The sequence below is a fragment of the Diabrotica virgifera genome, chromosome 1 (assembly GCF_917563875.1).
Source record: "Diabrotica virgifera virgifera chromosome 1, PGI_DIABVI_V3a".
In the NCBI taxonomy this organism is placed as follows: Eukaryota; Metazoa; Arthropoda; class Insecta; order Coleoptera; family Chrysomelidae; genus Diabrotica; species Diabrotica virgifera.
The window spans coordinates 169,450,441-169,738,798 of NC_065443.1; the positions used below are offsets into that span (position 1 = coordinate 169,450,441).

The 288,358-nt window shown below is 33.4% G+C and overlaps 3 protein-coding genes and 2 long non-coding RNA genes across 9 annotated transcripts in view; 2 read left to right on the forward strand and 3 right to left on the reverse strand.

Moving 5' to 3' along the window:
* Positions 1 to 648: 648 nt before the first annotated feature.
* LOC126878850 (death-inducer obliterator 1) lies at positions 649 to 235,226 on the reverse strand. Of its 2 annotated transcripts, none has more exons than XM_050641744.1 (22): positions 234,918 to 235,226; positions 234,110 to 234,239; positions 218,155 to 218,268; positions 200,448 to 201,586; positions 161,489 to 162,007; positions 153,367 to 153,524; positions 141,356 to 141,608; positions 141,056 to 141,271; positions 136,581 to 136,724; positions 131,307 to 131,726; positions 123,426 to 123,731; positions 123,225 to 123,369; positions 113,420 to 113,636; positions 107,490 to 107,752; positions 104,491 to 104,583; positions 101,614 to 101,766; positions 84,601 to 84,909; positions 64,771 to 65,190; positions 61,635 to 61,757; positions 26,621 to 26,826; positions 15,404 to 19,879; positions 649 to 3,794 (listed from the first exon to the last, which is right to left on the reverse strand). In XM_050641744.1, exons 2-21 carry the CDS (start codon positions 234,231 to 234,233, stop codon positions 19,490 to 19,492), a joined length of 5,712 nt encoding a protein of 1,903 aa, XP_050497701.1. In that variant the 5' UTR covers positions 234,234 to 234,239; positions 234,918 to 235,226; the 3' UTR covers positions 649 to 3,794; positions 15,404 to 19,489. The 2 variants fall into 2 exon arrangements, with proteins under 2 accessions (XP_050497701.1, XP_050497700.1); XM_050641743.1 differs by having other exon boundaries at positions 107,484 to 107,752.
* Positions 235,227 to 240,783: 5,557 nt separating this feature from the next.
* Positions 240,784 to 242,653, reverse strand: LOC126878865 (uncharacterized). The gene is made up of 2 exons (XR_007695842.1): positions 242,113 to 242,653; positions 240,784 to 241,116 (listed from the first exon to the last, which is right to left on the reverse strand). It is a non-coding gene; the product is annotated as an uncharacterized LOC126878865 (long non-coding RNA).
* Positions 242,654 to 266,015: 23,362 nt separating this feature from the next.
* On the forward strand, positions 266,016 to 285,455 carry LOC126878851 (uncharacterized). Of its 4 annotated transcripts, none has more exons than XM_050641747.1 (8): positions 266,016 to 266,370; positions 270,262 to 270,356; positions 270,902 to 271,069; positions 271,131 to 271,280; positions 271,343 to 271,468; positions 273,436 to 279,267; positions 279,736 to 280,297; positions 284,973 to 285,455. In XM_050641747.1, exons 1-6 carry the CDS (start codon positions 266,276 to 266,278, stop codon positions 275,124 to 275,126), a joined length of 2,325 nt encoding a protein of 774 aa, XP_050497704.1. In that variant the 5' UTR covers positions 266,016 to 266,275; the 3' UTR covers positions 275,127 to 279,267; positions 279,736 to 280,297; positions 284,973 to 285,455. The 4 variants fall into 4 exon arrangements, with proteins under 4 accessions (XP_050497704.1, XP_050497705.1, XP_050497703.1 ...); XM_050641748.1 differs by lacking the exon at positions 266,016 to 266,370 and adding an exon at positions 269,552 to 269,779; XM_050641746.1 differs by lacking the exon at positions 266,016 to 266,370 and having other exon boundaries at positions 269,552 to 270,356; positions 279,736 to 280,316; positions 284,991 to 285,455.
* On the reverse strand, positions 281,490 to 282,097 carry LOC126878859 (uncharacterized). Its single transcript, XM_050641758.1, has 3 exons — positions 281,989 to 282,097; positions 281,858 to 281,928; positions 281,490 to 281,805 (listed from the first exon to the last, which is right to left on the reverse strand). The coding sequence occupies exons 2-3, from the start codon at positions 281,894 to 281,896 to the stop codon at positions 281,500 to 281,502; spliced, it is 345 nt and encodes a 114-aa protein (XP_050497715.1). The 5' UTR covers positions 281,897 to 281,928; positions 281,989 to 282,097; the 3' UTR covers positions 281,490 to 281,499.
* A 1,674-nt stretch (positions 285,456 to 287,129) lies between the features above and the next one.
* The window catches only part of LOC126878864 (uncharacterized), a 2,935-nt gene continuing 1,706 nt past the window's right edge, over positions 287,130 to 288,358 (forward strand). Inside the window, exon 1 of the long non-coding RNA XR_007695841.1 lies at positions 287,130 to 287,661. This is a non-coding gene — a long non-coding RNA (uncharacterized LOC126878864). The remainder of the gene's footprint in view (positions 287,662 to 288,358) is intronic.

A 288,358-nucleotide genomic window follows, 5' to 3' on the forward strand; every position in this document is an offset into this window, starting at 1 on the left:
AATGTTGTTCTGAAGCTATTTTCTTGTGGCATTTTTACAATTTTAACTATTTATAATGGGAAATAAGCCACAATATTATTAAAAAATGATTTTTATTAACGTTTCGACGCCCAAATCGGGTGCCGTTGTCAAAATACAAAATACTACTAACATAAACAAAAATGTTGTTGCTTAGTGAAAAAAAATTCTTCTAATAATTTATTTAATTTGACTCATTTATATCGGCAATTCAGATACATATGATACATTTTAAAGTAGAAGACTTTAAAATGATATTGCCAATATTTATGAGTTGCTTTCCTGGGACGGCTTTACTGAAAGATAGTTCATTCGATTACATGAAATCAACCCCAACTCAAGAATACCCGTCACAAAAAAATCATAGCATGTGATCTGTCTTTAAAAAGACAACCACATGCAATGGTGACATTAAAATTCTCGCGTTAGAGATCTCATAGTAAATCACGAGGAAAACCAGGAAAAACCTCGCGATACTATCCCGACATCGCAAGTATTTGGTCTTACATTTAATTTACTCTCAAAATTAATACCAAATTCTGACTATAATTTTTTTTCTTAATTATAAATAATATAAATAATACATGGATATATAAGTAATACTAAAATATAAAATATGTACCAACTCGACTATTGACTTACTAATTGTGGTATTTTCTTTCTATTGGCTTCCTCTTTCAGTATGGGTATCCACATCCTACTGCATTCCACCGAGGAATTTGCGACACAATTGGTTTCGTTTAGAAATAAATATCATAAAATATCAAATAAAAATCATTTTTTACTAACATTGTGGCTTATTTCCCATTATAAATAGTTAAAATTTTATTTCTTTTTATTATAACCATAAGATAGCGTAATTATTCTTCTTTTAGATCAATTTGTAAAATTTCATTTGATCCATTAGTTAAAGAATTACATTAAAATAACTCAACCGCGCACTTCGCCGTACGCTAGTTTACAGTGCGCCAATGTTTGTGAGAAGGGTGACTTTAGCGTTATAAATAAAAAATTATAGAAGATACAGATTTAATTTTAGAAAATTCTTTATATAAATTTTTTTTGTAAAATTTTCTGAATTTTTCAATGGTCAAGTCAGTTTTGTTCTAAAATTTATATTTTCGGAGTTATTTAAAAGAACATCAAACTTCGTAGTTCATTTGTTTAATAAAAAATGAAGCACCCACTTCTCGAGTAGAACTTTTTGATATGTTGTTTATTAAACATTTCTTAAGAGGATCGGTACGTATTTTCGGCTGCAATGCTATTCAAATGGGGATTTATTTTTTTCGAATCCTGAGAAAACTAATAAGTATTTTTGAAAAATTTAAACGCAGAATGAAAGATTACGTTATTAGCGAGGGCCGAAAGTCCCTGAGAACTTCTATAATGTTTATTTTAATAAGTTACACGGGTGAAAAAACTAAGAGAAAATTTAGTGTGATATTTAATTTCAAATATCTCATTCAAAATAAACTTTTTATTTATTCTAAGGGACTTTCGGCCCTCGGTAATAATTTAGTCTTTCATTCTGCGTTTAAATTTTTCAAAAATATTTATTGGTTTTTTCAGGATTTGAAAAAAATGAACACAATGCCGTGGTAATATTTTCCAAATCTGTCTTTGTCTTACAACGCACTCAACCGAATATAATATTGTCAGCTATATTGTCAGTCAGACACTGACAATCAGTGACAATTTTAAATATTTGACATTGCATCGGGAATATTTTGAGAAATTGATTAAATAATATAGTGTATTTGATAAATAATTGATTTAAGACGTGAACTTAATAAAAAGTTATTTATTGTGTATTATTTGTGGAAGATCCAAGCAGAGAATACATCAGATATATCCTGTGATCCAAGTATTTTGTTGTTAGAGATGTTCAAAATTGTAAGCGTTCCAAAATAACAACATATTATTAAAAAATCACTTTAACACTTTTCCTCTTTTCTCGATTGATTATTAGTTTTTGTTGTACAAATAAATTATTACAATAACTGAAAACATAGTTAGTGAAAAAATTATCACATTTATTAACTGAATTAATAATTTGCAATTATAAAAATAACAGTTATCCAAGAACATTCAAAAGCCATCTCTTTAAATTAATTATGACATTTTCTAGTAGAATGACATTCTAGTAATGTTTACATATCCACACCAGTGTGAATTTTACTACACGTAATTTGCCGTGTAAAGACAGAAAAAGTAGGGATACACGTAAAATATTTGCGAATTACGTACCCATAGCCTTAATGAAATTACAAAAAGTTCTATATTGTTTGATTTTTTCCGAAGTGGAAATCTATATGCACTCCCCTAACAGAAATTACGGCGAGAATATAACGAGCTAGAGCAGCATTTAACACTATGAAAAAGCTCATCATTAGCAAGGATTGGTGTCTTTCCCTAAACTATGTCTCGTTAAATGATACGTTTTCCCGATCTTACTATATCGTGTGGAAGCCTGGACGCTGACAGAGACGCCCATGAAAAAAACCTCGAAATGTGGGTGTACCGACGCATTCTTCGTATATCCTGGACCGAACATGTCATTAACATAGAGGTAATCAACAGAATCGGAAAAGACAAAGAAATCGTGAGCATAATTAGACAAAGAAAACTTGAACATCTAGGCCACATATTGAGACACGATAAGTACCGTCTACTTAATTGATTATACAGGGGAAAATAGACAGTAAGCGAGGGCGAGGCAGGAGAAGACACTCGTGGCTCCAAAATCTGCGGAAGTGGTTCGGGCTCACATCGGTCGAACTATTCAGAAGTGCCGCAAACAAAATCAGAATTGCCATGTTAATAACCAACGTTCGCAACGGACAGGGCACTTAAAGAAGAAGAAACCAGATACAACAGATCATCTTAAGATCAGTGTAAAAGTCTCTGAGAAAAATCAAAGAGATGCACATTTATATCCTGTATACTCATTACCTGTCCCTGCATGCGATGGCACAAACATAAAATTAATAGTCGAAAAAGAGGAATATAAAATTGCATATTAGTAAAATCAAAACAGAACCAGTCTATGTTTATAGAATATAGTTATAGAAAAGTAAGTATACAATATTTTTCCGTTTTGCATTACACTTGGAAAAATAGAAAGTGGTACATATTTCATGGGAAATACCTACCACTCAAGCTTGTTATACAATAATTACTTATTAACTATTGGAAATAATTTCTTGCACTGTTTGCCGAACTATTTTTTAGTTGAATTTGTACTTTTTTGACTGTTAGTTTTTCATTTAATGAAAATGATTCTGATTTAAAATTTCCACTTCAATATAAAATATGTAACAAAAATTTTGTCAAACAAAAATATATCGCATTTTAACTAGAATACAACGAAAATTTAAAAGAAAATGCAAAACTACATATAGTTAATATAAAAACTGTCATTGTCGAATCTATGGTTATAAGTTTCCGTCAGAAACAACCTTTTACAAAATCAAAATTAGGTATTCACCAATATAATATGACACAACATTTGTAAAAGAACCTGAATGCATTCGAAGTATTAGCAATTATTAACAGGCAGAAAACCATAAAGCCGCCAACCTAAATATTCCAGGGAATTTAACATAACAATATCGATACATTTTTGGCAAAGTAACATAAGTGACATTTTTGGCGAATCATCCTTTTCCATTAAAGAAACTCTATTATTGTTTAGAAGGTACTGCCACAGTGTTGTAAGCCTAGATATATATTATGTTTGAAGTAATTCTAGACTTACAACACTTTGGCAGTACCTTTATAACATTCCGTTAATTTCTAATTATTAACGGTTTGTCATTAAGTTATACTCAAAATCAATAAGATCTAATTAAAATAAATCTTTGACTGACGTCATACTTAACTAGTAGTTGGCACGAGTTCTTCAGTTGGTATTAGACACCATTCGCTGTCATGTGAGTTTCGTTCTGTGGGGCTTCTCGTCTAACGACGGGAAATAATTGACACTTCGCTTGGTACGCTAGAACGGAAAAGTGGCGGATGACTGATTGAAAAGGACGGAAATTTTAATACAATAGTTTCAAGCTTTTATAAGTGATATTTAGTGGCAAATTATTGGTGGTGCTTTGGAGAAGCTAGGAGACTAAGTTTTGGGAGATCCCGGAGGAATTGGAAGTCATGTCATCCGCCACTTGGGGGAAATCTTAAACTGTAACCAGTCCGTCAGCTCCCCTCACAACTGGGAGCAACCGTTCTACGCCAAGCCAGGTCATTTGGAGACCAGCCTGGAGAACCTCCCACATACCTAATTTGTATCCTGCCCTCTGCACCCCAGAAGGGCATCGGTATATTAATTGGTACAAGCTAGCACCATCCCTGTGCTAATTCGCCTACCAGGGATTTTGGAATCCGTAGCAAGGACACTCTCGGGGACCATTTAGGGTTTGTTTTGGGACACTTAGTATCTGCTAGTGATTGTCACTTCCACTATTACACCACATTCATTTTTTGTATAAGACTCGGGACATTTATTTTGATGATTAAGTTTTATAGTTTATCGCACATATTTTGTTTCAATATTTAAGTTGCATATTGTTTTTATATATCTATAATAGTTGATAGTGTTCCCCAAACCAGTAAACTCTCTGGTCAAAGAGGTTTGAGCTCAGATCATCTTTTCCCCATATGAGATTCTCTTTACCTTTATATATTACCTGAAATTTACTTGTACCATTTATTTACTTAATTAACTTTATATTTTTAGTACTAACCTTGCTTGTCTCCACTTATCAATTTAAATTTATATACTTTGTCCTCTTAATTTGCTTAATTTATTAACTTATTCATATAACTTTAATCTTTCTTTAGTCAATCATAATTATTTAACTTATTTGCTTAACTTTACTTAAATTCATTTAATCAATTTCTAATTATATCTTTGGACGCTATTCCCTTTGAATAGCTATCCATTTTACTTGTTATATTTTTTAGTGACTACGTGTCGAAGCAACTGATTTTTATATATCAAGTAGACCGTAGGTTCACCTTAATGAGGCTAGTGCCTATTTAACTCTTTGAGAGTTACGGAAATTATTCATTGTGAATAATCCTCCCTTAATTATATTCTGGTTCATTAGTTCTATAGGGTTTAACGTTGCTGTACGTATTGCAATCGTACAATTATTTGGTGAAGGTTGTTATTTAACCTAGTATATGTAAGTTGGGGGTATGCTCCATATAAGAGCTACTCCATTACTAATGTAACTATAGATTATATTTATATTACTATAGGTAATTATTTCCCATTGTCATTTTAGAGTTACATAGTTTGTATTTTTCTAACTCAGAGGTTGTCAAAAATCTAAGTAGTTATATTTAATAAATATTTATTTGTTTTGTATATCCATTATTTTTTTTTCCATTTTTGAATTTAATATATTTACTATTTAACAGCAGTGTAAGATACCTGGAAGTTGGTCCATTCCAACTTCTGGCGCCCATAATTCAGTCTATTTTATTTATCTCCTATATTCTTCTATTTTTATTATATTATTATATTTATCTAATTTATTTTCTGAACATATATTTTTATCTTAAAAGATTTCCCTTTTTCTAGTCATCATCTCTCTTTAGGTTGAGCTACTGTTCTTCGACAGGCATGCAAACGAGCCGTATCCATCCTTGAGTGTCAAGTTGCTCTCTTGCATCTATAGCTAGCCAACTCTATTCAGTTTGCCTCTGTCTCTCCATACTTCCATTATCAGTTCATCACCCTTCCTTCATTCATTTCATCTTATCATTTTAGTTCAACCAAATACTACTGCAAAGTAGTATTTTTGTTACATCGGCAGCCCAACTTGGTGCCAACCTTTTATAGGTTCTAAGACAGTAGTTCTTTTAGTTCATTTTTTTTTTCTTTTATTTATATTATTCCCTTCTGATATCTTTTTATACATTCTGTTCTGATTTATTTTGTCTTTAACTATTTACTAATACTAAACAGGTACACTGTCACTGCTGTATCTATTAATTAGTTGAGATTTTGAAACCTCGTTTATAGTTTTGTCATACAGCTTACATTCTGGGTTGAATTTGAAACGAAGTATAAGTAACTAGCATATATTAGATTATATTATTTTACTCTTTCAGCCAGTGTTGTATTTGTACGTACAGTAATCGTTAATACTTACATATTTTTTTTTCTAGTACAAGTATAATAATTAATTTTTTTTTCCAATATTTAGGTACTATATTTACTTGATTATACCTTATTTACTTTATTTATTTGATACATATATTTTGCTGGCCATTTTTGATTTTGTTGGTGTGTTGCTAATATTTTCTCCGTACTTATATATTTTGCGTACAAACTTAAGTATATTTCATATTTCTGACCTTTGGATTGCTTGTCAATAATTTTTGCTTTCATCATGTGTGCTTTTAAAGTTGAACATCTTCTGGTGGACGAATTGGACTATGAGTTGAAAATTAGGGACGTAGTACCAGAGGAGCCGGCAACTGTCGATAGGAAACGCAATCTTCTGCGGGGTGCTTTGAAGCAAGAAGAAGGCAATAGGAGTTTCACCCAACTTTCGGCTGTACATATCCCTTTTGAGGACCAACGGAAAGGAATATCCGAAACGTTGGATAGCTTGTCGAAGAAAATAGAGAAGTTTAGGGGAACTGTACAGGACAATGAATATGTTAGGTTAATATCTCGTCTAGCTCATATTTCTGGCCGAGTACACTTGTTACAGTGTACTACAGAAGAGCAGGAACCTTTTAAAAAGTCTGTTTCTCTTAAAATCCTTACCTTGGAGGGTGAGCTTGATTCTAAGGTTAACCCCATAGCCACATCTACTCCTAATGCTCCAGTCAGTGTCGTTCCTAGTTTCACATACTCCAAACCTGTGCAAGTACACAAATGGGGTGTTTCATTTTCCGGTGAAAAACAGCACAATGATGTGATTACATTTTTAGAAAAGGTCGAATGTCTTCGAGTATCTAGAGGTGTCTCTGAAGAAAATTTGTTTGCTGCTTCAGCTGAATTGTTTACCGGTCCTGCTTTTACCTGGTTCATGAATAATAGAGGTAATTTATCTTGTTGGTCTGATCTGGTTCGCAAGTTGAAGTCAGATTTTCTTCCTTACTCATACCAGGATGATCTCTTGGATGAAATCAAAAACCGTAAGCAGAAACCAGGAGAGTCTGTCACTATGTTCATTAACACTATTTTAGGCATGTGTAGCCGTTTAGATACTCCGTTATCTGATTTGTCCAAAATAAAAATCATCTTAAAATGTTTACTGCCCTTTTATCATCAGCAGTTAGCTCTTATGGACATCCAGAGTATTGATGACCTCACTGTAAAGTGCAAACGTTTGGAGGAAACGTTATCCTGGTCTTCTCAGCCTCCATCCACATCTCGACCCTCTTCTAATTCTTCTTCTCAGCCAACTTCCTTTAGACAACGTTCTTGGCAAAATAAGGGCCCTGAACGTAATGTTTCTGTTTTTAGTTCCGTTGTTTGCTGGAATTGTCATCAGTCTAATCATAAGTTCAATAATTGTGGTATCCCACAAACTCGTATTTTCTGCCACGGTTGTGGTAGGGAAAATACCCTCGAAAGAAATTGTGTCAAGTGTTCGGGAAACGAAATGTCGGAGGTCCGTCCCCTGAGCGTTTCTCCGTCCAACACCCAATCAGGGAATCAAACCCCATCAGAAAACGAGACAGCTGGCCCAAGCACACCAAGCAACTCAAACCCATCTTCCAATCGGAAAGGGAAGAAGGCATCGTTCAGGAAACAAGCACACACCACAAATCAAAATCAGTCCAGAAATTAAGTTTTAGTCATGATACGTTGAACGCACATGTTTCACAGGGTTGCAAAGCCACAAATTCTTTAATTGGTAGTGTTAAGTATAATAATAATTTTGATGGTGAAGTAGTTCCATATAATGGTTGTATCCAACCAAATATTTTAGATTTAGATATTAACTCTTTATTAGTTAGGAAACAAAATGATAATAGGCCATATCTACCTATTCAAATTTTAGGACAATCGTGTTTAGCTTTATTAGATAGTGGCTCTAATATTTCATTGATAGGAGCACATTCATTAAATTTATTGAAAAATGCTAATATTCCCATTATGCCCATTTCATCTTTGCAAGTATCTACTGCAGATGGTACAGTCCAATCTATTACAGGCAAACTCCAAATTGAAATCACAGTGGCAAATTTATGTAGGAAAATTACATTTTATGTTATTCCTTCTGTACAGAATTCTATAATTTTAGGTATGGACTTCTTCAATGCTTTTAATAGCACCTTAAGTTGTTCTGATTTTTCTTTTTCCATATCTGAATTTAATCTGTCTACCCTTAGTGCTATTCATGATTTTTCCAGTTTATCTAGTTCTGAACAAAGGCAATTGGAGAATATGATCTCTCAGTTTACTACTATTTCTTCAAATGACAAACTAGGTCGTACTTCATTAATATCTCACACTATTGAGGTGGGAAATCCTACTCCTTTCAGATTATATCAGTATCCCATACCTCAAGCCTGGCAGGCAGATTTAGAAAAAGAAGTCGATTCGATGCTTGCTTTAAATATCATAGAACATTCAACGTCGTCCTATTGTTCCCCACTCTGGTTAACAAAGAAGAAGGATGGATCCTTCAGGATCTGCTTTGATGGTCGAAAACTAAACAGTATCACCACTAACAGGGATGCTTATCCAATTCCCCGAATCGACGTGATTTTGAGCAAACTTCAGAATGCCAAATACATCTCTTCGATTGATTTGTCTAAGGCCTTTTTACAGATCCCACTGAGTGAAGAGAGCAAGAAATATACTGCTTTTGCTGTCAGTGGTAAAGGATTATTCCAGTTTGTCACCATGCCTTTCGGTCTTGTTTCTGCTCCTCAGACAATGTGTCGTCTGATGGATTTAGTCATTGGTCCACAGTTAGAGCCCTATGTTTTCTATTATTTGGACGATATTTTAGTAGTCACTCCTGATTTTTCCCTTCATATGGAAATTTTAGATAAATTGTTTTTACGTCTTAAGGAAGCTAATCTAACAATTAATCTGGATAAGTGTCAGTTTTGTCGTCCTAGTCTTAAGTTTTTGGGTTATGTTGTTGATAATCAGGGTCTAAGGACTGATCCTGAGAAAATAGTTGCTATTAAGAATTTTCCTATACCTAAGACCACCACCCAAGTCCGTAGGATATTGGGAATGTGTGGATATTACCGCCGGTTTGTACCTTCGTACTCTACCTTGTTGTCACCTCTTACGGATCTTTTGAAGAACAGGAAAAAGGGGCAGACCATTACCTGGACTCCTGAGGCTGATGAAGCTTTTAGGCGCGTTAAAGAGGCTTTAACGAGCGCACCAGTCATGATGTCACCTAATTTTAATGATCATTTTTATTTGATGACTGATTGCTCTAATACTGCTTCTGGTGGCGTATTGTTCCAGTTGAAAGATGGCTCGGAACATCCCATAGCTTACACGAGTAAGAAATTGAATAAGGCCCAGAAAAACTATTCCACCACTGAGAAAGAACTCTTAGCTATCATACATGGGTTGGAAGCATTTCGTTATTATTTAGAGGGCCGTAATTTCACCATAATTACGGACCACAGTTCCTTGGTATGGCTTCATAGTATGAAAAACCCATCTCAGAGACTTTCCCGATGGATATGCAAACTGGCTGCCTATTCATATAAGATTGTTCATCGAAAGGCCAACGGTGTAGTGGTTGCTGATGCTCTTTCCCGTGTCCATGATCTTAATGTCTTAGATTTGTCCACCTTAACTCCTGACGAGTGGTATCAGAATATGATTGATAGGGTTACTCAAGACCCACAAAATTATCCTGATTTTAAGGTAGAGAACAATATACTGTACAAACATATCTTAAGTCCTATAGAGGCCTTATCCAATATGTCAGATTGGAAAATAGTTGTACCTACGCCAAATAGGGAGAACATATTACGTATGTTTCATGATGAAGTTACTGCTGGACATTTTGGTTTTTATAAAACTTTTCATCGTATTGCCGAATTATATTATTGGCCTGGCATGCGCAAGTCTATCAAAAAGTATATTTCTAAGTGTTTAGTTTGTGCGACTTGTAAACCCAGTAATTTACCACAAGCTGGACTCATGGGTTCCTTTAGGAACATTAATTTTCCTTGGCAGATGATCTCGTTGGATCTCATTGGACCCTATCCTCGTAGTTATAAGGGTAATACTTACTGCTTGGTAGTTGTGGATTATTTCACCAAATTTCCTGTAGTTTGTCCTCTTCGTCAGGCCACAACTCCAGCCATTCTGAAATATTTAGAGGAACAAGTCTTTTTGTTGTTTGGTGTTCCCCAAATTGTGTCATGTGACAATGGTCCTCAGTTTGTGTCGAAGGCTTTTAAAGATCTTTTAGCTAAATATAAGGTCCAGAAGACCTTTTATAATGCTGCCTACCATCCTCAAGCCAATCATACTGAGAGAGTGAATCGCAGTATCGTCACCGCCCTAAGGTCCTATACATTCCCAGATCACAGAGCTTGGGATCAATATATCCATTCCATAGCTCAAGCCATAAGGACCTCTGTCCATGAGGTTACCCAATGTTCTCCTGCATATCTCAATTTTGGTAGAAATGTTGCTTTATCTGGTGACTATTTTGGTACAATTTCCGACACTTCCACAAATCTCCCTCAGATATCCGATAACCTTCATCGCTTAGAAGATCTCCAGACTCTACCTCAAATTTTTTCTGACATTCGGAAGAAGTTAAAAACTTCCTATCTAAGGAACCAGCAGCAGTATAACTTGAGGAAAAGAGATCTGCGATTCTTCGTTGGAGATAGAGTGTTGAAGCGAAACTTTGTAAAGTCTAATAAGGGTGATGCTATTTCGGCAAAATTTTGCCAGAAATATATTCCCTGTACGGTTGTGAAGGTAATATCTCCTTTAGTGTATGAATTGAAGGACAATTCGACTAACAAACGAATTGGACAATTTCACATAAAGGATTTACTGCCTGATAACACCATGGATGAGGTTGATTCATCATCTTCGGAAGAAGATTAACTTTATAGGGTTGTTTGAGCTAACTTCTTCCTCTATTTGTCTTTAGCTCGATCCTTATTAAGATTCAGTATTTTAGTTTAATATTTTATTCACCAGATAGAGCAGGTACATATCTCCATTTTTATCTTTTGGCATGGTTGTTAGATGACTTCCAATTTATGAATCATTAGGTTAATTATTTTTTTTAGTACGCTTATGTATGAGCTTATCATTTTTTTTTTCATTATTAATGTTGCATTTTAATTATTATGCATCAACATTATTAATTATTAATACTGTTAGTAGGATTACCCAGTTAATAAGAACCAACTTGTAATTTTTAGATTGTGCACCTACCCCCTTAGCATAGAAGGGTTGTTGATTATTGTATATTTATATATTTGAATATGTAAGCTCATGCAAGTACGTTGGTTTAATATTGATATTTGGTATGGAACTAAGAATATTATACACTACTTATCTCAGGTTGTGTGTTGTATTTTTGATATTTGACTACATACTATTTTTTTTATATGTATCTTTTATTATCTTGTTATTAGATTTGCCATATTGGAAAGATGGGGTGGTTCTTAATTTTATATTGGTTTACTTTATCAACATTTGTCACAGATATCCTAAATACTTTATAATAATTTATATCCTTATGCCCTACACAGTATGATTCTGGAATTAGTTTGGAATTCTGATGTATGTATGGATTTCTTCTTAAGAACTAGTCTGCCAATGCTCTGTAATTTGGGTTCCTAGGTAACCTAGTGAATGCGTGGGTTCGAAATTCAGCAACTGATCACTGCTATCCGATTTCGTAACCTATGTTTTCATAGCAGAGTACGCAGATGTTTATTCATCAAAATATTTCTGGTCAGGAAATGTTGGCCACATGTCCTGACCATCCTTGTGTAATTATTCCAATCATTCCAGTTACATTTTTTAGCATTTGATAGGGAATATTTAGTTTACATTATGTCCCATACTTCATAGGTAGTAGGTTCCTTTTAGTATTTGAGGTGTTTGGACAAATGAATTGCTTATTTTAGTGGATTCCCTCTTCTTTCCATAGGCATTAGTTTGTTGTTGAGATTCAGGAATATTTCCTGAATAATTCTATGTATGCGAGAACGTATGAATCTACAGTTTTATTCCAAATTGGTTGCTCGTTCTTGTCATATTTTTTTTCTATCATTTCTCATGGTGTCATAGACCTTGTCAGTTCACCTTTTAGATTTTTTTTTATTACAATTGGTACGTTATCAGCTATAGCTAGTGAACAACAGCACGGACCAATTTTAGTTAGTCAACGACTTACTTGAGTCGATGGACCTAATTTAGTTTATTTAGTATTAGTGAGAATTGGTACACAAATCTTCCTGATCGTTCTTCTTTGGATATGCTCCTATAAATCTGGTGTCCATTGATAGTCCGATTTTGGATAAAGCATCCGAGTCCTCACCTATTTTGTTTATTTGGTTGTATAGGCTCGTATTACCGGTTGTGGTTGTACATAGGCCTAATTAATTTATGTGATTTAGTATTGGTGTGAATTGGTCCATAAATCTTCCTGGTCGTCCTTCTGTGGATATGCTTTATGAATCTGGTGTCCATTGATAGTCCGACTTTGGATTAAGTGTCCGATTCCACATTTATTTTGATTAATGAGTTTTTGGATAATTTTGATATGCTTACTATTTGTATTATTTGGCACTGGTGAGAATTGTTCCATAAATATTCCTGATTGTTCTTCTCTGGATATGCTATTACGAATCTGGTGTCCATTGGTAGTTCAATTTTGGATGAAGTGTTCCATTCTTCACTTATTTCAGTTGTTGATTTCTTTTGTCTTACTTTAGTATATTTACTTGTGTTATGGTGCGAATTGGCTCATACCTTTGCCTGGTTGTTCGTCCTTGGATATACTCTTTATAAATTTGATGTCCATGGATTGTTCAATTTTGCATTTAGTGCCAATTCGACATTTATTTGTCATTATGAACTTTAGTACATTATTTAGCTTATGTTTTGGTTTGCAGACAAAATGTCGATGACATTTTAATATGACTTCGAGTCATCTTTTCCGATTCATAGTTTTGGTGTAGTGATCATCCTTCTTTCCCTGATCCTTAATTTGTGGTTACTTGTAATCTTGCGGGTCAACGTAGAATGATAGATTATTACCACTTGGTTATTAATATTTTGAATTAAAAAAAAAAAAATTTTTTGCTTAAAATTTTTTTTTTCCGAGTAGAAGGGGAATATAACATTCCGTTAATTTCTAATTATTAACGGTTTGTCATTAAGTTATACTCAAAATCAATAAGATCTAATTAAAATAAATCTTTGACTGACGTCATACTTAACTAGTAGTTGGCACGAGTTCTTCAGTTGGTATTAGACACCATTCGCTGTCATGTGAGTTTCGTTCTGTGGGGCTTCTCGTCTAACGACGGGAAATAATTGACACTTCGCTTGGTACGCTAGAACGGAAAAGTGGCGGATGACTGATTGAAAAGGACGGAAATTTTAATACAATAGTTTCAAGCTTTTATAAGTGATATTTAGTGGCAAATTATTGGTGGTGCTTTGGAGAAGCTAGGAGACTAAGTTTTGGGAGATCCCGGAGGAATTGGAAGTCATGTCATCCGCCACTTGGGGGAAATCTTAAACTGTAACCAGTCCGTCAGCTCCCCTCACAACTGGGAGCAACCGTTCTACGCCAAGCCAGGTCATTTGGAGACCAGCCTGGAGAACCTCCCACATACCTAATTTGTATCCTGCCCTCTGCACCCCAGAAGGGCATCGGTATATTAATTGGTACAAGCTAGCACCATCCCTGTGCTAATTCGCCTACCAGGGATTTTGGAATCCGTAGCAAGGACACTCTCGGGGACCATTTAGGGTTTGTTTTGGGACACTTAGTATCTGCTAGTGATTGTCACTTCCACTATTACACCACATTCATTTTTTGTATAAGACTCGGGACATTTATTTTGATGATTAAGTTTTATAGTTTATCGCACATATTTTGTTTCAATATTTAAGTTGCATATTGTTTTTATATATCTATAATAGTTGATAGTGTTCCCCAAACCAGTAAACTCTCTGGTCAAAGAGGTTTGAGCTCAGATCATCTTTTCCCCATATGAGATTCTCTTTACCTTTATATATTACCTGAAATTTACTTGTACCATTTATTTACTTAATTAACTTTATATTTTTAGTACTAACCTTGCTTGTCTCCACTTATCAATTTAAATTTATATACTTTGTCCTCTTAATTTGCTTAATTTATTAACTTATTCATATAACTTTAATCTTTCTTTAGTCAATCATAATTATTTAACTTATTTGCTTAACTTTACTTAAATTCATTTAATCAATTTCTAATTATATCTTTGGACGCTATTCCCTTTGAATAGCTATCCATTTTACTTGTTATATTTTTTAGTGACTACGTGTCGAAGCAACTGATTTTTATATATCAAGTAGACCGTAGGTTCACCTTAATGAGGCTAGTGCCTATTTAACTCTTTGAGAGTTACGGAAATTATTCATTGTGAATAATCCTCCCTTAATTATATTCTGGTTCATTAGTTCTATAGGGTTTAACGTTGCTGTACGTATTGCAATCGTACAATTATTTGGTGAAGGTTGTTATTTAACCTAGTATATGTAAGTTGGGGGTATGCTCCATATAAGAGCTACTCCATTACTAATGTAACTATAGATTATATTTATATTACTATAGGTAATTATTTCCCATTGTCATTTTAGAGTTACATAGTTTGTATTTTTCTAACTCAGAGGTTGTCAAAAATCTAAGTAGTTATATTTAATAAATATTTATTTGTTTTGTATATCCATTATTTTTTTTTCCATTTTTGAATTTAATATATTTACTATTTAACAGCAGTGTAAGATACCTGGAAGTTGGTCCATTCCAACTTCTGGCGCCCATAATTCAGTCTATTTTATTTATCTCCTATATTCTTCTATTTTTATTATATTATTATATTTATCTAATTTATTTTCTGAACATATATTTTTATCTTAAAAGATTTCCCTTTTTCTAGTCATCATCTCTCTTTAGGTTGAGCTACTGTTCTTCGACAGGCATGCAAACGAGCCGTATCCATCCTTGAGTGTCAAGTTGCTCTCTTGCATCTATAGCTAGCCAACTCTATTCAGTTTGCCTCTGTCTCTCCATACTTCCATTATCAGTTCATCACCCTTCCTTCATTCATTTCATCTTATCATTTTAGTTCAACCAAATACTACTGCAAAGTAGTATTTTTGCTACACCTTCTAAACAATAATAGCTTTAGTTTAATGGAAAAACATAAAATGTCACTTACGTTACTTTGCCAAAAATGTATCGATATATCTGTGCTTTATTGATTGCAGTAAAGTATTGGCTAAGTAGCGGTTTCACCAACAACAAATAAATCGGTGAATAGTTATTGGTCGAATAAAATTGATTAGTCGATTATATTTTTATTGCATTTCAATACAATTTTGATACTTTAAAGTTAAACTAACGAATTTTCTTTGTTACATATACAGGGTGTCCCCGAAAATAGTGCGTTCCTTAAAGGTATAGGTAGATGTCACAATGTAGAGCAAAAAAGTCTTATAACATTTTTTTCTAAATTCCGCCGTTTGATCAAAAAAACGAAAATACATTTTGACATGCAAATTGAAGTCTGACAACAACGTACAATTAAAAATAGTAGGTTTGTAGGTCAGTTGTATCCGGAAGTAACAACAAGTTCTTCTACGCCACGTTGCCATGTCATTCGAATTTATGAAAATAAAAATTCACTTAAATGGCGAATAATGTAATTTTTTTCTTGGAAACGGTTAACTTCAGAAAAAATGTTGTATGACTTTTTTGTTCTAAAATGTGTATTTTATCCATACCTTAAAGGAACGCACTATTTTCGGGGACACCCTGTATATATTTAAAGAGAGGTTAACTTGCTTACTAATATGTATATGTTTTTGGCCCAACGAAGATTGCTAGTGAATTTGGGGTCAGTGGATTAAAGATAACCAAGATACATAAATCTTTGGATAGAGAGACGTTGAGTATTAAATCTCGATTAAACGTTCGGCAAAGATTTTCGTTAATTCAAAAGAATTCTATCGAGCCCTTCAAAATCTCGTTGTATCGGATTATTTACATGTAGAATAAATTCTATCAAATAAGACAATTCTTCTTCTTTACGTGCCATCTCTGCGACAAAGGCTGGCAATCAACATTGCTATTCTAACTTTTGACACTACAGCCCGAAAGAGTTCAGTTGAGCTGCATCCAAAACATTCTCTGAGGTTTCTCGGCCAGGACATTTTTCTTCGACCTATGCTGCGCGTTCCTGGAATCTTTACCTGCATTATTAATTTCAGGATTTCATACCTGTCACCACGTGTTATATGACCCAAGTATTGCAGTTTTCGTATTTGGATGGAATCCAGTATCTCCTTGCTGTTCACTACTCTTCTTAGTACTTCTTCATTGGTTATTCTGTCTCGGTCCAGGAGATTCTCAGCAATCTTCGATAGGTCCACATTTCAAATGCTTCCAATCTATTGAGACATTGTTTATTAAGAGTCCATGTCTCCACACCATACAAAAGAACAGAAAATACGTAACACTTCAGTACTAGTTTTCTAATATTTAGGCTGAGGTCTCTACTACATAATATCATCATCATCAATGGTGCTACAGCCCTATGAAAGAGCCTCGACCTTCCCAGTCTATTACGCCAGTCAGTCCTATCCATTGCCAACCGTTGCCAGTTTGCTGCGCCTATTTTTCTTCCATCCTCATCTACACCATCCTTCCATCTAAGTTTTGGCCTACCCCTATTTCTACTTCCCACAGGTTGTGACATAAGGATTCTTCTAGTGGCGTTGTTATGCTGTAATCTTGCTAGATGTCCTGCCCATCTTAGTATTCCTATTCTTATGAGATACTACCTCTTTACCACCAAATATATGTTCATATCTGTGGTATACCTCGTAGTTGTACCTCCTCCTCCAAATACCATTTTCACAGATGCCACCGAACATTCCTCTCAGGATCCTTCGTTCAAATATAAGCAGGTTTTCATCTGCCTTGGAGATGGTCCATGTCTCCGATCCATATGTCAACCCTGGTTGTACAAGGATTTTGTATATAGTTATTTTTGTTTTTTGACTTAAGTTTCTGCTTCTCATACTACTCAGTCCAAAATAGCATTTGTTCGCTAGGATTATCCTTCGCTTGATTTCTTCCGTCATGACGTTTTCCTTGGTGATCAGGGAGCCCAAGTATGTGAATTTGTCCACCACTTCAAAGGTAGAGTTATCAACAGTGAATTGGTGACCGATTTTCTGGCTCTATTGTTGGGTGTTGATGCCATCATCTTAGTTTTCTCCTCGTTTACTTTCAGGCCCATATTTTTTGAGGCATTTGAGAGGGTGGTATACATTTCTTCTAGTTTGCGTGTTGTGCGGGCAACTAGGTCCACTTCATCTGCATATGCCAAAATTTGGGATGATTTATTAAAAATATTTCCTCTGTTGTCTATTCGGGCATCTCTGACCACCTTTTCCAGAGCTATGTTGCAGCCCAACATTCGTTACAAACGCCTGTGATTGTTCACCCTGTATTTCGACTTTTCAAACGACTTTACGCATTGTAGCCTTAACCAATCTTATCAGTTTATCAGGGATGCGGAATTCATCCATGGCTTCATACAATTTATTTCTTAGGACACTATCATAGGCCGATTTGAAATCTACGAAAAAATGGTATGTGTCGATATTGAATTCATTGGTTTTTTCCAGTATTTGCCTTAGCACAAAGAGTTGGTCTGTTGTTGATCGACCAGGCCTAAAACCACTTTGATATTCTCCAAGAAGCTCCTCTGAATGTGCACTTTAGGCGACCATATAAGATACTCGAAAATATTTTGTAAGCTGTATTAAGGAGGGTTATTCCCCTATAGTTTCTACATTCCAATTGATCACCCTTTTTGTGTAGCGGGCAAACGATTCCAATACACCACTCTTCCGGGATTTGTTCCTCATTCCAGGCTCTCAGTATTATTTTATATATTTGATTAGTCAGAGTAGCACCTCCATATTTAATAAGTTTCGCGAATATACTATCACTTCCTGGAGATTTATTACTTTTTAGGTGTTTTATTGCATCCATACTACATAATATTTGTTTCATATTATTGAATGCATTTCAAGCCCTTTCTATTCTAACTCTGATTTCTTTGGTATAATCGTTTGTTTCATTAATGTGTCCCTAAATACAGTAAAACCTGCCATATCCGGATCAATGTGGCGACAGACCGATCCGGATATGAAAAAATCCGGATATCAAGACCACTACTTCTTTTATAGTCTCTGAAACGTTTTCTCCTTCATACATTCCAGTAATCAACTCCGTCAATAACTTTCGTCGAAAGACACGTTTTATAGATTTTACAATACATTATTTCGCCATCTTTTAGTTCTTCTTTTAGTGCGTTGTCCAACAGCAGGCCTGCCTTTCTCGGTAGATTTCGGTAGATCCGGACGGCGCAGAACCGTCCGGATATGGGGAGGTCCGGATATGACAGGTCCGGATATGACAGGTTGTACTGTAGTTATAATTCTGAACTCGTTCTATCGTCTTATTATTTACGTGTAGATGGATGATTGTAATATTTTTCTTTGATGTAACCATGAATTTTGTTTTCTGTATGTTTAGTGACAGACCAAATTCTTCACTCGTTGCAACAACCTTATCTAAAATTCTTTGTAGATCTGTAATATTTTCTGCTCTTAGTATTGTATCATCAGCATATCTAATTTCACATATAGGTAGGCCATTTGTTTTTATGCCTGCTACTATCTTTTAATGCTCTTTTTAATGTTTGGAATATTATAAACAAGATAATAAAATGTCACAAATAAATGTTAACTTATTTACTATAGAATATCGAGCTGCGATCTGAAAACAGCAACTTTTGAAGTGATACGTGACAGTAACAGTTTTTACTTATCTTCACATTTATAGTGATTTCAAAAGCGACATATAATCAAAGTACGAAATAGGTGGCAGGTAATTGTTGCATGAAATGTTATTTATTGCTTACTAAAATAATAGTATAATTATAAAATTATAGTTGTTATATATAATTATAGTAACATTTTACACGCCATTGAAATTACTCCTCTTTCTCCTCAAATTCCGTAATGATCCACGAACTTCGAAATAAATCACTGACACTATTTCGTTCTGTGAATATAGGTACAAACAGCTTTTATACAATAATATGTAGTTTTCTAAATCCCACAAACCTCTAATCAATTCATAGTTTGGATTAATTTTAAAAATGTCGCTTAATGTTACGGATCATTGTTCACGCCGGGCACTGGTGGTAAATTCACTTCAGTCCTTGATCTTTTAGCCACAGGAAGTTCTCTTTCTGAGGTTCTCTTATCGCCTCCAGTTTCTCCCAACATTTCCGCCGCTTTTTTAATTAGATCCTCCGCGCTTAACGAACTGAGCACACTGGGTTTATCGTCCAAAAGGGGGGAATTTACTGACGTCGGTTTTATAAGTGGTTTGGGAGGTAATTTTAAAGGTATGGTATCACTTGACGACTCTAGGAACGGCGGCGGCGGAGCCACGGAGGTATTGTTTAAAGGTCGGGTAAATGTCTTCGGAATCATAAGGGGTATTGTGAGATCACTTTGAATAGTCTGTTCCACAGAAGCAACTACAGTGTCAATAGCCTGAAAACATAATCACGAAATAAAGTTAGTCACAAGAAAAAAAAATTAACTAAACAAAAATTGATAAGCAACGTTAATTCTTAATGGATAAGGATAGGTAAAAAACTGAAAAATAATTGGGATTTGCTTTGTAAAAAATTTTTGTAACGCCATCCGTTTTTAAGGCATATACACGGCGTTGAAGAAAAAAAAATTCACACAACTTTACGATTTTGCCGAAACTCGGCAACATTGTAATGGAATTTGGTGGGTTTTAAGAGGTTGTTATTGTGCATTTTTTGACATAAGTATAATAAAGAATTTTATATTCATCATGAATGCACATACGGGTAGTGGTCTGAATTTTTTAAAGAAAAAAATAGTACGCAATTGAGATATTTTAAATTAGAAATCATTTTTGAATTCCTCGTTCAATTTGTGACAAAAAATCTATCTTCCTTTTTTTCCTTAATCTATGTAAAAAAAACTAAGTTTTTAATCTAATAGCACATAAAACAACATCCAAAAATGTTATTCTACATCCTACCAGACTGAAAACAATGGGAACCTTCTCTGGTAACACCTCCGAGACTTCTAAAATTTGCAAGCCATAACGGATGCTTAGACTAAGGAAGATGAGGGGAATTTTACAATTTATAATTCATGTCCCATCTGCTCAGCGCGGTAAAGTTCCAACGAGAATGGTTCCCTTCGTACTCCAATCAGAGTAAACATGTAAACCAAAAATGAATAACCATTTTCAATTTGGTTGTTCACCAGTTCAATCAGAGAGTGCAGCAAGCACCTCTACCGGTTTCGAAACTTATTAGTCTCTCATCAGGAGGCACATATGCTGCTCTGGAGTAATCTCTGGATTGCTCTGGAGCAGCATATGTGCCTCCTGATGAGAAACTAATAAGTTTCGAAACCGGTAGAGGTACTTGCTACACTCTCTGATTGAACTGGAATAATGATGCGGCTGTAGTTTCGTGTTGCAACGAAATTGAAAATGGTTATTCATTTTTTATTTACATGTTTACTCTGATTGGCGTACGAAGGGAACCATTTTCGTTGGAACTTTACCGCGCTGAGCAGATGGGACATGAATTGTAAATTGTAAAATTCCCTCATCTTCCTTAGTCTCAGCATCCGTTATCGCTTGCAAATTGTAGAAGCCTCGGAGGTGTTACCAGAGAAGGTTCCCATTGTTTTCAGTCTGGTAGGATGTAGAATAACATTTTTGGATGTTGTTATATGTGCTATTAGATTGAAAACTTAGTTTTTTGCTAGCAGTTGCCGCTAGGGCATCTCTGCCATTTCGTTCGTTGCAATCCGTGACTGCACGCCGGGGTTTGTCCTAGTTGGGTCAGAGAGAGCAGCATATGTGCATCCTGATGAGAGACTAATAAGTTTCGAAACCGGTAGAGGTGCTTGCTGCACTCTCTGATTGAACTGGAATAATGATGCGGCTGTAGTTTCGTGTTGCAACGAAATTGAAAATGGTTATTCATTTTTATAAAGTAAAATATCTTAACGCTTCCAAAGTATTCTTATTAAGTGTCTATATGAATGTATGTATATTCGTAAAATCGTAAAAAATGTGTAATTTTTTCCTCAACGCCCTGTATCTTAAAAACGGTTGGCGTTACAATTTTTTTTTTTACTAAACAAACCCCAATTATTTTTCAGTTTTTTACCTATCCTAGAGACGGTGTTACCTTTTTTAAACGCCCTGTATATTTGAAACAATGAGTCATTTGATTTCGATAATCTATATAGAGTAAATGTCAAATCTATCGTTTTCTAATCGCTTAACTTTCGCTTGTAAACCCTCTCTTTGTAAACTTTGTTGAATTGCTGAATGTTTGGAATAAAATAACAAAAATAATGGAGAAATTACCAATCTGAAGGTAATACAAACATGTAGAACATGCATAAGAAAAAAAGAGCTCTCTCAAAAATAAGTAAAGGAAATACATAAAAGCAGAAAATTTCACAAGAGAATGAAAAAGGCCGTACAGACACTTACGGCCAAGATTAACGTTATAGAAAAAAAGACCAACCGCTATTAGCAGTTGGTCTTTCTTGTCTGTCTATTAACGTTTTAAAATATGGTGACAATACTTTGAATAAAAAAATATAAAAAAAAATTTTTTAGGAAACGCTTTTCTTTAGTTACGAGTGACTAAAATTAAAAATATTATAAAAAAATCAACTAAAAAGCAAGAAATAAAAAAAATTCAAACATTCGTTAAAGAAAAGCGTGGGGCGAAAACCGTTTATTCGATGAAGATGCGCCCCACGCTTTTCTTTAACGAATGTGTTTGAATTTTTTTTATTTCTTGCTTTTTAGTTGATTTTTTTATAATATTTTTAAGTTTAGTCACTCGTAACTAAAGAAAAGCGTTTCCTAAAATTTTTTTTTTTTACATTTTTTTATTTTTTACTTTTTAGTCTAACAGTTTTCAAACATTAAAATATATCATGTTTATTAAAATATATTTATAAAATATAACATGATTTAATTAATAAACATTAATAAACATGAAAATTAGTCGGAATCGGCAAAAAAATTTAATCTCTATTGTTTATTTATGAAGCACAATGTAAACAATTAACGTAAAAAGTGAAATTATGTACAGTTCATATAACTAGCTACAATCTCTAAAACTTTCAAGTTTCTTCATTGTAAAAAACTAGGGAATTTAAGCATTTTCCATTAAAATCGTGTTTTTTTATTTAAACAATTAATAAACATAAAATTTTTTATTGACTATTCGTGTATTGTTCCTGCGAATGCATATGTCTGCAAATTTTCATTCATTTTCATTGAAGAAAAGGCAGTCAAATTAACGTCTAAATATTTGACACAAACGATTGAACTAAAGAAAAGTTCTTAATAATAAATTACATACATTCTTCTTTTTTTGTCAAATAATTTAATTAAAAAATTATTTTTGGACACCCTGTACAAATAATTATATAAATTTTTATATTACTGAATAAAGAATTGAATGACCGTTCAAATGGGCTATCGCATGTCCCCTATTCTCATTTAAAAAAATCATCGATTACGTCATCGCGCCCAGATGGATGACGTCACTAGTATGACATATATGCCAAAATATCGTAATTTAAAAATAAAATCGACCTCTTTCGGGATTTTTCCTTAACCCTGGATTGCTACACTTATTTTCTAAACTCAATCTGCTACATCGAGGTACAGTGGTACCCCAAATAAAATCGACCTAAAATATTTATATATGTATGTTTTAAGAACTTATGACAAAAACAATCTTAAGATAACATGCTAAGAATTTATTTTGTATACAAAAATATTTTATTATATTATTATTCACAAGTTTATTTTCATATTTTCTACACCTACTACTGCAAATTGGTGTAACTTACAAACAAGGTTGGGATACAAGTGTACCCCAGGTAGCATTCCAGGGTTCAAGTCGCCTTTTTACGAAATAACGAATTTATTCCTTTCACTTGCATCGTACTGTATAAACAAATATATGAGTGTTCAAAATTTAAAACTTTATTGTTTATTTATGACGCATAACGTAAACAATTAACGTAAAAAGTGAAATTATGTATAGGTTATATCATTAGCTACCATCCGTAAAAGTTTTAAGTTTCTACATTGTAAAAAACAAGAGAATTTAGGCCTTTTTCCATTAAAATCTTTTTTTTTATTTAAACAATTAATAAACATAAACAAAAATTTTTTGTTGTCTATTCGTGTATTGTCACCGCGAATGCATATGTCTGCAAATTTTCATTCATTTGCATGGAAGAAAAGGTGGTCAAATTAACATCCAAAGATTTGACGCAATCTATTGAACTAAATAAAAGCGTTTAAAAAAGAGAAAACATTGAATAAAACCATAGTGAGACAACATAGTAGACAAGTAGAACAGATAGTAGCTAAAATAAAAATACAAAGGGTCCTATGGTCGGATGGAATTGCAGTGGAGCTATTAAATAACAGAAGACCGGAATTATGTATAAAAAATTCATTACCTAATAAAATTTATATGGACAATGAGTTAAAGCAAAGAATACACCAACGACGTTGTTGGTGTATTCTTTGGTTAAAGTTAGAAAAATTGACGAATGGAATTAGTCACCAGAAAAAGAAAATAAGATCCAACGTCAGAATTACAATTACATTGCTAAATTTAGCATACAAAATTCTTTCTGGTATTATTTAGTATACAGAGAATATATTTGGGAACTTATCAAATGGATTTAGGCCTAGATAATTTGTTTAGATAACTTTTTGAGATTCGAATACCCGTTACTGCAGTAGGTATACCCGTGCTGCAATACCCGTTATCTACTACTCACAAAAGAATATACAGAGTGGGCCAAACAAAACAGTCCACCTCGATATTTGGCAGGATTTATTGAATTTTAAGGAAATGATGAAACAGGTCGATTTTTGATCTAAGGGGGACACATTTTTACGGTACATACATCTGTCATTTGTCAACCCCCTCCCTTCCACTTCTCCCACCCCTTATTTTTAAATAGGGAATAGGTGTTGTGTGCTAGATAATTTGGAAGATTATTCAATTCTCTATTCAGTAATATTAACATTGACATAATTATTTATAAAGGGTGTCCAAGAAAAATTATTTTGAGTTAAATTAATTGACCCAAAAAGAAGAATGTATGTAATTTATTTAACTCAAAATACATTCTACTGCTGACTGAAAACAGAAAAAAAATTTATTTGATAAATAAACATTGTCGCTTAAATTCAATGTTCAACCTACCAAGAGTCAGATGGGTGGCAGCTTTAACATTGAAATTACGCGAAAAACAATGTTTATTTATCAAAAAACATTTTTTCTGTTTTGCGACAGCAGTAGAATGTATTTTGAATTAAATAAATTACATACATTCTTCTTTTTGTGTCAATTAATTTAATTACAATTTTTTTTCTTGGATACCCTGTCTAAAGTAATTATGTTAATGTTTATATTACTGAATAGAGAATTGAATAACCTTTCAAATGAGCTGGCACACAACACCTATTCCCTATTTAAAAATAAGGGGTGGGGGAAGTGAAAGGGAGGGGATTGACAAATGACAGATGTATGTACCGTAAAAATGTGTCCCCCTTATATCAAAAATCGACCTGTTATGTCATTTCCTTAAAATCTAATAAATACTGCCAAATATCGAGGTGAACTGTTTTCTTTGGCCCACTCTGTATATAATTACTACACTTTCGTTGTAGCAAAAAACAAATCGGACCATTGACTATTGAGGGAGTGAAGAAATTCATTATTTTGCAAACAATTTATTTTATACAAAAATCCTGAAATGTCCGATTTTTAATTTTAAATGTCGACTTTTTTAATAACTTGCGAAAATGATGACGTGATCAATTTTGAGACGGAGGCATAATCCTTATTTTTTTATTCAAATGTGGGTCTTGTAATACCTCATTTGAAAGGACTTTTAATAATGTATTCGGCAGTATTATACTTAACTGACCAATGCTTATACAGGGAACATAAAAAATTAATTTAATCAAAGAATAATTTTACAATAAACGTACTGCAACATACGCTGCCTATAATTTGCACAGCTTCCTCAAGTCCCGGTTACAGTAAACTAAATCATGCCGTTACAAGGAATGATTTGTAAATGCTGCACTACCATACCTTCTTGCTCAGTTTATACTAATAGGGAATTGATAGATAAGGACTAAGCTGCGTTGATTAGCAAAAGGTTTGAACAAGTTCTTGAGTGGTAGGGAAAGTGGCCAATACATGCTTGATATTTTGTTTCTTTAAAGGAACAAAAATTGTGACATTCACGGTTTTTATTTATATTTATTAAATATTTCTTTTATTATTATTATATGTTAATTTATTTAATTTATTAAATTGTTAGACTGACAACCTTTGGATCGTAAAGGGTAATTGGAGATTAAAGTTATTCAATATTAAATCTCGTTGTGCAATTTTTAAAAAGTGTTAACATTTGGTCTCAGATGTTTGACTTTAAACAGAGGACAATGGTCAAAGACTAGTAAAGAACTAGTAAAATAAATAGATTGTGATGGTAAATGTAAAAAGTTAAGTAATCAAATCAAAGAAGATAATTGGAAAAGACCACTTTATAACTGTGGGTATAGTTGTGGTGTCCAATCAAAAATAAGTTAAAAAATACTGTAAATTGAAATATAATTGAAAACAATATTGAAAATATATTTGAAAAATATAAGAATTTAAGCTTTAACCCGGGAACAGCCGCGCTCTTTTCTGTCTGTAATCTGTATTGTTGTTGTGTTTTTGTGTATTTCTTTAGCTTTGTCCTTTTTTTTATTAAAAGGTAAATATATTGTTAATATTTTACCAGTATGAAGTAATATATTCTCAAACTGAAAAATAACTAAATTTTATTATTTATTTATCTATTACTAATTTTTTGTTTATTCCGTAGAAATAAATATGCTCCGTAGAAGTAAATAACTATGCCATCACTAAATACAGTATTAAAAGATCTTTCAAATGAAATATAAGAACCACATTTTAATTTAAAAAATCTACATCTAAAATTACAAATCGACCTACCTCAAGATTTTTGTAAAAAGTAAATGGTTTGATAAATAATGAATTTGTTCCATAATATTGCCTAGCTCTGTATATAAAATGGTACAAACGATAAGCAAGATTATTTCTCCCAATCTCAGTGAGTATTAATTAAGTATTATTTTATTAATATGTAACTTACTTCTTTTTTAGTTCTAATACTATCCAGAATTTGTTGGAGGTTATTAGGTAATGCGATACTAGCCAGTGCTGAAGTACCAATTTCGGACGATGCAATATTTTGGGTCATGCTCGTAATTTCTGATTTTTGCATTTCAATTTTTTTGTTTAGCTCTTCAATTTGCCTCTGAACTTCTATAGGGTTAGCGGAAAATCCAAGAGTAAGACCTAAAACATAAAATAAGATTATTTTCTGACATTAACAGGTGTTTTATTTGTTTAAAGGTCAAAATATAATGGAAGACACAGATGCATGAAGGATCTATAAAATGTTCACGTTTGTAATCTCGAAATTTTTATTAGAAGGCTTACAAATAGCAGTTCAGCTATCATATATAATAGATATTTTTGAAAAAATATTATATTACCAGCAAATTATATTTACTACGTCTTTTAAAACATCATTCTGTTAATTTACCCTCTGCGTTACCTGAATTGGCATTTTCCTATTATAATTCTGTTTATTTACACAAATGCTGATCTAAAAACCTTGAGCACTTAGACCCGAACGTGAACGTGCAACTTAAAGGTTTAAACTCACTAAGGTACTTTTTAAAAAGATCCACAAGGAAAAAAGTTTTCCTGTAGTTGGCTGTATACCATGTGATACAAAAACAATAAATGCTGTATAAAAGGTATATTTAAAAAACCCTCAAAAGGGCCACATCAATTCACATAACTAGTTTTCGACTGGTTTACCAGTCATCATCAGTGCTTACGTGCAATGTACATGTTAGCCACCAAAATGCTATTTTACAAAAATATGTGGGTCAAAGCCCATTTCAAGTAGTCCGTTAAGGAAACATAAGTATAAAAAGCTACCTTAAGCCTTGATGTTTAAAATATAATTTAATTATATTTTAAACATCAAGGCTTAAGGTAGCTTTTTATACTTATGTTTCCTTAACGGACTACTTGAAATGGGCTTTGACCCACATATTTTTGTAAAATAGCATTTTGGTGGCTAACATGTACATTGCACGTAAGCACTGATGATGACTGGTAAACCAGTCGAAAACTAGTTATGTGAATTGATGTGGCCCTTTTGAGGGTTTTTTAAATATACCTTTTATACAGCATTTATTGTTTTTGTTTTTTTTTAAAAAGACTCTTTATTAACTTTTACAAATATACTTCACTTTTAATTGATCGAAAATAACTGAAATTAATTACAATGATATTACTTTTATATAAAATCAAAATGCTGAATATAAAAGGTAAAACTGCTGATTGCGATCGCTGACCTCTGGGGTTATTGCACCATAATTTCTCCATCCCCTTGAGAAGTTTTGTGAGGGAGGAACAAAACTGAAGGCGTTGGTTCCGGATCGGCTGCATCCTCTTCTTCTTCGTCTTCTTCCATTTTCTTCTTTTTCCATAACTCTCGTAATTTGTAAACCAGGAGAATGATAAGGGCAATTACCAAGAAATATATTGGTGGTGTCCACAGATGAGAATGGTCCATTGTTGTTAGGGACACGGGTTGGAGTCTTTCTTCTTCGGTTGAGAGTTTATGCAGTTCATCTAATTGGATTCTGTCTAACTTTAGAAGCTTCACTGATGGATCTTCTCCTTGGAATTTAATTTTGATCTTTGGCAGGGTTAAAGGTTCTTCTTTTACTGCTGCTTTGGAGTTGATGTAACTTCGTTGTTGGTTCTGAACTCGCATCCTGGGGGTAGTTCTATCAGGAATGTTCCTTCTAGTACTTCAATTTTGGAAGTAGAACAGTGGGTGGAAATTTTAGTAGCTTTTGGAAAAACAGCAATATAGTGGGCTTCAGATAATTTTTGGATAATTGTTGTGCTAATTGTGATCGGCACGTTTTGACATTGAGCGGCGTCGTTGGATAATTTTAGGATTTGATTTATGCAGTCATCGGTTTCTGTATTTTCTTGTGGGAACTTCTCTGGACAGATGAATTTCTTCGGTTCGCTTTTTCTGCATGGTAGGTCCATGTATTGGAAAAGTTCCGAATTAGAAACTAAATATGGCCCAGGTGGGATAATTATTGTATTGTTGATGGTGGGAAGTGAATATAAATGAAAATATGTAAATACTTTGAAATGAAGAATGGGGAAATGTAAGATAAAGACTAGAGAATGGTTGGAATAGTAACCATCTACTTCTACTATCTCGTAGTATTTCATCAGATCTTCTTCTTGGAGGTATGGTAGCTGAGAAGCTGGGTGATGTTCTAGCATCTTCTGGATGGTCCATCTGATTTCGTCTGGTTTTATAAGTCCATTGTGAAGAGTTTTGATTTTTGCAAACATAATTGCTGTCTGTAAGTCATCTAATATTTGTATGATAGTTTGTAAGGCTAAATTCATCTGGTCTAGAACGTTTCGAACTTGCATATAGTGGTTGAAATCAAAGACGAATTGGTTTAAATCCGTTCTGATTCTGTTGGTTTCTGCTGCTATTATCTCTGCTTATCTGTTGTTCATTATTTTCTTATTGAGGCTTAATTGGTTGTTGATGTTGTTAATAGAGAGTTATAAGTAACCCTAGGAGAATACGGTAACGCTATTTTACTGTATACTTTACATGTTATTTATAACGTTACCGTATTCTCATAGAGTTACTTGATAAGTCTCAAATAATATTCTGTTGATTAAGTTCAAGTGTCTGAATTGCAGCATCATATCTTACTGCATCTTCTTGATCTAAGTTTCCTGATATGGATTTTATAATACTTCCTAAGCCATTGATAAGACCTCTTTTATTTCTGGTTGCTGGATAGATTGAGTCGAGTTTCTCTTGGGCTGTTTTGAGGAGATATCGCAATGTTTGGTCGAAGTTCTGTAGACTGTCGAAGTACAGTTGGCTGAGTCCATTTTCTATAGCTATGGTTGTAGTTTGATATTGAGATTCTAATGTTTCGATTTCTTGTGCTATTGGTTCTAATTGGAAATAGTGGATGAAATCGTGAGTGCTAGTTTGGATTCTGGCTTCTCCGATCTTAACAGGAAGGATCCCTGGATTGTCTCGAAGGTCCTGGATCTTTACTTCTTGGGCTGCTACTGAGATACATCTGTAAAGTATTTTTGGGGTTAGTTTTCATTGGTGGTTGATGTTTAATGTTCTTCTTGTGCACCGTAGTATCTTGGGTATCAATAGTAACAGGATTGTTATTTTTGACTATTTTAGATGAAAATCTGGGGAGCAATTTGTTTCGTTTTACTGTTTTTCGAGTGTAGATTTTCGTGCTTGGTTTATATGTTACAGGTGAGTGTCGTTTTTCGTTCAATTTTTCAATATTCTTCTGTTTGCTCTCTTGCAATTTCTTATTTATTTCTTTATACATCTCTTTTGTTTTCAATCTGTGCTCCTGTGTGTAATTATTTATAAGTGTTCTGTTAATGTCAATGTCGAATGGATCTTGGGCATCTATGTGACCATTGAGAACGTTGATGGGCTTCTGTTTGGTAGCTGAGTGGATAGAGTTGTTGTATGCCATAATGGCGTAAAGCATCTGGTCTTTTATGTTAAGTGTTTTCTTTTTTTCTTTTAATATTCGAAGATGCTCTATGATTGTGGAGTGAAAGCGCTCGACCATTCCATTGAATTGCGGGTTATCAGGTGTTGTGTAGTGGATTAGAATCTTGTGAGTGTCCACGAATTCTTGAACGAGTCCATTTCCACTGTCCGAAATTATCATATGTGGTAGTCCATGATGTGTGATGAATAACAGGAATGCGTTTAAAATGTTGATAGCGTTTGATCCTTCTATTGGGTATGCTTGTCCGTATTTTGAAAATGTGTCGATGATGGTAAGGAATTTTTGTCCTGCTGCTTGGAATGTGTCTACGTGAACAATTTCCAGTGGTTTCGTTGGTGTTGGGGTTAACATAAACTTCGGTTTTTCGGGATTTCTGTCGTATTTGTTTGTTTGACAAGTATCGCAGAGATTAATATATTCTTCTATGTCCTTTTTCAACGTTGGCCAATAATAGTGTTTTCTGATTTGAATTTCTGTTTCGTTAATTCCTCGATGGTTTGTTTTTCCTTGATGATAGTCTTGTACGATGGTTTTCTGTCTCTCTGTACTGTTTATATCTTCTAAGAGGTTGTTGCATTTGACAAGATCAAATGCAGAATTCTTGAATGTTTCACGAAGTATGTTGCAGACAGTCTGGTAGAGTTCATCAGTTTCGAATAGGATGGCGTATTTCTTTTTTGTGTCAACGTAATTTTTGAAGAAGTTGAAAATATCATTTTTCAGGTCGCTTTTGTCGAGTTGGACGTGCATTCTTTTCTTTGTTACGAAGCACTGTTCTGTTATGGGTTTTGCAGGATTGTAGTTTACCAATTTGAATATGATTTGATTGTTGTAACAGTTCAATGGTCTTTCGCTGATTGGAATTCCGAGTATTGGGTTTTCTTCTGTAGAATGCTGGGTACCATCTGTGTTGTTGCCTTGTTGATATAGAGAACTTATTGGCTGACTTTCAATTTTTTGATTTTGTTCCTGAAGAATTTCATCTATTACTTTCATTTCTTCTGCAGTGAGGCCGGATGTTTGTTTTTCTTTAATAATTTCTTCTAAGTCATCCATAGGAATTACTTCGTCTGGATCGCATACTGAACTTGGGTGGTTGACCATGGATATGTCGTCATCTTCTTTTCTGGATAATAAGCTGATTATTTCTTCCATGTGCTCATCAACGGTGTTCATTTCTTTAGTGTGGATTTCAATACGGGATAATGCATCAGCGTTGGTGTTGAATTTTCCTTTTTTGTATATGACTTCGTAGTCGAATTCTTCGAGTTTTAACCTCCATCTAACAAGTTTTGAGTTCGGATCTTTTAGAGAAAATAGCCATTGAAGTGGTCGATGATCGGAGAGGATTTTGAACTTTCTTCCAAATAAATAAGGTCGAAAATATTTAGTAGCCCATAAGATTGCAAGCATTTCCTTTTCAATAGTGGAATATTTGAGCTCTGTTTCGTTCAGTGTTCGTGATGCATATGCGATGGGTTTATCTTAACCTAGAGGACCCTGTGACAGGATAGCACCTATAGCAAAGTTGCCTGCATCTGTGGTGAGGTTGAAAGGTTGCGTAAAATCCGGGTATTGTAAAAGTGGTTCGTTGGTTAGCAGGTTCTTGCAGATTTTGATACAGTTGAGGAATTGTTCAGTGTGTTCTATCTTGGCATCTTTCTTCAAACATGAGGTGAGAGGCTTTGTTATTTTTGCGAAATCCTTGATGAACTTCCTGTAATAGCCAAGTAGTCCGAGAAATCCCCTAATCTCTTTTGTTGTCCTTGGTATGGGATAGTCTATGATGGCTTTAATTTTGCTTGGATTTGGCTTTATTCCTTCAAAAGTTACGACATGACCCAAAAATTCGACTTCCTTTTTCAGAAATTCGCATTTATCTATCTGTATCTTGAACTTTGTTTCTCGTAGTCTCTCGAAGATTTTCTTAAGGTTGACCATGTGTTCCTGGAGTGAGGTTGAGTATACGATAATGTCATCCATGTATACTAAGCAGATGTCTCCTACAAATCCTTTAAGCACGTTGTCCATTATCCTCTGGAATGTAGCTGATGCATTCTTCAATCCAAAAGGCATTCTGAGATATTCGTAGTGGCCATTTTCAACGTTAAATGCTGTTTTCTGTATATCTTCCTCTACCATTTCTATCTGGTGAAATCCACTAGCTAGATCAAGGGTGGAAAAATATTGACAGCGTCCCAGTTTATCGAGGATGTCCGTGATATTTGGGATTGGGTATCTATCATCTATAGTCTTCTCATTCAACTTCCTATAATCGACTACGATTCTCCATTTGATTTTTCCTGAGGCGTCTGGTTTTTTTTGCCACGACCCAGATTGGCGACGACCAGGGCGACTGACTTGGTCTGATGATGCCTTGGTCCAGCATTGATGTTATCTGCTTGTTAACTTCTTCTCGACGAACATGTGGATATCGATATGATTTTGTGAAAACTGGGACTTCATCTGTTGTTCTTATATGGTGTTTTATTTGATTTGTAAATGTTAAAGTCTCATCAGGATTATGGAATATGTCTGCAAATTTTCTGCATAAACGTCTGATATGCATCTCCTCTTCTGGATTTAGATGATCTGTTCTGATGAGGGGATCAATGTCTATTAGTGTTTCTGTTTCCATAGGAATGATGTCCGAAGTGTACAGATGATATTCATGAAGATCTATTGGATTGCTCTTAAGGCCGGCCATTGGTAATGTTATAAGTATAGGCGATCCCATCACCTTTATAAAGTACACCACTCATAATCTAGAGCATATATGTATACCGAAAAATGCTTAACCTACTAACAATATATCTCGCTAATTACAGCCATATTTTTGCTATCCTACCTGTTGTGTACTGTTTATAAAAAAATGTGAAAGTTTTGCTTTTTTCTCAATAAATATAAGAGCGTTTATATCTAAATTACTCAAGTATTTAAATGAATTTCATGATAAAATTTCGTCTAGCACTAATATATATGTAATGGAAGGAAGTAACGTTAAAAAAATGTGAAGTAATTAAGTACTTTTTGCGTGGTGTACTTTTAAAATAAATTTCTTCAATTAATAGAAATTGGCATGTGAAACGTAAATCTTGGACATATAATACGAAAAGAGTATAGGAATCTGTAAGAATCTAAGCTCTGTTAATGTAGCCATTATGTATAAGATGGCGCTACGAAAGAAATTATAAAAACCTAAAAAATTCAGGAGCGTAATGGCCCGTTTGAAACTTTCCTTTGGAAATTTCGGTATTTGACGAATATGAGTTTACTAGGGGTCCGGACAAATATAATCCCGGACAAAAAATCCCCACAAATAATCCCCGGACAAATAATCCCCACAAAAAATCCCGGACACATAATCCCCACAATTTTTTTTATCAAAATATCCCCGCAAAGAATCCCGGACAAAAAATCCCCAAGAAATATTTTTGCCGAATAAAGTTGTCAAATGAATGCTTATAATCCAATAATGCTACTAAAGATGAGAAATTTATACTGTCTGGCCGTCGGTACGTCCGACCGCGCATATAACTACTCGTCATTATGCCAGGTAGAATGACAAATGAGGTGTCGAATAAACGGTTATAATCCAACGATGGTACTAAAGATAAGCAATTTGGTCCGTCGGTCTGCCTGACCGCGAATATAACTCCTCCGTCATTGTACCAGATAGAATGACAAATGAGGTGTCGAATGAAAGCTTGTAATCCAAGGATGGTACTAAAGATAAGCAATTTGGTACGTCGGTCTGCCTGACCGCGAATATAACTCCTCCGTCACTGTACCAGGTAGAATGACCAATAAGGTGTCGAATGAAAGCTTATAACCAAGGATGGTACTAAAGATGAGAAATTTGACCAATGCTGTCTGTTCATCTGTCCGTCCGACCGCGAATGTAACCACTCCGTCATTATGCCAGGTAGAATGACAAATGAGGTGTCGAATGAACGGTTATAATCCAACGATGGTACTAAAGATGAGCAATTTGGTCCGTCGGTCTGCCTGACCGCGAATATAACTCCTCCGTCACTGTACCAGGTAGAATGACAAATGAGGTGTCGAATGAAAGCTTATAATCGAAGGATGGTACTAAAGATGAGAAATTAGACGAAGGCTGTCTGTCCATCGGTCCGTCCGACCGCGAATGTAACTACTCCGTCATTATGCAAGGTAGAATGACAAATGGGGTGTCGAATGATCGGTTATAATCCAACGATGGTACCTAAAGATGAGCAATTTGGTACGTCGGTCTGCTTGACCTCGAATATAACTCCTCCGTCACTGTACCAGGTAGAATGAGAAATAAGGTGTCGAATGAAAGCTTATAACTCGGGATGGTACTAAAGATGAGAAATTTAACCAAGGCTGCCTATCTATCTGTCCGTCCGACCGCGAATGTAACTACTCCGTTAATATGCCAGGTAGAATGCAAATGAGGTGTCGAATGAACAGTAATAATCCAACGATGGTACTAAAGATGAGCAATTTGGTCCTTCGGTCTGCCTGACCGCGAATATAACTCCTCCGTCACTGTACCAGGTAGAATGACAAATGAAGTGTCGAATGAAAGCTTATAATCCAAGGATGGTACTAACGATGAGAAATTAGACCAAGGCTGTCTGTCCATCGGTCCGTCCGACCGCGAATGTAACTACTCCGTCATTATGCCAGGCAGAATGACAGATGAGGTGACGAGTGTACAGTGAACGGTTATAATCCAATGATGGTACTAAAGATTCACGCACGCATTTCGTTTCCGAAAGTTGCACTTTCACGCACGGCGTGCGGGAAAGTAAAATACCTTGTCATATGGCATTATAAACTATTATATTACATGCACTAAACTAATATTTAGATATTATTTACTAATTTATTTCAAATTAGCTTATTGTGCTCATGTTTTAATGAAATTAGCGCGATAATTCGATAAAATAAAATTATTTTGACATAATATTGCTCATCTTTAGTACCATCGTTGGATTATAACCGTTCATTCCACACCTCATTTGTCATTTTACCTGGCATAATGACGGAGTAGTTACATTCGCGGTCGGACGAACAGATGGACAGACAGCCTTGGTCAAATTTCTCATCTTTACTACCATCCTTGGTTATAAGCTTTCATTCGACACCTCATTGGTCATTCTACCTGGTACAGTGACGGAGAAGTTATATTCGCGGTCAGGCAGACCGACGGACCAAATTGCTGATCTTTAGTACCATCGTTGGATTTTCATTCGAAACCTCATTTGTCATTTTCCCTGGCATAATGACGGAGTAGTTACATTCGCGGTCGGGCGGACAGATGGACAGACAGCCTTGGTCAAATTTTTCATCTTTAGTACCATCCTCGGTTATAAACTTGCATTCGACACCTTATTTGCCATTCTACCTGGTACAGTGACGGAGGAGTTATATTCGCGGTCAGGCAGACCGACGGACCAAATTGCTTATCTTTAGTACCATCGTTGGATTATAACCATTCATTCGACACCTCATTTGTCATTCTACCTGGCATAATGACGGAGTAGTTACATTCGCGGTCGGACGAACAGATGGACAGACAGCCTTGGTCAAATTTCTCATCTTTACTACCATCCTTGGTTATAAGCTTTCATTCGACACCTCATTGGTCATTCTACCTGGTACAGTGACGGAGGAGTTATATTCGCGGTCAGGCAGACCGACGGACCAAATTGCTGATCTTTAGTACCATCGTTGGATTATAATCGTTCATTCGAAACCTCATTTGTCATTTTCCCTGGCATAATGACGGAGTAGTTACATTCGCGGTCGGGCGGACAGATGGACAGACAGCCTTGGTCAAATTTTTCATCTTTAGTACCATCCTCGGTTATAAACTTGCATTCGACACCTTATTTGCCATTCTACCTGGTACATTGACGGAGGAGTTATATTCGCGGTCAGGCAGACCGACGGACCAAATTGCTTATCTTTAGTACCATCGTTGGATTATAACCATTCATTCGACACCTCATTTGTCATTCTACCTGGCATAATGACGGAGTAGTTACATTCGCGGTTGGGCGGACAGATAGCCTTGGTCAAATTTCTCATCTTTAGTACCATCCTTGGTTATAAGCTTTCATTAAAATACATAGACATTTTCATTCTAAAATAGACAATTAGACATATTTGAGTGATATAATTGTTCTTCCCTGGTATAATTTTATAATATTGGGACATGAGAAGTAGGTAACAAACTATGATGAACCAATATGCGAAATAGATTTATCCAATACTTTTGGTTTAGATTTTACCACGAGATACGAGCACAGTATTTATCCGAGTAAAATTTTCAGCGAGACCACCTAGAAAACTAAAAGTTCGCACCTGATATATAAAACGATTTCGAGTCGTCTTAGCGAGGCCGCACCTGCATACCTCTCTGTACTGATTAAGAACCAAACTAAACTATATATCGGCCGGCTATGCTGCCTCACTTAGATATCTATTGCGTTATTTCTCCGATAGAGGCAGCATCTCTCGGGAAAGAATCTTTTCTCTCTGTTGCACCGAAAGTAGGGGACCTCTCATACAACGGCCGGCCTTAACAGGATCGGTGAGTGCTACTTGAATAGGTTCATCGGTGTTGTTGATCAATTCGGTCCAGGCTAGTTGATTGCAGGCTTCGCTGAGAGTTTCTCTTAAAATCGCCCCATGTATTTCTTGTTTCGGTATAAGTATGGTGCCTTTTGTTTGTTTCACTGGAAGTCGTACTTGTGTGATTGTTCTGGGTTCTAATTGAATTGTATAAAACTGTGTCTTATTGGTTTCATAATAAAAGATAGGGAGAACTGAATGTGCCGTAGTTAGTGTGGATGCTGGGAAATTAAGATGTGCTTGTAGAAGTTTTAAGTTATCAAGGCCTATAAGACCATCAAATGTTTTATGAAATTTAAAAAGGTAAAATTTTAGGTTAATATTAGAATTAAATTCAGGGAAGATCGGAATTTCGGCAAAATATTCTTGTGAATGGTTTTGAAATATTGAACTGACTACAAACGGTTCGAGCTTGATGAAATTTTTATAAAATTTGGAAGCAATTTCGGGGTTAAGAAATGATTTGGTTGCCCCTGTATCAAGAAGAAGTTTGAGTGGGGGATTTTGAATTTTGATATACGGAAGTTCTTTTTTGTCTGAATAAGAATTGAGTTCGACTACGTTTCTTCGTTTTCCTCTTAGGGTTTTGGAAAATTTACATCTTCTTCCTCCTCGTATTGGGTATTCTGGTAGTCTTCTACGTGGTAGTCATCCGAATATGTGTCCTGATTTGGGTAGTAATATGCCTGTTCTCCATAGTAGGCATTGGTGTCCTTTTCGTCTTGCTGTTCAATATTAAACAGCTCTTCTACGATGATATTTGGAGCGTATTGTTGCTGTGGCTGTGGTCTAAAATTTCTGAAGCTTTGTCCTCTGTTAAATCCTGTTTGGCGTGTGCTTACAGACATCGGTGTTGGCTTGTATTGTTGCGGTGGTTTGCTTGCCCATGGGTTAGGTCTTGGAGGTTGTGTATTTGTTATGGTTTGTTGTTTCTGTGGTTGGAATCGAGCGGGTTGTATTGGCCATCTTGGATTAAATGTGGACTGTTGTGGTCGTGACGGTCCTGGATTATTTCCAAAAAATGGTTGATGTAACTGAGGCCTGGGCATGGGTTGTTGCCATTGTGGTGCTGTTACGAACTGCGGCTGTCTCTGGGGTTGTATGTGAGTAGTTTTATTTGGCAATGAGAAATTGGTTCTCTGTAAGTATCTGATATTGTTCTCTTCTTGGATAAATCGGAGAGCGACAGCGAGGCTTGTAGGCCTCATTGATCTTATGGTTGATCCTATTGGTTCCCTTAATCCTGCTAGGAACGTAGTTAGGGCTTGTTGTTGGAAGAATGTCTTTTTGCTTGCTTTTACAGCTTCATTATCGTTATGGAGTTCGATATGATTTGAAATTGTGTTTAAAAGTGTCATTACTTTTTCATGAAATTGTTGGGGAGACTCATTGGGCCCTTGCTTCAAGTTTACCATATGTTCGTGTGAGCGAATTTTCATTGCGTTGGTCGGCAAAATTTTGTATTAGCGTGGTCCTTATTGTGTTCCAGTCTTTACACCCATATACAGAAATGACTTCTCGAGCACGTCCTTTAATTTTATTCATTACGCCTCGAGTCAACATGTGATTTTGAAAGCTTTCGGGATTAGCACGATCCCAGAAATGATCAAGAACCATTGTAGTAACTTCAATGAAGTTATGCAGTTCGTTAGGGTTTCCATAGTAATCAGGTACGACAGATAGATGTTTATTGACATCAAAAACAAGAGCGGGAGCGGGTGTCACGGCCATAATATCTAATTGACTAGCGGGAGCAGGAGTAATAATTATAGACGGTATATCTAAGCTTATTGAAGTATTATTTGAAGAATTATCGTTAGCTTTTAAACTAAATTGAGCAACTGAGTTATTTTGCGAAATAGAAGCAGCACCAGGTTCGACAATCGATTCACTGATAGTTGCAAGAGAATTACTAATTTTAAGCTATGAAATTTGTGAAGCAATTAAATTAGGATTAGAAAAAATATTAAATTTGCTTAGAGATAGAAGATTATGCTTTGGTGCATTTCTTCTCGAAGGAACTGGCTTCTTTTCTGCTTTCTTCTTATCGTCTTTCGGCATATAAATGGATTTTTACACTTTGACACTGGTCTTCCGTAGACTTCTGGGGTTGAACGGCTGTGGTTTTCCCTGGAAGTTGGTTCGTAGCGGGTAAACGTTTAAAAACGACGAGGATCACTAAATGACTCTCCCACTTATCTTACTGCACTGTGCCACTTAAAGGTTTAAACTCACTAAGGTACTTTTTAAAAAGACCCTTTATTAACTTTTACAAATATACTTCACTTTTAATTGATCGAAAATAACTGAAATTAATTACAATGATATTACTTTTATATAAAATCAAAATGCTGAATATAAAAGGTAAAACTGCTGATTGCGATCGCTGACCTCTGGGGTTATTGCACCATAATTTGCACGAAGATCAATCGTTATTTTAAATTGTTAATTTTTTCTTCAGACAAGAGTATTAATTTTGTTGACTATTATTTGTAGGCTGAACTCATGAGCTTCTTTACTTCCTGATAATTTTAATACTGTTAATCACGTAATCGATCGCGCGTTAGATTTTATCTAACAATATGAATTTAAATACGATTTTACAACACATTTTTATGTTATAGTATTTTTATTTACTTGTTATATTAGAAATGCTATTTCTAACAATTATTATGGCTAATTGGTTCTCACCAATGCCATAAATTCTACAAGAAGAAAAAAAATCGAGGCACTTACGAGTGGAAAGTTATGTTGCAAAAATTTTCATCGAGTTATGACGGAAAAGGATACAATGCTAAATTTTTTCTAACGGCGCGACTGCTCCCGGGTTAATATTTAATAGATTTAATACTTCTTTAAATAGGTCTGTATCGATAATTATTGTATTCTTGTACCACTTTTCTTATATTTAAGATTTTTCCCCATTAGATTTTTAGTTTATAATATGTTTAACGTGTTATCAACAGGTTTGTTCTAGCAAACAGTCAAACTAGTCAGAAACCGTCAGCAAACAGTTGGTCAGTGAGAGAACATAATACAGTCACCAGTGCTATCCCCTCTACTCGCGCTGGTCCACTATTCGCTGACGGTTTCAAACCGTTTGAAACTGATGCTAGAACAAACCTATTGTTTGCAATATTTTTAAAATACTCCGATATGTTTATACTAATCGACTAAATCGACTAATCGTTGCTAAATAACGTCTCTCGGTACACAATGTCCAAATTTATTCTAGTGTTCATCATCCAGCCTCAAAAGTCCACAGCTGAACATAGGCCTCCTCTCCTCGTTTCCAACCCCATCTATCCTGCGCCGCTCTCATCCAGTTTTTATTTACCTTTCTTAAGTCGTCAGTCCATCTTGTAGGCGGTCGACCGACGCTTCTCTTGTCTTCTCTTGGCCTCCATTCCAATAACCTCTTCGTCCATCGCCCATCTGTCATTCTCGCTATGTGTCCTGCCCATCTCCACTTCAACCTGGTTATCCTCTCGATGACGTCAGTCACCTTTGTTCTTGTTCTGATTTCTTCGTTTCTGATTTTATCTCGCAGAGTTATTCCTAACATTGACCGCTCCATTCTTCTCTGCGTGACTCTTAGTTTGGTAGCCGAGGCTTTAGTTAAGGTAAGTGTTTCTGATCCGTACGTCAATACTGGGAGGACGCACTGATCAAATACCTTTCTCTTTAGGCATGTAGGCAACTCACTTTTAAAAGTTTCTCTCAGTTTTCCAAATGCTGCCCACCCAAGACCTATTCTTCTCTTCAGTTCATGAGTCTGGTTATCCCTGCCAATCGTAATTTCATGTCCCAGGTTTCATATCTATCTACGAGTTCTATTTCCTTCCCACCAATACTGATGTTCTGGTTAGGTACCAAATTTGTCATTATTTTTATTTTCGAGATGTTTATATTTAAACCTACATTTTCTGTAGCTACAGCGAGTTCCTGTACCATCTCTCTTGCCATACCTAGATCCTCAGCTACCATGACTATATCATCGGCGAAACGTAAGTTGTTTCTCCATCTATTTTTATTCCCTTTGTCATCCAATCCAAACTCTTGAAGGCATGTTCTAAGACCGTATTAAAAATTTTTGGTGACATTGGGTCCCCTTGTCTAACCCCCGTTCTATTTTTATGTGATTACTGTTAGTATGTAATTTAACAGTGGTTGTTGCCTGTAAGTATATTTTGTGTAATAATTTTGTATACCTATAATCTAGCCTGCATTCTTTAAGCGCCTGTAATATTTTGCTAAGCTCAACTGTGTCAAAGGCTTTATGAAAATCAATAAAAACTAGAACTAGAGGTTTATTGTATTCCACTACTTTCTCTATTACGGTTTTTATACTTTGTAGATGGTCATTTGTTCCATAACTTTTTCGGAATCCTGCCTATTCTCTTGATTGATAAGTCTCTAACTTGGAAAGAAAGTTAGAGATTCTAATGTTCAGTGTTTCTTAATTTTTGTATTATCCTGAAATCTCTATCGAAATCTAAAAACAAATGACCCACTTCTGGAAGCTTATACTTTACAAAATAATAGCCTCCTCTAGAACATTTACATCGCTAGAACATCGTGGGGTTAAATCAGGGTAGTCCGCTAATTCTTGAACCTACAGTCTAGAAGGTAACAAAGCCAACGATACACTTCAACCGCGTGTTATATTCTATTCACTGGCACATCTAACTCAAATAAAAAGAGAGAGAATTTTCTCTGTGTCCAGATAGATGTCGCTATCTGAATATAGTTCGCTTCGGGATACACCACAGGCGACTCTGAAGACTCTGAAGATACATACAATTTAGTAAGAAGATGCTCGAATAAGCTTTTTGTTACTGAAAAGAATTATTTCAATTTATTTTCCTGAACATATTTCTGCATTTATAACATAGAGATAAATACATTTTATTTGCATTGCTGTTTCTAGAATAAACAGATTAATTATTCTCATGACCTCGTTTGATTGTTTTTGATAATGTATTCTTCAAAATAAAGTTGATATTGAAGATCGATTATGTACTAAATGTAATGAACAAAGAACAAAATAACACTTACATTACACAGCGCAATTTCCTATTGCTAATTTAATGAAGATCGCGAACAGTTCGATTTCGTGATGTATCTCGTATGTATTGCACTATTCAATATTTTGTTGTTAGGCTAATTCATTCTTGTTTTCGATTTAAAACATAGTAGTCTAGTAAAATAAAATTACACTACATGTAAATCAAAATGTAAATTCGTACAGGTTGAAACAAATTTTATATCAAAGTTTAGGTGGGTACAAAAGATATTTTCAAGAAAGTATCCAAATCATACAAGGGGATCATTGTTTAAATAATTAAAAAGGGGTCATTTTTGCGAAAAACTTACTTTTTTAACTGCTGAGGTCATTCAATTACTAATGAAGGTGTATAGGATTATTTTCTACAAAGTTGAAGGGTAAATCTTTCATATAAGACTTACTAAATTAAATTTGACCCCCCATCTATTTAAATAATTATACATAAAACTTTAAAAACAAATTTGCAAAATATTATTTTTAGCGTTTTAAATAAGCACTATAAAATATCTTATTTTACAGACTAAGTTGCCCTATGTTACCAGTATTAAGCAAAAAAAAAAAAAAATTGGTCAAAAAATATTTAATATTTTTTAAAATATTGAATTTGTTTATTAAATGTTACTATATTTTCAATTGCAAAAATGCGGTTGTTGCCAAAGGAATATTCACCTGCTTAAGATCTCATTATTTTTATTTTTATGTATATTTTCGATAAATGTATTGATAAATTCAAATTTCAATTAAACTCCCCCCTAAAATGGCATTTGAAAATTATTCAAATTTGTTTATAATTTGTTTTTTTAATAACGTCGCGGGGATTAAATATTTTGAAATGCCGTTTAGATAATTGAGTTCCTGGGAATTTTTCACTAATTAACAATTTTTTTGTCTTTTTTTCCTGTTCTTTTTTTTTTCTTGGAGTTATATAACTACGGGTCCTCTTAGGGTTAAGTTTCATTAAGCATGTAGACTCTCTAGGTTGTAGATTCTAGACCTAAAAATATTAAGATTCAACTAAAATCTTTAATAAAATGTGTCTACTTACTGAGTTACAGGGTGTTTCATTTAAAAATTATTGTTACCAAGTACTTTAAAACTATTTGACGTATCCTTATCATACTTGGCAGAAAGTGGGGGTACTATACAGTCTACTAAATTGTGACAAATAAAAGTTTCTAGCTACTACCAGAGGCGCACGACAGGGGATAGTGAATTATTGACCCTTCCCAAATTCTACGCCACTGAGGGAATTACTATTTTAGCGAAATTTTTAGATTCTCCAATACTTTCTATGTAAATAATATACTCTTTACTGGTAACGATTAAGTGATTAGTTTTCGAGATATTACACGTTAAAATTGAAATGGCATAGTTATTTTGATTTATTCATTCATTCATTTTAAACTTCCAATATCTCTCAAACTGATGACTTTATCGATACCAATAAAGTTATTTACATACAAAGTATTGGAGAATCGAAAAATTTCGCTAAAATAGTAATTCACTCAGTGGGGTAGAATTTGGGAAGGGTCAATCATTCACTATCCCCTGTTGTACGCCTCTGGCACTAGCTAGAAACGTTTATTAATCACAATTTAGTAGGGTGTATAATAGCCACACTTTCTGCCAAGTATAATAAGGATACGTCAAATAGTTTTAAAATACTTGGTAACAATAATTTTTAAATTTTTAAATAAAACACCCTGTAACTCAGTAAGTAGCCACATTTTATTTAAGAGATTTTAGTTAAATCTTAATATTTTTAGGTCTAGAATCTACAACAGAGATTCGACATTCTTAATAAAATTTAACCCTAAAAGGGCCCGTAGTAATGTAACTCCAAGAAAAAAAGAAGAAAAAACGAAAAAAAAAAAAATTGTTAATTAGTAAAAAATTCCCAGGAAGGCAATTATCGAAACGGCATTTCAAAATACTTAATCTCCGAGACGTTATTAAAAAAACAAATTATAAACAAATTTGAATAATTTTCAAATGCCATTTTAGGGGGGAGTTTAATTGAAATTTGAATTTATCAATACATTTATCGAAAATATACATAAAAATAAAAATAATGAGATCTTAAGCAGGTGAATGTTTCTTTGGCAACAACCGCATTTTTGCAATTGAAAATATAGTAACATTTAATAAACAAATTCAATATTTTAAAAAATATTAAATATTTTTTGACCAATTTTTTTTACTTAATACTGGAGTAAAAGGGCTATACGGGTTCTGGCTATTTGGTGGAGGCGCCCCATGTTATTTCTTATGGGAAAACGAATAAAATCGCTAAGGTTCATTCTGGTCATTTTTGACGCTTTTTGTTGTGGAGGCGCGACGGCTCGTAGGATCGTGAAGTGTGAGGGGTCGTTGAAAAGTATTGGGACCGTGCAAGTTCGGCAAAGCGACCTCTATTTCTACGCTCTGTACTTTTATTCGCACTTTTAATTATATTGGCCAATTATATTAGTCCTGGTTGCTGGATAATTGTCAAGGCCATAGTCCAAAAAAATAATAAGAAGAAAAAATAAGATGCAGGTTATGTTTAGCAAACGTAAACAATTGTATGTAGTAAATAAAATCAGTTATTAAAATGCAGTACTGCAAGCAAAATACAATTAATTAAATTTACTTTTATATAATAATTGCATATCATATCAATATTGTGGAGCAATATATAATTTTTCTGCGTCAATGACAGAAGGTATGAAATATACGTCAATTTGACAATTTCAATTGACAATGAATTATTTAAGATAGATGCAATATTTCTCCGCGACTCGCGCACGGTCGTTTCTCGTTTCCCTTTCCAAGTACTTGCACACCGCGAATAGGGGGTAACGAATACGTGAACACAAAAAACAAACGCAAAGACAGTATCAAAAGGGCATTACTACATATCTCCGTTATTATTGGTCTGATTTTAATGATGAAAACGTTAAATGAAAGAGGAGGGTATACCGAATACGTTAGGATAAAAAACAACCACACATAGACATTGCCAAAACGGCATTACAGCATATCTTCTTTGCTAATGATCCGATTTTGACGTATGGGGTGTCAAATGAAAGCGGTGGCGACACAGAAGCCAACTGTCAATTCTTCTTCTGTCAACGTTCAACATTAACTATCAATTCTTCTTCTTCTTTTCCGTATAGTGCCTAACACAAAGTGACGTGAATGGCGTGACGCGAATGACGTGACGTGAATAACGTGACGGGAATAACGTGACGCGAATGACGTGACGTGACGTGAATAACGTGACATTTGAACGTGAATGATGTGACATTTACGTGACATTGATCAACAATGACCAGAGGGTTGTAAGAACTCATCGCTTATCTCAAGATCTCTTCTTCTTCGTTCCCGAAGAAGTGATCAACAATGACCAGAGGGTGTAAGAACGTTGTCACCTGTTGTCACCTGTGTGTCACCTGTATACCTGTATGACGCAAACCTATTGTCACCTGTGTGTCACCTGGATACCTGTGTGTGTGTCACCTGTATACCTGTATGACGCAATAATTGCATGAAGAAGTGATCAACAACAACAATGACCAGAGGCTTGTAAGAAGTGGTAGTTTTTCTTCTTCTTTCCCGAAAGAGGACCACCCTGTACGCTGAGTGCAAAAGTGGTCGCTTATCGCTAGATCTCTTCTTCTTTTCAGTAAAAAAGTACAGGGTGGTCGCCCGGCCTAGCCTAGCCTGGCCTCTTTTACCACCAATTGAGTTTCAAGAATACAGACAACTACACATACACATAGACATTGCCAAAACGGCATTACAGCATATCTTCTTTGCTAATGATCCGATTTTGACGTATGAGGTGCCAAATGAAAGCGGTGGCGACAAAGAAGCCAACTGTCAATTCTTCTTCTTCTTTCCGTTTATCGCAAATTATATACAGGGTGTAGTCAGAAAGTCAAATAAATTCTTCTTCTTTTCAACTGTCACAGTGATTCTTTAAGTTGTTTGTTAAATCGGTTTTCATAGTTCTTTCTGATCTGTCAAAATATTACCTGTCACTTCAGACATGGATGCATTGTCAAAGGAACATTAGGTAGGTATGTAACGACTAAACGACTTAAAGTACAGAGACACACGACTCATCGCTGATAACGTACACGACATAATATAATCATTCTTATGAGATGTCCAAACCATCCCACTCTCATGAATTTTATCAAATACAATGCAACGGTGTTGCAACAAAACAAACATTCAAATTCGTTTACAGACACACACGCGCGCGCGCGCACACACACAAGCGCACACACACACACTTCTCCATCTGACAAGTAGATCAAATCACCTTCTCATATTTCTTGAAGGCTAAAACCTGTTCATGACGATCGAACGCCATCAGGTACATCTAAAAAACCAACCAACAAAACAAACACATTATATTCTTTAACCATGTCCAACCCATCCAGCACCTACCTGTCATCGTAGAAAAAAAAAGACACTCCTTCAGTCTGCACTATTATTCTGAATATTCATATCATTTTTATGAAAATTACTGAATAAATATTTTCGCATTTCGCAGCCGTCAATTCTTCATTATGTCGAGCCATCGTCATTTCTTCTTTTCGTTTGTCACGTCAACTTCCTCTTTGCGATCTGTCAATTCTTCTGTTCCGCAGCAACCAATTCTTCTTCATTGTATTGCGCCATCGTCTTCTTTTTGATCGGGCAACGTCAAATCTTCTTTTCTCAAAGAAAATTAAATATTTAGCATTGCAAAAACGTCAAATCTTCTCCTGTGCCACTGCCGTCAAGTATTGGTCTGTCAACTCAAAAGGAAGTGCTGCATGCAATAGGCAAGGAAATTTTCAATATAGTGAGAGTTAGAAAAACTTCATACCTAGGCCACATACTGAGACAATATGCTCAAAAGATTACGAAATAACAGTATACCAAACACTGCTGTTACACTCTACTGTGATTGCCAAAAAGCTATTAGATCGTATCTTCACTGTTATCGGTTCGATTTTGACGTATGAGGCGTCAAATACACAAACCCACCGTCCACTGCTCGACACGTGGCTACCCATTATTGTTCTGTAAAATAAACTAGTCAAATTTCCACTTTTCTACAAAGATCTTTAATTATTTCGTCTATAAGTAATTTTTGATCAACCCCCGTATATACAATTACTAATTTTTTCATAGTGTACAATAATTCACACGAAAATTCAAATCTGGATTTCTAAAATCTTTTATTTTATAATGTTTATTTCACTAGTAATTTTTGATCAACCTCGTATATATAAGTAGTAATATTTTTCATACATTTCAATTAAAATAGGTGAAATGTAATACCAACATAAATTTATGGTGATGACAAAAGAATAGTGGACATAGAAAAGTGGTGAAGGCATAAAAATTGTGGATATTTATCATAATTTAAGAAAAGCAAATCGACGACAGCATATTTTAGGAGACGTTTCTACTGGAAACATGAAAAAATAGTGTTGATGGTGTACCAAAGATACTACGTAAAAAAGCATCATATCACTCATATTAAAAAAAAATTAAGCTTTTCAACCAAAAAAAAAAGCTCAAAAACTTACCGTAATTATACACAATTAACTACACTAACAAAAATCTCCGACAGTTCGAAACAATGAAAAATGGAAACATTTCTTTTTCGTTAAAGCGTAAAACACACGAATGTCCACAATGAAATCCTACGAAAAAATACATTAGGACTACGGCCCTAATAGTTACTGCCTTCAAGGCCGTTTTTTTTTTAAATAATTATTTATTTAAAATATCAGAAATGCGAGAGATTAAATTTTATACCTTTCGTTTCTAACGATTACAATGTTATCAGATTGAAATAATAATTAATAAAAATTAATTACATTGAAAAAAATAAATAATATTCACAATTCTGCAGTTTTCGAATCAGATCGGTTATAGTCCAAATGCTGACTCATTGGATTGATGTTATTGTCGCAGGGGGGGTCAAATCAGGTCGGTTATAGTCCAAATGCAGACTCATCGGATTGAGGCTATTGTCGCATGGAGTGCAATGACTTTAAATCGCACGTTTGTTTGATTAATTGTTTAATAGTTGTTTAATTAAAAAGAACACGCGTTTGTAACAGGAGCAACGGTACCCGTAGTAAAAGGCGTACCATCAAACTTGCAAAAACATCAACAATAACGGGAAAAAACTACAAAAAATATGACATTTTGTTTGTTTAAAAATTCTGTTTTTTTGTGTTCTCCTCTAACATAGATGTAGTCGGAGATGTAGAAATGATAAACATGTATACTTTTAGAAAAAAAAATACAGGGCACAAATGGAAACTGCTAGAAAAGAAAAGTCATTTAAATTTAAGAGTAAATTATACTTAAAAACAAAAAGCGGAACTCTCAAAGATGTGCCACTAGACTAAATGAGTCCTTACGAATTGGCTAAATTTATCTACCAATACAGTTATCCGCACTAATTGATTATTTTACACATGCGGCATTAGCACGGTCAAAGTTAAAAATATTGTTATCTAGACTTGCAACTAACGAATCGGGGTGTAAAGCTAGTTCGCGTCCGTAGTAGAACACTACACGTGCACCCTGGGTAACGCTAAATGAACTAGCACAAAAGGCGCCAGACAATCTTGAATCTCCTGGCAATTCAAATATCACAGAAAATCTTTCCAGAAATGATACTTGTAAATGGACCTTATCAGGACCACTTGACCAAAGAACTCGGACCAAGCATACGAGTTTGCCATTTTAACATAGAAGGCATAAGCAGGGCAAAATGTCAAATCCTGCACAGACTTTTAAAAGACAACGAAGTTGACCTAGTAGCACTTCAGGAAACGCACACAGAAAACGAAGGTCAACTAAGCTCAAGAGGAAAAATCCCCGGCTATGATCTTTTGGGCGCTACCTACGATAGAGCTTACGGAGTGGCAACATATGTCCGTTCAAACATAGAAAATGCAGCATTAATCGCCACTTCTACCGAGAACAACATCCACGAGGTAACTGTGAAAATAGGCAATGTCATAATAGCTAACATATACAAACCTCCTGCTATTACCTGGCCTGTCCAAGTTCTTAATCCCTATGAACACCCAGCCATATACGTAGGGGACTTCAACAGCCACCATGAGATGTGGAAATACTCAGACACTGACAGAAATGGCACGTCCCTTGTGGAGTGGGCAGAGGAACATGGTGCCCACCTTCTATTCGACGCCAAAGATAGAGGCACTTTCAGATCTGCGGCCTGGAGGAGAGAATATAACCCTGATCTCTGTTTTGTTACCATTGACAACAAAGGCCAACCGCTAGCAGCATCACGAAGGGTTATGCCCGACTTTCCACATAGTCAACATCGCCCCGTCCTAATCAAGATCGGTATCAGCATTCCGATTATAAGATCGTTCCCACGCCCCAGATGGAACTTCAAGAAAGCTAACTGGTCTGCTTTCACCAGTAACCTTGACAAATGCCTAGGATGGATTCCACCAAAGAGCCAGAACTACGGGAGACTAACAGGAGCAATAATCACCTCAGCAAAAGCGACAATCCCCAGAGGATACCGCAAAGAATATATCCCTGGTTGGACATAACAGAGCGAAAAACTGTATGAAGAATATTGCGAAGATGGAAAGCAGGAGATTGCAGATGAACTACTCCACAGCATTGATGCTGCCAGGCGTGAAAAATGGACCCAGACAGTAGAAAACCTAGACTTTCAGAAGTCAAGTCGACAAGCTTGGTCCTTACTACGGAAACTCGGAAGTAGCAACCCACCCGCTCGCCAAACCAACCTAGTAACTCCAGACCAAATAGCTACGCACATAGTGTCAACCTCTAGGGCACCTCAAAATCGTTTACATACAATTAAAGTAAAAAAAGACCTCAAAACCATAAAATCTAGTCTTGCACACTCAACAGAATATTCCAACCCATTTACGCATGAAGAAATATCGCAAGCCCTAAATGAAATGAAAACAGGAAAAGCGCCGGGTTTCGACGCCATTCACGCTGAGTTCCTCAAACATAGCGGCAGATTCACTAGGCAATGGCTCGCAAAATTCTTTTCTGACATCCTTCAAACGGGAAACGTCCCCCACCAACTCAAAAATGCAAAAATCGTCGCCATTTTAAAACCAGGGAAAAGTAATAATTCACCGAAAAACTACCGCCCCATCGCACTCTTAAGTATGGTGTACAAATTGTTCGAAAGACTGTTGTATAATAGAATCAGCAAAACCATATTCCAACATTTACCAGTGGAACAGGCAGGATTTCGGCCAAACCGCAGCTGCACAGACCAGGTACTCGCCCTGACCAATTATGTGGAATCAAACTTTCAAAAGCAATTAAAAACAACCGCTGTCTTCATCGATCTATCTGCTGCTTACGACACTGTGTGGCGACAAGGGGCAATATATAAATTAATGCGAATAATCCCATGCAGAAAGACCACTGAGGTTATTAACGCCATGCTATCCAACAGATGTTTTAAAGTTATATTGGGAGACAAGACTAGTACCCAAAGAAAACTGAATAATGGACTTCCACAAGGATCCGTGCTGGCTCCCATGCTTTTCAGCCTCTACATAGCAGACATGCCAGAAACCACATCAAAAAAGTTTGGATACGCAGACGACTGGACGCTTGCCGCAAGTCATAAAGAATTCGAGGTCACTGAACGCATTCTAACAAACGATTTAAATGCCCTAGGGAATTATTTCCGCAAATGGAGATTGCAACCCAATCCAACTAAGACAGAAGTGTCCTGCTTTCATTTGAACAACAAGATGGCCAACTATCAACCTCAAATCCATTTTGAGGACAGACTCCTTAACTATAATAAACACCCAAAATACTTAGGTGTTACACTTGACAGAACGCTAAACTTTAAAGAGCATCTTACTAAGACTGCTGCAAAACTCCGAACTCGTAACAACATCCTGCAAAATCTCTGCGGCACTACATGGGGCTCCTCAGCACCCACACTTAGGTCGACAGCATTAGGACTGGTATACCCCGTAGCGGAATACTGTGCACCAGTATGGATAAACAGTCCACATACTCACCGTGTTGATGTCCAACTCAACCAAGCCATGCGAACTATATCGGGCACAATCAAGGCCACGCCCACTTACTGGTTACCAGCTTTGAGTCATATAGCTCCACCACCCATCCGCCGGGAACATGCCCTTGTCACAGAATTTACAAAAATCAATACTGATCCTGAGCTCCGCTCCCATGTCGGAACTTCCGCCAGAGACATAAATAGGCTCCGTTCAAGACACCCGCCTCTAAAAACAGCAAAAAGGCTAGTAGATCAAAACTTTAATGTAACTGAACGGTGGAGAGAACAATGGGAGAATAACGCTGCACCAGCTAACTGGAACATGCCATGTATTACAAGCAAACCTGAGGGCTTCAACCAACCGAGACGAATTTGGACCACACTCAATAGAATAAGGACGAACTGTGGCAGATGTTCCGACTCACTTTTCAGATGGGGAAAAATACAATCACCAAATTGCGACTGCGGCGCCGAAAGGCAAACAGTAAAACACATGGTAGAGGAATGCCCGATTAGATCCTATAACGGCAACCCTTCGGATTTCCTGGTTGCTACAAAAGAGTCAATCGAATATATTTATAATCTAGATGTTTGTTTGTAGAATATTTTTGTATTTACTGTTGTTTGTAATTTATATATATGTATATATATTAACCTGTGATGTAGCCATACGCTAAATAATACTAACGAATCTAATACAAAAATTTCGAACTTCTACTTACAAAATACGCTAAATACGCTTACCTAGATAAGGATAGGTAGGCAGTCTCCATCACTGAGACGCTAACAGAAGGGCGTAAAGATGTACAGAGACACACTAAGCCAACCAAACACCATCACTGATGCGGTAACAGAACACCAGAGAGGTATGCACAGACACGCTAAGCCAAGCAGACACCACAATTGACACGCTAGCAGAACGCCAGAGAGGTATGCACAGACACGCTAAGCCAAGCAGACACCACAATAATTGACACGCTAGCAGAACGCCAAAGAGGTCAAACTTGGAAAAAAATACAAATTAAATGGGGTCAATTCTCTGTTACACATTATACAGCCTAGCTTGGACTGGACTATTCTAAATAAAATTTCAAGGATAATCCCATTCAAAATTGTTTTTGTGTTAGGAAATAAAATACCAAGATGTTACTTAATATTTATTAAAGAAATTATACTATTTCCAGTAATTTTAAGATAGTCTTTCTTTGCAGTTCTGCCGTTTTATTTATACCTAAATTAATTAGTTCAGTAACAATTTTACGTTTCTGAAGCATTTTTTCTGTGTATGATTTTCGTATCGCCATCTCACTTTCAGTTTTGTAAAATTGTCTTCTCTTTTCATTGGCTTCATCTCTTCTTCTAATACCTTCATCACCTCTTTTACACTTGCACTTTGATTTTACGTGTAATTCATGCATTGAAGCATATTTTTCTAAATTGCTAACGCCTCTGCTCGCTAGGGTAGGAATTTCATTGCGTATACTTGAACATAATTTTCCTCTCAAATGTAACCATTCTGATTTAAATATCCTTCTCTCGTAATGAGAGTTTGGTTTACCTAAAAGTCCATCTCCAGCTCGACGAAGAGGTTTTTGACCATCAGTACAGGTAATGTTTCTTAACACACCAACACAATGATCTAAACAAATAATTTTTCTAAATGTAGCTTTGGATGTAATCTTTTCCCTGCATGTTGTATTTTCTTCTTGTAAGCCAACATTGTAGATCCATTTGCAAAGTGAATTAATGATTGGAGATGTTCGTGTGCAGTACTTCTGTCGTCTGCTACTAAATGACAACGGCAAATGGAATATCAATTTTACATTAGGAGCACTTGCTAGAAGAGAAAAATCACTCTCATTTAAGAGTGAATGATACCATTCTCTCGGTAACTCTTCGTAGTCTTTTGCCATATCCGTTGGCAAAAGAGCATTAATGTCGTTGACACTCAACAGAGCCAGATAGTCACTTTTTGACAAAATATACATATTTTAACTTTATACTTAATAAAAAAACTGAACTCTCAAAGCTGTCTAACTAGACTAAAATAGTCCTTACGAAGTCGTTAAGTTTATGTGCCAGTACAGCTTCCCCACAGCCTAAGTGTTTATTTCACGAATGCGCCGTTAATACGTTCAAAGTTGAGTGTCACGTGAATGACGTGACATTCGACACATGACGTGACATTTGACGTGAAAGGCGTGGCATTCTACACATGACGTGACATTTGACGTGAAACGACGCAGAACGTGGAGAGCATCACAAATTCTCTCAGGCGCTGTAGCCACAGCGCCTGAGAGAATTTGTGATGCTCTCCACGTTCTGCGTCGTTTCACGTCATGTGTAGAATGCCACGCCTTTCACGTGACATGTCAAATGTCACGTCATTCACGTGACATGACAAATGTCACGTGAATGCCACGCCTTTCACGTCAAATGTCACGTCATTCACGTGACACTCAACTTTGAACGTATTAACGGCGCATTCGTGAAATAAACACTTAGGCTGGGGGGAAGCTGTACTGGCACATAAACTTAACGACTTCGTAAGGACTCTTTTAGTCTAGTTAGACAGCTTTGAGAGTTCAGTTTTTTTATTAAGTATAAAGTTAAAATATGTATATTTTGTCAAAAAGTGACTATCTGGCTCTGTTGAGTGTCAACGACATTAATGCTCTTTTGCCAACGGATATGGCAAAAGACTACGAAGAGTTATCGAGAGAATGGTATCATTCACTCTTAAATGAGAGTGATTTTTCTCTTCTAGCAAGTGCTCCTAATGTAAAATTGATATTCCATTTGCCGTTGTCATTTAGTAGCAGACGACAGAAGTACTGCACACGAACATCTCCAATCATTAATTCACTTTGCAAATGGATCTACAATGTTGGCTTACAAGAAGAAAATACAACATGCAGGGAAAAGATTACATCCAAAGCTACATTTAGAAAAATTATTTGTTTAGATCATTGTGTTGGTGTGTTAAGAAACATTACCTGTACTGATGGTCAAAAACCTCTTCGTCGAGCTGGAGATGGACTTTTAGGTAAACCTAACTCTCATTACGAGAGAAGGATATTTAAATCAGAATGGTTATATTTGAGAGGAAAATTATGTTCAAGTATACGCAATGAAATTCCTACCCTAGCGAGCAGAGGCGTTAGCAATTTAGAAAAATATGCTTCAATGCATGAATTACACGTAAAATCAAAGTGCAAGTGTAAAAGAGGTGATGAAGGTATTAGAAGAAGAGATGAAGCCAATGAAAAGAGAAGACAATTTTACAAAACTGAAAGTGAGATGGCGATACGAAAATCATACACAGAAAAAATGCTTCAGAAACGTAAAATTGTTACTGAACTAATTAATTTAGGTATAAATAAAACGGCAGAACTGCAAAGAAAGACTTTCTTAAAATTACTGGAAATAGTATAATTTCTTTAATAAATATTAAGTAACATCTTGGTATTTTATTTCCTAACACAAAAACAATTTTGAATGGGATTATCCTTGAAATTTTATTTAGAATATTCCAGTCCAAGCTAGGCTGTATAATTTACTCTTAAATTTAAATGACTTTTCTTTTCTAGCAGTTTCCATTTGTGCCCTGTATTTTTTTCTAAAAGTATACATGTTTATCATTTCTACATCTCCGACTACATCTATGTTAGAGGAGAACACAAAAAAAACAGAATTTTTAAACAAACAAAATGTCATATTTTTTGTAGTTTTTTCCCGTTATTGTTGATGTTTTTGCAAGTTTGATGGTACGCCTTTTACTACGGGTACCGTTGCTACTGTTACAAACGCGTGTTCTTTTTAATTAAACAACTATTAAACAATTAATCAAACAAACGTGCGATTTAAAGTCATTGCACTCCATGCGACAATAGCCTCAATCCGATGAGTCTGCATTTGGACTATAACCGACCTGATTTGACCCCCCCCCCCTGCGACAATAACATCAATCCAATGAGTCAGCATTTGGACTATAACCGATCTGATTCGAAAACTGCAGAATTGTGAATACTATTTATTTTTTTCAATGTAATTAATTTTTATTAATTATTATTTCAATCTGATAACATTGTAATCGTTAGAAACGAAAGGTATAAAATTTAATCTCTCGCATTTCTGATATTTTAAATAAATAATTATTTAAAAAAAACGGCCTTGAAGGCACTAACTATTAGGGCCGTAGTCCTAATGTATTTTTTCGTAGGATTTCATTGTGGACATTCGTGTGTTTTACGCTTTAACGAAAAAGAAATGTTTCCATTTTTCATTGTTTCGAACTGTCGGAGATTTTTGTTAGTGTAGTTAATTGTGTATAATTACGGTAAGTTTTTGAGCATTTTTTTTTTGGTTGAAAAGCTTAATTTTTTTTTAATATGAGTGATATGATGCTTTTTTACGTAGTATCTTTGGTACACCATCAACACTATTTTTTCATGTTTCCAGTAGAAACGTCTCCTAAAATATGCTGTCGTCGATTTGCTTTTCTTAAATTATGATAAATATCCACAATTTTTATGCCTTCACCACTTTTCTATGTCCACTATTCTTTTGTCATCACCATAAATTTATGTTGGTATTACATTTCACCTTGAATTTTGGCAATCACAGTAGAGTGTAACAGCAGTGTTTGGTATACTGTTATTTCGTAATCTTTTGAGCATATTGTCTCAGTATGTGGCCTAGGTATGAAGTTTTTCTAACTCTCACTATATTGAAAATTTCCTTGCCTATTGTATGCAGCACTTCCTTTTGAGTTGACAGACCAATACTTGACGGTAGTGGCACAGGAGAAGATTTGACGTTTTTGCAATGCTAAATATTTAATTTTCTTTGAGAAAAGAAGATTTGACGTTGCCCGATCAAAAAGAAGACGATGGCGCAATACAATGAAGAAGAATTGATTGCTGCGGAACAGAAGAATTGACAGATCGCAAAGAGGAAGTTGACGTGACAAACGAAAAGAAGAAATGACGATGGCTCGACATAATGAAGAAGAATTGACGGCTGCGAAATGCGAAAATATTTATTCAGTAATTTTCATAAAAATGATATGAATATTCAGAATAATAGTGCAGACTGAAGGAGTGTCTTTTTTTTTCTACGATGACAGGTAGGTGGTGGATGGGTTGGACATAGTTAAAGAATATAATGTGTTTGTTTTGTTGGTTGGTTTTTTAGATGTACCTGATGGCGTTCGATCGTCATGAACAGGTTGTAGCCTTCAAGAAATATGAGAAGGTGATTTGATCTACTTGTCAGATGGAGAAGTGTGTGTGTGCGCGCGCGCGCGCGTGTGTGTCTGTAAACGAATTTGAATGTTTGTTTTGTTGCAACACCGTTGCATTGTATTTGATAAAATTCATGAGAGTGGGATGGTTTGGACATCTCATAAGAATGATTATATTATGTCGTGTACGTTATCAGCGATGAGTCGTGTGGCTCTGTACTTTAAGTCGTTTAGTCGTTACATACCTACCTAATGTTCCTTTGACAATGCATCCATGTCTGAAGTGACAGGTAATATTTTGGCAGATCAGAAAGAACTATGAAAACCGATTTAACAAACAACTTAAAGAATCACTGTGACAGTTGAAAAGAAGAAGAATTTATTTGACTTTCTGACTACACCCTGTATATAATTTGCGATAAACGGAAAGAAGAAGAAGAATTGACAGTTGGCTTCTTTGTCGCCACCGCTTTCATTTGGCACCTCATACGTCAAAATCGGATCATTAGCAAAGAAGATATGCTGTAATGCCGTTTTGGCAATGTCTATGTGTATGTGTAGTTGTCTGTATTCTTGAAACTCAATTGGTGGTAAAAGAGGCCAGGCTAGGCTAGGCCGGGCGACCACCCTGTACTTTTTTACTGAAAAGAAGAAGAGATCTAGCGATAAGCGACCACTTTTGCACTCAGCGTACAGGGTGGTCCTCTTTCGGGAAAGAAGAAGAAAAAACTTCTTACAAGCCTCTGGTCATTGTTGTTGATCACTTCTTCATGCAATTATTGCGTCATACAGGTATACAGGTATCCAGGTGACAATAGGTTTGCGTCATACAGGTATACAGGTGACACACAGGTAAAAGCAGGTGACAACGTTCTTACACCCTCTGGTAATTGTTGATCACTTCTTCGGGAACGAAGAAGAAGAGATCTTGAGATAAGCGATGAGTTCTTACAACCCTCTGGTCATTGTTGATCAATGTCACGTAAATGTCACATCATTCACGTTCAAATGTCACGTTATTCACGTCACGTCACGTCATTCGCGTCACGTTATTCACGTCACGTTATTCACGTCACGTCATTCGCGTCACGTTATTCACGTCACGTTATTCACGTCACGTCATTCGCGTCACTTTCTGTTAGGCACTATATGGAAAAGAAGAAGAAGAATTGATAGTTAATGTTGAACGTTGACAGAAGAAGAATTGACAGTTGGCTTCTGTGTCGCCACCGCTTTCATTTGACACCCCATACGTCAAAATCGGATCATTAGCAAAGAAGATATGCTGTAATACCGTTTTGGCAATGTCTATGTGTGGTTGTTTTTTGTCCTAACGTATTCGGTATACCCTCCTCTTTCATTTAACGTTTTAATCATTAAAATCAGACCAATAATAACGGAGATATGTAGTAATGCCCTTTTGATAATATCTTTGCGTTTGTTTTTTGTGTTCACGTATTCGTTACCCCCTATACTTTTCAACGACCCCTCACACTTCACGATCCTACGAGCCGTCGCGCCTCCACAACAAAACGAGACAAAAACGAGCAGAATGAACCTTAGCGATTTTATTCGTTTTCCCATAAGAAATAACATGGGGCGCCTCCACCAAATGGCCAGAACTGTCATAGCTCTTTTACTTACTGGTAACATAGCGCAACTTCGTCTGTAAAATAAGATATTTTATAGTGCTTATTTAAAACGCTAAAAATAATTTTTTCCAAATTTGTTTTTAAAGTTTTATATACAATTATTTAAATAAATACGGGGTCAAATTTAATTCAGTAAATCTTATGTGAAAGATTTACCCTTTAACTTTGCAGGAAAAAATCCCATAGACCTTCATTAATAAGTGAATTACCTCAGCAGTTTAAAAAGTATTTTTTTTGCAAAAATGACCCCTTTTTAATTATTTAAACAATGATCCCCTTGTATGATTTGGATACTTTCTTGAAAATATCTTTTGTACCCACCGAAACTTTGATATAAAATTTGTTTTAACCTGTACGAATTTACATTTTGACTTTTTTTTTTTTATTTTATTAGGCTATAGGTACAGTTACGATCACTGAATAGTTTACACCTACTTTTTATATTGTAATACTCTACAATTGCAGTATCGTACGGATTTGATATGTGTCAAAGTCAAAAAATTTCAAAGTCAATACTTGTCAAAAATTTCGTTAGTGTTGAAAAATAAAATAACATAAAATAAAATAAAATAAAACGATATCATCCTCCTCCAAAATGGTTAGAATGCATTTGAGTGATATGCAAAAAGCAAGAGCAATTGCCAAACTCGAAGAATGTTGTTCACTAAGGAAAGTTGCTGCAGATTTGTACGTGAGCCATATGTGCATATTATGGCAAATCAAAGAAAGATGGGATAATTATCACTCTTTAGCAAGGTTGGGCGGTTCAAGAGGGCAGAAGATCTCCAAAGATCAAGAGGATGAGTTGTTAGTAGATTATTTGAGAGAATCTCCTTTTGCCAGAGCTCAAAAAGCTAACGAAGAGACAGCGTTTCTGGGCAGTATTTGCACTGCACGTAGAAGCATTACACAAATTATTGTTTATTATTTAACATTGTTTATCATTATTTAATATGAAATAGAGTTAAAATAAAATGGATATTTTAAAACCATGCTTCCCTATTTTCGTGACCTATTAAGACTATAATCCATTTTATTCAAAAAAACTTCTTTCTATACTATCCGTGTTGTTAAATTTTGTAAAATATATTTATATTATTTTAATTTTTTAAATTTTAATCAACCTATTGTAGATACACCACTGTTAACGTCACTTTGACGTAAAAGGTGGGTTTAAACGAGGTAAAAATTTAAAAAATTGGCTCCTAGATACGTAAGCCTGTAAACTGTTCAATGATCGTAACTGTACGTATTACATTATGTATAGCAATATATGTAGTTTTAAACGTGTTCATCGTTTTATCTGCTTGAATTCTATCAGTTGCGCATACACAAAACATTATATTATGTTTTTATAATGCAAATATTGTTTTCACCCAATTTTGAAAAAATGTGAAAACTTTGAATTATCCAAGTCCGCCTGCCGTCTGGCTGTCTGTGAACACAACTCCTCCGTCATTACACCACGTAGAATGACAAATGAGGTGTCAAATGGAAGCTTATAATACAAGGTTGGTACTAAAGGTGAGAAATTTGACCTAGGCTGTCTGTCCGTCCGACCGAGAATATAACTCTTCCGCCATTATACCAGGTAGAATGACGAATGAAGTGTCAAATGAAAGCTTATAATCCAAGGATGGTATAGTATTTTTACTACAAAAGCGATATTACGTAGGTCAAAATTTTTGACGTAAGAGAACTGTCAAAACATTAGAATGTGACTTTTCATTATTGCCATGTTTATAGTAAACATGGCAATAATGAAAAGTCACATTCTAATGTTTTGACAGTTCTCTTACGTCAAAAATTTTGACCTACGTAATATCGCTTTTGTAGTAAAAATACTATACTAAAGGTGAAAAATTTGACCTAGGCCGTCTGTCCGTCCGACCGCGAATATAACTACTCCGTCATTATACCAGGTAGAATGACAGATGAGGTGTTAAATGAAAGCTTATAATCCAAGGATGGTACTAAAGGTGAGAAATTCGACCTAGGCTGTCTGTACATCTGTCCGTCCGACCGCAAATATAACTCCTCCGTCATTATACCACGTAAAATGACAAATGAGGTGTCGAATGAACGCTTTTAATCCAAGAATGGTACTAAAGGTGAGAAATTTGAAAAGCAACCAGAAGTACTGTTTTAAGGTAACCGGAACAGTAAATGTGATATATTATTCGGCGCGCCTTCGCAAGACGAAAATAAATATGAACTTCCGGTTTCATGACTGTCTGTCCGTCGGCGAATACAACTCCTCCGTTATTAATACAGACAGAATGACAAATGAAGTGTCTAATGTAAGCTTATAACTCAAGGATGGTATTAAATATGAGAAATTTGACATTAGATTTCCGGTTTTAGAGTTGCAACCGTAAGTACTGTTTTAAAGTCACCGAAATAGTATAAGCGATATATCATTCGACGTGCCTTAGAAAGATGAGAAAAAAGGTAAAATTTTGGTTTTAATATTATTTCTGGTTAAAAAGTTCTAACCAGAAGTGCCATTATAGTGGCAGAAATAGTACATGTAACATATCAATCGAAGCGTATTGAAAAGTTGAGTTTGAGTCTTTAGTTCTGGTTTTGAAATCATTTCTGTTTAAACAATGATGACCCAAAGTTTAGTAAAAATGACTCAAAATTAGTAAAATCGTATATAAATCGACGTAAAGTTACACGAAGAGTTCAAATATCGACTTACAGTTCTACTTTCGATTACTTTGGGTGGAAACCTAGGACTTACGGAAGTCCAATTACTTGTTTACGTGAAGAAATTTCAAACCGAAGTTCGACGTCAGTTTATATTACAATCAAAACAGTTATTTCTTTTTAACGAGAATTTAAAGAGTTGTTCTTCTTCTTCAAGTCCGTCTCCTATCGGAGGTTGGAAATCATCACAGCTATTCTTATTTTACTGGCGGCTGCCCTAAATAGGTCGATGGAACTGCAGCCGAACCATTCCCTCAGATTTCTTAACCAAGATATTCTGCGCCTACCGATACTTCTCTTACCCCTGATTTTACCCTGAATGATCAGTCTCAGCAGCGAGTATTTGTCACCTCTCATAACATGGCCAAAGTATTCAAGCTTTCTTCTTTTAACAGTAAGTACAACTTCACATCCTTTTCCGATCCGACGTAAAATTTCGGCATTCGTCACGTGGTCCACCCAAGATACACGTAGCATTCTACGGTAACACCACATCTCAAAAGCTTCAATGTTTTTAATGCTGCCCATCTTGATGGTCCATGACTCAACTCCGTATAATAAAGTGGAGAAGATATAACACCGCAGCATACGCACTCTCAGATCAAGATTTATGTCACGACTACAGAGAAATATTTTCATCTTGTTAAATGCTGATCTAGCTATTTCTATTCTTGCTCTTATTTCTTTTGTTTGATCGCCTGTATGATCCAGGCAAGCTCCAAGGTATTTATAGGAGGATACCCTTTCTATAACCGTGTTATTGACAACCAAATCATTCCTGGCGTGTGGATCTTTTGTTATTACCATCCATTTAGTTTTTCTGAGGTTTAATGTAAGTCCGTAGCTGTTGCAGTAGTGGTTAGTGCGTTCCATCAGTCGTTGCAGATCTGTAAGATTGTCTGCTAATATCACTGTGTCGTCAGCGTATCTCAAATTATTGATTGTATTTCCGTTGATCACTACACCACAACTAACGTCCGACAGAGCTTCTTTAAATATGACTTCGCTATAAAAATTAAACAAAAGAGGAGACAGAATTAAACAAAAGAGTTGTAGTATTACAGTAATACCTAGATTAAAAATATATTGATTTTACCTGGTATTTCCGGATAACTTGTTGCGGAACATGTAGTGGAAGCGGGTGGTGGTTGTTTTGGCGACGATGATTCAATTATCTGTACGTCTGAATCAGATGAATCGCCTGGACTGTAGGGTTCATCTACAAAAATAATCCCATACGAATTAAAAAAAAGTCTTATTAATAATTAAGTATGTAAATATATTCTTTGTGACAAAAAGCGACAAGGGTTGGCAATCATCACGGTTATTCTAATCTTAGGTACAGCTGCTCTAAATAGTTCGATTGCTGTGCAGCCATGCTATTCCCTTAAATTACGCAGTCATGAGATTATTCTCCTACGTATGTTTCGTATACATCTACATTGGCTTATTGAAGTAGATACCCAAGTCAGAAATTCAACGGCTGATAATACTAAATATAAGTGTATTTAGATTTGAAAATTAAAAACTAAATGCAACTAGCTTGAATCTAGGTGTACTTCGACTGGTTGACTTCTAGATGTTATAGTAATAAACGAAACTGTAAATTTGTTAGTTCATGTTCAACATATCGAGACTAAACTTAAGTTTTTTGTATGAATAAAGACGGATACATACATGCCTGTAAATTAGGAAAGTAGCTGGCATGCCAGTTGCCGACATAAGCCAGTAACTGGCAGCGTGCAAAAAAGAGTGTAGATTTTTACACATGCCTTTGGCAGTAAAAAATCGAGTGTGTTTCATGTGAAAAATATTAAATTACTTTTTTTATAATTAAGTTTTTGAGTTTCCAACAAAAAAAAAAGAAAGCGATCCATAGAAGGTATTCGGAATGAATTAAATAAACAAATATTGCTTATGGCCACGGATATTGTTAGAAATTTAAAAGAGAAAAATTTTTAATAATAAACACCAAACAACAGATCTGGTCTAAACTCTACACCTACATCACAACTTTCTGCTAGCTACTGGCATGACCATAGCGCGCGTTCACACATGCATGTGCCACTCGCCACGCATGCGCATTGAATCACACCGTACGCTACTAGCACGAAAAGACAGGTTGTTTGCGATTAGCTAACATGTCAAGAACTAGCATGCTAGTTAACGTACTTTTAAGGACAGCAGCTCGTACTTGCTGGGCACTGGTATGCACGTGTGCTAGTTACAGGCATGTGTAGTTCCGGCTTAAAAGCGGGTATACACATGCCTGTAAAATGGGAAAGTAACTTGCATACCAGTTATTTGCTTAACTAGTATGCACAAAACACACTTGCGAGTAATTGGCATGCCAGCAGCTTGCGTGCATGTACTGGCAAGGCAAAAACAGCAGGGGTAGATATTACGCATAGCAGTAATCAGACTGATGTTCATAAGAAAAGTACTAAAAAGTCATTTTTTTAAGTTTTTGAATTTCTTAAAACAATAATGGAAAGTATTCGGAGCGAATTAAACAAAAACTTAAAAAAAAATAAAACTCCAAAAACTACTGGCATACCAGTAACTGTCACGTGCGTTCACACATGTCTGTGCTCTCTCCTCGCATGCGCATTGCATCAAACAGCACGGAAAATAAAATTCCTTGCGATTAGCTAGCATGCCAGAAACTTCATGCTAGTAAACGCTCACACTTGCCAGTATGAGTACAGTAGCTGGCGCTTGCTAGTTACTGGTATGCCATTGTGCTAGTAACAGGCTTGTTGCGTATCTCCGGCTTTAAAAGTAGCTGGCATAAGCCAGTACATAACTAGCAAGCACAAAACACATTTTCGAGTAACTGGCTAGCCAGTATCTTGCATGTCTGTACTGGCAAGGCAAAAAAGCAGGGTAAATTTTTATACAAGCCAGTGCCAGTAAAAAAACGAGTGGTTTTCATGTGAAAAATACTAAAGTATGATGGTTTTTTCATAGCACCAACGAGACATTTTTTAATGGTGCTACAGCCCTTAGAGGACCTTGACCTTCTCAAGCTTTTTACGCCATTCTGTTCTGACCCTTGCTTGCATTTTCCAGTTGCCGACTCCGATCTTCTCGGCATCTTGTGTTACCCCGTCCATCCACCTCATGTCTTGGTCTACCCCGTCTTCTCATTCCCACTGCCTTACAGAAAAACAAAATATACAAAATATCCAGAAAAGCAAAACCTACATTTTTTTACTGTTTGAGATTTTTGGTATCACTAATAATTTTTAAGTCATTTTGAAAAAAAAAGCATTTTTTTCAAAATTAGAAATTAAAAAAATTTTACTTTAAAACCAAATTTTTTAAAAAATAAGCACTTTGAACCGATAAAACTTACAGATAAATAGAACATAAGTAAAGCAACTTGTAAAGCGGTAACGATTAGTTTCATTTGCGATGTTAGTTATTAAGTGATTTCCCAATTTTTTTTACCAAAAAAAGGGACCAAGTTTGTTATGAGCGTAACTTACTTTTGATGCTAGAAATAAAAAAAAACAAAAATAAACCTTCTTTTAAAAATAAAAATAAAACTTGCAATGAGTTTTTCCCAAAAGTGGTTCATGTTGTGATTATTTCACGTTGAAATATTAGATTTGGAATTTGACGAATATGAATATATTTTTCATTAGCTACAACTCTACTTCTACTGCGTCTAGGGACCTCATACATACACCATTTTTTTCACTTTTTTATATGCTATATTTTGGCTAAGAATGATTTTTTCGATAAAATATTTTACTTTCTTAGCTATTTGCGAAAAACCGTTTAAAAACGTGTTTTTTTTTTGTTGAAAAATGCACACATTCACTCGCAAGTAACTCGAAAAGTATTGACTTCCTCTGAAGAGTGAAAAACCTTTATCGAAAAAAAAGTTGCTTAGAATTAGTCAGTTTATTCATTTCCAGACTTACTTTGACGTAATTTTTTTCGCCCTCAAGAAGGAGTGAAACTGGGCCCTGGGCTAAATTACACATAGGCACAATATCACTTTTTCTTTCTTTGACATGTTAGTTATGTGTATGCCAAATTTCATGTCAATCCAAGCGGTTCTTTAAAATTTGGAACAAAAACCGTGATTCAATGGACTAAAGGTATTGGTTGAGAAATCCTGTTCTTAATATTGTCGTAATAATATTGTCCCTTATTTATTGAGGTACATAACTAAACAGTTTATGTTGCATAGGATATAGGCAAACAAAACATTGACTTACCTTCTTCAAGTATAACTATTGGCGGCGGCGTAGGAGGTTCAAGTCCAGGTATAACAGATGGTAATATTGATGAAGCAATTGTCAGCGGTGGTGGCGGAGGCGGCACACTAATGGGTACTACGGGTGGAGGTATCGTGATCGGTTCTGCTGGAGGTGGCGGAGGTGCTAGTGTAGCAGGTGTGGGTAATTTTTTATTTAACCGTGGATCATTAACGGGTGGCGGTGTGTAGGAACGGGGTGGTGGAGGTGGAGGTGGTGGAGGTGCAAGTGGTGGTGGAGCTACAGGAAGCGGTGGTGTACTTATTCTGGACTTTTTGGCGGCTGGTAAATGCGATACTGGAGTGGGCTCCACATAAGGTCGTTTTCGTTTATCTCTAACGATAATTCCTAACAAAAGAGACGGACGAGATTCTTCAAAACCTGGAAAATAACAGTTTCAGTATTGACCTATAAGTTATATTTGTTTTATCAAAATAGTACAAAATATAAATTTTAAGTGATGTTGATATTACATTTGACGAAATAAAACATGTATTTTCAGTATAGCATAAGTTTCTATTATATGTTAAAAGAAAACAAATGTAGAGAAAACGGTCTTTTTCTCGATTTTATGTTAGGGAGTGTTCGTAATAATGAGTTTTTTGGGGTAAGAGTTGTAAGTTAATTTTTTGTGCATTGTGTATAGCATATTTGTAATGTATGGAAATATGTGCATCACATTTTCTTATCCTCTATTATTGGTATGTTTTTGTAGTTTACTTCTTCTTTAAGGCCGTTCCTCGCGATTCTGGGCATAGGAAATTCCAATGTTAAAGTTTAAACAAAATGACGCAAAAACTATGGCAGATATTGAGATAATTCTTTTTTTATATGAAAGGTCCTAAAAAATTCTAGCGCACTATTTGTTTATGAATTATGAAATTGTTTAAACAATACACTTTTTAAAAATATTTTTGTTTAAAATTAACATAAAAAAATAGTAAAACAAATACGGCGCTATAGAATTTTTCGCAATTTCCGAATCTGTTTTTATTTTTTAAATAAAGTGTAACACAAAACAGCTATTTTGTTTAAACTTTTAAAAAAATCCAAAGTGCTGGTAAAAATTGTCTCTGTCGATCCGGCACAGGCTCTCCTTGTCGATATCTAGCCGACAGGTAGATATCGACAACGATATAGGTACGCCCTCTCGCTTTGGGGTAGTCATAAATATTTTGAAAAGGCTTATTCAGACTTTTGACAAACCAGTGTGATAGTTTTTACAATGGGTAGTTCTCGAAGACGTTTATGTGCGCCACGCAAAAGTCGACGTCGATTGAGGAAATTTTATGCAAGCCATCAGTAAGTACCGATTATTTAATTTAATTTTTTGTTTGAAGAGAAATATTTTCTGTTGATTTTTGGCATTTTCCTTGTTTTTATACTAACTGTTTTTTTAACAATACTATGGTTCAGTTTTACTTATAATAATAATTGTAGATTGCAGCCAGTATATTTTCTTGTATTTCAATCAGAATTCTTTTCTTTTCTTCTTTACATGAGCTTAGAGCATATATTTTGCAGTATTTGAATATGGAGTTTGATTATTATTTATATTTATTGAAAATTTATTTTGAACGTTTTTGTTCGTAAAGTTTACATACATATATGAACTTTAATTCATTTAGTTTGATTCACCACTTGCTCGCCCAGTCATAGATTTGGTGATGATAATTTTACCATCTTCATCAAGTCACCTTCGCTTTGACCTATTCTGTGTAAGATTTCTATGTTTAAAATGCGTTGAACTCATGATATTTTGAGCATTCTACGATATGACCACATCTCGAAGGCTTCTAATTTGTTCATCATATTAACCTTCATGGTCCAGTTTTCACATCCATATAGTAATACTTGATTTTTAGCTGTAAATTTAGCTGAGAATTGCTCAGTATAGATCTGTTTTATAAATGCTCCTCTTGCAGTTCTATACGAGTTTTAATTTCTTCATCATGATTTAGTGTCTGGTTTATCAAACATTCTAGGTATTTAATATGGTTAACTTTTGTAATCCGTTCATTTTTGACAATTAGTTGCATAGGGTCTAGGTCTTGTTTACTAAATATTTGATGTATTTATGCCAAGTACGTTATTGGAGCATTCTCTAGTGACTCAATATATAAGGAACTGAATATATTCGATACTTTCAGCCATGATCGCTGTGTCATCTGCATATTTGATGTTAATAGTTTCTTCTCCAATTCAAACTCCACACTGCCCTTCCAAGGCTTCGTTAAATATTATTTCTGAGTAAACGTTAAACACGGTTGGGGATAACACACAACCCTGTCTGATACCTCTTTGAATGCAAATGCTGTCTGTTTCTTTGCTGTCTACCACAATATAAGCTTCGTTATTCCAATATAGATGTTGTAAGATCTTGTTGTAAGTCTCAGATCTTTATCACCTATTCCAGTCGTTTCTGTATTCAAAAAGTCTGTCGTGTTGAATCCTATCAAACCCTAAGTTCACACAAGCCTACAAAATGCGACAACTAGCAACTATATGACTAGTTACAAACTATAAGCCGCCCACACTGATGTTAACATTTGTCGCTGTTGGACAATGTGACAAGATTTACTTTTATCTTTACCGCCAAAGATGGAAACACCCAACATACTTCAACTGCGACATAAACATACTGCAACACAGTTTAACATAATACAACAACAGCCAACTTTTATGCGGTTGCGGTATGTTGTTTTGGTGGAGACAAAGCTTTATTGAATGAAACAAATAATACATCCAACTTATTCTGAAACTATTGCTTGTGTTATGTTATATTTTATTAGCTTTTGGTGTACCTAATAAACCACAACCTATCAAATTTAATATCAAAAATCAAAATGGGAAATAATTGCATGCGAATTTATTCCTTCCTTCAACAAGTTTTCAATTCCCTCGAAATGCAAGGTAATTTTGATATGGAAATACCAAGCTGCAATTTCCATGTAACCCTTATCAATAATTTATCTACTCTTTAAAGATTTAAGTGGGACTGTAGCGTGGAAATACCAAATTATATTGTCGAAATTAAATAGGCTAAACAAATTTCTATATTTCTAAGAACGGCTAATCTGTTGTCTGCTATTCTCTTTGCTATTTCTATTGTTGAGATACAAATTTGTTGCATTTACATTTTTTTGAATAATTTCGATTTCAAAATATCAAAAATGCTTTCCTATTCTGTGTACTTGGTCTTGTATCGAATGTTTTTTGTGGAAACCCAATTCGTGAGATTTTTCGAACAGTTTGGAAATAAGAGGCAAAAGTGATGTAGCTCTATAAGACGAGACACATGGTTTGCCAGGCTTTAAAATCATGATTACTTCGGCCACATTCCATAGCCCGGGAACATATTTTCATCTAAATGCTGCATTTATTAAATTTGTTAATTTAGTTATTCATTTTCCAGAGAGTTGCTTCAATATTTTTCCCGTTGTAAGATCAAATCCTGGAGTTTTCTTGGGATTTATGTTTTCTCGTATTTCTTTTTTAATGTAACGGGAGTAATTTCTGAGCTAACTTGAATTGTTTCCATCCCTGCTAGGTCTACTATATTTTGTTCATTTGTTCAAAATTTTGTGCTAAGTAATTTGAAACCTCTCTGAATTTGTCTGACTATTTTTTGCCCAATTCCCATTTTCTAATCTAATTGAAGGGGTGGTTGACTGACTGGTCATTTATTGGAAAAAATTTCATCTTTATTTATAATCTAGATTTAAAAAACTCGTAATAAATTGGATTTCGGAGCATCATCTTATTTTCTGTATATACATGGATTGTTTATTCATAAATCATAAAATATATTTAAAAAAATCATCAGAAAGTAATAGAACTATAATTTTTTAGGAAAGCAAAGCTTGACTGTGTGGATGAAATTCCGAACACGGCACTTGAAAGTGAAGTTCGTCCTTCAACGAGTGCGTAAGTCAACCATTTTCTCATTATCTAGTAATAATTTGCAATAACAAAATTGCCTTTTTTAGACATGGCTAAGTATATTCTGGAATTCGAACAGAGGGCGTTTCTAAAGAGTTTCAGATTCTTGAAAAATCAGAGCAAATGGAAACTTTGTAAGTAAAATATATTTCTCAGAGAGTTGGACCATAAACACTTTATTTTCAGGTCACCTTCCAAAATTTGTGGAAGAAGAATTGTAGACGTCTGTCATTTTTCCAAAGCTCTGCTAAGTTTTCCACACCGTGGTCTATTGGGACCGTGCAAGTTCGGCAAAGCGACCTCTATTTCTACGCTCTGTACTTTTATTCGCACTTTTAATTATATTGGCCAATTATATTAGTCCTGGTTGCTGGATAATTGTCAAGGCCATAGTCCAAAAAAATAATAAGAAGAAAAAATAAGATGCAGGTTATGCTATGCAAACGTAAACAATTGTATGTAGTAAATAAAATTAGTTATTAAAATGCAGTACTGCAAGCAAAATACAATTAATTAAATTTACCTTTATATAATAATTGCATATCATATCAATATTGTGGAGCAATATATAATTTTTCTGCCTCAATGACAGAAGGTATGAAATATACGTCAATTTGACAATTTCAATTGACAATATGAATTATTTAAGATAGTTGCAATATTCTCCGCGACTCGCGCACGGTCGTTTCTCGTTTCCCTTCCAAGTACTTGCACACCGCGAATTTTCTTGTGATGGTAGCACAGTAGAGTTGTTGAAAGAAACCAGGAAGGGATTGGAATCGACTTTTCTATTCCAGTGTAACACCTGTAAGTCAACTGTGGAAGTTTTCACTGATGATCCATATTCGAAACAGATTCCAGTCAATACTGCTGCTGTAACTGGAGTGATATCGATTGGATTGGGATATGTTAATTTAAAAGAATTTTGTTCGACCCTAAATATGCCAGTGATGTCAGAAACCATCTACAAGAAAATAGAAGGAAAGCTGATGGACAATTTCTATAATACAGCCACGGAATTGATGCTGGCTGCTGGAAAAGAGGAAGAAAGTCTAGCACGAGAATGGGGTGAAGTTGATCCAGAAGATGACAAAGCTGTTATTAGTGTAATAGCTGATGGTGCATGGGCAAGAAGATCTAATAAATCTATATTTTCGGCCAATTCGGGTGTGGCTTCTATCATAGGAAAAAGAACTGGCAAACTATTGTATTTAGGTGTAAAAAACAAGTATTGTTGTGTGTGTGTGCGTCAAAAAATTCTATCACTCCACACGTATGTTACAAAAATTATAACGGTACTTCGACTGCAATGGAAAGTGCAATTGTTGTAGAAGGTTTTAAACAGAGCATACAAATGCACAACTTGAAATATAAATATTTTATTGCTGATGGCGACAGCAGCACGTACAAAAAAATATGTGAAGCCAAACCGTACGGCAATAACTTTTTTATTGAGAAAATCGAGTGTAAAAACCATTTGTTGCGAAATTTTGTCAATGGACTAAGAGAACAATCCTCAAAAAAACATAGTTCTGCGGGAAAACCTATTCCTTTATCATTAAGATCTGTACTAAAAAGGAATATACAACGTTTACGAACGGTAATTGACTGTGCTGTCAAATATCACCGAGAAAACCATTCCAGTGACAACATAAAAATACTTAGTTTAAAACAAGACATTGAAAACACTGCGTATCACGTGTTCGGCGATCACAAAAATTGTGCCGCTTATTTTTGTAAAAAACAAAATTTGGACCAGGAAATTAATTACATTCCTGAAATGCAAGAGTGTGGTTTGTTGTCCGATATTATATCATTCAGCAATAGGCTTAAGTATCATGCAACAAGTTTAATAATAACGCCGAAAGCTTCAATTCTGTTATCGCAAAATTTGTTGGAGGTAAACGTGTAAATCATACCAAGAAAGGTGGCTATCAGTTAAGGTGTTTGGCGGCAGCAGTGTCATATAATTCCCGTGGAAATTATTTAAATAATATATTGCAAAATATAAGCAAAAATGCAACTGGTTATTACCAAAATTTATTTTCTCAAAGAAAAATTAAAAAATGGATACAAGAAAAAAAAACAAAAAAAAATATATTAAAAAACAAAGTAATAATAAACCTGATAAAGACTATGGTCTAAATGCAGAAGAGTCAGTTCAGTTGTCGGATGAAGAATTCGAAGCAAAAAAACAGGAATTTTTAAAAAATCTGGTAAAAAATATCTCGGAAAGAATAGAGATTTTTAATAATACCACTGCTCAAGGTAATAGTGCTGCTTGGTATGTAGAGCGTCAACAACGGTTAACGTCCAGCAATTTCGGAAAAATATGCAAATTGCGAGAGAAAACAGACAGAACTAAAACTATTGGAGCAATATTGAATCCAACGTTTAGTGGGAATAGATTTACAAAATATGGAATTGCGAACGAACCGAAAGCAAAAGAAATGTTAGAAACAATTTTAAATATAAATATTGAACTATCAGGACTTTTCATACATGATGAATATCCCTTTCTTGCAGCTAGTCCTGATGGCTTAATAGGTGACTCAGGCGTAGTCGAAATTAAATGTCCATATAAAGCTAGAGAACTTACGCCTGAAGAAGCTATTGAACAAAAAAACTTCAATTTTGCCAATTAATTGACGGTCAATTGCATTTGAAAAGAACTGATTCCTATTACTACCAAGTACAAGGACAGTTATTTATTTCGAACAGAGAATACTGTTACTTTGCAGTATGGACCCCAAAAGGAATTTTATACGAAAAGATTTATAAAGATATAGAACTGTGGGAAAATATGCTACCAAAATTGCAAGATTTTTATTATAATTTTTATTTGAAACAACTTATAAAGAAGTTTAGTTTTCTATCGTAGCTATATCGTTTTGTTGATAAACTTTTAAAATTGTACTTACAATACTTTCTTAGAAGATGGTTACGACATTCAATTTTTCTCAACAAAATTATTCACATATGTATTTTCTAACATTATTGATGAACACTACTATCTCCATCGGCTATTAAAAGTTTGTACGTAATGCCATGCGTGTACTACATTTTAATCCATCTAGAATTATTTGACTTTCCATTGCAGTCGAAGCTTTTGTCCAATTTTTGTAACATACGTGTTCATTCTTACCTTCTCCGTATAATTTACAGTTGGAACAGTATTTGTTCCTAAAGCTTAATCTTTTGTGTTCTGTAACCAATAATGGCTACAGCTCCAGAATTGGGGTTATACTTTGTTTTATATTATACACTTTATTCAAAATAACCACATTATGAATTTTCGTGATCCAAAAATATTAAACACAGAAAAAAACAACCCTAAACGTGCTTTCCTTGAGATCGTTCTGAAATTGATAATCACACACTTTTTAAGTTTGCATATTTTGAACATAATAAATATGTATCACTAATATTCCAGACTCACTAGTTTGCTTTTTTTAAGAAAAACAACTTACTTATTTTTTGTTACCATAGATTTTCTCAATTTCTTATATACTCATATACGCTATACCCATAGTTACATTTAGTCTGTGTCAGCCATTTATTTATGATTTAAAACGTTTTAATAATAATCAATCAAAGTACAGCTCCCGGAACGAACCATGGCCGATGTGAAACGCTGTCGACGATCGTACGTCCACTTAAACTCTACAAGTCTACACAGACAGGATTTCTCTCAACGACCATGGTTCGCTCCGGTAGCTGTATTGTCATTTAGATCATTACTTGAAAATTAACTAATCTTCTTTTAATTTTCTTATATGATGTTTTGTGAAGAAGGATGATTTGATACCTCTATGTACCTTTGATTAGTTGTAAATAAATTATTAAGTTAAATAAATTTTACTTCTAAGGTCTGTTATTCTAATTACCATATGATCCCACTGAATAGAAGATCGTCCACTTAATTGCTAGAGACAACATCACTGCTAAATTGTCCGTAAAAAGTGACAAAAAACAAAAGAAAATATACATTATAAAAAAAGGAATTCAGTAATACCGTGACCTCAAAATATCTCTCTATATTTACATTAGTTTGTTAATTTTGTTCTATTTAAAAATTTTAAATTTATTATTGTTCTCGAAAACATCACTTTGCATGTTTCTAAATACTATAATTTACAATTTTATGAAAGTCTGTTATTCTAAGTAACCACAATCTTATTGAAGAGAAGAATGACAACAAGTTTCATCATTGTATTGTTACTCCAGGGGGTCTGTCGCTTCACTAATCGCCTCTAGTAGCATTTTTAACCTGAGATTTTAACAGATTTGGTTTATGTGCAGAAAGAAATTTTTGAAATAGGGATAGGCAACTCATTTTTACCGTTACCTTTTAAATGGTTGGGCCTTAAGTATTGGCAACTAAAAACTGCTGCATTTTGCTGATGGATTTACCAGGCCCGGCCCTAGGGATCTTGCCGCCCTGGGCAAGATCGGCGACCGCCGCCCCTCTTCCTTGGTATACCCAAAAACTCAAAAATTTCACCATGGCTCTTAATTTGCTGAAATCCATCACTTAATGCATTAACGGTTGTGTCTATAATTTTTAAATAGAAGTCAACTTTAAATCGTGTCTCTGGATCTAGATTCATACTTTCATCTTCAGCCTCCTTTTCGGATTCTCAATTTCTAACTTTGATGAGCCCTTATGCGTCTGTCAAATAGCCCTGGAATTTTAAATCACTTCCGAGAGACTTAAAATGGATTTACGATTTTTCTAATAAACTGTTAGCTTGATACGCTCTCATATCAATACTCTGCATATGCGACTAAGTTGATGTGAAGTAAAATGTCGTGCCATATTACCACGCAGAGCAAAGAAAAGTAAAATCACGGATTTGATTTGCCAAACAGCTTGCCTCATGAGCAACCATTTTATTGTTGTTTTTATTCAGAGTGATTTCTACAAGAGCATCGTAAATTTCTTCAATTTGGTCTCTAATGGGAGTAATTGCATCAATTATTCTACTTTCTCATATAGTTTCGAACAAAGGTTTCAATGTTAGGCTAGAAATATGATTTTTCAGCATAGTCCAACGATGAATAGATGCTGAGAAAAAGTTGTAAATTTTGTCACTAAGGAAAAGAAAGAAACTGCAAACTGTGAGGCTTTAGCAGCATCGTTAACGACTAAGTTAAGTGAATGGCTAGAACATGGGACAAAAATGCTCTAGGATTCATTTTCAAAATTCTGTTTTGAACTCCCAAGTTATTCTCTTCCATGCTTGCCCCATTATCATACTCTTGTCCTCTCATATCTTCCAAAGATATTCCCAGTTCATTCTGGGACTCTGTAACTCTCAAGCTAGTGGTTTCCACTACAGGCACAAATCCAAGAAAAAAAAACAATAAATGCTGTATAAAAGGTATATTTAAAAAAAACCCTCAAAAGGGCCACATCAATTCACATAACTAGTTTTCGACTGGTTTACCAGTCATCATCAGTGCTTACGTGCAATGTACATGTTAGCCACCAAAATGCTATTTTACAAAAATATGTGGGTCAAAGCCCATTTCAAGTAGTCCGTTAAGGAAACATAAGTATAAAAAGCTACCTTAAGCCTTGATGTTTAAAATATAATTTAATTTGCCCTAGGTAACATCTGAAATTTGGGTGTGACTTGTTCACATGTTGGAAGTTTGACGGCAAGTCACTTGCCGTCAACCTTCCAACATGTGAACAAGTCACACCCAAATTTCAGATGTTACCTAGGGCAAATTAAATTATATTTTAAACATCAAGGCTTAAGGTAGCTTTTTATACTTATGTTTCCTTAACGGACTACTTGAAATGGGCTTTGACCCACATATTTTTGTAAAATAGCATTTTGGTGGCTAACATGTACATTGCACGTAAGCACTGATGATGACTGGTAAACCAGTCGAAAACTAGTTATGTGAATTGATGTGGCCCTTTTGAGGGTTTTTTTAAATATACCTTTTATACAGCATTTATTGTTTTTGTATCACATGGTATACAGCCAACTACAGGAAAACTTTTTTCCTTGTGGAAATCCAAGAAAATGTTCTTCAATTTTAACACTTTGTGAATAAGAACCTAAATCGACAAAATGTTCAACAATAGTCACCTGTTCCACCCCAGCAATATCAGATATACAATCTAAAATTATGCTATAATACTTTGCTGATTTCAAAAAGTTTAAAATTCTATTTTTGATTTGGTCATGGAGGAGCTGAATAATTTCGTTTTGAATACGTTTTCCCAAGTAGTGATGCTGCTTGTTACTCCCATTAGTTATTTTCCTAATGTGCTCTTGTAACACAGAATCAAAGTTTTTAAAGAGCTCAAAAAGCTTAAAAAAATTACCATTGTTTTGATGAAAATGTTTATCAGAATCGCCCCTCATTGGATGACACTGATGTGCTAAGAACTTTATTATTGATATAAGTCGTTGTATTACATTTTTCCAATGACCAGTTTCTGAATTTAGAACTTTTTGTGTTTCTTCATCTATGATTTTGCCCGATTCTAGTCTAATTGCTAGTTCTACCCACTGTCGCTGTGACTGTAGATGAGATGGAGACTTAGCGTGGCTGGACAAAGCTTCAGCCATATGTTTCTAAATATTATATTCATTTTCAGTAAAGTTAATTTTAAGTGAATTTCAGTGAATTTAGTTTAGTTCTGATCCTACTATTCTTGTGCGATGCAGAAGAAGGCGGTGTTGTCGATTTTCCGTCGAATTGCAATTCCAAACCTTGCAATTGTTATTGTTTCACTTACTTAAATTCTCGTTTTTACAGTTGCATTTTTGCCGCTCTTGTTCATAATATTGATTTTTTATAATATTAAAAACGTAAGTTATTATTTCTTAAATTTCAAAAATTGGCTGTCCTCTAAAATTGGCCGCCCCTGAATTTGCCGCCCTGGGCAGCCGCCCAGTTCGCCCACCCCTGGGGCCGGGCCTGGGATTTACTACACATTTTTTCATTTAGTAGAATGAGGGTTGCTTCTTTGATTTTTCTCTTTTCCATGTCTGTCTCCTTCATGATTATTGATGCATCTTTCCACTGTGATCTGTGTTCATTGTTCCAGGCATGTTTGATTATCAGTGATATGTCGAAATCCCCGTTTTTGATGTATGTTTCATGTTCGTTAATGCTGACGTTTAGTAGTCTTGCAGTTTCTCCCACGTCGAAATTGTTCTTCGCAGTTCTTTGACCTCTCCTGTCGATTGTTCGGTTTGGTTTTGGACAGGATAGATCTGAGTGTGTTGGTTGTTTTAAATTTTGTTGTTCTTCTCCTTTAAGTGCCAAATCCGCGACGAAGGTTGGCAATCATTATGGCTATTTTGACCTTCGAGGCAGTTGCTTTGAGCTGCAACCAAACCATTCTCTCAGGTTCTTCAACCAGGAAACGCGACTCCTTCCTACGCTTCTCCTACATTCTATTTATCTTTGAATTATGAGTCTTAAGATGTTACATCTTTCGCCTCTTTGTTGTTACGGTGTACTTGTTCTTACGTTAAGTATTTTTAGGTAAAATATTTTATGTAATTGTCATTACAACATAACCGTAGCTCCCACATAAACATAACAATAAAGACTTGGTATATTAACGATGTCAAAACTATTAGGTGCTAACGATGCAGGTAATACATCACACAGGCCCAGCCCTAGGGATTTTGCCGCCCTGGGCAAGATCGGCGACCGCCGCCTCCAACCCCCTGGGTATACCCAAAAACTCAAAAATTTCACCATGGCTCTTAATTTGCTGAAATCTATCACTTAACGGTTGTGTCTATAATTTTTAAATCGAAGTCAACTTTATATCGTATCTCTGGATCTAGGTCCATACTTTCATCTTCAGCCTCATGGCCAAATTGTCTTTTCACTTTCCTCTTTCTGGCTATTACTGTGCCTCCTTTTCGGGTTCTCAATTTCTAACTTTGATGAGCTCTTTTGCCTCTGTCAAATAGCCCTGGAATTTTAAATCACTTCTGAGAGACTTAAAATGGATTTCCGATTTTTCTAATAAACTGATAGCATTGATTAATAAGTACATAGATACCTCACCTTTAGGTAAAACCGAATTCAGTGTTAAACTCCGCCCAGTTACACCTCTTTGCCCCTCAAGTCTAAGTACTAACTGGCTGGACGGTGGCGACATTTATTGAAATTTTTGCCAAGATTGAAAAATAAATTTGAGTCGCTTGGCTGGCGTAATAGACAACGATATAAGGGTAGTATTCAGCATTTTAACAAATAATTTTAACGCGATTGTAATCTCTATTTTGGAATTCCGATTTTACTTCAGATAAAACGCTAAAAATTGATTAATAAAAATAGTGAAGAGGTTTCTTAAAAATTATTTAATTATTAATACACTACAAAAAAACAACAAAATAGAAAATACATAATAAAATTAGCAGTGATAATTCACATGTAAATTATTTTTTGCAATTTGTAAAAGAATGATATTTTCAGAACTAATGCGAAATAAACTATTTGAAGTTGATATACAGAATTTCTTTCCAGATCTTACCCATTCACCCCAGGTAGAATATTGCAAAACCTCCGAATTTTAAAGAATCCATTGGATTGGCATGAAATTTGGTATACATTAATCTTGATAAAATGACAGGGAATTTCCAACATATAAATAGTTGAGGGCCATCTGTCTAGGAACAATAGGTAAAAGCTGATAAACGGACAGGATTAGAAAGTTTAAAACATCACTAATTAGATCATATTTCAAAACAAAGTAAATAAGTATATTTGAATGTTAATTCTTTTCAAACTAAGATAGTAAAATTAACATTTTTGGAAAAAAAGATATTTATTATTTCTTGTTCTCAAGAAGTACTTTCATTGTTGACAATATCGAAACATTTTATTATTAAAACTCGAGAACAATTAAAAACCACGTTCATGTTTATATGAAAGTACTTTAAAAATGAAGGTATATTACTCTTGAGAAGAATTAATATTTTTTAACAAACTTGGTATACGACTCATAATATTTGACATCTGATTCTTTCATTTTGAGTTTTAGGACGTGCAAGTTTTTATCAATAATACATTTTTCCCTAAAGTGAATAAAAACGTTTCCATATGATTCCAAGGTTTTAAGACATACTGACATTGTTTTCCTGATATTATAAAATACTTGTTAATATCTACTGTATATATAAACTAAAGCTAATAGTGTAGTTTAACATTCAGTTGAGTCCACGATTATTTACCCGTGCGTCATTAATACCTGACGAGATAAAACACATACTTTTGATCTAGCATCATTCTCTTCCACGCATGAAACTAAAGACAAACCAGCAACCGCCTGTTATTAAGTAAAAACACATGTTTTTTTATGAACGCACTAGACTAACTCTATTGCGCACAATAGAGAAAAAATTTCTAGAGGATTTTGGTTCAGAAAAGATGTTAAAAGATATGACACATTATATTATTTTTGAAGTTCCTCCCACAAACATAAAACTGACAAAATGGTCCACTGAAAGCCGTGTAGACAGTGAATATTATTTCTCTCTTTTTGATTTTCAAAAACTTTAATTTTTTAAAAATATTCTAAACTTGCTTTTAAGTTTTCAGTTGACTTGCTTAAAGTTGACATTGGCTTTCTGTTTGGATTACTATCACTACAATATTTGCTGTTAAGACCATCAAAAATATTATTTATAATTTTCAAAAATTCGGCAGTAAGAGAAGCCGTTTTGGTGTGTAACTGCCCTACAGATATTGCTGTTGATATTGCTGAGGCAATTGAGTTGGAAAAAATTTGTGCTGCTAATTTTACACGCATTTTTTGAAAATTATTAGGGTTTATATGAACGCTTGTCATTTTCACCATGCATTGTGCTCTCACACTGGTTCTATCGATGTTGTATGTGTATTCAATATCTTGCCACGATATTTGTTTAGAATCGGCAAAAAACGTCAACTTTTTGTTAAGAAAATTATTTCTTAGACTTTTTAATAAGTGGGGTGTTTCGAACACAGTGAAAATCCTCTGATTTCCTATTCCTATTTCAGGCTGATCCTTACATGCGCCTAACAGCTTAAATAAAGCTCTATTATTAGATGCTTGATCACACAACACTTTTGGTACCTATATACCCAATATTTTGTAATTTTGAAACAACTTCAACTACAATGTTTTTTAAGTTGTCGCTATGTATTGGACCACTTGTAGCAAGCCGCGTAGCCTTATGTAGCAAGCTGCGCATCATGAAAACCAGACCTGTGTTGGCAAGTTTGTTTGTTCTGTTCTTCCTAAAGCACCTAAATCTTGAAACTCTTCTATGATGTCATCTAATTTATTGTACTCCAATTGTTTTTTCAAAGAAATTTCATCAAACATTAACACACAAATTTTTTCCCACTCATCCATTGTCTCTACTTTTTTCTTCAACTTGTCAATTAAGGAAATGTTTAAACCAGTTCTTAATTTTATGACACGCAACCAAGTTTGAATTGTTTTTAGTGAAGGTAAGATTAAGTTAAGAGATCTAATTACAAATTTTTAACAACTAGGAGACTTATAATAAATGGCCAGAGCTAAATCCTTTTCATTGTGACTCCATTGTGAACGAGTTTTGTGTGAAAACTTCATATTAACAAAAGTGTGCACGTATATGCTTTTATTTTCTAACAGTACCTCTATCATGAATTTGGTTGCCGATTTTCTGTTTTTTGTTGTTCTTCTACAACGCTGACTGTTCTTCTGACGGCACTTCTTCTTTAAACCATTTACTTGATACTCCATTTTTTTTACCTTCTCCGTCAATTCAGTTTCACGTTTTGTGGGCAAATTAATATCAAAACTGGAAATATCACTGAGACTACTACTTGATCTCTTAGGCGATGGAGTTGACCTAACCATACAATCGCCACTTGTAGATTTTTTACGTTTCGTACCGCAATAAACGTATGTCGAGCATAATACTGGTGGGGTATCACCTAAAATAGGTAATGATTGAAATGTATGTGTAATAATTTTAATTAAAGCAAAACAAGCATCTTCGTTATTTCTGGAGTGATACTAACAACGCATTCATATTTAAAAAAAGTCTCTTTTGATTTAATTGTATAAAAAATATATAAATCACTCCATATCAACTGATTTTATATAAAATATATTTTAATAGTATTATTCTCATTGACAAAGCGCATTAGGCAAACATAAAAATATTTCCAAAGTTGAGTACTCACCTAAATCAGTTGCTAACTGTGCAAATTTTAGAGGAACAGCATTTTTCCTTAATAACTTTGTTTGGCCACTTTGGTAAATATGTTCCACTGCATAATGATGCTGGCAAATTACTTTCTGTTTCAGGTCACTGATATCCATCAATATAATATCAATATTTCCGCAGTTTTTTTGCCAAATTTTTGTGCGCTCTACTAGTCCGTTCTTTAACGGTAAAATATTGCAAAACCTCTAAATTTTAAAGAACCGCTTGGATTGACATGAAATTTGGCATACACATAGCTAACAAGTCAAAGAAAAAAAGTGATATTGTGCCGATATGTGCTTTTGCCCTGGGGGTGGTTTTCACCCCCTCTTATGGGTGAAAAAATATTCGTCCAAAGAAAGTCAGGAAATGGATAAACTGGCTAATTTTAAGTAACTTTTGTTCTATAGAGTTTTTTCACTACGTCAATACTTTTCGAGTTATTTGGCAGTGACATTTTTTCAACAAAATAATCGCACGCTTTTAGACGGTTTTTCGCAAATAACTCAAATAATAAGTATTTTATCGAAAAAACATTCTTAGCAAAAATATAGCCTGTAAAAAATTTAAAAAAAAATGGTGTATATATCACGTCTCTACACCTAGTAGAAGCAGAGTTATAGCTAATGAAAAATAGGTTCATATTCGTCAAATTCCAAATGGAATATTTTAACATGAAATAACCAAAAATGAAGCATATTTCGGGGAAAACTCATTACAACTTATTTAAAGTGTTTAAAAATCTTCATTTTTGCTTTATAAAAAAAAATTCTAGCATCAAAATTAAACAAGTTAGGCTCAAATTAAAGTTAGTCCCTTTTGGTTTTGGTAAAAAAATCGAGAAAATCACCCCCTAATTAGCATCTTAAATGAACTTAATCGTCACGACTTCACAAGTTTCTTGACCTGTGTATATATTGTTTATATGATCTGTAAGTTTCATCGGTTCAAAGTCCTTATTATTGAAAAGGCTGTAGTTAAAAGGGGTTGAACGAGTCACTGATCACGAATGTATGCAAATTTAGAAACACCAAATCTTAATCAGTTTTTGTCTAACAGTAAAACAAAAAAATACATGATATTCAGAAAAGCAAATCTGACTATTTTTGTTTTTCGAGATTTTTGGTATCTCTAACAATTTTTAAGTTATTTTGAAAAAAAGCATATTTTTCAAAATTTAAATTTTTAAAAATTTTACTTTACAGATCATATAAACACAACATAATAAAATAATTTTTGGAGCGGTGACGATTAATTTCATTTAAGTTGCTAATTAGGGGGTGGTCTTCCCGATTTTTTTTTTGCAAAAACACAAGGGACCAACTTTATTATGAGCGTAACTTGCTTAAATTTAATGTTAGAAACTTTTTGTAAAACCAAAAATAAAGCTTTTTTTAAACACTTTAAAAAAGTTATAGTGGGTTTTCCCCAAAAAGTGCTTAATTTTTTGGATATTTCTCGTCGAAATATTCTATTTGAAATTTGGTGAATATGAATCTATTTTTCATTGGCTATAACTCTGGTTCTACGAGATCCAGAGACCTAACGCGTACAACATTTTTTTTTTTACTTTTTTATAGGCTATATTTTTGCTAAGAACGTTTTTTTCGACAAAATACTTATAGGTCTGGATCCCGCGTATGAAAAAAAAGTTGATTAATAGCAAGCTGAAAATTTGTTAATAGCTTAAGGGTGTCTAGTCGGACAAACTTTGATATATGGGAACACTGGAACAGGGGCAGTTTTAATTGTGGAATAGCTTAAAAATTTGGAACGGTCAGACCACGAAAACGGCACATTTATTTTGTCCGACAGAACAGACTTAAACTCTCCGAACAGAGATTAAACTCTCATGCAAAAATCAGACTGCGATTTATCACCTGTCATAATTCTCTAATAGAACTAATAGAATAATAAAGCTCTATAGAACAAAAGTTACTTAAAATTAGTCAGTTTACCCATTTCCGGACTTATTTTGGACATATATCCTTTCACCGAAAAGAGGGGGTGAAAGTCACCCCCGGGGAAAAAGCACACATCGGCACAATATTACTTTTTCTCTTTGACATGTAAGCTATACGTATGCCAAATTTCATGTCAATCCAAGCGGTTCTTTAAAATTTATACCAAAAACCGTGAAAGAATGGACTATACGTCTTTCAGGGGAAATTTAAAGAAAGATATATTATTCTTTGTTCCATCGTTTCTTTCAAAACATCCCGCGTAAACACACTTATACGTTACAGAGGCCATTTTATCTAAAATGTGAGTCTTTTTTTTTAATTTTGCTATAACTTGTCACAACACTTGTCACAGATAATACACCTATAGGGTAAGTTCGGCCCTGACACTACTCCTACCTCCTCGCAAGTCAGAGAGGGAATGAGAAATCTCGATACGGTTTTCGAGTAGCGCCATCTAGTTGTTGATACGTCTTTCGGTTACCAAGAGGTGAGCTATCTAGAGGAATATTTATAATCAATGCTGATAGCTTGATAAGCTCCCATATCAATACTCTGCATACGCGACTACGTTGATGTGAAATAAAATGTCATGCCATATTCCCACACAGCAAAGAAAAGTAAAATCACGGATTTGATTTGCCAAACAGCTTGACTCATGAGCAACCATTTTATCGTTGTTTTTATTCACAGTGATTTCTACAAGAGCATCGTAAATTTCTTCAATTTGGTATCTAATGGGAGTAATTGCATTAATTATTCTACTTTCCCATCTAGTTTCGGACAAAGGTTTCAATGGTAGGCTAGAAATATGATTTTTCAGCATAGTCCAACGATGAAAGATGCTGAGAAAAAGTTGTAAATTTTTGTCACTAAGGAAAAGAAAGAAACTGCAGACTGTGAGGCATTAACAGCATCGTTCACGACTAAGTTAAGTGAATGGGTAGAACATGGGACAAAAAATGATCTACGATTCATTTTCAAAATTCTGTTTTGAACTCCCAAGTTCTTCTCTTCCATGTTTGCTCCATTATCATACCTGTGTCCTCTCATACCTTCCAAAGGTATTCCCAGTTCATTCTGGGACTCTGTAACTCTCAAGCCAGTGGTTTCCACTACAGGCACAAATCCAAGAAAATTTTCTTCAATTTTAACACTATGTTAAAACAAGAACCTAACTCGACAAAATGTACATCAATAGTCATCTGTTCCACCCCAGCAATATCAGATATACAATTTAAAATTATGTTATAATACTTTGCTGATTTCAAAAAGTTTAAAATTTTATTTTTGATTTGGTCATGGAGGAACTGAATAATTTCGTTTTGAATACGTTTTCCCAAGTAGTGATGCTGCTTGTTACTCTCATTAGTTATTCTCCTAATGTGCTCTTGTAAAACAGAATCAAAATTTTTAAAGAGCTCAAAAAGTTTAAAAAATTACCATTGTTTTGATGAAAATGTTTATCAGAATTGCCCCTCAATGCTACTGTTGTGCTAAGAACTGTATTAATGATATAAGTCGTTGTATTGCATTTTTTCGATGACCAGTTTCTGAATTTACAACTTTTTGTGTTTCTTCATCTATGATTTTCCCTGATTCTAGTCTAATTGCTAGTTCTACCCACTGTCGCTATGACTGTAGATGAGCTGGAGACTTAGCGTGGCTGCACAAAGTTTCAGCCATATGTTTCTAATTATTATATCCATTTTCAGTAAATTTTAAGTGAATTTCAGTGAATTTAGTTTAGTTCTAATCCTACTATTCTTATGAGATGAAGAAGAAGGCGGTGTTGTCGATTTTCCGTCGAATGAACTTTCATTGTTATTGTTATTGTTTCACTTACTTAATTCTCGTTTTTACAGTTGCATTTTTGCCGCTCTTGTTCATAATATTGATTTTTTATAATATTAAAAACATAAGTTATTATTTCTTCAATTTCAAAAATTGGCTGTCCTAAAATTTGCCGCCCCTGAATGTGCCGCCCTGGGCGACCGCCCAGTTCGCCCACCCCTGGGGCCGGGCCTGACATCACAGGCACACGTGATGTACAGCTGGTTCCTAAAAAACTGATACGACTCTTAGTAAGATTTGATCATTTTGAGCAGTGTATTTGATTGGTCTGACATTATATTATATTTATTATGACAGACAAATAATAATATAAACAAACAAACAACAAACAACTGACTATATATTTATGTTATTTCATAAATTGTAATAATTATTAAGGTCTAAATTTTGATATGTATTATTTTGAATTCCTGCATTTTATAAAGAGTATATAAATGATAGTTTTTACATAAATTAGAATAAAATATATTTTTGCTAAATAAAATATTAAAGTCGCCATTTTTGAGGTTGAACAGAATAAGTTATCTGACAAATTTTAAGATTTGTCAGTGACAGTATGTAAATAATAAGTATTTATCCTTCAAAATACACTGCTCAATTTTCTACAAAATACGATTTAAGAGTCGTATCAGTTTTTTTAGGAACCTGCTGTACATTATTGTTTATAAAACAAAACAACAATAAACGGCTTAAACTTTTGACAAATCGATCCTTGTAATACAAAAACATTTCTTTATCTAACTTAAAAACCAAGAAATTTTAAAGAAACTATACAAAATTACACGCTATATGTATCTTACCTGGTCCATTAATAGGTAGTAACACTTGAGGAATAGGTTTCTGGGGCGCCAGAGGGTAAATATAAAAGTCCTTAACAGCTTTATTTACACACTTCACCACACCCAGTCGATCTCTACTGTTAAGATAACTGTACAAAGCCAGATACGGCATCTTTTCTTCTATATTGGTGGGATTTAACCTTATTAGAGAAATGCCCTTACTGTTGGAACATTTCATTTTGCCGATGTAGTCCCATACAGTGTCCGGGGATATTCTGCCAACTATATCCAGATTAGCTGTTAATTCTTTATTTAAACCCACACAGTCTCCTAAAAAATATATTTTTACTACAATATGTATATTTTGTAATGATATAATTAATTTTTGTGAAGCAATAGAACGAAACAATTGCAATACAAATGCCGTTGTTGAAATATTAAAAAAAATATTCGAACACTTTTAGGAATATATCGGGCAATATTTTGATTTATTATAATTGCAGTAAATGTAGCTGCCTTAATAGTTTAATAATGACGTAGTCATAGGTTTTTCAATTTGTCTAGAAGCGGATACAGTGTTTTCAAAATTTATAAATAAGCGGTCATAGGCCGCAAAAAACAATGTAACAATTTTCATAGCAGAAAATCAAAGGTTCTTAAACTTATGACGGTCTTTTTTTACTGTTCCACTTCTTTCTAATACATGTAGTAGAAACTTGTAGATGTTTCCATTCTAGTCAACACTACAACTGAAAAACAAGCGCTCCATCCTAGACCTTTATAATATATATTCTAAATTGTAACATTATTGTTGATTTTCCTATTTAACTCTAGAACCACAAGGTGGGGTCGCCGGTGACCCAACGGACAAATTTTTTTGACACGTGCGTGATTCTGATGAACCTGTATGTTGTCCGCCCATTTACATTCATTTCACATGACTCATAACTGGTGATGCGTGTTTTTATGAAAGTTCACATTTAGTCGTATTTGCAGCACATTTCTGATTTTTGACCCCGCCTAAGGATAGAAAAGACCGCCATATTTGTATTTTACTGTGCAAAGAATCTGTGTGCAGAACGTCAATTTAGTGTTTGTAAATATTGTAAATAAATGGGGGCCGGAGTAACTCAGGCGGTAGTATGTCTGACTTCCATGCAGGTAGGCCGGGGTTCAAATTCCAGTGCCGACGAGAACAGCTAGACATTTTTAAAATGTCTATAGACCCCAGGTTGACTCAGCCTGAATAAAATAAGTACCTTGGGTAAAACTAGGGGTAATAATAGGCGGTTGAAGCGTAGCACTGGCCCTGTTACCTTCATTATTATTATTAAAGATTATAAATAATATAAAACTAAACTATTCAACTCCTAACTTGGTTTTAATAACCGTTGCCATCCTAAAAGGTATAGGTCAAATATAAGTTTTTGTTATATTTTGACTCATTCTGTATATTAGTTTTGCTTATTGTTATGTACCTAACAATACAATTTCTGATTAGAAATCGAATCATTTAGTAAATTTTTTATTAAATAAGTTGGAAAAATATCGAAATGTCGTTTATTTTGAAAAAATATTTTCAGGTGACCGGTGACCCCACCTTGTGAAAATAGTTTCGAAACTAATTTCACCTTGTGGTTCTTGGGTTACTTACAATTGGAATATCATTTATTTACAAATAAACCAGTTTACAATAGTTTCCTCGGCATCAGTGAAACGAGATGGCCACACTCGGGAAAATGTGCAACCGCGAATGGAACCTTATTCTACTCCGGAAACAATGACAAAGACCACAGAAACGGAGTAGGAATAGTATTAACTAAGAAACTCGCTGAAAAATTAATAAATTTTGTCCCCCATTCTGACCGCATAATACTGATACAACTACAGGGAAAACCCATGAATATAAAAAATATAATCCAGCTTTCGCACCAACTGCTTATAAATCAAATTCTGAAATTGAGCGCTGGTACACAGAATTGGAAACCATCATTAAACTAGTTCGAAAAACTGAAATAACCATTATAATGGGAGACTTTAACGCTAAAGTTGGGAATGAACCAGTGCCAGAAGTGGCTGGCAAATGGGGACTAGGTAAAAGAAATGACAGGCGACAGATTGATAGAATTCTGTCAGCAACATGAGTATGTAATTACTAACACCTGGTTTAAACTACCACCAAGAAGGTTATATACCTGGACGTCTCCACAGGATAGAGAACATAACATCGTCCGCAACCAAATTGACTTTATTCTTGTCAATAAAAGGTACCGAAACTCTTTCAAAAGCGTAAAAACTTTCCCTAGTGCTGACATTGGTTCCGATCATAATCCAGTAGTGGCGCAGATGGAAGTGCGACTAAAAATATGTAAACCACCACAAAATAAGTCTATTAGACGCATATCCGAACAACTTAATGATTAAAAAACCAAAAAGAAAACAGAAGAGCAGCTGAACAACAAACTTAAAGAAATTACCAACAAGGAAGACAGAGCACAAGATATAGAACAAAACTGGGAGGAAGTCAGACACGTCCTTGCAACGGCAACCGAAATGATAACAGAACAACGACCACGGAAGCAAATATGGATGACAGAGGAAATATTAGATTTAATGGATGAAAGAAGAAAATGCAAACAGCACAATGCAATGTACAAAGCAATAAATAGAACCATTAAACAAAAAATAAAAATTGCAAAAGAAAAATGGAAAACAGAACAATGTGAAGAGATCGAAAACTTATATAAAAAACATGATGACTTCCATCTTCATAAGAAACTCAAGGAATTCACAGGCACGACATACTCACAAGGACCAAATAATCTAACCAACGCAGAAGGCAAACTGATTTCAAGCCCTGAAGAACAAATAAACATGTGGGAAGACTATATAAAGGAACTCTTCTATGACATCAGAGAACCTCCTACATTAAATAAAGAAAACGACGAAGGTCCTCCAATACTGAAGTCCGAACTGGAATATGCTCTACGTCAACTAAAAAACAACAAATCTGTAGGAAAAGATGAAATACCAGCTGAGCTATTGAAGTTAATCAACGAGGAAAACTTAGACCTCCTTGGACTATTTAATAATGTTTACAATACAGGGGCGCCCCTAAAACATGGCTTGAATCCGTCTTCATACCACTGCCTAAAAAGAAGAACGCCAAATTATGCCAGGACTTACGCCTTATAAGTCTATTAAATAACATTCTGAAGCTTTTCTTGCGAATCATACAGAACAGAATATATAAAAGATGTGACGAGGTCACCGGTCAAGAACAATTTGGCTTCAGAAAAGGTATGGGGACACGAGAAGCAATATTCTGTCTTCAAACTCTGGCACAAAGATGCAAAGATCAGCAAGCAGACCTTTTTGTCTGTTTTATAGATTTTGAGAAAGCGTTCAATAGGGTGAAGCACAAGACCTTAATAGAGAGATTGAACGACATCGGAGTCGACAAAAGAGATTCTAAAATTATAGAGGCTATTTATTGGAATCAGACAGCAATCATAAAGACCAATGGTAACACGTCAAGGCCAATTGAAATTCAACGAGGTGTTAGACAGGGTTGTGTGCTATCACCCATACTGTTTAACGTCTACTCTGAGGTAATATTTGCGAACGCTTTATCGCGCTCTTTAGAAGGAATCAGGATAAACGGCCAAAGAGTAAATAACATCCGCTATGCAGATGACACGGTATTAACCCTTAAACGCCCAAGGGTGGGTAAAAAATATCCACCTAATGCGTATTCCCTTGTAGCATATTTATTACATGTTCAAAAATTTTTCAAAAATTATTTATTGTTAAAAAGACAGTCCTTTATCGAATGTTGATTTGGTGCTACCCATATTTTTGAAAATAAAAGTAATATCTTGAGTTAAATGTGGCTGGGCACAAAAAGTACACCCTTGGTAAAACTTGTTACTAAAGGTTTCTATATAATTTCTCGTTGGTAGGAACACATTCCATATAATTATCGACGTATAATTACATAATCGGCATAATTATCCGCCAACGAGGAGACTGAAAGGAAGAATGTGGAGAAAATCGACAAATCGGAATTACTGGCTTTTACTGGTATGTTAATTTTGATGTACATCGTAATTTTGTTGTAAGGTTTGTAAATTGTTTATATTAATATTTTAGAAGATGCTGTGTTTATTAAGCATAATATTCCAAAGTTTAATCCATTTGCGACAACTCTCAATAAATATATTAGCTATTTTCGAGGTGGACATTTTTTACCCACCCTTGGGCATACATGGAACCTAAAAAAGGTTGGGCGTTTAAAGGTTAATGACTGATTCGGACCATAGTCTGCAGATACTGTTGGATAGGGTTACTGAGAGTTGTGAAAAAATGGGGATGAAGATTAATACTGCGAAAACCAAAGTTATGAAAATATCAAGGAACAAAAATTTACCTCTTCCAATATATGTGAAACACCAACAGCTTGAATACGTAAGCCAATACAAATATCTTGGTTTCTGGTTCAACAATCAACTTGATTATAAGCAAGAAGTAAGGGCGAGAATAGAGATAGCCCGACAGGGGTTTATCAAAATGAAAAGCTTATTTTGTAACAGTAGCATAAGTATTAGCCTTAGATGTCGTTTTAGTTCAGAGAAATAAGGAAAAAAAATATCGTGTTGGTGACACATCCCCCTCCAGGCTGAAACCAAATTTTTCGAGTAATATGGTCATCTATAATAATAACCTATATGTTTCCTGCAGCCGATTTTGATGATATACATAGTTATAAACAAATGAAGATCAGAAAACGGTAAATTTTCGCTTTTTTCGTCTCTTACTAAAAAATTGGGCATTTTAAACAAATTTGAGAGTAATAAACTCATAAACCGTATAAAAAACTTCAATATGGCGTTCGCTGAATATGTCTATCCTTATTGGTTACTTAGAAAATTGCCAAATAAATCATAAATTTTGAGTTTTTATAAATATTCATAACTTATGTAAAAATTAACTTAGAACCTTCTTATTACATGGAATGCTGAGACTTATGGTGCTTAAATTACACCCTAAATTCCAAAGCAATTGGTCAAAGAGTTTAAAAGTTATTTAATTTGTTTTTCCAAAATTAATTTTTTTTGTAACACTGTAAGTCAGAAAATGATGAAGTTACAGTAATATTTTGGATAGTTTATGAAATAAGAAAATTTATAGTATTAATTTAATTTAAAAAAAATGACAAAAAATAATTATAGATATTGCAAAATAATTTTGCAAAAACATGTGAATTAAAAAAATGGGGGGGCTAACTTTGTCCCTAAATGTCCTAGAACAGTTGTTTTTCTTTCTAAATGTGTATAAAAATTCAGTCTTTCTAAATATGAAAAAATAATTTTTCTACGGGTAACGGTTAAAAAGTTATTCTAATTGTTTATAAGTAAGCAAAAAATGGACATGTTTTTGCAAAATAATTTTACACTGTTTAAAATTATTTTTTGTCATTTATTTTTAATTAAGGTAATAGTATAAATGTTCTTCTTTCATAAACTGTCCGAAGTATTATTGTAACCTCATAATTTTCTGACTTATAGTGTTGCAAAAAAAATGAATTTGGGAAAAATAAATTAAATAACTTTTAAACTATTTGACCAATTGCTTTGAAATTTAAAATATAATTTAAGTACAAGAAGTCTCGGCATTCCGCGTAATAAGAAGATTTTAAGTTAATTTTTACCTAAGTTACGAATATTTATAAAAGCTCAATATTTATGATTTATTTTGCAATTTTCTAAGCAACCAATAAGGTTGGACATATGCAGCGAATGCCATATTGAAGTTTTTTATACGATTTACGAGTTTCTTACTCTCAAATTTGTTTAAAGTGCTTAACTTTTTGGTAATAGACGAAAAAAGCGATAATTTACCGTTTTTCGATCTTCATTTGTTTATAACTATGTATATCATCAAAATCGGCTGCAGGAAACATATAGGTTAATAATATAGATGTCCATACTACTCAAAAAATTTGGTTTCGGCCTGGAGGGGGATGTGTCACGAGAAAAACCTTATTTCTCTGGACTATTTTCTGCATTGCTATGTGTGGTCAATACTTTTGTATGGAACGGATTCCTGGACACTCAACACAACACTGATGAACAAGTTAGAAGCCTTTGAACTCTGGCTTTATAGAAGAATCTTGAAAATACCTTGGACAGCCCACACCACCAATGAAGATGTTCTGAGGAGAATAGGTACAGATAGGGAACTGCTAAAAATCATTAAAGTCAGAAAAGATAGCTACCTGGGACACATAATGAGAAAAGAAAAGTACCGCCTCGCGCAACTGATCATCCAGGGTAAGATTGAAGGAAAACGGGGTCCCGGTAGGCGCCAGATTTCATGGCTTCGAAATATCAGAGACTGGACCGGCCTTGATTCAACATCTTTGTTTAGAGCCGCATTGGACAGAGACAGATTTGCCAGTGTAGTCGCTAACCTCCACTAAAGGAGAAAGCACCACAAGAAGAAGACAATAGTTTACACGAATATAAGTAAAAACACAAGTTTTGTTTTTTTAATCCAAATTGCAATAAAATGCCACTTGTAACAAACTAACCCCTTACGTTGATTCTCTGGAGGGTGGCTGTAATATGCGTATAGTCAACCAGCAACATATGGCATCTCGAGAGCCTGGTATAATACATTTGACCACCCAAATTAGGGCCAGTGCCCTAATTTGGGTGGTCCGAATGTTTTGTGTATATTTTAAGGTTTGCAGTTTGCAGATATGAATAGAACACAAAGACAGTAATATATTAATTTTTTAGTTAGTTATTTTGGAGAAGGAAGCTGGCCGAGTACTTATTAATTAGGTATATTTACTGGGAGATATAATTCATATGCAACACTTCGTGACGACCATTTTATTAGACTACTTCTACTGTCAATATTGCCAACCTGATTTACATGTTTTAGGGGATCAGGATAGCCAACATTTCAATACCCCCTCTCAATTTATACAACATTTACATAAAAAGTAAATTTGGATGAATTGTCAACTAAACAACAATCTTGACTCTAACCAAGTCTTGACAATAATTGAACAAAACGAAATCATAAAAACATACTTATACATCCTACATTACTCAGGTTACAACTCATACCTATATAGAAAAATATTCAAAAAAAAAACTTTCATTAACTCAAAAAATATTACCATGAGAATATGATAAAAAACAAAAAAGCAAATAGATAATTCACATGAGTATGTGCCTAAAGTATAAAAGTACTAATCTATAAAAACTTTCAACATTCTTGAATTTTGATCAAAGTTCTGAGACGTGAGAATATTTCATTTGAAGGAGCTTTAGTGAAAATATCAGCACAGTTTGATTTTGTATTTATGTACTGTAAAGTAATTACATTGTTTTCAATTAAATTTCGAATGAAATGATATTTTGTGTCTATATGCTTAGACCTATTACCTTTAAATGAATTTGTTGCAATACACATAGCTCCCTGGTTATCTATATATAATATACTATCAGTTATTTTCTCGTTCAATAATTCTTCTGCTAAGTTTTTTGTGAACAATAACTCACAACATGTAACAGTTGATGAAATATATTCGGCCTCAGTACTGCTCAATGAAACAGTGCTCTGTTTCCTTGAATACCATGAAACTGGATTGTCTAGAAAATATACTATACCTCTTGACATGCTTTTTCTATCATTGACATTTGCTGCCCAATCTGAATCTGAATATGCAAATATTAAAGGTTTTCTTTTTATATTTTTACTGTATATGACAGAAATTAATTGTATTTTTTAAATATCTAATAATACGTTTAGCAGCTTTCCATAATATATCATCAGGACAATCGAGAAATTGACTTAAATAAGAGATTGAAAATTATTTAATTGAAAATTTGCAGCAAATGAGTTACTCTTATGTTTATAGCAAATAAGTTTAAAGTTCTTTTTTCTTATTTCAGCCTCATTTTCTTTAAATACTACTGTGAAACCTAAACTGTTTAGTTTACTGACTGATAATAAATTATATTCTAATTCATTTAAAATGAGAACATCAATGTTAATAGGAGTTTCATTGTAATAAACTTTTAATTTACCTTTTGTACGAGCGGTCATCACTTTTCCATCTGCTATTTTAATGCCAACAGGCTCAATTTCAATAATATTACTTATAAATTGTTCATATTTATTGCTGCACATATTCTGTGATGCTCCAGAATCTATTATAAACGAAATTTTGCTGTCATCATTCTTGAGATTTTCAGCTGGTAGGGCTGTGATAAAACTTACTTCGTCTTCGGCTACATGGATATTCTGTTTACCTTGTGTATCATTATTGGCTCTTCTGCCACGGGAATAGTTATTTCCTCGAAAAAATCTCCCTCGATTATTATAATTATTATTGTTTTTTCTGAAACAATTGGGCAGTAGATGGCTTCAAGTCCACAAAATGAGCATCGGAGTTTCTTTATTGTATTGCTTCGTATAACAAGAGGATTCTTCACTTACTTGTACATTATTTTTCAGCTTCAATTCTGCATCTAATAATTTTGCTTTAACGAAATCAACAGTTAGTTTATCATTTGATGTTTCCAAAATATTAATAACAGTGTCAAACGTATCTGTCATTGTCAACAAGAGGTGACATACCTTGTCATCTTCTTCGATTGTAGTTCCAGTCGATTCAAGCTCTCGGATTAAAGAATCGAATTCAACGAAAAATTTTTGTAAATCGATACCTTGTTTATATTTCAACGTTAACAATTTTTTCCGCACATATAAACGAGAAAGAATACTTTTTCTTTCAAACACTTTTTCTAAACTTTTTATCATTTCGAATGCTGAGTCACAGTCACGAATATATTCTAAATGTTCATCTGTAATGCATGTGACAATGATTGACCTTGCTGTTGCATCGTGCTTTTTATGTTGAGATTGCTGGTCTCTTGACAATTGTGTGAATTGCGTTGCACTTACTTCAGTGGTAATAAAATCTTTAACACCTTTGGCATCTAGAAGATTGCCTAATCTAAATTTCCATGACGAAAAGTTCGTAGATGTTAATTGCGGATACAAACTCACGGTTGAATTCGCCCCATTTAAACCTTGGACTGTCATTTTTTTGCGGTCACTCACAACACTGCCGGTCGGTATAAACAGCAACACTAAAAAACTTTACTTCTTATTGAATGTACTCTTGGCATGTAAAACTGGAGTCCATAACCTTTTGGAGAAGGAAGCTTGCCGAGTACTTATTAATTAGGTATATTTACTGGGAGATATAATTCATATACAACACTTCGTGACGACCATTTTATTAGACTTCTTCTACTGTCAATATTGCCAACCTGATTTACATGTTTTAGGGGATCAGGATAGTCAACATTTCAATAAGTTAACGTTCGACCTTTGTAAAAGAAACACGAAATACACAGCATTATCAGATCATCGTATTTTTTTTTCTTATAAAATAAATCCTAAAGCCCTTAGATTAATTATTAGTAATATCGTATTATATGTTTGGCTATCCAACATATCGTATGTTATACATATTAACTTAATAACAAGTGCATATTTGGCCAATAAAAGTCTGGCATCTGTCAAATGAGTTTTAAATCAGTTGCAATAATAGGGATTTTCATCGATTGTCATTTGTTTCGAGCTTCTGTCATATATGTTGTATAGTCTGTGTATAATATTAATAAACACGGATTATATGACATATGACAGAAGCTCGAAACAAATGACTGTGAATGAAAAGCCCTATTCTAGACATGCCAAAGGTTCAGATCCCATCGAAGGACCATATAAAAACCGTAAGAAAAAATATTATTTAATATACGACAAAAAATTGACTCTTATTGCATGTTATTTTTTTATTAAGCATGTATTGGGAAAGAACTACAATTTCAAAAAATTGTCTAATTCACATTTGGGCTTTAGGCAAGAGGCCGTTTTCAAAATACAATTTTTAAAAATACACTATTCAGGCAGAAAAGGTTCAGAAAAAAATTATGAAATAAATATATTTTGTTCTATAGTTGAATTTGTTAGATTGTAATGTCTTATAATTTAGAAGCTATTTATAGTTTCAAATTAGTACAGGAACCGAAGCTTTTCACCTCACAATTTTTACAGAATGGATCGATTCGCTTGAAAATTTGAGAATAAGTAGTGGATAGTCCAAGGATCAAAATCTATATGATGCTGAAAGGCGCTTTTACCATGGGGGTGGTTGCCACCCCCATGGCGGGAGTGGAAATTTTTTATTATATTTTGACCGCAAAAGGTGGTAAACCATTAATTCTAAGCAAAAAATCTATACATTTTTTTGATAAAATTAATAGTTTTCGATTTATTCGCTATTGAAAGTGTTAGTTTTATATCAGTTTTCTGCTAATAACTCAAAAAGTTTTAGTTTTGTCAAAACAACTTCACTTAACTAAAATGTACCTTCGGAAAAAATTAACAAAACGGTTTTGTTTAATTTTTTTAATTTTCTGTAAGACAGTAATCGAGCTATACTTTATTATATGTTAACTCTTCTTCGTCAAATGCTAAATATTGTAGTTTCAAATTGAAAAAATGGAAAAACTATGCATTTTTAGAGGATAACTTATAGAAACTAATTCAAAATATTTAAAAAGATCTATCTCCAAAAATAGAAAAAAGTCTCTAGCTCAAAAATTATAATGAAAAGAATGTCAGTGCATATTTCTTCAGCGAAAAAGTGATCGGAAACAACCCCCTAATTACCACCCTAATTAATATTAGTCATTGACCTTATTCTACTTCTTTACTTATGTATTATTAATAGATTCTAGAAGTTTGACCGGCTCAGAATGATTAGTTTTAAAAAAATGGAGTTAAAAGCAAATAACAAATTTTTGTAGTTTGGGAAAAAATGCCATTTTCTTCAGAATAGAAACAGTATCAGAGATACGAAAAATGTTTACATATGAAATTGTAACTTATTTAATTCCCAAGAACTTGGATTGCGAAATTTTTCTACGGCATAAATTGAGTGAGCTATTGACAATTAAAACTTGTACTAACATGCAAAAACCACCTTTACCAACCCTTTCAAAGTCACCTCTTTTTGCGACTGAGGATTTTAAAATGATTTAAAATTAATAGACTTATAGATCTTATAAAAACCCACAAAAGCTTTTTTACCAAACTTTCTAAGATAAAAAATAAAAAAGTTACGGTAAAAAAAAACAATATATTTTTTTTGAAAAAAAAAATGGAGAAATCCAGTTGGAAGCATAATAATGTAAGTTAGCGGTGTTTTTAGTCATTGACTTTCATAGACCTTATTCAGTTTTCTTTATTTAGGTATTATTAATAGATTATAGTAGTTTGACTGGCTTAGAATTATTAGTTTTTTAAAAAACTGGAGTTAAAATCGCCAATAACGATTTTTTATAATTTGGCAACAAATGCCCTTTTCTTCAGAATAGAAAGATTAGCATCGCAGATACGAAAATATGTTAACATATGAAATTGTACGTTATTAAATTCCATTCCCAAGAACTGGGTTTGCAAAAATTTTTCTAGGGCAAAATTGAGTGAGATATTGACAATTAAAACTTATACTAACATGAAAAACCCCCTTTACCAACCCTTTCAAAGTTGCCCCTTTTTGCGACTGAGGGTTTTAAAAGAATTTAATATTAATAGCCTTATAGATCGTGTAAAATCCTACAAAATTCTTTTTTTACCAAACTTTTTAAGATAAATAAAAAAGTTACAGTGAAAAAACCAATATATTTTTTTGAAAACAAAAATGGAGAAATCCAATTGGAAGTATAATAATGTAAGTTAACGGTGTTTTTTTGTATGATGTACGTTAAAAACTTATATATACGCATTAGGGTGGGTCGAAAATATTGTTTTGCGAATTTCGATTTGTAATAGTGCGGAAAACATGACCTGGGTAGAGACTTAAAAACGTGCATATTTATTTTTTATTTATATTAACATTAATTACCCGCGCATGACATTTGAAAATTCGGAAAAATTGTTAAAATTACATTTATTTTATCAGAGTTTATTGTATAAATTACATGGCATAAAATGATATTACATTCTTATATTCAGAGATACGCGTAATACAAATAATAATCAATCCAAAATATGAGAATAATCGTGCGCATACTGCGGAGGAAGGAGTGGGGAAAGAGGGCGTAAACTGTCGATCACGCGTCTTTGCCTCAGTGCACCTAATGAGTTCCGGGCGAAAGGTCGCGCGCATTTATCTGTTTTCGCGATTTTAAGTAGTTTTTGTTAGCTTTGTGACTTTGTGCATCATGGAGATTTCAAATAATACTCGAAAATCTACAAGTTGTCCCATATTTGGTGCTCCGGAAGAAATTAACGAAAATCAACTACCCACTTACAAACAAGTTATAAAATATTACAATTTAGTAAGACATCAGCTTAAACTTGAGAACAATTCAAAAAAGAGCCATCCATTAATGAAGTATCTGAAATAGTGTCATCTAAAGTTGAATATTTATGGAGAAAAGCGTCTATTCCTACTGTGTCTCATAATCGTGTGATGCAATTGATAAAAAGTTACCACGCGAAGTGTAAAAATTTAATAAAATCTTTGAAGCGTTTATCAGAAGAAAAAATTCAAGATTTTCATAGAAATTCGGAAAAACTGTTTGATTTGAGTTCATGTAAGTGTAAAGATTTAGAGTTATGCAAATGTTCCAAAGACCAAAAGATTCCTAAGGAAGAACGAGCTTTTTTAATAGATCAGAGAACAGAGAGAAAAATGATTATGGGAACTGTTGATTTATTGACAAGTAAGAGGAAAAGAAAACTGAGTGATAGAAAAATTAAGCTTAAATCCTATTACGATTCTAGCGTTTGTGAACCAGGCCCTTCTCACGAAAATCTTAATACCTCAATATCGTCTGGAAGTAGCGATGAAGAACAAACTTTGCCCTCAAGTTCTCACGAAAATCCTAACACTACAATAACGTCTGAAAGTAGCGATGAAGAACAAACTTTGCCCTCAAGTTCATCAAAACCAGCATCAAAAAAACGTGAAATAACATCTCTCAAGAATTTATCAACTATCTGTGACCGATACGGGATATCCGATAGAGCAGCTGCTGCTGTCGCTTCTGCTGTTTTGCAAGATGTGAAAATCAACAACGAAGTAATCGATAAGTCGAAATTGCGACGAGCGAGACAAAAATTACAAAAAGAAACCTTATCTCAAAGCCAACTAGATACTATTCCTGCCTTATTTTTTGATGGACGAAAAGATAAGACCCTGAAAATTGTTATGAAAGGGGGAAAAATACCGCTCAACATCTGTGGAAGAACATATTTCAATAATTAAAGAACCAGGATCAGTTTTTGTCGGATATGCCGTTTCAAGCCATGGAACTGCAAAAGGATTGGACTCTTCTATCTTTCAAACAGTAACAGGTCAACTGAATATGTCTCTAGAGGATATTCTTGTCATAGGTTGTGATGGGACGGTAACTAATACGGGCAAATACGGCGGAGTCATACGGCTCTTAGAAAAGCGTTTACACCGACCACTTCAATGGATCATATGCCTTTTACACTTAAATGAACTGCCCTTAAGACATTTATTTGCAAAACTTGATGGCACCACAACAGGACCTAATATTTATTCAGGTGCTATCGGAAAGTTATTAGATGATTAGTCCATTCTTTCACGGTTTTTGCTCTAAATTTTAAAGAACCGCTTGGATTGACATGAAATTTGGCATGCCTATAGCTTACATGTCAAAGAAAAAAAGTGATATTGTGCCGATGTGTGCTTTTGCCCTGGGGGTGACTTTCACCCCCTCTTGGGGGTGAAAAAATATATGTCCAAAATAAGTCCGGAAATGGGAAAACTGACTAATTTTAAGTAACTTTTGTTCTATAGAGCTTTTTCGCCAAGTCAACACTTTTCGAGTTATTTGCGAGTGAATATGTTCATTTTTCAACGTGGAATATCCAAAAAATTAAGCACTTTTTGGGGAAAACCCATTATAACTGTTTTAAAGCGTTTTAAAAAATCTTTATTTCTGTTTTTACAAAAAGCTTCTAGCATTAAATTTAAGCAAGTTACGCTCAAAATAAAGTTGGTTCCTTTTGTTTTTGCAAAAAAAAAATCGGGAAGACCAACCCCTAATTAGCAACTTAAATGAAATTAATCGTTACCGCTCCACAAATTATTTTACTTATGTTGTGTTTACACGATCTGTAAGTTTCATCGATTCAAAGTGCTTATTTTAAAAAAAATTTGGTTTCAAAGTAAAATTTTTAAAAATTTAAATTTTGAAAAATATGCTTTTTTTCAAAATAACTTAAAAATTGTTAGAGATACCAAAAATCTCGAAAAACAAAAAAAGTCAGATTTGCTTTTCTGAATATCATGTATTTTTTTGTTTTTCTGTTAGACAAAAATTTATTAAGATTTGGTGTTTCTAAATTTGCATACATTCGTAATCAGTGACTCGTTCAACCCCTTTTAACTAGAGCCCTTTCAATAATAAGGACTTTGAACTGACGAAACTTACAGATCATATAAACAATATATACACGAGTCAAGAAACTTGTGAAGTCGTAACGATTAAGTTCCCTAATGAGGGGGTGATTTTCTCGATTTTTTTACCAAAACCAAAAGGGACTAACTTTATTTTGAGCGTAACTTGTTTAATTTTGATGCTAGAAATTTTTTTATAAAACAAAAATGAAGCTTTTTTTAAACACTTTAAATAAGTTGTAATGAGTTTTCCCCGAAATGTGCTTCATTTTTGGTTATTTCACGTTAAAGTATTCCATTTGGAATTTGACGAATATGAACCTATTTTTCATTACCTATAACTCTGCTTCGACTAGGTGTAGAGACGTGATGTATACACCATTTTTTTTTAAATTTTTTACAGGATATATTTTTTCTAAGAATGTTTTTTCGACAAAATACTTCCTATTTGAGTTATTTGCGAAAAACCGTCTAAAAGTGTGGTTATTTTGTTGAAAAAATGAACATATTCACTGCCAAATAACTTGAAAAGTATTGACTTAGTGAAAAAACTCTATAGAACAAAAGTTACTTAAAATTAGTCAGTTTACCCATTTCCGGACTTATTTTGGACATATATTTTTTCACCTCCAACAGGGGGTGAAAGTCACCCCCAGGGCAAAAGCACACATCGGCACAATATCACTTTTTTTCTTTGATTTGTTGTTAGCTATGTGTATGCCAAATTTCATGTCAATCCAAGCGGTTCTTTAAAATTTAGAGGTTTTGCAATATTTTACCGTTAAAGAACGGACTAGATTGCGAGAAGCGCTCTGTTGTCGTGTTTGAAAATATAGAAGGTATGTTACCAAACATTTCAAATATAAAAGACCTGTTCTGATCAACGTTACCTTTATCATATCACATCTGCCGTCATAAGTGGTAAGTGCCCTTCTGATTTGTCTAATCGCTCTCCGGGAAAAATGTCGCATGCCAGGTGGCTAACAAAGGCCAACAGGATTTTGCGCTTATATGTTTCCACTGAGATACCTACAAACGAACTCAAACAACTCGCTACTTTTGTAGTTAAAGTATATGCTCCTATTTGGTTCGAAATCAAATTAAATCCGACATGTAAAGATGGAGCAAGGCACTTTTGGAAGTTGGTATTTTATTCTCGATATCTTCCGCAAGAATTGAAGAGTGTCGTTGATCCTGTAATAAAGCGAAATGCTTACTTTGCGCACCCAGAGAACTTGCTCTTATCTATGTTATCTGACGAACAAAAACATGTGAGAGAACTTGCCGCTAGACGCATTATAAAGGCAAGGAAACCATCTGAATCCCTTCAGCTTCGAGTCTTTGAAGTGCCTAAGATAGATTTAAACGCTTCGTCTTACATCGATTTGATAGACTGGCAGCAATCTTAATCGCAACCACCTATATTGATCAATGTTCTGGATGAGACTCTTCATTCCCTAGTTGAGTCAGGTGGTGATGATGAAGTCCTTTTTCTGAGGCTACCATGTCATACTCAAGCTGTGGAGCGGGCTGTAAAAACAGAAACAGAGGCATCTATGCAGCTTTGCCACAAAACAGCAAGAGAAGCTTTAATTAGGAATAAAATTATTTCACGAAAGCTTATGCCTAAGTTCGAAAGTAAGAAAGATTTTAACGTGATTTGAAGATATTTTATTTTGTCATATTATTTGTTTATTTTTCTTTCTTTATAATAAAATTTAGTCCAAAAGCACTTTATTTTATTAGTTTACGTTGTTGTTATTCCTATGAGCCACGATAAATCTATTTTCAAACAATTCACAAAAAAACAAAAATTTCAGTTTTTCAAACTCAATGCGCGGGTAGAAGGGGTTAAACTAGAAAAATTCTTTTTTCATTGTTTTTCATGAATGGATGTGGGTCACGTTTTTTTACTATTACAAAACTTATTGGACAATTTTATTTTTTTCCATACAAAAGTGACCCACCCTAATACGCATACATTGATTCATACTCGACTCATGGAACTATATAACACATACGAATACGTATACATATTGGTGTATGCGTGTATCCGTAAATTTTAGAGGAGACGAATATAAATCAATACAATTATTACATGAATCATCCGAATCAAATTTTATCCTCCTTAAGCATTTTTTGAGCAATTTTGAGAAATTAGGGGTAGTTTGCACCCTTAAAAATGAACTTTTAAAGAGTCGAAACAGTCAATAAATATAGTTAGAGTATTAGACAATCATTATGTAATGCATTTGAACAAATTTCACCCTTTTTAAGGTTTTTTATAGGTTTTAGCAATAAGGGATAGTTTTCACCCTTAAAAAATAAAAAGCGTCCATCAACAAAATATAGATTTTGAAGCAGAGGGTAAGGTGAACTTAATTCTAAATTTTCATGCAAATCGATCCATTCTGCAAAAATTGCGAGGTTTTGTCCTATTTTAAGCTTCATTACTTGGACTATATTGAATTGTAACTTTAATATACATTTAAATGACTTACCAGAGACTTCATGAGCAATGATCGATATTTGAGCAACATCAACCATGTTGATAACACCCCTCCATATTTCGGTTGGTCGTGTTATCGGTGGCGGTGATGTACTTCTAATACCGAAGTCAAATATATCCTTCTCTTTTTCGGGTGATACTGGTACTAAAATTAAAACAGTAACGCGAGATAAAAAACTATGTGCTATTATCAAAATATACTTATAAGTAGGGCGTAAGAACTTCAAGAACTGAACATATAAGATTTAACATGTTATTATACCGGGTGTCCACTTATATTTTCCCCCATTTTAACTGCCGATAACTTCTAAACGGCTTAAGATAGAAATATGCGGTTTTCGATGAAATGTTTTATTTTAGTAAAAGTTTTGTCTGAATGGATTGAATTTTTTATATCGCTTTCAAATACGAAAAGAAAAATGGCGGATTTTTGAAAAAAACGTTGTTGACTTTTTTTTAATGGAACACCCAGTATATTTTTTTGTAAACTGAAAGAAAGGTCATTCACCTATCCAGCGATATAAAGTTTTTCAAAATCGGTTGTCAAATCACTGAGTAATTAGTTTTTAAAATGAGCGGTGCAACGTGGATATCACATACCTAAATAACATAACTAAGCAAAATGATATTATGTTATGTGATTTCCACATGGCATCTTCCATTTTAAAAATTATTTGCTCAGTCATTTGACAACAGATTTAAAAAAATTTAATATCGCTGGATATGTAAATGACCGTTTTTTCAAGCTACAAAAAAATATACTGGGTGTTTCAATAAAAAAAGTCAACAACGTATTTTTTTTCCAAAAATCCGCCATTTTGTTATTTAAAAGCGACATAAAAAATGGTCAGTTACCTAAAAACTTGAAAAAACGGTCATTTCCCTATCCAACAATATAAATTTTTTTAAAATCGGTGGTCAAATGACTGAGCAATTAATTTTTAAAATGAGAGATGCAATGTGGAAATCACATATTATGTTATTTAGGTATGTGATATCCACGTTGCACCTCTCATTTTAAAAATTAATTACTCAGTGATTTGACAACCGATTTTGAAAAACTTATATTCACTGGATAGGTGAATGACCTTTCTTTCAATTTACAAAAAATATACTGGGTGTTCCATTAAAAAAAAGTCAACAACGTTTTTTTCAAAAATCCGCCATTTTTCTTTTCGTATTTGAAAGCGATATAAAAAATTGAGTCCATTCAGACAAAACTTTTACTAAAATAAAACATTTCAGCGAAAACCGCATATTTCTATCTTGAGCCGTTTAGAAGTTATAGGCAGTTAAAATGGGGGAAAATATAAGTGGACCCCGGTATAACCTGGTTATAAAAGGCGGGTACAAGATTCCACAGAATTTACCAGTTGAGCCGAGCAGGTTTGCATTCGTCTAAATTTTGATGAACGAACATTGATGAAAAATGGTATTATCTCTTGAGAAAGAAGTATTAATAATTATCATTCTGGTATGTCAACCGAAAGGTTATTATGTCGTTTTACATATTCTTTTAAAAATCGATTAATTCTTAGTCTTACAAAAAAATAGTCGAAAACAGCTCGAAAAATTTGGTTGTGTTAATTCTTATTTTAAATTTTACTTAGGCGGTAGGAGTAGAAGAGTAACTGAAGAACGTTTAGAATGGGATATTGCAATTTATGCCACTTAAATGAATGAACCATGTTTGAATAGTCAAATAGTGAAGGAAGCCGACATTTATTCACGGCAGATTGGACCCGTTTTAAAAATTCAGATATTGATATTCAGTTATTGATATATTAAGATATTCGAACTGTATTTTAATAATATATAGTTTCGACAAGATGGTTACACTGAGCACAATTTTGCAACTGTTACGAAATTAAAATTAAAAAAAAAAAAAGAATGTGTGTGTACTTTGTACGCACGTAAGAAGTTATACTTCTATTAAAATTAAACATTTGTGTACAAAATCTGACGTTTTTTAGATTTTCTACGATTCGTCAATAGAAAAGCAACTGCGGGGAGGCTCCAGTTCATAAAAAATGACGTATTAAGGTTATTGTTAATTTTTGGTATTATTTTAAGCATTAAAATTAGTTCAATATTTAAATAGAAATACAATTAAAATGTTTAAAATATATTTGTTTCATTGAAATCATAATAGTAGAAGTAGAACTTCTTACTTGCGTACAAAGTACTCTTTTTTTGTTATTAAAGTCCAAAAATATATATAAAACTATTTAAAAAGTCAGTACAACTATCAACTCACTTTTGTCTCTGTTCTCACAACTTTTAAAATACAAATTAACAACCATAATATGGATGTTATCCACAAATAAAAATAACAACACATTCTTTAACCACAGCCGCCATATTAAACAATTTTTGACATGTCATTGGAATGCCCAATCAGAGCGAACGTATAACTTCATAAAGAAGTATAACTTCAAAAAACCTAAAACTTTATAAAACAGATTTAAGATTACCGAAAATTCCAGATCGATAAAACAAGTCATCCTGGAAAACGGAAGAGGATCTTTTTAGAACATCAAGGAATTTGTGAGGCTGAAAGGGGCGAGTTTTTGAACTTTGTAAATGAAGTCAATTTTAAACTGAGAAATTGTCTTTATTTATTGGATTATCAAGTTGGATATAAATTAATACTTAATTGACTCTTCCTTCTCAATATTCACAACATCTCGGTCCTACCGGTGACCCTATCTACCAAAACAACGGGAGGGAAGGACCATACTATAATATGCAGCGTTGCAAAATGTATCTCTTGTATGTTCATTTTTCGAACTTCCAACCAACATATAAACACATGTTGGCAATTTGCATTTATTTCATTATTAGTTATTAATAGTTATTAATTACTTACAATTCTTATCCTCTTCGCTGCTATCAGCGACCCTGGGAGGAGTGGGAATAGTAACAGTTGATGAAGGCTCGTGGTCACTATCACTCTCAATTGCTAAAAAATATAAAATGGAATATATTAAAGAGCGAATGTACAGCTACTGACATTGAATAGTTTACACCCTTACATATTTAGTAGACGATTTGTTAAATTTTTGCACTTTTTACGTCAAAGTGACGTTAATTACCAATGACGGACTTAGAATAGGTTGATTAAAATTAATAAATTAATATAAAAGGTAAATAAATAAATCAAAAAATAAATGTAAAAATGAAGGTGTAAACTATTCAGCGACCGCAGCTGTACATATATGAAGAATTAGTAGTTGGTTAGTTATTAGTAATTTATTCAAAAATATTGAAACATCAAGTTAATCTATAGTAGTTTGGACGGTCATCGCAGAAAAAATGAAGTAGGTATTATTTTGAACAATAGGTGGAAGGAACATCTTGTAAGGGTAACCAGAAGAGGTGATAAGATAATGAGTGTCCAACTGAATGCAGGCAATATCAACGCGAGCATCATATGTTTCTACATCCCACGGGTAGGGTGTGAAGAACACGAAAAAAAAAAGAATTTTGGAGTGCCCTTGACTGCGAGATGCTCAAGATTCCTGTAGACGAAGTGTTTTATTGGATGTGATTTGAATGGACATATTGGTAGAGAAAGAGCGGGAATAGAAAGACTTCATGGAGATTTTGGGATGTGGATTTGCAGTGGCATGGGATTTGTCTGTGGTTAATACATTCTTTATGAAGACTGAAGACCAGTACGTTAGCTATAGTAATGGGGGAAGGGAAAGTCAGATAGATTTTGTGTTGTGTAAGAAGATGGATGTAGCTGAAATGAAAATGTTACGGTGGATGCTGGATAAGACTATAAGGGACAGGAAGAAACTCTTTAGGATCAAGGATAGAGGCGTTAGGTTAATGGAAGGAGAGGTAGAGAAAAACCGAAGATAAGATGGAAGGACTATGTGGCAGAGGACTTAAGAGAAAGGTTTAGGTGAAGACATGATAGACAGAAATGAGTGGCGAAGAAGCGTAAGGAACGGCGATCCCTAAAAAGGAAAAACCTGAGGGAGAAAAAGAAGAAGTTATAATTGATGATGACGTCATAGTAAATAGATGAATCGTATTTATGTCCCAGTGGTAAAAATTGCTGGAATATATATGTGAAAAAAAAAATGAAATGCTTATAAGGTATCTCATAGTAAGAGATAGTTAATGATGAAGGGTTGGTAGAAATAAAATAGGTGATATAAAGAATGAGAGTTGTGAAATAAGGAATGAGAGTTGCGGATGTATAAGAAAAGACAGTGACAGAAGTGGGATTTGTTTTTCCTAGTCTAGGTCTAGGTCTAGACCTGTTTAGGTCAAAGAGATTAAGTGAATTTATTGTAATTGAAAACTGGTATATAATGTTGATCGTGCATATATAGTCTTTAGTAAGTAGGAAATATTTAGATATATTAGTAATTAGAATTATCTAGAAATGAGTGAACAACTATATTGTAAGAAATAGAACTTGTATTAAAATTACAGTAAAGATGGCATATGGTAAACCACCATGAGTTTTCCCTTTAGATATTATTCAACCTTCTGGCATTCCAACTATTTGCTGGTTCCATTATTCTGTTTAAGCTACACCCAGATATTTGTCGTTTTGTACACTTCTCCAAATACTGTTTTTTGATATATTTAGAACTTTCCCATAATTCTCCTGATGTATCTGGATTTGTATATTGTGTTTATACGGCATTTTGGACATAATAAATGATAAAATGTTAACGGTAACTTCAATTTAAGTTTGTTTGTTACATGGTAACTATCACTATCTAAGAGACGAAACATTAGAATCAGGTCTTCTTCTTCTTGTGCCACTCCTATCGGAGATTGGAAATCATCAAGGCTACCCTGACCTTGTTTACAGCTGATCTAAAAAGTTCATTAGTGGTGCAGCCAAACCACTCTCTCAAATTCCGCAGTCCGCAACCACGACATTCTTCTACGGTCTAGATTCCGTTTTCCTTCTATTTTCCTTCCATTATATTTTGAAGTAACCTTCTCATCAGGTGACTCAAATATTCAATTTTCTTTATTTTATCGTTAACAAAATTTCTGGGTCTTTTCCTATCCTTCGTATTACTTCAAGGTTTGTGATTCTTTCAAGCCAACTTATCTTCAGCATTCGACGGTAGCACCACATCTCGAAACTTTCAATATTTTTTATGTTGTTCTGTTTGTGCGTCCAGGTCTCTACACCGTATAATGGCGTATTAAATACGTAGTCTCTTAGCATTCTTAATCGTAGAGGGATGCCTATATCTCTGTTGCAGAAGAATTTTCTCATCTTTATGAAGGTGGTCCTGGCAATTTCGATACGTCTTTTTATTTCATTGTTTCAGTCTCCAGTTTCGTTTATTAAAGTTTCCAAGTATTTGTAACTTGATACTTTTTTAATTTGAATGCCGTTTATGTATACTATCTAATATGTGCTGGTTGTGTCATGTTTTTACTGAAGACCATATACTTGGTTTTTTTTATATTTATGTTTATGCCATAATTGTTGCAAGCAATATTTATGTTTGTAAGTAATCGTTGTAATTCTTCTACTTTTCATGCAGAAGTACAGTGTCGTCCACGTATCGAATATTATTTACAACCTCTAGCACCAAATACCAAATAGCAAGTCACCAAATAGCAGTGGTGACAAAGTGCATCCTTGTAGTACTTACTCCTCTACGTATTTCTATTGCTTGTGGTATCTCATTTTCTATTTTGAATCAGTAGAAAGTTCAAAATATACTGTTGTAAAAACTTATATTCTAAAGGTTAAATATGTAAAGCAAATTGCTTAAAACTGGTTAAACATAAACAAAAAGCACAAAGACAAACATAAGGTTAGTTTGGTAGTGACATCATTCTAACGAACTAAAACGAATCTACACTTACCCTTACCTGGAACAATGTCTTCTTGGGGCACATGTTTCCATAACCTGTCTTCCAATGGTGGCACTATCTTACTATCAACTAATTGTTCGAGAATTTCCTTAGATTTTTTATCCAATTTTTCCGTAGTCGAAATTATATCTCTCTTATGTCTTGATGATTTGTGTGATGATTTTCTGTGCCTATCTCTCTCTTTCGATCTAGATCGTTTCTTACGATCGCTGTGTTTTCGATCACGACTTCTAGACCTTCGTCTACTTCTGTCTTTATCTCTAAAACAAGAGTTTTAGAAAATGCTTTAACCAAAAGTTCTTAATAATTCGAATATAAAAATAAAATAATTGTGTCTTCAAATAAGAATTGGAAGAATGAAGAAGCGATGATCAACTGTAGATTTAAAACTGTATTGTGTGACTTTTAATTATTGGTAAAACAAACATTGTGTCCATTAGATAGTGGTCATACACAATATGCGTGAAATTAACTAGTTTTGATGGGAAATAAGCCACAATTTTACTAAAAAAATGATTTTATTAACGTTTCTACGTCCAAATCGTATGCCGTTGTCAAAATACAAAAATATTAATGAATGTTGTTGCTTAGTAAAAAATTCTTCTAATAATTTATTTAATCTGACTGATTTATATCGGCAATTCAGACATATATTATACATTTTAAAGTATTAATACATGTCTGAATTGCCGATATAAATGAATCAGATTAAATAAATTATTAGAAGAATTTTTTACTAAGCAACAACATTTTTGTTTAATTCATTAAGATTTTTTGTATTTTGACAACGGTATCCGATTTGGACCTCAAAACGTCAATAAAATCATTTTTTTAGTAAAATTGACATTGTAGATATGACATTGACAGAACAACAATATGCATGAAAATTGACATTGTAGATATAGACATATAAGTAAATAGAAATACAATAATTGAAAATTCAAACAATCTTCATCCATAAATTCTGGCTATGAATTTGGTTAAGTCCGAAATTAGTTTTTGAATCAACAAAAAGGCGTAAATCAGATGTGACTGCCTGTTCTCACTATAGTCCATTTACTCACTGTTCTTGCTCCAAATTTTAAAGAACCGCTTGGAATAACATGAAATTTGGCATACACATAGCTAATATGTCAAAGAAGAAAAAAATGATATTTTGCCAATGTGTGCTTTTGTCCTTGTTTCATCCCTTCTGGAAGGTGAAAAATATACGTTTAAAAAAAGTCCGGATATGGATAAACTGACTAATTCTAAGCAACTTTTGCTCTATAGAGTTTTTCACAGAAGTCAATAATTTTCGAGATATTTGGGATTGAATATGTCCATTTTTCAACAAAAAAAAACACGTTTTTAGCCGGTTTTTGCAAATAAATCAAAAAGTGTTTTATCGAAAAAAACATTCCTAGCAATAATATAGCTTATACAAAAGTGAAAAATTGGCGTATGTATGAGGTCTGTAAACCTAACAGAAGCAGAGTTGTAGCTAATCAAAAACGATTCTTTTTCATCAAATTCCAAATCGAATATTTCAACGTGAAATAACCAAAACATGAAGCACTTTTCGTAGAAAACTAATTACAACTTTTACTACAAGTGTTTATAAAGTTGGTCCCTTTTTTTTTGGTTAAAAATGTCGTGAAAATCACCCCCTAATTAATACCCTAAATCAAATTAATCGTTACCGCTTCACAAGTTACTTTACTTATGTATTGTTCAATATTTGACCTGTAACTTTCATCGATTTAAAGTGCTTATTTTTGAAAAAAGCTTTTTTTTAAAATGACTTAAAAATTATTAGTGATACATACCAAAAATCTTACAAGAGTAAAAAAATGTAGGTTTTGCTTTTTTGAATATTTTGGATTTTTGGTTTTTCCGGAACACAAAAATTGGTTAAGATATGGCTGTCCAAAATTGACTTACACTCGTGAGTAGTGACTCGTTCAAGGTTTTCAACTACAGCCCTTTCAAAAATAAGGACTAAGAACCGATGAAATTTACAGATCATAATAATAACAATATACTAGGGCGGCCCGATAAGTACTTAGCGTTCAAAAGAAAAAAGAAAATTTTGGAAAAGTAGAGATTTATTTCTGAACGTAGTCTCCTTTTAGGTCGATACACTTGACCCAGCGATGCTCCATCTTCTTTAACTTGTCTGAAAAATACCTTTTGTCGTTTTCTGCAAAGAGTGTAAAGTAGGCTTTCTTGGCGGTGATGAACTCTTTCTTTGACTTAAATTTCTGCCTGGCGAGTGACTTTTCAAGTTTGGAAACAAAAAGAAGTCGTACAGACCCAAATCTGGAGAATACGTTGGTTCAACCGCAGTTTGTAGCCAAATTCCACCAATTTGGCCATGTCGATGGCGGAGGTGTGAACCGGAGCGTTGTCATGGCGGAACAGTATTTTTTTCTTTCCCAATTGGGGCTGTTTTTGCTGAAATTCGGCGTCGAATCGGGCTAATAATGCGGCATAGTAAAGAACTGTGATCGTTATGCCCTTTTCCAGGAAGTGGATATAGATCACACCTTGTAAACCCCAGATAATGGTGGACATCGCCTTTCCCGCCTATTGGACAGTCTTCGCCCAACTCGGAGCAGGTTCGCGGGGTGTATTGACTGTTCCTTGGACTCCGGTGTATACCAGTGGAACCATGTTTCGATGACGGTTATGAAACAACGTAGAAACTCATTTGGATTACGCTTAAACGGCATCAGACACTGCTCTGAAGTGGTCTCATGGCTGCGTTTGTTGTTCGAAGTTAGAAAATGCGGCAAACATCGCGCCGAAAGCTTTTTTATGCCCAAAATTTAATGCAGCATATGGCCAACGAGATCTTCTGAGACGCCTACTGTCTCAGCTATCTCACGCACCTTCAGTCGGCGGTCTATCAATACGAGATCGTGGATTTCTTTCGCGTTATCCTCAATGTAGCCGTTTTCGGGGCACCTGGAAGTGACTTATCAAAAACCGATGTGCCACCACGTTGAAACTCATTAAACAATTTTTTGACGGTTTCCATCGAAGGAGAACCAGTCACCATTTACAGCATTCAAGCGCTTTTTAATTTCGCTGCGAGATTTCCCTTCTAAAAACACGAGTTGAATCCGGACTGATTGCTCTTTTTTCCATTTTTCTAAAATCCCCAAACACGCCCGCTTACACACGCGGTCAAAACAAAACTATGAGTCCGATTTGGCTGATATTTTGACATAGGCCGTCTACAAGAATGTATTACACGATGGTAAATTTCTCTTGCGACAGTGACGCCATCGAGCGGAGAGGCTAAGTACTTATCGGACCACCCACGTAGAAGTAAAGTAACTTATGAAGCGGTAACGATTAATTTCACTTGAGATGCTAATTGGGGGTGATTTTTACGCTTTTTTTATCAAAAAAAAAACAACTTTATTTTGAGCGTAACTTGCTTACCTACTCGTTGATTCTAGAATTTTTTTTAAAACAAGAATAAAACTCTTTTTAAACGCTTTAAAAAAGTTGTGATGACTTTTCCCCGAAAAGTGCTTAATTTTGTTGTTATTTCACGTTTAAATATTCGATTTGGAATTTAACAAATAAGAACCTATTTTTCATTAGCTACTACTCTGCTTCTACTGCGTCTAGAGACCTGATTCGCGAATATTCGCATCAATCTCATCCGTGAAATTGTGCTAATGTTTTACGGATATGAATATAAAAAAAAATTAAAAATAAAATAAAATTTTTATTTTTAATTCAGTTGCAATGCGAAGGCAAAACAATCCTACTTTTCAATTAGAATACGGAGCGCAGACCAGTCCCTTGAATCGCGATTTTCGGCTCTTATTGGAGCCTCATCGGAAAGAACGTAGGCTTGTTCTCCAATGGAGAACAGATGATCTGCGCTCCGTATTCTAATTGAAAAGTAGGATTGTTTTGCATTCGCATTGAAACTGAATTAAAAATAAAAATTTTATTTTATTTTTATATTGGTCTTTACTCCTTCGAGTAACTAGGTCCATTTTCTGTTAGAATTTACCAGCTGAACAGACGGGGTCGTGAATTGTAAGTTTTTTGAATTCCCTCTTGTCTTCTTCGCTTCAGCATCCATTTGGCTTGCAAATTTTAGAAGCCTTGGAGGTGTTACCAAGGAAATGGACCAATAAGTTTTCGATTTAAAAATCTTTAATAATATTTTAATATTTTCGAAATATTATTAATAATGCTATTAGGATCGAAAACTTCATTTTAAAAAAAAATTATTTGAAGATAATATTAGGTAATCTATTCACTTCTCATATTTTTTGATTAAGGCTATGGGTACATAATCCGCAAATATTTTACGGCTATCACTACTTTTTCTATCTTTACACGGCAAATTACGTGTAGTAAAATTCACACTGGTATGGATATGTAAACATTACTCGAATGTCATTCTACTTAAAAATGCCATCATTAACTTAAAGAGATGGCTTTTGAATGTTCTTGGATAACTGTTATTTGTATAATTGCAAATTATTAATTCAGTGATAATTTTTTCACTAACTATGTATTCAATGATTGTAATAATTTATTTGTACAACAAAAACTAATACTCAATCGAGAAAAGAGTAAAAGTGTTAAAGTGATTTTTTAATAATATATTGTTACTATGGAATGCTTACAATTTTGAACATCTTTAACAACAAAATACTTGGATCACATAATATATTATCCTGATGTATTCTCTGCTTGGATCTTTCATAAATAATACACAATAAATAACTTTTTATTAAGTTCACGTCTTAAATCAATTATTTATCAAATACACTATATATCAATAGTATTTAATCAACAACTCAAAATATTCCCGATGCCATGTCACATATTTAAAATTGTCACTGAATGTCAGTGTCTGACTGACAATATGTTGACAATATTATATTCGGCTGAGTGCGTTGTAAGACAAAGATAGATTTGGAAAATATTACCACGCACATTGGCTACGGATTTTCGGCTGCAATGCTATTCAAATGGGGATTCATTTTTTTCGAATCCTGAGAAAACTAATAAATATTTTTGAAAAATTTAAACGCAGAATGAAAGACTAAATTATTACCGAGGGCAGAAAGTCCCTTAGAATAAATAAAAAGTTTATTTTGAATCAGATATTTGAAATTAAAAATTACACTAAATTTTCTTTTAGTTTTTTACCCCTGTAACTTATTAAAATAAACATTATAGAAGTTCTCAGGGACTTTCGGCCCTCGCTAATAACGTAATCTTTCATTCTGCATTTAAATTTTTCAAAAATACTTATTAGTTTTCTCAGGATTCGAAAAAAAATGAATCCCCATTTGAATAGCATTGCAGCCGAAAATACGTACCCATCCTCTTAAGAAAAGGTTAACCTCGTATAAGCAAATTATCAGCGTTTACTTATTTTATTATTTGGTATTGTATTATGTAATAAAGCGTAAGATTCAGATTGATTTACACTAAATATCAATTAACTGTTCATTATAAATTTCGAAAACATTACAAAAATCGAAAAAAAAAAAAACAGTTCATTCGCATTCGCATGCGCATTCGCGAATGTCGATAGCAGATATTCGCATTAGTATTCGCGAATGTTAAAAAAATGACATTCGTTACATCACTACTATGTGTATGCCAAATTTCATGTCAATCCAAGCGGTTCTTTAAAATCTGGAGGTTTTGCCGTATTTTACCGTACGGATTGCATTTATTTTGGTAACTGTATAATTTCGTAAGAACCGATATCACTTTTCGTTGCGATTAAACAGAAGAGCGTTAGCTCTCAATCCAATACAAACACTAAAATACTAAAAAAAAAAGGAAGCATATGGATGATGAATAATAAAAAGTACAAAAATAAATCAACACAATAAAAAATAAACAGTACGAAGCCAAGAAATATAGTAATCTATATAATAATTTAGAATTACCTGTCCCTGCTCGAAGATCGGTGACTTCGGTACTCCTTGTCTTTACTGCGATTTCGATCTCTATCTCTGTGGCTATGTTTTGTACTCTTTTTGTCACGTTCTTTAGAGGTATCCCTATTTGATTCTCCAGAGTCCAAAGTGGAACCTTCAGTTAAACTCTTAATCATTTCAGTATTATCAACTTTATTACCGGTGTCATCTTCTACAACTTGTTCCCCTACAAACAAAAAAAGTAAAATAATTATCGCTGCATATCAATGACGTTAAAAATAATCATTCTTATAAGATAATTAAATAATGTAACAAATTTCTTATTGTTCTGCATGTAGCATGTAAGCCCTCTTGCCAAACAAAAAATATCTCAACTATTGTCCAAAACAATTATCTGATACACTGTTTTTCATTTCTGTGATTAAACTATTAGGTTATTACCTCTAAAACTGTGTGTGGCTTTAGCACATTATTTTTGCAGCAATATATAATAATAATTATAAAATGTATCCGTTGCTCAACAGAATGATGTACATATTAAATATTTTTTCTCTTAAGTACCTTACAAATCACCAATGATACAGCTATACTGTCAAAGTATAATAAATTGAAAATGAATAACCATTTTCAATTTTTGATTTACATGTTTACTCTGATTGGAGTACGAAGGGAACCATTCTCGTTGGAACTTTACCGCGCTGAGCAGATGGGACGTGAATTATAAATTGTAAAATTCCCTCATCTTCCTTAGTCTCAGCATCTGTTATGGCTTGCAAATTGTAGAAACCTCGGAGGTGTTACCAGTGAAGGTTCCCATTGTTTTCAGTCTGGTAGGATGTGGAACAGCATTTTTTGGTGTTGTTTTATGTGCTATTAGATTGAAAACTTAGTCTTTTTTATAATAAATTGCTTAGAATTTGCTTAACCTTCCGTGACTAACATTGGGTCTGTGAGACGCACTACTTAGAGTTTCTACGATTATATCCAAATTGTTCGTTATGTATCTTCGGCGCCATCAGTAGCTGCCTGATGCAGGTGTATGTTTTTAGTGTTGAAGTTCGAGTCTTCAGTGTCAAGTGATTATGCAATTATCGGCAAATTTTGTCTCAGAGACCGATGGTGGACGTGACATCGATGAAAAAAATATTTATATTAACGAAAGAACGTGCAAACAAGTGCTGATAATTTAGTAACCCACTTGCCAGGAGTAAAAGGTGAAGCTATGTACAAAAAACGGTAGTGGAAAAATTGAGCTTGTTTTTCACAAATGACATGTGATATAATTGTTTTTATTTTCTTCGGTATTTTGCTAATGTTCAAGAGGATTAATAAATTAAAAATAGTTATCATTCTCGTTTAATTTCACTTCTTCAAGGAGTAAACACAACCCTACACTTGAAAGTGTGTCAATGGAAACATTTTTTTATGTCTGTCTCTGAAGCGGATGTTAGCTTTAATGTTCAGAAAACCTATGTTAGTTGCGGAAGGTTAATTAAACTCATGCTTTGAAACCTAGACGTCTTTTAATGAACATTCAAGACTGCTAACTTTTAGCATCAACGAGAATAAATCTTATATTAAAAACAGAGAATTTGATAGATCTCATAAGCAAACATAATTGGAACAATAAACATAAAATCCAATGGAAAACTGCGTTTTTCTGATATTTAGTAGAATACGTAAAATTAAGAAAACATCCATCATATTACTAACTGAAGCAAATTGTATAGCAAACTCATTGATAGAACGCAGCAAGATCTGGTTACCGATTAACAACGATTAAAATAACAGCATGTCGGAGACACATCATCAATCCACAATAAAACAATACACAACTAACAGTAAAAACACACGGATCAGAATTTGATATCCGTCGAGGATAAAACAACACTTTTAGCCCTACTAGAAGTGTAACATTGCTGATGCATCCAATTTCGAAGCACCCAATTGAAATTAACAATATTTACAGGTTTTATAAATTATGGAAAATTTTAATTAAAACATTTTTTAAAATGATTTCGGGATGGAAACTTGAAACAACAACAAAAAATAAAGTTTTTATTACAATACAGTGATGGGTGCGCTAAAAACCGGCAAAATACCGCAAAAGATGGAAAACATAATACCATTGTTTATATAGGGATAGTTGATCAGCCCAATAGGAAAATTTGTTTGATTCAAATTGAGACAGTCACCAGATGTCCCCACAATTTCTGTCAGGGTCGCAACGTCAAAATGCATAGACACCAAGTTGAATACGATCCTATTCATAACACCCAACTCGCATACATATTAAGAAAAATAAATATATATGGAAGAATATATTTAGAAATTGAATGAATGATGTCATGCTATTATATTATATAATGTATAGTAGCATGACATCATTAATTCAATTTCTAAATATATTCTTCCATGTATATTTATTTTTCTTAATATGTATGCGAGTTGGGGTGTTATGAATAGGATCGTATTCAACTTGGTGTCTATGCATTTTGACGTTGCGACCCTGACAGAAATTGTGGGGACATCTGGTGACTGTCTCAATTTGAATCAAACAAATTTTCCTATTGGGCTGACCCACTATCTCCCTATATAAACAATGATAATACCATTGTTTATATAGGGATAGTTGGTCAGCCCAATAGGAAAATTTGTTTGATTCAAATTGAGACAGTTACCAGATGTCCCCACAATTTCTGTCAGGGTCGCAACGTCAAAATGCATAGACACCAAGTTGAATACGATCCTATTCATAACACCCCAACTCGCATACATATTAAGAAAAATAAATATATATGGAAGGATATATTTAGAAATTGAATTAATGATGTCATGCTATTATATTATATATAATGTATAGTAGCATGATATCATTAATTCAATTTCTAAATATATTCTTCCATATATATTTATTTTTCTTAATATGTATGCTAGTTGGTTTGTTATGAATAGGATCGTATCCAACTTGGTGTCTATGCATTTTGACGTTGCGACCCTGACAGAAATTGTGGGGACATCTGGTGACTGTCTCAATTTGAATCAAACAAATTTTCCTATTGGGCTGACCAGCTATCTCCCTATATAAACAATGATAATACTTACGTTGTGAAAAATTATCTATAGCAACATTTAAATTTACATTACATTACATACTAAAAAGACGTATCGGAGGAGTATGATAAGTAACACTGACATTTAGAATTTTATAAAATTCTTCTGTCACAGACGTCTAAAGGTGAAAAACTATGTAATGTAAATTATTTATAGTTTCCTATCGTTAATTTTACGCCTCTACCTAGTCTCATCCCTTTTTATTTCATAATGTAGTATGTTTTCCATCTTTTGCGTCATTTTGCAGATTCTTAGCGCACTAATCACTGTATTGTTTATTCCCTTCCCCAATCCTCCCCACATAGTTTATTCCCTTATATAAAATATAGGGTCTCAGATAATTTATTGAACCAAGGCCGCAGAGTCTTTGCAGTTCTTGGATAATTACTACAATCTGTCGTATTACCCTCTAAATTTTAGAAATGGAGAGACAAAAAAGATATTTTCATGTTGACAGTTAATTCTTTTTCTGAAATGACGACCACAACTCCGAAGAAAACAGTGTACAAACTATGCGATGTCAAGAATCATGGAATAAGATAAACACAAAGCACCGACTTAGGCTATGGTTACATTGGACGCGTACTCTGACGACTAACGAGTCGGACGTACTATTGCGTAGTCGGACGACAGAAACAAACACGGGCAAATAAATAGGAACGGTTATATTGAATAAGTTATAGCCGTTAGTTTACGCACGTGTATGGACGACTAATTTCACAAAACAAACTTGTTTGTTTTTTCCTGCGGCAACGCGCGTCTGAAGGCGGATCTTGAAAAATTAATTTTGGGGGTATTTGAAAGAAAGGCATTATGGGACCAAACTAATAAAGATTATCACGATCGAGATAGGGTTCGTAAGATATGGATATCCCTGGCGACAAAAATGAAATAAAACAGTAAACATATTTGCATTATTTTTAATCTAATATTCTTATCTATCCAATTTAATCTATTTAAGACGTAAAAAATTATTTTCTAATAAAAATATTCTTCATCCTCGGTTTTCTGAACACATAGTCGCAGTTAAACGCATATAATCCGACCACCTAGTCGCACTACCAATGTCGTTCGTTTATGTCCGACTGATTGATCGTCAGACTACCATAGATATATAATACACTAGATTGCTCGCTGCTATTTTAAAATGGGTGACGTTGCGACAGAGATAAATGAGCCTATTTGGTCGGTAGTCTCTTTCTAATTCAAGAGGAATATCGACGACATGACTATCCCACTCTATTGAGTATTATGTTTTGAGAGTTCGAGCGGGTGGTGACGGGAAATGGTCTTTGGTTCATGACGTGGATAATCGTGGTTCGAATCCCATACCAACTTTACTTTTTTTTATTTTTAATTTAATCAATATTGCGTATATTTGATATTTTTACATCTGGAAAATCGACCAAGTAAATCTAGCAGATAATAAATGTATGTATAGTAAGATAATATTGGAATACATACTATAAATTAATATATAATTAAATTATACTCGTAGTATAATAATTACCAATCAATATTAGCATTTTATGGTTTCGATTTAGTATAATCCTCACATTAATAATTATTAAAAACTTTCTACTGTAAACAAAATACGTTAATAGTAGAATTGTACTTTTATTTCTTTTGTAATAAAAATAAAAAAAAATAAATAGGTACTTATTCATCATTTGAGACATATTATACAACGTATAGGACAAGAAGTCATTCTTTCTACGGACAAATAAAATTAAAACACAAAAATTATATAAACATTACAACATTTAGATATTTCTCACCGAAAAAAATAAATTCCATTTCACTCTAAGTTCACTTATCCTTAACATATTAATTTGTGAACTGCATAGGAAAATAAAAGTCGTTCGCTATTAATATAAATTCGGCCTTATTCGAATGATGTTTGTTTTGCTTCTACCTTTTTAAAAAATTGTAACAATAGTTTCATAAATAAAAATAATGTCTAATTATAATAAATCGATGGTACATTATGTTAATATTAATTATTGGTAATTTGTACGAATATTTAACAATTACTTTATACTATTCTCGTATACAGTTCTCGTCGCCACCCGCTCGAACTGTCAAAACATTTAAATAATACTCGATAGAGTACGATGATACTCCCCTTGAATTAGAAAGAGACTACCGACCAAATAGGCTCATTTATCTCTGTCGCAACCGTCACCCATTTTAAGATGGCAGGCCGCAATCTAGTGTATTATATATCTATGCAGACTACGCGTCCAATATAACCGTAGCCTTAAGCACAATTGATTCCACGTGGAACTTTAGGTGTTAAATATATTAAACTTAATGATCAATCCTTTTTATTTGTGGCAAAGAGGTTACCTAATGTCCTCTTCTCTTTTTAACGCATACATATAACATAACCTTACATTTTAATCAACCCTATATTTTCTAACATCCCGACAACACGGCAACTTTTTGCGACAATGATAATGTCAAATTGTAGGACGTGTAACGGATTTGTGCCGAAAAGACTTAATACTTGCATTGAAAGATTATAATACACAAAAAAAGAATGTGTGTGTGTACTTTGTACGCACGTAAGAAGTTATACTTCTATTATATGATTCCAACGAAATTAATATATGTACTTTAAAAGGTTTATTTATATTTTATTTAAATATTAAACTAATATTAATACTTACTACTTTCCAAACATTTTTATTAAAACAATACCAAAAATTAAAAAAATAAAAGAATAAAACACACACAAACATATTGAAAAATGCACCAAAGAAATGATTTCTGAACAATAATTGTTGGCAAAATTTTAACTAAATACGCATTTTCTGAAAAAAATTATATAACAAATATATTTACAATCATAAAAGTTATAAAAAAAAATAAAAACTTGCATTGGGATTCGAACCCGCGTGCTTAGATTTGAAATCCACTTACACAGACCCGTCACCCGACTTGACCACTTACACGTAATTGTCATGTGGGAAGGTAGACTAACTGAACATTTTACTGTTTGACAGTTCTGAATTTAATTAAATTAGTTTGATTTTTGTTTGTGTGTCCACAAAGGGAATTGAAATATTAAAATACAACAAAACATAGAGTAAGAAAACAATAGGTATATTATATGACGAGTGGTAGAAATTTTGTTGGTAATCAAATTATGTAAATCAAAACATTACCTACTAGATAGGTACATACATTTTCCAAATAGGTAAGTACCTATGTAATTTTTTATTACAATACTGAAACATTTACAATTAAGTACGTACCTGTTGCTTTTAGAAACTATTTAAAAAGTTACTACAATTATAAACTTGCTTTTGTCTGTGTCCTCACAACAATAAAAACTAATATACAATATTTGTTTATCATAACCTCCATACTGAACAATTATTGTCATGTCATTTGAACACCCAATCAGAGCAAAGCTATAATGCGTCTGCGCCGGGAAACAAGGTTTTTGATGAATTCGCACATATTAAATTTCACTCTCATCGCGCCTAAAGAAGTATAACTTCAAAAATATTATTCAAACCTAATCCCGAAATGATTCAGTTACAAACATTCTCTAAAAAGATAAACGTCCAAATATATGCACCTACTGCCGACAAAGATGAGGCCGAGATAGAAAGGTTCTACATGCAATTGAACGAAATCATAAGATCCACAAAAAAAGATGACATATTGTTGGTGATGGGAGATTTCAACGCCAAGATTGGAAAAGGAAAAGTGGATGTATGTGTGGGAGAATTTGGCTTGGGAGAAAGAAATAAAAGGGGGGACAGACTTGTCGAATTCTGCCAAAGCGAGGAGATGGTAGTAATGAATACCTTATTTAAATTACCTAAAAGAAGACTTTATACCTGAATATCACCGGCGGATTCGGAAGATCACATTGTAAGAAACCAGATAGATTACATTTTAATCAAACCCCCAGATATAAAAACACTATAAAGTCTGTGAGAACATACCACGGAGCTGACATAAATTCAGATCATAATCCATTAGTAGGCGTAATGAAGATAAAACTGAAAAAGATCCATAAACAAACAAATATACCACGATTTGATGTCTCAAATATAAAAGAAGAACCTGTACGTCAGAGGCTAAAAGCAGAAATAAATGATAACTTAAAGAAAATCAAAGACGTGATAAAAACAACAGATGTAAATGACAAATGGGACGTGATACAAGAAACGTTAGTAGAGACAGGAAAGAAGATATTACCCACAAAAATAATAAAAAAACAGAGATGGATGACTTCAGAAATCCTAGAGCTAATGGAGGAAAGAAGGAAACATAAAGGCAGGAGTAAGGCAAAATACAAGGAAATCCAGAGATTAATAGGAAAGAAAATAAGAGGCCAAATCTACCTGGCTGGCAAATCAATGTAGTGAAATAGAAGAATATTCTAAAAGTATGATAGCTTTAACATGTACAAGAAAATAAAGGAAATCACAAATACACAGCGAAAAAGGAAAGATGGCCTTCTTAAAGACATAAATGGAAAATTTATTATAGAAGTCAAAGAGAAATTAAAAAAGTGGAAGACATACATAACAGATCTGTTTGAGGATAATAGACAATAACCGGAAGAAATCGACAGCCAAACGGGACCAGAGATCATCATGGAGGAAATCGAACAAGCAATAAGAAACGCAAAAAACCGAAAAAACTGTAGGTCCAGACGAAATACCTGCGGAATTATTGAAATGTCTAGACGATGAAACTCTACCGGTACTACTGGATCTGTTTAATGAAGTATATAAAACCGGAAAAATCCCTCAGAAATGGTTGGTGTCCACCTTTGTAACAATACCAAAAACAATATACGCCAAAGATTGTTCGTACTATAGGACAATATCACTAATAAGCCATACCCTCAAAATATTTCTAAAGGTGATTCATGGAAGATTATACAGAAAGCTAGAATATGATATGGATGATACCCAATATGGGTTCCGCAAAGGACTTGGAACAAGAGAGGCATTGTTTGCGTTTAATGTCCTCTCTCAAAGATGCTTAGATATTAACCTGGATATTTATTCCTGTTTCATCGACTTCGAAAAAGCGTTCGACATTGTCCGACATGAAAAACTAATAGAATTATTGAAAAACAGAGATATAGACCGACGAGATTTACGAATTATCATCAATCTGTATTGGAATCAAAAGGCCAATATAAAGATAGAAGAACAGGAGTCCGAGAATATTGATATAAAGAGAGGAGTAAGACAGGGTTGTGTTCTGTCGCCGCTACTGTTTAACCTGTGCAGTGAAGCCATATTTCAGGAAGCGATAGCGGAGCTAAGTGATGGAATCTCTATAAACGGAAGAATAGTAAATAACATAAGATTCGCTGATGACACCGTTATAATGGCAGACACCCTGGAATCGCTACAAGAATTGCTAAATAGAATTAACGATTATTGCATTCGATACGGACTAAAAATAAACAAGAAAAAAACTAAATTTGATTGTCTCAAAAACAGAACATGGAAACGAAAGGTTAATGATAGAGCAACCCCAAATAGAAAAAATTAAAACATACAAATATCTGGGAACCTGGGTTGATGACAAAAATGACCAAAGCAAAGAAATTAACGTCTGAATTGAAACTGCAAGGCAAGCATTTATAAAAATGAAGACACTACTTACAAACAAAGACCTTCAGTTGCCTCTCAGATTGAGGGCTCTAAGATGCTACATATTTCCTATATTGCTATACGGAATAGAAGCTTGGACATTGAAGAGACAACACATAAGAAGAATAGAAGCGTTCGAAATGTGGTGTTACAGAAGAATACCTATTGAAAATTCAGTGGGTTCAAAGGATTACCAATGTTGAAGTGCTACGACGTTTAAATAAGGAGTTAAAAATTATGAAAAGTATAAAAACTAGAAAACTGGAATATTTGGGTCACATTACCAGAGGAGAAAAATATGAGTTGCTGAGAATTATTATGCAAGGAAGGATCCAAGGAAGAAGAAGCATAGGAAGAAGACGCATCTCCTGGCTGAGGAACCTTAGAAAATGGTTTAACTGTAGTTCATTACAACTATTCAGAGCAGCAGCCAACAAAGTGACCATAGCCATTATGATATCCAACCTCCGATAGGAGAGGGAACTTTAAGAAGAAGAATCCCGAAATCTTCTGTATTTTCCTATCTCTTCTTATCTTATGACATACCACATACCGCTAGTTTTCTAGCCTTAAAATTGTTTGTTGATGTTATTTTTATAGGGCTTTTCATCGATTGTCATTTGTTTCGAGCTCCTCTCATGTGTCACATAATATTAATATATCTACGTCATACGTCTTTGGTTTGTATCATTGGTATATACCAATAACATATGACGTAGGTATATTAATATTATGTGACAGATGCTCGACACAAATGACTGTGAATAAAAAGCCCTATTACTAATTACAAGTACATGATCCATCGCAAGCGATAGCCAACATATTTCAAGGAGCCATTAATACAACTGACAATAAAAGCTGATTCGAAACCACGATATGTCTCGACTTGTTCTGCATTTAGTTTATCATCAAATGATAGCAACAAGCGTGTGTAAAATGGCTAATGGCTTAGGAAAGATGGATTTACGTGAAATGAGAAGGTTGGGCGTAGAGAGGAAATGAAATAAAATTCAATGATTTTAAATAAAAACTAGTATTAAGTGTATAATTATACTTATTTATACCTTTGTGCGTCTTGAGTACATATTGTCGATTACAATTTAACAGCTCCAACTCAGATTTTTTAATCATATCCAATTGATGTTTGGCTTCCTTTTCCCTCCACTGTGCTAATTCTTGATTGGCCATATCATCCGTTGACAACCTAACCTAAAATAATCAGGAATGTTATATGGAACTTTTAAGAAAATAATCTGAAATCTTACCAGTTCATACGGTGTTATATTTTTCTCGCATATTCGTCTCCACAAAGTTTGATTTTTAACATCTTTTATATTAAAAATTAAACTTCTATATTTGTTTCTGTACTTCTGACCTGTATCCCCAAAACATTTATACAGCTGAGATTCGATTTCCAACGAAATTGATTTGACTTCTTCTTCAGATAATTTTAGGTCAGTAACACCTTTCAAACGGTTCGTCAATTGTTCAAATACGGTTTTTTGGACATTCTCTCTTATATTCTCCTGCGGTTTTTGGGGAGTGGTTTCTTCTCGGTCTTTTGTGCTATCCTAAAAATAATAGAAATATGATTCTCACTGGAAATCTAAAATACGATGGGATATATAAACTGACGAACAACAAACTTAATTAATTGCTAAACGCATCAATTTATTTAAACCTAACAACATAACCGCTGGTGGAATAATAAGAATCTAAAGCAATAATCAATTAAATACTTCTACCCCCAGCAGGTTCAAAATTAATGGAGTATAAAATAAATCATCAAAAACTCCTGGTGTGGTATGCAAAAATTAACAAGAAAAGTTTAATGTGTATTAGACTATTATCATTGTTTATATAGTAATAGTTGCTCAACGTAACGAGTAAATTTGTTTGATTCTAATTGAGACAGTCACCAGATGTCACCATCATTTCTGTCAGGGTTGCAATGTCAGGTGTAACTACGATAAATCTAAAATGCATAGGCATGACCCGAAGTCGTGTAGATACTTCGTGTCTATGCATCCAAAATGCATAGACACGAAGTTGAATACGACCCTATTCATAACACACCAACTAGCATACATATTAAGGCCATCGGTACATAATTCGCAAATATTTTACGGCTATCCCTACTTTTTCTGTCTTTACACGGCAAATTACGTGTAGTAAAATTCACACTGGTATGGATATGTAAACATTACTAGAATGTCATTCTACTTGACAACGTCATGATTAACTTTAAAGGTGAACTTTTGAATGTTCTTGGATAACTGTTATTTGTATAACTGCAAATTATTAATTTCGTTAATAAATGTGATTATTTCATTCATAGGAGATTCTGATCAATAGAAAGCTACAGAAATAAAAATTAAACTGATTATTTTTTGATGATTTTAACTTCCAATCGTAAGATATTTGATCACGTGTTTAATTCTGTCCAATCAGATTAAAATTATACTGAGAATTATCTACTGTAGAAAATTACCGATAGAATTTTTTTAAGTAGATTGTTTCTGTTGAATGGCAACAAGTTTCCTATTTTTGACAACTGTCACATTTAAGAAAATATCCATAATATACGTATTAAAAAATAATCTTACGAATATCACACGACAGTAAGAATAAATAAGAAAATAATGCTTCATTTTTACTCAAATTTGTTGTCATTGAGCAATAGCCACTCGAGCCCTGCGGGCTTTCGTGTCTATTGCCAGACAACAAATTTTCGAAAAACTGTCGCATTATTTTCAATTTATTCTCACTCTCTTGTGATATTATACCCGATAATTTTTGATAATATCCCGTCGTCAAGTATATTACGTCAGATGCCCTTCGTTGCTACAAAAAATACATTCAGTGACATTAATGACAATTAATGTTTTAAAAATTATAAAAGTGACGACTTTCAACCGTCAAATATTTATAACAAGTGTGTGTTTAATTGTACTAATTTGTACTTACATAAATAAATTACAATAAAATTTTGGTTTTGAACAGTTTTATTCATGAAATAATCGCAACAAATTGAACTCGATCTCTAAAATTATTATCGAATTTTTGCCCTCGTGACACTTTCGACATAATTTCACTCCCCTCCAGGTCGTGAAATTAAAACTGTCAAAGGGTCACTCGGGAAAAATTCGATAATTAGAGCTCTTGTGCAATTACTACTGATTATTTCATTCATAGGAGATTCTGACCAATAGAAAGCTACAGAAATAAAAATTAAAGTGATATTTTTGATAATATCCTGTCAAGTATATTACGTCAGATGCCCTTCGTTGCTACGAAAAAATACATTCAGTGACATTAATGACAATTAATATTTTAAAAATTATAAAAGTGATGACTTTCAACCGTCAAATATTTATAACAACTGTGTGTTTAATTGTACTAATTTATACTTACATAAATAAATTACAATAAGATTTTGGTTTTGAACAGTTTTATTCATGAAATAATCGCAGCAAATTGCACTCGATCTCTAAAATTATTATCGAATTTTTGCCCTCGTGACACTTTGGACATAATTTCACTCCCCTTCGGGTCGTGAAATTAAAACTGTCAAAGTGCCACTCGGGAAAAATTCGATAATTTTAGAGCTCTTGTGCAATTACTACTGATAATTTTTTCACTAACTATGTATTTAGTGATTGTAATAATTTATATGTACAACAAAAACTAATACTCAATCGAGAAAAGAGGAAAAATGTTAAAGTGATTTTTTAATAATATACTTTTACTATGGAACGCTTACAATTTTGAACATCTTTAACAACAAAACACTTAGATCACAGAATATATTATCCTGATCTATTCTCTGCTTGGATCTTCGACAAATAATACACCATAAATAATTTTTTATTAAGTTCACGTCTTAAATCAATTATTTATCAAATACACTAATATGTATGTCAATATTATTTAATCAACAACTCAAAATATTCCCGATGTCATGTCAAATATTTAAAATTGTCACTGATTGTCACTGTCTGACTGGCAATATGCTGACAATATTTTATTCGACTGAGTGCGTTGTAAGACAAAGATAGATTTGGAAAATATTACCACGGACATTGTGTTCATTTTTTTCGAATCCTGAAAAAACCAATAAATATTTTTGAAAAATTTAAACGCAGAATGAAATACTAAATTATTTTCGAGGGCCGAAGTCCCTTAGAATAAATAAAAAGTTTATTTTGAATGAGATATTTGAAATTAAAAATCACACTAAATTTTCTCTTAGTTTTTCACCCCTGTAACTTATTAAAATAAACATTATAGAAGTTCTCAGGGACTTTCGGCCCTCGCTAATAACGTAATCTTTCATTCTACGTTTAAATTTTTCAAAAATACTTATTAGTTTTTTCAGGATTCGAAAAAAATGAATCCCCATTTGAATAGCATTGCAGCCGAAAATACGTACCATCCCCTTAAGAAAAATAAATAGATATATGGAAGAATATATTTAGAAATTCAATTAATGATGTCATGCTACTATACATTATACCTATAACAGCATGACATCATTAATTCAATTCCTAACTAAATTATATTCTTCCATATATTTATTTTTCTTAATATGTATACGAGTTGGTGTTATAAATAGGGTCGTATCGAACTTGGTGTCTATGCATTTTGGATTTATTGTAGTTACGCCTGACATTTCAACCCTGACAGAAATGTTGGTGACATCTGGTGACTGTTTCAATTAGAAACAATTCTATTATGTTTGGCGCCTAGGTAGATTATAAATGAGTGTATCCGCCTTTGGCGCTGAATGATGATGGCTTGATTCCCAGTACAAAAATCAAAAGGTATAGCTTACTAAGCCGTTTCGAAGGCCCTGTCCAACTACAAAATCGTAATTTGTCTATTACAGCTTCTCTATACTTAGTTGTTCGGAATCGACGTTAAGCTGTAGGTCCCGTGTATCCGTGTACATTTAATTATAACAACACGGATATATGCAGAGGAGTTGCTCAAAATTGGATGTAGCACATTAAGAAGAAGATACTCTTAACATCCAGTAGACATGTAATATAGTCGGTATGTATTTCAGTCAGAACAATACAGCCGAATTAATCTTAGGATGGGGACGTGGACGACACGGCTGTCTTACAAGACACGTCGAAGAATCTTCCTATATGAAAAGCATTGCCTAGTTTATCGTACAACGGGAAAGAGAGCCAACGGTGACGTGCACCGTTTATTGTTCTACGGATCGTGTCATGTACGCCCCATCCTAAGATAAATCCGGCTTATTGGGAAGGTTCAATGTATCGTTGACACAAGATGGGTTTGCAAGAGCAAAATAAGAGGTCTATTGGGCAGTGGTGGAGAACTTATATGTATATTCCATCTACCGAAGTTCCGAGGATTTGTATAATAGTCAAACGACATGTCAAAACCCTTAAGTTGATGAATCTTTATTGGAGAGATTTAACGGCTGTAAAGATGAAAACCCATAGAGGAAAGAAGTATGAAGGAGATAATTCTCGAATCAACATACCTTCCATAACCACCAAGGGAGTTGGAAGAGCTAGTGAGAGATTGCAGGAACCACCAATGAAAGAGGTGAGTCATTACTACAGTTTGTTATGGAACATAATTTGGGGTAATTTCATCTCGGCTCACTATAATCCATTAGTCCGTTATGATACCCAAGGTACATTTTAAAAACCTCCCAGGTCGGCTCGAAGATTAACAGGTAGGTATTAGTACCTCATTAGGGGAACTAATTAGGGTTCTTTGCGAATTTAAGAAACAGTTTCTCTTAGTTGCAAATGTTGACCCTGGAATCGCTTTCGCTACTGATACATAGGATAAAGTTTGGTTAGATGTTTGAGACATATTGACTGTTTGAGTATCCGCTACGCCACTGCTCATGTAGTCAAAAGCAATTACGTTTTTATCTTGAAATTATACCTAATTTAGCTTCTATGTATTATGGTAAAGGCTCAGGTTTTTATTCATTTTACAATAAAAATATATTGCCGAGTGTAAAGCAATCTTGTTTAAATTTTTCTTGTGTGTTTTTAACAGTTGCAACAAAAAATAAACCTCATCTAATAATACATACATCTTAGGGTATAACTATTTTTTGCCCTTGATACATAAATAACCATTTTTACAATAAGATGTAAAATTATTTAATAGTAACAATTAATATCCCACGAGCCGAGCTGGTATATTTTATATCGGGCAGTTTTAATCTTTGCGCCGACTTGGGACATTTTTAAACGAACTACCTGTTCCTTGGGCCGAGATAGACACTGCCCCATAATTTAGACAATTAAATGTAAGAATCAAATCACCTTTCGTAACTTCATATAAAGGAGGTAATGATATAACAGTGACCAAGAGTTACGTGGCTAAAACTGTTAAAAAATGGCATTGTATCAAATGAGGTATCTTGCTCAAACTATCGACACATCCGTTTTGAAATAATAGCCTCGTAAAACAGACTGGAAAGCACATTAAATTGACGTGGAACATTGTTTAGACATTGTTAAATGGAGAATAAGGTACACGATAGACAAACAAAGGACAGACGACCGACATCACAGGAAAAGTTAATTTCGCCAAAAGATCAGGTTAGTGGGGCAATTATCGCAAATCTCTGACTGAATGTAATAAGGAACCGACAAGGACAAAAAGAGAATCGAGAAAAAGGAATTGCGAGGAGTTAGAACAGACTATCGAAATATCAAAGCTCGATCAAGTTATTTCAAAGTGCCCTCAGATAAATATTACCTCACCCCAAATCATTATCTTGCCTTAAATGATATGGTATAGGTATACATCGGAATAATATTCACCTACTGCAAATCGGCGTGTGTAGTCAGAAGTCAACTTTTAACAAATGACTGGCAAGATTACCGACACCTTTATACATTCCATAGTCTATACAAAGTTGGATAATTCTACAACGCGTTAGCAACTTCCATGTATTTTTGAAAGTTGCGCAATCGACAAATGTTTTTTTAATTAGATGTAGAGATAGTGCAAACACTCGTGACCACGGCGCAGTAGACGAAATTTGGTACGCACTGTACTATGCAACGTGAAAATATCCGCCTTCGCGCAGATTTGCGTGGTCAGGAGTGTTTGCACTATCTCTAAAGGAACACAAAATATAATGTATACCGTTCCTTCAAGGTATGGGTAGAATGAACCATTTAAAAGAAAACTTTCCTATAATTTTTTTTTCTAAAGTCATCTGTTGCCTCAAAAAATAAAAATGATGTTTTTAATTAAACTTACATTTGGCAACCCGGCAGTTTTATTTATTTTAACCAAGAAAAGAAACAATAGGGCTTTTCATCGATTGTCATTTGTTTCGAGCTTCTGTCATTTATTGTATAATCTGTGTATAATATTAATATACACGGATTATACGACATGACAGAAGTTCGAAACAAATTACTGTGAATGAAAAGCCCTATTGTAAACATAAACAGTCGTAATTACCCATGTTACCTGTAACCCGAGAATACATCGTATTATTGTCAAGTTTTTGATTCGCGAATATCACATGTAATTACGTACGGTGTACGAGTACAACATTTATACCAATGCGATTTACCGCGAAGATTAAGGTTTTGTGGATGATTTCAAAATAAAATCTTCAGAGAACCCGAATTTCCGTGCAAAGTGTTGTGTGCAGATGAATCTTGTTTTACGAGAAATGACATGTTTAAAACATGTTCTACCGATACTTCTTGAAGACGTACCTTTATTGTAATAATAATTTTTCATATAGGTAAGTTGAACCCCTATACAAACTTTATTTATGAGATATTTAATAAACACAAATATCTATACTTATCAATACATAATATTATGCCTAACAATCGATGAGTCATGATAAATGATTTACAGTAAACAGTAATTATTTTAAGGTAGTATAAGAAGGGGCGCAACGTTGCCGGCTGTATTTGATTTTCTGTAGACATTAATCAAATCCATTAAAATTATTTTTTATGTTGGCTGACTTTACAAAAAAGTTGTAAAAGACTTTTTTGTTCAAAATGATGCACTTAGCCCATACCTTTAAGGAACGCACTATTTTCCGGGACACCCTGTATAAATCAAGAGTTTGAATACAATATATTTTGTATCCCTGTATTTCTGAAATAGCACATTAGTTCCAAATGCTGAAAACGCGGTCAAGGGATTTTCATGTTTATTTCTCATACTATCGTAGAGTCGTAATACTCGTACGCAAGTATAAGGATCAGACCGGATGTATTTTTATCCAAAGCTAGGGAGCAGTGAGCCATGTACGAAGTTATTTTGACCGATAGTAAAAGTGAAAAAGAACGTGTATATTGAAAACGCTGTAAAACGTTTTGCGATTTATCAATTTTATCGCTGTAAAGCACATTTTTCTATTTCAGGTATGCATGTATTAATGTAAGATATACGTTTTGATAACAATAAAAATAGTTAATACGTACAAAAAGTACAGAGTTCTGCATAGTTCTGAGACTAACGATCATTAATCTCAAAATGTACAGAAGATGCAGAATCACATTGGTTTAGCTGTCTTTAACTGCCTTTGCTTAGCTGACAGTTGTTTGAATACAAAAGTGTGAAATGACGCATGTGATGATTCTGGCGGTTGTCGAGTATGTATTGGCGGTTGTACAAAGTAATAGGTTCTGAATACTGTATTCCAAAAAGAATTGTATTCGTAATAAGCAATTTCAAAAGTCCATTATAATATACCTACAATTTAAAAAAATATGCGTTTAACAAAAAAGTTTCGAATTTCTTTCCGCCATATTGGATCCGCCATTTTGTTTAAAAAATGACAGATTTGTAATCAGCGACTTTAAATTACAAAAATTTGGAAAAAAATATTGCGTTTTTAATGATACATATTTTCAATTTCTTCCCGCCATTTTGTTTTTCAAAAAAATGTCAGATTCGTAATCAGCGATATCAAATACCCTTAGGTATTACGAAAGTAATTCCGAAGTGTATGTACAATATACGCTTTTAACGGTTCATGACCACCTTTTCGGCATTTGGAACCATAGTGCTGAGGCCAAGTTTTTATCTTCCAGTTACACGATGCTACAACTATAAATTAACAAATACAAAATTGTACACATTAACCTATTTTATATTACCTTTCTTTGTCTGGGAGTTTTGGTTTTGTCTTTCCCAGTAATACTCGAACTTCGTTCCCTTTCCTTTACGCTCACCGGCGGTTTCGGTTTCTTCTCGGAACTTGTTTGGGGAGTTTTTACCAATGTAGTCTGTACTAATTTTGGCTTGTTCGGTGTTACTGGAGGACTTTTCAAGACTTCTGGTTTTACAAACTTCGCTTTCGGGGACTCCTTTATATGTGGCGGTGTTTTGTTGGGAGATTGTTTTGCCCCTAGTAGAGAGGCTTTGAGTGCAGACTTCACTTGTTGGTGCAATTGCTGTTGTTTTGGGGAATGCTTAATAATTCCCACACTTACTCCCTTTTTTTGGACAGCTAGAGATACTCCATGATCTGTTGTATTTTTCACTAGTTTGAGTTTTGTTTGTGCCAAGTTTCCAGCCTGAAATAGAATTATATTCTTATTAATTATAGATAAGTAATTTAACGAACGAGATATGATAAATGGCAAAAATTTAGAGAACAAAGTGTTATATGCCATCATATCATACATTAATTTTAGTTTATTTGCGAATTTATTGGTGAACTTTTGTTGCATTAAATTGTTACTGACATTTTATCTATAGAGCAGTATAAATTTCAGGTCATAACTGTTACACAATACACCAGGTAGTACCTCACGCCCTGAATTTACAACTATAAGGCCCGGTACTTTATGTCTCGATTAACAGCCCGCTAGTTAACGGAGGTTTAATCGGGACCTCTTTAGGGTCTCTTGCGTTGTAATAAATGCAATTATAATTATTATACTTATTTATAATAATCATAATACTTGTAATAAAATTTGTAATTGCATTTATTACAACGCAAGAGACCCTAAAGAGGTCCCGATTAAACCCCCGTTAACTAACGGGCTGTTAATCGAGACATAAAGTACCGGCCCTAAGCCAAACAATTTAGTTATTTATTTATCAAAGAATTTGTTTTTCTTTATGACATATTTAGTCCAATGATTATCGATTATTTCTAATTTGTTTACTGCAAAGTGCAATTAAAAATATTTATTATATTAGAGATTAACGGGCCGAAACAAATTTGGTACGGATCAGTCATAGTATATTCACTTAAAAGAAATGTAGCTTGTAAACACGTACAAGCAAAGTACGCGTGAATAGAGGTGTTGAATGTCATTACTTATGAGTACCTAGTTGTTACTTTTGTTACATTTTTGTACGCAGTGATAAGTGCACTAAGAACCAGCAAAATAACGCAGAAGACGGAAAACATAATGCGTTGTGAAATAAAAAGACATGAAACTTGTATAGGGAATTATCAATAGAAACCTATAAATTTACATTATATTAATAATTTACCACCTTTATACGTATCGGAGGAGTTTGGCTAGTGCAATGTGACAGTGCAGTTTATAAAATTCTCCTGTGACAGTTTGACTCCGATACGTCCAAAGTTGGGAAACTATCGATATAATGTAAATTTATAGGTTTCTATTGATAACTTCCCACCTCTACTAGTTTCATCTCTTTTTATTACACAGCGTATTGTGACGCACAACGTGCGAATGAATTGATCACGCATTCCTTGTGTTGACAATATCTACATTTCTTTCAAGTGAATATACTTATAGAACATGTTTATACCCATACTATTTCTAGAAGGCTCTATTGTGATGTAGTAATGATTTTATAGCCTATGCGGTATAAATGTTTTATATAAAACTTATTATGTCATACAGGTAAAGGTTTTAGGAATCTTCAGTCTCGTTATGTATCTAAATGAGTTTACAAATTGATAATTGATTTCTCGAATACAATAATGAATATTTATTTCTTTCTACCTCTTGGAATCTGTTGTTTAATTTTTATAAAATATTTGTTATATTTATTTCTTAAGACTGTCATATATTTGGCCTTTTCTTTATTTTTTAGTAATCTAATTTTTGCTTCCTCTGTAAGGTATGCTTGCCAGTACCAGTCCATCTGTCAATGCCTACATAACCTACATTTTGTGTGTAGCTTTGTAACGTAATTATGACTTCCAATTCATGATTTCTAATTACTCTGTCTAGAACTATATTAAAATTTTTTACATGCAGACTTCACTTTTCTGTGAACATAGTTTAGAATGAGTGGTGCATCTGTTGTTAAACTCCGTCATATTTGTCAGCGACATTGGTTTCAGTAACTGAATACAGCTTTTATGGAATTTTTAATAGTGAAAGTGAAAACTATGAACAGAATAACCCGAAAACCATTTTCAGATGCAAAAGTGTGTACAGTCCGTACAATATAGATAGCGTTGCACGTCATTATCTACGTCAGAGATCTTAGTTGACATTGTTGCCCAATTACAAAAAATTCTTGAATTTATTTTAAATCAAATATATCACATAATTATTGCGAAGTAGATTATACAACAAAACAAATTAATATTCAATGTAAATAAATAAAAACATAGACACAAAACAAGAATTAAGTTATAATCTTACGTTAAGGCTATGGGTACATAATTCGCAAATATTTTACGTGTATCCCTACTTTTTCTGTCTTTACACGGCAAATTACGTGTAGTAAAATTCACACTGGTATGGATATGTAAACATTACTAGAATGTCATTCTACTTGAAAATGTCATCATTAATTTAAAGAGATGGGTTTTGAATGTTCTTGGATAACTGTTATTTTTATAATTGTAAATTATTAATTCAGTTAATAAATGTGATAAGTTTTTCACTAACTATGTATTCAGTGAATGTAATAATTTATTTGTACAACAAAGACTAATACTCAATCGGGAAAAGAGGAAAAGTTTTAAAGTGATTTTTTAATAATATAATGTTATGGAACGCTTACAAATTTGAACATCTTTAACAACAAAATACTTGGATCACGATCACAGAATATATTATCCTGATGTATTCTCTGCGTGGATCTTCCACAAATAATACACAATAAATAACTTTTTATTAAGTTCACGTCTTAAATCAATTATTTATCAAATACACTATATATCAATAATATTTAATCAATAACTCAACATATTCCCGATGCAATGTCAAATATTTAAAATTGTCACTGATTGTCAGTGTCTGACTGACAATATATGCTGACAATATTATATTCGGCTGAGTGCGTTGTAAGACAAAGATAGATTTGGAAAATATTACCACGGGATTGTGTTCATTTTTTTCAAATCCTGAAAAAACCAATAAATATTTTTGAAAAATTTAAACGCAGAATGAAGGACTAAATTATTACCGAGGGCCGAAAGTCCCTTAGAATAAATAAAAATTTTATTTTGAGTGATATATTTGAAATTAAAAATCACACTAAACTTTCTCTTAGTTTTTCACCCCTGTAACTTATTAAAATAAACATTATAGAAGTTCTCAGGGACTTTCGGCCCTCGCTAATAACGTAATCTTTCATTCTGCGTTTAAATTTTTCAAAAATACTTATTAGTTTTCTCAGGATTCGAAAAAAATGAATCCCCATTTGAATAGCGTTGCAGCCGAAAATACGTACCGATCCTCTTAAAGTAAATAATAAATACAATAAATATAATAAAACAAATACTTACAGTAAAAAATAAAAACAAATCTGAACTGTCAATACAGCAACTGTCTAATAAATGTTATCAATGTATGCCAAAATGTCACCTTTGTTCAATCGCAGTTAGAGTGTAATCAGAGCAAGTGTGCTTTATAAAAACGCTTTATATTCTACTTATACAAATTAAATAAAACAAGTTAGGGTATGTTCCTTTAAATTTACATTAATAGAAATCTTAAAATGTTATTTCTGCGCGTATATAACAAAATAGGTCTAGTGACTGTAATTCCAGTGTACTCAGCTAAACTATTCTAAAAAGGAACACACCTACGACTTGAATATTTCGTGTTGGTATCACATGTGCTACGACGCAGATGACGTGCAACGGTATCTATATTGAATGGACTGTATGCAAGTACTGAATGCTCTCGAAGAAAAATATGCTGGAACAAGTTCAAACATTTTTGATTGTGCAGTTTTTGAAACCTAAGACGGAACTAACTGAAAGAATCCTGCATATGTTTTGTTGATTGATAAGACTATAAAGGCTCTTTGAGTTTTTTAGATCCACATACGGATAGCGTTTCAAACGAAATGTCACTCAAAACTTCGACATAGTTTCTTCCAATTTCCAATACACGATTGTATGACTGTTGGAACTGCAATTTTGATTGGCATAGTTTCTTCATAGTTTGTTCCAATACAAGATTATGGTATGACTGTTAAGATTGCAATTTTGACTAAATATCGTAATTTTCCATAGTTTCTACGGCATCATAGTGCGTCTTATGTGTATGTGACCAACACTGTACTTTGAGAAAGGAAATCTCTACACCTTTTTAATGCACATTCATCATTGCATTACTTTTCTCACTTCCCTTGTAGTATACAAATATTTGACAACATTTCTGTATACTATATTCTATTTTAATTTGTTAAAGATGTTCAAAATTTATCTACTCGTTTCGATAGTAACAGTATGTTATTAAAATCACTTTATCAATTTTTATCTTTTCTCGTAATTGCATAGTATATAAATTATTGTAACTACTGAATACAGAGTTAGTGAAAAAATAATCCTATTAATTAATGAATAATTTAAACGATTAGGCAAGTAACGATTGTCCACGAATATTAAAAAACTTAACGAAATAGCCAACTCTATTTTGATGGTGAAATTGATACTCCGCTGTGGGCAACTAATACAACTATAACATACTTGCTAATGTGAACGTCTAGCTCGCAGTGTTGCCATGTAAAGGGTGTATGTCTAATTTAAATCGAAACAGTCTGTATTTATTTTAGAATCTTTCGTAGCATTCATTCTGTAGAAGTATTTTTAAAGTAATTTCAGACATATTTTCATATAGAATATCTTACAATAGTTTTTTGAATACATTAAATTGCATGGATATATAAGTACAAACCATTATGGTGTCTCGTTAGAATGTAGAAACGCCCATTTATAGCAACTGCATTATTTTAGCCGGAGATTTATCGGTTTTGTTTTATGAACCACATGAACTCTCATTAATTACGGACTCATATTGAAATGTTTCTTGAATTTCATCATTTAGTTTCAAACCAGTCACAAGGGCATTTGTTCCAGTGCAATCCTATGGTGGTATAGATTCATAGGGATAAAAATAAAGACTAATACATAAATAATTTATTGAAATAAATATGTAACAGTAATGGGAAGTACAAAAACCAAAAATAAAACTTACCTTTGCGGTAACGACTTCTTTAACCTCTCCTGATCTAACAGCTTCGAATCCTGGATGTTCTTTCAGCCACTGATCCAGATTAGCCGCACTCGGAACTTTATTTCCAGTTACCATCTTACCAGTTGATCTCTCATAAACTAGCACCTTAAAAATTATGGAGATTATTACAAATACAAGTAGGCCAGCAAATGAAGCATTTTGGCTCGAAATTTTTTCGTCCAGCATGTATTTACTTGAAATTTTCACAGAAGGTAGGGAATAGACCAAGGATAATTTTCTATATCATGCTGCTGTACGCTAAAACCTTGTGATTGCCACCCCATCTCGGGAGTGGGAATTTTTTATTACATTTTAGCCATGTAAATCGATGTAAAAAGTAATTCTAAGAAAAAAATGTTTTTTACATTTTATTCGTAAAACTAATATTTTCTTAGTTATTCGCGGTTGAAATGTAACAGTTTTTAACACCTTTTTTGAGGGTTTTTTGAGAATACTTCGAAAAATATGCATTTAATAAAAAAAAACTGTAGATATCAAAATTGTATCTTTTAATAACACAAACCAAATTCTTTTTCTATAATATTTTTACGACCAATACGAACAGAGATACGGCATGTTAAAGGTTAGCTTTTTTCGTCAAATACATAATTTGAAATATTCAAAGCCAAATAACGAGAAAACTTTGCATTTTTCGAGGAAAACTTAATAATCTTTTATCAAGCATACAATTAGAAAAACTCTCTAGCATAAAAATTGAGCGACATGATCAAAAAAAGATCGGTAACTGCTTTTCTCTACGAAAAAATCAGTGAAAACAACCCACTAACTACCTTCCTAATTAAAAATTGGTCTTCACCTTTCTTTAATTCCATTTATATTTGCAATATAAATACACCCACGAAGCTTGATCTATTTAAAAGGACTAATTTTAGAAACATTGGGGTTTAAAGAAACATAGATTTTTTGCAATTTCGTATTTTTCACCTTTTTCTTCAAAATATCTCCAAAAATACTGAAAATACGAAAAAATGATAGACTACTAAATTGTAGCTTTTTTAATAGCTAAAATTTTCTTGTGCATAGATTTTCATTACAGTGAAGAGTTAGCAATATATAGCTGTTTAAAACCTATATTTACGAGCAAACACGCCCTTATTCGAGCCCTTTAAACCCACCCCAATAAAAACTACGGGATCTTATGAAATTTAATTTATAAGTCTTATAGCTCTTCAAAAATCCTACAAAACTATTTTTGGAAAAACTTTTTATCGCCAAAAAAGAAGGAGCTATGTTTATAAAACGAATTTTTGTTTTCGAAAAATTTGAATAGTCCGCTTATATAGCATTTTTAATATAATACCACAGAACCGGTTCGTATACTGAAAGTTGACTAAAAAACTATTTGTATTTGTACATATTTGTAAATTCGTATTTTTGTGTAAATACATGTTTTTGTAATTCTTTAATTCTACTTTTTTTCTGTATAGATCTAGATTTCTATTAAATTACCTATTTATAAAAATTGCAATGTTATTAAGGGTGGTTTTTAAGGGTTGAAATATTATATTATATCCTTTAGCATAAAACAATCAATATTTAACCAATCAAAACCAAATTTTACCCATATTAAAGTTTACAATGTTTTTATATAATTTTTGACAATAAGGGGTAGTTTACATCCCTAAAAATAATCAACGCCTTGAGCATGATATAGAATATGAAGTACAGGGTGAGATGATCCTAATCCGAATTTTTTATGTAAATCGATGCAAGCCGAAATTATTCTTTTAGGATAAGTAAATTTTTTAGATATAACTTCAACAAGGGTGGTTGTAAGGGTTGAAATATTATGATATTATATCTTAAAACATAAAACAATCATTATGTAACTAATAAGAACCAAATGTTGACGATATTAAAGTTTAAAATGTTATTTTATAATTTTTTACAATTAGGTGTAGTTTTCACCCTTAAGAAAAAACAAAAGCGTACAACGGCTCAATATAGAAAATGATTTAGAGGGAGAAATGAGCATAATCCCAAGTTTTTGTACAAATCGATGCTGAACGAAAAAATTGCGAGGTTTTGCCATTTTTTCAGTTTCATTTCCTCGACTAAAACAAGATGGATTGTAACAATTATACAGAAATTGCCATATCAACTCAAACAGGTTGTTAAGAAGCTTATTACCTGCAAAGGAATATCCGCAAAGGAATACGACTTACAATAAATCAACAAAGGAGCCAATATATGGAACTAAAAAATAACAAGGAAATAAAGAATTTAAATGCATACTCTGGAAATAAACACTCAATTCAAAGAAGTAAATAAATAGTTGCATTTATCTGGGACTAATGATAGGTAATAAAGTGGAGGAAGATTGTGAAATCGGGGAAAGGTTAACCAAAGGAAATGGAAAATTATAAATATTCCATTGGCCAAAAGGCCAAGCTTCAGTTTCCGCAATCGCTTCTCTAAATGAAGGTGTTAAAGCCAAAGTGGCGTAAGTCATATTTTTGAAATGATTGTATAGATTTCTTGTCATCAGGAAAATCAGGAAAAGTGGTGTACACCCCTTTTCCTTTTAAAGGGTCTACTTATTTATATCAAGATTATAAAGGAAGACTTACATCATTTCAAAAATATGAATTACACCACTTTGGGTTTAAGGGGCTATCCTAGTGTAAAAGTACGAAATTCATATACTTTTTTGGGAATTTCTAAAATAAAAAGTACCGTACCAGTTATTTTGAAAATTTGCATGAGCATGTATTAGCAAGAGAAGTAAGTACATACATATAAAAAAAATTTCAAAAAAAATATTGAAAATTAAACGATTTATGCGCCATCTGCTGGCACCTTGAAAAATAAAACAGCTCCACTGCTGCAGTGATTGGGACTAATAGAGATCCTGAAATATAAAACTTCAAAGAGATTATTGAAATATAACTTGTTTTCTATACCATTAACTAGGAGTTTTGAAAAATATTATAATTTGGAAAAATGACGAAATGTTGAAAGTTTTTTTTTAGGTAAAAAATTCTCTGTTTCAAAAACCGCCAAATTGACATTGTTTATCCAATCATAAAACCGCTAGTTGATGGTATAGTATAGAAAATAACTTATATTTCAATAATCACTTTGAAATCTTATAAAGTAAAACCTGTCATATCCGGATCAATGTGGCGACAGACCGATCCTGATATGAAAAAATTCGGATATCAAGACAACTTCTGTGACCACTTCTTTTATAGTCTCTGAAGCGTTTTCTCCTTCATACATTCCAGTAATCAACGCCGTCAATAACTTTCTAGATTCTATAATACATTATTTCGCCATCTTTTAGTTCTTTTAGGTTGGGATGAGAGGGTGCGTTGTCCAACAGCAGGACTGCCTTTCTCGGTAGATCCGGACGGCAGAACCGTCCGGATATGAGGAGGTCCGGATATGACAGGTCCGAATATGGCAGGTTGTACTATATTTCAGGATCTCTATTAGTCCCAATCACTAGGTGCAGCAGTGGAGCTATGTTTTATTTTCATGGTGCCAGACGATGGCGCGTAAATCGTTTAATTTTCAATATTTTTTTACATTTACTTCTTTGTATAATAAATGTTCACGCCGATTTTCAAAACAAAACGAAACATTACTTTTTATTAGAGAAATTCCCAAAAAATTATATGAATTTTGTACTCTTACACTAGGATAACCCCTTAACACCCTCAAATATATACTAATAATATAAATTTTGTGGGATTATCCAACATATCAGGTACTGGCAGTCATTACGAATACAGTAGAACTCAAATTATCCGGATTAATTGGGACCGGACCCGATCCGGATAATCAAAAATCCGGATAATTGGATTTTTCTCGAAAAAGGTCTTTTCCGGGAAAGAAACGTAATTACAGCAAAACACAATGGAGAACATATACGATATGTATTATGAAAAACAATACAGTATAACATAACAATATGTAAATGACAAAGTTTACATTACGTAATATTGACACACGATACTAAATCACAGTAAAATGAATTATTTTTTTACAAACTTGATTTTTTCTTTTTCTCAATCTGATCCGGATTATTGGCGATCCGGATAATTGGAGTCCGGATAATTGGAGTTCTACTGTAGCATTCTAAGCTGAAGGAGAATATTTTTATAGGACCATGCAAAAAGCAGTACTTCTTCCAGATGCCCCAGAAAATTTTTGTGGAAAACGCTAACATACCACGGAACATTAACATACCACAAAGGACTCGATACCTGATTAGGTATCTGGGATAACCCGTTTAAAGTTTTAATCAATGATCTAAAAGGCAGGCATAAAATTTGCAAGATCTATAATGACCTATAAGACCTTATTGTGATTTCAGGAGACAAATGGATATAATGTAGGTATATCATCCTACTCACTGAGTGGGTACATTTTTAATGTGGACAAAGCTTACACTTTATTTATTAACTTACCGTTTCGATTCCTTGTGCGTGAGCAAGAATACATCCTTCACTGCAATAAACGGAATTCGACCTAGCAGGTTTTTGGCAAACGACACAAGAAATAGCATTTGCCACTGTTTCTGTTTTCTTAGCTGTACTACCAGAGCTTTCTGTGGAAGTTCTTGAATTTCTGGAAGCTTTTCTGATTCTTCTAGCTGCTGCTTGCGGCCTCCTTAACTTAGGATCCTTTAAAATAGAAACAAATTTAAAAATAATATTAGTTCTGTTGACAAAATTTATACAGTCTATCACATAATACAAGATACCTACTTTACAAAATAAACAAATCCACTCTTTTCCTTCCGCTTCCATTTGCTGGCCCATTGTCTTTGTGATGTTTACACATTTTCCATGGTACCACTCCTCGCAAGTATCACAACATATCATAAATCGGTTGTTGTGTGGCTGGTTGCATATACACCACAGTTTATTGGGATCGTCTTCTGACTCTTCCTCTTCATCGGCTGAGCTGTCAAGCTCATTTCCTGACACATGTTCATCATCAAGGGGCTTATGAATGGGTCTAAAAATAAATGGTATATAAGATATAACTATATAAATTATGTTGGTCTGACAAGCTTGTATATGCTGCAAATGTTACATATTATATTTTAGAATTCTAAGAGTAACATAAAATAAAATAATGAAGACACAAAGAGCCATGCAGAGAGCAATGTTAGGAGTAAAATTGACAGACAAAAAGCAAAACAACTGGGTCAGAAATAGAACAAAAGTCAAAGACGCAGGCCAACATATAGCCATGCTAAAATGGAGCTTAGCAGGTCATAACGCTAGACAAACGGACAATAGGTGGAATAGCACGATACAACAATGGAGACCATGGACAAGAAAGAGAGCAAGAGGACGACCCCAGATGAGATGGGAGGAACATTAAAAAGATAGGAGGAACGCACTGGAAACAGAAAGCACTAAACAGAAGCGAATGGAGGAAACTGGGGGAAGCCTATGTTCAAAATTGGACGAATTAAAGGGCAAACGAGGAAGAAGAGTTTCGGATCTAATTAACTCAAGTTCTTATTCATATTGTTTCACATAATCGAACGCCGTGTTGGTCTCAGATTACATCAGAGCTCTTCAGTACTCCAACAGATTGGGTTTAGAAGTTCTCATATCTGACACGTCCCATCTCAATTGCTAATAAGAAACGTCCTATAGATATACAAAACAACAACACATGAGTGAATAAGGCATAACGAAATAAACACGCGGATTCACTGAGAACATAATATAGGGGCAGCCCTGCCATTAGTTGTAGATTTGTTTATTGAACATGACGCACACACGCATGAGCGTCCATGAACAAAAAATACACATGTGTATGTACACCATCCTCAACCGACAAATCGTGTAATATTGTTGCACTCACCAATTCTGAGATGTAACACTAGTCCATTCTTTCACGGTTTTTGCTCTAAATTTTAAAGAACCTCTTGGATTGACATGAAATTTGGCATACGTATAGCTTACATGTCAAAGAAAAAAAGTGATATTGTGCCGATGTGTGCTTTTGCCCAGGGGGTGACTTTCACCCCCTCTTGGGGGTGAAAAAATATATGTCCAAAATAAGTCCGGAAATAGGTAAACTGACTAATTTTAAGTAACTTTTGTTCTATAGAGCTTTTTCGCCAAGACAACACTTTTCGAGTTATTTGCGAGTGAATATGTTCATTTTTCAACAAAATAACCACATTTTTAGACGGTTTTTCGCAAATAACTCAAAAAGTAAGTATTTTGTCGAAAAAAACGTTCTTAGCAAAAATATAGCTTATAAAAAAGTAAAAAAAAATGGTGTACGCGTTAGGTCTCTGGATCTCGTAGAACTAGAGTTATAGCCAATGAAAAATAGATTCATATTCACCAAATTTCAAATAGAATATTTCGACGTCAAATATCCAAAAAATTAAGCACTTTTTGGGGAAAACTCATTATAACTTTTTTAAAGTGTCTAAAAAAGCTTTATTTCTGTTTTTACAAAAAGTTTCTAGCATTAAATTTAAGCAAGTTACGCTCAAAATAAAGTTGGTCCATTTTGTTTTTGCAAAAAAAAATCGGGAAGACCACCCCCTAATTTAGTCCTGTCGCCAGGGGGGGTACAACGGCCTCCTTAATTCAGATGGACTTACCCAAGTTTTTTTTATATATTTTGACCCGCAGAATACGAATTTTTTGGGTAACAGTTGATCCGGATGTCGATAAGATTGTTATAGACAAAGAACTTGAGGAATTACATAACAGCGATTTCTCGCAAAACAAAACATCTTTTTGTATTTTTTGGGTCATTTTAAGCAAAAAATATTCCTACAAGTTTTTTCGTAGAATGCATAGTTTTCGAGATAACCGCGGTTAAACTTTCAAAAAATCGAAAAATTGTAAATTTTAAACCCGAATAACTTTTGATTAAAAAATAAAGTAGCAATTCTGCTTACCGCATTTGAAAGTTTAAGTCAAATTATATCGGTTTTGATTATTTGCATTGCTAAAAATTTATTATTTTATTGTTAAACAAAGCTGTAAACTGTAGTAAACACCTAGTATGTGAGTGATGTTTTCTATGATTTCTCATTTAAAATCGAACGAGTAGGTAGAGTAGCTACAAGTGCAAGCGAGGCAATTTCTACGTAGCATGCGGTAAAACGCATGTATTAGGCACGGGAAACCTATGTGTTTATAGATTAGTTTAACAATAAAAAAATTAATTTTTAGCAATGCAAATAATCAAAACCGATATAATTTGACTTAAACTTTCAAATGCGGTAAGCAGAATTGCTACTTTATTTTTTAATCAAAAGTTATTCGGGTTCAAAAATTGCAATTTTTCGATTTTTTGAAAGTTCAACCGCGATTATCTCGAAAACTATGCATTCTACGAAAAAACTTGTAGGAATATTTTTTGCTTAAAATGACCCAAAAAATACAAAAATATGTTTTGTTTTGCGAGAAATCACTGTTATGTAATTCCTCAAGTTCTTTGTCTATAACAATCTTATCGACATCCGGATCAACTGTTACCCAAAAAATTCGTATTCTACGGGTCAAAATATATAAAAAAAACTTGGGTAAGTCCATCTGAATTAAGGAGGCCGTTGTACCCCCCCTGGCGACAGGACTAATTAGCAACTTAAATGAAATTAATCGCTACCGCTCCACAAATTATTTTACTTATGTTGTGTTTATACGATGTGTAAGTTTCATCGATTCAAAATGCTTATTTTTGAAAAAATTTGGTTTCAAAGTAAAATTTTTAAAAATTTAAATTTTGAAAAATATACATTTTTTCAAAATAACTTAAAAATTGTTAGAGATACCAAAAATCTCGAAAAACAAAAAAAAGTCAGATTTGCTTTTCTGAATATCATGTATTTTTTTGTTTTTCTGTTAGACAAAAATTGATTAAGATTTGGTGTTTCAAAATTTGCATACATTCGTGATCAGTGACTCATTCAATCCCTTTTAACTACAGCCCTTTCAATAATAAGGACTTTGAACCGATGAAACTTACAGATCATATAAACAATATATACACGAGTCAAAAAACTTGTGAAGTCGTAACGATTAAGTTCATTTAAGATACTAATTAGGGCGTGATTTTCTCGATTTTCTTACCAAAACCAAAAGGGACTAACTTTATTTTAAGCGTAACTTGTTTAATTTTGATGCTAGAATTATTTTTATAACAAAAATGAAGTATTTTTTAAACACTTTAAATAAGTTGTAATGAGTTTTCCCCGAAATGTGCTTCATTTTTGGTTATTTCACGTTAAAGTATTCCATTTGGAATTTGACGAATATGAACCTATTTTTCATTAGCTATAACTCTGCTTCTACTAGGTGTAGAGACGTAATATATACACCATTTTTTAAAATTTTTTACAGGCTATATTTTTGCTAAGAATATTTTTTCGACAAAGTACTTACTATTTGAGTTATTTGCGAAAAACCATCTAAAAGTGTGGTTATTTTGTTGAAAAAATGAACATATTCACTGCCAAATAACTCGAAAAGTATTGACTTAGTGAAAAAACTCTATAGAACAAAAGTTACTTAAAATTAGCCAGTTTATCCATTTCCTGACTTTCTTTGGACGAATATTTTTTCACCCCCAAGAGGGGGTGAAAACCACCCCCAGGGCAAAAGCACATATCGGCACAATATCACTTTTTTTCTTTGACTTGTTAGCTATGTGTATGCCAAATTTCATGTGAATCCAAGCGGTTCTTTAAAATTTAGAGGTATTGCAATATTTTACCGTTAAAGAACGGACTACACCATCATGCCCAGGCGATGCATGGCAGAGAGAAAAGTTTTGACTAAAGCTTTGTTTCCTCGAAAGCGGTACCGGCAAACTGCGGCCGTAATAATGCGATGAATGTCAGATTGCGATGGAAAAATCAGGGTTATTTATTGCGGCAATGAAATGTGTAAACTCAGAAAGCGTCATCAGTACGGTTTTGCGTTGAAAACGGGCGACCATAGACGACCTCGATGTTGGTCTTTTAGTAGTGCTAGATGGTGAGGAATCAGAGAAATAGATCCATAAAAGAAGTAAATCTAATCTTCATAAAAATAGAACTGTAGATGTTGCACACCAAATACTAATTTGTCGCCATTTATATACTAACGAAAATATGTTCAGAGAATATTTTCGTTTGACTCTAGTCTTACGTCTTATGATATAATATAAAAGACGATTTTTGTTCAATACCAACAAACCGTGTTTCAACTCCATTGACTCCGAAGCAGAAATTATGCCTGCTTTTAAGTTATATAGTTCCATTACTATTGTAGCATTGCATTGTACTATTGTAGCATTCCATTGGCACATGTGGGCCAATCCAAGACAGGATATGAAACAATACATGGGGGATTAGGCTTTGGAACTAGAAATGAAGCTGGAGATGACATGCTTGAATTAGCAACAGCATTGGATACGGCGACTGTTAACACATTCTTTAAAAAGAGAGAAACTAAACTTATTACCTACAAAAGTGGACAACATCAATCCCAAATAGACTAGTTCATGATAAGGAAAGAAGACATACGTGAATGCAAGGACTGCAAGGTACTAGTTAGTGAGACAGTAAGCCAACAACATAAGCTGCTTGTTCTGGACATCGAAGTAAAAAGTGAAACTAGACAAAAATATCGGAGAGGACCACAAAAATCAAGTGGTGGCTGCTGAAAGATGAGAAAGAAGGTCTATTCAGGAGAAAAATAGTAGAAAAAATATTTTGTTACATGAAAGGAAGCCCCAATACAACTTGGAGAAAAATGGCCAGTAGTATTAGAGATACTGCTATTGAAATACTTGGGAAAACGTCAGGAATGTGTGCATACCACAATTTGTTTCAGTCCAATACTATTGTGAATGCAACTGGTAATATTCTGGACTTGGTGTTGGTCGATGATGCTGATGTAACTGTGTCCAGAGCTAATGAAGCTATTTTGAGGGAGGGTATGCATCACCCACGCCTGGAATTTGAGATAAAGATGACCAAAAGGCGCCCCAATGATGGTGGTTTGGTTAGTGACGGTTTTTATAGGGACTTCAAGTCGGCTGACTATGTGAAAATAACTGATTTTTTGTCACAGTTCTGTTGGGATAATTTATTTTTAGGAAAAACACTGAATCAAATTGTAAATATTTTCTATGATATAGTTTACTTAGCTATAGAATTATTCATCCCCCTAAAAAGGTATTCAAAACGTAGATTCCCTCCTTGGTTCTCTTTAGAGTTAAAGAACCGGATAGTTGAGAAAAATAAAGCTCACAAAAAATATCTTTTATCTAAATCAGTTCTGGATTATCAGACTTTTTCACAGCTGAGGGCTAATCGTAAATTGTTAAAAGCTGAAAGCTACAGAAATCATATTTACTTAACAGAATTATCAATAAGAAATAATTTGAAGGGATTTTGGTCGTTTGTGAATTCACGGAGAGGAAAGCCCTCTATGCCCGCTGTGTTGAGGTATGGTGGTGTTGAATCCGGTCATGGACCAGAAATTGTAAATATTTTTGCAGAATATTTTTCTACAGTATATTCCACTCAAATATGTGTCATACCCAGTGACTCACCTACATTTGGTCTTACTAATCTGACTGGTTTTAACATAACTATATCTGATATTTATCTAAAATTATCAGAACTGGATGCGAATAAGGGTCCTGGTCCTGATGGATTGCCTCCTAGCTTTCTCAAGAACTGTTGTTTTATATTATCCAGACCTCTTTTTCACATCTTTAATCTATCCTTAAATACGGGTGAATTTCCAGAATGTTGGAAAAATAGTTTTTTAACACCCATTTATAAAGCGGGAGATAATTCATTGGTGAATAATTACAGGCCCATTAGTATAATTAGTGTAATACTAAAGATATTTGAATGTTTTGTATGTGACTATCTTAAAGCTTCACTTGAAAAACAACTGGTAGACCAACAATTTGGATTTCGGAATAACAGATCAACCGAATGTAACACACTAGTATTTGTGGACTTCCTGAGGAAGGCATTGGAGAGGGGTAGAATGTAACACACTAGTATTTGTGGACTTCCTGAGGAAAGCATTGGAGAGGGGTTGTAGGGTACATGCACTATACACCGATTTCTCCAAGGCCTTTGATCGGGTCAACCATAATATTTTAATATTTAAACTTAAACAAATGGGTGTTAATGGTCCACTTCTTGAGTGGCTGAGAACATACTTGATTGACCGAGTTCAGATGGTGCGTATCAGGGATATTGTTTCCAGTGAGATTAAGGTTCATTCAGGAGTACCTCAGGGTTCACATTTGGGGCCCCTGTTATTTAACATATTCATCAATGATATACACCACTGCTTCCGACACAGTTCACATCTGCTTTTTGCAGATGATCTAAAGTTCTATACAATTATCAACAATACAGAAGACTGTATTAATCTTCAACATGATCTTGATCGGTTGAGTGAGTGGTGTATGTTGAATGCCATGGCCCCGAATGAATCTAAGTGTCATGCTATTTCTTTTGGACGATCGAGAGACCCAATAGAATATAATTATAATATACAGAATATTCCTGTTGACTGGGTTACTGAAATTCGTGATTTGGGAATTAATTTAGACTGTAAACTTTTATTTGAATCACATTATACATCAAAAATTTCCAAATCTTTACAAATGCTTGGTTTTATAAAAAGATGCACTAGAGACTTTCAGAATATTGATGCAATTAAATTACTATATTGTTCTTTAGTTAGACCTCATCTAGAGTATTGCTCTTGTGTTTGGTCTCCATCTTACAATATTTACATAACAAAAATCGAGACAGTCCAACACAAGTTCTTAAGGTACATAGCATATAAACTGGGTATACCTTTTGAGTTAAATCAGTTAAATTATTATCAAACTGAAACCCAATTGGGTATTCTCTCATTGCGTGACCAACGAGTAATTAAGGATGCAAGGATGCTCTATGGCATAATTAATTCAACAGTTTTGTGTCCTCAGCTACTTGAGCAGGTTGGTCTCCATGTACCTCTCCGCAGAACTCGATTAAATCAAACATTCTATGTTCCTATCCATAGAACCAACTATGCATATAACAACCTTTTATCTCGAGCACTAAGATGCGCAAACACTCAACCTGATCTAGATTTCTTTGCACCGAAGTCTGAATTCATCTCTGGCCTCAGACGTTTGTTTGAGTAGTTGTTGGATATTCATTATTGTGATATATGAATCTGATTTATGTGATTAAGTTTGTGATGTTTATATTTTATTGCATTATTGTTTTATTATTACTATTTTATTGTAGTTTTATTATTATTGACACATGTATTATGTATATTGGACTTACAAACTTGTAATCTTATTGGGCAGTGTCCCGTTGAAAATAAATAAATAAATAAATGAAAAAAGTTTGAGGATAAAGAGACTTGGTGGTGGTCAAACGAAGTACAAGGAAAAATAAAAGAGAAGAGAAAATTATATAAAAAATGGCAAGAAACCAGATCCGACACAGATCTTCAAAACTATATGGTGGTGAAAAAGGAAGCGAAAGTAGCAGTAGCAAAAGCCAAAGCAGAAGCGTATTCAAACCTATACAATCAACTTGATACCAGGAAAGGCGAAACGAAGATATATAAAATAGCCAAACAGAGAGCAAAGAAAGCAAAAGATTTTAATCAGATTAGATGTATCCGAGATGAAAATAATAAAATATTAGTTCACGAAAGGGATGTCAAAAAAAAGATGGAGAAAGTACTTTGACAGCTTACTAAATGAAGAATTTGACAGACAGCCTGTAGAGTCAACGGAGACAGTAGCAGCAATGGTCACCAAAATAACCAACGAGGAAGTGGCTCAAGCGCTTCAAAAAATAAAGAAAGGAAAAGCGGTAGGACCAGATGATATTCCTGGGGAAGTATGGAGAGCATTGGGAGAGACAGGAACAAGGTGGCTAGCAGGTCTATTTAATAGAATTATGGAAGTTGGACAAATTCCAGACGAATGGAGAAGCAGCATACTGGTACCTGTTTACAAAACAAGGGAGATATACAACAATGTACAAACTACAGGGCTATAAAACACACGCTTAGCCACACCATGAAAATATGGGAAAGAGTAATTGATAGACGGATACGTGAAGAGACCGAAATATCCGAGAATCAATTTGGCTTTATGCAGGGTAGATCAACAGATGCAATTTTCATTATAAGGCAGTTGATGGAAAAATACAGGAGTAAAAAACAAACGCTCATATGGTATTCATTGATCTTGAGAAAGCATATGATAGAGTTCCTCCTCGAGAGATTATGTGGTGGGCACTAAATAAGAAAGGAGTCCCTGGTGAATATGTAAAGATTGTGAGGGATATGTATGAGGGAGTAATGACTAGTGTTAGGACAGGTGTGGGAGAGACTGATAAATTTCATGTGAAAGTAGGATTGCACCAAGGCTCTGTGCTTAGTCCGTATTTATTCTCATTAGTTTTGGACCAGATAACAGCTAAACTACAGGGTAACATTCCATGGTGCTTAATGTATGCTCATGATGTCGTGTTAGTAGGAAATAGTGAAAGAGACTTATAACAAAAACAGGAACAGTGGAGACAAGCTCTGGAGGAAAAAGGTTTAAAACTTAGTAGGACAAAAACAGAGTATTTGGAATGTTCATTTAAAGATGGAGCTACTACAAATAAAATGGTATCTTTGGATGGTGAAATGATTGTGAAAAGCAATAGTTTTAAGTACCTAGGATCGGTATTACAGAGTAATGGAGAAATATATGGAGATGCATGCAGTAGAATTAGGGCTGGATGGATGAAGTGGAAACAAGCGAGTGGTGTGTTGTGTGACAGAAAAATTCCAATGAAGCTGAAGGGAAAATTCTATAAAACAGCCATAAGACCGGCTATGATGTACGGCACTGAATGTTGGGCAGTGAAAAAGAAAGAGGAACATGTGGCGGAAATGAGGAAGCTTAGATGCATGAGTGGAGTGACAAAGAAGAAAAAAATTAGAAATGAGTATATTAGGGGAAGTCTAGGTGTGGCACCAATTGATGCCAAAATGAGAGAGCTTAGGTTAAGATGGTTTGGTCATGTTCAACGGCGAGACGTTAATCACCCAATACGAAGAATAGCTGGAGTGCAGATTCCTGGAAGGAGTAGGAGAGGAAGACCAAAGAAGACCTGGGGGGAGACGATAAGGCAGGACATGTTGGTAAAGGGGATTAACAATGATATGACCCAAGATATAATTGTGTGGAGAAATGCAATTAGGGAAGCCGACCCCGCATAGGGATAAGGCAAAGAGAATGATGAGTTCCATTACTATTGACTACATCAAACACAAAAGCACTTCACCACCGCAATAAACTGTTGACTGAATGTTTCTCGCCGCGTTGGCTACCGCATTTAATAATATACCGGCACCGTCATATTGCGTTGCAGTGGCTTCTAACGCTTCCTTGAAAACCACTGCTATCGTTGTGCGTGGTACAGTTTTCTGATGCCATTCGCCGTAATATTACGGTCGCAATTTGCTCTGGTTTCGAGGAAACCAGAGCTTAACTAGGGTTTAAACAGGGCGATTATAGTATCGTCATGGTATGGGCACACTGTTGTGCCTGAAAAGGTTCAATGTCACCTTGGTACAAGAGTTTTGGGAATACCAAAGTCAAATGAAAGGGTCCATGGGGTGGACAGAAAGCTTATATATAGCAGATCTGTCAAAGTCCTTAGGAATAGTATAACAATTAACAGATGTACAGCTGGTTCCTAAAAAAACTGATACAACTCTTAGTAAGATTTGATCATTTTGAGCAGTGTATTTGATTGATCTGACATTATATTATATTTATTATGACAGACAAACAATAAAATAAACAAACAACTGACTACATATTATGTTAATTCATAAATTGTAATAATTATTAAGATCTAAATTTTGATATTATTTTGAATTCCTGCATTTTATAAAGAGTATATAAATGATAGTTTTTACATAAATTAGAATAAAATATATTTTTGCTAAATAAAATATTAAAGCCGCCATTTTTGAGGTTAAGTTATCTGACAAATTTTAAGATTTGGCAGTGACAGTATGTACAGTCGGAAAAATGAAAGAATACCCATGAAAAATCACATCAATCACTTATTTTGTATTTGTTGTCTTTTTCTATTAAATAACAAACGTTTGTTATAGAAAAAGATAGCAAATACAAAATAAGTGATTGATGTGATCGTTCATGGGTATTCTTTCATTTTTTCCAGTGTAAATAATAAGTATTTATAATTTAAAATACACGGCTCAATTTTCTACAAAATACGCTTTAAGAGTCGTATCAGTACAATAACCCAATTAGTTAGATGGACCAGTGTAGATCTGATAGCTTCCAGAAAAAACTAACCCATACCAATCCTTATGAATGTTTGACTATAGCACATCACTTGATTCTGTATTTTAAAAGTTCTTAAATAGGAGGCCGGAAATCTAATATAGTATTACTTAGGGCCGGTTGTTCGAACGCCAATCAACAATGATCACCATCAAATATTTAATTACTGTCACCAACTGTCAATGTCAACTTTGATTGGGTTGCTGAAAACATAATTGATTATAATCATGAGATTAGTTAATCAATTAACATAACAATTATTAACATAATTGATTAACTAATTTCATAATTGTAATCAATAATTATGTTTTTAGCAACCCAATCGAAGTTGACATTGACAGTTGGTGACAGTAAATAAATATTTGATAATGATTATTTTTGATTAGCGTTCGAACAACCGGCCCTAAGTATTAAAATAAAATTTCTTTTACACTGTTTTGTATTGATGTATTAATTACTGTGGACTTATTAAGAGTAAACAGTACCGCGTGATCAATATTTTTTGTTTTTCGAAAGTTCTGCGAACTTTCAACAGTGAGACAACAGTGCGTCGGTAATTCGACACTGACAGTGACATTCAACTATCAAAAACAATAATTTTTATACTCATAGGCGCGCTAAATATTGCCGAGTCAGTCACGTTCGATTTCTTGTTATAGAAAATCGATTTTTAGTAGATCCAACGTGACACAAAATCTAGGCATGGAATAAAAAAGTTGATTTGAAGAAAGTGTATTTCTTTGTTCTTCTTAATGGCGGTACAGGCTCCTTTTTGCAATATGTACTTTATTTAGTTATAGAGTAATTTCCACATACTAACATAATTCTCAAATTGGGCTCTTTACCGCCATTCTTTATTATATTACGAATATGTGTGCCAAATGTCTCGACAAAATATTCAAATTACAGCCGCAATCTTGGACCGAGTGTTGCTACCTGTTGATCGCTACTGTTGCCTCTTAATGGCATATTGAAGTTAGGTATGTGAAATTGAAAACAAAAACAATGTTATATATTTTACCAAATGTATTTTTTCTACATTTGGTCAATAATATATGGCGCTTCAATTTTATAAATCAATATTATAGAATGGAAATATGCTTTATAGTCACTGAAAATTTTGCAATATTTTTATCCAAGGCCAGAACACAAAATAAAAATAAGATAATGACAATAAACCAAAAACAATCTATTGCAAACTTTAAATACATTGAAAATTGCATAATACAACCTTAGGAACTAAAAAGTTTAAGCTGCTGTATATGACATCCAAATATAGATAATACTTGAGTTACTTATACAATATAAAGGTACTGTAATTTTTTAGTAATTGATTAAGATACTCTTCTACTGAATATTAATTATTTAAAAATTAATTACATACTTGAAAGACGGTTTGCTATCTTCAGCTGGAGCTGTAACTGATGTTGTCTTTTTATTCCTGCTTCTCGTCGTTGGTCTCTCCAATGGTGGTATAATGATAACCCTTCCATCTGGCCTTACTATTTGTGTTCCACCCTGTATAACGTCATTGGACGTATTCTAAAACAAAAACCAAAAATACTGAAATATCTTCTATGTACTGTATACATATTAAAACACCTTACGCGCCTTGAGCTATAATGTGAGTGTCCCACCACATTTTGGTCTTTACGCTCCGCAACATATGCTTATCCCATTTTTGGAATATCTGTACTGCAACAGAGCGAAGATACTGAGAAAAGTATATGGCCCGATGCAAGAGGAAGACGGTACATGGGGAATCAGGAGAAACGACGAGGTTAACGAATTTAATGATGGGTATGAAATTTTAAGACAAAAAGATGCAAAAACAACAAAGAAAATATTACACTGGAAGCCGATAGGAAGGCGAAAAGAGGAAGGCACAGAACGAGATGGTTGGATGACATGCAGTCAACAGAGAAAAATGTGGTTAGCTAACCGAGATTTATTTAACCTGGTTTAAAGCACTGAAAAACGCTAGGAGGCGTTTGCTAGGAGGAAGCTATTGGCTTCGAATCCAAGAAAACTTGGTTTGTATTATTGTAGATAGCAATAACGTATGTCGTAGATATCTTAATATTATGTGACACATGACAGAAGCTTGAAACAAATGACTGTGAATGAAAAGCCCTATTGGAGTCGTCTGAACCAACAACCGCCTAGCAGAAATCTGACATCACAAAGAGGCTCTCCCAAAGAAATGTATCATTCAATGGCTATATGGTGGAAGTAGAATTATTAAATCTTGCAAGGAGACATAATATACAGTATTGGAAATCTTTTTTCGAAACATAGGACTTTCAATGCAATAAGTTAGATTCTGGATTTGCAATTAACCAGTGTATACCATCTTTCATATTTAATTCATTTGTTCGACTGCACCGAACTGAGATCTCTGATTTGCAATTAACCAGTCTAAATTTCAATATAACGTCTCGATGTTTTAAAATTAATTCATTTGTTCGACTGTAATCCATTTACCGTTGGCTATTGCACAAACGATGCAATCCGATGGGGCTCCTCAGTCCAGTGCAGTCGAACAAATGAATTAAATATAAAACATCGCGGCGTTGTCTTGAAATTTACATTGGTTAATTGCAAATCCAGAATCTAATTTATTGCATTGAAAATACCTATGTTACAAAAGAGATTTCCAATACTGTATGTACAGCTGGTTCCTAAAAAAACTGATACGACACTAAAGCGTATTTTGTAGAAAATTGAGCAGTGTATTTTGAAGCATAAATATAGTCCATTCGCTAAACTCAGACACAACTGGCTAGTGATTTTAGTAGGTAATTTTTTTGTTTTTGGCCAATTTTGCCAAAATTACTAACTACTTAGTAATTATTAACTATTTAGTAATTATTTTTGTTTACTAAAATCACTAGCCAATTGTGTCTGAGTTTAGCGAACCGACACTTATTATTTGCATATGTCACTGCCAAATCTTAAAATTTGTCAGATAACTTAATCTGTTCAACCTCAAAAAATGGCTCCACATGCTAGCAAAGAACTAAAAGCAAGAATCGTAACGAAATTAGAAAATGGTTGGTCACTATCTGCCGTTAAAAACCATCTTAACGTAAGCAGAACAACAGTTTTTAATATTAATAAAAGATGGAGAGAACAACAAACTCTCGAAAGAAAGCAAGGTTCTGGAAGACCAAAAATATCTACCGCTCATGAAGACAGGCTTTTGGAGAGATTAGAAGAGAATCCTTTTGAAGATGCGAACACTGTAAGAATTCAAAATAATATCAAAATTTAGACCTTAATAATTATTACAGTCGTCGCTGGGCCATCGAAGTGTAAACATCGTTAAAGCGCTCCGAAAAAACCGGTGATTAAGAATTCTAATTATCTTATCAACAACAATAAAAAAACCCATTAGCAATAAGTGAGAAAAACAAAACAATATGTTCCCTTCGGGGAATCTTATTGGGTTCAGAAATGGACAACCAGTTTATCAACAACAAAACATACAGAGTGATCCAATAAATCTACAAATAACACAAACAACCAATAACCAACTACAGTGGCAGCCAACAATGATGAACCAACCAGAAAATGCAATGAACATGAATATGCCGACTATGCAACAACAGTATCATACAACTCCTATACAGACAGCAAATACAAACTATCTCTCTCAACCAGTTCAGCAGCAAATGCCGACATCAAGTAAAAATAGTGCAAATATCGAAGACAGAGAAACTCACTATATGACATCAACCAGCGAAGATGAAGAAGAAAATCAGACAAACAGTAAAAACGCTTGGCAAGTCATGGGAAGCAATAAAAGGAAGAAAATACATAACAACAAACCAAATCCAAGCGAAATTGAAACAGGTAACCGATTCCAACCGCTGTCGAAAGAAACAGAAGAAAATACTGGAAACGCAGAAACCAACAAAATACCAAAACCTCCACCAATATTTGTACACGGGGTACAGGATTTCAACGAGATGACAAAGCAATTAGAGGAAATAGCGAAAAAAGAAGAATACCAGACAAAAAGTTTAATAAACAACGTTGTCAAAATAAATTGTGAAACACCAGAAATATACCGAAAATTGGTTAAGGAGTTCAAGGAAAAAAATATATACCATCAAACGTACCAACTAAAAGAAGAACGAGCCTACAGAATCGTGATCAGATACTTACATCACTCAACCAATACTGATGACATAAAAAGTGAGCTATCTCAGTTAGGGCACAAAGTGAGAAACATAGTTAATGTAAAACAACAAAAAACCAAAGAACCGCTTAATCTCTTCTTTGTAGATTTAGAACCCGCGCAAAACAATAAAGATGTCTATAATATAACAGGCCTACAGAACAGAGTAATACACATAGAACCTCCACGAACTCAAAAAAAAACAGTATAATACAGTGCATGAGATGCCAACAATATGGACATTCCAAATCATATTGTAATACCACACAATACCACCACGTGCAAAAAGTCAAAGGAGACGCCAGCCATATGTGCGTTATGCAATGGAGGTCACCCAGCCAATTATAAGGGATGTGATCACTATAAGAAACTTACCAAAGGAAGCAACAAAAACAATGGAGAGCATCAAAACCCATCAGCAATCTACACAAATGATATATACACAAGAAACACACAACAACTATCCAATCCACTGCCCCAGGGCTTGAGCTACGCTGAAGTAACTAAACACAACCAAACAGAAGATACAACCACTGTGTTAAACAAGTTTTTGGAAGAATTCAAGAATCTATTCAACCAACTAATCCAACAAAATAGCATGGCCCTCAACATGCTTACCATGCTTATGAACAAAATGAAATAATGGCTAAGTTTCTTCGAATAGCCCAATGGAATGCCAACGGCCTTCCAAGCCATACAGAAGAAGTGAAAATATTTCTAGACATAAATAAAATTAACATATTTTTAATTAGTGAAACGCACTTTACGAAGAGAACTTATTTTAACATACCTAAATATAAACTATATCATACTGAGCATCCTGACGGCACAGCCCACGGAGGTACAGCAATACTCATCAAAGAAAATATTAAACATCATGAACTACTGAAGTACAAAGAAGAACACATCCAAGCAACGACAGTAAGCGTTGAAGCACTTCCATATAATGTCAACGTAACAGCTGTGTACTGCCCTCCTCGCCATAATCTAAAACGAGAACACTATGAAGAATTTTTCCAAACTTTAGGACCAAAATTCATTGCTGGGGGAGATTACAACAGCAAGCATACCTTGTGGGGGTCACGACTTATAACAACAAAAGGCAGAGAACTTGCACATGTTATACAAAATAAAAATTACTCATTTATCTCAACATGAACACCAACATACTGGCCGACCGATCCCAACAAAAAACCAGATTTATTGGACTTCTTCATAACAAACGGTATTGGTATAACTTATACAGATATAACACCAAGCTATGACCTAACTACTGACCATAGCCCAATAATAGCAACGGTAAGTACAACAGTTATCACTAAAAAACCAAAACTCCACCTGCACAACAATAAAACAAACTGGGACACTTACCGACAAATAATTCACGATACTATCGAAATAACAACGAGGCTGAAAAAACCGGAAGAAATAGAAGAGGACTATAACAAATTTATAAACATACTACAGTATGCAGCTACCCCACAAAGTAGTCCCAACAGAAACATAAGTAATATACCTTTAGAAATAAAAAAACTGGTAGTTGAAAAAAGAAAGGCTAGATCTGCATGGCAACGAACACACACACCAGACAGCAGAACAAGATACAATCGCATCAGCAACAAATTAAAATCAAAGCTGCAAGAAGTCAAAAATGAGTCATTTACGAATTACATCACCAATCTATCAAGACAAGACAACTCTATATGGAAGCCCATAAAAAGTAAGAGAAAGCCAATAACAGCATTAACTCCAATACGTAAAAATTTAACACCACCAGGACCATGGGCAAAAAGTGATAAAGAAAAGGCTGACCTATTTGCCGAGTATTTAGCAGAAGTTTTTACTCCACTAAATGACGACCAAGTACCAGAAGCGAACCAAATATTAGAAGAACCACTACAGATACAGGACCGAATAAAACTATTTACTCCAAAAGAAATTAGAGACGTAATTGTCACCCTAAACCCAAAGAAGGCACCAGGCGAAGATCTGATAACCGCAAAAATGTTAAAGGAAATACCCAAAAAGGGCATAGTTAAACTACTGCACATATTCAATGCAATACTTAGATGTGACTACTGGCCCAAAGCACTCAAAATTGGACAAATAATTATGATACCAAAGCCTGGCAAAAACCCTCTAGATGTCTCATCATATAGGCCTATCAGCTTATTTAATTAATCTCCAAGTTGCTTGAAAGACTTATCCTAAACAGAATAAATGCAGAAATAAATCCACAAAATTGGATCCCAGATCATCAGTTCGGATTTCGACAAAGCCATTCAACGATACAACAATGCCATCGCATAGTCAACGCCATCAACCAGTCACTTGAAAATCAGCAGTACTGCACAGCAGCCTTTATAGACATCAGTCAGGCTTTTGACAAAGTCTGGCATCCAGGCTTGTTATGCAAAATAAAAAGAATTCTCCCAGCAAGTTACTACAACCTACTGAAAGCCTACCTACACGAACGGCACTTTAAAGTAAAAGTTAATGAAGAAGTCTCGGAATACAAGCCTATTCACTCTGGCGTACCACAAGGGAGCATACTAGGGCCATTATTGTACATACTATATACATATGACTTGCCTACAAATGATAAAACAACCATCGGGACATTTGCAGACGACACTGCTATTTTTGCCAAGCATGACGATCCTATTGCACCAACACAAAATCTCCAAGAGCATCTAAACTCACTTGAAATATGGCTGAAGAAGTGGAAGTTTAAGGTAAACGAAACAAAATCATCCCATATAACATTCACTCTCCGGACTGGAACCTGCCCACCAGTAACCATCAATCAAATAAAAATACCACAAAGTAATCAAGTCAAATATCTAGGGCTACACTTTGACAATAAACTCAACTGGAAACACCATATAACAAAGAAAAGAATGCAACTTGACCTAAAAACCAAAGAACTTTACTGGCTCATTGGAAGAAAATCCCACCTTTCAATAGAAAACAAATTGCTAATATATAAAGCAGTGATAAAGCCAATCTGGACTTATGGCATTGAACTGTGGGGCTGTGCTAGCAAACCCAATACTGTGATTATCCAGAGAGCGCAATCCAAGATACTTCGAGCAATAGTTAATGCACCATGGTATGTATCAAACCAAACTCTACACAAAGACCTAAAAATTCCATATGTAACCGAAGTCATCCGAGAAAACAACAGAAAACACAACAAACTAGAAGACCATCCTAATCCACTACTTCATCCACTACTGCAACCTGTCCACAATAGAAGACTCAGAAGAAGCTGGCCCTCCGACCTAAGAGGTAACCGAGGAAACATCGCTGGATGTTTACCTCTCCACGTCACCACATTTACAATAATTTAATTTAATGTAAGACCAACAAACTGACTTATAGATGTTTGTTTTATATCCGATTGTCAATAAAGGGAGATAATAAAAAAAATAATTATTACAATTTATGAATTGTAATCAGTTGTTTGTTTGTTTATTTTATTATTTGTCTGTCATAATAAATATAATGTCAAACCAATCAAATACACTTCTCAAAATGATCAAATCTTACTAAGAGTCGTATCAGTTTTTTTAGGAACTAGCTGTACCTTAATACAAGAAATATGTTGTATACGAAATGGCTCGTGAAAAGAACATAGTTGTTCTGCACCTCTCGCCTTATCATTATGAACTGAACCCTATCGAGCTTATTTGGCCTCAAATAAAAAATCAAGTAGAGAGAAACTTTAACTTTTAAAATGAATGATGTAAGGAGGGACGTGCTAGCTACTGCTATAGAAAATGTCACGCTCGATTCATGGAGTTGCATTATACATACTGGAAAAAGAAGAAAGCAGATTGTGGGATCTAGATACTCGAATGGATGTTTCAGTTGAATCATTAATAATTATCAATGTGAATAATACTGATTGCGATAGTTCTTCATCATCCTGAATCTGACTGTTCAGTCTGTTCTAACGAAAATTTGACCCCCTCAGAAACCAAGAGCTTATTCAAAATAAAAAAAAAAACGTCAATTTTTAATGGAAGGGGAACGAATTTTCATGCAAAATTCATGCCCTTAAATGTAACCCCCTACTGCCCCGCATCGACCCCCCACTTTTTTTTAAATACCAAGTGTGGTCGAGTGGCACATCATTTGAAAGGCAATTTTTTTCTCTGAACGACGCTCTATTTTTTTTAATTTACGTAATAAGTTTGACGATAATTTTGGACTTAAAAAATTTATTATAAATTAGTTAAATCCACAATTATCTTAAAGGTTATTCGGCAAATTAAAAAAAAATAGAGGGTCCTGTAGAGAAAACAAACTGGTGGCTGATGCGGGGCAGGGAAAGGGGGACGAATTTTGCATGAAAATTCGTCCCCCCCCCCACCATCAATACAAATTGACATGTTTTTTTTTAATTCTGATAAGACTCTTGGTTTCTGAGTTACTGGGGTGAGGGGCAAATTTTCGTTGGAACACTCTGTATGTGAATTATTAATATAGAAATTGGTAAATTATCTATAATCACACCATGGCAATAGTATTGTCATTAAAACTCCATTATTAGTTCTGAGAATTTAATGCCTATAATTTTGAAACTATCCTATAAAAACAGATATTTGAAATTATGCAAAACTTCACTATTATTACGAAGCTGTTAGTTACAAACATCTACAAAAAACAATAGGATTATTAAACATAATTAAATAACCAGATAATAAAAGGAGTTAAATCAAAAATATTATTCAAAGCTTCCCCGTATTTAAGTAATTTAACACTATAAGATGCCATTAATACCAGCTTGATAAAGGAACAAATTTAAAATAATATCCAAGAAACTACCCTGAAAGATTGATAGACCAATCAAATGATACAAGATTCTTTGAAAATGCGAGACGATTAACGAAACTACTATCAACAAAATAGATACATTAATTTTTTAAAATATTTTTTATACATGCTCAAAAGAAGAGTTGTGAAGCAGTGGCGCACCCGGGGGTTAAAATCCCTCCCAGGGCGTATAAAAAATGTATAAAGAATAGTGGGAAAAGGTAACTTTTCTTTCACAAACAATACAAAAAATTTCGGTATCCAAGCCAACCGCCCCCCCTCCATCCCAGAAAATTCTAGGTGCACCACTGTTGTGCAGATAAACTAGTTTTTCCTTCATATATTGGCCAATTGAAATAATACACCACAAAGAACCAGGATTAAATTTAATAATAACAAAACATCTACCAAAGAATGTAATGATGTTTCATAACTACATAATATTTACGATTTAGCTTTATATGGAGCAGATTATACATAATATTGTAATAAAAAAACTTACTTGCTGAGACACATCTTGGGAACTAACTACATTATCGACAGTCATTGGATCCAGAACTCCTTCATTTATGCCTTTGTCAATGGCATTCTGTAATTCTGGATTAGAAACCAAGGACTGAGCTACTTGATACAGAATATCCTCAGAAATCTCATCATTATTCAAATTGTCTAGTATCGCCGGATCTAAATCCAAACCTGTCGTATCTAGATTCATGTTGGATTCTAAATTTTGACCATCTGATGTGTTTATAATTGTATCCATAGTAAAAGATTTGGTATCTTCATTCAGTATAATAGACCTAATGTCTTCAACACTTGCCATGTCCAAATTCAATACCGTACCATCTTGTCTTATGTTTGATTTTTCATGTTTTCTAGCATCTGATGCTCTTCTATCGTGTTTAACATCCTTAGGTTTTGATTTTTCATCTACACTTAAACGCTTTGATTTTATTTCTGAGATGCTTGGCCTTCTCTCCTTAGAATCCTTGATCTTATGCTCTTGGTGTTTTTCCTTAACCTGTGAAAATAAATGTTAAGAATTTATTTATTTTGATTGTGTTCATATCATACATGAGCAAAGATTTTAACAGCTCATCAGAGTAGCGAATTAATGTTATTTTGGGTTAAAGCGCCAGAATCTGCATGTAATGAGGCGCTCAGAGCAACAGTGGCCTAACCCACAAATTGAGCAATTTTAGATTAATATATCAATAAAAGCAGCAACATTAAATCTTCGGATTAACAAAGGTCTACACTTTACACAACCTACTACTATATTTGGCTACATGGCGCTACATAATTTGTAGCGTCATCTTATAAGCACAATGAAAATACGAATGCAAAGATTGCATTTATCTCAAAACTTCGTTTTTGGGGTTAGGCCACTGTTGCGCTGAGCGCCTCATATATTCCTACGCATAGTCCACTACATTTTCTACTTTAGACATTTCATAAATAAATAATTATTAAAAAACCAATACAGAAGTAAAAACTTCGAGATGTATTCTGGTATAAAATCGTTTATTTAAAACTATAAAATGTCATGGATTGCAGAACGTTTTCGTTCTAAACAGAACATCTTCAGTGCATCCTGCCGAGTATTTTGAAACTAGCACACTGTAAATAGTGTTAACATCATCGTATATGGTTTACATAATGTAATATATTAAAATGTTATGACTACAAGTCGATGTTGATAGATAAAGTGGAACACATGCTAAAAGGGTGCCATGGTTCCCTGCTCGAAGATGCTAGGTACTTGCCAATTCAATGGGCACCAATCAACCAAAAATTAAAAAAAAAAAAATAAGGTTGGTCTGTGCCCATTGAATTGGCAAGTACCTAGCATCTTCGAGCAGGGAACCATGGCACCCTTTTAGCATGTGTTCCACTTTATCTATCAACATCGACTTGTAGTCATAACATTTTAATATATTACATTATGTAAACCATATACGATGATGTTAACACTATTTACAGTGTGCTAGTTTCAAAATACTCGGCAGGATGCACTGAAGATGTTCTGTTTAGAACGAAAACGTTCTGCAATCCATGACATTTTATAGTTTTAAATAAACGATTTTATACCAGAATACATCTCGAAGTTTTTACTTCTGTATTGGTTTTTTAAACTATGGTATACAGCCAACTATTGGGATTTTCCCATTGATTTTTTAAATAATTATTATTTATTTAAATATATCAACCTTTAAGTATGTACCTACCATCATACCTATACCCTCTTCCACGAATATACGACTGTTTTGGATTATCTCAACAACGAATATTTTACTGTGAAAAATATGAAGAACGAAAGTAAATTGAAAATTACATTGTGGCTTATTGGAATAATTATTAGAGCCATTTACTTTCGTACTTCTTATATTGCACACTAAAATATTCGTTGTTTCGATAATCCAAAACAGTCGTACATTACTCCAGGCTGTGGGTGAAAAATAGGTCGATTTCAGGATATAATTCAGGAATTTTTGAAACCTATCAGGTGTTGTAAAGGACGATGCCAGGAATAACTTCTACTAAAATGTGAACAAAAATATTGTGAGCTTTTTTTTATTGCGATTTTCATTGTTAAATTTGCAATTTTTAAAGATTTTTAATTTTGCAGCTTGGGATATTGATTCTAGAGAAAAACTTTTTTAATAGAAAGTTGTAGTAAATTAAAAAACCTACAATTTGAGCTATGGTAAGTTTAATTTTGTTTATTTGTTATTGCAAAACAGCCTGCGAAAGGCCCAAAATGGCCGTTTTTTACAATTGCGTTATTTATTGTACAAATAATTTTTTGTTACTTTTTAAAGCTTTAAAATGAAGATCTTTCAATTCCAAACATAAATAGTATATTAAGTATGGAGAACGGTAAGGGTTTTATACCGATCAAAGACAATTGTTTGGAGGAGGAGCGGAGCGACGACTCCAATTATTGTCTGAGATCGGTTACCCTTAACGTTCGACATGCTTATAACGTTTTTTGCACGATTGATACCATTATAAATTATAAAATTAAACATTTTCGTCATATTGACTAGTTTCATTCATTTTATCAAGATAGATACTTTGGTTGTTAGGTAGTAACTAGGGTGCATATCAACAATGGAGAATTGAGTTTTTATTTAGTTGTCAATAATTTTAAGTACAATTTTGATTATTATAAATTAAAATATGAGCGAAAGTGAATTTGAAGAAATTGAACGGGCTTGGGAAGAAGGGTGTTCCGCAATGGAGAAGTTTCATAGTGTTGATAATATGTTTTTCAGTCAAATAGAATCAAAGTATAGAATAAAACTGGTAAATAAGTAAAATAAAGAATGAAATCCGTTAATAAATGACGGAGATATGGAATATTAAAGTTAAGAATTTCCGCGCGAAATGATTATCGCTTCGACTTTGTTTCTGACGTCACGTCTCCGTATTGGAGCGGCAGAGTGCAGAGTCCCGAACGGTCCATTTATTCTGCATTGAACCAGCAAGTGTTATACGTGTAGTAGCGTTCAAATTTTATTTTATCGTAATGGAAGAAGGATTTGTAAAAGGTCAAAGTGATAATTTGCCAAAAATTGATATTTATACAGTGATGGACTTTTTTTCTTCCAATCCATCTTATATAAGTGCTGAAATAAAAGGAGTAAAACTTTCTAAGTATCTATTTACTTTCGCTTAATATTATAGTCGTCTACATACTATTTAACTACTAATATAGAAATTCTTTGGCTGATAAAGCAAAGATATAATAATGCAAACATTATTCTTTTACCAATTTGTTTAATGTTTTTACCGACCAATCAATAATTCTTTACTTCCATATTAATTTTATAAGAACACTTACTATTTTTTCATGAAAAGTTTTAATATCAGTTGTTATCAGTAGTGGCTTGTAGTTATTATATCATTAATATATCATTATGATGGTCGTCCATAAGTAAAGTTGATTAAAACAATATTAATTAAGTAAGTACCTAAGTATTGGTAATTTTTCAGAGCCTGCAGAGAATCCTATCGAGATGAGGCTGTCGGATATGTCCAGGTGAAACGTGAAGGCAGTAAATGTACTGTAAAATGCAGAATTTCACCTGAACACAAAGTAAAAAGTAAACCTTATTACTGTACATTGGTTTGTGACGAAAGTGAGGAAAAGGTTGAAAGTGTTGTTTGTCATGACTGTGCTGCTAATCAAGGTGGATGTAAACATACAGTAGCTTTTTTAATGTGGCTTTTTAAAATTAGTGAGGCACCTGCAACTACTTCAGTAAAGTGCTACTGGATGAAACCAGCGCTTTCTAATGTTGGAAGTAACGTTAAATTTATTAAAGCCAAAGATTTTAACAAAGACTGCGCAACAATTTCGGAAATAACAGAAGATAATGAATTTTGTAATACTTTTATTAGCGAATGCAAGAAACGAAATGCGAACAACATACAAATAATGACATATTTTAAGGATGTAAACTTGGAGATGAAAGCTTCACTACACTACCTAATTTGTAAATACAAGAGTAGTAAGGTTCAGTTTAGTTTAAATGATTTTATAACATTTTGCAAACAGAATATTACTGAAAAGCAATGTAACTTGATTGAAAAGGCAACAAGCAACCAATCTGACTCTCCACTATGGTTCGAGCTGAGGTACGGCAGAATAACGGCTTCTATTGCTCATGAAGCGTCAAAATGTAAAACTTCGGATGGGGTACTCGTAGAAAAAATTTTAGGAGCATATCAGTTTAAAGAGCCGATAGCAATGCAAAGAGGTACTTAATAAATTTTTATTTAATATGTTGGTGTACATAATACTTTTTAATTTTTGTTTTAGGAAAACGCCTAGAAAACGATGTAAGGAGAGAGGTAGAAAAAATTAAAAATATTAAGATCAAGAAGTGCGGACTCTTTCTCTTAAGCGAATATCCTTTGTTGGGTGCCTCTCCAGATGGTATTACAGAAGACCATATTATTGAAATTAAATGTCCGATGAAGAACAAAAATTTAACCAAATATATTAATTCAAATAACTTAACACCAAAATGCGAAGCCCAAGTGCAATTACAAATGCACTTTGCAAAAAAACTGAAAGCTTATTTTTGCATCGCTCACGATGATTTTGAGACTTCTAAACAAGTAGATTTTTTTGAAGTATTTTATAATGAAGAATACTGCAAAAATTTAATTAAACAGTGTACATTGTTTTGGAAGTATGTTTTTGATTTATTGATTGTAGATTAAAAATAAAACACAATACGTTTTAATTACATGTTATTAATTTATTTTGAACATTAACCATACCACATGCAATCACAACAATGAAATCCAACATACAAATGACTTTAGTATCGATACAAGCGTGAGGGGCTACCATGGAAAAATTTCTTAATCTACCTATTGATCTCTCAACATTTATACGTAGCGCTGCTATACGTTTCGTTTCCATTGAAGGAACGCTTGGAGGTCTTATAAGATGGCAACCTTTAGTTTCTAGCAAATGAGATATGTTTTTAAAACCCCTGTCAGCCATAACAGAATATCCCGGTGACAAATTCAACAAAAAGTCACAATCTTCAAATATTATTGTGTCACTGGCCCTTCCACCATAACCATCCGAAATGTAGTTAATTAATCCATCAGGTATAATGGAAATCAAATATTTAATTGTATTACAATGTTTATATTCAGACCAGGTCAAAGACTGTTGCTTGGCACTCGAAGGTTTTTCTATTCGTATTTCAAAGCAATCTAATACACTGACAGTTTTAAAATATCTCTTTCTAAAAGATATGGGTAACTTCTCATAAATTTGTTTCATCGGCGGAAAAAAAAATAAACTGTTTCATGCGGTTGGCTATTAACGGAACTGTTCTGTTAAATATTTTTCCTATTAAACTTGTGCTGACATCGAAGTCAATGGCCAGACGTATATATGGGTCGTTAAGACGAATTTTTTTAATGAAATTAAAATATCTCTTACTGGCGAAGCAATGCTTTCAGATAATTGTTTCGTTAGAAAATATACTTCTTCTGGTAATCCCAAATAAAAACCGATGTTGGTATTTATTTTAAGTATAGAATCTTTACAAAAGTTAGGTTTGATTGTATTTGACATGCTATGTGAACTTGTGCTACTACATGATGACAGACATTTTTGAAGGAGAACTTTCAGGTGAGGAACAGATGTTTTTTCGCTTATTTTCCATGTCACTTTTTTTCGTTCTAAACCTTACTGTTTGCACCTCCTTGTTTTTTTGTGGAGTTTTTATATTAACTTGCACTCTTTTATGTTTATATTTTTTCTTTGGACTACCTAGTACACTTTTCAAAATACAATCCTCGGATAAAGGGTCCTTTGGTACACTTTTCTCTTCATATATTGGATCACAATTAATGATTTCGAAAGGTTGACAACCTGAGGTCGATGGAACATCTTTTAAAATCTCATTAAAACATTCTGCTTTTCGTCTTTTTTCATATGCTCCACTTTTTCTTAAAGGTTTTACTACTTTCTGGCAATCAAACTTGTGAGGGTATATTTCTGATTTCAATTTTAATGTTCCACCGACCAATTTAAACTTTATTAAATTTTCTGTATCATTTTCAATCTGTAATAATAAAATGAATAGATATATAGAACAAAATTTAACTAGTTTACTTGTTACATTATAAAGGTATAAACATAAATTTTACATATTGCAAATACACTTTAACGAATTGTTAAACATTCTGCAATAAACATAGCTTAAGACTTTAAAGTGAATTTTGTGATCTTTCTGGAGTTTCTGCAAGGTAAAATTTTCTACTTATGACGGTTGCATATTACTGCATGCATTTATGGACTTTGTAGAGATACAAAAAAATTAAACTAGTGTATTTTATATTACATAAGTAACATATATATTATTATATTGTTTGCAATTACACCATTAGTTAATATCTATTAATTATTATATCTTGATAGTAAATAAGAAAGTGTTAACTCACATCAAAATGTTCTTCACATACGTATTTGATACTTTTGGGTCCAATTAAATCTCGCTTCATTAATTTGCACCATTTCTTTCTCTTGTCTGTTTGCAAAGGTACATGGAAAAATATTTTGTTTGGTGTTTTAATTGTTGTGCTCGTGCAATTAGGCACAATACAGTATTACCCTGGGCTAATTAGCAAAATTCATGGAAAAGTTATTTACCAGCAATTTTATTGCTGGAATCGAAATATAAGATCCTATATATTAATAATATAGGTATGCAAAGTCCGCAGATAGTGTGCTACTTTTTTTATAAACAAAATGGCGCCGACAAATCGTATTTTTTTCAATTATTGCTCTATAACTCCGAAGATTTTAACTTTACAACAAAAACACCTTAATAAAAATTCACCGCAATTAAATTCTGCATAGAGATATGTTTTTCAAGATTTTCTCCGACGAAAATTTTCCTCGGAAAATGCGGGTTTTCCTAACAAAAACTCTAATTTTCAAATAAAGTCTTAGGTAAGTAATTATTAATCAATAATTAAATAACTCAGTGACATCAAAGCTTTCTTGTTATAGATTGTAATTCCAGAAGCCGGTGAAAATTAAACGAATATTTTAGCAACAATTCAATTGTTAATTAACAAATTACGATCGCAATAATAACCAAAATAATCATGATACATTGATCAAACTTATAAAGATTATAAAGATAAGATGCTTATTTAATATTTTATCGACAAAATATAAATTTTTCTTTTCTTTGCATAATCTTTAAATTTTGAAAAAAAATAGTTATAATACGCTGGTCTAATTAGTAAAGTACAAAGAAAGGTTATTTACCAGCAATTTTATTGCTGGAATCGAATTATAAGATCCTATATATTATTAATATAGGTATGCAAAGTCCGCATATAGTGTGCTACTTTTTTTATAAACAAAATGGCGCCGACAAATCGTATTTTTTCAATTATTGCTCTATAACTCAGAAGATTTTAACTTTACACAAAAAACACTCAAATAAAAATTCACCCCAATTTAATTCTGCATAGAGACATGTTTTTCCCGATTTGCTCCGACGAAAATTTTCCTCGGAAAATGTGGGTTTTCCCAACAAAATATCGAATTTTCAAATAAATTTTTTGGGCCAGTAATTATTTATCAGTAACTATATAGCTTGGTGAAATAAAAGCTTTTTTGTTATAGATTATAAATTCAGAAGCCGGTGAAAATGAAACGAATATTTTAGCAACAATTCAATTGTAAAATAACAATTTACAGTCGCAATAACAACCAAAATAATCATGAGACATTGATCAAGCTTAGAAAGAATATAAAGGTGTGATGCCTATTTAATATTTTGTCGACAAAATATAAATTTTTCATTTTTTTGCATAATCTTTAAATGTTTAAAAAAAATTGTTATAAACAAATTAACATTTCTCAGAAATTGTTTATTATATTCTAATTTTAAAAAATACTTAATATGCGTATTTCATAGGTCTTGAAAATAAATGCTTTAAAAAATTTTTCCAACCATTTGCAAAAAAGTTATGAAACAGCTAAGTTTATATACGAATTCTCCGTTGTTTATAATTTGTTTTAAAGCTTAAAAGTGAGTCTATGGTACAATCTAATTACTCACAAAGAATGTCAAAAATTAGTGCAATGGTTATATTTTAATCAAAGATTAAAAATACTTTTTTTTTGTAATTTTTAGCGCGAAAGTAGGCTTGATACAGAGCCGGAGATAAAATGTTCACTCGAAGCGACTGACACGCGGGAGTTGTGTATGTGGGCGGGTAGCTACGGTACTGTATTATTCTACTTTCGCGCGTGTAAATTACAAAAAAATATATTTATAATCTTTAATTAAAATATAACCATTAAACTGATAATCGATATTTTCTTTATAAATAATTAGCTTGTACTTTAAACTCACTTCTACGCTTTGAAAGAATTAAAAAAAATTATAAATACCGTAGTAATCGTATGTTTACTTTGCTGTTTCATAACTTTTTTGCAAATGGTTGCAAAAAAGTTTTAAGGCATTCATTTTCAAGATATTTGAAATGCGCATTTTAGCTATTTCTTAAAATTATAATTTTTAAAAATTTAAAGATTATGCAAAAAAATAAAAAATTTATAAAAAATGAATAACCATTTTCAATATCGTTGCAAAACGAAAATACAGCCGAAACATATTCCAGTCCAATCAGAGAGTGCTGCAAGCACCTCTACCGGTTTCGAAAATTATTAGTCTCTCATCAGGAGGCACATATGCTGCTCTCCCTGATCCAACCAAAACAAACCCCAGCGTGCAGTCCCGAATTGCAACGAACGAAATGGCCGAGGGGTAAACCACTATTAGAAATCATTGTACATTTTTTGGGTAATCACCTGGCAATACATGGGAATCAACTTGGGAATCCATAGGAATCACATGGAAATCATGGGAATCACATAGAAATCCATGGGAATCACATAGAAATCCATGGGAATCACATAGAAATCCATGGGAATCACTTGGAAATCCATGGAAATCCATAGAAATAACCTCACTTTTTAATATCACTTGTGTTCACACATGTTTTAGCTGCCTTGTTTTTGTTTAGATTTTGTGGGTTTTTGAGTGTTTTTAGTGCTAAAAAATTACAAAACTGGTAAGTAATACTAATTCTTGAGTATGGAATTTAAAAAATATGTGATTGTACCGACATTATCAGCATCTTTAGCTAATAATCTAGTTGAATTGTTTAGATTTGTTTGATTTGCATCTATGTAAATTTAAAGGGTCAATATTGCATTCACTGTATTTAAATTTATTAATTTGTATTTATTATTAACAAACCCAGCAAACATTCTGGCTTCTTTGATTTCCAACCAGGCCCTATAAATTTTACATTTTTAATGATAACTAATTTATACCTTTCTTGTTAGGACTAGCTGAACTAACATTACATAATAATTAAAATAAAATAAAATTATTATGAACAGTGTAAAAGTTAGAGAGTATGGCTTAAGTACGTCGTTGCAATCAAACTGTGCTCGAATCTGACAGCACTGTTATAATGTATCTAATAAGAATAGGTACTATATATACTCCGAGATATACTCGTAAAAAGGCATTGCTTTATTTAAGAGTTAGATTTGTTATTATTTTCAGGTTACTTACGATGGAATATATTAATGGTTTGTTAAAAAGTTTTGAAGCTGAAGTTCCCGCTTATCTCAAATCACTTCTTATATACAACGGATTTGATAATTTATATTCCCTTTCACAGTTTAATATTGATGAAGACATTGAGAGAATGGAGTGTTATGCAAGGGACGTCCTTTCAAAGGTATTGAAAGGAGAAGAAAAAAAAGCAATGTTTGGAATTGTCAGCGAAGAATGCTCTCTATTTAAAATTCCGGAAGGCCATAAAAAGCTTTTGCGCTTTGTAAAGGAAGAATCAGAAAAAAAAATTAAACTGCTAAAACGTCCACTTCTTTGTGAAAGGTCTGAAGGCTGTCCAGCTGAAAAAACTTTCCCCAAAAAGAGAAGAACAGTGACAAATAAAAGTACATCTCGATCTGAGAGTGGTAATGAAGGCGATGGTTTTTGTACTCCAAATGATGGTTGTGTTTCTCAAGATGAAGAGCAAGTTAATTATGCGATGCAGCATGTTTTAAATATTAGTCGAAGCTATATCGATAAATTTTCACGAAATGAATTCGACAAAGGCAAAATTAGTGAAGAACGATTACAAGATGTTTTAAATAATTCCAAAAACCTTAAAGTCAAAATGGATGGTGAATTTACTGCAAAAATATCTTGCCCTTTATGTACATTTATTTCTTCAGCCTATTCAGTGAAGAACTCCAAAACCGGAAGAAAATGGGTGATTTCAAACTTCCTGAGACATTATAAAATACATTTTAAAGATGATGGAACCAACTTAACTAAAAAATTACCGATTAAACCGCAGAAACCCGAAATTCAGACCACTATACTTAACTTTATAAAAAAGATGCTAATAAAAAATGTGACTTAAACCAAGATTTTGAAGATCCAAGAGGAAATCTCTTTGACCTAACCGATCCCAATACAGATTTAAATTATGGAGCTTCGACATCATCTGGATTGCACTTGGAATTGACTACTGAATTGAGTCAAAATGATTCGTTCATTGACCAAAATTACGAAATTCATGATGAGGCACAGCAAAATAATCCTAATGGGGTTTTTTTACACTATAACACAGACCTCGACACAGACTCTCCAACAGATAATCAATCGTCGAGTCAACTAAGAACAATTGTTGTTAATGATTTTTCTACTGAGGAACATCAAGGAGCCAGCCAAGTTGTAAATGATATCCCAGTATCTGAATTAGAGTATAATCCAGACAATTCATCTCCATTGGAAGATTTTTTCTTTCTTGACAATGTAGCGGAAATCAATCAAAGCAATAATGGTTCTGAAAAAGTAAAGTCTCCCAAAGCTAAATCTTTATTTGATGATAGCAATTCCAGAAGAGAAAGAAGCTTGCGCATATTAAATGAGTTACCATATCATCAAACACAAATAACAACTTTTCTAAATACCATAAATCATGCCATAGACACTAACCCAGAAGTTACAAACACCCTAAGTATCCTTACCGAAAATCAAGGCATTAATAAATTTAATTATGGCACCAAAGGCCTACTAAAATATCTATTAGACTCAGCAATAAGAAACTCTAAAAATAAATCAGGACACACAAATAAATTTGATGATGGAATGAAACGATTCTGGCTTTATATATTCATTAGCGCAGGAAGGATGAGTTATGAAATATTGCACTCAAATTTAAAAAATATACTGCCTTCTGTCACAACTATTCACAGACAACTAGAAGAAATGAATAATATATTAGAGGGTGAAGTGAGAATTGAAGACTTAAAACTTTATTTACAAAAGAGAAATTATCCACCCATAATTTTTATATCCGAAGATCAAACTGCACTCATCAAAAAAGTCCAATATGATTCAGCTTCAAATCAAATGGTTGGCTTTGTAGCACCTTTACAGGAACAGACGAGATTTCCTCGCATTAACAAATTCCCAGTTGATTCAGTTAGCGACATTGAAAATGCTTTTAAGAATAAAACATTAGCAATAAATGCATATATTTTTATGGCTCAGCCATTAGTAGATGGATCACCCGCATTTTGTGTATCAATATTTGGCAGTGATAATAGATTTACCTCAGAAGATGTTTATAAACGATGGCAATATCTCATAAAGGAAGCAGGAAAACATGGAATTACAATTTTGGGCTTTTCAAGCGATGGTGACACTCGGTGCTTAAAAAGTATGAAAATTATATCGAAATTGTCATTTACTTCATTGAACCCTTACTCTCCCTATTTTCAGGTTAGTTATATAGTACTGTGATATTCTAAATTCATAATTTTATAAAACCTCAAAAATTTTTATTTTTTTTCTCACTATAAAACAATCTCGAAAACAATACATATTTTGCTCTACTATTCTATACTTAATTTGTAATTATTTTTAGGCGAATTACAATTTAGAAAATCCAGCAGTTTTTCAAGACACTATACATATATCAACGAAGCTTAAGACTCGTTTATTAAATGAAAATATTTCTATGAATATGGGAGGAAAACGAGTATCTATTGACAATATCCGGTACATAATTGAAAACTATCCTAGAGATAAACACTTATTATGCAAGAGCTTCCTTGAATGTAAGTATACTAGAATAAATTTGCTACTTACTTTTCTAATCAAGAATCTTCCAGAAAAACGTAAAAATATATCAATTTGTCAGCTTTATTCAAATTAAAGTCCCAACTAGATATATATGTATGTATGTATGTAGCTATGGTAGGACTATTATGCATTTGGCTGTATTACATAGATAATAATTTTCGGTCCACAAAACATTTTTGAGCTATGCACTGACACTTTTCTTTTTAGCTTCCGACAAAATGAACTTCAATGCAATAGACAAGTTAAGTTCTGAACATGTCACAAATATGCTTAAGGAAGTTCCCAACGCCGAAGCTACAAGGCAATATTTAATACTGACTCGCAACATATTGGATGCATTCTTGTTAAAAGAAATTAGTGTTGAAAGACGAGTATACCTAATTTGGTATTCAACTTTTTTCATGCGTATTTGGAAAGCCTGGCTAAAAAAAAATGGTGAAAATATCCAAAAGAATTTTATCACCACAAATGCCTATACATGCATAGAAATAAACGCTCATGGAATTATTTTAGTCATTGAAAAACTTCGGCAAAATGGAATTTCAGAAGCTTTTCTTCCATGGCTGTATAGCAGTCAGCCATGTGAAAAAGTATTTAGAGAAACTCGGTCCATGAGTAGCACATTTTCAACTATGATAAATTATACACTGCTGGATGTTTTAAGAAGATTAAAACGTATACAAGCTATGCATGAGATAAGCACAGACTTAGGTAAATAACATATTGGCTGCTAAAGTTATTTTAATTCTCGATTTGATCAATCCTTTATTTTCCAGGTCCCAATTTTAGATTCCCCAGGCAAGAAAACAAACGACTTGGAAATAATTCAAGTGTCTTTAAAGTAACTGAGTTTCCATCAACTGATGAAATGATTAACATAATTAAAAAGGCCCAAGAAGACGCACTATCTGACGCTAAAAAAATTGGGATGGAAATGAACAGGGATTGTTGTATAGAAATTAATTTACCGACTTGTGACAATCCGGAAGAGCAAGAAGAGGTGCAGGGAAGTATAATTATCACTGATACCATTTCAAAGGAACATGAGCCAGACCTCGAGCCAGACTTTTCTAATGAAGACCGGGAGTTTCTTGAATATACCTCTACATTTAATAATTATGACTCTTTACATTTGAGAGACTATACGGGTCAAAAGAAAGCACAAAAATCGTGTCTGTCAGTGACACTTAAAGACAAAAAAACACGAATTATAAAAAAATCTACTCTAATTTGGTTTTTTCAGGAAAAACAGGGTCGTTTATCAACCGACAGACTGCTCCGGGTAAAGGGAATGACAGTTAAAAATACGCATAAGGGGATATCAAAAAAAAAACAGTTCAGGAAAAAGCCAGGCCAAGGACTTCAACCAGCAGGCAATATCAAAAAAAGAAAAATGTTTCGTCAACCTCATGAACGAGCTCATAAAGATAGTACATCTGAATCTCGATCTGAATCAGATGAGATTAGCTTAGAAAGTGAAACTTTGAGTGAAGATTTCTCTGACTTAGAAGATTGCCATAACGAAAGTACAAAAATGCCAGTAATTCAGCTAGAATCTTATTATGCTGTGTTTTATGATACACAATGGTATCTAGGGCGTGTCATCAACAGCTACAGCTCAGAAAAGTTTAAAGTGACATTTTTACAACAAGACCTGGATACTTTTAAGTGGCCCAAAAAAGATGATATCCAAGATGTTCACAAAGAGTTTATATTTTATGGACCAGTTAGTCTAAGCGGAACTGAACCATTTTCTTTAAAAAGAAATGATTTGATTGCTATTAAACACAAATACAAATCAATCAAATCCATCAATTCATTAAAAAATTAAACATACTTTTTTATGTTATTTATTATGTTAATAAAGCTACTTTGCTTAATTATTGGTTTTTAATTATTTTTATTATCGGTTTTAAATTTAAATCCTATAAAATAATAAAAACTGAAATGGGAATCATATGGAAATCCTTTGAAACCACATGGAAATCATATGGAAATCCTTGCAAATCATATGGAAATCATATGGAAATACCTAGGAATCATATTGCAAAACCTAGAAATCCTTAGGAATCATCAGAAATAGTTGGGAATCATTAAGCAATGATTGCCAAATTTGGAAATCATTGTACAATTTTGAGGCTAGTGGTTTACCCCTCGGAAATGGCATAGATGCCCTAGCGGCAACTGCTAGCAAAAGACTAAGTTTTCACTCTTGAAGGGAACCAGTCTCGTTGGAACTTTACCGCGCTGAGCAGATGTGACGTGAATTGTAAATTGTAGAATTCCCTCATCTTCCTTAGTCTCAGCATCCGTATGGCTTGCAAATTGTAGAAGCCTCGGAGGTGTAACCAGAGAAGGTTCCCATTGTTTTCATTCTGGTGGGATATGTTGTATGCCATTAGAGTGAAAACTTAGTCTTTTGCTAGCAGTTGCCGCTAGGGCATCTATGCCATTTCGTTCGTTGCAATTCGGGACTGCACGCTGGGGTTTGTTTCTTTTGCTAGCAGTTGCCGCTAGGGCATCTATGCCATTTCGTTCGTTGCAATTCGGGACTGCACGCTGGGGTTTGTTTTGGTTGGATCAGGGAGAGCAGCATATGTGCCTCCTGATGAGAGACTAATAAGTTTCGAAACCGGTAGAGGTGCTTGCAGCACTCTCTGATTGGACTGGAATATGGTTCGGCTGTATTTTCGTTTTGCAACGAAATTGAAAATGGTTATTCATTTTTGATTTACATTTACTCTGTGTGGAGTATGAAGGGAACCAGTCTCGTTGGAACTTTACCGCGCTGAGCAGATGTGACGTGAATTGTAAATTGTAGAATTCCCTCATCTTCCTTAGTCTCAGCATCCGTATGGCTTGCAAATTGTAGAAGCCTCGGAGGTGTAATCAGAGAAGGTTCCCATTGTTTTCATTCTGGTGGGATATGTTATATGCCATTAGAGTGAAAACTTAGTCTTTTAAAAAATTTATATTTTGTCGACAAAATGTTAAAATAGGCATCTCATCTTTATAAGATTTCAAAGTTTGATCAGTGTATCATAATTATTTTGGTTATTATTGCGACTGTAAATTATTAATTAACAATTGAATTGTTGCTAAAATATTCGTTTAATTTTCACCAGCTTCTGGAACTATAATCTAAACCAAGAAGGCTTTTAAGTCACCAAATTTTTTAATTATTGGTAAATAATTACTTATCTAAAACTTTATTTGAAAGTTAAAGATTTTGTTGGGAAAACCCGCATTTTCCGAGGAAAATTTTCGTCGGAGCAGATCGGGAAAAACACGTCTCTATGCAGAATTTAATCACGGTGAATTTTTATTTGAGTGTTTTTGTTGTAAAGTTAAAATCTTCGGAGTTATAGAGCAATAATTGAAAAAACACGATTTTCGGGCGCCATTTTGTTTATAAAAAAAGTAGCACACTATCTGAGGACTTTGCATACCTATATTATTAATAAATAGGATCTTATAATTCGATTCCAGCAATAAAATTGCTGGTAAATAACTTTTCCCAAAAATGGCCTATTCTCCGATAATCAGCCCAGACTATATTTATAGCAGCCTTTTTTAATATTACTCATCATATAAATCAATAACACTGTTTCTTCACTCTTTATACACCACTTTCAAACTTTATAACAACAATAAAATGGTACACATTCGACAACGAACAAACGATGAGTAATCTAAGCGAGTCGGCGCCGGTCGCTCCGTTCAGTTTATAAACCGGTACGGAGATGTGACGTCACAAAGCCCGTCTGCTGAAATAAAAATGATGAATGCAACGCGCAACATGCCTATAACTTTTTTATTTTTAGAGATATCATAATTTTTTTTTGATAGTGTAATTTAGGTGTGTTTAATTTTTATTTGCAATCATAAAAAAATGGTAAACTTCTCCATTATTCTAATACTAGTAATACTACTAATGTATGCGATTCTGCAGGAGTTTCTGTTAGAAGTGAAACCACAGCCCAAACAAGTGGGATTTCATTAAATAATTTAACAAATTGTACCATAAGTTTCAATATTAATAAATTATTCGTTGGTTTTCTTTATTCTTTCAAAAAATAAATTAAAATTAAGAGATTTTTTAACTCGACGGTAAGTGAATTACTTACCGTCGAGTTGGAGTACTTACCGTCGAGTTGGATTACTTACCGTCGAGTTGGATTACTTACCGTCGAGTTGCTAGTAAATGTCACCTACTGACGTAAAATCTGTCACGGTAAACAGTCAAAATGATCAATCGTGCAAAAAAAAATTGTAAGGCCGGATTAACGAATTTGTTGCTTAGATATTATAAATTGTTTATCCCAAGAGGTCAAATGACGAAGGCTATAACTATTGGAAAAAAATCGTAAAGAGATGGTGAAACATCCAATCTCCTTCTAAAGAGTTATACAGGGTGTCCAGAAACTCTACCGACAAACGAAGACAGGAGATTCCTCAGATAATTTTAAGACTATTTAACCCAATTCACCTAGTCCGAAAATGCTTCCTAAGGGAGTTAGAGCTCTTTGAAGATGGCGTCATGTAATTAGTTTTTCTTAAATACCTCCAGAACGCTTCTATTTAGAAAAACGAAAATTAGTATGCGTATTTACTTTTCAGAAATGAATCGATTCCATCCATTGTGAATTTCTAGTACCGGTCATAGGCGTCCGTTTTGGGTAGGGCAACGGTTATTTTATCGCCTAACTTTTTTGTCTTTAATGTTTAAGCATTTTTGACTCTGAATTATTAAATTATGAGGTATTCTAGTACTTAAAGATACTCTTACTTTAAGTCGACAGGATACACCGTTTTCTAGAAAAATCGGTTAGAAAATTTTTCGTTCTTTGAATTTCAAAAAAGAAGACTCAAAAAAATTATTTAGAAAGATGAAAACTGGTACATTTATTTATATTCAAGAGATTAATCGATTTCATTAATGGTGATTTTCTATTACCGGTCATAGGCGCCCGTTTTGGGTAGGTCAACAGTTACTTTATAGCACAACTTTATTGTCTTTAATTTTTAAATATTTTTGACACTAAGATTATTCAATTATCAGATATTCGAGTACTAAAAATTACTCTTGCTTTAAGTTGATAAAATGCATCTTTTTTTTTAAATTTTTTTCAATTTTTTTTTTTTCAAATTTTCAAAACTAAAAACTTTCAAATAGATTTTTCTAGAAAACGGTGTGTCCTACCGACTTAAATTAAGAGTACCTTTGAGTACTAGAATACCTCACAATTTAATAATGCAGTATCAAAAATGCTTAAAAGTTGAAGACAAAAAAGTTATGTGATAAAATAACCGTTGTTATACAAAAAACGGACGCCTATGACCAGTACTAGAAATTCGCAATGGATGGAGTCGATTCATTTCTGGAAAGTAAATACGTATACAAATTTTCGTTTTTCTAAATGGAAGCATTCTGGAGGTATTCAAGAAAAACTAATTACATGACGCCATCTTCAAAGAGCTCTAGCTCCCTTAGGAAGCATTTTCGGACTAAGTAAATTGGGTTAAATTGTCTTAAAATTATCTGAGGAATCTCCTGTCTTCGTTTGTCGGTAGAGTTTCTGGAAACCCTGTATTTTCATATTCTCATGTAAATAAATGCGTAAAACATTTTTAAACCTCTAATTTTTGGGTTTGAAAATAAGGGGGAAAATTTCGTTATAAACATTTAGAGCTGAAGCGGCCCTGTACATCATATGAGTTTTAAATTACAGATTATTGTTACTGAAGACGAAACGAAGATTTATAAAAAATAAAAAATTTCTACGACCAACTGAAGCCGAGCTAAATGTTGGGTTTGGAAATAAGGGGGCAAATTTCGTTATAAACATTTAGAGCTGAAGCGGCCCTGTACATCCTATGAGTTTCTAACTTACAGATTATTGTTTCTGAAGATGAGACGAAGATTTATAAAAAAATAAAAATTTTCTACAACCAACTGAAGCCGAGATAATTGTTTCTTTTTTCTTAAATCGTAGTGCCTTTATTTATAATAATTAAGAAATTATTTTACAGTCATTGACTAAAGAAAGACTTATATTATCTTAAAATAAAAATTAATATAAAATATAGTTACATTTAATTATTAAAAATTATTTTTAAAATCGGTGCTTTTGCGAGCGGCCGAATTTTGCAAATCGCCCAGCTCGCTTCAAATCCGCGCGCCCGAAAAATTTTTACGTAACTTGTATTAAATTGTGACCGAAAACAATTTAATAATATTACCATTATAATATACAGTTTATTTACCACTGTATTTGTTTTTCTTGATACACTTTTATATATGAAATCTCATTTCTGAAGAAATAATATTACAAAAATGATACATATAATATATGAAATATAATAATAATGTTACTTCTTATTATACAATATAAAACTTTTCCTTCTTGTAGTTACTATCCGTTTTGGATATTGGCGACCATCATGGCAATCTGTACTTGCACACTAAATCGGTACTGCTGTTCTAAAAAGATTTGTAGTTGTTGTGTTGAACGAAGTACGTAAATTTTCTAGCAAGGTAATCCTTCGCCTTCCTGGTTCTCAGTTTCCAAATGGGGTTTGCCAAATTGCCATGATGGTCGCCAACATCCAAAACGGATAGTCACTACAAGAAGAAAAAGTTTTATATTGTATAATAAGAAGTAACATTATTATTGTTATATTTATATAACAATGAAAAAATTAAAAATATACCTAGTTATATATTTCATATATGTATCATTTTTGTAATATTATTTCTTCAGAAATGAGATTTCACATATAAAAGTTTACCAGAAAAACAACGAAAAACAAATACAGTGGTAAATAGACTATATTATAATGGTAATATTATTAAATTGTTTTCGGTCAAAATTTAATACAAGTTACGTAAAAATTTTCCGAGCGCGCTGATTTGAAGCGAGCCGGGCGATTTGCAAAATTCGACCGCTCGCAAAAGCACCAATATATTTTATAATAATTTTTATTTTAAGATAATATAAGTCTTTTTTTAGTCAATGACTGTAAAATAATTTCTTAATTGTTATAAATAAAGGCACTACGATTTAAGAAAAAAGAAACAATTATCTCGGCTTCAGTTGGTTGTAAGAATTTTTTATTTTTTTTATAAATCTTCGTTTTGTCTTCAGCAACAATAATCTGTAAGTTAGAAACTCATAGGATGTACAGGACCGCTTCAGCTCTAAATGTTTATAACGAAATTGCCCCCTTATTTTCAAACCCAACATTTAGCTCGGCTTCAGTTGGTCGTAGAAATTTTTTATAAATCTTCGTTTCGTCTTCAGTAACAATAATCTGTAATTTAAAACTCATATGATGTACAGGGCCGCTTCAGCTCGAAATGTTTATAACGAAATTTGCCCCCTTATTTTAAAACCCAAAAATTAGAGATTTAAAAATGTTTTACGCAATTATTTACATCAGAATATGAAAACATAACTCTTTAGAAGGAGATTGGATGTTTCACCAACTCTTTACGATTTTTTTTCAAAAAGTTATAGCCTTCGACATTTGAGCTCTTGGGATAAACAATTTATAATATCTAAGCAACAAATTCGTTAACCCGGCCTTACAATTTTTTTTATGTTTTTAATTGAAAGATCTTCATTTTAAAGCTTTAAAAAATAAAAAAAAATTATTTGTACAATAAATAACGCAATTGTAAAAAACGGCCATTTTGGACCTTTCGCAGGCTGTTTTGCAATAACCAATAAACGAAATTAAACTTACCATAGCTCAAATTGTAGGTTTTTTAATTTACTACAACTTTCTATTAAAAAGTTTTTCTCTAAAATCAATATCCTAAGCTGCAAAGTTAAAAATCTTTAAAAATTGTAAATTTAACAAATGAAAATCGCAATAAAAAAAAGCTCACAATATTTTTGGTCACATTTTAGTAGAAGTTATTCCTGGCATCGTCCTTCACAACACCTGATAGGTTTCAAAAATTCCTGAATTATATCACGTTTTTTCACCCACAGCCTGGGGTACATTTGTGGAATGGCCTATACCACCCAATTTATTAGACTCATCTTTTAGAAGTACTTGTATAGTTTCATGCATTTAATTTGTTTCTCTGTATATTTTAATTTCCGTTATGGCCAGTTTCACCAACGACGAATATTAGTTTAGTCGATGAGTAAAGTTATTTGACCAATAAAAATGACACATCTACGCTTCACCAACCTCAAATAAGACTTAAGTAGTTTATTTATTTATCCCTTCGGAGGCTACAAGGGGGAAGCTTGAGCCCGTTACTATTTATTACTTTTATGGACGAAATAATAAAAGAAACAAAAACAAAGTTAGACCATTACACATAGGGTATAGAAATCTGAAAAGCACAGAGATAGCAGATTGTACATTTGCCGACGATGTAGTAATTTTAGCAGCGACTGAAGACGAGCTACAAAGAAGCGTAAAAACATGGAACACAGTTTTAAAAAAGTATGGTAATGCTATGAACAAAGAGAAATCGAAGGTAATGGTAATAGCTAAAGAAAGAGAGGATGTACATGTCCAGGTAGATGATACAGAGATTAGACAGGTACAATCATTCGAATACTTGGGAGTAACCATTGAAGAAACAGGTAGACAGGGAGCTGAGATCAACAAAAGAATTGATAAAGTGAATAGACTGTACCACGCAATAGGAAAAACAATTATTAACAAGAAAGAAGTATCGAAACATACGAAAATCAAGGTATTTAAGGCTATATACAGACCAGTACTTACATACGGATGTGAATCCTGGGTACTAAATAGACAACAGAAAAGTAAGATACAGGCAGCAGAAATGAGGTATCTACGCAGAGTTCAAGGAGTCACTAGAAGGGATAGGGTAAGGAATAACTACATAAGAGAAGAACTGAAAATCGAGACAATGATGGAGTATGTTGAAAAAAGACAATTAAGTTGGTGGGGGGCATCTACAACGACTACAGAAAGAAGTACCAGCTAAAAAGATATGGGAAACGAAGGTGCAGGGAAAAATAAGTAGAGGAAGACCGAGAGAGACATGGAACGAAGTGATGGCAAGGATTCTTGACAAAAAAGGAATAGCATGGAACGAAGCAAAGGCGATGGCACAGGACAGGAAACAATGGAAGAGATTTGTGCACTGTTAACAGAGCACACGTTAATACCTACACCCGAGAGGGTAGGTCTAAAGATTATGTATATATATATATATATATATATATATATATATATATATATATATATATATATATATATATATATATATATATATATATATATTCCTATCATTTGTGAGCCATATATATATATATATATATATATATATATATATATATATATATATATGGCTCACAAATGATAGGAAGCCCGCTACAACCTGCAGATGAATGGAAGCCCGCGGTTTATGGGGTAAGGGGATTGTAGCACTGTCTTATTCCTACAGTCTTACGAAACCCACTCGTATAAACACGTTCACAGTGTATATGGATTACGCATTATACGAAGCCCGACAATGTTGCCATGTTTTAATTTACGTTTAAATAATACGACTGTTCTACGAGATCCTTATATGTGTATATAAGGCGCTATATTGCCTGTTATAAGAAGCCCAATTCTATTCAGCAATCTATACGAAGCATTTTAGAAGAGTCAAGATAGAACGAAAAGATGCATTGTTTCGGAGCAATTCAAACAAGATTATCTTTTTCTAAAACTTTTTTTGTTAGTTTATATACATGTTAAAGTAAAAAGTTCTACTCACAGATTTTGCCGCTAATTGTTTATTATTTGTTTAAACAATAACAATAATTGTTTTGTACAGTGTGTCCAATTAACACGTTGACGGACACTGCGTCAAATGTATAAGCAAGTGTTGTGACACTATATGTATATTGCAAAGTAGAATAGGGAAAAATTCAACGTATATAGACGTTGTGTCACATTACATCAATGGAAATTAGACGACTATAGACGTTCTGTTCGTCAACGTGAAAAGTTGTGCATGGTCTAAATTAAAAATAGAACCATCAGTTCATTTTTTTTAAGCCGTATACGAGATATTATGTCAAAAAATATGAATTTTACTCAAGAGTAAAGTAGCTTTATTATTCAAAATATTGAAAATTGTTATAATGAAAAGTTGTTTGGAATTAAGAACTATATTCTAATATGCCATTTCATCTTTCTAATTAAAAAAAAAGTTGAATTTTTTTTTAATTATGGATATACAACATTATTTTCAGTTATTTCAATTATGATAACTCTTTTATTATAGACCAGTAAGGATCTGTGAAAAAACGTCTATTTTTGGATGTGAAAGGTGGCATTCGAATTTTTGCAGATAAAGTAAGGTGATAACTTCGTTAATAATAATTTACTTATGCTCCTTCTCAAATATGCCCGGAACATTAATAAAAAAAAATAAAATATTGAAAAATTTCGAAAAACGTCGATTTTTTTCTGCTTTCTTTGCTTATAACTTTAAAACGATTCGTTTTGGAACAAAGTCGTACAGAAATAAAATAAAGATAATTGAATTTTGTATGATATCCGACTGGTCAAAAATGTCTTAACTTATTACCTTTTCTGCAATATAGCAATAAATACAAAATAAGGGGGCAAAATATGCCTGTTGTTATTCAATGTTTTTAACCACTTCGGTGGTACTTAGAACCTTAGTAATCCGCTTAGTAAATTCTTTGTAACATACTTAAACCGTTTACCAAATTTCATTAAAATCGACCTAATAGATTTGGCATAATAAATTTGCAATTTAAATGTTTTTAAAAAAGTTCAAATTTTTTAAAATCTTTCTGAACAAAAAGTAGACCATTTATAAGTTGTCTAATTTTTTACATATAAAGAGGTGCTTTACCTATCTAATACACTTTACAGAATTAAAATCGGATTATTTAAGGGGCCTCAGCAATGTTTTAAACTTATAAAAAAATTTTTGGCTTATAAACAAATAGCTTTGTTTAATAATAAAAAATTAATTTTTAGCAATGCAAATAATTAAAACCGGTATAATTTGATTTAAACTTTCAAATGCTGTCAGCAGAATTGCTATTTTATTTTTTAATCAAAAGTTATTCGCGTTCAAATATTGAACTTTTTCGATTTTTTGAAAGTTCCACTGCGTTTATCTCGAAAACTATGCACCCTACGAAAAAACTTGTAAGAACATTTTTTGCTTAGACTTACCCAAGAAATATAAAAAAATGTTTTATTTTGCGAAAAATCGATGATATGTAATTCCTCAAGTTCTTTGTTTATAACAATTTTATTGACATCCGGATCAACTGTTACCCAAAAAAATCGTGTTCCACGGGTCAAAAAATACATAAAAATCTTGGGTAAGTCCATCTAAATAAAGGAGCCCGCAGCACCCCCTCCTGGCCACAGGACTAATTTGTTTATAAGCCAAAAAATTGTTTATAACTTTAAAACATTGCTGAGGCTGCTTAAACAATCCGATTTTAATTCTGTAAAGTGCATTAGATAGGTGAAGTGCTTCTTTATATGTAAAAAAATTGACAAATCTTTGTATATACTAGTTTTTGTTGTGCAAGATTTTAAAAAATTTAAATTTTTTAAAAAAAGTTTAGATTGCAAAATTATTATTCAAAATCTAGTAAGTCAATTTTAATGAAATTTGGTGTACGGTTTTAACACATTACAAAAATTTTCTAAGCGAATTAGGAAGGTTCCAAGTGTAACCTAAGCGATGGAAAATCATTGAATAAAAACAGGCTTGTTTTGCCCCCTTATTTTATATTTATTGCTATTTTGCAGCAAGGGTGATTAATTAAGAGATTTTTAAACCAATCGCATCTGATAGAAAATTTAATTACCTTTGTTTTATTCCTATACGACTTTGTTCCAAAATGAATCGTTTTAAAGTTATAAGCAAGAAAAGTAGAAAAAAAAAACGAAATTTTTTGAAATTTTGAAATATTTAATTTTTTTATTAATGTTCCGGGCATATTTGAGACGGAGCATTAATCAATTATTATTAACGAAGTTATCACCTAACTTTAATCGCAAAAATCTGAATGCCACCTCTCACATCCATCTAAAAACAGATCCTTACTGGTCTATTATTAATTATACGAAAAAAAGTTATCCTTTGTAAAAAGTTCTGCATGGCCAAAGACCTTAAATACAACCATCTTATATCAATTTTGATTAATTTTATACGAGGTATGTCAAAAAAGATAAATTTCGATCAAGAATAAAGTACCTTTATAGTTCAGAATATTTCAATGAGAAGGATGGAATATTGGAAGATGGTTTTTAGTGTTGTTCTGAAGCTATTTTCTTGTGGCATTTTTATAATTATTTTGATTGGGAAATAAGCCACAATTAAATTGAAAAATAATTTTATTAACGTTTCGACGCCCAAATCGGATGTCCTTGTCAAAATACAAAATATTACCGAGTAAATATTAGTAATATTTTATATTTTGACAACGACATCCGATTTGGGCGTCGAAACGCGAATAAAATTATTTCTTCAATTTAATTGTGGCTTATTTCCCAACCAAAGATAGATTCCCAACCTAGCGACCCGGCATTGGTCGCTAGGTAGATTGTTACGCGAGTGGTCGCGCGTGAGATTTTCTCTCACATATCCAAATTTTACCTTTTTTTACAAAATAAAGTTTTTAAAACAGTTTTTAAACTTTTTTTATTAACTAATAATAAGAAAAAAAGAATGTAACATAATATAGATAATAATATAATAAAATAAAAAGAAGTAATCGGAATTAAACCAATATTAATCAATCTCCGTATCTTGATAATTTACGGCACAGCACACAAATATAACAAGAATGCTCTGGAAAAATTGATTGATGACAATTACAATTTTTTTTACATTATTTCAGGTTTTAAGTGCCAAAATAAAATTAATTTTTATGTACATTTCGTAACGCGGGTGGTCGCTTGATGAGAGAATGTCTCACTTGAAGCGCGCTGACTCAACAGTTGGATAGATATTAGGTCAACTGAGTCACTATCTAAGCGGACGATTCTATTAGATTGTCGAGGGAGGATAGTTAGGAGACTAGAAGGAACTACAGATCTTATAATTTCCCAGAAAAAAAATTCTGTGCAATTTTCTGAAACCGTGAGAGAAAATCTCATATAGCCACCACTGGCGGGTTAATTATGGTTTTTAGTTCTAAACAACTTTACATAAGCATAATTTTCAATATTGTGAAAAATAAGGGTATATTATTTAAGTACTCTTGAGCAAATTCATATTTTTTTTATATACCTCGTATAAAATTGACAAAATTTGATATTAGACGGTTGTATTTTAGGTTTTAGACCCTGTAGAACATTTTATAAAGAATAACTGTTTTTCGTAAAATGAATAATAAAAGAGTTTTCCACCTACCTCTACCGAAAGTATACTTTTCCGGACCTGATTGTAGGGAGCAAAGTTGTACTTTTCCTCCCTAGAGAGGAAAAGTAAAAGTGACATCATGGTATTTCATTCATAAAAATATAACTTATTGACGCCCTGTACAATATCTATTTTCTATTACGTAAGTTTGTATACATTTTAACGTTTATTTATAAAACACTCTGTATTTCACAGAATGGTAAAAAACTGTAAATTGTTATTTTGATTTAACAATGTTTACATTTTTATTTTGACTTATATTTGACAGTTGACAGTTATATTGTACGTACTTATTAGTTTTAGTTCTAATAAATTTTGTTGGTTAGTTACATAAATGTGTGTGTGTGTGTGTTCACAAAGAGGGGATGGCATTAGATAAACTTTTTGCCACAGATATTTGAAAGTTGAAGATAGTTACATAAATAAATTAAGTAAAAATGAAAAAATGACTTGTTATTTGAGGAAGGTGGAAAAACCATATGTATAACATGGGAGTAAAGTGCCTTTTCCTCCCTTGAATGATTACTGCTCTCCGCTACGCGTCGGGCAGTAAACTTCATTCTCGGGAGGAAAAGTAGCACTTTCCTCCCTTGTTATACAAATAGCTATATGTATCATAATTGAAATAAACAACTAAAAATAATGTTGATTAGAAAAATTTTTAAATTTTTTTTTCATTAGAAGGATAAAATTGCATATCAGAATATAGTTCTTAATTCCAAACAATCATGTTAAATTATATAATTTAAAATAATTTTAAAAATATCGTTGAATTTTGTTTCTATTTTGTTTTTGATTATGCTGAATCCGAATATGGCATTACAATTTGAAGATGCTTATAAAGAAGCTCTTCTACACTATGTCTGCGTAGCAAGGAACCATATTTGAAACATTTTTATTACAAATTTTACGAAAAAAAGTTTATTCTTCATAAATTGCTCTGCATAGTCTAAAATCTAAAACCCAATTATCAGATATCAAGTTTTATCAATTTTATACGAGGTATGTCAAAAATACGAATTTTGTTAAAGAGTAAAGTACCTTTATATTCCAGAATATCTAAATATGGGTATTATAAAAAGTTGTTGGGAATTAAAAACTATGTTTTATTATAATTACATCATTATAATTGAAAAAAAATTCAATGTTTTCTCAAATTACGGATACCCATCATCATTATTTTATTTCAATTATTTCAACTATTTTATTATTATTTTTACGAAAAAAAGTTATTCTTCATAAAATACTCTATTCTGGTCTAAAGTCCAGAAAACAACTATCAGATATCAAACTTTTTCAATTTTATACGAGGTATGTAAAAAATATGACTTTTGCTTAACAGTTCAGTATGGTTTGTTCAACAGTAAATGGTTGAGTTCAATTAGTGCGGTCGTAAATATTATTAAATTTATCTGACCTGGCCCATTGTTAAGACCCACCCGGAGCGATAAGCAACCGAGGTAGACAGAGTTGGTCTTTTGACAATTAACACTGACTAGACGGTAATCCCATAATAAAGCAAAGAAATTGTACCAGAAAACATATTTAAATTTTACCTGAAACCGGACCTTTTACACTATTATCGGTTATTCCAGGATGTTTATAGTGGTAACTAATTGAACTCGACCATTTACTGTTAAACATACCATACCTTTGTAGTTCATAATATCTCATTTAGAAGAATGTAATTGAACAGTGAAACATATTTTGTAATTCCAAACAACTTTTTTTAATAACAATTTTCGATATTGTGAAATCTAAAAGTACTTTACTCTTGAGTGAAATTCATATTTTTTTACATACCTCGTATGTCAAAATGTAAAATCGTATGTAAAACCTCGTATGTAAAATTAATAAAATTTGATATTTGATGGTTGCATCTGAGATCATATACGATGCAGAGTATTTTATAAAGAATAACTTTTTTCGTAAAACTGGTAATAAAAAAGTTATTAATAGGTTCGAAGTTACGCAGACATAATGTTTAAGAGCTAAAAATATTTTTTTGTTGAAAATGTATTGTTGTTCAAGCTTATTATTAAATTTATTTTAGGTAAGTTTTAGAGAAAACATTTTTGATCACTTTTTATAAACAATTTTTTAGTTGATAATTTTCGGTTCATGTATTAGGTACATTTTTGTTATCTTTCTTAATTTTTGTCAAAAAGGAATAGTTTCATTCATAGTTTCATAGTGTCATTTCCAAAATAAAATTATTGAGTAAATTTTAAAAAATACATCAAATGCTTTAAAAAATCACCTATAAAATTGTAAAAAATCTTTTCAAACTTGAGTAATACCGTTTTAAAGTGCTGGTAATTCTGTAAACTACGTTTTTACTTAAAACTTACGTAAAAGTTTTCAAAAATTGCATTTTTGCGTCATATCATTTGAATTAAATTTTTGGCATTTTTTTGAATGAAACATTGTTTAGTAAGATGTTTGAAAGGTAAGTTGTGCAAATTTGAGAGCTTTATAAGAAAAAATTTATTAGTTACACATTTTTAAATAATGTTTAAACAAAATTCAGCCCACACCTTACTTATGCCCATACATTTTATTTCTTTTTATTATAACCATAAGATAGCTTAATTGTTCTTCTTTCCAATTAAGCTATCCTTTCTTGTTCCTTCTCTTAATTTCCTTCTTTCTTGTCCAATTTGTAAAATTTTATTTGATCCATTAATTAGAGAAATACACTGAAATAACTCAGCCGTGCACTTCGCTAATTTACAGTGCGCCAATGTTTGTGAGAAGGGTGACTTTAGCGTTATAAATAAAAAATTACAGAAGCTACAGATTTAATTTTATAAAAATTTTAATCTTATATTTAGGTTTTTTTCAATAGTCTGAATTTTTCAATAGTCAAGTCAGTTTTTTTCTAAAATTTATATTTTCGGGGTTATTTAAGGAAACATCTAATTTCGCAGTTCATTTGTTTAATAAAAAATTAAGTGCTCACTTCTAGAGTAGAACTTTTTAATATGTTGTTTATTAAACATTTCTTAGGGCCATCCGTACATAATTCGCAAATATTTTAAGGCTATCCCTACTTTTTCTGTCTTTACACGGCAAATTACGTGTAGTAAAATTGACACTGGTATGGGTATGTAAACTTTACTTGACAATTTCATCATTAACTGTAAAGATGGCTTTTGAATGTTCTTGGATAACTTTTACTAGTATAATTAATTGCCTTAATTGTTAATTCAGTTAATTAATATGATTATTTCATATTTCCGACCAATAGAAAGCTACAGAAATACAAATTAAATTGATCATTTTTGATAATATCCCATCGTCAAGTATATTACGTCAGATGCCCTTCGTTGCTGTGAAAAAATACATTTAGTGACATTAATGACAATTACTGTTTTAAAACTTATAAAAGTGATGACTTTCAATCGTCAAATATTTATAACAACTGTGTGTTTAATTGTACTAATTTGTACTTACATAAATAAATTACAATTAAATTTTGGTTTTAAACAGTTTTATTCATGAAATAATCGCAGCAAATTGCCGCTCGATCTCTGAAATTATTATCGAATTGTTTCCCTCGTGCCACTTGACGTAATTTCACTCCCCTTTGGGTCGTGAAATTAATACTGTCAAAGTGTCACTCGGGAAAAATTCGATAATTTCAGAGCTCTTGTGCAATTACTACTGATAATTTTTTCACTACCTATGTATTCAGTAATAATTTATCTACTGTACAACAAAAGCTAATAATCAATCGAGAAAAGAGAAAAAGTGATAAAGTGATTTTTTAATAATATATTCTTACTATGAAACGCTTACAATTTTGAACATCTGTAACAACACAATACTTGGATCACTGAATATATCCTGGTGTATTCTCTGCTTTGGATCTTCCATAAATAATAAACAATAAATAACTTTTTATTAAGTTCACGTCTTAAATCAATTATTTATCAAACACATTATCCATATTATTTAATCAACAACTGAAAATATTCCCAATGCCAGGTCAAATATTTAAAATTGTCACTGTCTGACTGACAATATGCTGGCAATATTCTATTTACTATTGACAAAGATTTGGAAAATATTACCACGGACATTGTGTTCATTTTTTTTCAAATCCTGAAAAAAAAACAATAAATATTTTTGAAAATTTTAAACGCAAAATAAAAGACTAAATTATTACCGAGGGCCGAAAGTCTCTTACAATAAATAAAAAGTTTATTTTGAATGAGATATTTTGAAATAAAAAGTCACACTAAATTTTCTTTTAGTTTTTTAGCCCTGTAACTTATTAAAATAAACATTATAGAAGTTCTCCGGGACTTTCGGCCCTCGCTAATAACGTAATCTCTTATTCTGAGTTTAAAATTTCAAAAATACTTATTAGTTTTCTCAGAATTCGAACAAAAAATGAATTCCATTTGAGTAGCATTTCAGCAGAAACTACGTACCCATCCCCTTAATGAAATTAAAAAACATCTATATTGTTTGATTTTTTCCGAAGGGAAAATCTATATGCATTTGTATTAAATATTTTGTATTTGTATTAAATGAGGCGCTCAGAGCAACAGTGGCACAGTCCACAAATTGAGCATTTTTAGATTAATACATCAATAAAAGCAGAAAAATTGGATATATGGTTCAACAGTGGTCTACACAATCTAGCTCTATATTTGGCAAGATGGCACTACATAATGTATTGTTGCCTTGACAAATACTAAAAATACGAATGAAACAGTGGCCTAACCCTCAATTGTGTGGCTCAGACCCATCAAACAAGTCTTCATCGTATCAGAATCAGAATAATACGCATAATTCATAAGAATGACTATTTTTAATTTTATAAAGTAATATTTAATAATAATAACTTTAACCCCGTCCTTGACTGAGTGGTAAGAGCGCCTACCTTTGGATCGAAAAATCCGAATGGTTGTGAGTTCGAATCTCACCAGGGTCAGAAATGTTTCATTTATTATAAATTAATAAATGAAAATAGTTTCTGTCCTTGTGGGATCGGTACTCACCGGAGGGACCGCAGACGTTCGGATACAGTTAGCGTCTCTTTGCAAAGACAATGACGTCAACTTTGCAAAGTAACAAGACACTTACTCAACACACACACACACACTACACATTACACTAGGTACCTAACTGTTAAAAATTACCGTACCTACCATGCCAATGGCCATTAGTTGTCGAGGCATTAACCTTTTTTAAATAAAAAAAAACAATAATTTAATTTGTCATATTAATTTCCTATTTGGTAGCAAATTTTGTGGCTTATTACAAACTAAAATAGTAAATTAGTAATACAAAGTATTAATTTGTATTAATTGTATCAATTAAAATAAATAATTCTTTTGCGATTCAATTTTTAAATCTTTTTTCTGTCGGTATCTTACTGTGTACAGGTAATGCTAAGAATTACCATAATCTGTTCTCGGGAGTCTTAGTACACAAGATTAATGACGATGAACGACCCAAAAATACGAAAAATGTGCATTGCCAGGTAATAATAAAAATGTTTACAACCTAATAGTACTTTGAGGGATACGCAAAAACGTTGCCAAACTTCAGGGCTTCTTATAATCGGTAGCTCAATGTGGGCTTCCTAACGCTGCTGAACTTCTACAGAGTATATACTTTTTTTCGCAGCGCAAACTGGTGGTAGATACCATGAACTACGAGTGTATGTTTTGATAATAATTCCAGGCATAAGCAGCCCGGGCTTCGTATTGTTAATCATGATTTCAGAGCTACCTATGGTACATTTCTAAAATTTGTCCGAATATATATGAAGCCCAAGCGTATTTACATGTTCTGAGCTTGGTTAAAATATCGAGAGATGGTGTAAAGTACGTTTTTTGGGGAAATAACATTAAAGAATTACGAAGCCCGAATCCGGGCTTCGTAAGGAGGTGTCGGGCTTCGTATGACCGGTGCGATATAGCGTTTTTGGCTTCCTAAAGTCGGAATCCATATATATATATATATATATATATATATATATATATATATATATATATATATATATATATATATATATATATTATTTATTTATCACATAAATATTTACTCTTCAAATAAATTGACAAGTTAATCTCGCTTTAAATATTTATAACAAAGAAAATTCGTCAGTTTAACTTTAAATTATCACAATTCTATTGAAACACAATAAAAATATAATAGACTAATAAATTTTATTCGACGAATAACTATTCACTGATTTATTTCTTGTTGGTGAAACCGGCCCTTAGAATCTTAACTGTTTTTGTTTTTTTTTGCGCTACACCTCAGCACCCCTTCCAATTACAGTTACTGAGTTACAGTAGCTCCTTTTGGAAATAAAATCTATTAATAAGATCCAATTTTGGTCCTAAAAGATTGGCAGATCTACACTAACTATGTAGCCCAGTAAATGAACGGGAAATACGGCGATACCGTGTAATTATCAGGGGCAACTCCGAATTGCATGAAAATTTGGATTTAGGTTCTACTTACTTAACTTCAAAGTTGAATTTGTGTCGTTGGTTGATTTTACTTGGGGGTGACAATCACCCCGTTTTTTATGTAAGGCAATACTTTTCGAGTTATTTGCGTTTGAAAATGTTTATTTTTCGACAAAAAAACTACGTTTTCAGACGGTTTTTCGCAAATAACTCAAAAAGTAAATATTTTATTGAAAAAAATATTTTAGCAAAAATATAGCTTATAAACAAACGAAGAGTTGTGTATTCGTGAAGTATATAGATTCAGAAAAAGCAAATTTGTAGCTCATGAAACATACGTATTTTTTCGTCCAATTCCAAATTCAATATTTCATCGTTAAATAAGCAAAAAATGAAGCACGTTTCGGAAAAATCCCATTTACACTTTTTTAAAGTGTTTTAAAAAAGCTTTATTTTAACCGTCCAAAAAAGTTTCTGCCATTAAAAAAGGCGAGTTATGCTTAAAATAAAGTTGGCCCCCTTTTTTTGGTAAAAAAAATCATGAAAATCTCCCCGTGTTTAGCCCCCCAAATGAAATTAATCGTTACAGCTTTACAAACAATTTACTTATCTATTTTTTGTATGATCTGTCAGTTTCACCGGTTTAAAGTGCTTATTTTTGATAGGGTTATAGTCGAAACGGCTTGAACGAGTCACTATCACGGGTGTATGCAAACTTTGAACCATATCTTAACCAATTTTTGTCTTACAGAAAAGCAAAATGTATCAATAATATCTATAACAGCAAAATCTACTTTTTCTTACTCTCTGAGATTTTTCGTGTTACTAAAACTTTTTAAGTTATTTTGATAATAGGAAATTTTTCGAAACTTTTTTTACTACAAAACCAAATTTTTTCAATAATAAGCACTTTAAACCGGCCAGACTTACAGATCATATAAACAATACACATATTATTTAGGGTGCTAATTACAGGGAGACATTCACGATTTTTTTTCAAAAAAAAAAACGGGCAACATTTTTTTTCAGCGTAACTCGTTTATTTTTGATGCTAGAAACTCTTGTAAAAAATAAAAAATAAAGCTGTTTTAAGCACTTTAAAAACTGTTGACAAGTTTTTCCCGAAAATTTCAAGATCTACAACTTTCTTTTATTCGGTTTCTAGACTTTACTGATACACCATTTTTTTTCGTTTTTTTTATGCGCTACACTTTTGCTAGGAATATTTTTTTGGATAAAATATTATTTACTTTTTGAGTTATTTGCAAAAAAACCGTCTGAAAGCGTAGTTTTTATGCCGAGAAATAAACAATTTCAATCGCAAATAACTCGAAAAGTATCGACTTACATAAAAAACTCTATAGAGCGAAAGTTGCTTATAATCAGTCAGTTTATCGATTTACGGGCTTATTTTAAACACGCGTTTTTTAGTTCCGACGTGATTGTCACCCCCAGGTAAAAGCAACCTTCTTCTTCTTCCTACTTTATAAATAGGCTCAATGCCTGTTTTACTTCGGTTTTTAGCCTCAATTGACATTGTCTGCCCATCTTTTCCTCGGTCGTCCCAATGATCTTCCATTTGGCGATTTGTCTCTTGCTATTCGTACTATTCTATTTTCTGTCATTCTTTCGATGTGTTGATTCCATCCTATTTTTTTTTCTTTTGGTCCACATGTTTATTTCTTCTATACCACATCTCGCTCGTACATATTTCCTCACTTCTTACTCTGTCTCTTAGAGCTTGGTTTGTTATTTTGGTTTCATACACGACCAATTTACATCCTCTCGGTTCCGCTGATACCACTATCGATTTAGTTTTATCTGTTGAGATCACCATGTTGTATATGACAGCCGTGTCTTCGAACTCTCTCGTAAAAGCAACCGACGCGACGGCCAAACTTCAATTTTGAAGTGGAGGTTAAGTAGAACCTAAACCAAAATTTTCATGCAATTCGGAGTTGACCCTGAAAATTACACTCCAAAATGGTCATTTATTGGGCTAATGCTTTTTGATCTAAGAGTATAAAACTTATTTTTGGTCAAAAATCTTATAGATCATAAAGTCACATATTATAAAAATAAAAATGTATACAATTTTTATTCAGTTGCAATGCGAAGGCAAAACAATCTTATTCCTCACTTAGAATAGGGAGCGCAGTCCAGTACTCTGAATCGACGATTTTCGACTCTTATTGGAGTCTCATTAGAGAGACGTAGGCCTGCTGCTCCATACTCTAAGTGACCAACAACGAGAGTTTATCCCCCACACCGCAACTGACGTGAATGGATTAGGTGACTAGCGTCATCTGGCAATTGAAAGGTAAGTTTTCAATCCTAATAGCGACATTAATAATATTGAAAAATATTAAAAATATTACTAAAAGATTTTTAAATTGAAAACTTATTGGTCCATTTCCCGGTGACACCTCCAAGGCTTCTACAATATGCAAGCCAAATGGATGCTGCAGTGAATACAAAAGGGAAGGAATTCTCCACTATGCAATTCACAACCCCCGTCTGCAGCTGGGTAAAGTTCCAATGGAAAATGGACCTAGTTACTCTATAGGAGTAATACTAATATAAAAATAAAAATGTATACCATTTTTATTCAGTTGCAATGCGAAGGCAAAACAATCTTATTTCTCACTTAGAATACGGAGCGCAGTCCAGCACTCTGAATCGACGATTTTCGACTCTTATTGGAGTCTCATCGGAGAGACGTAGGCCTGCTGCTCCATACTCTAAGTGACCAACAACGAGAGTTTTGTCTTCACTCATCCATTTGGCTTGCATATTGTAGAAGCCTTGGAGGTGGCACCAGGGAAATGGACCAATAAGTTTTCAATTTAAAAATCTTTTAGTAATATTTTTAATATTTTTCAATATTATTATGTCGCTAGTAGGATTGAAAACTTTACCTTTCAATTACCAGATGACGCTAGTCACCTAATCCATTAACGTCAGTTGCGGTGTGGGGGATAAACTCTCGTTGTTGGTCACTTAGAGTATGGAGCAACAGGCCTACGTCTCTCCGATGAGACTCCAATAAGAGTCGAAAATCGTCGATTCAGAGTGCTGGACTGCGCTCCGTATTCTAAGTGAGAAATAAGATTGTTTTGCCTTCGCATTGCAACTGAATAAAAATGGTATACATTTTTATTTTTATATTAGTATTACTCCTATAGAGTAACTAGGGGCCGGTTGTTCGAACGCTAATCAAAAATGATCATTATCAGATATTTAATTACTGTCACCAACTGTCAATGTCAACTTTGATTGGGTTACTAAAAACATAATTATTGATTACAATTATGAAATTAGTTAATCAATTATGTTAATAATTGTTATGTTAATTGATTAACTAATCTCATAATTATAATCAGTTATGTTTTCGGCAACCCAATCAAAGTTGACACTGACGTAATTAAATATTTGATAGTGATCATTGTTGATTAGCGTTCGAACAACCGGCCCTTAGTCCATTTTCCGTTGGAACTTTACCAAGCTGCAGTGAATTGCATAGTGTAGAATTCCTTCCCTTTTGTCTTCACTGCAGCATCCATTTGGCTTGTATATTGTAGAAGCCTTGGAGGTGTCACCGGGAAATGGACCAATAAGTTTTCAATTTAAAAATCTTTTAGTAATATTTTTAATATTTTTCAATATTATTAATGTCGCTATTAGGATTGAAAACTTTACCTTTCACATATTATAATTCTACAGCTACAGGAACGAACCATGGACGATGAGAAACGCTGTCGACGGTCGTGCGCCCACCTAAACTTTACAGTCTCTACACAGACAGGATTTCTCTCACCGACCATGGTTATCTGCAGGAGCTGTATGAATCTTAATAAATTACAAAATGCCATTTTCTTGAATGTCATAATAATGCCAATAGAAACTAGAATAATAATAGAAACTATTCACAACTTAACAATAATTTAAGGCATGTCGAGATATATGAAGTCATAGAGCACAAAGTAGGGCCTTCAATATACTAAATTAATTTTATCTAGATCATAGATAGCAGTGCGTGAAGGATTTAAAGTGTGCGTGAAGTAACAATTTATTTTAAATGGGATTTACTTTTTCGCACTGTTTTCAACCTTCGCGTTGTCATGGTGACAATCCTTAACTTTCGCGTTGTCATGGTGATGACAATACGAGCAATGAATTCCAGTGACGAAGAGTTACAGCTTTTTTTATTTGTTTATCGTAGATAAAATATTGTATGAAACTGTGCGTGAAGTACTTTTTGCGAACCTAAGCGATTTATAGCACTCGCTCCGTTGTCGCTCGTGCTCTAAAAATCGCGTGCGTTCGCAAAAAGCATACTTCACGAACTGTTTCATAAATAACTATTTTTAATTCAATCTCATCTTTACATCAGTGGCGGATCTACGGGGAGGGAAAATTAGGCAATTCCCCCCTTTCCCAAACAATGTTCGAAATTAAAGAAATAAATTGTTGAAACATAAAAATAAGTGTTTAAAAAAGCTTTATTTCTGTTTTATAAAAAAATTTCTAGCATCAAATGTAAGCAAGTTACGCTCAAAATAAAGTTGGTCCCTTTTGTTTTGGCAAAAAAAAAATCAGGAAGATCACCCCTCAATTAGCAACTTAATGAAATTAATTATTACCGCTTCACAAGTTACTTTACTTATGTTGTGTTTGTATGATCTGTAAGTTTCATCGATTCAAAGTGCTTATTTTTAAAAAAATTTGGTTTTAAAATAAAATTTTTAAAAATTTTAATTTTGAAAAAAAAGCTTTTTTTTTCAAAATAACTTAAAAATCGTTAGAGATACCAAAAATCTTACAATAAAAAATTCGGCTGTACTTTTCTAAATATTTTGTATTTTTTTGTTTTTCTGTAAGACAAAAATTGGTTAAGATTCGATGTTTCTAAATTTGCATACACTCGTGATAAGTGACTCGTTCAAGCCCTTTTAACTACAACTCTTTGAAAAAAAAAAAGGAATGTGTGTGTACTTTGTACGCACGTAAGAAGTTATACTTCTATTATATGATTTAAACGAAATTAATATACTTTTTATTTATATTTTGTTTAAATATTAAACTAATTTATACTTACTACATCTCAAACATTTTTATTAGAACAGTGCCAAAAATTAAAATACTAAAAGAATAAAACACACACAAACACATTAAACAAGTCACAAATAATTTCTGAACATTAATTGTCGAAATTTTTTTTAACTAAATACGTATTTTCTGAAAATAAAATTATATAATAAATATACTTACAATCATAAAATGTATAAAAAAAACAAAAAAAAGTTTCTATTGGGACTCGAACCAGTGCTGATAAGCGCGGTTGATATTGGGGTTCATTCGCCTTTAACGCTTCGCAGGGACACTATGTGTCATTATTTACGAAGATCGACTAACTAAACGGATTAAACTTGTGATATTTTGAATTAAATCAAATTATTTTAATTTTGAATTGGAATGATTTAGAATTGAAAAAATACAACAAAACATAGAGTAAGAAAACAATATATTAGGTGAATATTGATAGAAATTTTGATGGTAATCAAATTATATAAATAAAAGTATTACATACTATGTATTTTAGTAAGTTCAAATAGGTAGGTTTATACCCATGATACATTAACAATTATTACGTACCTGTTGCTTTTAAAAACTATTTAAAAGTCACTACAATATTATAAACTTTTTTGTTTCTGTCCTCACAACAATAAAACTAATATATTATGCATTTGTTTACCTTTACCTCCAAACCACAGCTGTCCTACAGCTGCCATATTGGATAATTTTTGACATGTCATTTGAACATCCAATCAGAACAAAGTTATAATGCGCATGCGCCCGGATCATAGGTTTTAACATATAAAAATTCACCCTCATCGCGCGTAAAGAAGTATAACTTCAATAAGGACTTTAAACCGATGAAACTTACAGATCATATGACCAATACATACGCGAGTAAAAAACTTGTGAAGTGATAACAATTAAGTTCATTTGAAATGCTAATTAGGGGGTGATTTTCCCAATTTCTTACCAAAAAAAAAAGGGACCAACTTTATTTTGAGCGTAACTTGTTTACTTTTGATGCTAAAAATTTTTTTTAAAAAACCAAAATAAGTATTTTTTTAAACAATTTAAAAAAGTTGAAATGAGTTTTCTCTAAAAGGGTGCTTCGTTTTTTCGTTATGGCACGTTAAAATATTCGATTTGGAATTTGACGAATATGAACCTATTTTTAACTCTATCCTCTAGCTATAACTCTGCTTCTACTAGGTATAGTGACCTAATATATACACCATGCTTTTCACTTTTTTACGTGCTATATTTTTGATAAGAATTTTTTTTCGACCAAATACTTACTTTTTGAGTTATTTGCGAAAAACCGTCTGAAAACGTTTGTAGAAAAATGAACATATTCACTCACTAATAACTCGAAAAGTATTAATTTGGTGAAAAAACTTTATAGAACAAAAGTTGCTTTGAATTAGTCATTTTATCCATTTCCGGACTTAATTCGAACATATATTTTTCATCCCCAAAAGGGGGTAAAATTCACCCCTAGGGCAAAAGCACACATCGGCACAATATTACTTTTTTTCTTTGACTTGTTAGCTATGTGTATGCCAAATTTCATGTCAATCCAAGCGGTTCTTTAAAATTTAGAGGTTTTGCAATATTTTACCTATAAAGAATGTACTATTGGTGTTTCATTGGAAGTCCGCCCATAGTGTAAATTTTCCGCTCCCAACGCAAATGTTATTTTTTTACTAACGACACCATTTAACTTTTAAACAGTAGACATCAATTAATTTTAATATGCAAAAATAAAGGCATTATAAATTCAACAAAATGATTTACCTTTTCCTTATCTTTATCTTTTTCCTTTTCTTTGGAATCTATACTGTGTCTGGCTTTGACAGAGTGTGGGGAATTTTCTAATGATTTTCTGTGTTCTGTAGGTACAATTTTAGCTGGTTTGATGGGAGAGACTTCTGGAGTTAGAGGAGTTGAAGGTGTAGTTGGTTCCTTGCCCCCAACCCGTCTGATAATATCAGGAGTAGAGAAAAGAGCAAAATCATCCGGAATTGGTTTTGGTATCTTCTTCTCTTTTTTCACTGGCTTCTTTTCAGGGGGTTTAACTTCTGCTTCTTTTTCCACTTCTTTGGTATCTAATTTAGGCTCTTCTTTCTTCTCTTTAACTTTTTCTTCTTCCTTTTCTTGAGGAATTTCTTTTTTAATATCTTCTTTCTTCTCTTTAGCTCTTGTTTTATGCTTAATAGTTTTAATTGGCTTACTAGGTTCTACTGGTTTTGTTCTTTTATTGATTCTTTTGCCAGCTAACTTGACTTTTATTTCTTCTTCTATATCAAAATCAGAGTCATTATCTTCACTTGATGTTATTTCATCCAGTTGATCATCAAGAAAACTATCTTCATCTGAACTTTCTTCTTTAAGACTTTCCTTAAGTTTGAGTTTTGTCAATTTGGATTGTATTTTTCTGACTGGTTTTACTACTTTCATTTTAGATTTAGGAGTCACTAGATTGGCAAGTGGCTCATATTCAATTTTTTCTGGTTCAGTTGTTTCCTCCTTGGAAGGTTTAATCAGCTCTTCTAGTTTTTCTTCAACAGTTGGTGACTTTATCTCTTTCTGAATTTTGACAAGTGGAACTTCAGGTGTTAACACAGGTGGTTTCCGGTTATTGACCACATTGCTTGGAGGTGAAATTGTTATAGATTGAATTAGTTTTACTTTTGATGATGGTTTTGGTTTAATGGCAGATGCGAGTATCAAAGGAGGTGGTTCTGACAGATCAACTGCAGACAAAATTTGTCCTGTAGCTGGTCCATCAAGTATACTGAGTGTTCTGGCCAGTTCATCAACATCATCTGTGGGAGTAGTTTTGCTTTTTGGAGATGTTAGAGGTGTATAGTCATGATCTAATCTAAAGTTATACACATTCCTTGCAATTTCGTCCATGTCCATCTTTATAATTTCTACAACAGAAAAAACAGCTTCCATCAAAAAGTCAATTTGTGTGCTATGATAATATTACCATATTTATTATAACTGAGCTTATGACTGAAAATGTAATATAAGAATCTATTCAAAACTTAAAAGTCAAAAATTTGTCAAATATCAAGCATGCTTGACTATATGCTTGTACTATTTTGATGGAACCAATCAAATTAAGTCTATAGGCACAGGTCAAATTAATGTAAAGCAGCATTTTAATTATTTTCCAAAAAAAATTTGCTGTAAAAAATAAACTTACTGTACACATCTGTCATCGAAAAAAGAAAAATAATGAAAGTATATATTCATTGATTTTCATTAAAACTTTTTGTTTATAAATACTAATCTATAAATCAGCATTAAAAAATAAACTGCGATTTTATTTTGTTAATAAAATGAATGTGAATATTTTTTATTTATTTAGAATGGCACATAAAAATAAAGACTAAATTTATTAGTTCAAGTACAGTCCATGGACAGTTCATGAGAAGCAGTGGTGTAGTGGAGCCGGAGCGGTCCGGAGCGTCGCTCCGGCACAGCTTTTGAAGGGGGAGCGGCGCTCCGGCTACGATTTTTTCAATCGAATTTTTTATATAGGACAAAAATAGATCTGAAATTGTTTTATTCAGAAAATATTGTTTTGTCCTTTACTAAGTAATTTTTACACGTTAGTTATCGTGGTTAATCAGTTAAGGCATACGCAGCTACGATTAGGTAGTTCGTAATTGTAAGCGCAAAAGTTGAGTGAGCGACTGGCAGACGGGATAGTTGATGGATAGACATCTAGCGGTCCGCGCCCAGCACTACCGTGTCCGTGTCACCACAACCCTCCCCCCACCACGGAAGGAGGAATAGCCACAACAATATTGAAATATTGTGTCCTTCTTATCTCTCGCCTCTCCCCCTCGATTTCTCTCTAGCTCACTCGACGCTCCGATCACCCGCGCCCCGCCCGAGGAGCGGTAGCGGAGCGAGCTGGCCCTGTACACTGTAGACTGGAGCGATACACACGGCAGTGAGAGCGGCAACAGACTGAGTCGCCGGAGTCGCTTCCCCCACCACTGAAATCCACTCCGTAGCTACTGCGCATCTCCAGCCCACCCGGCCATGCTAATCCTGCTCAGTTGTAGTTGCGTCTCGTCTGCTTTGCATAGTGCACGTGCACTGTATATTAATTTAGTGTTTCTGCTCCAATTATTACGTTACGTGTCGCGGATACCTACTGGAAGAGGTGAAATAGTTTTAATAGTTGTGTTATCTTTGCCCAACGTCCAAATCTGTTGACATAAGCTACCTGTAGTATCGCTATGGATAACTTTAACCTCATTTTTTAGTGCGTCGGTGAAACGTGAACTAAACACGTTAGGCCTACCTAAAGGAACCAAGCAAGATAAATCCAATGTTGTTTCGGTTGATGAATTAGCGATTGGAAACTCTTTAAATAAAAACGAACAAATAAGTGAACCCAGCACATCAACGAATAAGGAAAAAGAAACAAAATGGCCTGACGTTTGGACAGAAGAGATGTGGACTCGTAAGAAGGAAACTTATCCTTGGATAGATTGCAAAGAAGGTAAATTAGGCTGCAAAGTTTGTTTTGAAGTCACAACTATGGGTGCTTTTAAGAAAGAACACGTTTCTTTAAGTCATGAGTGGCGCACATTTCAAGTTAGCTGTTACGGCTCAAACCGAACTAACCAGCTCAAATCACTTAGAAAAAAAATTATAGAGCACAAACAGTCCAAAGCACATAGTACTGCTCAGGCCATTGTTGAATCCTCTCATAAAAATCCTATTACGCAATTAGTTGATTCTGCAAATACAGCTCACATGGAATCAACTAAAGCTATTTTTAGGTCAGCTTACTACATAGCTAAGAACGACCGACCATATAACGATCATTTCGGTTTATTAGAACTTCAAAAACTAAATGGAGTAGATATCGGTGTAGGCCTTCATTCAAGATACAGTGCTGTAGAAATTATTGATCATATATCAAAAGAGATGAAGTTAAGAATATTGAATAAGGTTAAGGAAGTTTCTGGGAAAATTTCTATCATTATTGATGAATCCACCAGCATAAGTTCAAAGTCAGTACTCATAATTTATTTGAAGTGTGAAATAAGTAAAGAAAAGTCCCCTAACATTTTGTTCTTAGATCTAGTTGAACTTCCTGATCAAAGGGCCGAATCTGTTTTTAACAGTACACTTAAGTGCCTTGAACAATATGGGTTTGACAATGGTTATTTAAAACAGAACTTAGTTTCTTTCACAAGTGACGGGGCTAGTGTTATGTTAGGGAAACACTCAGGAGTGGCAAAGAGGTTTTCAACTTTGTACCCTGATATAATCGTTTGGCACTGTTTAAATCACAGATTGGAATTGGCTATTGGGGACGCAGTCAGCGAAGTGGCCGGAGTGAATCATTTCCAGATATTTATGGACAAACTGTACTCGCTGTACAGCGCCTCTCCAAAAAACAAGCGTGAGTTAAAAGACTGTGCACAAGAACTTGACATTCAGATGAACAAAATCGGAAGAGTGTTGAGCACAAGATGGGTAGCCAGTAGCTTTCGTACCGTTTCGGCTGTGTGGTTTGGCTTTCAAGCTTTGGCAAACCATTTCTCTAAAGCCATAAACGATCCTGACAGAACATCGACTGAAAAAAGCAAATATAGTGGTTTATTAAATAGGCTAACATCTCAGAGTTTTCTACTAAACTTGGCCTTTATGTTTGACATTCTTGCTGAATTGGCTTTGTTATCAGAGAGCTTAGAGAATAGAAACACTTCTATTGTGTATGCAGACAAACTGATAAACAGATCCGTAAGATATTTAGAGCACTTAAAGGAGAAGCCAGGCACGAAAGTTCTGGAAGCACAAATCGCCATAAAAGAAGGAAATTTTGCATCAGTTGTGTTAAAAACTAATCCAAAAATTGTATCGTTCAATGGACAGCAACTTATTTCTAGTGTTATAAATAACCTAAAGCAAAGAATGTTTGTCACCACATTTGATGGGGAAGCCCAATATGAAGATCTTATAAACTCTTTTAAAGTATTAGAACCTGAGTATTGGCCAACCTGCATTCCACCAAGTTTTGGTCAAACTCAAGTAGAGCAACTGTGCAAGAGATTTAAATTGAACGTCAACAAAGCTGTCTCTGCCTACAGAGACTATTTGGACAACAGCCGACAAGTGCCTGATGGATTGCAAGAACTGTTAAACTGCACTAAAATAATACCTTGCAGCTCAGCTGATTGTGAACGGGGTTTCAGTTGTATGAACAATATGGTTACACCATCAAGAAACGCTTTGACTGTTGCTCATGTATCATCATTGATGTTCATAAAAATCCAAGGTCCACCTCTCCAAGAATGGCAGCCTGAGACGTAAGCCACTAAATGGCTGAGGAGCCACCGGTCTGCAGACGATTCCAGGACAAGAGTTGCAGAAAACCCAAAAAAGAACGCAAAGAAGGATGCATTTTGGCACTTACTTTGAGTATGTATGTTATAATTAATCTGATGTATTTATTATATGTATTTTGTTAAATACACAAGTTATTTGTACTGTATGTAGTTTTTTCAAATAATTCTTAATTTTTTTGGCACAGATTATAATGTTTGTGTGTGTTAAATAATAAAAAATATATATACTAATGTAACTTGTGGGTGTATTTTTTCACAATAATAAATTAATACTACTGAAAATGAAAACTTAGTCATTTACAATATTTGCCTAACTTACACCATTGTTTTTTTAATTTTTGTCAGCAAGGCTTCCAACTTAAATTATAGAGTTTTTAAGGTAGATTATTATGGTTTGATACCTTAAAAACAGTTTTTAAGGTATCAAACTGTAATAATCTACCTTAAGAAAGTCTTACCATATTTTAAAGTTAAAATTATTCTTTGGAGGAGAATGTGTAGGAGGCCCTACTGTAACTACTATCACTCTAAAAGATCATTAATTAGTTTAATTATTAAACTTTTCAAAACATTTGCCAAAGGGCCTTAAAACTCACGATTTGGGTAGTAGGCTAATTTTCAAAAATTTTCCGGTAGAGGTATAGCTCCGGCACAGCTAATTTTACCACTACACCACTGATGAGAAGGTTAGTCCAAACAAAGCTGCACTAGTACTTGCATTTGCACAAAGAAATATAACAAAAGAGCCACTTATTTGCTGTTGTCTGATACTGCATGTGTGACGGTTTTTCTTTAAAATATTGTCATTTACGTTTCATGATATAGATAGATAGAATTTTATTGTTTATAAAAACTTTACAGTTTCATAACAAGAAATTTAGTTCCCTACATGTACATAAATAACTTAGATATAAATAGCATTAAAAAAGTATAAAAATGCAAGTAAGTTCTAGAATACAAACTTATACATATATAGACATACATACCTATATTACATATTATATAAACATACACACCTATACCCACCTACCCGCATACACATACATATTCTTAATTACATATCTAGTAAGAACAAGATAAATATATAATGAGATTAAGGGAACACGTAACTGCAATATTACTTACATTATAAATTTTAAAATAAATAAGTAAATAAAAAAGAACAAACTTGTGAGTTATTCGGATACTTTTTTTGTAAGTGCTACTAATAATCTTTTAAGGTACGCTAATAATACATTGAGAAATTAGAGCTTGCGCTATTAATTTTTTTTTATTTGTTAATTACGAAAGCTCGTAGCTTCAGAATATTCCATATATGATTTGAAATTGTTTTCGCGGTAGAGGGCGTAATATTATTCAGGGTGTTTGCTAAATGTTCTGGATTTAACAGATTGGTAATATTCTGTGGTCTCATTGCTGTGTAAATAGGACATTCGAACAGAAGGTGACGCAGAGTTTCCAGCTCACGTTTGTTGCATATTGTACATAACTGCCTTGGATCAATCTTATATGTTAGTCCTTGAAAAGTGAACCGAATACAAAACTCATTCGACAGTCTAAGTTGTGCTATTGTTCTGGTGAATTGTAGAGGCATTCGAATATGAAGATACTGTTGTGGTTGATCGCTCAGGTCTAAAGCCCTATAAAAAGTAAGAAATGATGAGTCATTCAGTTGTCGCAAATCATTTTGGTTTACCTTTTGTTTAAATGTGTCTATAAAGTCATTTTTGTTTGCTTTTAGGAACGCTACATTGATATCTCTCCATGATCTTTGACAGTTTGCAAATTCTAACAGATTTTTAACTTGCGATGCCCAATTATATTTATTCTCTATCCTTGTGATTTCCAGTTGACGTAGAAAGCACATTTTAGGTAGTCGATTTTCTTCCATCTCATAAAGTTTAATGAGCCAGTTTAGCATGTGTTTAAATATCACAAGTGAAAATTTAGCTGTACTTGTTTCAAGTCGAACAGCAAAATCTGGCGTATTGATAGGAACCAAAAGGATACGTTTTAAAAATGTTAATTGCACCCGTTCTAGTATGTCGGCGTATCGTAACCCCCAAATGGCAATGCAGTTAGTTACTATGCTAAGAATTAAGGAATTGATCAGATGTATTCGGGATGTCCAACTATCCATCTTGGTTTTTGTCATGAGCGGTATTGTTGCTCCGATGGCATGTTTGGCCTTTTGAACGGTATCATATGCCATTTCTCTAAAAAGCGAAGAAGACGAAAAAGTAATGCCCAAATATGTAAATTTAGAGACAATATCGATAGGTTTGTTCTTATAACTGAAAGTACAGGCTTTTGGGATACCGCCTCCTCTAGAAAAAACAACTATTTTGGTTTTGCTAGTGTTAACTTCAAGATAATTTTGGTCACTATATCTTTCCAATTCTCTTAGACTCTTACCTAATTCCACTTCAGACTCTGCTACGATGACTAAATCGTCAGCATAAAGTAATAATACGATGTCTCGTTTATTTCCGATGTTTATGCCAGTAACCCCGCTATCGAGAAAAAATGTTTCTATGTCTGCGAGAAATAATGAGAATAGAATCGGGCTTAATTATTCACCCTGTAGAACTCCGGCACTTATATCAAGTTGAGAGGTGAATCCATCTGAGGCAGCTACTTGCACTGATGCTTCATTGTATATATTTCTTAAAAGTAAAATTATGCGACCACTAACCCCTATATTGTACAGTTTTTGCCATAACAAGTTGTGGCTAACAGAATCGAAAGCCCTCTTGTAGTCCACAAATGCAACGAATACTTTGCGTTTTTTTAACCTTAATCGTGACTGTATGATCGAGTTAAGAACAAATACATTGTCAATGCAGCTTCGATGTTTTCGAAATCCAGATTGAATTTCAGGAATAATGTTGTTATTATCTGTCCACTCATTAAGTCTGTTGAGTAATACTTGTGTGAATATTTTTTCTAAGCAAGACATTAGAGCAATTCCTCTGTAGTTATAAGGATTGTCTATAGGCCCCTTTTTGTGTATCATTTTTAATATTACTTGAGTCCCAAGTTCTAGGTATTGTAGCTGTATTAAATATGTTATTGAACAAACAAGTCATGTACAATATCCAATTATTTGGTAAATATTTATAAAACTCATAGGATTAGTATGGTATAGTTAGACCCAAACCCAGACATCCAAAGTGAAAGTTATCCTCCAACACCAAATTGTTCTATATGGTCCACATAATGTTCAGAAAAAAGTCACACCATTTTGAGCGTCGGGTTTGGGGGGTGAGGGGGGAGAAATCTGCAAATTCGTAGTTTTTTAGGTTCCTCGTCAATATTTCTAAAACTAAGCGGTTTAGCATAAACAACCCTTTACACAAAATTGTTCTACATTAAATTTGAAATAAAAAAGGCCCTATACATAACCCTTCTAAAATGAACGGTTCCAAAGTTACGGAGGTAGTATAGTATAATTGGTCCAAAAAAGGCCTAACCCAAACATCCAAAGTAAAAGTTTTCCTTCAACACCAAATTGTTCTATATGGTCCACATATTGTTCAGTAAAAAGTTACACCATTTTGAGCGTCCGGTTTGGGGGAGAGATGGGGGAGAAGTCGGTAAATTAGTAGTTTTTTTAGGGTTTTCGTCAATATTTCTAAAACTATGCTTTAGCGTAAGGAATGTTCTATAGAAAAATATTCTACATAAAATTTAAAACAAAAAAGGTTCTATACATAATTATCATAAAATCAACGGTTCCAGAGTTACAGAGGGTGAAAAGTGGAGGTTTTCGATACTTTTTATATTTACCGAATTCTCCCCCCTCTCCTCCCCAAACCCGACGCTCAAAATGGTGTGACTTTTTTTTGAACATTATGCGGACCATACAAAACAATCTGGTGTTGGAGGATAACTTTCACTTTGGATGTCTGGATTTTTGTTATAGTTATATCACAAATATTGCCCAAAAAATATAAAAAGTATCGAAAACCTCGACTTTTCACCCTCCGTAACTCTGGAACCGTTGATTTTATAACAATTATGTATAGATCATTTTTTGTTTTAAATATCATGTAGAACATTTTTGTATATAACATTGTTTACGCTAAAGCATAGTTTAGAAATATTGACGAAAAACGTAAAAAAAACTACTAATTTACCGGCTTCTCTCCCATCTCCCTCCCAAACCGGACGCTCAAAATGGTGTAACTTTTTACTGAACAATATGTGAACCATACAGAACATTTTGGTGTTGGAGGAAAACTTTTACTTTGGATGTTTGGGTTAGGCCTTTTTTTGGACCAGTTATACTATACTATCTCCGTAACTTTGGAACCATTCATTTTAGAAAGATTATGCATAGAGCCTTTTTTATTTCAAATTTAATGTAGAACAATTTTGTATAGAGGGTTGTTTATGCTAAACGGCATAGTTTTAGAAATATTGGCGAAAAACTTAAAAGACTACGAATTTACCGATTTCTCCCCCCTCTCCCCCCCAAACCCGACGCTCAAAGTGGTGTGACTTTTTTCTGGACATTGTGTGTACCATATAGAACAATTTGGTGTTGAAGGATAACTTTCACTTTGGATGTCTGGGTTATGCCATTTTTTGGATCAACTATACTATACTAGATATTTTATCATTTCCTGGACTTTTGTTGTTTTTGCAATTGTTTAAAACTAAATAAATCTCATCAGGTGTTATGGATTTGTCCAGAAATTGATGTCTAACATCGTAATATGTAATAAACGAAATTATTTTAGGAGGGTATATATCTCTGTAAAAAGTTTGCCATACATTCATGGGTAAATTTGATGAAGGCGAATAACTACGAAAATTTTTTAAGGTTGACCAAAAAGTTTTAGGGTTTCGGCTGTTACTTAAATCAGTTATTATGTTATTAAAATAGATTTGTTTTTTGAATTTTAGTGTTGTCTTGTATTCTTTTTTTATCTCTACATATTTTAGTTTGGTGCTTTCTGAGAAATTATTTACTTTACATATTTTTAATTCATGTTTAACCTGCTTATCGATAATATTACGCCCTCTGGTGTTAAGTACTTTATCATTAGATGTTCTCTGGTCAAAGACATTTGTATCCTCTAAAATCTCAGGTGGTACTAAATTAAGTTCAGCTACTCTACAGTTAAAGTCTACTATAACTACAGGCGTGTTTTGAAGATTATCTATAATATCTAATAAACATGTTTAAAAAATATCCAACACGTGTGAAAGATCATCACGTTTCATGATATATTGGCAATACTCAGATTTCTGAACCATAGATGAGTAATGGTCTACTCAATGTTTTGTAGATATACCATTAAGTTTTCTTTACAAGTGTATCAGATTTCATATGTGTTCCGAGGTTGTTGTAGACCTGATTTGCTATACAGTGATAAGCGCGCTAATAATCGGCAAAATAACTCAAAAGATGGAAAACATAATACATTGCAAAACGAAAAGGGATGTAACTAGTGGAGATGGAAATTATCGTTATAAACGTATAAATTAACATTACATTACATAGTTTCCCACCTTTAGACGTATCATAGGACTATGACAACTGTCACTGTGACAGTAGAATTTTATAAAATACTCCTGCCATAGACGTGTAAAGGTGGGTAACTATGTAATTTAATGTTAATTTCTACGTTTATAACGATAATTTCCACCTCCACTAGTTTCATCTCTTTTTGTTTCGCAATGTATTATGTTTTTCATCTTTTGCGTTATTTTGCCGGTTATTAGCGCGCTCATCACTGTATATATTCTGCTTTTAATTTTGATCTTTTTTGTCGTCATTTTTATCTATCAGGATACTACATATTTAACACATTGGATAACACTCTAATTTAAATACAGTTTGATCCTGATCAAATGAGATAAAAGTTATCAATGTTACTAAAAAGCTTATAAGCGACAGCAGTACCTATGCAAGTCATCATTTAATGCCTATAAGCAACACTAGCACCGAAAAGGTTAAATTCTGAGAGTATTCTATATTTTTCTCTCCCAATATTCTTTAGGTGGATTTTTACTAATTATTTATTGGCATATATTTGGTTTTATCAAAATTCCCCTTCAGTCCCGCCTTACTATACCCTGTTTTTAAATGAGGAGGAGTAATTCAAATTTACCTCGCTGTAATGGTTGTTTGTAATTGGTCGAACCACAGGCTAGTTCACTCCTCTAAATTATGAAATTTTGATACTAATGACAATTAAAATTAACAGGTTAATTAAGTTATAAGCTAAATTCGCTCAGCCGAGATTCATTTTGACATATTTAGATTAGGAAACATACAACACAAAAATTCCTACCTAACACTATTAACTGCTCAAATCAACTTAATCTTTCATTAAAAAAAGAAGAAAATTATTGGAAATAGTGGGAGAGTATACTAAACTCATAAAGTTTTGTGGAATTTATTTCTTCAAAATATTTTTATTTTGTACAATAAATAATTTAATCATTTGTTATCAATACATATTATAATCGTGTAAATAAATAATTATTGATTGGCATACGGTTTATGTTATTTATGTCTGTTTACTATTAATAATATTGGCTATGGGCAGGTATGGTTGGTTGTGTAGTAACTAATTTCTAGTCACGTCTAGAAATTAGTCACATACCTACATAGATTTAACTTAAAAGACAATGAATATTGTGAATGTGGAGAAATAGGCACACCAGAACACATAGTATTTAATTGCGAAATACAAACAAATACACAAGAACTACAAAGAATGAGAAAAGACCTTGTTGGCATAAATATAGATAATATAATACAAAATGAAGAATTATTTAATACACTAAACAATTTAGCGGACATAATATCAAAGAAACAATTAGAATTTTATAATATTAGACGAAGAAGAAATCAAGTAAATAATATCCAACCTCTATGAATTTGAATAAGAAATTATACAGAAAAAAAACTAAAATTACATATAAAAATATAAAATAAAATATTGGAATAATTAAATAAATATTTATACAGTGTGTCCACGGATGGGGTGCCCAAGAGGAAAAACTTTTTGATTTTTAATTTTAGCGAAAAATGTCATTCTTGATAAAAAGTTTTGCTTGTTCTAAAACCCCATAAAATGAAATAAAATTTAAGTTTTCCAAAACCTGTTTAATTTTGTAGCAAATTTTATGTAAATCCATATAAATTTTTGCACTAAGTTCGAAATGGTAACAATAATCTAACGTTGCTAAGCTACTATGTTACTTAGTAACTGTCAACTCCAATAAATAATTTGCGAATTGTCATTTTTTCGACAATATTCAGTGTTCAACAAAGAATTTATCTTATGAACTGTCATTCTTGATAAATATTTTGCTTGTTCTAAAACCCCATAAAAAGAAAACAGTCAATTTTAACATCAATAACAAAACAATAATAAATAATAATAGGAAAACTAACAGTAAATAAAAAAACAATTCGAAGACGAAGTAGTTCTCAATCCCAATAGTAAATTATTAATTTTGAAAATATTAAAAATATTACTAAAAGATTTTTAAATTGAAAACTTATTGGTACACTTTCCTGGTGACACCTCCAAGACTTCTACAATTTGCAAGTCAAATGGATGCTGCAGTGAAAACGAGAGGGAAGGAATTCTACACTATGCAATTCACATCCCCCGTCTGCAGCTGGTAAAGTTCCAACGGAAAAATGCACCTAGTTACTCTACGGAGTAATACGACTATAAAATAAAAATGTATACCATTTTTATTCAGTTGCAATGCGAAGGCAAAACAATCTTACTTTTCAATTAGAATACGGAGTGCAGTCCAGTCCCTTGAATCGCGATTTTCGGCTCTTATTGGAGCCTTCATCGGAAGGAACGTAGGCACTGTTCTCCATATTTTAACTGATTCGTATCGAGAGGTTTTCCCACCCATTGCAACTGAAGTGATGATAGTAGGTGGCTAGCGCCATCTGGCATTGAAAGACGAAGTAGTTCTCAATCCCAATAGTAAATTATTAATATTGAAAATATTAAAAATATTACTAAAAGATTTTTAAATTGAAAACTTATTGGTGCACTTTCCTGGTGACACCTCCAAGACTTCTACAATTTGCAAGTCAAATGGATGCTGCAGTGAAGACGAGAGGGAAGGAAAAAAACAATTATTCAACGTAGCCTTCACCAACTTCAAAACATCTCTCCACCCTATTTTTAAATTCTTTGTAAGCGTTTCTTAGCATGTCTGGGGTGATTTCTCTGACGGCATTAATGATTACTTGTTTCAAATCTTCAATATTATGATTTAGATTTCTTTCGTAAACTTTCTGCTTTAAGAAGCCCCATAGAAAGAAATCCAAAATAGTTAAATCTGGTGATCGGGGCGGAAAAAATATCGGTCCATACCGTCCAATCCATCTTTCAGGAAAATAATCATCTAGCCATCCTCTTATCAGCAAAGTCGAATGTGACGAACAGCCATCATGTTGAAAATACATTTTACGTCTTTGCTCCAAGGGAAGTTCATCTAATTCCGGTATTAAAAAGTTGTCTAACAAATTCAAATATACCTCCTGATTTAACGTCTCCTCCAAAAAATACGGTCCGATTATTCGATCTGGTAAAACAGCACACCAAACATTTACCTTCTTATAAACTTGACTATTACGTTGAATCCTGTAATAAGGATTTTCACTAGCCCAATACCGACAATTTTGAGATGAAACGACTCCATTTGTCGTGAACGTGGCCTCATCAGAAAATAGAATATTGTGGTGAAAGAAGCGGTCATTCATAAGTTTTTCACCAATGCTTGCGCAGAAGTCAAGCCTCGAGTCATGATCACAATATTTTAAGGGGTGAATAAATTTTGGTTTGAAGGGATGAACGTTGTTTTGTTTGAATATTTTCTGTAAGTGACTTTTGCTAGAGCCAAGTTCCGCTGCTCTTTTTCGTAAATTTAACTTTGGATTTTCCCTTACTGACTGCATAGCTACGGTAGTAGCTGCATCATCGTCCTCATTATACATCATTTTCGATCTTTTTCTGTTTTCAACAGATCCTGTCTCATTGAATTTCTTTAACAGTTTCTTCAATCCATTCCGCGTAACTAGTACATCTGGATACTTTTCGTGGAACATTTCAATCACATGTCGATGCGAAACAGCTCCAATTCCATAACACTTTACAAGATAAATTCTTTGTTGGATGCTCAACATTGTTTTGTCGAAAAATAATGACAATTCGCAAATTATTTATCGGAGTTGACAGTTACTAAGTAACATAGTAGCTTAGCAACGTTAAATTATTGTTATCATTTCGAACTTAGTGCAAAAATTTATAAGGATTTACATAAAATGTGCTACAAAATTAAACAGGTTTTGGAAAACTTAAATTTTATTTCGTTTTATGGGGTTTTAGAACAAGCAAAACTTTTTATCAAGAATGACATTTTTCGCTAAAATTGAAAATAAAAAAGTTTTTCCTCTTGGGCACCCCATCCGTGGACACACTGTATAATAAAAAATTAAAAATTAATATCAAATATAAAATAAAATAAATCAAAAAATTATTAATCAAACAAAAAAAAAATTAAACTAAAAACCTGAAATTTTAAAACTTAATGGTCTGAGGCTCACCGAAATACCATTAAGAATATCATAAAGTCGATTAGACCTGCACTTAAAATTATTCGTGACTATTTTTAGATGAACAGTGCTGGCATTTCTCATCAGAATGAGAAATGGGAGCACTTTTATAAAAACTATTTGTTAAAAAAAAAATAATTTATCTTTTGTTTATTTGTTATTATTTGTTCATTAGAATTGTTTATTAGAATTGTTTACAATTTGTAGTTTTCATAACAATTAGTAGTAGATTAGGGCTATTATTAATTAGTCAAATATAGAAAATTCTTAAAGTAATAATAATGTAAAGATAAACTACTGTAATCCCATCTAGTCCTGTCGCCAGGGGGGGTACAACGGCCTCCTTTATTCAGATGGACTTACCCAAGTTTTTTTCATGTATTTTGACCCGTAGAATACGAATTTTTTGGGTAACAGTTGATCCGGATGTCGATAAGATTGTTATTGACCAAGAACTTGAGGAATTACATAACAGAGATTTCTCGCAAAACAAAACATTTTTTTTTGTATTTTTTGGGTCATTCTAAGTAAAAAATGTTCTAAGAAGTTTTCCCGTAGGATGCTCAGTTTTCGATATAAACGCGGTTGAACTTTCAAAAAATCGAAAAACTGCAATTTTTAAACCCGAATAACTTTTGATTAAAAAATAAAATAGCAATTCTGCTTAGCGCCTTTGAAAGTTCAAGTCAAATTATATCGGGTTTGATTATTTGCATTGCTAAAAATTTATTGTGTTATTGTTAAACAAAGCTACAAACACCTAGTGCGTGAGTGATGTTTTCTATGATTTCTCATTTAAAATCGAACGAGTAGGTAGAATAGGTACTAGTGCAATCGAGGCTATTTCTACGTAGCATGCGTTAAAACGCATGTAAAGGCACGGGAAACACTATGTGTTTATAGCTTTGTTAAACAATAAAAAAATAAATTTTTAGCAATGCAAATAATTAAAACCGATATAATTTGACTTAAACTTTCAAATGCGGTAAGCAGACTGGCTATTTTATTTTTTAATCAAAAGATATTCGGGTTAAAAAATTGCAATTTTTCGATTTTTTGAAAGTTCAACCGCGGTTATCTCGAAAACTAGCCATCCTACGAAAAAAATTGTAGAAACATGTTTTGCTTAGAATGCCCCGAAAAATACCAAAAAACGTTTTGTTTTGCGAGAGATCGCGGTTATGTAATTCCTCAAATTCTTGGTCAATAACAATCTTATCGACATCCGGATCAACTGTTACCCAAAAAATTCGTATTCTACGGGTCAAAATACATGAAAAAAACTTGGGTAAGTCCATCTGAATAAAGGAGGCCGTTGTACCCCCCCTGGCGACAGGACTAATCAGGAAACGACCTGGATTAGTCACAAGAGGCCAGGTCATTTGTATAGTACTATAAATAAATAAATAAATAAATAAAAAAGGCACGTCTAGCAACCTAACTTCCCAAAAAAAATTACTAAAATCACTAGACAGTTGTGTCTCAGATTAGCGAATTTAGTATATCAACAATTTTTTGTGTTTTCTGCGTAATTCCTTTAATTTTTAGATTTTTAGTCTGCATTTATATAAAAAAAACAGTTGTTTGTATATGTCTTTATCAACGTATTAGTATAATATAATGTTGTTCTGAAGCTATTTCCTTGTGGCATTTTTGAAATCGGCTACTCTAAAAGGGAAATAAGCCACAACTTAACTAAAAAAATGATTTTATTAACTTTTCGGCGTCCATATCGGATGTCGTTATAAATTAAATTTATTAGAAGAATTTTTTACTAAGCAACAACATTTTTGATTAATTTATTAATATTTTGTATTTTGACAACAACATCCAATGTGGTTGTAGAAAGGTTAATAAAAAATCATATATTTTTAATTGTGGCTTATTTCCCATTTAGAATAGTTGATTATAAAAGATGAATCTAGTTATTTTTCCTAGTGACATTATTGGGTGTGAATCTGTCTTTTGAGTTTACTCCTGGTTTAAAAACACAGTATAGCATATAACAATTTATTGTTGTGGGCAACATGTGATATTTTAATCATCTGCATGTCTAACAACTATATGATAAAGTTTTTTTTTTACTTAAAACCTAGAAAAATCAATAAAGTCGATTCGCTAATCTGAGACACAACTGTCTAGTGACGTTCGTAATTTTGTTTCTGGAAGTTAAGTTGCTAGACGTGACTACAAATTACTACACAACCAAACATACCTGCTCATATCCAATATTATTATTAGTAAACAGACATGAATAACATAAACCTTACTTCTTCTTCTTCATGTGCCGTGCTTGATTATCGAGCATTGGCTTTCAAATTGGCTATAGTAGTTTTGTTGATGGCAGCTCGGAAAAGGGATGCAGAGGATCTGTTAAAGCATTCTCTCAGGTTTTTAAGCCATGACGTTCTTCTTGGACCTGGCCCTCTTCTTCCGTCTACCTTGCCTTGTATTAATTATTAAAGGGAGTATATTATATCTGTCTGGATGTCGCATAACATGGCCAAAATATTCAAGTTTTCGATTTTTAACTGTTCTGACGACTTTCGTGACTTTTCCCATCCGGTGCAAAACAACTTCAATATGAACTCTATCCACCCAACTTATTCGTAGGATTCTCTGATATACCCAGATTTCAAAGGCTCCCAATTTCTTGAGAAGTGTATATGTTAAAGTCCAACCTTCGACACCGTACAAAAGAGTAGAGAACACATAACATCTCACTAATCTAATTTTCAGATTCAAAGTAATATTGTGTCTGCATAAAAGTTTCTTATCTTAAAGAATTCAGCTCTGACCTTCTCTATAAGTATTCTAATTTCTTTGCTTATGTCCCAGTTCTCATTTAGATTACAACCAAGGTACAGTCGGAAAAATTAAAGAATACCCATGAACGATCACATCAATGACTTATTTTGTATTTGCTACATTTTTCTATAACAAACGTTTGTTATTTATAGAAAATGACAGAAAATACAAAATAAGTGATTGATGTGATCGTTCATGGGTATTCTTTAATTTTTTCGACTGTAGGTGATACTGTTAGTTCTCTCTCTAGATACTGTTAGTGATACTAATTGTTCACCGTATTACCTAAATAAACCATAAACTTACGTCAATCAATAATTATTTAATTACACCATTATAATGTATTGATAACAAATGAGAAAATTATTTATTGTACAAAATAAAAATATTTTGTAGAAATAAATTCCACAAAATTTTATGAGTTTAGTATACACTCCCACTATTTCCAATAATTCTTCCTTTTTAATGAAAGATTTGAGCAGTTAATAGTGTAAGGTAGGAACTTTTGTGTTGTATGTTTCCTATTCCGAAATTTTCAAAATGAATGAATAGCTCAATGTTATTGATTTATTATGGATAGAGAAAGATACAAAACATTTTGGTACTTTATGACAAAAAAATCAGGACCTAATCAGATAAATATGTAAATTGATCTTTTTCAGTGATTATGAAATAATAATTCTAAATTATAAATACCAACCTTCATTTACTATGTCAGGTACATAAGTAACATTGTCAACCGTAATGTCGATACCTTGCTTTTCTGAACTTTTCAATTTTACAATCTGTAAGTCAGTAGATCCATTCTTTTGCCCTAAAAAAATATTTACAATAATTTATTGCGATGTCATGGGATAAAAAATTATGTGAGATAAATAGAAAAAAATGTTTTTGCTGTAACAGCAGAAATATTTTCTGTTGTGCATGTTATTTTTTATTACTCTAAATTAGAATATTAGGAGTTACGCTAAGAAGTTACATCACCATTTTTAGTTTTTTTTTTGATTTCTTACTTTATGTATATTTGTAATTTGTGTGTATCAGTGTTTAGTAATATCTCTATTATTTTTGTTAAGACATTGAATGCCAACCATGAGATAACACATAGATTGGATTCTTTTCTAGGATACCAATTAAAAGTTATCTTATAATAAATATAATGTGATTGAATAAATTTGTCAATTTAGAGCAGATTTCTGTGGCAGTCAACATGCTAAACACATCTATTACTCTGGGCTAATTAGCAAAATTCATAGAAAACTTACTTACCATTAATCGAATTATAAGATCCTATATATTAATATAGGTATGAAAAGTCCGCAGATAGTGTGCTACTTTTTTTATAAACAAAATGGCGCCAACAAATCGTATTTTTTTCAACAAATTAGCAACAATTCAATTGTTACTTAACAATTTACGATCGCAATAATAACCAAAATAATCATGATACATTGATCAAACTTATAAAGATTATAAAGATGAGATGCTTATTTAATATTTTATCGACAAAATATAAATTTTTCGTTTTTTTGCATAATCTTTAAATTTTGAAAAAAAAAATAGTTATCCTGGTTATAGCTGGTCTAATTAGTAAAGTACAAAGAAAGGTTATTTACCAGCAATTTTATTGCTGGAATCGAATATTATGATCCTATATAATAATATAGGTATGTAAAGTCCGCAGATAGTGTGCTACTTTTTTTATTAGCAAAATGGCGCCCCCAAATCGTGTTTTTTTCAATTATTGGTCTATAACTCCGAAGATTTTAACTTTACACCAAAAACACTCAAATAAAAATTCACCCCAATTTAATTCTACATAGAGGCATGTTTTTCCCGATTTGCTCTGACGAACATTTTCCTCGGAAAATGTGGGTTTTCCCAACAAAATCTCGAATTTTCAAATAAATTTTTTGGGCAAGTAATTATTTATCAATAATTAAATAACTTGGTGAAATAAAAGCTTTCTTGGTATAGATTATAACTGCAGAAGCCGGTGAAAATTAAACGAATATTTTAGCAACAATTCAATTGTTAATTAACAATTTACAGTCGCAATAACAACCAAAATAATCATGAGACATTGATCAAACTTAGAAAGGATATAAAGATGTTGATGCCTATTTAATATTTTGTCGACAAAATATAAATTTTTCATTTTTTTTTTGTATAATCTTTAAATGTTTAAAAAAATAGTAACAAATTAACATCTCAGAAATTGTTTATTATATTCTAATTTTAAAAAATACTTAAAATGCGTATTTCAAAGGTCTTGAAAATGAATGTTTTAAAAATGTTTTCCAACCATTTGCAAAAAAAAATATGAAACAGCAAAATAAATATACGATTGCTCCGTTGTTTATATTTTGTTTTAATTGTTTCAAAGCTTAAAAGTGAGTCTGTGGTACAATCTAATTACTCACAAAGAATATCAAATATTAGTTCAATGGTTATATTTTAATCAAAGATTAAAAATACTTTTTTTTGTAATTTTTAGCGCGAAAGTAGGCTTGATATAGAGCCGGAGCTAAAATGTTCACTCGAAGCGACTGACACGCAGCATACATAATACTACAATTTTATTTATTAAGTGTAGGTCGCGCGGCGGTCGTCGCGTAGCTTCGAGTGAAAATTTTAGCTACAGTACTGTATTAGTCTACTTTCACGCGTGTAAATTACAAAAAAATATATTTATAATCTTTAATTAAAATATAACCATTAAACTAATAATCGAAATTTGTAAATAATTAGCTTGTACTTTAAACTCACTTTTACGCTTTGAAAGAATTAAAAAAAATTATAAACAACGTAGTAATCGTATGTTTACTTTGCTGTTTCATAACTTTTTTGCAAATGGTTGCAAAAAAGTTTTAAAGCATTAATTTTCAAGATATTTGAAATACGCATTTTAACTATTTTTTAAAATTAGAATATAATAAAAACTTTCTGAGAAACGTTAATTTGTTTATAACTATTTTTTTAACATTTAAAGATTATGCAAAAAAATAAAAAATTTATATTTTGTCGACAAAATGTTAAATAGGCATCTCATCTTTATAAGATTTCAAAGTTTGATCAGTGTATCATAATTATTTTGGTTATTATTGCGACCGTAAATTATTAATTAACAATTGAATTGTTGCTAAAATATTCGTTCAATTTTCACCAGCTTCTGGAACTACAATCTAAACCAAGAAGGCTTTTAAGTCACCAAATTATTTAATTATTGGTAGATACTTACATGGTCGGAGCAGATCGGGAAAAACATATCTCTATACAGAATTTAATTGCGGTGAATTTTTATTTGAGTGTTTTTGTTGTAAAGTTAAAATCTTCGGAGTTATAGAGCAATAATTGAAAAAAACACGATTTTCGGGCGCCATTTTGTTTATAAAAAAAGTAGCACACTATCTGCGGACTTTGGATACCTATATTATTAATATATATAATCATAAGGTTCCATTCCAGCAATAAAATTGCTGGTAAATAACTTTTCCCAAAAATGGCCTATTCTCCGATAATCAGCCCAGACTATATATAGGACAAAAGATATTCCATGTTTCAACTTTAACACGTTCCTTGCCGATAATGCGCTGGCCTGCTGCTACATGACTTAAGCTGAAGACGCTCTCGTGCGTTTAGATAGGGCCTTTTATATTTCAAAAACAGTAAGCCGCTCTTAGTTAAAACCTACCCAGAATAGATTGGCAGTTAACATGTTAATGTATACGAGGATTGTCTTTTAGTTTTGCATATAGCCTCTTTGAGGGAGCAACCAATAAAACCTTCCGATACAAATAATGTAACCTCAATGTTTTGTTGACATAAATCCAGAGTTTAATTATTGTGATACAAGTTTTGTAGATACAGTGAATTTTTGAAATAAGCAAGTTAGTTGAAAAATCGATCTTAGCCAAGAACATTTTCTTCTTCAGCCTTAAGTAATCCAACTTTAAACATAGGCCTACCCCAATCCAAAATCCAGTGTCCTCCACATTTTCAAGAAATAATTCTTTTAAATTTATCGGAGAGGATTATCCCAACAGCAATGTCTCACTGAAATGCTTTTTGTGTTTGGGAATGAAGCATAATACCAGTCAACTATTTCTCACCAGTCTCAGCAACGTATCCAGGCCAGGTCCCCCAAAACAGCAGTCACACAGCAAAACATTGAGTTCATCATGTAATTAAGGATGACCGCTATACAATATACCGGGAGATACAGACATCTTTAGGCATTTCAAAGACCTCAATCCAAAAGATCCTACATGAAGAACTGGGTGTTACGAGGTTGGTTTCTGTTGGATCCCTCATTTGATCGCAGAAGAGCAAAAAGCAGTTTGTGTCAATTGGTGTTGAAAAACATTAGAACTGTTCAACAACGGAATCTCAAAAAATGTTTATACTACAGTAAAACCTCCATTAACCGAAATAATTGGGGGATACCGTTTCAGATAACAAGAATTTCGGTTAAAAATAACATTGTTTTTTGTATTCTTCTTTTATCAAATTACATAGTATTGAAGAGATATAGCTGAAAAACATTGTTGTCAAAGTAAAACAAAAAAGAAAGTAAAAGATTTCTTAAAAAAACACTCTAAACATATTCGTTTTCCTTAATTTTATTGCTTTTTTTAATCTACTTTTTATTGACGAAATTATTGAAACTGTCAGCCATTTCGGTTAAACGATGTTTTGGTTAAAAAGGATTTGGTTAACGGAGGTTTGACTGTATTATTAGTGTCGATGAGTCTTGGATTTACTCCTACTGGAAAATAAATACCAATCTGCTGGGTGGGTGTTTCATGAGGAAAAACCAATAAAAGTGATCCGTTCTAGAAGTGTGTCAAAGAAAATGGTCACAACTTTTGTGTCAAAATCTGGTCATATGGCAACAACTGCTTTAGGAGATTAAAGAACAGCTACTTCTGATTGTTATATAAACGTTTGTTTATCAGAAGTTATCGAGAAACTCCGACAATGCAACACACAATGGCAAATCATGCTACATCAGGACAATATAAGTGCTCACACTGCCCAAAAGACAATAGAGTTCTTGGAGCTACAAAACATATTGTTCGGCATCGATGCCTTTAAAACAGCAATTTTGCAGGTGTCAACTGAAGACTAGAATAACTACTGTTTTAATTAATTTGAACATATGCAAAAGTGTATCGATCTTAGTGGACAAATATTTTGAAAAGCAATAAAGTACTTTAAGTCTGTATATTTTTTGTTTTTATTTATTTACTTATTTTATTTATTTATTTACGGGTTTCCCCAATTTCATAAAAAATATACATATATAAACAATAAGTAGAAGTAAAAGTAGTAGTAGTAAAGTCCAGTAAAACAGTAAAAAAACAAAAAATAAAATTAAACGAATTAAATGAAAGTGTGACAGCATAAAACTGTAGTAAGTACATTACAATAAAACTAAATTTAACATACACACAATTCACGTTATGCAGTGACAATACATAATAATAATATAATATAAACCGACATTAATCAACTAACTACAGACAATAAAAAATTAATAAATTACATAATACAAAAGCATTGTCCATGGCAAAAATTAACAAATCTAGTGAAAATATAATATTAAACATTAAACATCATAAGTGCTGACCGGAAAAATTTATTTTAGTCGGTTTTTAAATACTCTACTGGAAGAAGAGAATAGATCGATGTCCAAATCATTCAGGCGACTCAAAGTTCTATCTATTGGTGAGTTAAGACCATAGTTTGTTGAATGATGAGGTACATGGAACAAGTTATTATTTCTCAGATCATGGTTTGGAATATTACAGTTTATTAATTTTAATAAATCAGGGCAATTGATTTCACTATTTAATAGTTTATAAATAAAAGCTAGATCATTTATAATTCTACGGTCTTTTAAGAAGTGCAAATTGAGATCACTACAGATGATGGTGTAGTTGTGGTTTAGTTCAATAACATTATATTCCAATATGTACGCTGTAAATCTTAAAAACTTATTTTGAACTCTCTCGAGACAAACAACATGAACATTATAAAATGGTGACCAGACAATAGAGGAGAATTCTAATATAGATATAACCAATGATGAGTAAACAGCCTTTATTGTATTAAGGGAAAGATCAGCACAACTGCGAAGTATATAACCCAATACTTTTGAAGCCTTTGCTGTCACATAGTTAATGTGATCCACAAACGTTAAGTTTTCATCGAATATTACTCCTAAATCCTTTAAAACTGCTTTAACATAAGAGAGCGCTACATTTATTTATTTATTAATCATATGGGAAAACCCCATTAATAGTATAATTATAAAGTAAATAATAATAACTAGCATCAACACAATAAAAGTAGTACTCCTAAGATACAATGCAATAATACAAACAATCACAATTTACCTAAAATATAAAATGTAACAAATATAACATATAACACTAAATTTAACAAGACGTATTAACAATAATGAAGACGTTTTTACAACAATGAACATCATAAAGCCAGAGATCTCTTCAGTTGATCCAATGAAATATTGAAAACATCAACATTACTACTATTCAATAATCCCATATACCTATAGACTGGGCTAGAAAAACCATAGGATGTTCTGTGGTAAGAGACACTGAATGTTTTATGATAGCGCAGGGCCCGATAGGGAACATTAAAATCAATTTGGTTCAAGATACTTGGACAATCAATTTGTGCGTTAATCAATTTATGTAGAAAGATTGCACCAGAGATGTCACGATGTAATCTGAGAGGAAGTAGAGAGAGATGGGATTCTACAGTTGAGTAATCATGGTTAACTATAGTTAGATAAGATGTAAATGCGAGTAACGTAAAAATTTATGTTGGATCCTCTCGACCATATGGATGTGGTTTTGATAGTAAAGGGACCAAACTACCAAACAGTACTCCAACAAGGATCTAACAATTGAGCAATAAACCAATCTCATTGCTACCACTTGCTACCAATTTTTCTCATAACAAAACCTATAAACTTAGATGCCTTTACAGAAATAGTATTAAGAGGATCGGTACGTATTTTCGGCTGCAATGCTATTCAAATGGGGATTAATTTTTTTCGAATCCTGAGAAAACTAATAAGTATTTTTGAAAAATTTAAACGCAAAATGAAAGATTACGTTATTAGCGAGTGCCGAAAGTCCCTGAGAACTTCTATAATGTTTATTTTAATAAGTTACATCTATAAAACACCACGAGTTAAATAAGTTTAAAAGAGACTATATACAAGCAACAAGTATTAGCATAGAAGACTGGAACGGTCCTTTAACAGTAACTGCAATATATAGTCCACCACGACATACTATAGCCAAAAATCAATACCAAGAATTCTTCAACACACTTGGAAACAGGTTTCTAGCAGGCGGCGATTATAACGCAAAACACACTCACTGGGGATCCAGGCTAATAACTCCGAAAGGTAGGCAATTATACATGGCAATGGAAACCAACAACCTTAAATATAGAGTTAGCCTACCTTAAATATTAGAGTTAGCTCCGATCTTACTATCAGTCAGCGAAATTATTTAAATGAACTTAGGAAGGAACTGGAAATAAAAAAAAGTGCTGGTGAAACAAATCTGACTACCAAGTATGTACATGGAATTCCTAAAATTTTACCTATTAAAGAAAAAAACTAATCTGTAGGGATAAATCTAATTTAAATCATTCAAAGCTATCTGTTTATTTTCATAATGTGGGAGGCATGCGTACGAAGTTGATAGATTTTAGTCTAAGTGTATTATGTTCGAGTTATGATGTTATTATACTTGTTGAAACATGGTTGACAAATAGCTATTCTGATTCAGAATTGGGCTTGAATTCTGATTATAATATCTTTCGAGCAGATCGTGATAATTTTGATCATTTTAAAGATAAGGGAAGAGGTGGCGGTGTCCTTATAGCCGTTAAGAAAAAATTTAACAGTTTTGCTCTATCTATACCTCATACTAAAATTGAACAAATTTTTGTACTAGTTAATATTGGAACAGAGAAAGTTATTTTTGGCTCTGTGTACATACCGCCACGGTCTGATCATGAAATATACGAAGATCATTGTAATGTCCTTGATTTTATATTAATGAACAATAACTACTCTAAGGTTTTTATTTCTGGTGACTTTAATCTTCCGAATGTTACGTGGACAAACGATAATTTAGGAGTTAATTTATTGAACTATCCACCAAATTCACCAGCTTTACATATGGTTAATTACTATAGTTTTTACAACCTTTTTCAAAATAATTTTGTGTCCAATAGTAGAAATGTAATTTTAGACTTAATCTTTTCTAATTGTAACGAGTTGAGTGTTGTAAATGCTGCTGATTTAATTTTTCCTAACTCCCTTAACCACAATGGTGTAACATTTGATGTTAATATAATAAATAACAGTGATCCTTTAAAGTACGCAGAGTCATATTATGATTTTAAAAACGGTGATTATATTGGTATGAACTTTTTCTTGTCGGAAATAAATTGGGATTCACTAAAGGCTTTGAATATTGAAGACGCTGTGTCTAAATTTTACGATATTGTCAATCATGCAATAAATTCTTATGTTCCTAAAAAAGTATGTAAGACAAGTACATTTCCAATTTGTTTAGCCCGGAGTTAAAACGACTAATAATAGAAAAGAAAAAATATCATAAAAAGTATAAGATGTTCAACAATTATGATGATTTTATTATTTTTCATAACTTACGATCTGAATGTAGTACACTGAGTAAAGATTGTTATAATTTGTATGTTAGAGATTCTGAATTTAGAATTAATAATGACCCAGGCACTTTTTGGAAATATATAAACAGTCGCAAAAAAAATTATGATGTACCTTGCCATTTATATTTAGGAGATGATCAAAGTAGTTCTGGGGAGGAAGCTGTGAATTTATTTGCAAAATTTTTTTCTACAGTGTTCACTGACCATAATACTACCCCCCCACAATATCAATTTGAAAATGCTGGTAACATGAGTTCATGCTCTTTTAACATAAATACTATTTTTGAGAGTATTCACAATTTGGCTCCTAAACTAAATTTTGGCCCTGATGGCATTCCTAACTATCTATTAAAACAATGTGTTTGTACTATATCTAAGCCATTGTGTATACTCTTTAATAAATCTTTGCAAGAAGGGGTTTTCCCTGATTGCTGGAAACGAAGTTACGTAAAACCTATATTTAAATCTGGTTCAAAGTCAAATGTGGAAAACTACAGAGCAGTTTGTACTATATCAGCAATTCCAAAATTATTAGATTATTTAGTTACTAAGCAGCTTACTTGTGAATTCGGCAGTATTCTGGTGAATGAACAACACGGTTTTGTACAGGGTAAATCTACAGTAACTAATTTACTTCTTTATCAGAATGACATTGTTATTGCTTTGGAAAACAAATTACAAGTAGATTCCATCTATACTGATTTTTCTAAAGCATTCGATAAGGTCAATCATAATATCTTACTTGCAAAACTTACAGCATACGGTGTTTCTGGAAGTCTCTTTGATTGGATGCAAAGTTACCTGACTAATCGAAGTTTTAGTGTAAAAATAGGATGTTTTCTTTCTAATGCTTTTACAGCTACATCTGGAGTACCGCAAGGTTCCCACTGTGGCCCCCTTCTATTTAATCTGTTCTTGAATGATGTTCACTCTATTTTTAAGGAAGTTAACTTTTTAATGTTTGCTGATGATGTTAAAATATATAAGACTGTCAATAATGAGGATAACATTTTTCAGCTTCAGTCACAAGTAAATGATTTTTATGAGTGGTGTGGTAGAAATGATATGGAACTTAATATTAATAAATGCTTTTTAATAACTTTTGCTAGATCCCATTCGCCTATTCACCATCAATATTTTATTAATAATACTCCTGTCACACGTGTGAACGAAATTCGGGATTTGGGTATAATATTTGATTGTAAATTAACATTTTACTCTCACATTGACCATACTGTTTCGAAAGCATTTAAGATGTTGGGTTTTGTATTGCGTTCATCAAAAGATTTGTCAATTCACACAATAAAAATCTTATATTGCAGTATCGTGAGATCAATTATTGAATATGGTTCTATTATCTGGTCACCTAGTTATGCATATCAAATCCTAAATATTGAAAAGGTTCAAAACAAATTTTTACGTTTCGCAGCTTTTAAGATGGGTTTAACAGTTAGAAATTATACTTATGATAATATATTAAAGAGATTAAATTTACAAACTCTTGAACGCAGAAGAGTCATGTTGGATATTTGTTGTCTTCGCAAAATTATCTCTGGTGTTATTAACTCCGAAGAATTGATAAGTCTTGTATACTTTAATATACCTGCTAGATTGACACGAAATCCACAAATATTCAGGGAACAACGACATGCTACAAATTATGGTCAATATGCACCAATTAGTAGATTGGCCCTGTATGGAAACAAGTTTAGTCATGTAATAGATCTGTTTGGTTCTTCAGTTTCCTCTATTAAACAAGAACTCGGGCGTCTTGAATTTTGAATTTAAAAAATTAAATAGATTTAACTCTTATAGTTAATTCAGTTGTTTTCATCATTTACAAATAATTTATATTCTTTTTTATTTTTTATGTTTGTGTTTTATAGTTGTAGTTTTACATGTATCTAAATTTTATATTTTCATTATTATGACAAAAGCTCTGCTTTATTGTATTTTGTATGTATTGGGTTTATCCCGTTAATAAATAAATAAATAAATAAATACATATCTACTGGCGAACCCACATACTGGCCCACAGACACAAACAAAATTCCAGATTTGGTTGATTTCTGTGTGACTAAAGGAATACCACTTGAATCCCAGACAGCACAATCTTGTTTCGATCTTTCATCCGACCACTCTCCTGTCTTGGTCACGATATCTACGAATATCCTCGAAACACAACCTCCACCATATCTAAGTAGTAAATATACCAATTGGATTAAATTCCGGGCTATCCTTGATGAGAGACTGGACCTAAACATCCTACTAAAATCGGATGGCGAAATTGACGAAGCAGTAAATCAATTAAATAGGATAATTCAGGAAGCTGGCTGGCAGTCAACACCTAAACAACCAAGAACAATCATACACAAAGATTTACCCAACGAAATAAAAGAAAAAATCGCAGAAAAAAGAAGACTAAGGAAAGTATGGCAAAGAACCCGTGCACCCCAGGATAAAAATAGATTAAACCAAGCTACAGCGCGACTAAAAACTTTGTTAAACAACAATAAAAACAACGACATAAAACGATATCTACAAAATCTATCTGCTACGGAAACCTCCGAATACTCGCTATGGAAGGCAACACGAAAGATTAACAGACCACAACTCTCTAATCCGCCTATCCGGGCCAGTAACAGACGATGGGCTAAAAGTAACAACGAAAAAGCTACAGTCTTTGCCAAATACCTGGAGGAAGTGTTCCAACCACATGCCCAAAACAACAACTCTGATGCAGAAGATAATATTCAATTGTATTTAGAATATCCATACCAACTAGAAGCACCGTTGGAGAAATTCACAGCCAAACAAGTTTTCAACAAAATCCAAACAGATATGAATCAGAAAAAGTCCCCAGGGTTCGACTTAATCACTGCAAGAATTTTAAAAGAACTTCCCAAGAAAGGCGTGCAATATTTGACACAGATTTTTAACGCAATCTTAAGAACTGGTTACTATCCCCTTTTGTGGAAAGTGGCACAAATCATCTTAATACCCAAACCAGGCAAGCCTGTAGAAGAAGTTAAGTCCTATAGACCTATCAGTCTACTTTCAGTGATGTCAAAGGTTTTTGAAAAACTCTTACTAGACAGATTACAGCCAATCCTCGTGGAAAAGCAGCTAATACCCAACCACCAGTTTGGATTTAGACAACAACATGCTACCACCGAGCAAATTCATCGAGTCTGCAATTCCATAAACAAAGCCTTAGAAGAGAAGCAATACTGCTCTGCAGCCTTTTTGGATGTCTCGCAGGCTTTTGATAAAGTCTGGCACACTGGCTTGCTATACAAAATAAGAAAAGTCCTTCCTCTCAACTACTTTCTAATCCTCAAGTCCTATCTCTCCGACCGCCATTTCCTTGTAAAAGTTAAAGATCAGTGCACTAACTTATATCCAATCAACGCTGGAGTACCTCAGGGTAGTGTCCTTGGACCAGTTCTCTACCGACTCTACACAGCAGATCTTCCTACAAGCCAAAACATCATCACAGCCACATATGCAGATGACACAGCAATCATTGCAGCTCACTCAAACCCGTACATCGCCTCACAACTGCTCCAGACAAATCTCGACAGTATAAATATCTGGTTACAAACATGGCAAATTAAAGTAAACGAAAGCAAGTCAGTACATATAACGTTCACTAATCGAAAAGATACGTGCCCAACCATCTCAATAAATAATCAAGTACTACAACAAAAGGATGACGTAAAATACCTAGGTATGCACTTGGACCGCAGATTAACGTGGAAGAAACACATATTCACGAAAAGAAAACAGTTGGGTCTGAAACTCAATAAAATGTACTGGCTGATAGGAAAAAGGTCACAACTGAGTTTGTACAATAAAATTTTAGTATACAAGGCAGTGATTAAGCCAATATGGAGCTATGGTATCCAACTGTGGGGATCTGCGTCGAGATCCAATATCGACATCCTGGAGAGATTCCAATCGAAAACCTTGCGCATTATCACAAATGCACCGTGGTACATGCCCAATGAACACATCAATCGTGATCTCCAAATGAAGACTGTCAAATGAAGAAGAAATTGCCAGTTACGCCCAAAAATACGACATCCGACTACAAAACCACCCCAACAGGCTAGCAAAGAACCTAATGAGACCCCAGGCAAACAGAAGGTTAAAGCGCCACACTCCAAGCGATCTACGAACAAGATTTTAAATTTTAAATTTTCAAAAATATTTTATTTATTATAGAGTTTTATTTATAGGGTTTTATTTATTAGTCACAAATAATTTTGTTAAGTACTAAAATTATGATTTTATAGGTTATTGTCACTGGACAGTCTCCTGCAAGTCTCTTTTAATTGTTAAACAATTTACTTATTGTAATCATTATTACAGATTGTAAATAAATGGGATGTTAAAAAAAAAAAATAAGTTACAGGGGTGAAAAACTAAGAGAAAATTTAGTGTGATTTTTAATTTCAAATATCTTATTCAAAATAAACTTTTTATTTATTCTAAGGGACTTTCGGCCCTCGGTAATAATATAGTCTTTCAATCTACGCTTAAATTTTTCAAAAATATTTATTAGTTTTTTCAGGATTCGAAAAAAATGAACACAATGCCGTGGTAATATTTTCCAAATCTATCTTTGTCTTACAACGCACTCAGCCGAATATAATATAATATAATATGTCAGCATATATTGTCAGTCAGACACTGACAATCAGTGACAATTTTAAATATTTGACATTGCATCGGGAATATTTTAAGTTATTGATTAAATATTATTGATATATAGTGTATTTGATAAATAATTTATTTAAGACGTGAACTTAATAAAAAGTTTTTTATTGTGTATTATTTGTGGAAGATCCAAGCAGAGAATACATCAGGTTAATATATTCTGTGATCCAAGTATTTTGTTGTTAAAGATGTTCAAAATTGTAAGCGTTCCATAACAATATACTATTAAAAAATCACTTTAACACTTTTCCTCTTTTCTCGATTGAGTATTAGTTTTTGTTGTACAAATAAATTATTACGATCCCTGAATACATAGTTAGTGAAAAAATTATCACATTTATTAACTCAATTAATAATTTGCAATTATAAAAATAACAGTTATCCAAGAACATTCAAAAGCCATCTCTTTAAATTAATGATGACATTTTCAAGTAGAATGACATTCTAGTAATGTTTACATATCCATACCAGTGTGAATTTTACTACACGTAATTTGCTGTGTAAAGACAGAAAAAGTAGGGATACACATAAAATATTTGTGAATTATGTACCCATAGCCTTAATGTGTTCTACAAAAGAAAGTTTTTCATCCATAATGACACCTAAGTCTTTAAGGGAAGAAACACGATTGAGTGGTTGGTTACATACAGAATAACTCGTTTCAACTTTTCCAACCTTATGTGTAAAACTTATGAAAGATTGGTATTTAAATTAAGTCTATTTTGAATGCACCAGGCATGTAGACAGTCTAAATCCTCCTGTAACAGATCTTGGTCTCTAATCGTTTCTATAACTCTCCAGAATTTTAAATCATCAGCAAACATTAAACACTTACTATTATGAAAGCAGTCAATTATATCATTAACAAAGATGTTAAAGAGGAGATGTGACCACCCTGAGGAACTCCAGAGCTTACTTTTATTTCATCGGAGAGATGACTACCAATCTTCACCCTTTGACTACGACCCGTTAAGTAATTTTTTATCCACTCGTCGACACTTGAATGTTATGTGGACAAACGATAATTTAGGAGTTAGTTTATTGAACTATCCACCAAATTCACCAGCTTTACATATTATGGTTAATTGCTATAATTTCTACAACCTTTTTCAAAATAATTTTGTGTCCAATAGTAGAAATGTAATTTTAGACTTATCTTTTCTAATTGTAATGAGTTGAGTATTGTAAATGCTGCTGATTTAATTTTTCCTAACCCCCTTAACCACAATGGTGTAATGTTTGATGTTAATATAATAAATAACAGTGATTCTTTAAAGTATGCAGAGTCATATTATGATTTTAAAAACGGTGATTACATCGTTATGAACTTTTTCTTGTCGGAAATAAATTGGGAGTCACTAAAGGCTTTGAATATTGAAGACGCTGTGTCTAAATTTTACGATATTATCAATCATGCAATAAATTCTTTTGTTCCTCAAAAAGTATGTAAGACAAGTACATTTCCAGTTTGGTTTAGACCGGAGTTAAAACAATTAATAATAGAAAAGAAAAAATATCAAAAAAGGTATAAGATGTTCAACAATTATGATGATTTTATTATTTTTCATAACTTAAGATCTAAATGTAGTAGACTAAGTAAAGATTGTGACCTGACCTTTTGTCATTAACATACTTCCAAAAGGATTTAGGATTATTAATTAGGTCTGACTCAATCCCTCCAATACAGTTGTTAAAACATATTACCAATAAACGTTTACATTCAGCTCTAAGACTTGAAAACTTCGTATACTCAGTGTCAGAATGATTGTTAAGATAAAAAAGGTGCGCATACCTTTTCTCCCTTGTTAGTTTTCTTAGATCTGAGGAGAACCATTTAGGAAAAGTAGATGTTCTATATTTTTCCAAATCATAAAAAAATCTTCATAAATCAATTTTGTAGTTTTAGTGTCATTTAGGTTGAGAGCTATGGAACATTCATTTCCTACATGGTGTAAACTTTTATCAACAAGTGGATCTCCCACTTTGATGACATTCAGTTCCCTAACGTTAGAAAAAACTAAATCTAAAAATACATTACGATTGTTAGGGACATTGTTATTTTGGAAGAATTTCAAATAATCAAAAGCTTGTGCTACATCCACCGCAGGATCTCCATCAGGACAATGCACCAACACACCATATTCATCATTATCCCATGCTGCATTAGGCAAGTTGTAATCACCAAATACGAACATAACACCACCAATCACAAACTCTGTATTATTGCACTGTCATAATATGTATAATTGTTCAACTCTATAGACGTTATGTCCGTCAAAGTGTTAACTAATAACAAATATAGGTTTCAAAATTGGTTTTACATTTTATTTTTAATTTACAATCATTTAGAGAATTCAGTTTTGCTACATACTTCCCTCCATAGACATTTAATACCTACATTGCGTGCTGCCATCTAAAACTAAGTGATGATTGTGACAGAAAACTGAGGCTATTAAGGGGGAAGTCTCGATGGGGTTTATAGATCACGTTACTTTCCCACTGTCACCGATTTGATGAACTCCTCCGAGTAGAAGGAAAATTCCCACCTAATACCTCCAGTTTTCTGTCGCAATCGTCACTTAGTTTTAAATGGCAGCGTGCAGTCTAGGTATTATATTTTATATCTATGCTTCTCAGGAAAAAAAATTAACCTCAAATAAGCAAACAAAAAAATAGAAAGTATTTTCTTTGCTAATGGACCATTAAAAGTTATTGAAGTAAACTTATTGAAATTACAAAAACTTGACAAATTTTCTGAATTTTATCAATGTCCTATTCTGTTTTTCTATCCTCTTACTATTTTCCATACCCATCTCGCTTCCAACTAATAATTTGAAAAGATGCAAAAAATTCACTAGCATTGATATGGTGAAACATTACTGGAACACAAAAATAAAAGTATTGTATGTAATTATAATTACTGACTGATAGACTTCTCACTTATTTACTTCATATAAAATTTGTTTAATATTCACAAAACCATAATTTGCTTTAATCATATCATCAATACTAATTAAAATGTCACATTTGATGATTAACATTAAATAATGTCAAATTTAAATCTTTATTTCATTTACTTAGTTATTATCATTACTCTTATTTTTTACACCATTTTAAAAAAGTTTATAAACTTTTAGTACTTAATATATGTCTTTAAAATCCTATTAGTTAATGTAATGAAATCTACTCACTTAAATATGTTTCAACTGTCTCTTGATCAGGTGTGACAGTACCATCCACACCAACAAGTAACATTAAGCTGTCATTTATTTCTTCATCCCTTAGATCTGTTACTTTAACTACACTGTTTGCCATGATAATCTAAAACAGATTTAAGTATTTGAAGATTGTCTCAACAATGGCATAATCATTTTCTTGCCAATAACCTGCCATATCATTTTCTTTTAAAATATAAACAAAACGAGCAGATCTTAGAACCATGAAGAAGAAACACAGGTAAGCTATAGAACATGAAAAAGTAAATCCAAATCAGGAAAAATACATACAAACCATGAAATGCAGGTAAACTATAGAATATGAAAAATAAATCATAAACCAATTGTGTTATCAAAAAGAAACAAATGACTAAGGTACATGAAGTTTGGGAGGAATACACAAAACATGAGGAATGAAGAAATGGATATAGGAAACATAAATAAGTTCTTTTGAAATATAAAGGGAAAAGGGATTTCAAATATTCCTCTTTGTAATAAAAGGCTTTTATTAAACAAAGGGAGAAAATGTTCATAGCATTTGTTAAAAAAAACTGATTGTGGTATTTTGTTGTACAATAGATTTAATGAATAAGTCATGAACATAAATAAAGAAAAACGTAGATGAGGAAGCCTTTATTTATATAAAGAATAACAATTTTGATATGACAGGTTCATTTATCCACCAAAATGCTAACATGCAAAATTAAAAGCCCTGAATGGGCTACTACATTGATGTATTTAATGTCTATTGATTTACACAAATCTAACAATCAACATCTAATACCTAGAATATGAAAATTACACAAAACCACGTTCACGTTGGGGGGCGAGCTTTTTAATAATCAATTACGCTTGTTTGTTTATCGATCTTAGTCCGGTTTTATATATTATGAGCACTACACTTCTTGTTTCACATAGTTACGCAACACACACTGTTTGTAAAGCATAATTCTCAATCTTATTAGTAAATGTAAACTAATTCTGAAGAAATTAACAGTAATTTAAACGCTGTAACATCCATCTTGTTTTGCAAATGCGAGGATTTATTTTAAAGCTCAACGCCACCAAGCTAAAGATGGAGGAAATAAGGAAGACAAATGTCAATGTCAGTTGTCGTTGTCAATTTCAATTTTATGTTTGATCACAGAACACCAAACACCATTTTTATTTTTGTTGGACCAAGGCCCTGATTCTAAAGTCCACTTTACATCAACAATAAATTGGACAAGAAATTGACCAAGTTATTCAAGGCCAAATTTGACGTGTAAAAGCACACTTTGACATCTAAGTTTGTTCGTTATAAACTTCACGTGAAGAAATTGACGAAAAAGAAAATTGTTCTATTCATGTTCTATTTTTTCATTTATTTGGCCTGAATTCAGTGTCACCAACCTGTGTCCATTTGGCGGGAAGTGGAAGTAGAGCTGTAGAGCTTTTTGTTTATTATTATTTGTTGAGGTTGAGTCTTTCATGTTCATGACAACCTAAAAATTTTGATTGGAAAATGCATATAAGATAAGGGGGTGGGAAAATGGAAATTAGTGGCTTTTTTGCAGTTCTGTCTGTTAGTTTTGCTCTGGCTGGGTCTCTTTTGTTTAAACAATTATGTAAGTATTATAAAAACGTTTTCAATTTTCTGTATTCTTTAGGAAACGAATTATTTATGCATATTATTACCTGTAAATAGTAGTACCTATTTCCTATTTCTTTTGATTTTTAATTGTAAAGAATAGAAAAATTACCATTCATTTTAATTTTTTAGAATCAGCTGAAAGTGGTCTACAAAAAAACCAGGAAGGAAACGTATTATAGCCTTGTTGTGGCTATGAAAGGCAAAAGAAAGATACCTATAAAAAGTGTATTGACTAGTTGGAAGAAACTCCACATTGTCGATGCATAATAAGATATTACTTTATAAACAAATATCAAGACCTAGGAATGGAACCTGGATAATATAGTCATCAAGAAGATAGCAGGAGGTCATGAGCAACAACAACTTCATAAGTATGAGAATATTGAGGAAATCCAGCTCCTCGATATCTACTACTGGACAAACTAGAAGATTGAAGAGGACAAAGCCTTTTGAACTAGTTTGAGTGATAGGTGATAGTGAAAAGCAGAGCGTAGTGCTTGTGTGCCTGTGTATGTTAGAATAGTGCACGATCTTGTTAGATTAGATAAGAGACTCTATAGGGTAAGCTCTTCATTTTAAGGAACAGTAGTAATTTAGGTTAAATTAAAATTGCTCATTGGTCAGTTATGACCAGATTGTAATTCTCTGATGTTTGGCAAAAAGGGCTGAAGTCAGAATTGCACATCAATAATGTTTTGATGATTTCTGGACCATAAAAAAAGTGTTGCAGACTTAAACTGTATGTACCAATAAAAAGAGCCGATTTTTCTGGTCCAGAAATCATCAAAACATTATCGATGTGCAATTCTGACTTAAGCCCTTTTTCCCAAACATCAGAGAATTGCAATGTACAATTCAATACAAATGAATCATCATCGTAGTGATGATTATGGAAAAAAATATATATATATAGAAATATATATATTTTGTGCAATAAAAATGTTTATATTTATCAAGGATGTATTATTTGGTATGGCCACATATACTTCTGGTATATCGTCGGTGATGTGACAATACCTCCTATCTGCTTTTTCATGAATTTTGTAGGAGACGAAAAACCATTTTTAGGGTCATCTGTTTTCACATGTAAATTTTGACATGTTTTGTAGTAAATAGATAATTGAATTTACTACAAAACATGTCAAAAAATATCATATGAAAACAGGAGGTGACTGTAAAAAAAGTTTTTAGTCTCTTACAAAATGGTTAACAGTTAATAGAGAGACAGATAATCGAGGTTCCACTGTATAGTGAAATTTGGACACCCGACACCCCATACAAATTTTATGGGGGTTTTGTTCGTTTAAACCCCCCCCCCAAACTTTTGTGTAAGTTACAATTGAATTATTATTGTGGTACTATTAAACACAATGTTTTTAAAACTTTTTTGCCTCTTAGTACTTTTTTGAAGTCAGTTTTTATCGTGATATTTTGAATATTTGTCAAATCCACCACATATTTGTATATGGTTAAGTACGATTGTAGAGACTAATAATATGAAAATTTATTTATGATTTACATTTTTAGGTATATTTTGAACCATTTTAAAAAGAAGCCATATCTTGATAAAAAGAGCTTTATCGAAAAAATAGAAAGAGGTAAAAAAGTTTTAAAAACACAGTGTTTAACTAATGGTACCGCAGAAATAATTTAATTGGAACGTACCCAAAAGTTTGGGGGGGTTAAAGGGAACAAAACCCCCATAAAATTTTTATGGGGTGCACAAATTTCACTATAATTTTTCTTTAAGATGTTACTGCAATAATATTGCTTCATGTCCATTTTCAATAAAAAATCTTTAATAGTTTTCGATATATTCGAAAAAATCGAATTTTCATTTTGTATCTTCAAAGGGCTGTAACTTTTTTTGTGTGCATATTTGTACTAAGGTAAGTTAGGTTCATTCAAATTATTTTTGGTCCCAGAATATGTGATTTAATTTACGACCAATCTTTTCGGGACACCCTGTATAATAAATGGGATTAGCTGGCTTAAAAATTCATAATCTACGTTCTGTAGAAAATATACAGTTTTTGGTTTCTTTTTAACTAGATCTTAATATCTAACCAAGCATTTTAAGACCTTTTTATTATTTTTTCGATGATATATTCATGTTTTTAGTTTGTTCAAAATATTCTAGATGATTGTACACTATAATAGATAGCCAACTAAATAAACACAAAAATTTTATTTTTGTTACAGCCTGTATATAAGTTTACCTATATATACAGTGCATTACGCACCACCTTAAAAATTGGGCATTTTTGATGTCTCGAATTTCCTAAACCTGTTGTCCCATCTAAGTGATTTTTTTATAATAATATAGCCTGAGGCTATAGGTTACTGCCTTATGCTTGTCATGCACGGGGAGCTATACTGTAATATATATTATATCACGTCGCTCTCTATAGTAATGAGTGAGCCTGCACATACGGAACCATTAGTTCCCTGTCTGCAGGCTCACTCATTACTATAGAGAGCGATATGATATAATATACATATATTACAGTATAGCTACCAGTGCATGACAAGCTTAAGGATGTAACCTATAGCCTAGGCTATATTATAAAAAAATCACTCAGATGAGACAACAGGTTTAGAAAATTCGAGACATCAAAAATGCCCTATTTTTAAGGTGGTGCGTTAATTTCTTGGAGAAGTGTATTGTAATTTAATGTAAATAATGTAATATCCAATAATTGTAATTTAATATAAGATGTAATATAAGTTCCTTAAAAATATATTTTTTATTTCCCACCATACATTCTCCACAGGTCTAAATATCGATGCTAGACGTCCACCGGAGGTCCTCTCAGGACGTTAGATGGACGTTCGGCAGCAAGACATTGGACCAAACTGGGACATCCTATGAAGGTCCAATTGACATTCACTGAACGTCCCCTCGGACGTTAGGTGGACGTCCATTGGACGTTTGGCAACGTGGCATTTGGACCAAAATAGGACGTCCTGTTAAGGTCCAATTTACGTCCCCTAGGACGTCCGATTAAGGTCCAATGTACGTCCCTTCGGACCTTAAGTGGACGTCCAACAGACATTCGGTAGCGCGACATTTGGACCAAAATAGGACGTTCCTTGGACGAAAACGGACCTCCCTAAAGTCTGTGAAGGACATCCTTGTGCTATTAGGGATGTAGGTATATAGTATCTTTATTCTATTATATTCTACTCTATTTCAAACCTATTCTATATAAGTATCTACACATTACACCTATTATCATCATCATCATTCTCTTTGCCTTATCCCTATGCAGTGTCGGCTTCCCTAATTGCATTTCTCCACACAATTCTATCTTGAGTCATATCAATGTTAATCCCCTTTACCAACATGTCCTGCCTTATCGTCTTCTTTGGTCTTCCTCTCCTACTCCTTCCAGGAATCTGCACTTCAGCTATTCTTCGTATTGGGTGATTAACGTCTCGATGTTGAACATGACCAAACCATCTTAACCTATGCTCTCTCATTTTGGCATCAATTGGTGCCACACCTAGACTTCCCCTAATATACTCATATCTAATTTTATCCTTCTTTGTCACTCCACTCATCCATCTAAGCATTCTCATTTCCACCACATGCATTCGTTGTTCCGCTTTCTTTTTCACTGCCCAACATTCAGTTCCGCGCATCATAGCCGGTCTTGTGGCTGTTTTATAGAATTTTCCCTTCAGCTTCATTGGAATTTTTCTGTCACAACACACCACTCGCTTCTTTCCACTTCATCCATCCAGCCCTAATTCTACTGCATGCATCTCCATCTATTTCTCCATTACTCTGTAATACCGATCCTAGGTACTTAAAACTATTGCTTTTCACAATCATTTCACCTATTATATTATATTTTACTTTATTCTATACTATATATCTATTCTAATCTATCTATATATTTCATTTAATCTGTTACATTCTACTCTATTCTGTTTTAAATCAAATACTTTATTAGTAAGTATCTACATATATATTACATCTATTCTATTATATTCTACTCTATTCTATTTCAGTTTATTTTATACTATATATCTATTCTATTCTATCTCTCTATTTTATTTATTTTATTAATCTGTTCTATTCTATTCTGTTTCAAATCAAACACTTTACTCAAACAAAGAAACAAACGACATTCAAAAGCTTCTAATAAAAAAATCATTGCATTGGTACTACTGAAAATATTGACATTTTTACAACATTTATTCCAAGTTCCTTCAATTTTTTTGAGGACAAGAAAATTTTGCTTTCAAGAAATTCACGAATTTATTGGCGTCAAGTTAATAACGAACAAACTTGGATGTCAAATTGTGCTTTGAGAACACGTCAAATTTGGCCTTGAATAACTTGGTCAATTTATTGTTCAATTTATTGTTGATGTAAAGTGCACTTATATGGCCCGGTTGTACAATCGAGGTTCAACTCCGGCTCAGCGCCATTACCGAGTTCAGGGCAAGAAGTGCGTTGTACATACAAAGTTTAAGCTTGAGCTCGGTTTAAGCCCGGGTTCAGCTGAGCGGTCGATGTTCGGCGGTTTAACGCTGGTTCAAGCATTTTTAACCTCACATTTTTGTCATTGTCAACGGAAATCATAATATTTACACCTTAAAAATGAACCTCATTGAAAATTTAACTAATAATGAAGATTTTCTGGAAATGGTAAATATTCTAGAAGGAAGGAGAACACAGAAACAGTGTAGGTCTAGAGAAAATCATTTTGAAAATGGAAGGATAATGCATTGTTGCAAAGATTTTGGATATCTGTTCACTGTTCACTATTTGTATGAAACTAATATTGCTCATAGAATAAAAAATCGAACAGATAGGTAAGAACGAGAACGAAAACAAGTGGCAAATTTGTTATTGACATTTCAAGAACCAAGCTGTATCTTCTAAGAACATGGTTTTTATTGCCTTAAATTAAGGTTTTGTGCAGTGAAGTGGGCCCATATCACTGGTTTTAAGCAACAGGCTCCTTTTTGCAACTTGTGAATGATTTTGAAGCAAATGTAGAAAACGATTTTGTTAATTTATTAAATTAGATGTACATAATTTATTAATAAATCTTAAATTAATTATATTTGTACCATGCTTATGTAGGTACATATTATCACTTTATTTAATAATAATTACAAACTAATTTACCTTCTAAAATTATTTAAATTACCTACCTACTTCCCTAGAATAAGGCAAATATTAACATTTTTGAGTGAATTTGAAATCATAGCTGTAAACAGTTAAATATTTATGAGAAGAGAATGTGAAGATTGAATTAGTATCTTCTTTGGTGATAGTGGTTACGGAGTCAAGAAAACCTGATAACACCCTTACGCAATCCTTCATCACAAGCTGAAATTTTATTTAATGAGGCACAATGAGAATGCAGAATGCATAGACACAGTTGAATGGGTCTACCGAATAACAATTGTTAAGTGCCATGTGATTCGTTTTTAAGAAATCGAACAAAAACTGTTAAAATTGGAATATTGGTAAATTTACACATTTAAAGGTTAGTTATTAATACAGTTTGTAAATAACTGTACTGTATTACTAATCCTTTTTTAATGGCATGGACTATATGTCAATCAGCCAGTCAAAGCATGACGAATATATTAAGAAGAATATAGGTACATTTAAAGACCGTAAAGTCCATAAAATATCAATGACGAAGAAAAGTTAGTTCAGTTGAGATGTAATTTAAGTACTGAAATTAAACAGATGGTACTAAGCTGAAGTAATTAATTACTAATCCTTAAAATGTATAAATTTACCATTATTATAATTTTAACAGTTTTTGTTCGATTTCTTAAAAACGAATCACATGGCACTTTTATTCGGAAGGCCCATTCAATTGTAATTGGAACATCAATGATACACAATATTGCAATGCTTTTTAATAACCCTTTGCTTATACTACATAAAGAAGAAGAAGTAGCAATAACATTAGCCAAAAATGTAGTAAATCTAACTGTCTATAGTCTAGAGAATCATGAGAAGTACAATTTGTCAAACGTAGGAGGAGGTTGAAAATCTTATGCATGAATACTTTGTTAATTTAGAAATTTAAACTAATACATACAACAACTATTAGATATTTATAAAAATTTCTTACTATCTGCTACAATCAATGGCTTTGATAAACTTCTTTAAAATTTTGGGGGTTATTTGTTTCATTCTATTTTGTACAATTCTGCTTTATTATTTGGCCAAAGATACCAATATTTCTTTTTGAGAAGTGAAATTGGAAGGCTTTTTTGCGTCCAGTGTAGAAAAAAACACTTATATAAAAACAGTTTTTTACAAAAAGAAAATAAACACATTGCAATATCCTAATACTTATAATACCTATTCAAATGGTCTGTTCACAAATTTAACGTAGGAAATTGATTAAACTGATAAACTAAACGATAGAAAATACCGATTAAACTAATAACAGTAATAAAAGAATTATATTGACAAAAACCAAATAATAATACATAAATGGCGGGAAAATTTATGTCGAGAATTGACGGGAATTGCTTTGAATACGCATGCCTTACGTTGCCAACCTTACCAAAATTTGTATGAACCTCGGCTTAACTGAACTCGGCATTGAACAACCCGAATGAAGTTAAACCGACGCTCAAAATTGAACCCGGTTCAACTAAGCCATAGCTTAAGCCGCCAATGTACAATCGGGCCTAAATCAAATTTCGACCAAAAACAAGTCGCTTTCAATATGGCGACTGTCGAAATTATTTGACACGGAGATGATGGCCAAATGGCCAAAAGCGAGGTTAGGTTTAGTTTAGATGTGTTTTGTTTATTTCTTGCAAGGAAAACTAAATCAAAAGGTATTATAATATAGCTGGGTTTAATTGAAATTTGCTTGTTTTGAGGAATTAGATAGAATAGTATTAAATTAGAAATATAATAATTGAGAATGTCCACAACATGAATCATCAACTCAATGAAAGATGTGAGGTAATAATCGGGGAAAATTAGTAAAAAACAAGGAAAATTAATTACCAGCTATTTTATTGCTGGACATGCTGAAATCAAATCTTAAGATTTCCTATATTAGTAATATAGCTGTGCAAAGTCCACAGAAAGTGTGCTATTTTGTTTATAAACAAATTAGCGCTCCGAAATCTTTTTTTTTTATTATTGCTCTATAACTCCGAAAATTTTAACTTTAAACCAAAACACTCACATAAAAATTGACAGTAATTTAATTCTGCACATTGATAATTTATTCCAATTTCCTTCGACGGAAATTTTCTTCGGAAAATTCGGGTTTTCCAAACAAAATCTGATGAACAAAATTTGAGGGAAGTAATTATTTATTAATAATTAAATAATTTGGTGACAGTGACATAAATCTTTTTTGTTATGAGTGTCTTGAAGATATGAAAATTTGTATGTACAAAGAGGACCGGAATTAAAAGGTATCTAATGGTTCAAAGATTAAAATCCTGTTGTTTATAACTCTGTCGCAAATGCCGGTCAAATTTGACCGGTTATACCTGGAATCACTCCTCGCAATTCAATTTGTTTTTCTTCGAAAAGGACACAGAAGCCGTGCTCTTTTGAACAGCGTTAACTTAATTTAATTTAATCTAATATTTTCTGAGGGGTTCTATTTGTTTATAAGCCAAAAAAATTGTTTCTTTATAACATTCCTGAGACCGCTCAAATGGTCCAATTTCAATCCTGTAAGGTACGTTGAATAGGTATAGTGCTTTTTTATATGAAAATCATAGTTATTCTGGTGTATCATAAGGTTTGTTCCAACATGAACTTTTGGACGGCCCAAAAACCGTCACGAAACTGCTTGTACCGTTTGTTGTGCGCATGTTCGTAATTGTATCGCCCAGTTATCGTCCCATGACGGTAATCATATATTTGTCATTTTTGTTGGTGACAGCTTGTGTGCTTTTAGTCGATCAAAGGCTCAAAAAATTTAAAGAATTAAATCCTAGTGCTCAAGTCAGTCCAACCAGCACATTATGCATTTGCCCGATTACTGAAATGATCATCACGAAACCGTCACCGAAAGATCACAATTCTTGTTGGAACAGTGGGAAGGACGATCCGATGACGATCATATTTTTGTTGGAACGGATTTTCTTTACTGCGCAGGATCGTTACCGTTTCCTGACGGTTCTCGGTCGTGTTGGAACAAACCTCATATCTTTCTGGTTATTATTTCGACCGAAATTTTTTAATTAACATTTTAATTATTGCTAAACTATTGGTTAGATTGTCGCCGGTCTCCTGATATACAGAGAGGGGCTAAATTATGGAATAAATTCATTTTCTCTAAAATGGACGATTTTAGAGAAAAATCCCGAAACAGGTCGATTTTTATTTTTAAATTAAATTTCTTGGCATATATTTCAAACTAGTGACGTCATCCATCCGAGCGTGATGACGTAATTATTTTTTTAAATAGGAATATGGGTTCGTGTTGTAGCTCATTTACAAAGGCGTTCAATTCTCTATTCAGTATTATAAACATTAATATCAATATTTATACAGGGAGTCCAAAAAAAATTTTGAATTAAATTAATTGACGCAAGAAGAAGAATGCATGTAATTTATTTAACTCAAAATACATTCTATTGCTGTCAGAAAATAGAAAAAAATGTTTATTTTGCAAATAAACATTGCTTTTAGCTTAAATTAAAAGTTCAAACTGCCAATAGGTAGGAGGGAGGCTGTTTGTGATTTAATTTAAGCGAAAAGAAATGTTTATTTGTGAAATAAACCTTTTTTTCTATTTTCTGACAGCAGTACAATGTATTTTGAGTTAAATAAATTACATACATTCTTCTTTTTGCGCCAATTAATTTAATTCAAAATTTTTTTTGGCAACCCTGTATAAATACCTAATGATATTAATGTTTATATTACTGAATAGAGAATTAAACGCCCTTTCAAATGACCTACCACACGACCCCTATTCCCATTAACAAAATTATCGATTACGTCATCACGCTCAGATGGATGACGTCACTAGTATGAAATATATGCCAAAAAATTGTAATTTAAAAATAAAAATCGACCTCTTTCGGGATTTTGCTCCAAAATCGTCCGTTTTAAAGAAATGAATTTATTCCATAATTTAGCCCCTCTGTATAATCTACTATAATAAATCTTTCATGTCTTCAATTATTTAATTATTGATAAATAATTAGGTACTTCCCTAAAATTTTAATTGAAAATGGCAGATTTTTTGGGAAAACTCGGATTTTCTGAGTAAAATTTTTGTTGAAGGAAATCGGAAAAAAAATAACTTTGTGCAGAACTAAATTACGGTGAATTTTTATTTGAGTGTTTTTGGCTCAAAGGAAAAATTATAGGAGTTACAGACCACTAATTGAAAAAAAAAAGAAGATTTAGGAGTGCTAATTTGTTTATAAATAAAATAACACACTTTCTGCGGACTTGTCATACCCCATATTACTAATATATGCAATCTTAAGATTCGATTTTAGCAATAAAATAGCTGGTAAATAATTATTCCCAAAAATGGTACTATTATTTCGATAATTTTCCCAGACTATCAACAAAATCCAAGAAACCGAAGCGCCAACCCAAATTCTGAGCAGTCTCAACATGATAAGGTTAATATCCCCAGTTGCTGTCATGGCGGTGTCGAAATGAAATTGCGACTGTCGAAATGAATTAGAATCAGGGCCCAAGCCACGGTTGTTAGACTTTATTCGCTGTGTCTAGGTACACGCTAACGTGTACGCAAATAAAAAAGTTAGGTACACGCTTAAACGTCATCAAGTCAGTGACGTCATTATTTAGCGTGTACTATGACTGGGTTTTTTGGTACACGCTAATTTGAGCCGCGTGTATGCTTGGTATACCCTATTCCACGAACATACGCCTGTTTTGGATTACTTCGACAACGAATATTTTACTGTGCAAAATAAGAAGAACGAAAGTAAATTGCAAATTACATTGTTGTTTATTGGAATAATTATGAGTGTCATTTACTTTCGTACTTCTTATGTTGCACAGTTAAATATTCGTTGTCGAAGTAATCCAAAACAGGCGTATGTTCGTGGAATGACCCATATTAAGTATCTGCAAGTATCGCGAGTGTCAGAGTGTGGTTAGAATTTGTCTAATCGCGTTTTGTTTACACTTTAATATTGATTTGTAAAGAGTTTCCTTATTTTTTACTTGTTTAGTGTTTTTTTTTTAATTAACTATATCGAGTGTAGACAATTATTTAGTTCTTTTAATGAGTTTAACAACATTCTAAAACAGTATGAAAAAGATAAGAGACAAAAATTTGTGATTAACGGTAGCAGAAGTAATAAGATAAAATATACGGGGCGATTGATTAGTCTGATAAAGCTCAGTAGATCCGCTATAGTAATAGATAGCAATAAAAGTTAGTATCAAAAATTTTAGCAAACTTTGAGCTTCATATTACAAAATTACTAAAATTAGTTAGAATGTTACAGGGCGTTCGATAATATACTGGCGGACCAAACTTATGTTTTTTAAATGGAACACCCTATATTTTATTTTATGTTCGAAATCTTCTTAACTTCCATATCACAAAAATATAAAGGTTTATTATGTTATACAGGGTATTTACAAAGTTATAACCAATTTTCTATGAAAATCAAGTTCAACTCCCTGTATAAATAAAAATAAACACCAATATAAACTTGTATAATTAACTTACGTATAAAAATTATTTTAGCAGTATTTTGTATATATCATGTTAACTAATATTTATTTTGCTAACCTGAATATATACTTTTATATGCATATTGTTTTATTACAATTAAGTTTGAAACATCTGAATAGTTTTGCTTCCCTTCCCCTTCCCTTAATAAAAGTATTTTCTATCAAACAACAAACACTAAAAATATAAAAATAGCGTGTACCAAAATATAAAGTCACCGCGCACGCTAAATAATGACGTCACTGGCTTGATGAAGTTTAATTCGCGTGTACCTAACTTTTTTATTTGCGTACACGTTAGCGTGTACCTAGACACAGCGGACTTTATTACGGTTGTCTTGTCCGACGGTGGTGGGGAGACTTATATTTTTGACTTTACGTCACAATAGTTTACATTCCCATATTTTTAAATGATTTTCGATCATTGAATGTGTGTTATTGTCTATATATGTGTATTATTTGTGTTATTATGAAATAATTAGACAAATAGTACACATTTTATCTTATACCGGGTGGTAAATCGTAAAAAGGGCCATAGGAAACTCAATGTAAAATTCTGAATTGTTGAATTCCTGCTTCCCTAATTATTTTACATCAAAAGTCATGAGAGAACTTGTAGAGAATTAAAATCAAAAGTTAAAATTGTTCTACATTCTACGATTTAAATGCATTCCAAAATTTTGAAAAATATGATACATTTGCAACAATAGGTATGCGTGTAAAAGTAAGGCCACACGTTACTATTTAACTGACAGTGCTCACACCGCTCACACCATTGACTGAATAAAAAAATCTTTATTATTAATCCTTTCTCCGCAACTGAGGGTATCTTATCAACTGTATTGTTTTTAAACAATATATGATAAAATAAAAATATTGACAGTTCAAAAATGTGAACATTATTGCATTGTGTGTGGCCTAAGTTTGGGCTGAAAACTAAAATGTATTACATTTTTACAAAATTTTGGAATATGTTTAATTACGTAGACCAATTTTAACAGTTATTTCCAATACAGATTTCAATCCTCTACAAATAGTTTCTAATGTCTTTTGATGTACAATAATTATTAGGGAAGCTGGAATTCAACAGTTCAGAATTTTACATTGAGTTAATGCAAAATTTTGACGCATGTCAAAATTCTCAATGTGTTTTAATTGTATTCATTTTTTTCGAATCCTGAGAAAACTAATAAATATTTTTGAATAATTTGAACTCAGAATGAAAGACTACATTATTACCGAGGGCTGAAAGTCCCTGAAAACTTCTATAATGTTTATTTTAATAAGTTACAGGGCTGAAAATAAAAGAGAAGTGTGATATTTAATTTCAAATATTTCATTCAATAGAATCTGCTTGTTTATTCTAAGGGGCTTTCCGCCCTCGGTAATAATGTAATCTTGCATCCTGCGTTTAAATTTTTCTAAAATACTTGGTTTTCTCAGAATTCGAAAAAAATCATATTACGATTCAAATGACAGTAAACTCTCGTGACGTAATCTCACCCTTAATGTTCATTGGTTAGTCGATTTAGGCAACCGTAGTCAAGGTTAATAGATTAGGCCCTATCTATGAACCTTGAACCGTAGTAATGTCTAAAGGCTGTATGACACTATGCATTTTCTTGTATCATTTCTAATATCGTTTCTGATATCGTTTCTTGTATACATTTTCTTGTATCATTTCTTGTACGTACATTTGTGCCCTGTATGACCATAGAGGTATATATTAACATAGAGGGAGCCTACCTTCCGCGCTTCCTGACGACAAGATCTCAGGGGACTGGTTTGCTGCATCTCCTTCTAACACATTGTATCGAGAATCTATAATGACATTCAGTGTGAATATAGGCACGGAGGAGGAGGATAACTGTAGCAGCTTTACTATGCGTAAGAGTGAAACAGCACTAATCCAAATAAAAAAGATGGTGTCGTCACTTCGCTCTGAATGACACTCTCTCTATGCTAATATTTAACTCTATGTGTATGACACTATGCAAGTTCTTGTATCGAAAACTGTATGAAATTCGGCACGTGATTGGTCGAAATTGTGTTTGTCACCCTGTCACGTAAGGTCACGTTACATTGGTATGGTAGTACTGCGTCTACCAGCTGATTTTAAGGATTTTATAAAATTTATAAACTTTTAAAAACAACAATATTTTAATAAATAAAAATAAATATTTTAATGTTATAATAACTAGAATTTTTACGTTGACTGTTGATTATTTGTGTTTTTTATTTTGTTTTGATATTTGTGCTAAAATATTTGCATTATAATTATCTTCAGTTTGATCCAAATTGGAACTATTGTATTTTCCTCTATTAAAAAATTATGCAATATGAAACCCAAAGGTATTCTAAATATATGGTTATTAGTAGAACAGTAGTCCATACCAAACGGTATATTAAGTATCAATAAAATATTTATAAATAATACCTACAAAACACAAATAAATTCATCAAGACATAAATCATATGATCCCATTTTCAGCCGCCATTATGACATTTAGAAGTTTTAAATACCAGCAGGTTTTACGTTTTTGATCTTTGCGCAGAAATTGGCGCAGTTATTGTACAAGAATCTGTGCCTGACACAAATTCTTGTATCGTTTCTGATATCGTTTCTTGTATCTGTGTATGACACTATACATTTTTTTGACATATCAGAAACGATATTAGAAATGATACAAGAAAATGCATAGTGTCATACAGCCTTAAAGGTGAAACACAAACAACTTTTGTTTCTTACTTATTTATTTATAAAATAATGTGACATTTTACATAGAAATATGAGTATTTAATTTGGACTACAGTTTACTTGTTGAACTTTTCTACCGTCTGCACACAACAGCTGAACAGAGCCATTAGACCTAACAACAAAACGCGAAATAAAGTGTGTATTTTAAAACTGTTGGATAAACAGTACCTACAATCAGAAAATCTCTACCTTACAATCAGAAAAACTTACCTTTAAAAAGGTACTCGATTACAAAATAACAAGAATATCAAAAAACACGACTGCACATAACCGACCATATAAAATAATTGAACGACAACGAACGAACGAACACGAACACTGAACACAGATTCACAGATAGCGCAGGATTTGTCAAAAGTCATGTTCCACCAATCACAAGGCCGACATCAGCGCCTCTGACTAAATGGAAGGAAAATAAATACGATTACATGTTTTTTATTAGAGTGAGCGGGGCATGCGTGGGACCAAGAAGTGATGTGGGAGACATAGATATATAATAGGGCTTTTCATTCACAGTCATTTGTTTCGAGCTTCTGTCATGTGTCACATAATATTAATATATCTACGACATACGTTATTGGTATATACAATAATACAAACGAAAGACGTATGACGTAGATATCTTAATATTATGTGACACATGACAGAAGCTCGAAATAAATGACAATCGATGAAAAGCCCTATACTCTAGATTGCGCCCTGCGATCTTAAAATGGGTGACGGTTGCGACAGAGATAAATGAGCCTATTTGGTCGGTAGTCTCTTTTTAATTTAAGGGGAATATCGACGACGTGAATATCCCACTTTATCGAGTAATATGTGTTGACAGTTGGAGCGGGTGGTGACGGGAAATGGTCTTTGGTCTTCGGACGTGGATAATCGTAGTTCGAATCCCATACCAATTTACTTTTTTTATTTTTATTTAATCAATATTGCGTTTATTAGATCTTTTTACATCTGAAAAATGGACCTAAGTAAATCTAGCAGATAGTAAATGTATGTATAGTAAGTTAATATTGGAATATTTACATAATTTGTGAAATGCATAGTAAAATAAAAGTCATTCGTTATTAATATAAATTCGTCCTTATTCGAATGATGTGAATGTTTGTTTTGTTTCTACTTTTTTAAAAAATTGTAATAGTTTCATAAATAAAAATAATGTCTAATTACTTATAATTGAATCGGTCATTTCAAAAACAGCAAAGTCCACAATTTTCAGAAACTAATTTTTTGAGAGGAATAGACTCCTTTAAGATAAACGTTGTGTGCAAAAACGACACCAGTCCAGTAAAAACATTAGGAACAAAACTACAATATAACTCTGAATTTTGATGTCATCCATCTTTCGACTATATAGTTAGTTTTCTTTGCTCTTCTGTAAAATTAGGAATATGTGACTCATGTTGTTTTTGAAATGACCGATTCAATTAATAAATCGATGGTACATTATGTTGATATGAATTATTGGTAATTTTTTACGAATATTTTTAACAATTACTTTATACTATTCTACAATTAACTTATTAAAAAATAACATTGGCTTTTATATTTTTAAAAATCTATAGGTACCTACACAGTTTTTCTTATTTGTTATATATTTCTTTGCATAGATTTACTTTAGAGATGGAATAATATCTAATAAACGCAATATTGATTAAATAAAAAATAAAAAAAGTAAAGATGGGTATGGGATTCGAACCAGGACTATCCACGTCCGAAGACAAACGACCAGGGAGTCAATTCTCGAGAACGATCGTTCGCTGAACGTATACGTTCGTGACGTAATGAGCGAACGTTTCTAAAAAATGCAATTCTGGAGGAATGAATCTTGAACGATTCGTTCGAAATCATCGCTCAAAGTGATCGTTCGACAACGAGTGGGCTTCATCATACGTTCGTTCTTCTTAACCTCAACTCTGTTTTTTGTTGTAAATAAGATTTTGGGCAAATGAATGTGGAAGATTTGATATTAGAAAATATGATGAGTGTTGTGAGGGAAACTGAAATTTTAGTGGAAGACGGCCGCGAAAGACATTTTTATGATAGATTTAGGTTAGATTCCTGGTAATTTTACATTCTTTCAAAAATTGATTGGTACAGTAAATTTTTAGATATATGTAGTAATTATAAGATAATGAATGTAAATACACGTTATCCAGGCGCTACACATGATGAACTTATTTGGAATCACTACAACTACCAAAATGTGCCACGAAATCTTTTTTGAAGATCAAGGTTGTTTTACCTATTAGGTCAGAATTTATTTATAATATACCACAAGGTATGGCCTGAGAATTGACCCTGAATTAGTAGAATAAGATTTAATTAGTACTGTTATATTATTATGAATTATTTTCACAATTCAAGAAATAAATTGAAAATTTACTGACTTTTACTAATTATTAAACTGAAACCATTTTCCATTTTCATAATGTAATATATTTCAATATTGGTGAATGAATGTGACAAATCAGGTTTTAAATAAACACCGAAACAGTTTTATCACATGGAACACAAACTTTTCAATAATATTTACCACGATGCCAAATCTATAGATCTGTTAAAATGAGCGAATACGTTCATCGGAGCGAGTAGTTAAAAATATCCTCGAGAATTAACATTGCGGGAATGATCGTTCCCTGAGCGTACACGCTCACGAACGGATGAAATTGAACGTATAGTTCCCGCAATGTTAATTCTCGAGGATATTTTTAACTACTCGCTCCGATGAACGTATTCGCTCATTTTAACAGATCTATAGATTTGGCATCGTGGTAAATATTATTGAAAAGTTTGTGTTCCATGTGATAAAACTGTTTCGGTGTTTATTTAAAACCTGATTTGTCACATTCATTCACCAATATTGAAATATATTACATTATGAAAATGGAAAATGGTTTCAGTTTAATAATTAGTAAAAGTCAGTAAATTTTCAATTTATTTCTTGAATTGTGAAAATAATTCATAATAATATAACAGTACTAATTAAATCTTATTCTACTAATTCAGGGTCAATTCTCAGGCCATACCTTGTGGTATATTATAAATAAATTCTGACCTAATAGGTAAAACAACCTTGATCTTCAAAAAAGATTTCGTGCCACATTTTGGTAGTTGTAGTGATTCCAAATAAGTTCATCATGTGTAGCGCCTGGATAACGTGTATTTACATTCATTATCTTATAATTACTACATATATCTAAAAATAACTTATTTACTGTACCAATCAATTTTTGAAAGAATGTAAAATTACCAGGAATCTAACCTAAATCTATCATAAAAATGTCTTTCGCGGCCGTCTTCCACTAAAATTTCAGTTTCCCTCACAACACTCATCATATTTTCTAATATCAAATCTTCCACATTCATTTGCCCAAAATCTCGTCTCGTCGCCATCCGCTCGAACTGTCAAACCATCTAAAATACTCGATGACAGGGTAGGATAGTGACGTCGTCGATACTCCCCTTGAATTAGAAAGAGACTACCGACCAAATAGGCTCATTTATCTCTGTCGCAACCGTCACCCATTTTAAGATCGTAAGGCGCAATCTAGAGTATTATATATCTAAAAATGCCAAGTTTCTTGTAAAAGGTATATATTAAAATACCCTAAATAAGGGTCAAAATACAAAACGTTTTCGGATTAAGGAATCCATCATCAGTGTTTAAAAGCCAAAATTTGCATGCCTGAGCCACCAAAATGTATAGGGTAAAAACCCTTTAAATGTAAATAATAAAGATGTTTTACATATTTATATAAAATTCATCGGATGTAATAGATAAACCTGGATGTTACCCAGGGCAACACAGGACTCTCCCCACGTGGTTGGAACTTTTTTTGGTGAAAACCTCACATATTGGATTTCAATGGCCAACTCTATGGCTATTATATATCTATGGTGGGAGACGAGGCGTTAATAACCATAGAGTTAAATATTAGCATAGAGAGAGTGTCATTCAGAGCGAAGTGACGACACCATCTTTTTTATTTGGATTAGTGCTGTTTCACTCTTACGCATAGTAAAGCTGCTACAGTTGTCCTCCTCTTCCGTGCCTATATTCACACTGAATGTCATTATAGATTCTCGATACAATGTGTTAGAAGGAGATGCAGCAAACCAGTCCCTGAGATCTTGTCGTCAGGAAGCGCGGAAGGTAGGCTCCCTCTATGTTAATATATACCTCTATGTTAATAACCCACGGTTATTAGACTTTACTACGGTTGTCTTGTCCGACGGTGGTGGGGAGACTTATATTTTTGACTTTACGTCACAAGAGTTTACATTCCCATATTTTTAAATGATTTTCGATCATTGAATGTGTGTTATTGTGTATATATAGTATTTTTACTACAAAAACGTTATTACGTAGGTCAAAATTTTTGACGTAAGAGAACTGTCAAAACATTAGAATGTGACTTTTCATTATTGCTATGTTTATTATAAGCACGGCAATAATGAAAAGTTACATTCTAATGTTTTGACAGTTCTCTTACGTCAAAAATTTTGACCTACGTAATAACGTTTTTGTAGTAAAAATACTATATGTGTATTATTTGTGTTATTATGAAATAATTATTAGACAAATAGTACACATTTTATCTTATACCGGGTGGTGAATCGTAAAAAGGGCCATAGGAAACTCAATGTAAAATTCTGAATTGTTGAATTCCTGCTTCCCTAATTATTTTACATCAAAAGTCATGAGAGAATACTTGTAGAGAATTAAAATCTGTATTAAAATCAAAAGTTAAAATTGTTCTACGGTTTAAATGCATTCCAAAATTTTGAAAAATATGATACATTTGCCACAATAGGTATGCGTGTAAAAGTAAGGCCACACGTTACTATTTAACTGACAGTGCTCACACCGCTCACACCATTGACTGAATAAAAAAATCTGTATTATTAATCCTTTCTCCGCAACTGAGGGTATCTTATCAACAGGGCTTTTCATTCACAGTCATTTGTTTCGAGCTTCTATCAAATGTCGTATAATCCGTTTATATTAATATTATACACAGATTATACAACATATGACAGAAGCTCGAAACAAATGACAATCGATGAAAAGCCCTATTGTATTGTTTTTAAACAATAGATGATAAAATAAAAATATTGACAGTTCAAAAATGTAAACATTATTGCATTGTGTGTGGCCTAAATTTGGGCTGAAAACTAAAATGTATTACATTTTTACAAAATTTTGGAATATGTTTAATTACGTAGACCAATTTTAACAGTTATTTCCAATACAGATTTCAATCCTCTACAAATAGTTTCTAATGTCTTTTGATGTACAATAATTATTAGGGAAGCTGGAATTCAACAGTTCAGAATTTTACATTAAGTTAATGCAAAATTTTGACGCATGTCAAAATTCTCAATGTGTTTTAATTGTATTCATTTTTTTCGAATCCTGAGAAAACTAATAAATATTTTTGAAAAATTTAAACTCAGAATGAAATACTACATTATTACCGAGGGCTGAAAGTCCCTGAAAACTTATATAATGTTTATTTTAATAAGTAACAGGGCTGAAAATAAAAGAGAAGTGTGATATTTAATTTCAAATATTTCATTCAATAGAATCTGTTTGTTTATTCTAAGGGGCTTTCCGCCCTCGGTAATAATGTAATCCTGCATCCTGCGTTTAAATTTTTCTAAAATACTTGGTTTTCTCAGCATTCGAAAAAAATCATATTACGATTCAAATGACAGTAAACTCTCGTGACGTAATCTCACCCTTAATGTTCATTGGTTAGTCGATTTAGGCAACCGTAGTAATGTCTAAGAACCGTGTTAATAACCGCTATGAATTCCAAGATTTTATTGGTTAGAACTACCCACGTGATATCTGTGTTCGTATTGGTCAAATGATTAAGAATGACAGAGCGGGATATTTAAATACCAATATTGTATGCAGAGTCGTTTCAAGAAAACAAGTCTGCTGACCGAGGATAACGGATAAATATTTCTTGTTTATCTTACAATTGACAATTTTTTGTGATAGAAATAAAAGTGTGGTAGAAAATCAATATTGAAAAACAGTATTGATTAAAAAAAACACTATTTATTCGTTTCTACTAGTCTTCTTTCTAGACTGTACCTAGTCTAATAAAATATTTCTTTTATCTCATAAAAAATATAAACAATTATTGTATAGTAATAATATTATTTTAATTTATTTCAGTTGTTCAATACAAACACAGCAGCACTAGAAAAGATCTTATAAATTAAATTATAAATGCATGAAAATTAAAAACAGATAATTTACATAAAAGTAAATATACTGGATATGGAGAAAAGTAATTTAGGGGAAATTATATGTTATATTATATAATTATGATTTTCTTAGGCATTTTGTGAAATATAGGGCATGTTGTGTCTTGTGTCCTTTTAAAATGTCTGAAATTTCATATTTCATTTACATTTGGATTTTTAAACGTATCACTTATTAATATGTTGCTACGATTTTTGTTTCTTTGTGGAGAAAAACCGTTTCTGTGGTTCAATGTTTTTACATATTGAAACTTTTAAAACACATCAATTTTTTTATGCAAATTTTGATTAAACTTTTTGTTGCATGTATTTGTTGCATTTGACAAGACAATCTAAGCATTGCTGTCACTTAAATTATTTAAATCGGGTGTATGTATTTACAAGCATCGTCAAATCTTCATGATCTTTTTTATTGCAAATTAAATTGATGTTACTTAAATCCTTAAAGTCATAACTGCAGTTTGTTCAAATTATAAAAATCTAGTGGTCACACTATCAGTTTATTTTGATCAAATTTTGTATTGAGAGTTGTGGTATAGTATTTTTACTACAAAAACGTTATTACGTAGGTCAAAATTTTTGACGTAAGAGAACTGTCAAAACATTAGAATGTGACTTTTCATTATTGCCATGTTTATAATAAACATGGCAATAATTAAAAGTCACATTCTAATGTTTTGACAGTTCTCTTACGTCAAAAATTTTGACCTACGTAATAACGTTTTTGTAGTAAAAATACTATAGTATGTACATATAGTATTTTTACTACAAAAGCGATATTACGTAGGTCAAAATTTTTGACGTAAGAGAACTGTCAAAACATTAAAATGTGACTTTTCTTTATTGTCATGTTTATTATAAACATGGCAATAAGGAAAAGTCACAATCTAATGTTTTGACAGTTCTCTTACGTCAAAAATTTTGACCTACGTAATATCGCTTTTGTAGTAAAAATACTATATATCAAAACCCACAAGCATTCCAACACTTTAACGAATAATAAGCCCCAAACTCTCTCTCTCTATTGTAGAAGGGAGACAGTAACTAACCAAAAAGAAATCAAGTCTGGATTAGGAAAAATCTAGAAAACAAACAAGAGTAACTATTGGCTACAAAAGCTGCTGTACAAAAATCAGTGTGCACGCTGAAGAAAGCAAAGCAGGGAATGATCAACGAAACAATTTTAATGTGTAGCTAGGCCACGACTGATAAACATATACAGGGGCTCACAGCTTAAATGATGCAGTCGCTACTCAATAAAGCTAGCTTGTGTCAGTGGCTCAATATTTATTAGAAAAAACTTACATACTGAAAGTAGGTAAGTTAGTATGAGTCTTCTAAAATAGCATAAGCTATGTTTTGGGTTTCAAATATGCAATAATTAACACTCCCAGCGCCAGTGTATCCTTTTAGATACACACTGTCCTCAACACTGTGTACCGAAAAAGATACACATGGCTTGTTGTGTTCGATCTGTTGTGTCACCTAAAAGGACACACTTTTTTAAGTTTTTAGATGTAGAAAATAATGCTATGGCCTGAGCCAATTTCCTGGTATAACTGGGTTTGGCCTTACAACATGAAAAGATAGGTTGTATGTAACTAGAAATTCGTAAGAAAAATGTTGCCATGTATGGGCAAAAACAACTTGCTCCAACTCATTATGCAGCGAAAGATTCAAGGAAAATGAAGCATAGGGAGATGCTATACGCTGCACGGATGTACATCAAACGAACTTTTCAGAGCAGCCGTCTCCAAAGTCCTAATAGTTATAGTTCGTCCGCTACAACTTTTCCCATGTGTCACGATTCATTTTCAAACAAATTAAGTCAAAACATAAAGTAAAACGTACGCTGATGTGTGTAGTATATAGTATACAGTATATAAAATGTATATACACATCGACATTCGTTTCACTTAATGTTTTGACTTAATTTTTTTTTATTATAGGTTATTCACTACATGCAATCAATAAACAAAAAAATTATAAGCATGTTAGTTGTTTGTTCAAAGGGGTGTAAGTATAAATTTGAAAGATTATATTTGTGTATTTATCGTACTGAGAAAGTCCATACCCTAAATAAAAAATAAAAAAATAAATTTGGATTTGTTATCCAATGATAACAAAGACTCCACTAGCCTCTTAAATTATTGTACTGTGCCCTGAAAGGGTAAGTAGTTCACTGCACTGCACTGCACGACACTTCACTTCACTGCTGCTTAGAACCTATGTGGTAGCTCCAGTGGTTTGTGCCTCCTCAGTCTCCGAGTCTGCTCACTATTATCCAGCAGGTTTAGTGCAAGATTATTAGGGTGGTTTTCTAATTTTACCAAATAGCGGCTGCTGTATTCACTCACTGTCTCCTTTACTGTGGCTACTTGAAGATCGTCTCTGATTTCTCTGTTAGGTATAAACCAAGGTGCATTTGTTATCGTCCGTAGTACCTTCGACTAAAAGCGTTCCAATATCTCTATGTTTGAGTTTGCAGCGGTACCCCATAGTTGTACACCATATGTTCATATTGGTTTTAAGGCTACTTTATACACCAATAATTTGTTTTTTAAACTAAGCTTTGACTGTCTTCCCAATAGCCAGTAGTATTTGCTGAGTTTTAAGCCAAGTTGTTTTCGTTTGTTAAAAATGTGCTTTCTCCAGGTCCGTCCTTTATCCAAGTGCATCCCTAAATACTTAACGCTGTCAGATTGAGGCAGATCTTGTCCATTTAGTGTAACAGGTGGCACTGTACCTCTGCATTTGGTAAATGTAACCTGCACTGATTTTACTTCATTGACTTTGATTCTCCATAGTTTCTTGTCCAGTCCTGTATTTTCACTAGATGTTGTTGGAGAATTCTTGCGGCTATGACTGGGTCTTTGTGTTTGACTATTATCGCTTTATCATCTGCAAAGGAAGCTGTGATTGTTTGGTTGCTTACTGGAAGATCAGCTGTGTACATAAGATAGAGAAGTGGACCAAGAACACTACCCTGTGGTACCCCTGCCTTTATCAATGTGATTTCTGATGTTGTCTGTCCATACCTTACAGTAAAATATCTTTCTTTTAGGTAGGATTCCATAATAATGTACAGTGTGTGGGGGAGTGATTTTTTTAATTTAAATAGTAGTCCATTATGCCAAACCTTATCAAAAGCTTGACTCACATCTAAGAAAGCAGTCGTGCAGTAACTTTTTTGCTCAAATGCTTCATTTATTTCGTCCACTACTCTGTGGATCTGTTCAATTGTGCTATGATCCTTTCTGAATCCGAGTTGGTGTTCAGGAATCAGGTGGTTTTCTTCTATTATGGGAGTCAGTCGGGTTATGAGTAGCTTTTCTATGAGTTTACCAAGAACTGGCAGCAGGCTGATTGGTCTGTATGATGTTACTTCATTTATTGGTTTTCCAGGTTTTGGAATAAGTATAAGCTCGGCAACTTTCCATTGGGCAGGGAAGTGTCCTAATCGTAGCACCGCGTTGAATATTGTTGTTACTAGCACAATCCCTTTTCTTGGGAGTTCTTTAATAAGACGGCCTTTGATCAGATCAAACCCTGGAGCCTTATCTGGATTTAAGTTTCTTCTTATTGTCTCATGTACCTCTCTGACCTTGAAGAGTTTTGGAATTTGGGACATTTGATATGGAGCTTCAAGAGTTTCTTTGATTTTAGCTTCTATTTCAGGCGTATTTTGCGATAGAAGAGGTTGAAAGACTTCCTCCAGATATTCTCGGAAGGTATTTGCTTTTTCCTCGTCAGTGCGTGCCCATGTTCGGTCTCTTTTACGAATCGGAGGAATTTGTTCATTTTGTCTTTTTAAGTTCTTAACCGCTTTCCATAACGAATAGTCTGTATCTTCTGTACTTGTCAGATTTTCTTAGTATTCGTTAAATGATGCATTGTTAATAAGCTCTTTCAATTCTCTAGAAGCTTTGTCATAATTTATCCTGTTTGTCGGGTATCTATTGCGCTGCCAAATCCTTCGGAGTTTTCTTTTTTCAGCTATTTTCTTTTTTATTATTACTGGGCAGTGTTGTTTTTTTTTGTGATTTTATATTTCTGGTGTTGCATTTTTCGCAGCAGTGTGGATGATGTTTGTTAATTGATTTACTGCAGTTTCAATTTCTGTTTTTGTTTTTAATGATATTTTTAAGTCAATTTCTGCATTAATTTGGTTTGTATATTGTTCCCAATTGGTATTCTTGTTGAACAGCATTACAGGAAGTTCTTTTTCTATAATTGTGGCACTAACTTGTGCTATTATTGGTGTGTGATCAGAATAAAGGTCTAGATTTGATTCTACATTTAGGTAACCAGCTCCTATGCCTTTAACTATGAAGAAATCAAGTAGGTCTGGTATTTTAGCTGGATCCTTAGGCCAGTACGTTGGAGTATTTGTGGATAGGTAACTCAATTGCAGTTCTTGGATGATGTTATATAGTACTCTATCTCTACCTGGCGCTGTTAGTCTTGAACCCCATGCTATGTTTTTCGCATTGTAATCACCTCCTGCTATAGGAACTTGTGACCTAAAGACAAGAAGTATTCTTCCATCTCTTGTTTATTTGGTGGGTAATTTGGTGGGAATAAGTATGCCGCTGATACTGTTAATGGACCTAGCCAATCTTCAATTACGATACTGGTTGCCTGTAGAAAGTTTTTACTGAATTTAGGTAACTCATAGTGTTTAATTTGGTGTCTAATGAGCACTGCTGTTCCTCCTCTGGCTATCCTGTCAGCTTCTGGATGTGTTGTGTGGTACATTAAATAATTTTTAATATTAAAGTAAGAACTACTGTTAAAGTGGGATTCTGATATTAGAAGAATGTCAATGTCGTTGTGCGCAAGAAATACTTCTACTTCTTGTTTGTGTTTGGCAAGGCCGTTTGCATTCCAAAGGGCAATTTTATACAGTTGGGCCATTTCTAATTAAGAGATTTGTTAGTTGTGTGAGTTGTTCTCTAAGTGATTTTATTTCTGCTGCCATTTGGTTCATTATTTGTTGTTGGTTTGTAATTGTATTTTGAAGAATGGATAATATATTATTGTCACTGGCAACTTGCGCATTTGTTGGCCTGTATTGTTGTTGGGGTGTTGGTGCAGCTTGTACATTTTGTGGAGTAGGTTGTTGTGGGATCTGTGGATTTGTTTGTTGCGGGATCGTTTTGTGTGATTGGGTTAAAGGCATAAGCTGCTTCTTTTGTTGTTGTTGTTGTCGTTGTGTTTGTAAAGCTACTGGTACTATGTTTTCATTTGGGAAACGTCTTTTGATTATTTCTTGGTATACTTTGCAGATTTTTGCAGTGGCAGGATGGTTTCCACTGCATAATGTGCATTTTGGATCTCTACCATCCTCTTTTTTCTTTTCACATGTTTTGTAGTCGTGCTTTCCAGCGCATTTATAGCATCTCATTGGACGTGTGCAGTTGCTTTTAGTGTGTCCATAGCAGCAACATCTCATGCATTGTACCAGTTTGGATTTTTTCTTGGGTTCCTCGAATTTTATTACTGCATTTAACAGTAAGGTGATATTAAATATCTCATTATTATTTTCCTTCTTTTCAAGATCAATGAAGAAAATATTTTTTGGGGAACCTTGCTGGTTTTTTAAGTATCCGCTGTTTATACTGTGCACCGTGTGTCCTTTTTCCTGTAATGCAGTTTTTATTTCATTATGATCAGTGGTATGGTGCAGGTTACGTAGTACCACTCTGAATTTCTTGTTTTCTTCTAATGTATATGTGTGTCGTATTACTTTATTGTCATCCAGTACTTTTTTGACTTTTTTGTAGTTTTCTAACGACTTTACCTGCAATTTTATTTTATTTCCTTTAAGTACTTCGTAATAGTAGTCTTTTTGCGCTATTGTATTATTTAATATTTTGATTAATGGAGGTATTTTTTCAGCGTAGTGGAGAATAAATGGTGGTACTTTCTCCTTGTTTTCTTGAGGGTTAATATCATTACTAGTTTCGTTTTTTTCTGTAGACGTTATAGATGTTAGCTTTTCAAAACGGTTTTGGGTTTTGATTTCATGATTTGGGCGTTTTCTTGTTTCTTTTGGGCTATTTGGTAATATCTTTCTCTTTTTGCTTCTTACTTCTTGGAAGTCGTTTGGTCTATCTACTACTGAGTCTGCGCTGATGATTGATTGTATATCTACGTCTCCCTTTATGTCTGAGTCACTGTAGTATTCGGAGTTTAGTTCCCCTGATTTCCATTGATTTTGTGCATTACTGTTTGAATCATGTTGTGGGTGCAGAGTTTCAGCTATTTGAATTGGCTGGTTTTGGATTTGATTTGATAATCCCATGTAATATGTTTGCACAGGATGTATCATGTGGTTGTATTGCTGTTGATACATCATAGGTTGAATATGAGTGGGATGTAATGGCATATTGTTTACATTAGAAAGCATATATGTACTTGCCTGCATACTTGGTATAGTTGTAGGGCATTGTGGTTGGTAGTTGTATCCAGAGTTAGTCGTAACTGGAGGTACACCATCGCTATTTCCTTGCATCTTTCACTGCTGTAACATTCACTTTAGTAAAAATTTTTGTATTTATTTCCTGGACTAACAGGTTGAGGTTTATTATTATTATTTTTTGTTTCTTTTCACTGACTGCCGATAACACCGACCGATAATGAAGCACAAAAAACCGATATTACGTTAATCGATAATAGACAAACTTCTTTTTGCATTTTACTAGTTTAATAAACGATAATAATATAATTAGAATAAAACACATTCACATACATTTTAAAATAATTAGCTTTTACAATGAGGAACGAATGCAATAACACAACCGTCTTGTGCGATGGCTCGTGCTAGACTTAATTTGCTTGAAAATGAATCGTGACGCATGGGAAAAGTTATAGCGGACGAACAATAAGATGTATTGTCAGAGAAATAGCAAATAATCCCAAAAAAGTGCACCAAAATTGAGAGATGAGGTGGAAAGACAGTTTGGAAAAAGATGTAACCCTGAAACAATTAGACGGATATTACAAAATAATAATCGACATAGCTGAACTGCAAGAAATAAATCTATCAGCCAAAGAAATAAACAACAAGGAGTTTTGTTTTCTTTATTAATTTTAGCTGATATCAAAATCATACACAAAATAATTAAAGGATTATTGTTATTTAAGTATATGGTATATCTGAAACCCAAAACATAGCTTATGCTATTTTAGAGGACTTATTTAGAAACTTACTTTCAGTATGTAATTTTTTCTAATATTGAGTCACTGACACAAGCTACAGTTTTATTGAGTAGCGACTGTATAATTTCAGAATTGAGGCTGTGAGTCACTGTAGGTGCAGTACAATAATTTTGCTTATACAAATTATCAGTAATAATAGTACATTGTTTACCGGGTAGGAAAAGCTTAACATTCCTGGACGACTGTGAAGATTGCTAAGTCGAGGCGCAAGCCGAGACTTAGCAACACAGAGTCCAGGAATGTGGCTTTTCCTACGAGGTAAACATGCTATTTTTCCGCAAATCGTTTAAAATTCGACAGATATTGATTGATTTAAAAAAAACGCGATAATTTTATTCCCAAATAAATGGTGCTTTGAAATTCCTAATAAAATTACTTGGGTTACTATGGAAACGTATTGAGGTTGAATTGTCAAACTTGACGCTTATAAATTTAATTGCTGGTGTTCTCGAAAGTAAAATGATAAGTGATGATGAAATTTCCATTCCTGGGACTCCTCCAGAGCTGGTTGAGGCAGTAAATACTGCTTCATTAGAATTATTGCCAAAGAAATCAAGAGAAAAGTACGAAAATGCATACAGACGTTTTATGGATTATCGCATGAGTAAAAATACGAGTTCTTTATAAAATTACTGTAAATATAACAAATTGATCTTAAAAATGTATTCAGCAATGACTTGATGTTTTCAAAATATAAATTAATTCCTTATAAGCAATGTGTTTTCTATCATTTATGTAGAACACTAACAACTGTACGGAAATATAATTTCCTTACAGTAAGGAAATCATAGAAAAAAGTGTTGTGTGATTTGGTAGAATGCGATCTTACCCTTCAAAAAATATGTCACGTATTTCAGCACCTGGAAAATTGGAAGGATACTACAAATCTGGCCTCCACATAAGTGGTCTGTAGCTTCGACATGATAGGTGTGAAATTTTAAACGTTCTTGCTGTTGATTGGATAGGAAGGGTAGCGTTATCTAGCCTCCACGCTAGGTACACCATAGCCTCCATACGGTACTTCCAATATTTAATATTATTTTATTCAAGTGGACAATAAAGGTAAAACACAAACAACTTTTGTTTCTTAATTATTTATTTATACAATAATGTGACATTTTACATAGAAATATGAGTATTTAATTTCGATTAAATATATGTTTACTTGTTGAATTTATCGGCTGCACACAACAGCTGATCGGCCATTAGACCCAACAACAAAACGCGAAATAAAATGTGTATTTTAAAACTGTTGGATAAACAGCACCTACAGTCAGAAAAACTTACCTTTAAAAAGGTACTCGATTATGAAATAACAAAAATATCAAAAAACACGACTGAATATCAGCTTTTTATGGTGACACAAACTAAACACAAACACCAAACACATAACATAACCGACCATGCGACCATATAAAATAAGTGAACGACAACGAACGAACGAACACGAACACAGATTACAGATTCACAGATAGCGCAGGATTTGTCAAAAGTCATGTTCCACCAATCACAATGCCGACATCAGCGCCTCTGACTAAACGGAAGGAAAATAAATACGATTACATGTTTTTTATTAGAGTTAGCGGGGCATGAAGGAAATGACATTTCCTTACAGTAAGGAAATCAGTAAGGATTCATTACAGTATTCATTACAGTAAGGAAGTCACTTTTTCTTCAAGAAATTTTGACAGGAATGTCAAAATTTCCTGGCGATTTGCGGAAAATATATTTATTTACATCAAAATAAAAATTCCATCTCCGGCTTAAGAAATGGTCAGAATTAGTTCAGAGAAATAAGGAAAAAAATAGCCTGTTTGTGACACTCGAGTCTAGATCCTGACCCGAGGATTAGCGGTGTGTAATTTGTGTTGCGTATATAAACTTGAATCGCGAAAGGGACCTGTTTATTATTCAGAAAATATTACAACTGTACAAAGCAATGTAACTAATACTACCTACTACTAACTTTGAAACTTGTCTGTGCCTGAAATTCCATCTCTCACTTCATCTAAAACCGCTTCAAATGGAATTTTTGCAGCTAGTTTTCGCACTTATAGACGTTGCCTTTAGGGTAGATTGCAATTGCGCGCAGCGGTCAGAAAGGAGAGAGACCTAACCCTTCGGTCCAAACCTAACTTGCGGGTATTAGAGTGAGAGAACCGCAGCAGGTATTTGACCGCTGCGCGCAATCACAACCCACCCTGCCTTTAAGCACTTTTAAAGGGGCAATTGCATCCAATTTGTCGGGATGCGAACTTTTTACATGTCTTTTTAAATCATGTTTACGTTTATACACCTTTCCGCATTCCACGCACTTATTAATTCTTTCCACACCGAACATTTTCGTTGTCAAGAAAATGAAATACCTACTCAAAAGCAAACACAAACACAGAACTGTGAACAGTAGAAATGATTGAATCCGAAAATTGATCTAACAGCTTCACTGTTTAATTGGTAATTATACAAAGAGTCTACATTCTGTTGTGTTAGGTATTCCTACATTAGGCAACACCCCGCACGTTAGTTCCTGGCTGGCTTGGTTGGTAGAGGCCATGAGGTTAGGAGGATGACAGAGGGGTTTTGAGAGGTTAGGAAGCCCTAGATCACAGCGTGCTCATGCTAGGTTGTATCTACAAGAATTGTATAATAAATGCATCTATAAATCTCCAATATGCTTTTAAGTTTCATTAATACAACATGGTGGCAGCGGTAAATAAAGATTAAAACAAATTTCTGCAGGAAATAAGGTGAGCTACGTAAAATACTATAAATACCAAATAATAATACGATGCCTAATCCTGGGGAATTGTCGGGAGCGTCGAGTGGAAGCTCATCAGGGTTCCATGTCTCAACTCCTGAAGCATTCAATTTTTCAAATCCAGCTTCTTGGTCTCAGTGGAGAAAGAGGTTTGAAAGGTATGCAAAAGTAAGTGGTTTGTCAACAAAGCCTGATTCAGAGAAGATAGATGCTCTCCTGTACATAATGGGCGAGAAGAGTGAAGAAATCCTCTTACAAATGCAGAAGGTCCCTACAGTATATGATGACATGATACAAGCGCTGGAAAGCCATTTCATACCACGAAGAAACATCATATTCGAAAAATTTCAATTTAACTCTAGGGTCCAATTACCAGGGGAAAACATTGATAGTTTTATAGCAGCAGTGCATGCTCTGGCAGCTAATTGTAACTTGGGTGCACTTAAAGAAGAGTTTATAAGAGATAGGATTGTCGTTGGTATGCTTGACAAGAAGACTAGTGAAAAAATGCAATTAGAGGCCAAACTTACATTATCAGATGCAATATTATATGCACGCCAAGCTGAATTGCAGTCCCAGCAAAACAGTGTACTACAACAACAACAGTCATCACTTAATGTTATAGCTAAACAAGAAAACACTCCAAAAAGCTTCAATACGAGTAAACGTCCCCAACATCCTGAGGTAAAGTGTAAATACTGTGGTTTGGCACAACATAAACGAGAAATCTGTCCTGCTCGAAGATCTACATGCAGAGGGTGTGGAAGATTTGGTCACTGGGATAGAGTATGTCTGTCCAAGGAGAAGGACTCAAGATCTCTCCACCATATTACCACCTCTTCAGAAGGTGGTGTTCAAATTCAGGATCCTCCTCTTTTCTTAGGTAATGTTACTTTGACTAAACATATGTTAGGAAATGTTTTTACAAATAACCATAATCAATGGCTAGTTAACTTACAAATAAGTCATAATAAGAAATTAGTTCCCTTTTTAGTTGATTCAGGAGCTGATATTGTCTGCATTCCATCAAATCATTTAGATTCAATCTTATTAAAGAGTTTAAAAAACTGTTCTGAAACAATATCAGGCCCTGATGGTACCAAACTAAAAGTTCTGGGTAAAATTACTGAAAGACTTACATATCCTTCTAAAGGCAAATCTTGTACTTTTGATATATTTGTAATTCAAGATCTAAAAATGCCTATTCTGGGGAGGCCGGGTATTTCATGTCTCGAGGTATTAAACTTTTCAATAAATTCTATTAATCAAACTTCTAGCACTAATGTACAGGTAGAAAAAGAATTTCCAGATATATTTAATGAAATAGGCAACTTCAAAGATGAAATTAACATTGAAGTTTGTGAAGAAGCTAAACCTTTTGTACAGACTACTCCTCGTGTAGTTCCTATACCTTTACTAGGTAAATTAGAGAAAGAATTAAAAAGGCTTCAAGATTTAAAGATCATAGAACCAGTAGAAGAACATACAGGTTGGGTAGCTCCAATTGTAGTTGTTCCAAAGGGGGAAACGGTGCGCATTTGTGGGGATTATACTCATTTAAATAAAAGCATTCTACGACCCTATTTCCCTATACCTAAAGTAGAAACCTCATTGGCACAACTTGGGGGATCTCGTATATTTTCAAAATTAGATGCTACTTCTTCATTTTACCAAGTCCGACTTTCAAAAAGCTCTCAAGCTTTAACTACTTTTATTACCCCATGTGGCAGATTCATGTTTACAAGGTTACCTTTCGGTATATCCTGTTCTCCTGAATTTTTCAGTCAGAAATTTTCTAAGTTATTCCTAGGTTTGAAAGGTATCATTACCCACATAGATGATATATTAGTACATGCACCCACAGTAGAAGAACATGATCGTATTCTTAGGGAAGTCTTGCAGAGACTCAGCAAAGAAGGTATTACACTCAACAAAAAGAAATGTCTAATAGGTGTAAATAAAATTGCATTTTTAGGCCATGTGATTTCAGGTGAGGGTATTATGATTGATCCATCTCGAGTAGAAGCTATTACAGAATTTCCTAACCCTACAAGTAAAAAAGAACTGCAACAGCTCTTAGGTATGATCAATTATGCTGGTCGTTTTATTTCAAATAAGTCCGATATTCTTGAGCCCCTCAACTATTTATTAAAAAATGATGTCTTATTTCGGTGGAGTAAAGATCAAACTGCAGCTTTTTCAAAAATAAAAAATGCATTGATCAACGCACCCTGTCTTTCTTACTTTGACCCAACTAAAAAGGTAATTGTCAGTGGAGATTCGTCTTCATTTGGTTTAGGGGCCGCTCTGATGCAAATTAATGAAAACAATGAAACGGAAATAGTAGCATATGCATCTCGAACACTTTCTCCTACTGAATGTCGCTATGCTCAAATTGAGCGAGAGTGTTTGAGTTTAACATGGGCTTGTGAAAAATTTCAGGAATACATAACAGGAATTTCTGTAATTTTAGAAACCGATCATAAACCACTTCTACAAATATTACAGACAAAAAATCTTGATGATTTGACTCCTCGTCTACAAAGATTTCGTCTCAGACTTATGAGATATAATTATACTGTACTTTTTACTCGAGGGACAGACTTAAAAGTAGCTGACGCTTTAAGTCGTAATCCATTGCAGGTGTCACACAATAGTGAAGAACTTACTTCAGAAGTAGATGCACATGTTCGTCTAATTATACAAAATTTGCCTATAAAAAATCATTTTCTTAATAAAATTCTTAATGAACAAGAGTTAGATCCTATTTGTAGGAATCTTAAACAATATTGTATTTCAGGCTGGCCTGACAAAAAACATATATTGCCAGAAATGTGCCCTTATTTTCAATACAGGTATGAGATTAGTCTTAATGAGAACTTTCTTACAAAAAATTCCAGGTTAATTGTTCCTCCTGCCTTACAATTACAAACCCTGGAATACCTTCATCAAGGCCATCAAGGCATTGTAAAATGCAGGGAAAGGGCAAAAATGTCTGTCTGGTGGATAGGACTTTCTTCTCAGATTGAAAATCTTGTTAGGTCTTGTCCGAATTGTGTTGAGGAACGCACAAATATTAAAGAAACATTTGTCAAGGATACCATTCCATCTAGACCATGGCAAAAGGTAGCTGTTGATTTGTTTAAAGAAAAAAATTGGTTGCTAATTCTAACAGATTACTATTCTAGGTTTTTTGAAATCATACCTTTGACTAGTCTAACTGAAAGTGTTATTGTTGAAAAGTTGAAAGAACAATTTGCGAGATATGGAATACCTGACGTTGTCAGATCGGATCAGGGTCCTCAATTCAGCTCAGGTTTTTCCAAATTTGCTGCTGAATACAATTTTATTCACACTACTAGCAGTCCTTACTATGCACAGTCTAACGGCTGTGTAGAAGCAGCAGTAAAGGTCGCAAAATCTTTGCTGAAGAAAAATGAGGATATATATTTGGGTCTATTGGCCTATAGATCAACTCCTTTAGAATGTGGCTTCAGTCCTTCAGAATTGCTAATGTCGCGTAAATTAAAAACATTGTTGCCTATGCTTCCTAGTAAACTTGAGGAAGTGGTTAATGCTAGAAAATCTTTCATTAACACTGAAGAAAAACGTAAAACTCTTCAGGAAAACAATTATAACAGAAGACACAATTCTAAGGAGATGTCTGATTTAAAAATCAGTGATACGGTGTGGATTACTGACCTTCGGAAATATGGAGTGGTATCAGAGGTATGTTCAGAACCTCGTGCTTATATTGTTAAAACTAATGATGGTACTGCTTATCGTAGAAATAGGTGGTTTTTAATAGCTGCTCCATATTATGTTCCGAACGCCAATAATGTTACTCCCCTGCCTATTGTAAGGGCTAATTATTCAGAGAATCCTAAAGATTCATCTTCTGGGGAGAAAATTGTAGAAAGTGATAGTGTACAGTGTAGTGACAAACCAATATCTATCAGTGAGAGTGCAGAAGCTTTACCAAGCAGTGTAGCTCCAAGTGCATCCGAAAACATTACTCCAAAGAGAAATAAAAAACGTCCCAACTGGTTTTCAGACTATATCACATAATGTGTTTTATTATATCATTTAGTATTAAGAATGTTGTTACTTTTATAATCTTAAAAAGGAGGATGTTGTGTTAGGTATTCCTACATTAGGCAACACCCCGCACGTTAGTTCCTGGCTGGCTTGGTTGGTAGAGGCCATGAGGTTAGGAGGATGACAGAGGGGTTTTGAGAGGTTAGGAAGCCCTAGATCACAGCGTGCTCCACAGTAAAGGACAGAATAGTAATGTAAGTGCGATAGGAATATCGGTCACACTGTTCAGCTTGTGGGCACGTCCGCTTAGCGGTGCTAGTAGTCATGACATGACGCATGACATGAGACATGACTTCGTTGCGCATGACACATTTGCTGGTGCTTCTGGCGGGTTGGTGGCGGGATTTTCTTTCACCACACACAATTTCTATTGTAATATTGTACGCATGTACGCCATTACAAATTGAATTTTGTTTGATTTTGTCTTTGTTTTGTTTTTTTAAAAATTGAGCTAAGACAGAGTTTTACCATTACATATTGAAATGGAACAACATACAAAAAGACTTAGAAAATGTTGCGTTCCTGGTTGTAAGGACGCCACAAGCAATCGATTACGTTTTCCAAATCCCAACAAGGATAAGGATATGTTTTTGGAATGGTTGAAAATTATCAAGAGGAATCGATTAAGTAAGTATACACCACTTCGTGTTTACAAGAATTTTCGTATTTGTTCTAGGCATTTTAAAGAAGAAGATAGGGTACCAGACCTGAAATCTGGAAGGAGAGGAATTATCAGAGGGGCCATCCCGCGCTTATTTTTACCGCCACAAGGTAAGAAATGTACATCGTAGCACATATTTTGTATTTTTTCTGTTTAAATTAATCGTAACCTTATCACATGAATATTATTATAATTATGTATTCCTATATTTTAAAATCATCAAAACTGTTATTAACCTAACTTTTAGTATTTGTATTCCTAAAATTTTATTTTTAATACAAGTACATATTACGAAGATAATTGTAATATTTCATTATTAGAAATTTTGTGGTGCTTTCTCCTCAATATATTATTTGGGTTCACTTCTGATTATAATAAATATATAATATGCAATCCTGTTACTGGGTGAAGGAACATGGAGCATCCATGAAGCTTCTCCATTCCCCTCTATTTCTGACCATTGTTGCTATCTCTCCCAAGGTTTTCTTCATACTTCTGTAGTCTTCTTCGATGGTACTCATCCATGTTTTAGTTGGGCGTCCTCTGCTTCTTCGTCCTACTAATACTGATTATAATAATGGTCAGGATATTTATTTGTTAATTCAATAGATTTATTTATTAGTCATATTTTGTAATTATTGTATTTAAATTTCAGATTATCAGGATGAAGATTATTTAGCTTATGCCAGGCCTTCTACTACCCAGCTAGACGTATCTAATAATATGGAGCAAGACAGAAATGCCAGGCCTTCTACTTCCCAGCAAGACATAATGGAAACAGATATTGAGGAAACTCCAGCTAAAAGGAGGTTTATTGACCATGGTAATATATAAAAATATGCCTTATCTAAATTCTTAATTGTAATAATATTTTATTTATCTAGATTATGCCAAGTCTTCTACTTCCCAGCAAGACCTATCTGATAATATGGAGCAAGACAGAAATGCCAGGCCTTCTACTTCCCAGCAAGTCATAATGGAAACAGATATTGAGGAAACTCCAGCTAAAAGGAGGTTTATTGACATTGAGCATGGTAATATATAAAAATATGCCTTAACTAAATTCTTAATTGTAATAATATTCTTATTTATCTAGATTATGCCAAATCTTCTACTTCCCAGCAAGACTTATCTAAAAATATGGAGCAAGACAGAAATGTCACGCCTTCTACTTCCCAGCAAGACTTATCTGACAATGTGGAGCAAGACAGAAATACTGGTGGTAAGTAACTAATTATTCTAATAGTAAATACAGTAAAAGCTCCGTTAACCAAAACATCGTTTAACCGAAACGGTTGGCAGTTTCAATAATTTTGTCAACAAAAAGTAAATTTTTATTCCAAAATGGAAACAATTCGATGTTAATTTGTCAACATTGCTTTTATACAACTAAAGAATTAAATAATATACAACGCATTACGAAATCACCTCATACCATTTTTTAATACCAACTTTGATCAAGAATACTATGTAGTTTGATACAAGAAGAATACAAAAAACAATGTTATTTTTAACTGAAATTCTTGTTATCCGAAACGGCCTCCCCCCAATTATTTCGATTAATAGAGGTTTTACTGTACTAATATATTGATTAACCCTTAAACGCCCAGTGCTGGATAAAAAGTCCACTTAATGTACATTCCCTTGTAACACATTTATTAGGTGTTCCAAAATTTTTCAAAAATTATTTATTGTTAAAAAGTCTGCCCTTTAGAATAGAATAGAACAGAATAATTTTTATTTGCATAAAATTTTTACATATTTAAGCAAATAACGTCAATTAAAGGTAAAAGTAAAAAGAAAGGAGATTGTATAAATCTAAAGTACATAGAACAATTCATCATCATCATCATGGTGCTACAGCCCTTAGAGGGCCTCGACCTTCTCAAGCGTTCTATGCCATTCTGTTCTGCCCCTTGCCTGCATTTTCCAGTTGCCGACTCCGATCTTCTCGGCATCTTGTATTACCCCGTCCATCCACCTCAACTTTGGTCTACCCCGTCTTCTCATTCCCACGGGTTGAGCTGTTAGATTCCTTTTTATCATGTTCGATTCAGGGGCTCGGGCTACATGTCCTGCCCACTGCAGGCGATTTCGCTTAATTATAGTGATAATATCTTTTCCACCAAATGTTTGCTTGTAGATATTCTGCAGTTCAAAGTTATATCTACGCGTCCATATTCCATTTTCACAAACCGCTCCGAATATCTTGTGTAGTACCTTTCTTTCAAAAATTGATAGAGCGGATTCATCTGTTGTAGTTAGCGTCCATGCCTCTGAACCATATGTGAAAACGGGGAAAACGAAATTTTTTGAAATTTTTAAATATTTTATTTTTTTTATTAATGTTCCGAGCATATTTGAGAAGGAGCATAATTCAATTATTATTAACGAAGTTATCACCTAACTTTATCCGCAAAAATCTGAATGCCACCTCTCACATCCACCTAAAAACAGATCCTTACTGGTCTAAACTGCTGTGTCTACTAAGCATAAGATTCTTAAGTTTAATCCATTTGTAACAACTCTCAATATTACAGTATAGCCTGTCAGTAACAGCCACTAAAAATGAAAAAACTATTGGCTGATATAGCAAGGTGGCCGGTATTGCCAGTTTTATTATTTTATTATTATTTATTTACGGACCGAAGTCCATTAGTACATGATACAATTAAAATTTTTTACAATTAAAATGTCACACAAATTAGAAAAATAAGATCTAGTAGATACAAAAATGGTAAATACATAACAAACAATAATAAAGAATAAACTTACTTGCTCTCATTCAACAATTGAGAGCTAGAACATTTTGAAATTGACAAATACAACTTATCCTAGAACAAAGACAATAACAGTAGTTGACAAATCAGTCTTGAAATTAGAACATTAAGTTAAGTATAAATATAATGTTTACATACATGTTTTTGTAGTTTACATATAACTATTTGGGGAATTTTTAAACTGGTCGTTAGTACAGGTGGCCGGTAACATAGGTTTTACTGTAGCTATTTTTGAGGTGGACATTTTTTACCCACCCTTACGCATACATGGAACCTATGTAAGGTTGGACGTTTAGGGTTAATCATGTTTTGTATGTTTGCAAATATTTGTATGTTTTGTAATGTTTTGCAAAAATGTTTTAAATAGTTTAAAAATGTTTTTAATTGTAATATTATTTTATTGTTATAGGCAAAGAGCAAGGCAGAAAGGCAAGGAGAAGCATTTTAAAAAGTATACAAATTTCAAGGAAGCAGTACTTAACACCAAAGAAAAGGAAACTGTATACAAAAATTGTTGCATCAAGTAATAGAATTCATAAGTTGGCATATAGATTATCAAGTTACCAAGAAAAATTACAGGCTGCTAAACGTTTATCAGAAACAGTACCATTTAGAAAATTGGCTGAGAAGGTTAATCCATTAACATATACATTTATTTTGTCTCAAATTCGTACCCAACAACAAAAACTGAAGGGAAGAAAATTTACCATAGATGAGAAGGTTCTGGCTCTAACACTATTTAAAGGAAGTGGAAAAGGGTACAAACTGCTGTCAAAAATTTTTTCCTTGCCATCTAAAAGAACGTTGACAAATTTATTGAATAAGATTAAATTAAATCCTGGAATTAATGAGATCATGTTTAAGATGTTACAAAAGAGTGTCCACAAAATGACGCCAAGGGACCGGCACTGTGTATTAATGTTTGATGAAATGTTTTTGTCAACACGTCTACAATACAACCAAAAAGAAGATAAGATAGAGGGGTTAGAAGATTATGGTACTGAAAGATGCCCAAATTTTGCCAACTATATAAATGTGTTTATGATTAAAGGTATTTACAGACAATGGAAGCAGCCAATCTGCTACACATTTAGTGATGGAGCTACAAAAAGTAGAAAATTAAAAAACTTGATAATCAATGTAATTGAACAACTGCAAAATATTGGATTAACTGTTGTAGCCACAGTATGTGACCAAGGAGGACCAAATGCAGCAGCAGTCAACTTATTAATTCAGGAATCCCGGACCGAATATTTAAGAATAGGACAAGACTATCGATATTTTGGATTTCTTGTTAATGGCAAAGAAATTGTTCCTCTCTATGATACCCCACACTTATTTAAAGGCTTGAGGAACAACTTATTAAACAAGGATCTACATTTCGAGCTTCATGGAAAGAAGGGTGTTGCTAAATGGGACCATATAGAGCAATTTTACCAGCTGGATGCATCGGAGCCCTTAAGAATTTGCCCAAAATTAACAGACGAACATGTGTTGAGGAACAAAATCAAAAAGATGAAAGTGAAGAACTGCACGCAAGTCTTCAGTCATCAAGTTGGAAGTTTAATGGTGAAACTTGTAGAGTGGAAAGCTGAAGTGAATCTGTGTAGTGAAGTGGCGGATACAGGTCGTTTAATTTTATTTTTAGATGAACTTTTTGATTCCTTGAACTCCAATCAGAAAACTGCTCCTGTAAGCAAACCTTTGAAAGGTGGTGTTACCTTAACATCAAACCATGATCAATTTTGGAAACGATCTTTAACTCTTTTAAACAAAATGAAATTCTTTGATAGAAAGAAACAGAAATTTGTTTCTGTACCCTCATTAAAAAATTTGAATTTTACCATTCGTGGATTTTTATATTTAAAGCAAAAATTATTAAAAACTAATAATAATTACTTACTGTTAAGAGCATTTCAGCAAGATACTTTAGAAAATTTTTTCGGGTTAATTAGAAGTTATAGAGCTACAGATAATTCAGTAAGTGTATCAGATGCTATAACCACCTTCAAAGCTTTGGTTATAAATAATTTTATGTCTTTCCATTCACCTGAAAGCAATTGTGAAATTGTGAAAAAGATGTTAGTGAGGGAGCACTAGACACCTTACGTTTTTTTTTAACAGGTGAGGTATTACCAGGTTGTACACCTTTGGCACCTGAACTTAATTATTCACTTCCTCCGTCAGTTTCAAATGTTAAAAGACCTAAGGTGGGAAGGTGTACTGTAACTTATGTTGCAGGATATGTAGCAAAAAAAGTATTGAAGAAGGTTTCATGTGAGCAATGTAGATACAATATGTTATTAAGGGACAAAAAAGGAGATACAGAATTTATTGAAGCCAGGCAATATAATATGTCAAATTTAACAGTGCCTGGGAATTTGTTGACTCATAAAGTATCTGAGGCCCTTGCAAAATTGTTTTACCTAATTCCAAGGGTCTGTCATTTGCAACCTTTACACTCTATATTGTGTAAAGAACTTAATAAACTTTTAAAATTTTCAGAATTCAATTGTAAAATACATTCAAATGTTGGTTCAAATCTATGTAAATTTATTGTTAGACTTTCTGTATATATGTGGTGTAAAAATGTAAATACAATTCTAAATGGCAAAGACCAGACATTTATTAATGTTATAAAAAGTAAGTCAGAATATACTAATGTAGATCCTATAAAATTGGTTGCTTATAGAAAATACGAAAAAAGGAGAAAACAAATTTCTAAGTACCGATCATAAATCTGGACCTCGGAGGTAACCTACGCTATGTCCACATGGCATTGTTTTGAATAGGTTCATTTAATGAATCTATTTATTTTATTAGTTGGAATATACAAATTGGTTATATAATATCATTAAAATATGGTCACATTGTCTTTTGAACAAAAATTATGGGATAATCAGATTTTTATGACATTCAAAGTGCTCTACTTCAAAGTTGCTTGAAATGACAGAGTGTAGTTTACCTGCAAGGTCCAGAAATATAGATTTATCAGTTCCAATGTAAAACTAGACAAAATTGTATGTTATTGTTCTCTTCAATGAATTTTGAGAAGCTCCTCCATTAAAACTTTATGCTTATCATATTTGATACATTTTTACAAAAAGTCGTCTGCTTTTTTTTGTAGACAATTTCCATTTACAGTCTAATATTTCCTTTTTGTTTTTAGCAAATAAAATTGTGTTTTTCATTTACAGAACTCATATGAATCTCAATCATTATTTTTATTGTTTTACATATCTAACGTGCTATGTACTATTTTAAATTTTATAATAAATTATTATCAAAATAGAAAGTAAAATAGTTAATTACTACAGTTATGAATCGTATTTCATCACCATTTTTATATTTAGTTGTATAGTTATTTCAGCAATGGTAATAAAAACTTTGAAGAGCCATAGTGAAAAATTGTCATTTTTGACTTATTCTTTTAATACATAGCATGATAGATATTTTCTACTTTCCCAACCATTTTGCTTCTCACAATTGCTTCCATCCTTTACTATCTTGCGCCATTCTGACCCACTGTTTGCCTGCCACTGCTCTTATGTCATCTACCCATCTCTTGAGTCTTCCCATGCTTATTTCGTCCTCCTTGGTCTCCATTCTACAATTATCTGTACCCACCAGCTTTCATCATAATTTCATAATTGACTGTGTGACCAGCCCAACATCATTTCATTTTTTACATTTGTTCCATGATATCCTTGATGCAGTTTCCAATTTGTATGTACAAACTGGTAGTATGCATGTGCTATGTATGTTTATAGAAATGGAGGTGATTTTCAAGATATATGCTAGGTTACCAAAAGCGGCCCATGCCAGTTGTGTTATTTTAATTTAAGCATCTGGATTTGGTTTTCCCAGTTTGATGACATGGCCCTTGTATACATAATGTTCAACATTTTCTGTGGTATGATTTTGTATTGTTATGTTCGTGTGATTCTGGCTCATTATTTTTGTTTTATTGTAGTTCATTTTTAAGCTTACAGCTCTCGCAACTACATTTAATTGTTTTAACATTTCAGTTAGTTCTTGAATATGTTCTAATAAAACTATGTTTTCAAATGTTCTAACTATGATCCGTTGATGTTTATGCATTTGTTCCATTATAATTTCTTAAAAATATTTTCTGGAGTAAGGGGAATAGTTTGGGAGAAATGGTGCCTCCTTATCTCACTCTCTGTTGTAAATAGTTACATAGTTCACTTTTATTATGCATTATATGTTTTACTTTTCTCTTTATTAGTTAAGTTGATGATTTTATACACATGATGACATTATAATATAGATGACTAATTTTAAAACATAATTTTAAGAATCGGATTAAAAGGGCTTGACAGGTGTAGGTACTTTTTTGTTTATTTTAATAATTCATTTGTGTCACATATAATTGTTAATATTTTGTTTAATGTGTAATTAAGACTTAAATTTTACTCTAGTTTATAAGAAATAATAGAGATTGATTGTATAATGTATGTTAGCATATTTGTTTTTGTATATTTTGTATTATAATTTTAAGAATCGGATTAGATAGATTTAGATAATTTAGCCAACTGGTGTCTTGATAATGGGATGGATTTGAATGTCAACAAGTGTCACATTATCCGGTTTTGTCAGAATCATCATTTATCAGTTTAATTATACCATAAATGATCAATTATTGGATACGGTAGACTCAATTAAAGATTTAGGTGTTGTTCTTGATTCCTCTCTGAGCTTTAACCATCACATCAACAATATTACTCAAAGATCCATGAAAATGCTTGACTTTGTTAAAAGGACAACTCGTGATTTCACGAACGTGTTCGCTATTAAAATGCTCTATTGTTCTTTAGTCAGGACGCACCTCGACTACTGTTCTCCAGTTTGGTCCCAACATTATTTACACCTCAAGAACAAACTTGATAGTGTTTCAAATAGTATTTCAAATCTCTTCTCTGGATGTACGTAGGAAGCGTAAAGATCTTACAGTATTGTTTAATATTATCAATGGCATATATTACTGCCCTGAACTCCTTGCTAAAATATTGTTGTTTGTTCCACCACGATCAACAAGACAAATTCAAACCTTTCATATTTCTTTTCATAGATATAATTACTCATATTTTACTTTTGTTCCTAGAACACTAAGACTTGCTAACTCCCTAGGTGACCTTTTACTTTTTGGTAACTCTGTTGATGTTTTTAAGAACCATTTAACCAAATTAAATAGTTAGCAATGTCATAACCTTGTTATTTGTTAGTAATTAATGTTTTGTAATTATTTTACTTTGTCATGTCTTTTTAAATGTTTTGTACTCTCTCATTTTATTCTTATATATATTCAACACTGTAATTATCAATATCTTATTAATGTATTACCGAATTGGGCTTGCCCGTATAAATAAATAAATTAAAAGAGCTTGACAGGTGTAGGTACTTGTTTGCTTATTTTAATAGTTCATTTGTGTCACATATAATTGTTAATATTTTGTTTAATGTGTAATTAAGACTTAAATTTTACTCTAGTTTATAAGAAATAATAGAGATTGATTTTATAATGTATGTTAGCATATTTTTTTGTATATTTTGTATTATAATTTTAAGAATCGGATTAAAAGAGCTTGAAATGTGTAGATACTTCTTTGTTTATTTTAATAATTCATTTGTTTCACATATAATTGTTTATATTTTGTTTAATGTGTAATTAAGACTTTAATATTACTCTAGTTTATAAGACATTATAGAGATTGATTTTATACTGTACGTTAGCATATATTTTTTTGTAATGGGGGTAATCCCTTATATAACTATATAAATCAATAATAAAGCTTATAACATTAGCTCTTTCAGTCATCATGTTTGTTTAAAGAACATCAACTTTTAAGCCCCAACGATAGCTCATTTTTTACATTGAATCACCATAATTGTCTCAACGAACATCGTCTCTGTACATTGTAATAGGCATAATAATGTTTATGGACAAAATTTGTTGTTTATAAATATTTAAAAACATATATTTCAATCTCAAAAATTTAAATTATTATCTTTGCAAACAAAAACTCATGACTGAAGGGGTTAACGCACACATACACACACATTTGGGTGATTTGCGCCTAGTCACCGAACTAGGCTAAGCGCCTAGAGCGTGGACTCGGCGCCCGGGCAAGTAACAAATCGATGATACGTCAGTTAAGACGTAGCTGGACTAAAGTGCCTCACACGGTTCAGAATTATTAGGTAAATGTTTCATATGAGGGTTTTTTATGCCGAAACTCTCATATATGAAAGTAGCCTTCCATAGCGCATCAGCGTGCTATGGGAGGGGTGGAGGAAAGCCTGCAGAGCATTGGAGCTCGAAGGAGTGGTTCCTGATTTACTTGGACCAATCCTTCTCACCCCAATGAATTGTATGCTTAAATGGGCATGCAAGTCTCTGCAGGTGGGTTTACTTTGTTGTTGTTTATAAATATTTAAAAACATATATTTCAATCTCAAAGATTTAAATTATTATCTTTGCAAACAAAAACTCATGACTGAAGGAGTTAACGCACACATACACACACACACATTTGGGTGATTTGCGCCTAGTCACCGAACTAGGCTAAGCCTAGAGCGTGGACTCAGCGCCAGGGCAAGTAACAAATCGATGATACGTCAGTTAAGACGTAGCTGGACTAAAGTGCCTCACACGGTTCAGCATTATTAGGTAAATATTTCATATGAGGGTTTTTATGCCGAAACTCTCATATAGCAATCATTTTGATGAAAGTAGCCTTCCATAGCGCATCAGCGTGCTATGGGAGGGGTGGAGGAAAGCCTGGAGAGCATTGGAGCTCGAAGGAGTGGTTCCTGATTTACTTGGACCAATCCTTCTCACCCCAATGAATTGTATGCTTAAATGGGCATGCAAGTCTCTGCAGGTGGGTTTACTTTGTTGTTGTTGTTTATAAATATTTAAAAACATATATTTCAATCTCAAAGATTTAAATTATTATCTTTGCAAACAAAAACTCATGACTGAAGGGGTTAACGCGCGCGCCCGCCCACACACACACACACACACACACACACACACACACACACACACACACACACACACACACACACACACACACACACACACACACACACACACACACACACACACATTTGGGTGATTTGCGACTAGTCACCGAACTGGGCTAAGCCTAGAGCGTGGACTCGGCGCCCGGGCAAGTAACAAATCGATGATATGTCAGTTAAGACGTAGCTGCACTAAAGTGCCTCACACGGTTCAGCATTATTAGGTAAATATTTCATATGAGGGTTTTTTATGCCGAAACTCTCATATAGCAATCATAAACATATATTTCAATCTCAAAGATTTAAAGTATTATCTTTGCAAACAAAAACTCATGACTGAAGGGGTTAACGCACACACACACACACACACACACACACACACACACACACACACACACACACACACACACACACACACACACACACACACACACACACACACACACACACACACACACACACACACACACACACACACACACACACACACACACACACACACACACACACACACACACACACACACACACACACACACACACACACACACACACACACACACACACACACACACACACACACACACACACACACACACACACACACACACACACACACACACACACACACACACACACACACACACACACACACACACACACACACACACACACACACACACACACACACACACACACACACACACACACACACACACACACACACACACACACACACACACACACACACACACACACACACACACACACACACACACACACACACACACACACACACACACACACACACACACACACACACACACACACACACACACACACACACACACACACACACACACACACACACACACACACACACACACACACACACACACACACACACACACACACACACACACACACACACACACACACACACACACACACACACACACACACACACACACACACACACACACACACACACACACACACACACACACACACACACACACACACACACACACACACACACACACACACACACACACACACACACACACACACACACACATACATGGTGCCGCATTTGTTGTGGCATCTGTGCTTCAGACTGCAAAGTGGCATCATCAAGTCCAAGTACGGTGTGTTGATTCTGATTAGCTGCGTATCAGTAATATATTTTTAATTTTGTTATACCCTCCTTCTAAACCAAACTACAGGTAAATCTATGATAACATCACTTGTGGCATCAGATGCCACATGTACCTTGAGATGTCATAAATACCACGCTTTACACACCATGACTTACTACTTGAATTATGGCCGACATTTTTTGGGATAATAAAAAAAACTAATAAATTACAGAACAAATTCTTGTTTTTTTAACTTTGTCATTTATTTGCAAACAATTTGTATAAAATTTATATTGGTAATTTATTATCATTATTATTTATTAGTCGCTTATTGCGGCTGTAATAGTTTTTCAAATAAAACTTTATATCCGTCCATTTTCTCCTTTCCAATACTGGGTATTTTGATTTGCACTCTTCACATTTTTGTTTTCCTGGTAGTAGTTCCTTCTTTAAATCAAATTTAAAGAAAGTCATTACGGATTTTATTTCTTCGGACGTCCATGGGGTTTTTTGAGTTGTTTTAAGTGTTTTTGCCGACTGCTTTTCTTTTTTTCTCTTTTTGACTTGTGTTTCTTTTTTTGTCGAAATTAGTTCCTACAATTTTATTTAATTTATTATTATTATTTTTAATTCTTATCACTCATACCTCTTCTGTTGCCGATGATTTTCTCTTTCCTTGATTCATGAACACCTGCTCTTTAATGTTCGATAATGGAACTAAAAGGTAATAAGAAAAAACAATTAATTAGAAACACGGATGAAATTGTAAAGTCTTACTTTCATCATCACTAGATGTGTCCTCAGTGTTATTGATCCCTTCGCCGGCATCGGCTGGTAATGCCACTTCTTCGGATTCCTCTTCCAAACAAGGTAAATCTAAGATAAATAGGACGTTAGACGTTTAAATAAAAACAGCTTTCAATATCTGTCACTGAATAGCGCAATTTTTATGTTAACCCAGCACCTGCTACGCGGCTTTGCAAGGCGCCAACTGCCACAGCACCCCTTAAAAATTTTCTGTGATCTACTTGTTTAAAAAACAAAATAATGTGTTGAGTAACACAAGAATATAAAAAAACATGTTTTATTAACTTATTAGCCACTAATATGTTATAAAAGTTAAAAAATAAAATGAAAGGGATGTTATAAGCAAATTAGCAAGTACCAAGCCATAATAAATGAAGTCAAGTAAAATATCTAAAAAAATTAAGATTTAGTGAGTATAGAGTCTATATTAATAATTTAAATAAGTTATTTCAATAAAAAATGTTAATTTGACCTGTTTATCAAAAATACAAAAAAAAAATAAAACTTAAAGTACCAGATGATGACACCCCAATTCTTCAAACACTAACACATCTATACTATATAATATTATAGAAAGCTACTATGACGCACAGCTTGGTTACCAAACTTGAAATACCAAATATTTGATAAAAATGTGTTATGGGGTGCTAGTAGCACCCCACGTGGCAGGTGCCGGGTTAAAATGGGAAAACAAATCAAACTTGCAGCAAAAATTAGGAGTTTAAAAATATCAAAACTCTTCATTAGCTTCAATAGCTGAACTGAGTGAGCAATATACAAATTTTAAGAAGTGTAGAATATCAAAAACTTTCCATCGTTGCATTTCAGTTTTCCCACTAATACACACACACACACACACACACACACACACACACACACACACAAACACACACACACACACACACACCCGCCCCCCCCACACACACACACACACACACACACACCCGCCCCCCACCCACACACACCCGCCCCCCACCCACACACACCCGCCCCCCACCCACACACACCCGCCCCCCCCCACACACACACACACACACACACACACACACACACACACACCCGCCCCCCCCCACACACACACACACACACACACACACACACCCCCCCCCCCCCCCACACACACACACACACACACACACCCGCCCCCCACCCACACACACACACACACATTTGGGTGATTTGCGCCTAGTCACCGAACTGGGCTAAGCCTAGAGCGTGGACTCGGCGCCCGGGCAAGTAACAAATCGATGATATGTCAGTTAAGACGTAGCTGCACTAAAGTGCCTCACACGGTTCAGCATTATTAGGTAAATATTTCATATGAGGGTTTTTTATGCCGAAACTCTCATATAGCAATCATAAACATATATTTCAATCTCAAAGATTTAAAGTATTATCTTTGCAAACAAAAACTCATGACTGAAGGGGTTAACGCACACACACACACACACACACACACACACACACACACACACACACACACACACACACACACACACACACACACACACCGCCCCCCACCCACACACACCCGCCCCCCACCCACACACACCCGCCCCCCACCCACACACACCCGCCCCCCACCCACACACACACACACACACACACATTTGGGTGATTTGCGCCTAGTCACCGAACTGGGCTAAGCCTAGAGCGTGGACTCGGCGCCCGGGCAAGTAACAAATCGATGATATGTCAGTTAAGACGTAGCTGCACTAAAGTGCCTCACACGGTTCAGCATTATTAGGTAAATATTTCATATGAGGGTTTTTTATGCCGAAACTCTCATATAGCAATCATAAACATATATTTCAATCTCAAAGATTTAAAGTATTATCTTTGCAAACAAAAACTCATGACTGAAGGGGTTAACGCACACACACACACACACACACACACACACACACACACACACACACACACACACACACACACACACACACACACACACACACACACACACACACACACACACACACACACACGACACACACACACACACAGACACACACACACACACACCACACACACACAGGTTCTTGACTAAGCAACATCTCAATATTCTTTTCACCTATTTTCTGGCATAGTGCCGACGTTGGTTTTTTTTGTTCTGCTGCAAATTGATCTGTCAGTGCTGTTTTGGGGTTTTTAGCAGGTCCTTTTGTAATTTCTTCCATCTGCAATTCGACCCCGGCGATGGTTGCAATCTTTGGTTCCCAATGTTTTTCGATGATTTTAAACTCCACGTCTTTGTATATCTAGATACACACACGGATAAACAACATGGATTATAACCGGTGGAGCAATCGCCAATAAAATCAATTAGTTTTGATAGACAGAATGGCCACCACAAACATTCTAGATGTAAAAATCTAAAGGGGAGCCGACTATATTTTATAAATATCACTAAAATATTTTAATACCTATCTGTTACAGTTAAGTTTGGCACATTACTATTTTGGTTATTGGTAGTTTATACAAGGTGTTAATTTATGACTAGAGAATTTTAATATGTTCTAAAAAATAAGTAAATAAATAAAAAAAAATACATAAAAAAATGATTAAAAAAAATCACAACGAAAGGAAATGAGAAAATAAAAACAAAAATCGTTGAAAATTAGATATAGGTATGTAAAATAGTTCTTTGTAAAATTGGAGCAGGATTGTGATTGGATACCTACCTAAACAATTCAGTAGAAAGCAGGAAGCACTCCTTTAGAGCTTCCGCATAAATAATACAAATAATTCCAAAAAGGTAAGATGGCGAATGGACATTGACTCCGAAGCCAATAATGCACACACACACACACACATACATTTGGGTGATTTGCGCCTAGTCACCGAACTGGGCTAAGCCTAGAGCGTGGACTCGGCGCTCGGGCAAGTAACAAATCGATGATACGTCAGTTAAGACGTAGCTGGATTAAGTGCCTCACACGGTTCAGCATTATTAGGTAAATATTTCATATGAGGGTTTTTTATGCCGAAACTCTCATACAGCAATCATTTTGATGAAAGTAGCCTTCCATAGCGCATCAGCGTGCTATGGGAGGGGTGGAGGAAAGCCTGGAGAGCATTGGAGCTCGAAGGAGTGGTTCCTGGTTTACTTGGACCAATCCTTCTCACCCCAATGAATTGTATGCTTGAATGGGCCTGCAAGTCTGCAGGTGGGTTTACTTTTTTTGCTTGTTTGCTCGTGAGTAATTCCATTTATCATTTGGTAAGCCAGGGTGAATAGATTCCTAAGCTCAGAATGGGGCCCATTTCCATGGAGTGTAACGTGGATCCCTGCACAAGGATATAGGTGAAGACCAGAATGGTAGCAATCACTTATAAAATACATACATCTATATTATACTTCTGTAATTCCATACAAATTTTGATTGCTCAAATAATTTTATAAAGTAATTTACAGAAATAAATAGATTTTTAAGACTTATCTGTTTTTATTTTTTTTTGTTTTGAAAAGGACAAAAATGTTTTAAAACTTATCTTGCATCAAAACGTATGAGTCTCTTTCTGATACATTTATAATATAATACATAAATGTAAATGTTTTCGGCTGTAAATTTAAAAAGTATGTTTCGAGTGTGAATGGAAAATAATTATAGTCGTAAAATAACAAATTAAAACTTATTCTATGCCAAAAATATATTTTCTCTGACCAAAAATATAGTACATATACACTTATGCAACATAATGCATAAGTGTATACTATGTATATTCTTGGTCACAGAATATATATATTTTTTGGCATAGAATAAGTTTTTATTTGTTATTTTACGACTATATTTTTCATTCACATTCAAAACATACTTTTTGAATTTACCGCCGAAAATTCAGATCCTAATTTTTGAATTTGGCGCCCATACTGGCCCACTCAGTTGGCTATATACCATCCCACTCACCAGGGGGCGCTCTAAACTAAAATTCAGAAATAATTTTTGATTAGCCAACGTTCGCAACGGACAAGGCAGTTGAATAAGAAGAAGAAATTTTTTGAATTTCCCGCTGGATGACCACAACCTACAGATGGCGCAGAAACTCTCTCCCCAAATGTTAACACGGGACTTGCGCTACTATTCTGTCCTTTACTGTGGCGTGCTCATGCTAGGTTGTATCTACAAGAATTGTATAATAAATGCATCTATAAATCTCCAATATGCTTTTAAGTTTCATTAATACAACACATTCTACCACATCCAATACTATTTTAATATTAAATATCATGCAACCGCAGTAAATATCGGTTTTTATTATCACTAAATGGTCTTTTCAGCGTTTTAAATAACTCAAAAGGCCCATTTCGTTGATTCAAGTTTATATAGGCAACCCAAATTACACGCCGCTAATCCTCGGGTCGGGATTTAGACATAATAGTTGGTGACACAACGGGAGAGATTAAAAAGGTCTGTTCCTTTGTTTTTTCTTTTGAGTGTGTACGAAATTCTATGGACATTTGAGTGTAAATTACAGCGGATGTGACAGCGGCTCATGACAGCGGACAGTGTAGCAGGGATGCCAGGTCTGGGGAATTTTCCCCAGAACTGGGGAAAATTGATAAACTTTGGGGACTGGGGAAAAACTTTTTTAAAATGACTAATATCTGGGGAAATCAAACTGGCTAAAATATGTTATTAAATTTAGTAAAAAATAGTTATTTTAGAAAGTCCAGTAATTATGTGAATATTAAATATTTTACAACGACAAGATCGTGGTGACTGATTCCACATATAGGCCACACTCAATACAGTTTGGTGACTTGTGACTACCGCGAACAATGAAGGCCCCGTCTCACCATCAAATAATTGACAGTTAATTTGATCAAACTTGACAGTCAAACTTGACTAGTGACACAAACTATACATACTAACTGTCACTTTGTGTCACTAACTGTCAAGTTTGATCAAACTAACTGTCAATTATTTGATGGTGAGACGGGGCCTTGATATTCCCTGGGGTTCCCTAAAAAAAACGTTCTTGAACGGTTACGAGTATGCGCAGTAACGAGAAATGTGTAACTGCGCATAAATTTTCTTTATTGCGCATGCGCGTAACGGTTCAAGAGCGGTTTTGTATCGAGTTAGAACAAACCTTATAAATCTGGGGAATTCTGTTGAAAATCTGGCAACTTTTAAAACACTATTTGGGGAAATAAATTTTTTGAGCCTGGCAACGCTGCAGTGTAGTAAACGAAAATTATCGGTGTGCCAATCAAGCAAAGGGACAAGGAACTTCCGAATATGGCCTAACTGGGGGCACATAACAAAACCTAATCCTAATATTTACATTTGTAAAGAATATCCTGTTTGTTTTTATTTTTTATTGTCGATTGTGCAGCGAAATTGTGATAGCAAATCAAATATAAAGTAGTTTATCGCCTACAGAACTGAATTAGTCCATAGCAGTTATCAGTTTGCAAGTAGCAAGGGCTTTCTTGAGAAGCTTATACTTGTATTGTTGTAAATTGTGGGAGTAGGGCAGACAGGGAAAAGTCTTATTTTGTACTGTTCCCAAGGCTCCCCATGCAATACATTTAAATGAATTATCCAAACAAAGCCGGGGACAATGGATAAAAGCCACAAGAAGAACAGATATGACCGAACTAAAATTAAAATATGAAAAGTAAACATTTTGCAAGTGGTAAGTTTAATGTAATTCAATTAATAAGGATTTTAAATGTCTACAATAATAATAAAGATGTGATAATTCAAGCTTAATTATTAGGAAAGCCAGCCATGTTTCACTTCCATGAAGCAGAGAAGGGAGGTATATAATATACTGTCGCTTTTGTCTTCTCACTAATTTCTCTTTTGCTAATGAAACCTGTAGTGAGGGAGTGATATAATCGTGATGTTTTAGCAATTCTGTTGTTCATTTTTTTTGCATTTTTTGTCTATTATAGTTTATAAATATTCAAAATCGTTCATATGTTCTACTAAATTTCCGTCTAGGTTTATATGGATTTCTCTCGGTGTCTTGGAAATAAGTTTTGGTCTTTGCTAATTTTATTTTCATTCCTTTGTCTGCAAGTTCTCTCGTCTATAAATTTAGGTTGCTTTGTAAAGATTTCTCTGAACTTGGTATCAATGCAATGTCATCTGCAAATACACATTTACTCAGGATTATACTTTTTAATCAATGGTAACCTAAATCTAATTTTCGGGACTCTACTGCATTTTTTTATTGGTTCATTCATATATATAATATAATGAATAGCAGTGAGCTTAAAACTCCACCTTGCCTTACTCCTTGTGTATTAGCAAATTTGTTCGATTCACAGTTTAATGCTCGCACAATGTTCCAGTACATAAATTTTACTTGCATCAATTAGTTCTCC

Bases quoted from the DNA above. Each gene is read 5' to 3' on its own strand.
- LOC126878851 (XM_050641746.1), top strand. From the start codon at position 270,068: ATGGAACAACATACAAAAAGACTTAGAAAATGTTGCGTTCCTGGTTGT. The intron at 271,070-271,130 runs GTAATATATAAA...TTATTTATCTAG, and splicing joins AAGGAGGTTTATTGACCATG to ATTATGCCAAGTCTTCTACT. The intron at 271,469-273,435 runs GTAAGTAACTAA...TTATTGTTATAG, and splicing joins GCAAGACAGAAATACTGGTG to GCAAAGAGCAAGGCAGAAAG.
- LOC126878859 (XM_050641758.1), bottom strand. From the start codon at position 281,896: ATGAATCAAGGAAAGAGAAAATCATCGGCAACAGAAGAG. The intron at 281,806-281,857 runs GTATGAGTGATA...ATAAAATTGTAG, and splicing joins AATCATCGGCAACAGAAGAG to GAACTAATTTCGACAAAAAA.
- LOC126878850 (XM_050641743.1), bottom strand. From the start codon at position 234,233: ATGGCAAACAGTGTAGTTAAAGTAACAGATCTAAGGGATGAAGAAATA. The intron at 141,272-141,355 runs GTAGGTATCTTG...TCTATTTTAAAG, and splicing joins GGATTTGTTTATTTTGTAAA to GATCCTAAGTTAAGGAGGCC. The intron at 104,584-107,483 runs GTAAGTGTAGAT...TATATTTTTTAG, and splicing joins AGACATTGTTCCAGGTAAGG to CAATTGAGAGTGATAGTGAC.